Raw genomic sequence first — 283,419 nt, forward strand, 5'->3', positions numbered from 1 at the left:
TCCAGCCAGTGAGACAGTTCTGCGTGTGTGGGTGTGTGCAGATACACTATAAACACCATCTGGACCAACAGGGGCTTTCGGTCAGGTTTTCCCCTCGCCCTGTACTTTCCCAGAGGTTGTCAGCACCAGCAAAGAGCGAAATTCAACACAGAGGTCCCACCACAGAGCCAGTCCTGCTAGTGGCAATGAGCTGCCTGCGGCATTCGGACTGGGCACCGCTCCCGGATGCAGCTGCTCTGCTCCAAGCTCTCCCGCCAGAGCAGTTGGACTCGGGGTCTCTGTGCCGCTCATTCGGGGTGCAGTGCAGCCCAGGGCAGAGGGCCAGCCCAAGGCGTTAAGCAGCGCATAGGCCTTGGGCCAGCTCTCTGCATGGGCTGGATGTCACCCGGGTAGCAGAAGCAGCTTAGCGGCCGTGGGCCGGTGCCTGTCGAGTGAGTGCGCTTGCAGCCAGGCTCTGGCTGTATGTGCAGTGCAGAGACATCAAAGCAGCAAGGCCTCCCTGGAGAATCGGGCTTTACTCAGAGCTGGAAAGCAGCCCCCGGGGCCCCTGCAAAGGGCCTGGGGGAAGCTCTTTCACCAAGCGACCCGGGCTGGGATGCGGCGATGAACGAGGGCCGCTCCAGATGTGTTGCCGTGGAAACGGCAGATGCTCAGTGCAGTGGCCACAAGGCTGGCGCTCGGAGGGGGAGGGGGAGGCCTGGGATTGGTCTCACGCTGGACTTGGCATTGCATTTCGCCTGCCGTTCCGTCCCCTCCCCCCTGAGCGCCTCGCAGGAGGGTTTAATCCAGGGACGGGGCCAGCCTGGATGCACAATCGCCCAGGCCTGGGACTGGCCTTTGAAAGCAGGGACTGGAAGAAAGGAGACGTGTGGCCCCCCTAAATCCCAGTCCAGCTGCAAACGCATCCTGCTGGACAGCCAATAAAGGGGGCCTTTGCCGAGGCAGCTTCGGCAGCCGGTTCCAGGCGCCCCATCCTCAGGCAGAGTCATCAAAGTCTTTCTGGGCTCCCTTTAGGCTTGTACTTTTCCAGTCAAACTTGGTCATGACGCGCAACGGCTCAGCCCACCCCTGAGTTAAAGCCCCTTTCCCCCCTTCACACACCACCGGCTAGTGGCAGTGGGGAAACGCAGCGGTGGGGGGCTCCAGCTGTTTGCTTTCCTGCCCCATAAGCACCACCACCTTCCAAGGAGGCCAGCAGGCTCTGGGTGGGGGCGCCGCTCGCCGGTCTGCAGCCCATGGGGGCTAGGGATGGGTGGGTCGGCAGGGATCTCTCAGGGGCCAGGCTGGGGCTTCACGCCAGCACGAGCAGGAGCCAAAGGGCAGGAGGAGACACAAGCTGGGATGTTCTCTGCTTGGACTGAGCGTAGGCTGCTCAGCGCAGTTTCCAGCGGATGGGAAACCAGAGGGAAGGCAGCGGAAATAGAAATCCCAGCTCTTTCCCAGCGCTTCCAACGCGCAGCTCAGCAGCCGATTTGAAGCTCCCAGGAGGCAAACCCAAAATGCAAATAAATCCTTACAGCCTGACAGGCAGCAGGGCCCTTTACGATGATCTGGGCTGACCTGCGTGACAGGCCACAGACCCTCCGCCAAGAACCTCTGCCTCGAGCCTGTCCCTCCCGTTCGCGCCACAGCCAGTCTTGAGTTAAAGCCATCAAATGACGAAGGCTCCACCCCTTCCTTGGGTGAGATGTTCCCAGATGACTTTCTAAGGCAGGTTTTCCACACCGGGCGTCATTTCTGTAGCACTTTGCTGAATCCTAGGGAGGTGGTGGAATCTCCTTCCTTAGAGGTTTTTAAGGCCAGGCTTGACAAAGCCCTGGCTGGGATGATTTAGTTGGGGTTGGTCCTGCTTTGAGCAGGGGGTTGGACTAGAACCTCCTGAGGTCTCTTCCACCCCTGATCTTCTATGATTCTATGAATCTTTGCCAGTTTTTCACCCACCTTCCTGGCAGTGCAGACCCCAGGGCTGGACAGAGTATCATCGAAATGGGCTCACTAATGTCATATCCCCGCCCTACTCCTGCTCGCCACTTCCCTCCGTATGGCCTCCTCACGCCAGGAGCTCATGTGCAGTTACTTGCGACCAGAACCCCTAAGTCCTTTTCAGCGTCACTGCATTCCAGGGTCGTGTCGCCCACCCTCCCCGTGTAACCTACAGCCTTTGCTCCTCCATGTAGGCCCTTGCCTTGGGCCGTGTTCAAATGCCCGGTGTTCAAAGAAGCCACCTTAGCGCGAAATCAATCATCATTTACCTTCCACCTGCAAACTTCCCCAGCAATGATTTTATATTTTCTTCCCGATCATTAATAAAGCTATTGAAGGGTCCCGGGCGGATCCTTGCGAGAACCCCCTCCCGCCCTCGGATGACGATTCATTTACAATGACTTTTTGTGAGCTGGCCATTAACCAGTTTCTAATCCACTGCTGAGTCCTGTCTAGCTAGAAAAAGGACACGCGCCATGGGAAGCGCACCCTCTGTCTCTCTGCTAGTCCTTCTTTCAGTCCCGGCTCTGGCAATGCAGATTTTAGGACTGGCGTGTCAGCTGCACAGGAAGGTTGCTGCAGGTCTGACCTCACCACTCAAGCGGATTCCAGTGCGGGGAGTTACCCCATTGACTTCCGCCGGCTTTGGGTCCTTCTGCTCCTTGTCTGGATCCAGAGCGACCCCCCCCCCCCTTCACCCCACCGAGGAACCAGCCCCGCTGCTAATGGGTTTGGAATCTGCAAATTAAACTCCCAGCCGGCCCCCTGGGGATTCTTTATTACCTATTTCCTGGCTCTGGGCTAATCCCAAATCACGCCTTGGCCTGCAAGCCAGGCTCAGTGGCCTCAGGGTATTAGGTGCTGATTAAATCCTGGGCTCAAGGGAAGCAGCCAGCACTTGCCCTGTCCATGGTGAGCACCACGGAGGGGATGAGGATTTAGCTGCCTTGCAATGAGGGAAGCTGTGGGTTTGACTGGATGCTTCTTTCCTGCACAGCTGTGATCCCGGGGAGGTAGAGATGTGGCGACAGGGTATCTACGCCACGGCGGCACAGCTCCGTAGGGTAGGTGCTTCCTACAGCGACAGAAGGGGTTTTCCCTGGAGTTAATGGAGCTCTCCACAAGGACACTGCATGGGAGGAGGGCTGAGCTTTGTAAAGCTCCACCCGTGGGAGCTCTAGTGTAGCCAAGGCTCTGGGGGACACAGGTATTTTAGCCACCGTGCTGTCTAGCCCTGCCCGGAGCGCTCAGACAGCACTGTAGAGCCGATTTCTGGCCAGCACTTTCCCAGGATAACCCATTTCTCGGTCACCTGCACAGAAACCATCGCTCCTTCTCCGTGCACCTGAACGGAGGCGAGAGAGACCCCGTGGGCCACAACTACTTACCCACATCACCCTCCCTTGCAGGAATACGCCTGCAAAAGGGACCGGCAGCTGGGAAGTTTGGGGTGATCCCAGCTCCATCTCTTTCTCAAGTTCTGCAGGGTACAGCGTCATTTCTGAGCGCCTCTCTCTGTTTTTGGGGCAAAAGAAATAAACCAAAAAACGATTCCAGCGCTTTTGAGTCTTTATTAAAGGGACCCCACGCACCAGGTTCAATCCTCTGTCAACCAGCCTGGGCCGAGAATGTGCAAATACGGGCGAGAGCCCGTGGGGCGTCATGGATGGAGCTAATCACCACAGTGACAGCTCCGGACCCCCTCCGCAGAAGGACGGGGACACAGCGGGGGACAGCCGGACCCTCCAGCTCGTACTTCGCACCCGCGCGGAAGGGAAGACGGCTAAGGAGTTCGGGATCCAGCTGACGAGTAGGCACTGTGTGTGTTTTGCGATGCTGGAAACAACCACCACCACCGATCCCCCTCATCCCGATTCTGGCCCCCTCCCCTCGCATCCCCCGCCAAACCTGGGCACTAAAACAACACAAAACAAAGACTGCGGCTGCCAATCCATCACTAGCAGAGCCCCGCCCCGCCCCCTCTGTTCTGCTGGAGTTAAAGGGGCGGCGTCCGTCCCAAGCCAGGGGGAGAGGACCACGTTGTAGGCGGAGGGTACATCTCGCCCCACAACCATCCCGGGACCCGGGGCATTTTCCTTTCCCTCCCCACCCCCCCCCAGGATGGGGCCAAGGAAGGAAGAAATGAATTGCCGTGCCGATAAGCGACGCCCCCATGCTGGTCACCTGCCCCGTGGCGCAGTTCGGCCGCAGAGGCCCCCTCCCCAGCTTCTCGCCAGGGATAAGGGGGGCTGGGAGGGGGATGTCTCCTCCAGAAGGATTCAAGTAAATCGATCACAACTCCAGCATCCCCGTCCCCCCCAAATCCACTCTCCACCCCCCACATCCCGCCCCAATGCAGCAAACCAAACGGCTGCCTACGGGCTTTGTGTTTTGGTTTGTCACTTTTCCACACTCTGACATGGCGTGTCACGGGGAGACAGGAGAGGAGACTGGCAGAGGAAGGACCGGTGAGCCGAGCGGGCAGCCTGGCAAAGCGGGTCCCACGTCCAGCACGCGGGCCATCGGGCACGTCTGCGGCCCACTGGGAAGCAAGGGCCTGCAAGCGTTGTTCCCACCTAACGCTGAGCGGAAGAGCAGCACCGTTCCCATCCCACGTCAGGCTCTGTGGTGCTGGGCCGAGGACACCGTTGGTCACTGGTGTGGGTTCGCCGGTTGAAGTCTTGTGTGACCACGCTGGCTGACGGCACTTGCACGCCCCGCTCCTCTGGACGCTAGCTGGCTGGTCTTTCAGGGAGCGCACAAAGAAAGCTTTGGCCCACAAGGGGTGGGTTTGTCCTGTCAGCAAAGGCCCTTGAGTAAACCCGCCCGCAAGGAGCCAGCGCCCTGTGGAGACACCAGCGTCGGCCGGGAGCCCGCCAGCTGCTGTCCTTTACCCTGTAACTTTCCTCTCCGCGCCTCAGCCTCAAAGAGAAGAGAAGGCCTCCCACAGACGGACTCGCGGCCCTGCAAGCTTTTGCAAAGGTCCTTTCAGGGGGTGCCCCTTCTATAGGGCTCCATGCGCCTCTGGAAGCAGCAAATGATTAGACTCCGAACCGGGTCCGCTTGTCTCTCCCCGGCCAGTGCTGGGCTTGCCCTGCTGGGACGTCTCCTTTGCCTCGGAAAAAATAACTCTGGACGTAAACGTGGGTTTGGGATTTCTTGTCCTTTTTCGCTTTTCTTTATTTCTTTTGAAACCATCAAACAAAAGAAGAAAATCCTGCAATGGGGGCTCGAGAGCCCGGCGCCAGGCTGCTGGGGGGGCGGTACAGGGTGCTCTGCTGGTTGGGGGGGTTGACGGGCGTCTGGGGGGTTGGAGTCCTACTGACTTTGGGCCGGAAGAGGCTGCCTTGCTGGGTGCTGGTGCTGTTGGACAAGGGGCAGTGGTCGGGGTCGCCGGAATCGCTCTCCGTGTAGCTGTAGGCCTGGGCCCGGGAGATGCCCTTCTGCTGGCGCCGCCAGGAGTTGTAGTAGGTGGGGTCGCTGATGTAGTGGTTGACGAAGGAGTGGGCCTTCTGCTGGTTCTGATCCACTTCGTACTCGCTGTCGCTCCCCTGCAGAGACAGAGCCTGGGTTACTACAGGTCTGGCTGTGCCCGGCCGCAGCACTCAGCCGGCCCGACAAGCACATGCCCGCAAGGACATGGCACGAGCAGAAGGAGCTGAGGGGGCACCCGCCGGGCAGTGCCACCAGCAGCCCACTGGGCACTGGCCTTGTGAGAGGCAGCTTGGAAACCGTGACCCTACATGACATCACAGCCTGCACCACCGCACCCATCCTGCAGGCAGGGGAGGGGGTGGGCAGGTGGGCAGCAGTCCCTCCCTATGTATCCACGGAGCTCAGGGAACTGGGGTCTCCCATACACTGGTGTGAGTCCAGAGTGATTCCATGGAACAGCACTGGAGTAAGGGAGGGTCAGAATCGGGCCCTGGGGGAAGCTGGTGATAGAGCACGACCAGACCCAGCGCCCGTCCCGGCCTGGCGTCCCTTCCCCAGTGACCAGACCCAGCACCCGGCCCGGCCTGGCATCCCCTCCCTGACAACCAGACCCAGCGCCCGTCCCGGCCTGGCGTCCCTTCCCCAGTGACCAGACCCAGCACCCGGCCCGGCCTGGCATCCCCTCCCTGACAACCAGACCCAGCGCCCGTCCCGGCCTGGCGTCCCTTCCCCAGTGACCAGACCCAGCGCCTGTCCCGGCCTGGCATCTCCTCCCCGACAACCAGACCCAGACCCCATCCCGGCCTGGCGTTCCTTCCCCGATGACCAGTCCCAGCGCAAGCCCTGGCAGCGCTGACCCTCCGCGCCGTCTCTGGGAGCAGCCGGAGCTATTTTTGTCAGAGGGCACGGCGGGGAGGACGGGGGAAGAAGAAAGAGCTCAGGCAGAGGCTGGGTTGGCTCACGTCCCTCCTTTCAACTCGCCCTCTGCTTTCCATAATTGAATTCAGCTGCCCCCTTCCCCAAGGCACAATGGCCCCATTCACGAGGAAGCTCGGGCGGCCAGGAAAGCAATCAAGTGACAGCTTTCAGCGAGCTCAGCTCTTACAGCTCCTCAAAGACACTCACCCAGCGACAATGCAAAGGGGGGTTAACTTGGATTCGCCTCCACTTTGCAGGCAAAGGAAAGGCCAGGCAAAGCCCAGGCCTATGGGGCAGCTGGGGGGTTGCTGAAGAGCTGCAAAGTCCTGGGGAGCAGGAAGCCCTCAGCTGCCTGTTCCCCTCCACGGCTCTGAGACACACAAGCCTGCACCAGGCTCAGGTGATGGGAGCGGCCAGGGAATTCCCAGCTGTGCCACGGATGCCCGAGTAAGCGTCACTGCACCTGTTGGGGCCCCAGCTCTCCTGCAGGAATAATAACCCAGCCTTTGTCTTCTCTGCTCCGAGTGTGAGGCCCTCTCCGTGCGGGGCCACCCAGCGCGCGGCACAAGGGGGTCCTGATCTCCGGGGGCACCTGCAGGCGCTCCCGTCGTGGGGGTACACGGGCAGGCTTGGTGCTCACGCAGCGCCCGCGTCTCCACCCCCTCGGGCTCCCTCTGCCCCTTCCCAGCGCTCGGTCGCGCAGCTACAGCCCGCCAAGGCATAGGGAGGAAAGAGCCAGTCGGTCAGATTCCCACTCCCAGCGCTCCGGTAGCGTAAAGGAGCCTTGGTGCAAGGGAAAGGCCAAAGGGACCTTGATGTAAAAGAGAAGCAGGCGCTACGAGCCAGAGTGAGATCTCGGCTACACCCCCCATGTCCCCCCCAACTCAGCGCGGATTTGCCCGGCTGCCACTGACAGAAGGATCTGACCCATCATCTCTCCCCGCTGCTCCTGCGTGTACCCTGAGGCTCTGGTTAGTCCCTAGGCGCGCTCAGCACTCGCCACCCCCAAGCGAGGGTCCCGCAGGGCGGGAAGAACCAGTGCACCAGGGAGCTGAGTTAGGGTTACCATATTTAAAAAATAAAAAAAGAGGACACTCCACGGGCCCTGGCCCCGCCCCTTTCCCACCCCGGCCCCGCCCCAACTCTGCTCTTTCCCCGCCCCTTCCCCAAAGTCCCCGCCCTAACTCCCCCTCCTCCCTCCCAGCCACGCGAAAAGGGCTGCCCGAGCGCTACCGGCTTTACGGTTTGCCGGGCAGCCTCCAGACCCTGAGCCCCCGGCCGGCGCTTCCCCAGCGCAGCTGGAGCCTGGGAGGGGAAGCGCCCAGCTGGGGGCGCAGGGTCTGGAGGCTGCCCGGCAAACCATGAAGCCGGTAGCGCTCGGGCTTCGGGCAGCCCCTATGCCTCCGGACCCTGCGCCCCCGGCCGGGCACTTCTCCTCCCCGGCTCCAGCTGCTCTGCTCCTCCCCGAACTCAGACTTCGGCTCTGTTTAAGAGCCAAGCTGCCCGAGCCAGCGCTACCGGCTTCGGGCAGCCCCCTTGCCTCCGGACCCCAGCCGCCGGCCGGGCACTTCTCCTCCCCGGCTCCAGCTGCTCTGCTCCGGCGGCTGGGGTCCGGAGGCAAGGGGGCTGCCCGAAGCCGGTAGCGCTGGCTCGGGCAGCTTGGCTCTTAAACAGAGCCGAAGTCTGAGTCAGGGGAGGAGCAGAGCAGCCGCGGGAGAGGAAGTGCCCGGCCAGTATTTTTTCCGGACATGTTCGGCTTTTTGGCAATTCCCCCCGGACGGGGGTCTGATTGCCGAAAAGCCGGACATGTCCGGGAAAAAACGGACGTATGGTAACCCTAGCTGAGTGGCCCAGCTGAGACAGTGGCTGAAGTGGGATTAGCAGGCCCGGGTCCCCTGGCCCGCTGCTCAGCCCCACGTGGCCGGCGCGAGGTGCTGCATGACCGCTCCACAGCCCAGGGGCTAATGCGAGAGCTGAGCGACAGGCTCTGTTTTGGCCTCGCCGGCTCTCACAGTCTCCCAGATGGAGTGGGGATTCCAGGCAGCCATTTGAATCTCAGCCCCCAGGGCCACTGGAGGAGCTAGGGCCAGTCCCAGCACAGCTGCAGCATCTGCGCCTGGAAACGCATGGCCAGGAGAAACCGGGTTCTGTACTGGGGGGTCCTGGGGGAATACGTGGTTTCCTGGGGTCTCTCTCTAGCCCCATCCTGTTCCCAGGCGTGCCGCTGCAGAGGGTCTCCCTGAACCCTGGCCTGGACCCTCGGCCACTGCTCTACATGGCCCAAAGAGGGGGGGTCAGACGGGGACACAGGCTGCCCTGGGGTCCCAGAGCAGCTGTTCCCTTTGCAGGGAGCCGGGCTAAACACCCGGCAGCTCACGGCGTGCTCCAAGGCAGTGCAGGGTAGCCAGCTGGGGTGTGATACCGGCGTGGAGAGAGCCCGTGGCGAGGGCCTGTTTCCACTGTCCCTGGGTATATTCAGCTCAGATCCCAGCCTCCTGGATCTGTGCTCCCCCCCCACTGCGCTCCCCCCCCAGCTTCCCCCTCCGACACCAGGAAAGCCAGGGTCCCATTGTGCCCTGGCCATGCTGGTCGCTGCGGGGCAGCCTGCTAGGGGTCTGGCTGTCTGAGGGGCATGCTGGTGCATCGGGGACAGGGCAACGCCTCTGACCCCGCCCATGGGCTGTGCCAGCTGGGGAAGAACAAACAGTCCCGGGGGCACCTGCCAGGGGACAGGAATTTTGTGTCCGTCAGGCCCAGCTGAGATGCTAAACCACAACCCTGGGTGCTCAGGGGGTGACCCATGCCCGCAAACGGGGGGGGGGGGGGCATGCCCCACGGCGGGAACCCCGGGCAGCAATGGGGCTTCTAGCAGGAATCAGTCGGGGGTGGGGAACTGTATCGTTCCTCCCTTTCCCAGCATGCACTGGAACACACTCCTGTCCCCAATCCCCTTTACGGGGAGGGGGGAGGTGATGAGGACAAGGGGATGCAGCTGACAGAGGGGACAGGAATTGTGGGGGACGACAGGGGCAGCCAGCCTGAGGATCCCAGGCACGGTGCAGAGCGATTTTCCCGCCGGGGGGGCCAATGGCTGAATGGGGTGGGGAGGCCTGTCTGACCCCTGCCCCCCACCCCTTGTGCCGCAGCCGCCTCTCACCCTCCGGCCAGGCCCTGCCGTGAGCGCGTGCTGCCCCCCAGCCCTGCCGAGATGAGAGCCCCGGCCCCTGCGAGCCGCCCCTCACCTGGGAGTCCGAGATCTCCGAGGGCTTCTCTGTCAGGCTGCTGCTCTCGGCCGGGATGAGGTCGTTGTACTTGGTGACGTCCTCGTCGGAGTAATGCAGGCTCCCGGGGCTGGGCCGCGGCGGGGACCTCGGCAGGGACACGGAAGCTCTACGTTTCGTTCGGAAAGGGAGAACTCTGGCGCTGGAGCCAATCCCCCGGGTCCCGCTCGGGGAGACCAGCCACGGCCACCCCAGCAGGCCCCACCCGAGCCCACTGACACCCCCCCCCGGGTGCTAGCAGGGCTGCTCAGAGCATCGGCCGTGGGGCCGCACCCGAACCCTCCCCACTGCAGGCTGCTGGCCTGCCTGGGGCTGAGCCATTAACCAGCGGGGTCCCGGCGGCTCCGGCTTCCACTGCTTTCCTCTCCTGCCCTCTCCAATCTGAGAGCCGGCTTGGTGCTCGAAAGCAGGAGCTGGGCAGGACATGAGCAAGCGCCTACACCGACAGCTCTGCCAGCACCCCACACTCCTGCCCCGCAGCCTCGGGCTTCACCCCCCCAGCTCTGCCAGCACCCCACACTCCTGCCCCGCAGCCCCGGGCTCCCGCCCCCAGCTCTGCCAGTGCCCCTCAACCCTGACCCACAGCCCGCTAGCCTAGACCTGGGCTCCCCCTCCCCACAGCTCTGCCGGTGCCCCTCAACCCCGACCTGCAGCCCCCTGTTAGCCCAGCCCCGGGCTCCCCGCTCCCCACAGCTCTGCCGGTGCCCCTCAATCCCGACCCGCAGCCCCCTGCTATCCCAGCCCTGGGCTCCCCCCCTCCCCACAGCTCTGCTGGTGCCCCTCAATCCCGACCCACAGCCCCCTGCCAGCCCAGCCCCGGGCTCCCCCCTCCCCACAGCTCTGCCGGTGCCCCTCAATCCCGATCCGCAGCCCCGTTAGCCCAGCCCCAGGCTCCCCCTTCCCCACAGCTTTGCCGGTGCCCCTCAATCCCGACCCGCAGCCCCCTGCTAGCCCAGCCCCGGGCTCCCCGCTCCCCACAGCTCTGCCGGTGCCCCTCAATCCCGACCCGCAGCCCCCTGCTAGCCCAGCCCCGGGCTCCCCCCTCCCCACAGCTCTGCCGGTGCCCCTCAATCCCGACCCGCAGCCCCCTGCTAGCCCAGCCCCGGGCTCCCCGCTCCCCACAGCTCTGCCGGTGCCCCTCAATCCCGACCCGCAGCCCCCTGCTAGCCCAGCCCCGGGCTCCCCCCCTCCCCACAGCTCTGCCGGTGCCCCTCAATCCCAACTCCCAGCCCCCTGTTAGCCCAGCCCCAGGCTCCCCCCTCCCCCCAGCTCTGCCAGTGCCCCTCAATCCCGACCCGCAGCCCCCTGCTAGCCCAGCCCCGGGCTCCCCCCCTCCCCACAGCTCTGCCGGTGCCCCTCAATCCCGACCCCCAGCCCCGTTAGCCCAGCCCCGGGCTCCCCCTTCCCCACAGCTCTGCCAGTGCCCCTCAATCCCAACCCCCAGCTCTCTGCTATCCCAGCCCCGGGCTCCCCGCTCCCCACAGCTCTGCCGGTGCCCCTCAATCCCGACCCGCAGCCCCCTGCTAGCCCAGCCCCGGGCTCCCCCCTCCCCACAGCTCTGCCGGTGCCCCTCAATCCCGACCCCCAGCTCTCTGCTAGCCCAGCCCCGGGCTCCCCCCTCCCCACAGCTCTGCCGGTGCCCCTCAATCCCGACCCGCAGCCCCCTGCTAGCCCAGCCCCAGGCTCCCCCCTCCCCCCAGCTCTGCCAGTGCCCCTCAATCCCGACCCCCAGCTCTCTGCTATCCCAGCCCCGGGCTCCCCGCTCCCCACAGCTCTGCCAGTGCCCCGCAACCCTGACCCACCACCACGGACCGGTGTGCTGGTTGCAGATAGCTCCGGGAGCCGGGCGGGGGAACAGCCAAGCAATCCTGGGGGGTGCCTACGGGCTTTGCTTCGGCACAGCTGCTGTTCCAGTTCCCAGGTGCTTCAGAGCAATGCCAGCCCCAGCCCCGCTACAACAGTCATGGGTGGGGGGCGAGCAGCGGCAGCCCCACTGGAGCCGATGGCTTTAGGCGGAGAGCCCGATCCGGAGCCACATCCAACCCCTTTGTTGCTCCGGGCTCCACATCCCCACCCAGAACCACCTGTGGGGGCAGTTGGTGTCGGTGAGTGTCCGGCAGGTGCCAGCACACCAGTAACCCGGGCAGTGGGGTGCAGTGGGGGCGGGGGCCTGGCCCCAGATCTCTGGCTGGGCACACAGAGCCCTTAGCCCCACGGCCGGTACCTGGTGTAGATCCCGTTCTTCCTGCAGAAGGAGTTCTTGACGGAGAGGCGCCGGTTGTTGAGCTCCAAGGCAGGGAAGCTGCCCTCGTCCAGACTCACCATCTCCCCGTGGCTCAGCGCGTTCGCCTTGGAGTTGTTCCCTGTCGGAGCAGGAGGGGAGCCATCAGCTGGGGCAGCGCCCCGCCCCGGGGGGAACCCGCACATCACACACCCGGCTACGGGACCAGCTCAGACTCCTGGGCCGACCCTCCCGGACCTGCCTGCTCCCCGAGACAGGCCTGGAGACGAGCAATGGGATTTGGAGGGAGTTGATGGAGAAAGGGGGAGCAGGCAGGTGCACTGTAGCCAGGGGTTCCCCAGGCCAATGACCCCCCTCTCTCCCCAGATGCGTGGGCATAGGACACCCCCCAGCTCAGCCAGCGGGCACCACGCCCAGCACGCTCAGTGGCAATGAAGGGGTAGGGCAGCCTTCACCCGTCCCGTCTCATCACTCAGTCTGGTCTGCGCCAGCTTCGAACTGGGCTGGGAGGGCTCCGGGGGACGAGCTCACCCCCTCTCCAGCCAGCCCTCGTATCCCAGTGCGGTGCCATCCCGCCAGGGCTGAGGCGGCTCCGTGGGGCTCAAGGCCAGGGTGGTGCTCTTCACAGGTCCCCAGCGTGGCCAGGGGGCACGGGTTACGCAGAGCTCCCCGTGCCAGCCCAGCCGTCTGGGCAGCTGAAGGCATGAGGAGCGGACCGCATGGCTGGTGCTCCGCTGGGCGTCGGTCTCAGCTCAGCGTCTGGCCAGCCCTGCTCGTCACGCTGCGGGCATGGTAAAATCCCGCCCGGCATGCAATCTGTGAAGTGCCCAGGCCCTCGAGCAGACAGCGGGCTGACGGCATGCTGTGCCCAGCGATGGGGCAGCAGGCCCTGGGCAAATCAGGGCTGAGCATCAGGAGATCTGCGTCCCAGCTCTGCCAGCAGCTCACTGGGCAAATCACCACTCTGCTCGTGACTCGGTTTCCCCATCCCTAAAACGGGGGTACTGATGCTTTCTGATCTCCCCCAGGGGTTAACCCGTTAATGGCTATAAAGTGCTTTGAGATCCCTGAAGGGCAAGTGCTGGGTTTGGGCACAGGGTTCTGCTGCAAACAGCTGCACAAGCTGCCAGGCTCTAGTCCCTTGGGGCCCAACTGCCCCCTGCCTTCCAGCCGGTGTGGGCGTTTCCTGGGGCACAGCTGCCGTCGGACACTGGCACCGGTGGGGCGAACGGTGCGGCGGCATTTCACGCCCCTGATGTCCAGGTGGGAGCAATCACCCAGCAGCAGAGGGGCGGAGAATTGGGCCCCTTGGCTTCTAACTCCGGGCCCCACGAACCCAGGCACCAGCCCTAGAGGCTCTGGGTGTGACTCGCCCGCACTAGAAGCCAGGAGTCCAGGCTCCCAGCGCCAGGCGTCTTTCCCTTGCTCGGCTACACAAGTGTATTGACTCAGCAGGGCGGGCGGCATTAGCCCCACAATCTGAGCCCTTCATTTGGCTAAGAAAACAGAGCTGCATTTACTAATCCCGTGACCTTTCCTGCCGCTGGCAGCTCACAATGAGAGAAGCCGGTTGTTTGATCTGGAGCTCCCAGCGACATTAACACGGCCAGTGACGCGCTTTTCTAACCCGCGTCTGCCGGCAGGGCAGGGGCGGGATGGGCCTGTTGTGCTGGGGGGACGATTCTGGTGTCGCTCCCATCAGCAGAGCAGCTGGCGGGAAGTGGCAGAAGGCGGCAGGGTCTCACCCGCGAGCCAGGGCAGTGAAGGGAAAGGCTCCCACTGATCAGGCTGCTGGGTGGAGCCTTCGGGGAAGCTCCCAGCGCTGGGTGGCCGGGGCAGGCACCACGCCACGCCCAGGGACCCCAGGAGCACGGTGTGCACCCCGACGCTGGCTCCCCTGGGTTTGGAGTCACCGGCTGAGCCACGTTCTGCCCTAACACCAGTGTTAGGGGGTGCAGGGAGAGGCCTGGCCAGCAGTGACGTGAACCATAATAACTAGGGCAAAAGCTGAAGGAGATCCCTGGCCCTCCACCAGTGTATCCTGGCCCTCCACCAGTGTATCCAGGCACACCTCCAGCAGAGCGGCGCTGGTCTACCCCAGCCACGGGCCAGGCCCTCTGGCTCCACAGCCACGGGGGGTGCAAGCTGCAGACAGGGAAGGCGAAACGCCCTCGTCTCCCGTACCCAGGCACAGCTCCCGGGCTCCCAGTGTTGCACCTCTGTCTTTGAGACCAGGGCGGCTCAGAGCCAGCCCCCCTGGTTCCCAGCACCTTGTTCCCAGCCAGGTGAGTCTGGGGGCCGCTCCTCCCGCACCGCGGCCTCCGTGGCACCACATCCCCCTACGCCGGGCCGAGCAGCCCCTCTGGGCGTCAGCTCCTGCCCTGCCTGCAGGGGCGCTCACCTGAGTCTGATTTCTTGGCATACTTCTTGCTCTGCCCGCGGATGATGAGGACGAAGACCAGCAGGAGGATGAAGATGAGCCCGACCAAGGCGATGACCACCAGGAACCACCACTCCTCGTAGAAGGGGTTGGCTTTCTGGGCTGGAAGGCAGCCGTGGAGAGCAGGGTGTCACCCACCCACCCTGCCGGCTCACACCCTGGGGCCTGTCCTGGGCGCTGGCGGGGCTTGGAGCTTGTTTGTGTGTTGGGATGGGATCTGTCTCATCCCGGGGACCCTTCCTCTGCTCCTGGGGAACCCCAATAGACTTGCAAACAACGGACCTGCTTCAACTGGGGGGCTGCGATAGCGGGGGGCTGGGAGTGGGGGGCATTGGCAAAGCAAGGGGGAGAGTCCAGGGCTGGGTGAGCAGGGGGCTGTGGGTTGGGATTGAGGGGCCCTGGCAGAGCTGTGTGGAGAGCCCAGGGCTGGGCTGGCAGGGGCGATGGGTCGCGAGTGAGGGGCACCGGCAGTGTTTGTGGGGAGGGAAGGGGAATCACAGTACGGTGACTGCCAGGTGTCCTGGCCGTATCCGCCCATTTTCAGGCAGTGGAACGGAGCTGCCCAGAGCTTTCTTGTTTCCAAGAAAGCCGGTGCCTGTGCACATGGAGAGATCACCCCCTTCCCGGGAGGGGCTGCTCCAGTGCCCTTTAACTCAGCCCCCCACTCTCCAGCCCAGGCCCCTACTCCCAGCACGCTGACAGCACCTGCTGCCCCCCACCTCCTCTGCTGCTGGTTTCCCCAAGTGCCAGATCCCCTCCCCTCCTGGCCCCCCAGCCTGGGCTGCAGGGAGGGGGGTACATTAGGTGGGACAGGCCAGGAGAGCAGCCCAGGGCACGTCCCCCCCAGCCCCAGCACCTGAGACGGAAGGGGAGGGTGCACTGGGCGTCCCATAGCCATAGTCGTTGACGGCGATGACCCGGAAGTCGTAGCTGACCCCCTGCTTGAGGATGTCCATGCTGAAGGTGTAGGAGGTCACCTCCCTGGGGATGTCCTTGATGAGGATGTCCCACAGCCCCTCGTCTGGAAGAGAGGAGAGACGCCCAGCTCGGTTAGGGGACGGAGCAGCCTAGAGAGCAGGGGGTGGGTGCACGGGGAGGGCAGAGGGCAGCAAGTTCCCAGCCCCAAGCGATGGGTGCAAAGGTCCTGGCTGAATGGCACACACAGCATGGGGGTCTGGAGTCAGCACCGTGGGGCAGCCTGGGTCCCCTGAGCAATCCTTCCCCCTGCGCTCTGGGCGCCTGGCCCTCCTTCCCTCCCACGCTCTGTAAGGCTGGCCCTCCTTCCCCCCGCGCTCTGTGTGGCGAGGCGTCCCACAGCGCGCTGCCCCACTCCCCCACCTGCTGCTCTGTGTGCGTGTCTGTTGTGCGTGGCACCGGTGGGGTTACAAAAGCAGGGCTGCCCTGGCCGCGGTTCTGCCAGGCGAACGGGCTGGGGAACCCAGGTAGAACCCAGTAGAACCTGCCTGGCTTAACCCAGTTGGGTCCCGCACTGTGGAAAGGCCCCACGTGGGTTAGCATGGGTTACCTCAGCCTCCCTGGCTGGCGTCTGTCCACATCACCCACTGCAGCAACCTCTCAGGCCCTGGGGAGGTGCTTGGGGGTGCCCGTAGGGCCTGGTCCTGCCTGGGGCCCCAGGGACAGCCCAGGTGCCTTGCTAGGCCACCAGCCCACATTCTGCCCTGCAGGGATGGCAGCTGCGGGGCAGAGCTGGGCCCAGCGTTCCTGACAGGCCAATGGCGGGGGGGGGGGGAGCAATGCAGGGGGGTGGGGGAGCATATGGTACCTGAGGGCCGGGCCTCGATGACGTATCGGGTGATGGGCCCCTTGCCGGGATCCCCATTCGCCCAGTGGATCGTGATGGCTGAGCCGTACCGGGAGATGAAGGGTTCGCCCGGCGGTCCGGGGGCACCTGGGAAACCAGAGGAAAAGACGCAATCACGGGGAGAAAGAACACAACCTTCTTCTAACATCGCTGGGGGGGGGGGAGGGGCAGGCCTCTACCCAGCCCCCAGCCTGCCTCTCTCCTCAGCCCCCCATGGCTCCAACCCTGACTGCGCATCCAGCCTCCCACTGCATTTGCCCATGGGGCCCTTCGGGTAAGTCCTTCCCGCTGCAGAGATCTCCGCTCGTGGGAATCCTGGGGGGCCCTCCCCCCATCACAAAGCTCCCCCGCCCCCGAGAGGCAGCGTGAGCCTGCGCGGCAGCGCCGTACCTTCCCCCGGCCCCGTGGTGATATTGGCCTCGATCTCGGGCCCGTAGGCGAAGGTTTTGGCCCGGATCCGGAACCGGTACGTCACGCCCTCCGCCAGGTCCTTCACCTTCATCCACAGGGGGCTGTTCCCCTTCACGTCCACCGTCACGATCTTACTCACGCCTGGGGGGCAGAGGGCACGGACGTGGCATGCAGAAATCCTGGTGCCCACCCTCCCTTACAGTGCCAGGACCTGGCGTTGGGGAAGAGAACTGCAAGCCTGATGCTGAGTGTGGCCAAACCAACCCACAGGCCTGTGTGGAGGAGCGACTCCCTGCAGCACAAATCCGGAGTAGCCGGGCTGGCGTCTCTGCTCTGGGGACTGGATCCCAGATCTCTTGCACTATAGCACAGGCTGGCTCCGTTAACACACACCTACCTGGCCCAGCTAGTCCCGTATCCTGCCTCCAATACCCTGCTTTGCAGGGAGCACAGAATGACCCCCGCTAGCTGGCACAGCACGAGCAGGGAGAGCCTTCCTGACCCTGCGGGATCAACACATGCCCTGAAGCATGCCCTTTGCTTGGCAGAACCCCAGGCCCCTCTGTGCTGTGGGCGGCAAGCAGAGTTTGCAGGATCAAAGGACATCCTGCATGGCGCGGGTTCAAAGGAGAAGCCCCCCAGCCCTTGCTCCCTGGGGTCACTGCGGCCCTCCTCCCGAGCTCTCGCTTCACAGCACTTCCTCTGAACCCGACTCTCAGAAGCCCAGGTGGCAGCAGGGAACACTGAGCAGCCATTGTCCCCCCGGCCACCCCACCCGCGCTCTCCGCTGCCTTCTCAGGCTCTCTCCTGCCCGCTCTGCATGTCTCATCGGCCGCTCGGGGAGGAGGGGGGAGCCAACGCTCCCCCTCTTTTGTCTGTCGCTCTGGAACGTAACAGCTTGGGTACGGGAGCTGGTGTGGTGGCAGTGCTGGGCCGGGCTACATGGGGCACTGCAGGGCTGCAGAGAGACGGAGGAGGGAGGCGCTAGACCCCCTCTGAAGACGTGATGCAGGATCGTGAGAGCTGGCTGCACCGGGATGTTTTGATCCCGTGAAGATTGCACTGAAGATGCTCTTTGCTCAGTTTTGTTTTGGTTTGGTTTTTTTTTTCTGAATCCCTGAAACTTTTCACCAACAAAGGGACTTTGGCCAGAATTTCCATTTTGTTGAAAAAACCATTTTCACCATCAAAATGGCGGGAGAGAACGTGCCCCCTCTGCTCCCGCAGCGACGCTTCGGGTGCGCTCAGGACCGTGCGTCCTCGTGTATCTCCAAGCCCTTTGCACGGTGACCTACGGCACAAACCCAGGTGCCCTGCAGCCACCTCTGGGGAGGAACCCGGGAAAGGTTTTAAAGTGAAGAGCAGCAGAAGGGAACGGCACAAGCGGGAGTTGGGCCGGGACACTGTGATGTGTGGCAGGGGGCCACAAAGAGATTCGCGCCTATGCTGCTCAGCACATCCACCTGGCCTGGGGTAAATTTAATCCTTCCCCAGAAACAGATTTTCCTGCCTCCCGGGCTCCTTTACCAGCTCTGTTTCCCAGCCCCCCGGGGAGCGGAGGCCCCCGACCCCTCATCACACCTCCCCAGCGAATGGCCCTGCCCCACCTCCACCCCACCCCTGCCCGTTCAGCCCAGGGCCCTTACCGTCCACAGGCGTGCAGGGCTCATAGACCAGCCTGTACCCTTCCAGGATGCCGTTGGGCAGGAGAGGCGGCTCCCAGGAGACGTTCACCGAGGTGGTGGTCAGCTCGCTGAACCGGATGGTGCTGGGGGCGCTGGGGGCTGCGAGGAGAAAGCAGAGGGGCTTTGCAGACTTCCCCCGGGCGAGGGAGGAGAGGGACGTGGATCCCGTTGGCCCCCCTCGCTCCTCGGCCAACTCGTCCTGGGGTTTGCTGGGTGGGGCGGTTGGCGAGCGAGGCCGTGGGAAAGGGATGGATTCAGTCACACGCTGTCAGCATTAACGGGTGTGTGTCTGTGACCTGCCCAAATTCCCCCCCCCCCCTGCCCCAAGCAGGTGTGGGAAGCAGACAGGCAGTCCCTCGGAGCGGGGAGGACTATGTGAGTTTCTGTTCTGTGTTTGAAAGACTTTGTCCAAGTTTGGGTTACCAGGAGAGACACGCTGGACTGGGGCTGGGGCCTAGAGGGCCAGCATGCACTGGAGGACTCAGTAAACAGACCCTGGGAGGGGGTCACTTGAGGGACTTTTGGACCGAGTGAGTTCTTAAAGGGCCCTCAAGGGGCAGGGCATGATGGAGCGACCTTGGGCCATGAGGGGGCCCTCAGGAGGTGGCTGCCCGTGGTACAGCGAGTTAGCTGAGAACTCCAAACTCATCCCGCCAGTGCCAAGTCCCCAGTAACACCCGCCTTGCGGGGCTGGACTCTTCCAGGCCCCCCTCTTCCCACCGCAACTCCAGAAACGAGCGAGAGACACAAGCGCTCCAGACCCAATCGGAAACAACTGATCGGCCCTGCCAGGCCCCTCCGTGCCTCCCCAGTCTGCCGAGCTACGCACCCCCAGCGCATCTGGGCTGTGTCTCCTCCTGACACCAGCGCACCTTGCGCCTCTGGTTTCCCTGACGACAAGCTCCCTGCCAAGACACCTCGCACGTCTGAGTTATTTTGGGGAAATGCTACTTCCTGCCTTGACGCGACACCTCGTGGGCGGGCGAGGGGACAAAGGGGTTAATGCCCCCGTTCCCCTTTCGCCCGGGGGTCAGGAACGGTCAAGGAGAACGAGGCGTTGTTGCAGCGTGCTTGAAGCCCGCCCGGCAGAGCGTCTCTGGGACTTGGTCCCTGAGGCCCCCCACAAAGGCCGAGAGGGGGGGTGCCTGCCCCAGCGGGGAGCCCCGGAGCTACCTGGGCAGATCCAACACAAAGAACTGGGGTGATTATTTTCAGCCTCCTCCCTGGTGCTGTGCCGAGAACCCCAAGGCCGTGACGAGATGCTGGCTCTGATATCGCCCCTGCGGGTGAGGGGCTAGAACCCCAGGACCAGCTCCTGTGCAGGCATCAGCTGGTGGCAGTGGGGTAACGTGGCCGGACACGGCAGCGGATCCGGCCCGGTTCCCCCCCGTTGCCCCCATGCTGGCTCCGTACCTGGAGCACTTGGACGCACGGGCTGGTTTATTTCTCGGATGGGAAGGGAGGGCGCCGGGGACTTCAGCAGCCAGGCATCCCCGCAGCATTGCTAACTGCAGAGCCCCGCCCCCACCTGGCTTCCATCCCAGCCTGGGGCCAAAAGTGGGACGAGTCTGTCAGGTCTCAACCTAGAACCACCAAGCAGGAGCACAACTCCTGGCCAGCCTCTGCTCAGGACAGGCCCAGAACACAGAGGGATGTGGTGGCAGCACACAGGGCTTGGCAGAGTTGGGCAGCGGGAGCCCAGGGCTGGGATAAGGCGGGGCAGGGTGGGCTGCAGGTCGGGATGGAGCACGTGGGCCGCTGTGCGATCCCTCCTGATTCGCGGCCCCATGAGTGAGAGGAGGATGGAGCCCACCTGCCTGCTGCGTCCTGCCCCTGACGGGGGCGCTGCGAGGCCCGTCCCCGGCGGCGTTGAAGGCCGAGACGGTGATCAGGTACGAGGTGTATCCCGTGAGGTTCTTCAGCTTGGCCCCATTCTCGGGCAGGAAGAGCGTCTTCACCCGCTCCGTGCCATTCTGGCGCTGGGCCTCCCAGAAATAGATCTGCGGGGGGACGGGGAAGACGGGAGCCGGGGTAAGGCCAGGCCCAGTGCTGGCAGGGGACCGACATAGCTGCTAGTCCCGCTGATCCCCAGGCACTCCCCTTCACAGCCTGCTCCCGGTGCTGACCACCCTGGGCTGGGGCTCCCAGCTCCCCACGCGCAGGCTGAGCTTTCCCCAGATCCAGCCTGCCTGGCTTCTCCTTCTGCAGAGCGCACCGGGAAACGGACCCGCTGTGGCCCCTTGGTGGAGCGACCGGGGCGGTGACTGCTCTGTGGTGGAGGAGACGTAGGGCCGTTTATAGTTAAGGTCCCCTGACCCACAAGAAAGACCCCTGCCCCATCTTTCAGTGGGACACGTTCAGACACGCTCCAGAAAGAGGAAAGCTCCTGGGCCTCGCTTACCCTATAGCGGTGTAGCCAGGCCGGTGCCCTCTCCTGGGGCTGGTCCAAACAGGAAACGCACCCGCTTGGCACAGGGAAGGGGCAGGGGAGTTCAACCAATTTCTCAAAACCTCCGTGAGGGGATATCGGCTGCAGGTCAAAAGCGGCTTTTCTGGGTTTAACTTAAACGCCTCCTGATCAGTTTCAGGCAAACACCACAAAGCGAAGCGAGTGTGTCCACATGGGGCTTGCACCGGTTTCATTAAGTCCCATTGTCAGCCCCTCGACGATAAAGGCCTGCAGTGTCTGGTCTGGACAATCCCAGGTTCCAGAACCAGCAAAGCTCCAGAGGCGTCTCCATTCCAGAAGCCCCTCGCAGCCCCTCTGGGATCCAAAGGGAGGCCGGGAGCACAGAAGACGCACACACGTCATAGAATATAGAATATCAGGGTTGAAAGGGACCTCAGGAGGTCATCTAGTCCAACCCCCTGCTCAAAGCAGGACCAATCCCCAGACAGATTTTTACCCCAGTTCCCTAAATGGCACCCTCAAGGATTGAACTCACAACCCTGGGTTTAGCAGGCCAATGCTCAAACCACTGAGCTATCCCGTCTCTGGCTCTGAGTCGGAGAAGGGGCTTTCCTGCATCCAGAGGAAAGGGGGGAGCAGGACGTGCCGGCTCCAGGCCACGCTGGATGGAAAATGTGACCCACATCCCTTGGCTGAGCCCAGAGACTCAAACGCGGGCTGAGGTCACCCTTGAGCGGTGCCCAAATATCCAGGGAGAGGCTGTACGGTCCCAGCCATCCTGCCCCGGCCCCGCTTCCCTGAGAGCTGCAAAGTCGCTGCCCAGAACCGGGCCTCCGCAGCACACCCCATGGCCTGGGCATGCACCCGTTCTGCCCCTGCCCGCTGACCCAGTATCCCGCAGCGGTGCACCCCCACCACGCCACGCTCAGGGGCAGGCCAACCCTGGCCCGATGGGGGATGCAATAGGGTGGCCGGCCAAGCTGCAAGCTCCCCCCCCCCCCCCCCCCCCCCCCCCCCCCCCCGGGCTGCGGGGCAAAGAAGTCCGGCCCGTGCGGACATGCCAGTTCCGCCCCCCACCCCGAATCCCAGCTATGCCCTGCTGCAGGGAGTGCCCAGACCCCTGAGAGGGCCGGGAGAAAAGGACCGGTGCGGGATTGGAAGTGACACCGCGCCACCTGCTGAGCACACCGGGAACTGCGCTCAGCTGTGACGATTCCTTGGGGGGGTGGGGTGTGTGTGTGTGTGTGTCTGCTGCCATGTAGCTCAGGCTAACCATGCCCACGGCCTCAGAGCTGGCCGGGATGCAGCTGCATCCCCCATTCCCATTCCCTTGCAATCCCGATGCCACTGACTGCTGGGCATCAGCCCTCCTGGCTCCGATGGCCTCGAATCAAACAGGTTCCCTGTGCCTTGTATTCCTGGAACGCCTTCTACCCAAGCATCTCCCAGCACCGACCAGTTCAACTCAGTCTCTCCTTCACACATCCGGCTCAGTGATCCTGGCCCCGTTGGCATCAGAGGGAAACTGAGGCACGGCTGGTGTTGAGAGGGAAGCCAATGGGAGCTCTGGGTGCCCAGCTCCCCGCAGCGACGTGCCCCTCTGGGCGCTGTGCCGATCGTAACAGCCAGCGGGAGATGGGGGGGCCAGTACCTTATAGCCCTGGATGTCGCCGTTCTGCGCCTCCAGGGGCGGCGGCTCCCACGTGACATCCAGCTGGGTGGCCGTGGCGGTCTGAACGGCCACGTTCTGCGGCGGGGCAGTGGGCACTACAGAAGGAGAGCGAGCTGGGGTGAGAGCGCCCGAGCCCCCCGGCACTCCCGTCCCCCGGCATGGCGGCTGGGGTACGGCGGGAGAGGGGGACGGCCCCTCTTCCATCTGATCGCACCCTCTCCCTGCGGACACCGGGGGTCTCTCCTGCAGCCGCTGTGCTGCCATCCATCAGACAGCGTTGTGCTGCTGGCTGGCAGCTGGGGAGCAGGGCAGGCCGTGGGCACAGGCTGGGTCATTGCGGGGAAGCGCAGCCCCGGCTGCTACCCCTCTGAGAGAGGCTCCCTTCGCTCAGCTGGGCAGGGCCCGTGAATTCCCTGGTGAGCGCCGGACGCAGCCCAGGGACGGGGCGGCCCTTAGCGACCAACGGGGGAGCTCGAAGCCTGCCCGGATGCAGAGATGCCCGCGCAGCCCTGACTCACCCGCCTCGCCTACGAAGACCTCCTGGGGGGGGCTGGAGGGCCCCTCGCCCGCGGCGTTGTACACACTCATGCGGATCTCGTAGCGCCTGTGCTTGCTCAGATCTGCAGGGGGTGAGAGGAGGGGAAGTGGGTGCCAGGGAGAGCCGGGCAGGGGCCCATCCACAGGGCCAGGAGTACTCCCTCCCATTAACCTTTTCCCTGCCCCCTCAGGGCTAGGCCGGGCGGTGGGGATGTCCTGTCCTGCTGTGATACCCCAGCCGCAGGGGGCAGCTCTGCCGGTACGTCTTCCCCCCCCCCCCCAGGTACGATGGGGAGCAGTGAAGTGACTAACGGTCGCCCGTCGGTGGAGTGCGGAGGGGGCCCGTAGGTGGTCGCTGGAATGCGGGGGGGGGGGGGGGGAGTCAGGAGGGGAGCGACACGCAGACAGACAGAGACGAGCCCCGAAGCAGAGAGCGGAGACTTACTGTCCAGTTGGTGGTGCGTGAGGCCGGCTCCGGTCAGGTTCCGCACGGCGTACCCTGCTGCGGGCGTTGAGAGGGAGCGCAGGGGAGAGCGGTCAGTGGGGTTAGTCACACACAGACAGAACAAGCAGGGCGGATGCCCCGCGGAGCATGGAGCGGCGGGACGGCTGCCAGGGCTAGCGCAGGGGGCAGCATTGGTTAGCGGGCAGGGGGAAGAAACCTTCACTGCTGCCACCGGGGGTACAGAGGAGCCGGAGCTGGGGAGTGCCCGGGAGTGACAGGAGCTGGTTGTGCCCTGCTGTGTGAGTACGCCCCTGGGACTGCCCGCACACGGCTTCCTGCCTCCCTGGCCCCGGCATGCCCAGTCTCTGCCCCTCAGCCTCAGCTCCTCTGGCATTGGCAGTAGCCCAGCTGGCAGTGCCAGGCTGCCTGCTGCCCACCTAGCACTGGGTGACCTCTGCCCTACCATCTCACTCCCCTTCTCCACTCCCAGGGCATGGGCTGCAGCCCTCCCCAGCGGTGCTGCTCCTCTGCGTAGCAGCGTGGGCATTAACCGGTGCCAGCAGGGAGCGCGCAGCACAGTGCCAGGGTCGGCGCCATGATCAGAGATGACTGACAGGCCTCAGCACTGCAACCCTGGGACTTGGGGGCTGGGGCTCCTCTCAGGGGGGCTTTAGCATAAGTCTGGGGAGAACCTCAGCCCCTGGCCAACTCCCCTGGCCCCAGCCTGCCCCGGGCCCCTGGCCCCCGGTTAAGCGTACAAGAGACTTCGCAAACAGGGAAAAGGGAAAAAAATCACCAGGTCAAGTTTCAGGCTCTCCCCAGCTAACCAACGTCCTTCTCAAGCCGTGAGCTGCCCTGATTGCTCCTGACCTCACAGCCCTCTCCAGGTCCCCCCGCCCAGCAGAGAGCAGACCCTCCCCCCCTGGCATCAGCACTCACACCACCAGCCATGGCACCCCCCCGAGGCACAGGGCTCAGCCCTGGAGGGTGACGCTGCCCCGAGCCCCGTGGGACACGCCAGCGCAGGACAGCTCGTGGGGCTCGGCTTGGTGCGCAGGAGGCTCTGGGGCCAGCCGGCTGGTGTTCACACGCAGAGCGCTCGGGGGGGCTGCGAGGCAGGGCTGGGGTGGGGCTGGGCGTCACGGAGAGCCCCATGGGCCAGGGCGAGAGGAATCCCCCCACGATGTCCCCTCCCCACCCGTCTGCGTTCCCAGGGGACGCTGTTCCTGCCCCCCGCCCCCCGCAGGAGCCGAATAAGGGCACTCACGGGTGAGCTCCATCCACTTGGCGCCGGGGCTGCTGACGCTGCGCGTGGTGAAGCCGCGCAGCCCGTCGTAGACCAGCTCGCGGTAGCGGATCCGGAACCCCAGCAGGATCCCATTGATCTTGTCCTCGTTGGGGGGCTGCATGGGGGGGACAGGAGCCAAGAGGCGGGTGCAGTCAGGGAGACGGTGCCTTTCATATAGATGTGCACGGCACTGCCCACTCCCGGAGCCTGCGCTGCCCTCACCCCTCTGTGGGATTTCCTCCTTCACTCGCTGCCCCCCGCTGCGACGTGCTGCAAGGAGGCTCCCTACAACCAGGGTGGGCCCCGGAGTCCCTGCAGAGCCCAGCCCTGGGGTGAGGAGGGATCAATCCTGAGAGGTGCAAGGTACCTTCGCAGCGCTTCCAGCCCCTGCAGGCCCCCAGAGCCCAGAGCCCACTGGGGAGCAGCAGTACCCACTGGGGCCAGCCTGCTTCCGGCCCCTCTCTGTGGCAGGCACTCAGCGCCCCGGATGCTGGGGTCCTACTCGACCAAGAGCGGCGTGCGGGAGCTCTGGAGCGGATGCAGCGCCGGGCGGCACAGCCGCAGGGTGGCGGTGAGCCAGTGGGGCCCTGCCCAGAGAGAGCAGTGCGGACAGGAACAGAGGGCAAGGGGATCTGCAGTGCCGAGGGGACACGGCTCCCAGGCCCTCCCGGGAGTCAAGCCGCTGTCTTACAGAGCCAGGCGGGGGCAGCGCGGTGCCGCACGGTACCTGCCAGCGGATCAGGATGGAGGTGGTGGTGTGAGGCGTCACCGAGAGGATGGTGGGGGCTTCCTCTGGGGCTGAGGACAGAAGAAACACAGGTGAGATGCTGAGAGGCACGAGGGTCCCTGGCTCCAGACTCCGGCTCCCTTCCTGCGCAGCTCAGGGGGTTGGAGCCTTCCACATGGTCGCTGGTTCGAATCCCCGCCACTGCTGGGAGGGGTGAGCCGATGGGCCCACGTGACCAACCCCCGCCTTGCCCCAAAGAGCGCCAGCTGGCCCCCTGGCCGAGCACTGGACGGGCCCCCTCGCTCCGCAGACAAGGCTCTGGCCTGGAGCGCGCTGGGAGCCGTGACCCAGCGTGGGCTGCACCCTGCCACTGAAGAGACGAGGCCAGCTCCGGTGGCCTTCAGCCTCCATTTGCCGCGTCTCCCATGCCTTCCCGGTGCCGGGGCTGAGCCTGGCTAGCAATGGGGCACCAGCCCAGGCCCGCGGGGAAGGGGGACTGACCGGCCTGCAGGGTGGTGAGTGACTCCGACTCCTGGCTGTATTCGCTGTCCCCGATGTCGTTGGTCGCCTTGACGCGGAACTTGTAGGAGGTGAAGGGCTTCAACCTGGGCCGGGAGGGGAAGGGGAAGGGCGTGAGGCACCGGGTCCGGGGTATGAAATGGCGCAGCGTTGCTTTGGCCAGGGCGTGGGGGAATGAGATCGCCCAAGGAGCGTCACAAAGCCATTCTCCTCGTTTCAGGTGGGGAAACTGAGGCACAGAGCGGTGCCTAAGGTCGGTGGCAGAGCCGGGAATAAAAGCCAGACCTCCTGACTCCCAGCCCAGTGCCCCCACGCCACGCTGCCTCTCGCCTGCCTCATCCCATCACAGACCCTACCAGGCCTTGCCCGGTTCGAAGGCCCCACCTCACCTGTCCACAACGAAGGAGGTGGCATTGTGGCTGACGGAGGCGGAGTGCAGTGTCCACTCGCCAGCCGGCAGCTCGCGGGTCTGCACGGTGTAGTACCGGACCGGGGAGAAGCCGTCGCTGCCTGGCTCCCAGCACAGCAGCACACTGCGGGCCTTCACGTCCTCCTGCTGCACCACGGGCTTGCTGGGGGGCTGCGGGCGGTCTGAGGAGGAGGAGAGGGGCGTGAGGGCTTGGCCCCATCCCCCCTCGGGCAGGGCCTGAGTTCCACGCCCGTGGCTGGCTCGGAGCAGTGCCCGCCCCTGCCCCCCAGCCCCGGCACGGTTACCTCTCTTCTCGGTGGTCACCACCAGCGCTTCGGCCGCCTCGCCCCAGCCTTTGCGGGTCTGCGCCGTGATGCGGAAGAGGTAGGTCGACTCCGGCTGCAGGCCGGCGGCCGTGTACTGGCGGGCGCTGGGGTTGAGCACCTCCACGGTGGCGGCGTTGGCGCTGGTGGTGTTCAGGCGGTGGGTGATCTGGTACGCTGCGGAGAAGGGGGACGGAGGCGGTCAGCAAGCGCCGGGGCAAGGGGGCAGAAAGGCTGCTCCAGGAGATGCGGGATGGAGCCAGGACTGGCCGGGGGGACGCCTGGGCCCAGCTCCCCGCACAGGGTCTGGCCCTAGGGCCTGCCCGGGAGGTGACCCCAGCCGGGGGCTGGCTCCACTGCCTCAGGCTGGGTGAGATGTTCGCAACTGGCCCTTCGGGGCTCACTGTCCATGTCTCCCCCCAGCGGGAAGATGGCGCCCGTGCCTAGCCCATCTCGGTGCCAGCAGGGCTGGGCTCGGGCCAGCGAGAAGGGGAGGGAATAGGGCTCGCCAGCTCTGTGGTTTATCAGGGGAGCAGCTTGGGTGCATCCAGGGACCGAGGCTGCTGGCTCCTGGAGTAGCTGGTACAGCAGCTGCCATTCCCCCAGCGAGACCATGCCATGCAGAGCACTGGTGGGCCCCCAGCACGTCCCTCCCCCCGCAGGGCTCAGCTCAGCTCCATCCCCCGGCCCCAGCCCTGTCGCTCACACACACAGCTGCACAAAGCGACGTCACACCCTCCCGCTGTCGAGCATCCCTAGCGCGGCCCCCGTCCCGGGGCCGTTACCCGCACGCCAGGGCGCTCGGAGAAGCGCTTACCTAGAATGATGCCGTTAGGCGCGGCTGGAGGCTGCCAGATCAGCCGGACTGAGGTGGTCCTCACTTCTGGGAAGAGGATGCCCACCGGGGGCCCGGGCACTGGGGCAGGACGAGAGCAGAGGGCGCGCTGGGTGACGGGCAAAGAGGCTCAGAGCCCTTGGCCGGAGCAAATGGGGAACGGAGCCCGTCCCAGCCCAGCGGTGGGGGAGCCCGCTGGCCAAACCCCGACGCTAGCAGCCGCTGGGCCTCCATCGCACAACTCTTCAGGGTGCACCTGGGTGCAAACGCCCCACAGGGCACCCAGGGCGACAGGGGAACGGTGCTTCCCTCCTTCGGGAGCCGTCCCGCTGAAAACTGCCCACGCCCCGTCTCCGACTGACGGAGCAGAAAGACTCCCACACGCACACGCATGGACTTAGGGACAGAGACACCCCCCCTTAGAGAGAAACACCGCCCCTCCCTCCACACCCTTAAGGACACCCTCCCCACACCCACCACCACGCACCCTGTTAGGGACCCCCCCATCCATACACACCCCCTTAGGGGCATGCACATCCCCTCCTCAGCATTCCCCGGGGACACACGAGCACAAATACACACACGCGTGCATGGGGGCACCCCCCCCCGGGGCCCAGATACACACTCAGGAATGCTCTCTCCTGCCCTGTTACGTCCCCTCGTTGTATTTCTAGGGCTGGCACCACCACCCCTGTCTGCCGGAGCCCTCCAAGGACGGGCAGACAGAAGGGGAGGCTGTCTGCACGGAGCGTAGCGAGAGCCAACCAGACGCCGTTTTCTCCCCATCCCAGCGTGACGGGGGCACAGACTGGCCCTCGTTTCTGTCTGGCCTCACCCCGTGTGTCACCCGCCGCGAGGGCCCCCCGGTCCAAGCACCCCCGTCAGCGGGAATGGGCGGGGGAGGAGCGGCGCCTACCGTCGTCCAGAGTCCTCTCCAGGATGGGCGGGGAGCTGGGCGCGCCGTCTCCGATCCGGGTGAAGGCCAGCACACGGATCTCGTACAGCACGTACTTGCCCAGGCCCGCGAGCTGGGCGCTGCGGGAGGCGTTCCCCTCCGCCGGCCAGAACCGGGCCCGCGCGTCCGAGTCCTTCTCCTTGTACACGACCTGGAACAACCCACGTGAAACCCACAGAGCCACCCCGGGGCTGCCCTGCCCTGCCATGCCAGCCGAGCCCACTTCCCAGGCTGAATGGGGCCCGGGCACACGACGGCCTCTCAGTTTACAGCCCCATCTAGGTCACCAGGGGACACCTGCTCTGGCCCCACGTGAGAGTGCCACGCCGCACGCAGGGCAGCCTCTCCCCAAGGAACTGCCACGGCAGGAGCATCCACAGGCATGTTTCAGGGAGCCCAAGAGTGGAATAGCCACGGGCCACAGGACTGGGGGAATAGGGGGCTGTGGGTTGGGATTGAGGGGCAGGGGCAGAGCTGGTGGTGGAGAGCCCAGGGCTGGCATAGCAGGGGGGTTGTGGATTGGGATTGAGGGGCAGAGCTGGTGGGGAGGAGCCCAGGGCTGCGTCGCAGGGGGCTGTGGGTGGGGCTGAGGGACAGAGCTGGTGGGGGGGAGCCCAGGGCTGGCATAGCAGGGGGGTTGTGGATCGGGATTGAGGGACACAGCTGGTGGGGGGAGCCCAGGGCTGGCATAGCAGGGGGGTTGTGGATTGGGATTGAGGGGCAGAGCTGCTGGGGGGAGCCCAGGGCTGCGTCGCAGGGGGCTGTGGGTGGGGCTGAGGGACAGAGCTGGTGGTGGGGAGCCCAGGGCTGGCATAGCAGGGGGGTTGTGGATCGGGATTGAGGGGCAGGGGCAGAGCTGGTGGGGGGAGCCCAGGGCTGCGTCGCAGGGGGCTGTGGGTGGGGCTGAGGGACACAGCTGGTGGTGGGGAGCCCAGGGCTGGCATAGCAGGTGGGTTGTGGATCGGGATTGAGGGGCAGAGCTGGTGGGGAGGAGCCCAGGGCTGGCATAGCAGGGGGGTTGTGGATCGGGATTGAGGGACACAGCTGGTGGTGGGGAGCCCAGGGCTGGCATAGCAGGTGGGTTGTGGATCGGGATTGAGGGACACAGCTGGTGGTGGGGAGCTCAGGGCTGGCATAGCAGGGGGGTTGTGGATCGGGATTGAGGGACACAGCTGGTGGTGGGGAGCCCAGGGCTGGCATAGCAGGTGGGTTGTGGATCGGGATTGAGGGACACAGCTGGTGGGGAGGAGCCCAGGGCTGCGTCACAGGGGGCTGTGGGTGGGGTTGAGGGGCACCAGCCCAGCTATTCAGAGAGGGCGGCTGGGTCCGAACAAGGGATCACACAGGATGACACCCACCTTGTAGCCCAGGATGAGCCCGTTGCGATCCGCCTCAGGGATCTCGTTCCATCGGACCAGCATGCTGCTGGAGGTGGTGGCCAGCGCGGACACGTTGGTGGGGCCGGACGAGGGGACTGGCGAGGGGAGAAGAAAGGGAGGTCAGAAGCCGGCCCGGCTGCTCCCCGTGGCAGTGGGGCTTGGAGGGGCTGTGGGGCCGGGCAGGGCACACCCAGGCAGGGGGCAGTGGGCAGCCGGGCATAGGACACGGCGGGGGCGGTGGGAGGTACCTGACTCCCTGGTACGCCCCAGCACGACGTGGCTCCAGGGCCCGGCCCCGATGGCGTTGAAGGCCTGCACCTGCACGCGGTACTCCGTCCACTCCTCCAGGTCCTCGATGGTGTATTCCCGCTCCACCCGGTCGTGGATCACGTGCGCCACCGTCCTGTCCCGCCCGTCCGCCCGAGTGTACCGCAGCCTGTAGCCCACCGACTCCGGGTTCCCGTTGTACTCCAGCTCCGGGAGCGGCTGGGGAGGGGGAGACGCTCAGCACCAGCCCCCTACCCGCTAACAAACGTACCCTCCCCCACACCCAGCACAGCCCCGGCTAACCCACGTACCCTCCCCCACACCCAGCACAGCCCCCGCTAACCCATGTACCCTCCCCCACACCCAGCACAGCCCCCGCTAACCCACGTACCTTCCCCAACCTAACTGCTCCCCCCATACCCTACACAGCCCCCAACTAATCTGTACAAACCTCGCCTCCCTTCTGGACTCCTCACACAGCCCCCCATTCATCCATGTTCACCCCCTCACCAAACCCAGCGCTGCCCACACTAACCTGTGTGCAGGCTCCCCCCTCACTCCCCACCCCCACTGCAATGCACAGCCAGGCTGCTTCCATTCCCTCCCCTCCCCCGGGAAGACAGTGGCTAACGCTGCATTAAACAGGCTGCAGCCCCCAGACCCTGTGACTGCTGTGTTCTCCCTGCTTCATTCCCGGCTCCCCACCCAAGGGAGCGCCCCGGGTAGACATGGTGGCAGTGCCCATCCCGGGCAGGGGGTGGGCACAGGCCTGGGGTTTCCAGGACGCGCCCCGTGGTCACTCACCATCCAGCGCAGCCACAGGCTGGTCTCGCTGGCCGTCCGCAGGGTGACATTGGCGGGCGCCACGTCCGGGGGAGCCTGCAGGGTCTGCATCCTCCTGGAGGGCACGCTGGGCGGGCTGGTGCCCACGATGTTCACCTGCCGCAGGCGGAAGCTGCGAGGAGCGGAGCCGAGTCACCGTGGGCAGGGAGGGGACTCAGGAGGGCTGCGGGCACCCCCCAAGCTCCTCCCCAGGGGCTACAATACAAACCCCACCCCTGTCAGTGCAAAGCTCAGGGCGCCCCACCATCAACGCTGAACCCATGCTGTGCTCTGGCAGACACTAGGGGGCGCTGTTGCTGGGGAAAGGTTCAACCACACCTGGGACCCAGAGCCCCCCTCCCTGATGTCTCTCCCCCCCAGGTGGGGGCTGACGCTGGGTTCACGGTGCTAGGGGAGGAGAGGCTCTGCCCAGCCCCTCCGGGGATACCCGTCTTTGGCAGAAGAAAGCCCGGGGCCCGATGGGCTGAGAAGACCCTTAGGGCCAGGCCCCCTTGTCACCCAGGGTGGGCGCCAGCTGCCTGCCGGGAGAGGAGCGGGGTTGTAGCAGCCATGGCATTCGCCAAGCGCCGGTCCCCAGCACCCACCTGTAGTACATGTACGGGTGGAGGTTGGGCACCTCCATGGAGCGGGCGTCGGGGTCATTGGCCAGCTGGTGAACAAGCTCCCACTCCTCGTTCTCGCCGATCTGACCCACCTGTGGACAAGGGGGTGGCGTGAGGGGCGGTGGCGCTGCCTGCGCTGCACATGGGCCGTGCCGGTCGCTCCTGTCGGTGCAATGTCCCAGCCCAAGGCGGTGGAGGCTGAGAGCTCCCAAGTGCAAGGTGCTGTACACCCCCCAATAGGCCTGGATTCCCCGGCTCCTTCACCTCCCCCTCCAGAGACCCCTCACCTGAGCTTCCACCAGCCAGCGGGAAATGGAGGTCTTCCCGTCGTAGCCCGGCCTGAACTGGAGCGTGACGGAGCGCGGGCCGATGTTGGAGATACCCAGATTGGTCGGCGCGCCGGGGAGCTCTGCAGGGAGAGGACAGGATGGGAGGGGACGTCCTGTCGCGGGGCCGGGGGGCACCCGCGCCCGTGGCAGCAGTGTGGGGGGGGGGGACCGTATGGGAGAATGGCGCAGCCACCGGAGCATCATGCCCACGCCCAGGCAGCCCTAGGGGCAGAGTCACCCCCAGCACGAGCGGCCAGGCCTGGCCAACAGCTGCTAAGGAGCCAGCTCCTGCTCTGTGCTGCTCGGGCCCAACCTGACCCCCTGCTCCAGACCCGCTCCCAGCACGTTCTTCGGGGGGTGCCCTCCACCCAGGGCAGCAGGAGGGTGGTGATGGGAGCAGAAGGGGGCTGGGAGCCGGGTTTACCTGGAGGGACCCCGGAGGAGATGGTGGAGGAGGACAGCTGGCCCTGCCCCTTGGATGTCATGGCGGCCACCTCGATGGTGTAGGTGGTGAGGGCGGTGAGGCCGGTGACGCGGTACTCCAGGGTGACGTTGGGCAGGTAGTGCGTCACCCGTGTGTTTGTGCGGTTGTATTCCTCCCAGGAGATCCGGTAGCCTGCAAAACACAAGCCAGCCACATGCACACGGGCGGGTCACACTCAGCCCCCCACTGCGGGAACCTCCCCACCCCCCGCGGGGGGAGACACCCTTCAACTTGCCCGCACCCCTCCCCAGGCCACCGTGTGGGCCCCAGCCAATCCAGTGCCACCCTCATGCTTTGCCGGCAGAGGGGCCTCACTTCCCAGATCCCCCCAGCAGCCTGACAGCCCGGCGCAAGGGGCCACTAGCCAGAGGCCGAAGGGCAGAGCCAGCTCCTTGAGCCAACGCTGGTCCCTTCTGCCCCACACCCCTCGCTTGCCAACCCCGCTGCGGTTCGGGATGTTCAAGCCGCCTGGGGGGGGGTTGGGAAGGTCCCACCCGCCGGCTCTTGCCCCGAATTCTCCATCGAGAATTCCACCGTGTTCGCCACGGAGCCAGTTCCCCACCATCGTCCACAGCAACATCCGCCCGGTGGAGCGGGCGCTGCCCCGGCCACGCCAGCGCCTCCTTGGCACGCCGTGACGTGGAGGGAGCCAGACGTGGCTGGGATGCGGAGGATGGGGCCGAGAGGAGCGGGGTGGAAATGGGGTAACTGAAGCACTCCAGGAGAACGGCAGAAGCTGCAAGGACTTTAGGCCTCCCGCATGTGGGAAGGAAGGAGCAGGCGGCCGGGGAGACAGGACTGTCCTGCGGCACAGAGCGCGTTCCCGGCTGCGGCCTTGGGCAGCGCCAGGCTGCAGCTCAGCTGGGCCGGGGGAGGGTCCGGCAAGCAGCCCCCCGGGAGCCCCTTACCGGTCAGGATGCCGTTCTTCTCCAGGGGCTCCTGCCAGCTGACCTTCAGCGACGTGTCCAGGATGTCGCTGAAGCTGAGGTGCCCCACGGGGCCAGGCGCTGCCCAAAAAACCCCAACGCCAAGAGTTAGAGTGGAGCAAACTGCACATCTCAGCACCCCCTGTGCAGCCAAGCCGAGGTGAGCCGGGGCGAGCCGGGGTCTCCCCAGGGTGCTGGCCAGTGAGAGCGAGTGGCGAGCTGGAGCGAGCAGGGGTCTCCCCAGGGTGAGCTGGAGCGAGGGGGGGGTCTCCCCGGGGTATCCCCCCAGGGTGAGCTGGAGCGAGCGGGGGTCTCCCTGGGGTCACCCCCATGGGGAGTTGGAGCGAAAGGGGGTCTCCCTGGGATATCCCCCATGGCGAGTTGGAGCGAAGGGGGGCTCTCCCCAGGGTATCCCCCACGGGGAGTTGGAGCAAGAGGGGGTCTCCCCCATGGGGAGTTGGGGCTCTCCCCGGGGTATCCCCCATGGGGAGTTGGAGCGAGCGGGGGGTCTCCCCGGGGTATCCCCCATGGGGAGTTGGAGCGAGCAGGGGTCTCCCCGGGGTATCCCCCATGGGGAGTAGGGGCAGGTTCTAGGGCCCAGGTCCCTGGCTCTGCAGGCGCTTCTGGGGGCTGGGCTGCGCGCCCCACCCTGTGTCACAAGGGAATGCAAGGCCTCCCCGTACCGTCCTCGTGGGTGCGCACCAGCTGCGGCGGGCTGCGCGGGCCGTCGCCCGGCGTGGTGAAGCACAGCACGGAGGTGAAGTACTCCGTGAACTTCTTCAGGCCCCCGATGTAGCCCACGTGGATGCTGTCCTGGAAGTTGGGCCTCACCGTCACCACGGTCACCTCCTCCGCCTGCTCCGGCTCCCAAGCGATCAGCTAGGGGGGCAAAACAACAGGGTCACAGCCCCACGTGTGGGGGAGAACCAGCCCTCAGCCCCACGGCTGCCCCCTCAGCAGCCTCTCCTCCAAAGGATGGGTGGGTGAGTGACGGAAACGCCCGGGGTGTCCACTGATCATGGGGACCAGAGGGACACCAAGACGTCAGATCACTGCCCCAGCCCCACAGCAGGAAGGGCTGCCTGTGTGGGGGCTCCACAAACCGTTCCAGCTAGCGAGCAGGGTGTATGGGGGGCATTTCAAGGCCAGAGGGGCCCATTATGGGCATCGAGTCTTTCTGACCTCCTCCGTAACATAGCCCGGAGACCCTCGCCCAGTGATCCCCGCGTTAAGCTCAACCATTTGTGCCTGAAGGAGCACAGTATCTTTCGGTCTCTATTCAAAGGGGTGGAGGGATAGCTCAGTGGTTTGAGCATTGGCCTGCTAAACCCAGGGTTGTGAGCTCAATCCTTGAGGGGGCCACTTAGGTATCTGGGGCAAAATTAGTACTTGGTTCTGCCTAGTGAAGGTGGAGGGCTGGACTCAATGACCTTTCAGGGTCCCTTCCAGCTCTATGAGGTATATCTCCATATATTAAAGACACTGAGTGATGGAGAATTTACAACCCCCCTTGGTGACCTGCCCCGATACTTAATTAGACAGACTGGAAGGTTTGACAAGGGTAGACAGAGCCAGATGGTGATAGATAAGACAAGGATGCCTTAATCTACTTTCAGCTGTGGCAGAGCCCTGACCTTGGGAGCACCGGTCAGGTTTGTTTCTGATGTGTCCGTGTTTCCAGCTAGTGTGTCTTTTGGGCGTAAGATCCTGGATCTCCTCTCAACTCAGCTCACGCCCCGAGCCTGCTCCTGCATCCAGGACACTGGAGTTTAGCTTTCATGGGGCGCTGTCAGACAGGCCAGAAGGGACGTGTGGAGGGGGAATGGAGCGGCTTTGCAATATCGGTGGAAACGTTCCCAGCGCTGGGTTTAGCTTGCCCCCAAACACTGCAGTGCTGGGCTCTGGCAGGAGACTCACCCAGGGCAAGGGGCCCGACTACTTTCATTGCCCGGGCTCAGTGAAGGGCAGACCAGAAAACAGGGAAAAGGCAAATCTGATGCTTAAAACCAGGTTGCAGTCAACAATCAAAGGAGTTGTTAGCAACATGGGTTGTGTCGGGGGTGTGTGATTATTTTTGAATATATGATTTTTAACCTTTAATAAAGAGCATTTTAAAAACAGCCTCTGTATTATTATTATTTGCGGTGGCAGGTGCTTTACAAACACAGAACGAAGAGACGGCCACTGTCCCAGACAGCGGGCAATCTCGGAGTGCTTAGCAACTTGGCTTTACAAACTTCCCGGCTCCCGACCGCGTACGGCCACCAGCCAACAAGCTGAGCTCTGAGGTGCTTGCGTCCTGGACTCCCACTGCCTTTTCACTCACAAGCCGTGGGGGATGTTTTTGCTTTCCCCAAAGGAACAGAGATTTCCTTTGGGGAGGGGGCGTCTCCCCACACTTCTCTCAGGACAATGCAAACCCTCCAGCGCATCTCCAAATCAAAGCTTTTCATTCGGAGCCTCTCATTTATTCGGAGTTGATTAAACATCAATTAATGGCGAAAAGCAAACACTTGATGCGTTTTAATAAGCGTTTGTATTTATCTGTACAAAACAATAGACAGCTGATGCTTTGTGATTAACTCCCCCGATAACAATGCACAATAGCCTGCTTTGCTATGGCGTTACATTTAGAAGGGACGTCTAGGCATTAAATTGGGACCGTGGAAGATACCCTATAGCAAGTTAATTAGCTACTAATTAGGCCCTAAAATACTAATCAAAAATACTAAGTGGCATTTAATAAGTATGTTAAATATCCTGCTTACTCTGGTTATCTCGTTTGTTGGCAATTAAATTCCTGAACTTCTTTGCAGTAGATTAAGAAACAAGTATAATATTTTAATTCAATGTAATTAATGTAAAATTGAATTAATTACGATTTGGAATTAATTACGGAGCATTGGAGGCTGAGGTTCTGTGTAAGTGTTAACTCTTAGTAAATATTATTTGAATGGTCAGGCTTGACTCAATTAGAATACCTGCTTTTGGGGGGGTTTAAATGCAAAGGGAAGCCATTTTTGTTAAGGGTCTGGGAAGCAGACACAGGAAAGACTTTTCCTCGGAAAGAGGTTTAGAAAGTTTGAGGCCACGAGTGCGAAATGAGGGTTTAAGCAGAGATGCTGTTGATTTTATTCACATTGCCGGCTCGCCCCCCTGGCGGAGAATCCAAGATGGTGGCGCCGTTCCTGGGTAAACTGAGTCATAAACACTGCCTTCTCACTAATTAATCCAATGAACCGCAGTTCAGAGCAAAGATGGATTAGCGTCTCCTAGTACAACCCTGAGTGTTTGCAACACACGGGCACAATGTGTCCTGCCCACCCTGTAGCAGCTGGCTCACACTGAGGATAACAACCTACTATTGCTGCCAGCTAGTGGAGTTACTCTGTTAGCTCAATGGGAGAGGTTGGTGCTGGAGGTCCCAGTGATGACCCATGGAGAGGGGGATGCTGTTTCACTCTCACCCCAGAGGGGGGAAGGAAATGAGACATGGACTGGCTGTAGCTCCCAGGATCAGGCCCTTCTTCCATGATGGGTTTCCTCCCCCCCTGAGGCCTGTGCTGCTGGTGGGTGTCTCAAGGAGTGGGTGCCATCCTGTGCCTTGTGTTGTATTTGGAGCTGGGGAGCCCTCCCCCGTACCTTGTATCCCTGGTTGATGCCATTGATGAACTGGGGGCTGGGCGGGTTCCAGGTGAAGCGGATGGTGGTGGCGTTGGTGGCCTCGGCCTGTACGTTGCCCGGGGGCACGGTGGGAACTGCAGGAGAGGAGGGCAGGCTTAGCATGGGGGTGGGGATGCTGTGCGGGATGGAGGTGCTGCCTGGGCCTTGGGCTTGCGGTCAGGGGCACTGGCAGCGGCAGCATCTCTCTGATCAAGCAACCTCCCTCCCAGCCACGGCACCGGGCAGTCAGGGAGTGGCAGGCTGGGCTCCCCTCCCTAGCTGCGCTGAACCCCAGCGCCCACGGCCACCCCCCCCCACAGTGAGCTCTGAAACCCCTGGGGGCAGGGGCACCTCTCCCCCAGCCGCAGGGCAGGTTCGCTTCGGGGACCCAGCAGCGCGGCTGCCCGAGCAGCCTGGCAAATGCTGCTTTGCAGGGCGGTGATCTGGGTCCGGAGCCCACTGCTGATCACCTGGCCCCCAGCAGCTTGTGAGCTGAGGCCGGGCTCCCGAATCCCCCGGGGCTCCGCACCCCATAGCCCTTCCCTGCACAGACTGGGCCAGCGGAGACCCAGCCCCCTTCCCCCAGAGCTGGGGAAAGCCCCCCCCTCCTCGCCCACCTCCCTGCAGGGTCCACTCGGTCACCCTGGCGCTGTAGACCCCCAGGCCGGCGCTGTTGTACGCCGCCACCTCGATCTCGTAGTTGGTCCAGATGATGAGATCCTCCAGGAGCAGGTTGTTGACCTCGGCATTGGTGATGTTCTTGAACTGATAGCCGACGGGCAGGCCGGCCAGGCAGAACCTGGGGGCAGGGGGAGGGCAAGTCAGGCCAGCGGGCAGCCGGGCCCCCTCTGGCTCCAGCAGGCCCATCCGGTGGGAGCCAGGCAGATGCCGCCCTGGGGACCGGCCAGGTGGGGAGGGCTGGCTCCCCCCCTCAGTGGCCTACCTGATGAGGTAGCCTTTCAAGAGGCCGTTCTGGTGGCTCTCAGGAGGCGGCTGCCACTGGATCATGATGGACTGGTTGGTCCTGCCGCTGGCGATGACGTTCTGGGGGGGCGCGGTGGGGGGCTCCTCCGGCAGGGACACCCTGGGAGGGGAGGCAGCGAAGGTGGTGAGTGAGGCCCCCAGCGCCCTGCCCTGGCCAGCTCCTGGGCCACGCAGGCAGCCACCCGGCCCCACCTTACCTCTCGGTGTCCTGGCTGAACTGCCCTTTGCCCACGTCGTTGGCAGCGCAGAGGCGGAACTGGTAGGAGCGCGCGGGCACCAGGCCTCGCACCACCACGGAGGTCGCCTCAGGGTCCACGCTAGCCATGAGGGTGGTCCAGGGGGCGTCTGCGGAGCAGAGAGGGGAGAGGTGGAGCGGAGAGCCGGCACGGGGCTGGGGGGCAAACACGGTCCTTTCAGTCGCCAATAGGCCCCATCCCCGCTCCCTGGCCTGGCGCCCACTGCGCTGCTCGGCTGCACAGGACACGTGGGGTCCCCGGCTGGCTCCCGGCTGACAGGAGCCAGTCTGCACGATGTGCTGCAAGCGAAGCCGCTGGGGTGTTGAGGGCGAGCCCCAGACCCCGTCCCAATGGCGTGCGGTTACTGCCACAAACCAGGGAGCGGTGTGTGGCCATTTGCACACACGCTGGTAGCTGGACTTCCCCCCTGCCCCTCGCAGGTTACCCATCGGGAGCCCAGTCGGGCGGGCCAGGCCCATCCACGCCTGTGCCCGCTCGCCAGCCCCGGCGCCCCGCTCCCAGCGCCCCGCGGCGGAGTGGAGGTGGCAGGGGGCTTACTGTTCTCCGAGACCTCAAGGATGTAGTGCAGCAAGGGGCTGTTCCCGTCGAAGGGCTTGGCCCACGTCAGGTTGATGGCACGTTTCTCCAGCGGGCTCAGCGCGGCCACCGGGTTCTCCGGGGCATGGGGGAGCTGCCTGGAGGGGGAGGAGAAACCAGCGCTGGAAACAGTGGGACAGCTTCAAAGGGGACACCACCCTGGGGGGGCAGGCAGGGAGGAGGTGGGGCAGGGAGCTGAGGGCGTTTGGGGCGGGTCACAGGAGCTCACCCAGGTGGGGTCTGGCATCGCGAGGGCAAGCCTGCCTGTATTGCCAGGCTGCCACGGCACAGGGGCACTGGAGCCTATGGCCTGGCTGCAGGGTGTCCCGGTTAGCCGCATCGCAAGGGAGAAGGGGATGCTGTGGCAGGAGGAGGCAGGGTGTGTGGGCAGGGGGATGCCATAGAAGGTACACCGTGGCGGGAGGGGACCCCGTGGCAGGAGGAGGCAGAGTGTGTGGGCAGGGGAATGCCACAGAAGGTACGCCGTGGCAGGAGGAGGCAGGGTGCGTGGGCAAGGGGATGCCATAGAAGGTACACCGTGGCGGGAGGGGACCCCGTGGCAGGAGGAGGCAGGGAGTGTGGGCAGGGTGATGCCATAGAAGGTACGCCATGGTGGGAGGGGACCCCGTGGCAGGAGGAGGCAAGGTGTGCGGGCAGGGGGAAGGGGGAGGGTGTCTAGGTGGGAGGATGAGCCCCTGCAGCGTTCCTGTCCCAGGCTCCCTCACCTGACGCGCAGGTGGGCGCTGCGGGAGTCGTTGCCCCCGGCGGAGAGGACCCGGCAGGTGTAGGTGCCGATGTCCCCGGACCAGGTCTGGGAGATGTGCAGGGTGCCCTCCTCGTCCAGCCGGAGCCGCGGGATGCCGTCCACGCTGACGGGTGCGCCGTCCTTCTCCCAGATGTACCTGCCGCAAGGCCACCACGGGCTTCAGGGCTGGAGCTGGGAATGGAACCCAGGCGTCCTGACCCCAGCCCCCCTGCGGCAACCACCAGACCCCACTCCCCTCCGACAGCTGAGGGAGAACCCCGGTGTGCCAGCCCCCATGTAGCCCCCAGACCCAGCCCTGTCTCTCTGTAACGCGGTGACAGCCCTTGCTCTGGAGGAGTCCTACCGGCCCCTCGGTGGGACGCAGCACATGGGCTGCCCCGTGCGCGCTCTGTCCCGTGAACGCTGACTGCCCTGGGGACTGCAGCAGGGGCATGGCACAGCTCGCAGCCTCCCGCAGGCGCTGTACCCAGGTCGGGCACCGGGTGGCGGTGCAGAGCTGCAATGCCACGGCTCAGGAAGCTGGGCATGGGGGGGCACCCGAGATGGCAGGGGGGGCTCCCGCAGCAAGGCAGCATTTATCCCCCCCATCAGATACTCAACCGGGGCCAGGGGAGCGGATCTGTCAGGGCTGGGGTCTCTGGCTCTGCGGGGAGGGTCCCCTGGCTCCCACCTGCCCAGCACTCGGGGGGGGGGGGGTTAATTCACCCACTGCATCTCTGCCCTGCCTGGGGGAATGGGAAAGTCCCTGCCCACCCCCCTGGAAGCAGGGCTGGGACCCCCCAACCTCTCCCCCCCCGCCAGGGAGTTCCGGGAGCAGGGCTGGGACCCTCCGGACGCCCTGCCAGGGAGCTCCGGGAGCAGGGCTGGGAGCCGGGGTTCCCAGGACGGATCCCTGCTAAGCCAAGGCCACGTACCTGACGGCCACGCTGGGGTCGTGGGTGACGCCGCAGCTCATGGAGGCTTTGGTTCCCTTGATGACGCTCTGGTCCTGAGGGGGGTTGGTGATGCGGGTGCGGGCTGGGGAACAGACACATAGTGAGCAGCAGCCCCCACTCGTGGGAATGTGGGGGGGCTCTGCCAACAGGGGGCCAGCCCCGGCAGGGCTCTGGGGCGGAGGGCTGGAGAGAGCGTCACAGCCTGGCTGGGGGGGAGGGGGAGGGTTCGTGCTCTGCCCTGCCATGCCAGGGGCCTGGGGTCGAACTCCACGTAAGCCTCACAATGGGGCCAGCAGGGGGTGCTGGGGAAAGCGGGCCCCGTGGCGAGAGCCGTGCAGCGCTGGTGCTGGGGCCGTCGGTTTGGGTCTGGCTGGGGCCCAGCGGGGGCTGATGGGGCAGGGCCCAGCGGAGGCGGAGCGGTCTTACCCCACACGACGAGGTCCGCAGAGGCCTCGTCCACCCCACGGGAGTTGGTGGCCAAGCAGGTGTAGCTGCCGGCATCGGCGATGTGCGTGGGGCTGACGAGGAGGCTGCCCGACTCCAGCAGGGTGAAGCGCGGCAGCTGCACCGAGCCGCTGGCCAGGATCCGCTCCCCTGTGGGGAGAGGGGAGATCCCCGTCATCCGCGGGAAGCGATGGCCAGGGAGAGCCTGGCGCCCGGAGGCCAGCCCAGCGCCGTGCTTCCGAGCCACACGGGGAGGAGCTAGAGGACCAGGAGACCTGCCTGCAAACCAGCCCGCTCACAAGTGACATGAGTTTGCAGAGTCCTGCAGGGCTGGGAGAATAGGGGGGCTGCGGATTGAGGGGCATCGACGGAGCTGGGCAGGGTCCATCACACCTGCTCTCAGCCTGGCTCTGAGCCCCTCAATCTCATGCTCACCGAGCCGACCCCCTGGCCTGGCCTGGGCTGGAAATGCCAGCAGGAGACACTGCCCGTCTCCCGGGCACTCAGCCGGGGGCGGGCAGCACGGGCTTTGCCCCGGACAAGAAGCAAGAACCTCCTCACAAGGAGCGTTGCGGCCTTAAGAGCGGGTGCCGGGCGGGTTTTGACAGGGCAGTGACGGGAGCCTGTGGGGAAAGCAGCGTAACCTGGAGCTGTCCTCCCAGAGGGGGCGGGTGACCTGGCATGTCAGGAACAGGGCAAGATGCCGCAGCTCCGGACGCTGCTCCTAGAAGCGGGACATGCCGGAGGCGCGGCAGCAAAGGGACCTGGCTTGGCTGCCACGTGCCCGATGTTATGGGGCAGGGCACTGCTCGGGGACTGAGAGCCCAGCTGAGTCCCCCACAGGCTCTGCCCACGCACCGTCACCCCCCACTGCCCTCTGGCTCGGGGGCATGGCACAGAGCTTTGGGAGCTGCCAGCTGCAAGGAACTGGGGCAACACCCACTGCCTTCCCCCCACTCCTTCCCCCAGCTCCAGCCAGGGGGCAGGAGGAACCAGAACGCGGCCCTTAGCCCCAAGCTCCTGCCCCAGGCTGGATGCCCTGCCCAGGTCACACTAGACCAATGCCCACTGCACCCCCCCAGCACATGGGATGCTATGAACCACCCTCTGCGCTGGCTTGGCATTAACCCTCTGACTGCTCCCCCTGTCTGAGCAGGGGGGCCCAGCCTCAGCAGTGGGGTGGGGACCAGGTGGAAGGGGGGCGCTGCCCTCGGCAGCAGGAGGTTGGGCAGCTGGGAGAATGGCCAGGTGCCGGCTGGGAAGTGAGGGAGGGCTCTGCATGGGGATGATGCATGGGGCAGCAGGAGGGCTCTGCCATGGGGCGGGGCTCTGGCTAGGGGAGGTTGGGGTGCCAGCAGCTCTGGGCCCTACAAGGACCCCAGGGGACTGCGCCCAGAGATGCAGCGCTGGGGCGTGGCCCATCCTCCCCGTGGGCCCCCTTTACCTTTCTGCCAGGTGATGGCCGGCCTCGGCGCCCCCGAGGTCTCGCAGCTGAGAACCACGGACATGCCGTCGATCACGGTGCTGTCCAGGGGGCCCTTGGTGATGTTGGGAGCGATGCCTGAGCAGAGGAGACACGGAGAAGCCTGTGAAGCAGCTCCTGCGGCCCAGCTCCGGGGTGACCCAGCAGCTACCATCAGGCTGCGGCAGCCCCTGGCCCCCTCGGGCTCTCAACACCTCGCCCTTGGGCTGACCCATGCCAGGGGCTTGGGAGCCACTGCCACCCTGAGCACCCTCCCATGCCTGGGGAGAGGCCCCGCGCCCCAGTGGCTTTTGCTCTCGCAGTTGTCCGGCACCCTCCTTCCCTCCACGCTGCACGAGGGGCGGGGCAGCACTGCCCAGCACGGGACGGGCAGTGAAGGGGCACCAGGGGCAGTGCCCCTTTTATCCTCAGGCAGCATCTCCCGCACCCTGTGCTGGGGCATTGGGGTCAGCACTGGCTGCCAGGGGAGAGCGCCCCCTCCTGAGATCCCCACCCCCACAGCACAGCGCCCCCTAGCGCCACACTGGGGCATTGGGGTCAGCGCCTCCTACTGGGGTTCCCCACAGCACAGCGCCCCCTAGCTCCGCACAGGGGTCAGCACTGACTGCCAGGAGAGAGTCGCCCACCCCACTCCCTGCAGAGCCTAGCCAGATACTCTCTGGAGATCTCCCAGCCAGGGGCAGCCTTGGCCCGTCCCTGCTGGGCTCCCAGCCTGTGGCACGCTCGAGGGGCTGGTGCCAGGCTCCGACGGGCTCAGGACCCGAGAGTCCTGGGCCCACTGCTGGGTGCTATTCCCTGGCCTGCAGGGCTGAGAGCTGGCACCTACTGGTCACTGCCAGGTACGTGGAGGTCTGCACCTCGCCGGCGGCGTTGCGGGCGAAGCACTGGAACATGCCGGTGTCATCGGGCACCAGCCCGCTGATCTGCAAGCTCCCGTCGCCCAGCAGCCGGAACCGCGAGAGCTTCTCCACGTGCACGAGGGCCGCGTCCTTGTACCAGGCCATGGCTGGCGGCGGGACGCCTGCAACCCAAAGCCCGCCCCCGAGAGGCAGCGTTAGCCACGAGCAGCCCCGGGTCTGGGCAGCAGCAGGGCACCGGGGGTGGGGGGAGACACGTTACCTTTGGCCTGGCAAGGGATGGTCACCACCTTCTCCATCTCGGCCGTGACGTGCCTCTCCGGCTCCTGGACAAACTGGGGCGGCTCTGCAACAAGACCCCCAGAGGTGGAGGCAGGAACAACCGGAGCAGCCCGCTGCCCTCTCCCCGGCCACTGGACGGAGCAGCCAACTGGGGGCACCCCCAGGGCCTGGCTCTGATGGGCCCCAGCCGCGGGAGGGGCCCTGGCTGTGCCGTAGGAGGTGCTGGAGGCAGCGGAGGGGCTGTGGGGGGCCCCACTGCCTTGCTGTGCAGCCCTGGGGAGCGCGCCCGAGAGAGCCCGGCAGCCCTCAACTCACAGCCCGGGTGCTGGCGCTGATACGCTCCTCCCCACGGGCCCCTGGCACTGAGACCCCGGAAGGAGCAAAGGCAGGAGCCTGGCCAGGCTGCCCCAGCTCCTCCGGCGCCTGCAGGCTGTACGGTGACCCAGCACGACAGGCTGAGACCTCCCCAGACTCGACTGGGCCGCCAGAGAGCCGGGCCCTTACCCAGCACGGCGAGGAAGGCGCCCTCCGCCACGGCGGGCACGCTGCTGCTGCGCAGTACGGCCTCACACTCGTAGTACCCGCTGTCGCCCAGCGTGGGGTTGAGGATGGTGAGCCGGCGGTTGTAGTCGCTGAGCCCGCTGGAGAGCGGCGCCCCGTCCTTCTTCCAGACGATGTGCAGCTTCATCAGCGGCCTGGGGGGTGAGGAGAGCGTAGGCGAGCCGCCCCGGACACAGCCCCCGCCCCCCGCCCGCCCCGGATCCCACTGCAACCAGAGCCTCCCAGCCCACAGGGGAACGGGGACCCAGGCATCCTAGAGGGAAGGAGGTTTCAGAGCAGCTCTGGGCCAGGGATCTGGTCCCTCTACGTTTGCAGGGCTCAGCAGAAGGGGAACCCGAGCCCGAGGGGAGTCTCTGGCCACGACCATGGCAGGATACCTGCCCATGTCACTGGGCTGTCTCCCGCGCCCGCAGCGGGAGGAGGGTTTGGAGCCGGTCTCGACCTGCAGCGTTCCCCTCTGCACTGCATCCCTCGAGCTCTCTCCTGGTACAGTGGCTCTGGGGCCCAGCGAGGGACCTCCCTCGCTATGGGGCAGGGGCAGGCAGAGCAGACCTGACCCAGCAGCGCCCCCTATCACCCAGCACCAGGACACCAAGGGGCCTTTGTAGCCGTCCCCACCCTGGGCAGGGCCCACTCTGGGGCACATTCTCCGCATCTTGGGCCAGCTTCCCATGCCAACCGGGGTCCCCCGGCAGCTGGCAGCACAGATGGGGGGCGGCACTATTGCTATGCCAGGAACCCCACCTCACACCTAGAGAAGCCTGCTCAGGATCCGCCCCAAGGGACAGCCCTGGATAGGTCTCAGACGAGTCCAGCCCCCGGGACCTTGGGGGGCAGCTACCCACCTGGCGTTGGCCACGCACTCCATGGTCACTTCCGAGGTGCCGGCCACCACGCTGGTGTTCCTGGGCGGGATGATGATGGTGGGAGCGATGGGATCGGCCGGGCCGCCGACATCTAAGGGGAGCCGAGGCGGCAGAGCAGGTTGTTAGAAAGCGCCCGCCTCCTCGGCCGACGGGGCTCGCGGGGAGGGGCCATGCACCAGCACGGAGGGCCAGCGAGCCGGTGCGAGTCGAGGGGGAGGGGGCTGTGCTTTCGGTGGCTGGGAACAGGCAGCAGGCGAGTCAGTCGGAGCCCCGCAGTCCTGCCTCGGAGACCTCCCCAGGCTCCGCACGGCTCCGCTCTGCCCCACGCCGACTCCCGGCTCAGTGGGGGCTGGCACCCACCTGCTCTCCATCACGGCCTGGCCCACCAGCTGCCCAGACACGGGGGTCCCGTGCCCAGCCGGTCGGGGATGCCAAGAGTGCTTAGCTGAGTGCCTGGCCATCCCCTTTGGGAAAGGGTTCAGGGGGTTCTGTAACCCACCCTCCCACATGGTCCCTACAAGCCCTGGAGGGCATTGGGCCATCCATCCCTGCCCCCTGCTACGGTCCCCCTGGGGTAATCTCGGCTGCCCGCGCCGCCCGCGGCTCCAGCAGAGGAGGTGGGAGTGGGGAAGTGTAGAAGGCAAAATAATTGCGACGATAAAAAACCCTCATGTAGGTGCTGTAAAAAAGGGATCGGCATGAAAGCTGCTGATGTAGCTGAATCCATAAACAGGCCTTGGCGTTGTTTATTGACATGGCGGGACACATCAGTACAGCACGACGGATTAATGGCGCGCCAGGCTGGGCCGGGCAGATAAAGCCCGACAAGGAAAGCCAGAAAGCGGCCGCGGAGCAAACAGCAGGAGGGAGAGAGCAAAGGGATGAGCTCGCGCGGGCGCTTTGTACCAAGCCTGGGCTTTTTCCGGGGGATGGGTCACTCGGCGCTGGTCAGGGAGGGCCATGGCCAGGTGAGGTCAAAGGGGAACCCAGTGCTCATCGCAAAACCACCGTGTCACTCGACACAACTGGCAGGCTAGGCCCCGGCCTGGGAAAGCAGCGGCTGTGGGTCGGGATTGAGGGGCACCGGCAGAGCCATTGGGATGCAGAGCCCAGGACAGGAATTGCACAGTGGGGCGGAGCTGCCGACAGCCCCGCATACGTGGGCAGGAAATGTTGGAACCAACAGAACCCATGAGAGCCACAGGGGAGGGGCGGCTCCCTTGCAAAGAAATCCAGCCCTTTCTGCAAGGGGGCGCTGCCCAGAGCTGCTGCTATCCGCCCCCATCGCCAGGGACAGGGCAGGGGATGTGCCGTGCTGAGGCCAGGGGAGCCTGTGGTGGAGGGAGGGCGTACGGGGAGGGGGCTGGGCTGGTGATATAATTAGTGCCTGCCGGCTCCTGCAGCACGGCCCAAAGAGCCGAAATAAATTTCAAGGAGGCTGAGCTGTTAAGTCAGCAGAAGTCGGAGCCTCCGAAGAGATTTACTGCAAATTAAATTTGGGCCTGAGCCAACGGGAGCGGGGGCCAGAAAGCCAGATGCACAGAGACAGCCCTGTAAAATGGCCTGGAGACACTGGGGTGTGGTGGTGGGGGGGGGGAGGGGGAGACCCTCCTGGTGGGGAGCGATGGGATGGGACGGGGCCCTGACGGAACCAGGAGAGCTATTAGCAGGGAGCAAGTCCCTCAAAGAATGTAGGGAGTGAGCTGCAACCCCCACGCCCTGGTCCACCTTCTGTGGCCGGCTGCTCCCCCCCGCCCTGGCACCGACGGCACTACAGAGCCAGCGTCCCCATTTAGGCTTCCTTGCTCCCTGGGCAGTCCTGGTTAACGCCAGGCTGAGCAGGGGGACCCATCACCCTCCTCTTGTTCTACACAGACAAGAGAGAGTGCGCACACACACCCGCCTGCACACATGCCCACCCGTGCACACACACCCGCCCGCACACATGCCCACCCATGCACACCTGCCGGTGCACACACGCTTGCCTGTGCACACACGCCCGCCCATGCACACACCCGCCCGCCCGAACACACACGCTTGCCCGTGCACACACACCCGCCCGTGCACACACGCCCACCCATGCACACACACCGGCCAGCCCATGCACACCCGCCTGCCCGAGCACACCCGCCCGCCCGAGCACACCCGCCCGCCTGCACACACACACACCCGCCTGCCTGAGCACACACACCTGCCCATGCACACCCGCCCATACACACACACCCGCCCGTGCACACCCGCCCGCCTGCATACCCGCCCGCCTGCACACAAAAGCTACCCCAAGCCTCTGGCTGGCCTCACAGTCACCCCTTGCCTCTCCTCTCTCTCAGACTGCCCCCGCCCCAGCACACTGCACCAAGTCTGGAGGTTGCAGCTCCAACCCAATGCCAACACCCCACCCCCTGGATCTGGCCCGGTGCCAGCAGGGCACGTATTCTTTCCCTGCGATTCCTGGATTCCTCCTCTGAGGAACAAGCCCCTGGGGCAGCCTCCGGAAGCTCCAACCAGCTCCCTTTACACCCCCCCGGAGCCCGGCACTTACTCTCCACGGTGAGAGTGATGGGCTGGCTGGTCTTGTTATCCCCGTTCTTGTCGTTCACGGCCTGCACGTAGTACCGGCCGGCATCGGGCGCCACCGTCGACAGGATGACCAGGGTGTTCTCCAGCGTGATGGCTCTGGCAGGGGCAGCGCAGAGGAGACAGCATGAGAGGAGGGGAGAAAAGGTGCGGGGGGGATCTTTGGTCCAGAGCCAGTTCAAACTCGGCTCCGGACATTCGGAACCAGGGCTGGTGGGGAAGGCAGCTCAGTGCCTAGCTCAGATTCAGTTCACACTCTCCCATTGCGGGTTTCACTAAGAGGGTAAAATACCCCAGCAGGTGCGGAGCGCAGCGCAGGAAGCCACAAATTAATGAGCCTGCAAAACCCTTAATCTCGGACAATGAGCAGAATTTACACAATTGATCACGTCTGTCGTTATGTTGCCCAGTGCCTAAGCATTGAGGGAGGGGGCCGACAGATAGGACAGTTGCCGATTAATAGGTTTTTCTTTTCTTTTTTTACCCAATGATCTAATCTGCTGGAAACATAAAATGGTTTGAGGAATATATTTTGCCATTAAATATGAGATAAAGGAGTTTTATCTCCTCAATCCTGCTTTGCAAATAGAAAAGAGACCAGTTCAATTCCCACATAATGTGGGTTACAAATTCAATTCCAGCTCGCTGCGGCTGTCGGCGCCCAATGCTGCTGCCACCACTGCGTGTGTGTGTGTGTCCGTATTTGTGTGACTGCGTGGGAGTGTCTGCCTGGGTGTGTATCTCTGGTCCGGAGACATGGGGACAAGTGTGTGTACACTGTATAAGTATTTATATATCCACACATGGGAGTGTGAAACGCACCCTGGGAGCATGTGGCTCCTCTAGCAGCTGGTCTGCATAAGAAGTTACAAGCCTACTACAGCTGCCAGTGAGTGGAGATGCTCCTTTAGCTAAAGCAGCAGACGTTCAGGCTTTTAGGGCTTCAGAGTTCAACCTCCAGGGATGCCCGGAGCAGAGGGGCCGTTACCCATGCTTACACGTGTGTGTGTGTGTCTGGAATGTCTCTATTTGTGTGTGTCTTATAGGCTATGCAATCCAGAACGATTACATGTGTGCAGGGCTGTATCATGTAATATTGGTATGTATGTTTACACACGCCATGTACATGCGCATGGCCGAGGCTGGGCACCGCCTCGCTATTACCTGTGTGTGTGTGCGTCAGGTAGGTGAGCACACAAGCAGAGGGGAGGGTGGGATGAGAGCGATCTTTCCTAAGGACTAGCCCAGGGGACAACGCATGTCTCACTATGAATGTATCTGTCTGCGTGGGGAGAGGGAGCCATTTTTTCCCCAACAGACTATTCCAGCCTGCGTGAGTGCCAGCGCTTTCCCTCTCCCATTTCGTCTGGCTCCCGCTTTTTTTTTTTTTTTTTAAATTCATTTTCTCAATGATAAACAAAACCATTAGTTTGTCAAGTCTATCTCCGGATCCTAATGTGATGCGCCCGCGACATCTGTTAAGCATCCTTAATGCTAGTTTAACAAGGACAAATCCAGTCGAGTTCTTTTCGCTTTCTCCCATTAGGTGAACGTGGCAGGGTCTGGATGGATTCTCTCCGCTAATGTCTCTGCCTCCCTGCAGTCGGGTTGGCGGGAGGGGGGATCAGGACGTCTGACACGCGTCTGAAAGGCTGCGAGAGAAGTCCAAAATGCCCTACTGCGGCCTCAAAATATAGATGGTCCAGGAAACAGTACTTTGTCTGCCTGATCTCAAAGCAGCCTGACCCACAACTTAGCACAATCCAGGGATGCAGGTACACCCCCATATGGCTCCACCTCCCTGCTGTGGCCCCACCTCTCCTCAGGTGGCAGCAGGTTTCAGAATTAAGATGAATGAGGTATCTTGGAGCTATTGTTTCAGGCTCTCTGCATACTCAGGCAACCAATAGTCATGCTCAATTCACATTTTCAAGCTTTTCTTTGCATGCATGAGAGCTACAAATATATAGATGTTCTTCATCGTGCGACTCCAGGAGCTGTGGCCCAGGCCTACAATGCCCAGACTTTAAACCAGCCCTCGGACCAAGCAACCCTGTCACGCATGACAAGCTCACTGCACAATGGCGACACCGGTGTCACATGCTGGGAGGCAGCAGCATGTCATGGCATAGCAGCCAGGGCCGCCCAGATGGGGGGGCAAGTGGGGCAATTTGCCCCAGGCCCCGGGCCCCGCGGGGCCCCATGAGCCCTGGCCGAGAATCCCTTTCCTGGCTAGAGGTGCCTTTTTACTTACCCGGCGGCGGTCTGGGTCTTCGGCGGCATTTTGGCGGCAGGTCCTTCAGTGCTGCCAAAGACGCAGAGCAACTGAAGGACCTGCCGCCGCTGCCGCAGACTCGGAGTACCACCCGGTGAGTATGTCCACTCCCCCGCTTTGCCCCAGGCCCCCTGAATCCTCTGGGCGGCCCTGATAGCAGCAGCAGCGTGTCTCAAGGCTGAGAAGCCGCATGACAATGGGGTGGCAGCCCTGAATAATCTGGGCATCACGTTAACAGCTGTGCCAGCCGAGCTGGTGAGAAGTGTGATCCCACAAAATCCTGGAAAAAGTGGCAGCCCTAGATTGACCAGCCTGGGCTAATTCTTTCACCTTGGGGCTGCCGGAGAGAGCTTGGGGCCAACTTGTTCTTTGCACTCAGGGTCGGCCGGGATGGAGCCATCAGAGCTGGGAATCCCACCCAGCTGCGGAAGGCTGCTGGGCCCTGATGCATGCTAGGATGGGCTATCCCGAAGGCAGGGGACCTCAGCGAGCAGGCGCCCAGGACTGGGGGTTTGCATAGCGCTGGGAACCCAATCGCTAGAGATCTTTGAGGTCAAAAGGAACGTGGCTCCCCTTCGCAGGACTATCCCCTTCCCTCTGCTGGGAAGAACCAGCACTCCACGGGTCCGTCAGCAGGAGGTGCTCTTTGCTCGGAAATACTTTCCGAGCAATGCCCTGACGCACCATTAGGAGGTGCTGTGCCGCAGCAGTTGGGTTATTAGTGTCCTGGCCTGGTTCTGTTTTGCTCCGGGCTTCCCCTGGAGCGTTCAGCCCCTTTGCCGTATTCCCAGGCTCTGCCGGCGTGCCGCGTGGCGGTTTGCTGTCCGGTGGGGGTGCTGTGATGGCTCTAAGACCAGACTATAAAGCCCCCTGGAATCCCGGGGATGAAAGGGGCTCTAGGAATGTAATGACAATAATAATAAATACTTTGCACTGATACCGCTTGGCAGTGACTGTATGGAACAGCCCAGTGCCTGGGGCGACTGGCTGCTGCCTCGGAGGTGACTCCATTGAAAGGAAATTAACCCTTCATGTGTTTGCCAGTTTAAAATGGAAAGCGTCAGTTAATCTGTGTCCTGCATGCAAACAAGGCAAGACACTGTGCCAGCTGCTCTCAGGCCTGGTCAACGCCGCTAGCTCCGGTGCTCAAGGCTGGGAAACGTTTCACGCTCTGCCCATCAACCGAGCCGCCGGGCTGGGTGAACTACACTGACGGGAACACCATTTCTGTCAAGGTAGGAAGGGGCTACGCTACAGCGGCACACCTACAGCGCTGCAGCCGGGCCGCTGTAGCGTAGACGTACCCTTGGACCCAGTGCTGCTCCGTTGGTGGGTCATGGGGTATGTGTGGGTGCGGCTCTGGTGTGGCACCCCTCCACGCACCAGTGTATCAAGATTGGAGGTAAAACGACAGCACTGAATACCCTGCAGAGAGTGGCACGGTGCAGGTGCTGTCTGGAAGTGGAGAAGGAACCGGGGGCACCAGGGGGCCAAGGCCTTACGATGCCAGAAGGCCGGTAAGGAGTGGGAGAGCTGAGGGGATGCTAAATGGGGAGAATCCTCTGCATTTTGGATGCGAGCTGTCACCATACGCAGCTCCAGCCTGCGCTAAATAAATGAAGAGCGGCCGTCTCCTCGGTACCCATTGTTGCCATGGGTACATTTCCTCCCTCTCCCTGCTCTCCGAGACAGGGTTCTGTAGTTAGTTAGTCGAGCTCCTGCAGCCGCCTGATAATTTAATTAGGGGACAAAAGCGAATCAATCCCAAATAAATAAACGACTAAACAAACCCACCCCCGGCTGCTCCCCTCCCCGCTCTGTGCTCGTCCTGGCGTGGGCAGGACATGGCTAGTGGGTTGATAAGCGGCTGCTAATCACCAGGCAGGGGGCAGGAAGCCGAATTTCCCGGTCAGATAGGGGGCTCCGAGGGCTGGTGGCTACATGCCACCCTGGCCTGCCTCTGCTAGCCTGATAGCATTAATCAGATCCGTATCTCCACCCCGCAGACACCAGCCGATTCGCTCCCAAGGACCCCTTTGAACTCCGCCATGAATATTAATCTGCTGTAATTGCCAGGAGCAGGGTGATGGAGCGGGCGTTTAATAGAATCAGCGCGCAGAGCCCGGGGAGGAGGCGGGGGGCTGGTAGGCAGGCTGGTTCCCCAGAGGGCTGTTTGCCAGGGGAGGACACGCCGGAGCGCACACTCCCCCAGGGGAAGGTGCAGTACAGGGCCCCTGGAGGCGATGGGGGACGCGCTCAGGGGTTTCTCTGTTTCCTGATGTGCAGCAGGCGCTTGGCAGGCAGAGGGGTGATGCTAGCGGGCCGACGGGGAAGAGGAGAGAGAAGCTGGTGCGTGGACAAGTGCAGGAGGAAGGCTTGGTGTTTCCCTCCACACCGCCGTCCCAGTGTGCTCGGTACGCTACTCCTGCCCCCAGCGTGCCCTGCGGGGCCGCGCTGCTGCAGGGGGGGCACCGTAGGATGCAGAGTGAGCGCTGCCCTAGTGCCCGGCTGGATTGCTGCCCTGGGGACTGCGCCCAGTACTGCCGTGCGGGCGGCCTGGGGGGAAGTCGCCTTGTGCAGTCGGGGTAGGCTTGCCTTGCTCTGTAGGGGGTTATTTAGTTAGACGACCCCCTGCCTGCATAGGCCACGACAACCCCCCACAGGCAGCAGGCCCCAAACCTTCACCCCGTCCCGTTCCAGCCGGTGCCATTGGGCCACCGGGGCACCTGTCTTTGGCCTCCCTAGAGTCAGCGGCTCCTCCCCGCCCCCAGGCGTCCCTCCAGGGCTGGGGCTGGGACCAGGCCTGACTCACATGCGGCTGCTGGGGGGGATTTTCCGGCCGTCCCGGAACCAGGTGACCTGGGGCTGGGGGAAGCTGGCGATGCGGGGGGCGTGGATGACGGCTGCTTCGCCGTGGGACACGCTCTGGTGCGTCTCGCTCTCCTCGAAGCTGCCCATGTCTGGAAAGCAAACAGAGACAAAGGCATCAGGGCCGGCAGGGAGCCGGCAAGGTGCTCTCGGAGCCCAACGCTGGAGCGTGGGCTAAGGAGGGAAGTGTCTGTGTCCATCTCCTTGCCACAGAGTGGGCCTGCCGCTCGCCCCCATCCTGAGCAGGGCCAACGTGGCTGTCCTGGCCTCGCTGCTCAGAAGGACACGGGCGGCTCTTTGTCTCCTACTCGTGGCAGGGCTAGACTCTCCTTTGCTGCAATGCTGACACAAAACTTCGGCCATGGTTCAGCTGCTGGTGTGCAGAGACCACAGCCCGACATGTTGACCGGTACTGCCTCACTGTCCCCTTGTGCCTCCCACCCGCCCCCATCCACCTGTCTGCATCCATCCCTCGTCTCATGTCTTTGACTTTGACTGGAAAGGCTTTGGGGCATAGACCGTCCCTTTGTTCTGGGTTTGTACAGCGCCTGGCGCACTGGGGGCCAGGTGCCACAATGAAATAACATATTGGGGTGACCCATAGAGGGCTGTGAACCCCTCCTGCCGCCACACTAATAGACCTGGTGCTGCAACCCAAGCGGCAGAGGCTCATGCTTCGAGGTCGTGAGTTCAGTCCTCAAAGACAACCCCCCCATGCTCCATTCAGCCTGCCCGCTGAGCACACCTTGGGGAGCGGCGTGCAGGGCGAGCTGAGGAAACGAAGGCACACCCATTCAAGGCTCCAAACCCTCTGTGGATAACGCCCGAGCCCTCCAGCACATGGGGGGAAGTCGACAGGGCTGAGTGCGTTAGAGAAGCAGGAGGAAACACTATTTATATCCACTCTTGGATATTAGGAAAGACTATTTCACTAGGAGGGTGGTGAATAGGGTGACCAGATGTCCCGATTTTATAGGGACAGTCCCGATTTTTGGGTCTTTTTCTTATATAGGCTCTATTACCCCCCACTCCCGTTCCGATTTTTCACACTTGCTGTCTGGTCACCCTAGTGGTGAAACACTGGAATGGGTTCCCTAGGGAGGTGGTGGAATCTCCGTCCTTAGAGGTTTTTAAGGTCAGGCTTGACAAAGCCCTGGCTGGGATGATTTAGTTGGCATTGGTCCTGCTTTGAGCAGGGGGTTGGACTAGATATCTCCTGAGGTCCCTTCCAACCCTGAGATTCTATGATTCTATGAAAGGCCAGCTGTGTGGACGGTTCGAGCCAACTCATGACCGTGGCATTGAGAGCAAGGTCAGTCTCACTCTGCCTTCTTTCTGCTCAGCCGTTTGCACCCTGGAAATTTATCGCGGTTTTAAAAAAATAGGAGTAAACTAGGGTGTGTGAGGAAGAGGGGAGGGAGGGGAGATATTTTATTGACTTCCCTTAATTGCTGTAATTAAAAACATGTAAAGAATCTTTTTTTAACGACTTCGCCATTATCATTAGTTGTTAGCGCAGCTGCCTTATTAATTTCTCATTAGCTTCTTGATTTGTCATCACTCTTCGGGAGCGGGGCTCGTGGGGATCTGGCTGGGACCAGCTTTGGGGGTGACTCTGGAGTGGGGTGGGGCTCACATCCAAACTACCAGTCCCTCAGCACTGGAGTGAAATCACCGCTGGGCAGGGGGCCAGCACGATACCCAGGGCACTGCTTGAGCCCTGCTTTAACCCACAGGATTAAGTATCGCGTGCTAGAGCCCTGCAGAGGTATTGCAGCCCAGTCCAGACACAGAGCCACCAAACTCAGTGCACCAAGGCCTGAGCTGCAAAGGCCCCGTTACCGCTCAGCTGGATTGTACCGGTCCGTCACTGCTCGGAGACACAAGTGGGGCCTTGCTCAGACAGCTTCCTCAGCTCATTACCATGGCCCGGAAATCCCTTGCACTGCGGAGGGTGGGCCGAGTTTCTGAGGAACCCAGGACAGCTCACCTGGGTGTGCCGGTACTTTTTGATTCATAGATTTGTAAGGCTCAAATGGCACTTGGGGACCATCTAACGTGACCTCCTCCGTCACTGAACACCCTCACCCCTGTGATTCCAGCATGCAGCCCTCACCTTCTGGCCGAGCGAGAGCGTGGCTTTGAGAAAGAGTCTTGCTTTTCCCTTCGTTACTGCTGAGAACCGGTGACTCTCATGTCCCCCATTTCCCTAGCTATACTGTCACAACGGTGAATTGCGTGCGCCTTATTTCCAGCCTGTTCTCGCACCAGCTCCCAGCCAGAGCCCGCCGGGCCCGTCACTGTGGCTTTTACACCACATTTTTCAAAGAAGCCAACGAGCGGTTCCGTTACCCAAACTAAAGGGTAGACGAGCGTTTGCATATTCAGATCCAGCAGCTGTGAGTCCCACGGGGGCAGCTCAGGCTGGGTGAAAGCCCTCGCCGGGTGTGTCAGGGATAGCGACTGAGGGAACCTCGTCCTGCCGTTTTTATATTTCACCTTGAAAACTGTTGTCTGCAACAGGCTTGTTATACCTCAGCCTGGTCTGTGCTGCCTTGACAATCCGCTTAGCCACACGCTGGGCTGGGGCTAGTGTAAGGGGCTGGTTCGTCTCGTGATTTGTCGCACGCAGAGCCCAGCTGAGAGCAGGACCCTGTGGCGCTAGGCGCTGTACTTAGCCATGGCAGGAGACAGTCCCTCGAAATCTAAACAGACGACGGGGGATAATTCTCCCCCAGGACAGCTGGAGAACGGGGCCCGGAGAGAGGAAGTGACTCGCCCAAGGGCACACAGGAAGGCTGTGGCAGGGCTGGGCCCTGAACCCGGATCTCTGGAGTCGTAGCTCAGAGGCCACCCTTTCTTTCTAGCAGAGCTTTGCTCCTAGGGAGAGGCTGGGCCAGTTAGGAGCTGTAATTCGCCCCCCTTGCCAGGGGAGGCTGCCGCGCAGACGGGGCTCTGAGCAGGGGCAGGTGACCCGACAGTTAAAATGCCTGAGACTGGCTTGCCGTGCGGCCTCCATCTTGCTAGGCCAGAGGGCTGCCCCGCTGGTGAATCATGGGGCCTCTGCCCAAAGAAGGGGCCAGCGCATTGCTGTTACGCGGCCCGCTGGCGACGGCACCGGAGAGGCGGCCGGGAGTGCGCAGGCCTGCTCAGGTAGCTGCGGTGGTTCTGATGCCAGCGCCGCGAGGTTCCCACCTGAAGGACGTAGGTCCGTCGGGGAGGGGGCGTGTAGCGCGCGAGGCTCATTTCCTGGGGAGGAGCCCATCCCAAGAGGCCCCAGGCCTGCACGGGAACGGTGCCGGGAGAACAGGACACAGAAGGGAGGGAGGAAGACAAGCTGGGGCTGGGGGGGTGACACGCACTCAAGGACAAGAACCCTCCCCCGCCCCCCGACATGGTCAGCGGGGAGCTTTTGCTCCAGCGTTCCCCTCCTGCCCCCGAGAGGGGCCGTCCCAGCCTCCTGCGCTGGGTGCCAGCCTCAGGGCCTGATCCTGCCTGCCTCATCTCTACACCATCAGCCCTTCAGGGCAGGGCCCGACTCTCACCAGGTGTCTGTGCAGCGCCTGGCAAACAGGGCCCCTGTCTGGGTCGGGGCCGCGCCCCTGCCGGCGTTCCTTCCCAGCCCCACGCTCCTGGGCCCCATTGCACTAGTTCTTCCCCCTCTCTCTAACGGACGAGACTCGCCAGCTACACACAGCTCGGCAGGAGCCATCCGGCAATCCCGCGCCTCACGCCAGCCTGAAATCCATCATCTTCCTTCCAGCCTTTCCCGCTCTTTAGGGCTCCTGCCGCTGCCTCGCTGCTGATTTATGCGGGCAGCTTGCCCCGCACCAGCGTTTGCATTTGCTTTCCATAATGATTATAAACGCTGTTTACTTTGGGCGCCTGTCGAAGGCTACTCAGAGGAACGGATTTCTCACGCTCCCGGGTGAATTTTACTCCTGAGTGAAGCCTGGACGATGCCAACTTGAGATAGGAGTGGGGCAAGCTGGCCCCACCAGCTCTGCCAAAACACCTCAATCCTGACCCACAGCCCCCCCTGCTATTCCAGTCTGGCCATGCACTCCTCAGCTCTGTCAATGCTCCCTTCATGTTGAACCACAGCCCCCGGCTATCCCAGCCCTGGGCTCCCCACCCCTCAGCTCTGCCAGTGACCCTCAATCCCAACCAGTAGCCTCCAGCGATCCCAGCCCTGGGCTCCCCACCCCCCAGCTCTGCTGGTGCCCCTCAATCCCGACCTGCAGCCCCCGGCTATCCCAGCCCTGGGCTCCCCACCCCTCAGCTCTGCCAGTGACCCTCAATCCCAACCAGTAGCCTCCAGCGATCCCAGCCCTGGGCTCCCCACCCCCCAGCTCTGCTGGTGCCCCTCAATCCCAACCTGCAGCCCCTGGCTATCCCAGCCCTGGGCTCCCCGCCCCCCAGCTCTGCCAGTGACCCTCAATCCTGACCTGCAGCCCCCGGCTATCCCAGCCCTGGGCTCCCCACCCCTCAGCTCTGCCAGTGACCCTCAATCCCAACCAGTAGCCTCCAGCGATCCCAGCCCTGGGCTCCCCACCCCCCAGCTCTGCTGGTGCCCCTCAATCCCAACCTGCAGCCCCTGGCTATCCCAGCCCTGGGCTCCCTACCCCCCAGCTCTGCCAGTGACCCTCAATCCCGACCTGCAGCCCCCGGCTATCCCAGCCCTGGGCTCCCCACCCCTCAGCTCTGCCAGTGACCCTCAATCCCGACCTGCAGCCCCCGGCTAACCCAGCCCTGGGCTCCCCACCCCTCAGCTCTGCCAGTGACCCTCAATCCCAACCAGTAGCCTCCAGCGATCCCAGCCCTGGGCTCCCCACCCCCCAGCTCTGCTGGTGCCCCTCAATCCCAACCTGCAGCCCCTGGCTATCCCAGCCCTGGGCTCCCTACCCTCCAGCTCTGCCAGTGACCCTCAATCCCGACCTGCAGCCCCACTGCTATCCCAGTCTTGGAAACCTCTCACAACTCTGCCAATACCCCCGACTCATGGCCCAGTTGCAGCTAATTTAAAGCCCAGCAGTGTGTACGAGTGGCTCAAACGATTCCTTCCAGCGTGTATTGTCTTGCAGTGAATTCCATCTACCATCATGCTGCCTGTTCCCCTCGCTTCATTAGGCCCCTCTGAAGTTCTTCACGCCCTCTCCCGTGTCCTGACAAACGGTACAAATTTGGGTCATCTGCACATTTTGGCACCTCACTGTTCCCCGCCTTTTCCAGCCAGTCCCAGGATGCCCCTCTCCGTGAACCTTTAGTGTGTCAAAAACGGAGCTCCAATTCCTACCCCTTTGTAGCTGGTCTCTTAGGGTATGTCTACACTACAAAATTAGATCGAATTAATAGAAGCCGGTTTTATAGAAATCGGTTGTATACAGCTGATTGTGTGTGTCCCCACATAAAATGCTCTAAGTGCTCTAGTCGGCGGACCGCGTCCACAGTACCGAGGCTAGCGTCGACTTCCGGAGCATTGCACTATGGGTAGCTATCCCACAGTTCCCGCAGTCTCCGCCGCCCATTGGAATTCTGGGTTGAGATTCCAATGCCCGAATGATGCAAAACAGTGTCGCGGGGGGTTCTGGGTACATGTCGTCAGGCCCCTCCCCCTCCGTCAGAGCAACGGCAGACAATAGATTCGCGCCTTTTTACCTGGGTTACCTGTGCAGACAACATACCACGGCAAGCATGGAGCCCGCTCAGCTCAGCTCACCGTCACCATATGTCATCTGGGTGCCGGCAGCCGTGGGACTGCATTGCTACACAGCAGCAGCAGCTAACTGCCTTTTGGTGGTAGACGGTGCAGCATGACTGGTAGCCTTCATTGGCGATCTGGGTGCCGGCAGCCGTGGGGCTGGCAGCCGTGGGGCTGCATTGCACCAGCCCCCTTGCCTTTTGGCAGTAGATGGTTTATTACGACTGGTAACCGTCCTTGTCGTACAGCAGTGGCTGTCAATCATGGGCACCTGGGCAGACATGCTCAGTCCTATGGAACTGTCTTGATGATGATGGTTATCAGTCGTAGTATGCCATTTTCTGCCACGCGCCCTGTTGGCTCATCGCACGTTAGCTGAGTCTTCCCTGAGCAGCAGATCGTGCAATAGACCTGAAGGCTAACTGCCAAGTGCCCAGTATTTGCTGCCAAGCACCCAGAAAATGCCGAGGGCTATCAATCATGAAAATAGATTTGTTCTGTATTCATTTCCTTCCCCCCTCCCTCCGTCAAATCAACGGCCTGCTAAACCCAGGCTTTTGAGTTAAATCTCGGGGGGGGGGGGGCATTCTGTGTGACAGTTGTTTGTGTTTCTCCCTGATGCAAAGCCACCTTTCTTGATTTTAATTCCCTGTACCTGTATGCCATGTCGTCACTCGCCCCTCCCTCCCTCCCTCCCTCCTTCCCCTGGTCCGTCAGATACTAGTTTCGCGCCTTTTTTCAGACCAGACGCCATAGCTAGCACTGGGATCATGGAGCCCGCTCAGATCACCGCGGCAATTATGAGCACTATGAACACCACGCGCATTGTCCTGGAGTATATGCAGAGCCAGGACATGCCAAAGCAAAACCAGGACCAGGCGAGGAGGAGGCGATTGCAGCGCGGCGACGAGAGTGATGAGGAAATGGACATGGACCTAGACCTCTCACAAGGCACAGGCCCCAGCAATGTGGAAATCATGGTGTTCCTGGGGCAGGTTGATGCCGTGGAACGCCGATTCTGGGCCCGGGAAACAAGCACAGACTGGTGGGACCGCATCGTGCTGCAGGTGTGGGACGATTCCCAGTGGCTGCGAAACTTTCGCATGCGTAAGGGCACTTTCATGGAACTTTGTGACTTGCTTTCCCCTGCCCTGAAGCGCCAGAATACCAGGATGAGAGCAGCCCTCACAGTTGAGAAGCGAGTGGCGATAGCCCTGTGGAAGCTTGCAACGCCAGACAGCTACCGGTCAGTCGGGAATCAATTTGGAGTGGGCAAATCTACTGTGGGGGCTGCTGTGATCCAAGTTGCCAGGGCAATGAGAGACCTGGTGATATCAAGGGTAGTGACTCTGGGAAACGTGCAGGCCATAGTGGATGGCTTTGCTGCAATGGGATTCCCAAACTGTGGTGGGGCGATAGACGGAACCCATATCCCTATCTTGGCACAGGAGCACCAAGCCACCGAGTACATAAACCGCAAGGGGTACTTCTCAATGCTGCTGCAAGCCCTGGTGGATCACAAGGGACGTTTCACCAACATCAACGTGGGCTGGCCGGGAAGGGTACAAGGGTGCTCGCGTCTTCAGGCACTCTGTTCTGTTTCGAAAGCTGGAGGAAGGGACTTTCTTCCCGGACCAGAAAATAACCGTTGGGGATGTTGAAATGCCTATCGTGATCCTTGGGGACCCAGCCTACCCCTTAATGCCATGGCTCATGAAGCCGTACACAGGCAGCCTGGACAGGAGTCAGGACCTGTTCAACTACAGGCTGAGCAAGTGCCGAATGGTGGTGGAATGTGCATTTGGGCGTTTAAAAGCGCGCTGGCGCAGCTTACTGACTCGCTCAGACCTTAGCGAAAAGAATATCCCCATTGTTATTGCTGCTTGCTGTGCGCTCCACAATATCTGTGAGAGTAAGGGGGAGACATTTATGGCGGGGTGGGAGGTTGAGGCAAATCGCCTGGCCGCTGATTACGCGCAGCCAGACACCAGGGCGGTTAGAGGAGCACAGCAGGGCGCGGTGCGCATCAGAGAAGCTTTGAAAACGAGTTTTGTGACTGGCCAGGCTACGGTGTGAAACTTCTGTTTGTTTCTCCTTGATGAACCCTCCGCCCCTCCCCCCCCACCCGGTTAACTCTACTTCCCTGTAAACCAACCACCCCACCCTCCCCTACCCTCCCCCCTTCGAGCACCACTTGCAGAGGCAATAAAGTCATTGTTACTTCACATTCATGCATTCTTTATTAATTCGTCACACAACTAGGGGGATAATTGCAAAGGTAGCCCGGGATGGGTGGGGGAGGAGGGAAGGAAAAGGACACACTGCAGTTTAAAACTTTAACACTTATTGCTCGGGAAATCATCTGGGGTGGAGTGACTGGGTGGCCGGAGGCCCCCCCACCGTGTTCTTGGGCGTCTGGGTGAGGAGGCTATGGAACTTGGGGAGGAGGGCTGTTGGTTACACAGGGGCTGTAGCGGTGGTCTCTGCTCCTGCTGCCTTTCCTGCAGCTCAACCATACGCTGGAGCATATCAGTTTGATGCTCCAGCAGCCGGAGCATCGACTCTTGCCTTCTGTGTGCAAGCTGACGCCACCTCTCATCTTCAGCCCGCGATTCAGCACGCCACTTCTGCTCTTCAGCCCGCGATTCAGCACGCCACCTCTCCTCTCGCTCATATTGGGCTTTTCTATAATCAGTCATTGACTGCCTCCACGCATTCTGCTGTGCTCTGTCAGCGTGGGAGGCAGTCTGTAGTTCTGTAAACATTTCATCACGCGTCCTTCGCTTCCGCTTTCGAATATTCACTAGCCTCTGTGAAGGAGAAAGATTTGCAGCTGGTGGAGGAGAAGGGAGAGGTGGTTAAAAAAGATACATTTTAGAGAACAATGGGTACACTCTTTCACGTTAAATTTTGCTGTTCACATCACACAGCACATGTGCTTTCGTTACAAGGTCGCATTTTTCCTCTTATATTGAGGGCCTGCTGGTTTGGTGTGAGAGATCACTCACGCAGTGCCAGGCCACAGATTTCAGCTTGCAGGCAGCCATGGTAAGACACAGTCTTTTGGCTTTTTTAACCTTGTTAACATGTGGGGATGGTTTCAAACAGTACTGCTCTCATTAACCATACCAAGCACCCGTTGGGTTGGCCATTTAAAATGGGTTTGCAATGTAAAAGGAGGGGCTGCAGTTTCAGGGTTAACGTGCAGCACAAACCCAACTAATTCCCCTCCCCCACACACCCAATTCTCTGGGATGATCACTTCACCCCTCCCCCCCACCGCGTGGCTAACAGCGGGGAATATTTCTGTTCAGCAGAGCAGGAAGGGGCACCTCTGAATGTCCCCTTAATAAAATTGCCCCATTTCAACCAGGTGACCGTGAATGATATCACTCTCCTGAGGATAACAAAGAGCGATAAGGAATGGATGTTGTCTGCATGCCAGCAAACACCGGGACCATACGCTGCCATGCTTTGTTATGCAATGATTCCAGACTACGTGCTACTGGCCTGGCATGGTAAAGTGTCCTACCATGGCGGACGGGATAAGGCAGCCCTCCCCAGAAACCTTTTGCAAAGGCTTTGGGAGTACATGAAGGAGAGCTTTCTGGAGATGTCCCTGGAGGATTTCCGCTCCATCCCCATACACGTTAACAGACTTTTCCAGTAGCTGTACTGGCCGCGATTGCCAGGGCAAATTAATCATTAATCATTAAACACGCTTGCTTTTAAACCATGTGTAATATTTACAAAGGTACACTCACCAGAGGTCCCCTGTGTGCCCACAGGGTCTTGGGTGAGTTCGGGGGTTACTGGTTCCAGGTCCAGGGTGATAAACATATGCTGGCTGTTGGGGAAACCGGTTTCTCCGCTTCCTTGCTGCTGTGAGCTATTTACATTATCTTCATCCTCATCTTCCTCGTACCCCGAACCCGCTTCCCTGTGTGTTGCTCCAGTGAGGGAGTCATAGCACACGGTTGGGGTAGTGGTGGCTGCACCCCCTAGAATGGCATGCAGCTCCGCGTAGAAGCGGCATGTTTGCGGCTCAGCCCTGGACCTTCCGTTTGCTTCTCTGGCTTTGTGGTAGGCTTGCCTTAGCTCCTTAATTTTCACGCGGCACTGCTGTGCGTCCCTGTTATGGCCTCTGTCCTTCATGGCCTTGGAGACCTTTTCTAATATTTTGCCATTTCGTTTACTGCTTCGGAGTTCGGCCAGCACTGATTCATCTCCCCATATGGCGAGCAGATCCCGTACCTCCCGTTCTGTCCATGCTGGAGCTCTTTTGCGATCCTGGACTCCATCACGGTTACCTGTGCTGATGAGCTCTGCGTGGTCACCTGTGCTCTCCACGCTCAGCAAACAGGAAATGAAATTCAAACATTCGCGGGGCTTTTCCTGTCTACCTGGCCAGTGCATCTGAGTTGAGAGTGCTGTCCAGAGCGGTCACAATGAAGCACTGTGGGATAGCTCCCGTAGGCCAATAACGTCGAATTCCGTCCACACTAACCCAATTCCGACCCCCTAAGGCCGATTTGATCGCTAATCCCCTCGTCGGAGGTGGAGTAAAGAAACCGGTTTAAAGGGCCCTTTAAGTCGAAAGAAAGGGCTTCGTTGTGTGAACGTGTCCAGGCTTAATTCGATTTAACGCGGCTAAAGTTGACCTAAACTCGTAGTGTAGACCAGGCCTCAGACAGTGTCTGAGCCACCGGAATCTACTGCACTGAGCATCTCTTAACGACAAGAGTGGAAATGACTCGGGGGAGGTACACCCGGTGAGGTATTTAGCCTGAGGACACCACTGCTCACAAAGGGCTCTGCCCATGCAGAGACATGAGACTGGAAGCTCCTTGGGGTAGGGACTGTTTGCTGTTCTGTGTTCGTACTTCACCTAGCGCAGAGGGGCCCCGGCCTCGGTCATAACCATAATTAAGAACAATGACATCTGCCCACCGTGGGCCATGAAGGTTGTTTGGGCTCTGGTGGGCTCTTTAGGGCACTCCAGCTCCTGGGGCAAAGACTCACCCACCAACGGAGACATGGAGGAGGGTGCGACTTACATGCCACCTGGACTTCCGTCTGCCTTTGCAAGAGGGCCCCCATCCGATTGCGGACGATGCAGCGGTAGACGCCGGCATGGGTGCGGTCCAGTGATGTGATCATGTACCTAGAGGGAGAAAGGGAGAGGTGACGCAATAGATACAGGTTTCAGAGCAGCAGCCGTGTTAGTCTGTATCTGCAAAAAGAGCGAGGAGTCCTTGTGACACCTTAGAGACTAACACATTTATTTGGGCATCAGCTTTCGTGGGCTAGAACCCACTTCATCGGATGCCCAAATAAATGTGTTAGTCTCTAAATAGATACAGACACCCAACTGATTAGATATGCTGGGAGGCCAGCCACAATCTCTCACGTCAGCCAAGAGACTAACCAAGTTCCTACTATCTTTACGTCTCTCTGTGCAGCACCAGCACGACCAGCATCCACAATGATCTGCAGTCACTCGCCAGGTCCCCGTTCCTTCTCCAAAGCCACCACCATAGACTTCCCAACCCACGAGACAGCTGGAGGGGTGGGGGAGGGGACGGAAAAAGAGAACGCCCCCTGCTGGCAACAAATGGTATTACAGGAACACAGGCTGCAGAGTACAGTTGCATTTTTTACCCATGATGCTTTGTGGAGCATAGATCAGTCAGTGGCTATTAGCCAAGATGCTCAGGGACACAAGCCCGTGCTGCAGAGGTGATCCTAAACCTCTGACTGCCAGACGCTGGGACTGGGCAATAAGGGAATAGATCAGTCAATAAATTGCCCTGTTCTGTTCATTCCTTCAGAAGCACCTGGTACTGGGCATGGTCAGAAGACAGGATATTGGGCTAGATCAGTGGTTCCCAAACTTTAACAACCTGCGAACCCCTTTCACGGACATATAAAATCTCACAAACCCCCTCCTAAAAATGAATATTTCCAGGGATTTTCTCCCTTACCTGAGCATAAATCACAGAAGCAGTGATCTTGGAAATAATTTGTTTTTTTTATGACACGCTTATGACACACTATTTATTATTACATTATTATTTATCATTACATTATACATTTTATTACATTACGAAAATGGCAACACTCTTCCAAGATTTCACTTTTGTAGCTCATATCACTTCGATTAAGCCTCCTACATGTTTCATCCAGGGGTACCAGACGTGAAACAGCAGGAAGGTATTTAAGAAGCCAACTCAAATAAAGAGTTCCTCCCACAAGCATTCGGGTCCTGAGCAGTCCACGCAAACAGCGCACGACTACAACAAAGCTTAAACTGGTTCTGCCAGGAAGTCATGGTCACGGGGCTCGGGCTGCCGGCCCCCGCGCCCGGGGACCCTAGGGACAGCTTTGTCCGTCATTACAGATTTTTTTTCTGAGAACCCCCTGATACATTTCACGACCCCCCAAGGGTTCATGAACCCCAGTTTGTCTGACCCAACATAGGCACCATCTTTATGAGTTGCTGGGGGGTTCCTGACCCCTGCTCTGCCCCTGATGGCACCCTGCCCTCCTTCCCCCCTCCCGCCCCAGTGTCTCCTGAACAGCTGATCTGTGGCGGGCAGGAAGCGCTGGGAGGGAGGGAGAGGAGCTGATCGGGGGCTGCTGGAGGGTGCTGAGCACCCACTATTTTTTTTCTGTGGGTGCTCCAGCCCTGGAGCACCCCAAGGAGTCAGTGCCTATGTAACCCAATATGGCCGTTCTTATGGGCTTCGCATCCACGTGGCTTCCCTTGTTCTAACACAGCTCAGGTAGAGCGTGTGCCTTTAAAAAGCAACCATGCCAAGTATGGGATGGGAGAAATCTCTTGCTGCGGTGAAATCGGCACCCTAGTGCAGGATTCGGCGCTTCTCGCAGTACAGGACACAACGCAGACACGTGTCGAGTTCATATTTCTGCCAGGAAACACGAGCAGTGTTCACCAGCTGCCCCCACCGCTCGTGTGTCGGGGACAGGAGGCGATTCACATGATGGAGAGGCGGCAGGCTGTCAAAGGTAGAGACGTCCAGAGGGGCTGTCCCAGAACTCCTGACCTTTGCTTGCAGCCTCTGAGCTTCACAGAGGCCAAACGAATTCGCGACAAAGCGCTGCTCTGAGTCACTGGCGCCTGGCTGCACAGCTCTGACCCCCAGCAAGGACACAGAGACCTTTAGGTCTATTCTGGGCCTTGGGGAAGGAGCATCTTTGGCCCCGCTCACCCCACGAGGGAAGGGGAGCGGGCTCAGGGCTCCTTCCCCCCCATTCTGGACTGCAGCCTTTAACGCAGGTGCTTTTCCCCTTCGCTGCTGTGCCGTTAATGGCCCCGCCATCCCACACCTGCCACTCAGCACGGCGGGGGAGGCTGGTGCTTGTGGGGGGCCCCTTGCCTGGGGGATCCCCGCCAAGGCCTGGGGCTGACGCTGGGAGCTGGTGCCGCGGGTCAGTGCATCACACTTGACCTCCAGGCATCGGCTTCAAGCGAAGTAAAGTCACGGGGGCTGTCTCTGAAACCAACCCTGTTCTGCCCCCTTTTCGAGGGGCCCCAGGTGAGGAAGTGGCTGTAACGGGTTGAGCTGTGCCGTTAGCGAGGCGCTCTTCAGAGTGTTTCTTGGCCTACTTTAGTACACTTTTACGCTCGACTGGCCGGAGTCCATGCTCCTTTCTCTTTCCCTCACGAGGATTTGACTCCTATTTTTAAAGGAGGACGTTTTGCCTCTAGCCGCCTCTTTGACTCTGCTGCTGAGCCCCGGAGGCATTTTTTGGCCCCCTGAGTGTTTCTTTTTTATTTGGGCCTCTATTATGGTGTTTTGAAATAGTCTCCATGCAGCTTGCAGGCATTTCACTCTGGCGACTGCTCCTGTTGAGTGCCGTCTAATTAGCTTCCTCATTTCCGTGTCGTTCCCCGTTTGGAAGTGGTGGGGCTCTTTGGCATTTCCCCCCGACCAGGCTGTTAAATTTAGCACATCCTGGTCACTATTATTAAGCAGTTCAGCTGCATTCACCTCTTGGACCAGACCCCGTGTGACACTTCGCACTAAATGAAGAACTGCCGCCCGCCTTGTGGGTTCCAGGACTCGCTGCTCCAAGGAACAGAGTTTTTATCTCTGCATCCTGCCCTTTTACTTTCTTTGACTCGATGCGTCTTTCACATACTGTGCCAATCCCCCCTGTCATGGAGTGTGGGGGGACACAAGGCCCTGCACCTCCGGCTTCCTGCAATTTACCATGACTCTCAGCCAGCCAGTAAAGCAGAAGGTTTATTTAGACGCCAGGAACACAGTCCAAGACAGGTCTTGCAGGTACAGACAACAGGATCCCCCCCGGTTAGGTCCGTCTTGGGGTCCCAGGGCACCACAGCCCCCTTGGGAGGTCAGAGCCCCGTCTGCGTCCCAGCCATATCACCAGCCAGCTCCCGAAACTCTCCCTTCAGTGACCCCTCCCACAGCCTTTGTTCAGTTTCCCGGGCAAAGGTGTCACCTGGCCTCTAACCCCTTCCTGGGTTCTCATGTTACATGCTCAGGTATCTTCCCTCACAGCCAGTCTCCCATCCCCCAATGCAGACAGTCCCCGCCAACCTCCCCTGCCTTCCCAGCCAACACTCCCCACTCAGCATTCAAAGACCACAGTAAGAACAGTCCCAGTTCGTCACACCCCAGCAGCACGACCTACTCTGCCATTCCTGGTAGTACCCTGGTATTACTGCGTCCCATGGATTATCCTTGTTCCACCCAGTTTCCACAAGGCCTCATTTCACGCCAGGCACCCTACCTCACCCGTCTTAGTATTTCCCCTCTAGCATTCGTACATGCTGTCTGCAGCCAAAGGTTCCTACGACTGTAGCTCCGGCCCCTCGGCTAAGGCAGCCAGGAGAAACAACCCAGCAGCGGCCCGAGGCTCAATCCAAACACAGCAGGAACCCCAGAAGAGCCAAGTTCCGCTTGGCCAGTGGCGTTCTCCCTTTCCTGGGGCTAGACAGAGGTTACCGGACTCCGTGGTCAATGCTCGCTTTGCAGTCAGAGCATTGCTCTGAGCTCAGCAACCCGATCCCATTGCAGCTCAAAGAGAAGCGAGCCGTGAGTCAGCGTGGCCGTTCCTGGGACCCGGGACAGCTCCCCGGCATGACACGAAGGGAACCCAGGAGTGCTCGGGAGCAGCAAGTGGCTTCCCCCGGGGATGGGGAACATGGAGCACCCTGGCTTCCCAGCTCCGGCTCTCAACGGGAGACAAGCTCTGCCAGCCTGGGGCAACAGGCAACTTCTCCAGCTCGAGCAGCAACGCTGCCAGGCATCACTCAGACAAACTCGCTCTAGTCCCCGAAACGCCACTGCCTCCTGCTGGCGGCCCGCGGCAGACTCTGCCCTTTGCCCGCTCCTCGGCAGAGCCGCTGTGCTGCCAGTCTCGAAATACCCTCATGGCTCAGCCCAGCCCACCCAGTTTGTGCCGGCGTGAGTCCATGGCCCGCAGTGCCTGGAGAGACAGGACGCAGCCTCAGGCCCAGCCGCTCCCAGGAGAGGGCCCAGTGAGGCTGCCCAGGGAGCAGGGCCGGCCCGCCTGGCAAGGTCACCCAGCCCGGCGCGGTTCTGATTAGTCTGGATCGAGCTGCAAGCCAAGCTGCTTATCACCCCTGCCACCCGCGGCTGCTGCGCTTATCTCTCCCTCTCTAGCCTCAGACGATTATTAGGAGATAAGGAAAATAAATGTACATTGGCTCGTTTCGGCGCCCTTGGGCACCAGCGCTTACCTCCTCCGTCCCAGCCAGGCCCCACTCGCCCCAGCTCCCAATGGGGCGCCAATTCCCTGTGGATTTAACACTCAGCCCCCCTGGATTTAATCATATGGGGATTACAGGGGACCCAACCACAATCAGGGCCCCACGGCGCACCCACAGTCCCTGCCCCAAAGCGTCCACGGCCTAGAGCAGGCAGGAGGGGGACAGAGAGGCACAGAAAGGGGGAGTGATTTGCCCAAGCGGGATGCGGACCTAGGACCAGAACCCAGCTCAGCAGTGTCCCAGGCTAGCAGCCTGCCCCTTAGCTTCAGCCGCCTGAGCTTGCAGGGTAAAGCAGCACCTCCCAGCTGGAAGGCACGAGTGGCAGCCGGAGCATTAACCTCGGGGCCTCCTCTGGACTATTTCTGTTCAGCACAGAGAGAAACCAGAGACAGGGATGAGTAAATAAATAAGGAAACCCAAGCCTCCCCCCTGAAATCCAATCAAGTATTAAAAAGTGCCGCTGGCCGCTTTGATTCGGCTGCGTTTTGTCCTTTTGATACACAGTTTAAATTAAACTTTAATAACAAGACACTAACGGACAGTTGCTGCCTGACAGACTAAACCCCCTGCTCAGCCTCCCAGCCGCTGCGGGCGTCAGCACTGCCAGTGCCCCCCTGCCCCCGCATCGACACCCCCCCACCCGGTCAGCCGGCACCCAGACAAGAGCTTGAGTTGAGCATCTCGTCCCTGTGCTGCCACACCAGGAATTTAATCTGCCCCACGCAGCGGCTGGAGAACAGGAGCCGGGAGCCTTTGATGTGACAAAGAGGAAGAGGTTTCACTTCAAGGCCCCACAGAGAGCCGGGGGGAGCAGCAGCGGCAGCGCTCTGCCGTGCCAGGGCTCCGATGCCAAGCGGGGGGCAAATGGAGTCGAGGAAGTGGCTGTTTCACCCCAAGGAACCTCTCAGGGGGCCTGAGATAACCTAGATGTGCATCAGTGGGTTGATAGCTGGGAGAGCTAGTCATATCGTGGGGACGTGCTGTGCAAAGCTTCCCCCACCCGCTCCATCTTCGATGACGCCCCTCGATCCCAAGCAGCAAAATACCTCCCCGCCCCACTGTTCCACTCCTGGGCTCCAGACATACCCAGCTCTGCCAGTGCCCCTCAATCCTGACCCACAGCCCCAGGCTATGCCAGCTCTGGGCTCCCCACACACCCAGCTCTGCCAGTGCCCCTCACTCCCGACCCGCAGCCCCTGGCTATGCCAGCTCTGGGCCCCACACACCCAGCTCTGCCAGTGCCCCTCAATCCTGACCCACAGCCCCTGGCTATGCCACCTCTGGGCTCCCCACACACCCAACTCTGCAGACACACCTCATTCCTACCCTGCAGTGCCCCGTGATATTCCACTCGTGCGCTGCACGCTCTTCACGCACGCATCTCTGCCAACGCAACTCATCCCCAATTTGAAGTCCATCCCTGTGCTGTAGGGAACAGGAGGCCTTCTGCTCGGGGGCACGCTGCTTGCTGAGACCTAGCAAACTCATGGCACTCACCACCACAGCCTAGATGACCCCTCAGTCTCTCCACAACGATCGACAAGCCTGGAGGACCCCAGGGCTGCCGTGGGCTGTGGGCCAGGCCGTCTTCCTGTCCGCGCCGCTTGTCTGCCCTGGCCTTGGGAGCTGGCAGGGGATTTGCAGAGACAAGATGAGCACTGTCCAAGTGTGTCTGAGAGCAGGATCCTTGTGTATTTCGATCCCCTGCCGGCTCACAAGAACAGAGCAGACAGGCAGATTGGAGCTGGGGACAGGCGCACGCTGGCCTGGTGTGCATGACTGCAAGCAGGCCCGGGGTCCTGAGAGACAAGAGTTAATCGCCACGGCTTGCCAGGCCTCGTCTTAAAAACAGGGCACCGCTGTTCCGAGAGCAGACGGAATGTTAAAAGCGTGCGAGCCACCAGCGTGTGCGAGCCACCACCATGCTGAAATTCCACCGGGTCCCCGACCAGCCCCTAGGTGGCAGCCTAAGACCCGCATTGGGCCACTAAACCGTTTCCTGAGGGCTCGGCTCAGGCTCTCCAGCGCAATGGACAGGCCAGGTGCCACCAGCGTCCTGCCAGCTCTCCCCCTGCCCCGCTTTCCACCGGCAACTAACCACGCCCGGAGTTCGAAGCCCCAGCTTGGCCGGCCTCGTTAGCCCAAGCAGCCGCGACTCCCTGGCAGCCGTCGCTGTCACCGGCTCTTCGGGCGCCTTGGGCCAGAGGGAGCACCGCCAGGCCCCTGCATTCCTGCAACACCTTTCTCCGCTGCACCTCCCCCTAGGGTGACCAGATGTCCCGATTTTATAGGGACAGTCCCGATTTTGGGGTCTTTTTCTTATATAGGTTCCTATTACCCCCCACCCCCGTCCTGATTTTTCACACTTGCTGTCTGGTCACCCTACCTCCCCCGCCCCCCCCCCCCCCGGATAATCACAGTGCTCCCGGCTGAGCCAATCCCAGAACGCCTCCGCCGCCAAATGCAGCCACCTCTGGGGTGGAGGGTGTTAACCCAGTGGCACACACCGCGCTGCACAGGAGCGAGCTGAGCCCCCAGCTGGCTGAGCGATCGCTCCTGCCCCTGGCTCCCGACTCCTGCTCCAGCCATTAGCCCTGCCTGCCCACGCCCCGCTTGCGACGCCACCGTTCCCCCACCTAAGTGGGGCTGTGGGTGAGGGTCATCTGGGGTTGCATCCCCCTCCCAGCCCTAGATCTCCTGCTGCGCTGAGCATGGGCAGATGGCTTGCTAAGGGGGAGCTGCTGACCCCCCCCCCGCCCCCCGGCCTTGTCCCTGCCTCACGTTTTGTCGTGGCTCAGTGACTGGTTCGGAGAGACACGGCGAGCGAGCGGCATCCAGGAGAGAAGCAGGAGAACCCAAATCCCCCCACTCCCCCCCCCCACATCTGGGCCAGTGACCAGCAGTCCCTTGGGCACAGGGTAACTGCCCCCATCCCCTGCTTCCCCCCACCAGAAGCTGCTGTCATTGGCCTTTGCTGGAAATGTCTGACCGAGCTGCCCGGGACACGGCCAGGGCGAGCCCCCGGCAGGTGTTGGCAGCGTGAAGGTGCCCAGCAGTCCCCCCGAGGGCCTGTGTGCCTCACTGGGGTCCAGAGCCAGGCCTGGGGTCCGAGCGCTGCCGGGGCCAGGAAAGGAGAGAAGACCAAAGGGGTCTCGTCCTGAGCTGGGTGGAGCCTCTCCTGCCTGACGCCAGCCTCAGGGAGATCAGAACTGGGCCGCTGGGTCCATGCCAGGGTGGGCACAGCAGAGCTGGCAGTGATGTTCCAGAGACAAAGCGGTGCCAGGATAAAGAGCCGGCTCAGCTCTGTGGCCCGTACCTGACCCTGCAGGGAGCGCGCCCGGTGCCCGAGGGGAGAGAGTCCTTGAGTGTCACGCCCGATATCGACCAAGATCCTGACTGGCTTTAAATGAGATATTTCAATTCCGCCGAGCTGTCAGGAGCCGAGGCGGACAGCAGGAATAATGGGCAGACTCTCCTTGCACTGTCCTCGGTAATAAATCTCACCCGCACCCCCAACGCCGGCGTAGAGACAGACGTGCTCACACACACATGCAGACACGGACATGCACACGCACGTATGTGCACACACCGGGGCCCGGAAACGCACACGCCAAGGCCTGGCGGGGGGAGGGCGAAGGGGGCAGGGTGCTGCGGCTGGCCCAGCTGGAAGAAGTCTGCAGAGGACTCTACACCCTGGTGGAAATTAAACAGGGTGCCCAGGGATTCGCAGCCACCGCAGAGCAATGACATACCCTGCTGGGACGGCAGGGAGCTGGTGGTGGGAGCGAGACCGTGGCCCACCCACAGCCTTGTGCTGAGACGGCCACATGCTTGAGCTGGGCACAGGCCCCGGCTAGTCCCTGCCCCCTGCCCGGATGCTGTCCCTTGTCCTAGCCCCTCCCATCAAAAGCTCTGTCCTTCGGCCCCTGCACATGGCAGTGACTTCAAGAGTCCTGGGCCCGTCTCTCCCTCAGGCCGGGGCTGGTCGGGGGGACGCACAGGGAACACCTAGACAGGCTGACAGCTCCGTGCAGGCTGTCGGCCTGTGAGCGGGGCCATCCTTCTGGCCCTTCCAACCCGTCCCCCACGGATTCTCCATGCCCACCCTGAAGCAGTGATGGCGCCATGCCAGAGCTGTCACTGCTCAGCCACGGGCTCGCTCTGTGCCAGGGGCACTCCTGGAGGGACGTGCAGAACCGTGTCTGTCCCCCGCCCCCACCCTGAGTGACAGCTAGAAACTCCTGCACCATCGCCCCCTCCCAACACACACACACGTCCCGAGGGAGCTGGCAAGACTGGTGTGATGCAGGGGCAATGACACACCAGGGCACGGGGGCAGCCAGGCAACCCTCTGGGCACAGTGTACGGGAGAGACAGCAAGCGCGCGATACTGCACTCGCGTGCCGACTTGCAGAGAGCAAAGGGGCGGGAAAGCTCTCGGGACTCTGCAGTTGCATTCCCGGCTCCGACACTGTCTCACTGTGTGACCTGGGGCCATGTCCACTCTCCGTGCCTCAGTTTCCCATCTGTAAAAGGGGGATGAGAATACGCCCGGTTGCCTTAAGCAGCTGTGCAGGGCTCAGAGCACGCAAAGTGCTATGTAAACAAACAGGAAGGGCTGAGTATCACCCCTGCGGCCTGAGTTGCCTTGCGTATATTTGCCGGCTCACCCAGAGGATCAGATCACGTTTGGCGTGTGGGTAACTCTCGCTGGTTTGATCCCCAGCAGCGCCCATTACATGATACCTGGGCTTGCATCATGCCTGGTGCACATGCAGCCTGCTCGCGGACGTGCTGTGTGCATGCACAAGCGTGTGCACTGCACACGTATGCATTCTGCTTGACAAGCGTACGACGTGTCTGTGTGTAAGTGCACAGACAGATGCAAAACTCTTACGCTGCTTCACCCCACCGCGTTTGTCTGAATGGATGGAAATAGCCCAGAGAAAGGAAACAAATTGCTCAGCACAGCCTGGCCTGCAGTTATTAACCGAATCAGAGGAGAGGCTCTGTGCTCCACGGCTGGCCTTCCGTAAAGGCTTTTCTCTACGTTGGCTTTAATTTTGTTTTCTTTCTGATCTCCCTTGGCATTGGGAGGATCGTTACCGCGTGCAGGCGCTCACCTGACGAAGGGCCGGGGCTGCCTTCACGGGGACGGGAATTAATCGGGGACCACAATGCAGAGGTGGGCAGCTCTGAAATCATTAAGCAGGAAGTTTTGTTTATGGTATAAACCCTCAGGGGCGGCACTGAAACCTCGCGGCACGGCCTGTCCTCCGGTACAGCCTGGTTTGGTGCTGCTGTGCTGCTCACCAGCACTGGGCTGGGGCAGACCGGTTTGTTACTGTAGGGTCACTCACAGGGCGGGGACACACGCTGGTTTGTTATTGTAGGGTCACTCACAGGGCGGGGACACACGCACTGGTTTGTTATTGTAGGGTCACTCACAGGGCGGGGACACACGCACTGGTTTGTTATTGTAGGGTCACTCACAGGGCGGGGACACACGCTGGTTTGTTATTGTAGGGTCACTCACAGGGCAGGGACACGCGCTGGTTTGTTATTGTAGGGTCACTCACAAGGGCAGGGACACGCGCTGGTTTGTTATTGTAGGGTCACTCACAAGGGCAGGGACACACGCTGGTTTGTTATTGTAGGGTCACTCACAAGGGCAGGGACACACGCTGGTTTGTTATTGTAGGGTCACTCACAAGGGCGGGGACATGCGCTGGTTTGTTATTGTAGGGTCACTCACAGGGCGGGGATACACGATGGCTTGTTATTGTAGGGCCACTCACAAGGGCGGGGACATGCGCTGGTTTGTTATTGGAAGGTCGCCCATAGTGCCGGGCTTTTCAGTGATAGAGAGAACATTGTTCCTGGGGGGAATCCATGCCCACAGAGAAGAACGGTCTGGGCTGTGCAAACGTGAGCGATGACCGAGAGTTAGAAGGAAAAGCCAAGCCAGACTTCCAGGCCCAGGGCTCAGGAAGGGAGATCAGCCCACGGAGGGAGAGATTATGCAGGTGGCTTCATGGCTTTTCTGAAGCACCAGGCCGGAGCCCCTGAAAGCTCAGTGGCTCTCCAAGCCCCCGGGGCTGTCACCGCGCTGCTACCCCCGTTTGAAATCCCACTGACCACGGGCTAAACCAAATCAATCCATGCAGCAGGTGCTTTTCTTCCGGGCCTGGGAGAATGACGCTGCATTCAATGCCAGGGCAGCAAAGGCCAAGGGGCAGAGAAAAGGAACGACTTCTGAGCTGCCCCAGGAAATCCATCTCCCAAAGCCCTTCCCCTCCAAAAAGGGGATGACCAACACCCGCTCCCCTGGGCGAACCTGCTGGCAAAACAGCCCCTTCTGCCCAGGAGAGGCGACACACGGGGATTGCTAGGCTCATCTGCTCCTTGTGGGCTCCTTCCCCAGCCCTCTCCTCCCATGAGGGTGAAACAACGAGAAACTGTGGCTAGCACGTCTCTCTGTGGCAACAAGTCCGATGCAAAGGCATCTGGGCTATTTTGGGGTGTGGCCGCCTGACCCAAGACATCACCCTGAAGCTCATGTCGCTTTGTTATCGTAGGGTCGCTCATGAGGGCTGGGCTGCAAGTGCCAGTGTATTATTGTACAATACGGCTGCTTACAAGCCCCGGGATATTAACACTCACTTTGTTATCGTAGGGTTGCCCAGGATCGTGCAGGCTGGTTTGTTATTGTAGGGATGTTTCATGGCTGATTTATTTCAGGGGGTGAGGAGACGTCACAGCTGAAGCATTTGCCCTAGCAAATTAAAAACCAGAACGTTGCAAGGTCCATGTGACGCTTTAAACACAGGCCACAGAAAGCAGCAGCTCCCTAGATTTGGGATCTCAGAGCCTTGGCACAGCCCCTTTGATTAACATACTGTATAACGACTAATTAATCCTACAGGGGGACATGTCCTGGAATCGTTATTGTGTGATAATGAAACGGCAAGAGAGAATTAAAACATACTTAGCAAGATTTACCAGCTCCCCACATGCCGGGAGCAGTGGCCAGCCACAGCAGAGGGGCCTCACTCAATGTGTTTTTAACCATCCCCCCGGTATTTCATCAGGTTGTGTTAACGGTGTTATTGAATCTCAATTAGCTCCTGATTGGAGAAGGCTGCAGTTTGACACATGCGGCCAGAGCCATCCTTGGCGGCGCCTGCCAAAGAGGCATTTTGCTGCGGTCAGGGGAATTCCAGTAACTCCGGCGGCCTTGTAAATCGCCAGCTCAATTGGTCCGGCTAGAACAATAAGCTGTTTAATAATTTATGCACATGCATTAATCTGCTGGCTTCCTACGGCACGCAGGGGGCGGAGAGCCCCGCCACGTCGGGCCGGAGAGCGGCACAAATAACAAGACGGCGATTCATGTTTCAGTATCTAAAAGGGACGTGGCCAAGGTCAGGGCAGGAGGCCGGGAACACGTCCTACTTTCCTGCGCCGCTGGGGTGAGTGCCTTCCCGGCCTGCTGCTCCAAACTCACCAATCGACACTGGCTCTGTAACCCCCGCTCTTCCACAGACCCCGCCCCTCCCCAGTAACCAATCAACACGCACAGCTTGGCTACCCTACAATAACACACGCAGCCCCGCCCTCCAGAGCAACCCTGCAACAACATACCAACCTCGGTAGGCCAGGGCTCACGAGAAAACCTAAAATCAATAAAGCGTCTCTTTCCAAATAGAATCGGGAAACATCCCCCTTCAATAAATCGATGGGGACGCTGCGCTGCAGCCCACGGCTGCACGGACCCTCCCGCCAGCAATGGGGCTAGAACTCAGAACCCCCTGCTCCGGAAGCACGCCTCCCTGCCACGTGAGTTAAAGGAAAGTCTCCACTACCTCGGAGCAGCACAGGGCCTGTCACAGACAGTAGAGCGGTTCCGATTGCCCCCAGTACACGGCACTGGCACACACACACGCTGCACTGAGCAGACCCTTAAAACAAAACGACACCCAGAAAGTGCAGGATCAGCAGCCTCCCGTAGGGAGGGGGTGGGGACTCACCACCGTGCGTGGGGAACGCCAGCTGGAGCCGTGACTGCAAACCTGCTGCTTCTCCAATCCGCCCCCAATCCCTGGATTGGCAAAACCTGGCCAAGACGGGGCACGCGGTGCCGCCTGGCTCACGGGAAAGTGGGCCTTCAAGCTTCTGGCTGCCCACAGGCAGGGCAAAGCCTCATGGACAGGGCATGTCCTGGGCTCCCCACCCTTCACATTCCCCCTCCCTCCTCTGTTTTAAATGTAAAGTTCACTGAACTTTCAAGATCCTCGCAGGGTTTGGGATGCATCTGATTTTTAACTGGCTGCATTTCCCTCATCTCTGTGGTCAATTCCGATCAGACGGCCCAACCCTGAGCTCTTCGCTCAGCTCAGATCCCCACAAGTGGTGCCCATTTGCTTGTAACGCCTGAGGAAGGAGCCCAGAAACCAAACTGGGATTCTGCTCGCTGGTTTTAGCAGCTGATTCTTGCTTTCACTTGAGTCAGCTTCGCACTGGTGCAAAACCACTGACTCGGGCGGAGCCACTCCTGAGTGAAACCCGTGGGAGTAGGGTGACCAGATGTCCCGATTTTATAGGGACAGTCCCGATTTTGGGGGCTTTTTCTTATATAGGCTCCTATTACCCCCCACTCCCTGTCCTGATTTTTCACACTTGCTGTCCGGTCACCCTACGTGGGAGCGAGAGCAGAACCGGGCCCGTTTTCTTCCCAGCTTCCTCCGAAAAAGGTCTCACAAGAGCCAAAACGCCAAGACTGTGCCAGAAAGAGAACCCACAGGCATCCGGCCCAAGCGAGGCGGCGTGGGGGCTGTGCCATAGCAAAGGAAACCCAAACCAGAGCCTTGTGGGGAATCAGTCATGCAAAAATGTTTTGGGGGCTGAGCGACGTGTCTGACGAAGCTAATATGCAAGCCAAGGAGCTAATTAAATTTTCCTAGTCTCCACGCTTCTGGCAGAGGGTTTCTGGGCTCGTGGGAAGCCACGGGCAATCCTCTAGGTGGGCGCTGAATCCTGCACCAGATGTGGAGGGGAGAAAGGATGGAAGCGGAATGTATTTAATAGAGGGAAAGGGGCGTGTGTGTGAGTCTGTCCGTCTGTCTGTCCATATTCTAATATATGCGCGATGTAATTTCAGAAGGGAACAGGACTCACTGCAAACCCTAATACGACAATCTCATGTGATAAATTACCAGCCCTAACCAATCTGCATGTTCAATTTCTTGCACGAGAAATAAATATCCTCAATCCGCCAGAGAAGCTCTTTCCTTCGGAGGGTTTCATTAAAGACCTCGCACGGCCTGATTTGCATGTTATGATTCCGTGTATGAAAAGAGCTCGGCCTCTGGAGAACCCGCTGGAGAGAGACACCGTGGAAAACTGTCTTAGCCCCGAGCCATAGGAGTGTGTGTGCACGGGGCTGGGGTAGAGAGAGTGCAGCACACGCTAGGCAAAATCTTTCCAACTTCTCGGCCTCAAACTCTCCGGAGACGCTGGGTTAAGCTGCCTTCTCCTTAAGGAAGGACGAACCCCTTCTCTGAGCTGTTTAGCTTTTCCCTGACAGCCTCCCCTGGATTTTTCCGGGCAGGTAAAAGGGGAGGGCGGGAGCTGATCTGCAGAGACTGGTGCACAGAAGCAAGCTAACCAGCGCAGGGATCTCCTGTATCCTCCCAGCGCCCTGCAGGCCGGGCGATCGGAGCCACAACGAGCTAGTGAGCCCAGCACGCTTCACGGGGGAAGCTCGCCAGCTCTGATGCAAACCCCCTGACCCGCATCCTTCCCCCTCGCCCTTCTCGGCACCTCCACAAGTCGCTCCCCTTTGTGTGCCGGGCCCTGACTCATGGAGGGAAGAAAAGGGGAGTTGCTATGGAAACGCGATGCAAAACTGGGAGACAGGTTCTTTTCTTTAAAAAGAAAAAAAAGTGAACTTATTAGTCTCAAATGCCATAACGCCTGAAAGGCAGCGCAGGACCCCTTGCTGGGCTAATGAGCCTTCGTGCCCCCGCTCCTTCCTACTCCGCTGCCGGGGGTAGGACCCCCGCACGTCTCGGGGCGACCCCTGCTCTTTTCGGTCGGTTCGAGGGCTCGGTGTATGCAGGGGGAAGGACGCCAGGGCAGTTCCACCCACGACGGGCTGCCCGCGACTGCACCCGGATCTGGTGCAAGGTGGGAAACGAAAGCAACGGAGCAGATGCCAGGCTGGGGGGCACGGCGTTCGCTTTGGGAATTAGCGACGCCTCATTTGGCAAGAGGGACTGGAGTCCAGGCTGCCCCCAATGCCAGGGCAAGGGCTCGACAGGAACCACCGTCCACCAGAGCCTCAGCAGACAGGCTGCCACTTCCTCAGATGCTCTCGGCGAGGGCGGAATCTGCCTTGCCGGGGGGCGGCACGGACGGGGTGCAGGCAGGGGCGGCTGTAGCTTCCAGATTCAAAGGGTGCACTGTTCTAAACTCCTCCGGGGTCACGGGCCTCCTTCCCCATGGGCCCAGGCCTGCTGGGTCGCTGTTCTCCCCTGCAGGATGCGGGGACTCTCCCTTGTGTGTGGCCGAGGGCTGCTCTCCTGTCAGGGGAGAGAGAGGGGAGATTGCTGGCGCGGTTAAATGGGAGACAGAAACAGGACACCTGGGTTCCTGGGCCAGCCCTGCCACTGCCTCACTCTGTGAAGCTGGGTAAAGCCGTTCCTCGCTCTGTGTTCCACAGAGAGCCTTGCACCAAAGCTATTCTAGCCCGGAGGGGGGGGTGCAAGGGATAACAAGACGCCAACCCAAATCCAGCGCTCCCATCTCGCAGTCCAGGCCTTTCCCACTGAGCAGGCAAGCTGGCACCTTGGACACCCCAGTTTCACGGGGGCAGGCTGCCAGCTCTGGCTTTCTGTCCTGTGTTTGTACTGCACCTAGCGCAACAGTGTCCTGGCTCGGTCCTGGGGCCAGATGGTGACACAGACAATAACCAATGTCTAGGGCAGCCATCAAATCCTAGGCTATCAGCCAACTCCAAACGCTCTGGCCTGCATCTCCACTGATCCCAGCCGGGCCTCCCGGGGCAAACGCCTGGATGGAGAGAGAGGATGGAGTGACAGAGCGACCAAGCCAGGAGTCGGCCGGTGCTTCTCTTCTCCAGCTGCACCCGGGGCTGCTACCGGGCGACAATACCCCGAACTGCTTCCTTCCTGGGCAGGTGCCAGGACGGGAGGAGCAGGGCGCAGAGATTACCCAGCTGACTTGGTAACCGAGCCGCCCTTGCGCCACTTTAAACAACAACTACAAATCAAACTGGGCACTAGTTCATAGCCCGGGCAATGGAGCCGCTCAGAGAGTGAATAGCTATACGCTCACCCTGTCCTGTCGCTGTCTGCCGGCTCCCAGGTACTCCTCTGGGGTCTGCTGTCAACACCTCTTGTGTCTTGTCTGAAACTGGGCGCTTCAGGGCAGGGACCCTGACTGGTGTTGTATTGGGCCCAGCATAACAGGTCCCTGGGCCCAGCTCCTCAATGGAATTTGGGTGCCTAATTCCCCTTGAAATCAAGGTGCCTAAATACCTTTGGGGCCTGGGGCCTGCCCTCTTAGCGCTACCGCAATACAAATAAATAATCACGTTGTGCATTTCAAAAGCTCCTTCCACCCAGCGGCACCTATTCGCTTAACGAGTGCATTAAGCCCCACACCCTCCCACGAGAACCCCTTAGCAAGAGGGGAAACTGAGGGCGCAGAGGAAGGCCAGCGACTTGCAGCGCCAGGATTAGAACTCAGGAGTCCCCTGTACTAAGTATTATAAATTATAACAGTAAAATCTACAATCCAATTACCTTCCTCCCAACGTACCTGAAGGGAAAACACTCTCTCCAGCGGCGGCAGAATTCATTGTTAATTGTGAAATAACTTCACTAAGGAGCACTGGTAAAGCAATTGCTCCGAGCAGAAACCCCGGCTAGTGAAGAGAAACACTAAAGACGATAAACAATTTTGACCCACGTAATTACTTTTTTCCACCCTGAAACCGGTATTTGCTGAAAAACGGTGAGTGATTTTCCTGTTCCGAGGGCTGCACAGTGCAGTAATTGTGCCATTAGGAGCGAGCTCTTGGCAGGGCTGGCTAAGCTCGGCTCCGGAGAAAGGGGAAAGGAAGCCGCAGAATTGGGTTTCAGGTCACATTCCGGCATCGCGGCTAAACCCCAAAGCCGCCCAGTGGGAGTGGGCAGCTGGCAGCCGTACGGTGCATGCTGCTTGACTTACAGTCCCAGGGGCCGGACGTACCCGGAGCACGTTGACTAGGCCAGGTAGCGCATATTGCTACGCGGGCTAGCTCTGCCCAGGCGGGCCACCTGATCAGTCCCGATGCTCAAAGTGACTCCCACACAGCTACATGGCTCTGCTCGTCGCTAGGCAAGCCGAGGGGGGCAGCCACCCAGGGGATGTTGGGAAGAGGTCGCCGGCCTGGCTTGGAGCTTGATTTTGTAACCTGTAATGATGTGGCGGTGGGTTGCCCCTCCATTTGCCACTCCCAGGCAGCTCCACATCCTTCGCCCTGGTGTGGGGAAGAGCTGCCCAAGCAAACCCCGCTGCAATGACCCAGCCATGCCGGGGCCCAGGGCAGTGAAGGAGAAAGTGGGTTCCCTCGGGGACGCACCCGGGGGGTCTGCCTCGTTCCTTTTTCACCAGGGCAGCACAGATGGACGGCGGGTGCGAGCTCTGCCAAGCCTAAACCGGCAGCAAAGAACGAAACCACCGGAGCACCTGGGGAGCGAGACGCTCTTCAAGGCCGGCCGGGCCCGACGGCAGCTCCACGGCGCCGATCCGCTCGCCACTTGCCGCTGGAGAGGTGCCCATGGCCGCACCCCGGCGCAACCCAACCGAGGGTCAGAGAAAGGAGGGAGCCCTGGGCATAAAGGGATCTCCCAGCCCTGCTCCCGCATCCAGGCCAGCCCTGCCGTCCCCAAAAACTAGTCCATTTCTAAACTCGTTAACTGCTAATTACTACCGCCCCTCTGGCTGTGCAGTGCCACCTACATCTCTATTAACTGCACAACTAATTCCAGCACTTCTGCTTCCTCACCAGCAGCCCCCAACTTCCAGACAAGAGGCCCAGACCCTCGTCTCAATGGCGTCCGTCTCCACGGAGACTCAGGCTGCACCGAACTGCCGAGGGCCGGCTGGAGAAGAGGGTTAGAGTCAGGCAGTGTTTTGCTTCATTAGCCGCAGAGCAGCGCGCTGGCTTGTTTGCCTTTCCCTGCAGCACGGGTTTGTTTTCTCTCACAAGCCTCTGGCTGGAAGCTGGATCGGGGAATCTGGAGCCTTCTCAAGGGCTGGGAAATCGTCACCTTTGCACCCGTGAGACAACCGTGACCGTCACACTTATATGAAACCTTTCAGCCAATGATCTCAAAGCACTTCAGCAATATGGGTCCTGCTCCTATTTTACAGATGGAGAAACTGAGGCCCAGAGCTAGGAGGTGACTCTCCCATGGCCACCCAATGAGTCAGTGGCAGACCCAGAAATAGAACTCAGAAGTCCCGGCTCCCAGTCCTTTAATTATTAAACCGCGCTTCTTCCCAGAGCCAGGAAGCAGACCCAGCAGACCCACTGCTCTAACCACTAGCCCCCACTGCCTAGCCCAGGGGTGGGAACAGAACCCAGGAGTCCGGACTCCAGGTCTCCTATGCTAATCAGGAGGCCACGCTGCCTGTATAACCCGACCCACCCACTCTCGGCACCGGGACACGACAGTGGTGGATGCTGCAGGGTGCATTTGGGGTGGCCTCGTCCCTGTGACCTCAGCGCCTCCTTTGCAGTCTCTCCTCCCCAGGCCGTCCACGCTGCTCCCCACCCCCACCCTGTTCTTACTGGAGTTCCCACAATCCAATTTAATGGTTGACATTTTGCATTATTCCCGCAGCAACGGGGAGAACGTTTTGCTCCTGGCCTGGGTCCCTCTTCCGGCTCCCCCTTCCCCGCCGCCAACGGGAGATCTAACGTAACTCTCATCAAGACGTGAACTGTGCAAACCGCCGGGCTTCATGAATCCTGTTTGCACTGACACCTCTGGCCTGGACAGGGCCGGCTCTAGGCACCAGCAAAACAAGCTGGTGCTTGGGGCGGCACATTTTTAGGGGCGGCATGGCCGGCGCCAGAATGCCGCCCCTAAAAATGTGCCGCGGCCGCCCTAGCTCACCTCCGCTGCTGCTGCCTGGGAGGGAGGGGGAGATCCCCAGCGGCTGCGGCGCGCGAAACGGCTGTTGGGGGAGAAGCGGCGCCCGCGCCGCGGCCACTCGGAGTCTCCCCCTCCCTCCCAGGCTCTCAAACCTGGGAGGGAGGGGGAGATCCCGAGCGTCCGTTTCGCGCGCCGCTGCTCCCCCTCCCTCCCAGATTTGAGAGCCTGGGAGGGAGGGGGAGAAGCAACGCCCGCGCCGCGGCCACTCGGAGTCTCCCCCTCCCTCCCAGGCTCTCAAACCTGGGAGGGAGGGGGAGATCCCGAGCGGCCGTTTCGCGCGCCGCTGCTCCCCCTCCCTCACAGGCTTGAGAGCCTGGGGGGAGGAGGCAGGGCTGGGGATTTGGGGAAGGGGCGGAGTTGAGGCGGGGCCGGGGGTGGGGGTAATTAAAAAACGGGGGGGGGGGGTGGCCAAAATTGTTTTTGCTTAGGGCGGCAAAAATCCTAGAGCCAGCCCTGGGCCTGGAAATGGAGAGGTTTCTGCTCCCTGTCCAGTCCAGCCTGTCCCCTGGAGCACTGAGAGCCTTGAGATCATGTGGGACCAAATCCAGCCATGGGGTAAAGTAGGCATCAAATTCAGTGGCCTGGCACTTGCTTACACTAGCCTGCAAGCTCCATGTGCTGAGACACGGGCGAGCCAGCTCCCCTGGCTCAGAGCACCAGATGACCAGCTGACAGGGGTCAGGAAGGGTCCTCTCCCCTGGGCACACTGACTCACCAGCCGAAGGTGGTATTGGTGTGACTGACCATGTGCATCACAGGCAGGGGCAGCGGCATGGTCCAGCAGAAAGGGCAGAGGAGACCTGGCTTCTAACTCCAGGCTCTGTCGCTGTTAACTGAGGAGAGGGATGTCTGTGGGGAGCCGCAGAGGTACGGCTAGTTATTAGAGCGACGATCGCTTTCACTTTGCATCAGGTGCTTGTTTTCCAATGTGTCCAGGTCACCAAGGGGCAAGACCGTTGGCTTGACGTCCTCAGCCCAGCCCTGCTCTCCTGACAGCTAAACCTGGGAATCCCGGCCACAGCCCCGTAAAATCCAGAGAACGTCCCCATCACTCCAAGGACTCGCGGCCCGATGCAGCCAGGGAGAGAAAGACAGGGCCGGAATTGAATGGGTTAACTCTTGCGAGTTGGACCCTGGCAACCAGAGCGTCCTTGGAGAAGTGGCTACATCAGGAGTCCTGCCTTTCCACGCCGGACAAGTGACTGGCTGCCGTTTGGCAAAGTGGGAAGGTTTCCTTCCTCCAGCAGCTCAGAGGCACTCTCTCTCCGGTGCCCAGCTGGTGCAAGCAGGCTGAGTAACTTGTCCCTTGGACAAGACCCTGGAGAAGGTCTAATCTTTACTGTTTGTCCCACACACACTATCCTTTCCCTCCATCCCTCCCACCCTGGCATCACTTCTCTTCCCCCTTTCCCCCCCTAACCACAGGCTGGGCAGAATCCCATTTTCGTTTTTGTATCATTTTGACAGATAACAGTGATGTTTATTTTTAAGCAGTTTTTTTTTTATTTTTATCAATGTAAATTTTCACACTTGTGGGAAATTCTGGGGTGGGAGGGTCAGACAATGGGGAAGCCAGGCAATTATTTCATGACAGTAGACTTGAGATTCAAAAAGTGAAAGGTCTCTAACAGTGGTTTTCAACCTGGGGTCCACGGACCCCTGGGAGTCCACAGACTATGTGTAAAGGAGCCGAGAAAGGTCGTTACCGTAGAACAGTGGTTTTCAACCTGGGGTCCGCAGACTATGTCTAACATTCCCAAAGGGGTCTGCACCGCCATTCGAAACTTTTTAGGGGTCCGCAAATGAGGAAAGGTTGAAAACCGCTGCTCTATAACCCTTAAAACACAACCTGTCATCGTCCCATGTCAGAACACACAAAGGAAGTAACCTTAAATCCAACGCTAACGAGTTCTCAAGCAGTATTTTCCTTACTTTGCCTAGCTGTAAATTTCACTTCTCCTTGATGGACCTATTGGTTCCTGGTGAAACTGACATTTCCTGACATCCCTCTCACCTTTCCTAGCCACGTGACTCTTTTCCATGGGGAAAAGCCTCGATTCCCCCTCCCCATGCCACTAACAAAGACAGGACTACGCCAGCTGGTTCTCAGCGGAGGCAGCCCGTATCGAAATGCACCGCAGCACCTACACTGGCCAGCGGGGCGGCGCTGCGGGCGAGGGGGCAGCAAGTGGCTCCCTGGCCCGGTTTTGCACAATGCGGCTGTTGCGGGACTTTCCAAGTGGACGGGAAGAGCCCCCTTGACATGCTGCCCTGCTCCGTAACACGTTAACCAGGAGCCTGTTTCCTGTCTTCTCCTTTAAGAGCCGCAATGACTGGCTCCTCTCCGGGTTGATCCGTGTGCACGCCACAATCCCAGCCCCAGCACCTGTCACATGAATAAATAAACCCACCTTGGAAACGCCGCCGCAGCAGCTGCCACATAAGCTGTCGTGTCGGCATCCACCTCAGCGCTTCTCTCGCTGCCCTGTTTAATTGGCTCCCCATATTGCTCACCACACCGATCCCCAGCCCTCTCAGTGACCCAGAGATCCACCCCACCCCCAGCACCGCCGACTTCTCTGTCGCCTCCCGGATGTTTCAGCATCGAAGGGGAGTTTACAGAAACTCACAGGTGGCAGAGCAGCAAACCCAGCCTGATTCTAGCTCCCAGCCCTAGCACTCCGTCTGGGGGTCCACGCCCTGGTCGGGACGCTCACCTGGCTCCCCCACTCCCACAGTGCCCTCAAGTCCCCATCTCCCCCGACCTGTCAGTCCCCTGAGTCGGCTGCGCTAAGCGTCCTGGTGGGTTTGCCCCAGCTGCCCGCTGCAGGAGCTGCTGAAAGCTGGGGGAGCGGGGGTCTCCTGGGGCCTGCGGGTTGTCGGAAGCCTGAATGGGAGCATTTGCACCCACAGATCCCAAGCTCCCTCGAACTGGCAGCTGTGTTCCTGTGACTGGTTGCAGTGTAGGAGGCTGAGGCTCTACTGGGCTCTACTGCCCTGGACAGCCCCCCCCCACTACACACTCCACGGGGCTGCTGCGGGCATCACGGTGGTGCCTCCCTCTCAAGAGCCAGGGAGGGGGGGGTCTGTGCTCACAGCAGGGGGCAGGGAAGGCTGAGGCGTGTGACGGGCTGCGTGTGAAACACCCACGCCTCGTGCTGGTACTTCCTCACCCACCTGGCCCCGACTCCACTGGGCAGCACCCGCTTCGCTCCAGCCCTCTCGCTCGCAATTTGTTCTATGCTTGTTTGCTTAGTGAGTGACACCCCTCCCCCGCAGCGAGTCACTGCAAGCCAAGTCTGGAGGGTCTTACGCTCGCTGCGGGAGTGTGGCTAAGGCACTGGGCCGGTGTTTGGGAGCTCTTGGTTCAATAGCCAGCTGCCTCTGTGACCGCAGGCAAGACCCTTTGCAGCTCTGTGCCTCAGTTTCCCTATCTATAACATGGGGAAACGACACTGGCCCAGCTCCAGGGGCTTATGTAAAGACAAATTCATTAATGATGGTGCGGTGCCCAGATGCGATGGTGATTGGAGCCACAGAGCCATTGTTCGCTCAGGCAGATGCCCCGAGAGGTTAGCTGGAGCGCAGAGCCCAGGGATGGGCCCTGGGTGCAGTGCGACCGGGTGTGACTCCGGCCTGCCCAGAGCTCGCTGCCTGTCTGCGCACAGCAGGGAGGGGTAGTTTGACTCTCAGCTCGGCATTTTTCCTTGTAACCCCAGAATCTCAACTGGAAAAATAAACCTCAAAGCAAAAGCCCAGCCCAGCCCAGCCACCCGGCACAGCGAGGGGAGAGCCCAGCATTCCTGGGCCCTCTGCACCCACCTCCTCAGCTAACACACACCAAAGTTACTTCCCTTCATAGCAGGCCTTGGGCCCAGCAGCCAACAATGGGGCCCTCAAGGCGGCTGTCAGGGAGGGGATTTCACACACGGGCCCATTGTCTGCGTTCCCAGGGTCCTGGACCACTTAGGAGTTGCTACGGCAACGAGAAGCCTTTGGATTTGATTACTTGAAATAGGGAAAAGCTGGTCTAGGGCTGAATTATTGATTACAATAGAGAGGATGACACACGCGGAGGAGAGGGGGAGAGGTGCCCGGCTTGATTTAAAGGCAAGCCTCGAGCGGCTGTGACTCCGGACCAGTGGCTTTTCTTTCTGATCCCTCCCACCCGCCACGCGAACTGGGAGCGAGGAATAAAGCTGACGACGGGCCCCGGGGTCGGTGGGAGGGGCTGTCGCCACCGGGCTGGAGGGGGTGGCGTTGCCAATCGCGGCGAAAGCTATTGATAATGGTCAAAGCGCGGGACAGCTAACGAACGGCGTGAAGATGGCGAGCGACGGCTAAGTACGCAGCGCTGTAATATTAGCATGCGGCACTTTTCATCTTCAAAGCGCTCCGCCCGGCGTTAATGGCTTAACAGAGCGGGGTGCACGCTGCACACAGATCTCACCGACCCAAAGCAGTCCCCCGCCCCCTGCCTCCGTTTGCCGCAGCCACCCGGGCAGGGACTGTCTTTGTGTTACACGTGTGTCCGGTGCCTGGGGAAGCCACCAGGCGGATGCCCTGGCCCGCGTGCTCTCCTGACACAGGCCCCAGTCCCTTTTCTCCCAGGCCTCAGCTCTGGATCTTCCAAATCAAACAGTTTGACGTAAATTCAACGGGTCAATTAGATCCTCTCCCCCAAACCCGGGGTCTTCTGCAGGAGCCGGCTCCTGGCTGGAATGACCCCACACTGGCTGTCAAAGGCCTCGCTGCTCCCTTCTCCTTCCTAGCCTGCTCCCTGCAGAATCACTCTTTGCAGCCACCTGCCTGAGCCAGCTAGAAATCCGGTCCCAGCGGTTCGTGCAGGATCTACCTACTCTCCGCAGCTCCGCTTTTATGAGGACCGGGTGATCTTCAGGTTATCACTGGATCCTTGGCGTCCCAGCCGCAGTGGGCGGCAGCTGATCAGTCCCTGGTGGGGTCAGCCTAGGACAGCCTAGCACAGTGAGGGCCCCATCTCTACCCGTGGCTTCCAGGTGCTACTGCACTATAATATTTCAATGTCCACTGGGTTTCCCCATGCCCCCCAGTCCCGCACTCGCTCCCTGGGAACGTCTCGGCCGGGGGCGGTGCTGGTCCGGGGCAAAGGGAGTCCACAGCCAGACTGTTCCTGGGAAGCGGGTTTTAAACCCTCCTGGGAAAGCAGGGACCTCAGCAGCCCCGGCCGGCTCTGGTTCCTGCTCCTTCCCCCTTGAGAAACCCGCAGGCCTCTCCAAACCGTGCCATGGCTGTGCGGCGTGCCAGCTGCGTCGCCTGGGCCTCCGCCCACATGCCGCTCCGCCTGAGCACTTCCTCCCGACGCCGGCCTGAGCTTCCCCGCCCCAGCGCGTTCTCCAGACACGGCAAGGCACCACACGCACGGCTCCTTCCCTCCCACCCAGATGGACCAGAACCAGGGGCCAGGCCTGAGGAACCTGCGGGGGGGGGGGGGGGGGGGGCTCATTTGCCTAAAATGTGGCCGATACCTAGGGTGACCAGACAGCAAGTGTGAAAAATTGGGATGTGGGTGGGGGGTAATAGGAGCCTATATAAGAAAAAGCCCCAAATATCGGGACTGTGCCTATAAAATCAGGACATCTGGTCACCCTACCGATACCAGCTGCTCTCATCTCCTGCAGCGGGGCAGCCAGCTGAGACTACAAGTCCCAGCATGCAACGCTCCCCCTTAATCCCCTGTGCTGGGTCAAGATGGAGCCCTGAATGCTGGGACCTGTAGTCTCCCCAGGCCGCACTCCGCGTTCAAGGGGATGGCAGCCACAGATCGTATTGGACGGGGTGTGGCCTGCAGGCTGCACCGTGGCCACCTCGTCCCTGGTGATCCTGAGTCCCTGCCCAGTAGGGTGACCAGATGTCCCGATTTTATAGGGACAGTCCCGATTTTTGGGTCTTTTTCTTATATAGGCTCCTATTACCCCCCACCCCCTGTGCCGATTTTTCACACTTGCTGTCTGGTCACCCTACTGGCCGGCCACCTCCCCAAACGCCCCTGCCACAGTGTTCATGGGGCAGCAGGTGGGCAGACTGCCCCCAACGGGCACACGCCTGAGACTAGACCGTAGTGTCTGGGAGAAGGGGGTGAATCCGGGAATGAACTGGCAATTTCCACAGGTCTCTTGGACACCCATGGCCAGCGCAGGGCAGTTGCCTGCGCCCCAGGAAAACCACCGCCAGCACCTGCCACCCTCGCTGTCCAGCTGGACCTTTAGCAAGGGACAGGAGCTTGGAGAGCGAAGGGGGACAGACGTCTCCTGCCACTCTTCCCTTTTTCCTCAGTTCTGGCCCCTTAGCCGCTCTCCAGTGCCTTGGATGTGGGAGCCGGTGCATCCCGGGACATCCCGATGGCCCTGCCTGCTCCTCGACTGCTGAGCAGCCTGCGGGGACGTAGGGGTAGCGACACTGTTAGCAATTTCCTGCCCTCGGGTGGATTGGGCCCAGGGCTCCGAGCCTGTCCCTGCATCCCACCTCCCCAGCAAGCCACCCCCGCTGCGCACCCAGACCCCGGGGGAACTCGTCCGCTCTACAGGACGCTTGTGTGCCCTCACCTGGGATCCCCCAGCACCTGGGACGCCCCGGCCGGCTCCCCTCGTCCTACCCCACAACAGCCTGAGCAGAAGAAACAGTCGAGACGCGCAAAGCTCCCCTGCCCCTTTGCTGCGCCTGCTCTGGATGTGAAAGGTCCCGGCAGTTCCCCACCGCGGCAGGGCAAGGCGGGCGCAGGGGCTCGCTCACCTGTATTCCAGAGAGAACTTGGTCAGCTCCTTGTTGTTGTGAAGCCACTTGAACTCCAGTGGCCAGCTGCCCTCGGCCATGCAGGTCAGGACCAAGCGGTTCCCTTCCAGGTGGACCTGGCTCCGGACCGGCTCCGTTTTGAAATATGGCGAAACGTCATCTAGAAAGAGAGGCAAAGGGGGCAAAATTAAACCCGCTGGATCTCCAGAGCACCCCATGTGGCCCCCATCCCCTCCCACGGGGCATACTCCCCCCCACGGCATTGCAGCCGCCACACACCAGGCTGAACGGCAACTGGCCGGAGCGGGACTCCCTCAGCCCCCCCAGGAGTCACCCGCCTCCCAAGACCAGTCACCAGCCTCCCTGAGCCGCTGGCACATGCCTCCATTGACTCTAGCAGAGCCGCCCTGCAGGGAGGTGGGAGCAGCACCGCTGGGCATTGGGCCCTGGGCTGGCTTGAGACTGAGGCCTCCTCTTTGCTCGTTCAGCCTGACGGTCAGAGCCCCGTTGTCCCGGGCAGGGCGGGATGGCGCAAGGATTACACAGGGGGGACTGAGCCTTGCCCGGGGCACACCGGCACTCAGTGGCAGAGAGGAAGTTGATCTCTTGACTCCCTCTCCCCGGGCTGCCAAGCACAGGGGCAGCACTTCGCCAGCGACCCTCTACGCCATCCCGGGGCCCCACCACACACCTTTACAGCTGGGGAAACCAAGGGCAGGTGGCACGGGTCAGGGTCAGGGACAGAGCTGGGACGAGAACCCAGGAGTCCTGTTCAAACCATCAGAGCAGTCTCCCTCCCTCAACGGGGGTAAATCCCAGGAACCTGGACTCTCAATCCCACGCCCTAACCCGCCTCCCAGCCCCCTGCTCTAACCTCCCTCGTCACCAGGCTAACAAGCCCAGCCCACTGTTGCCAGAACAGGGGGTAGCTCGTTATGCCGGGGCTGGGAGGGGGGCAGGACCGGGAGAGGCAGGGGTTGGGTTTCCACAGAGAAAACCCCCTCAAGAGAGCTGCTGGGGGTCTACCCCAATGTCACTCCACTGGCTGACAGTGCCACGGTCTGGCTGGGCTGGTGGCTGTGAGACGGAGCCAATTCTCTCCTCTGCATATGCGGGATGGAGCTGTGAGGATCCTACCAACAAAAGCCAGAGCAACCCCTCGAGACCCGCCTGGGCTGGGTCTCAGTGAGGCAATTTCAGCCCCAGCCTCGCTCTCTGGAAGCACCCACCTCGCCAACCTGACCCCTCCTCCTCAGCAGGGCAGCGGCCCTGGCACACGGCTGGGTGGGGGAGGAGGTGTGGAAAGGGGCCCGGGGGTAGGGGGATGGAGGAGGAAAACAGAAGCGAGAGAGGAGAGGAGTGAGGGGACTTTGAAGGGTTTGTTCTTTCCAGCCACCTGGTGCTTAAAAGAGCCCTGCCAAGGCTGAGATGAGACCTGGGGACGTCTTTGCCCCGGGGAAGATTTCTTCTGTGCTGACAGTGGCGACTTCCATGCTGCGGCCGGGGAGATAACGATGCTTTGGTGCCGGGGATCTCAAAGCCCTTTGCAAACCTCCCCCCAACCCCGCCAGGCAGGGCAGGAGCTGTACCCCTGCTTCCCAGCACAGGGGAACCCGCTAGGACATCACCCACAGTCACACAACGGGGGAGATGGAACCCAGGCGTCCCAGGCTCCCAGACCCAGCTCAGGCTGTTAAACCAAGCGCTCTATCCTAGGCAAAGTGGGGGGCACACGGCAATAGACAGTGTCCCGTGAACATCTTGCTGGCCACTAGCCATCGCCCAGACACCATTTCCCCTCGCATGCGGCACCTCGCCTTCCATTGGCCACCAACCAGACACCACTACCCCTCGCATTCGGCACTTCCCCACCCTCTGGCTGTCTGCCGGACACCACCACCCCTCACATTCGGCACCTCCTCTCCCATTGGCCTTCATCCATGTGACGCTGGCAGACCAGACACCAGCTCATGCCAAGGTCCTCATGTCTCAACTGGACACTGACAGATCCGGAGCTGGAATCCGCCGGGCCCGCTGGCGGGTTAATATTGATCGAACCGGTATTAGAATGCGAAGGAAGCGTTCGGTGTTCGGACGTTGTCGAATGCTTGTGAGCGGCTGCCTGAATTAATCTCCCTGGCAGTGCCTGTGCTCCGTACTGCAGGGCAATGTGCGAGCAGGCGTAGCGTGAGCCTCTGCGACCGGCTGCACGACTCTGCAGGGGAGGGACACTCATAGGAAGAGGCGCTGCTCTTCCAGGGAAATTGTTCCGCCCCTTCCAAAAGAGGAGCCCCATCAATACCAGACGGGCTCTGGGTCCAGACAAGTGGAAACTCCCCACGTCTGGATTGGGGAGTCGCCAACGAAAGGACCAAAGACTCTTATCATTGTTCTCCTCCCTGGGAAGATGGGTGTTGCCAGTGGACTCCTCCCAGCAGCTGAGTTTGCTGCTCAGAGCACATGGCAGGAGGGGTAAAAACCCCAGACTAAAGGAACTAAGGATCTTTGTGCTGCTCGGACTCGGGGGTGGGGGGAAGAGGCAGGTGTTTCTAGGCATAGCTGGGGTAGCCCTAAAGGACAAATCAAGCTTGCTTCTCCGGCAGGGCTCTGGTGTCTCCTGGAACGCAGGGCACAGTGAGGGCCTTTAGAGCAGTGGTTCTCAACCAGGGTTACACATACGCCTGGGGGTACGCAGCAGCCTTCCAGGGCGTGCAACAACTCAGCTAGAGATGTGCCTCGTTTGACAACAGGCTACATAAAACGCACTAGCAAAGTCAGCACAAACTAAAATTTCATCCAATGACTTCTTTATCCTGCTCTCTAGAGTGTACGCTGCAATGGAAGGACAGTATTTATATTCTACTAGATTCATTTTATAATTCTATGGTAAAAAGGAGGAAGGAAGTGATTTGTCAGTAACAGTGGCTGTGACACTTTTGTGTTTTTATGTCTGATTTTCTAAGCAAGTCGTTTTGAAGTGAGGTGAAACTTGGGGGTCGGCAAGACAAATCAGACTCCTGAAAGGGAGACAGTCGTCTGGAAAGGTTGAGAGCTGCTGCTCCAGAGGGCTCCCACTCAAGTCCTATCCCATCTCCAGCAGGACGCCCTGTGGAAGTGGCTTTACTGACACAAGCCAATTCATGCTCCCATTGGCCCTGCCTGAGCCGACACAGCTAGAGGAGAGTGAGCTGGGTGCTCTTCCTCCTTGTGCAGCAGTGAAACCACCGGCCATCCTGATCCAGCACCATTAAGGACGTCCTGCTTTCAACACACAAACGGCGCCAATTTGATCTGGGAATAGTGGAAAAAATCTTGGGACACTGAGGAATTCACAGCTGTCATTCCACTGCCGGTGGAACATCCTGGCATGAGTGGGGACAGAATTCGGATCTTGCTACCTGAGCTAAAGGAGAATCTCCATTAGTGATTAACAGTACAGGTCCTATGAAACACAGCTGAGCACTTCTGATCCATCCACTAGAGGTCTCACAGACCCAGCTAGATTCATTACAAGATGAACCCCCCGCAGTCACTCTTTAAACCAGGGGTGGCTGACACAGGTCTACATTAATCTGGTTACCCCGAGAAGCCAGCTCAGTACTCACACCGCTCAGAAACCTCCCTCCAAGCCCTTTTTGCAGCCATATCAACAAGAGCTTAGTCCGTCTAGGGCTTATTTAAGCTGCTTTGTTTCCTTTATTCCCTGCTCCCTTTGCAGCGTCTCAGACGGCACTGGACTTTTCACACCGGGGGCTGGGGAGTTGCAGGCTGAGCGAGAGAAGAAGAAACAGTCGCTCCTCTCTGGTTTTCTTTGCTAAGGAACCTCTAAATTGAAACACACAGCTCCATTTTCGGTTTAACAAATGGAAGCCCTTGTACTTCAAAGGCACATTCCTATTCCCCAGCAGCCTTCAAGTGCGCTTTGAATTGCAGTTTTATTTTATTTATTTATTTACGGGGGGAGAAAATAAACCCGGCGCACCAAACCCGCTGCCCTTAGTTCCTGTCATCAGCAGTTGGTTTGAAGACAATAGCGGCCCTGGCCCCCGGGGGTTGAATGCCCCTTCCCCCTGGGGGCCCGCTTCACAGCAAACAACAGGGTGGGGGCAGGAGGGGGTGCGCATGGCACTAAATGGCTCTCCGCTTCTTTCATGCGGGGCAGTTCACTCGGAGGTGGGCGTTTGGATTTCCTGGCCTCTCTCGTCCGCGGACCAAACTCAGGACTGTCGGCGTAAAGGCGGCAGAATGTCTCCAGTGAGCGCTTAACGCCGAAGGCGTCGGGCTCTCACCCCAGGGCAGGCAAGCGCCGTGGTTCCCCCCATGCCCGGAGGACAGCAGACACCAGCCCCGCTCACAGCACAGCAGGGAGGCTATGGCCGCCCCAGCACAGACAGGGGAAGCTAGTCTGAACACATGCTTGCTGGCCAAGGACTGGGTCTGGGTTGAATGCACCCAACTAACAGGAGGTCTATTCTCTAGCCTAGATTTGCCTTCTCTGCCCTTCAAGACTGCCCTGCAGGGGGCAGCTGCCTACCCGGTGCATTGTGATGACTGGCAAGTGCTTTGAAACCCAGGGACAAAGGGCACCGCCCGGAATCCCTGGCCCAGATCACTCCGACGACAGCAAAGCCCCAGCCGCACCAAGGAACAGGCCAATAACTAACGGGATCCTGGTGTGTTTCGGGGCGCCCTGCACGGCAGCGAGGGGTCTGAGCTCCCTCTCATCCTCTTGGGGGTTTCAAATTCACCCCTAAACATATCCTCTGCTGGCTCCAGGCCCCGAGGGCCAGGCCGCCGGACTGTCTGCCCCCAGAGTCTCCAGTGCTGGCTAATCTTCCTTCACTTTTATTTTCAATCTAATCTTTCTTGAAAAAGAAAAGCAAAAGAAGAAAGAAAGAGAAAACGCCTTCATCTTTCTTCCCCCCCCGGCATAAGTCAAGCTCTTTAGCTTAAGCAAAACTGCTAAGTCTGGAGACCTGAGAGGAAAACAATAAATTGATGCCAATCTGCACTACAAATGCCCTCTGTCTGCCATCCAGCAGCATTCCTAACAGTGGAGGGGGATCAGAGGCATGCCCCTTGGCAGAGAGCGCATGGGATAAACACGTCTCTGGGGGCATGAAAGGCACTCGCGCCCATTCCGCTGGCTGAAACACGCCGGCTGGAGCTGGCTGCTCCGACAGGCCGGCTCCCAAATGAAAGGGAAGGAAATAAACATGACAGACACAGTCCCTCAGCCCCCGCCCGCCTTTCATTTCTGGAGGTGCTATCTAGGAACTGAGTAGCCGCATGTGCTTTGTGACCTACTATGGCCATGGGTTAGCAGAGACAGACAGCCTGCAAAGAAACTGCTATGAAAAGTTGCCTCTGCAGACAGGGACGAGTAGCAGCGATGTCTGGCCCCAATACAGCCACTTTCACTGGTGCATCTCAATGCATCTGGTCCCACAAGTCCCCCTGCGTGTGGAAATCCCATGGGATTCAGTGGGGAAACTAGGCACTGAGGAGTTTGCAGCTGGATCGCACCCAAAGGAGAGCAAACAGCATAAGCCCTATTTTACAGATGGGAAAACTGAGGCACAGAGCAGGGATGTGACTTGCCCAAGGTCACCCAGTGAATCAGTGGCATTGCTGGGACTAGAACCCAGGTCCCCTCCATGAGCTAGAAAGTCCTACCATGCTGCAGCCTCACAAGCGCATATGACAGCTCGCCGGGGGGCTGCCTCCCGGAGAAGTCAGGAGAGCTGGGAAAACTGGCCTTCCATGACAACTTGGCGAGCTGCTCCACTGACATCCTGGGTCTCGCCTCCCGGATGGGACGAGCCGGGGAAGGAACTGACAGCTGCTGGTGTACCCAGAGCCGGTCCCTGGATAAGTGGCCTCTCAGCCTGCTCTGCTCCCGGTCCTACTGCACCTGTCCTGGCTGCCCCCGGGAGGGCAGGAGAGGGGTTGGGTGCGGGTTATACTGAATGACCCCTCCCCCCCAACACACTCTCTCCCCAGCAAAGCCATTACCCCAGGCGGGCGGCAGGGCCCCTCCGCTCTCCAGACGAAGCAGTTAATCAAAGCCGATTCCCAGGGCAGCCGGGTAATCGTGAGGCTGGGAGCGAGATCGGAGGGGAAGATTGGACCGTCTGTCGCTATCCAGCACGTTCCTGGAAAGGGCAGGGGGGCGGCAGAAGGCGCTGGGGGGCGGCAGCTCTGAAATGAGCAAGGCCCAAATGGACTGGTTACAAATGAATGGCAGGAGAAAACCCAGCGGGGGGGATACAGATTGCAGGGAGGTCTGCATGGGGAGGGAATTACAGACACTGGCCCTGGCCCCGTGCTCAGCCTGTGCTCCATGCCTAGTGGCAGGGGGGCAGGCTGGGCTTGGGGGGCTCCCCCTGAGGGGCGAGAGGCCACCACCTGCAAAGTGTGGACAGCACAGGCCAGGGAGCACAGTTGGCCTCGGAATGGGCAGGGCCCTGTGCCCGGGGAAGGGGTGTTCGCTGGCGTAGGGTGCGTGTGGAGGCAATTGATAGTCCCACCCCAATCCAGGACCCCCCAGCCCAAGTCTCCCTTTCCGGCTGCCACGGGATCCGGCCCCAGTCTCGACAGGGTGGGGCGGGCCGGGCTTTATTTGCTGACTGGCTGAGACCAGCCCCTCCCACCCCAGAAGGCATCAGCAGCCAGGGTCCAGGCTCCAGAATTCCCAGCCCCCCCCCGGCCAAGGCGCAGGCCACTAGCAGCAGACGGACTTCGAGCAGCGGCAGAGCTCTGGGGCTGGTCCGAGACACTCGAGCGCTGAGGCCTGGCATATCCAGGCAGCCCCTCCCTGTGCCAAGCTGAGACCCCACTCCAGGTGTGGGGGGCACGGAGCGATTGCGCACACCTCCAAATGCGATCTCCAACAGCACACTCGCTTCTTGCTGCTTCGAAGCCCCTCCGCCATCTGTTCTGCATTACAGGGTGAAACGCAGCGCAGAGGCGGAGAAGAGGCGCGTGATTCCACTAGTGATCATGCCATGGTGATGTGCTCGCGAAGGTCACGACTGCCTTTTTACAACTAGCTGGTTCTGGGTTCCCCCGCCCCAGACCCATCTGCCGAGAGCCACCAGCAAGCAGCGGGGACTTCAGCAACACTGGGAACTCATGTACCGAGACTGAGAGGGGGATGCTGGGAGACACAGATCTGAAAAGCATAATCTCTGTAATACCACAGATCCAAATTCCTCACTCAGCACTGAAATGCAGCCACCTCTGGGGTGGGGCACAGCAGCTATTTAACCGCCACACAGCAACACTGCACAGAGATTACTCACTCAGCACTGAAATGCAGCCACCTCTGGGGTGGGGCACAGCAGCTATTTAAACGCCACACAGCAACACTGCACAGAGATTACTCACTCAGCACTGAAATGCAGCCACCTCTGGGGTGGGGCACAGCACCTATTTAACCGCCACACAGCAACACTGCACAGAGATTGCTCACTCAGTGCTGAAATGCAGCCAGCTTTGGACAGAGCCTGCGCAGCTCTTCCAAGTTCTGGGCGAGTTCCCCAAGGTTTGTCTGCATTTCTGGCACACCAAATGTCCCATGACGTCTTTCATAGGACTGCGGGGGTTTCCCCAGCCCGGCTTTCCAGTCTTCATGATGTTGTGCTGTGCATTGGCGGTTGCCATCCTCCACCCCAGAGGTGGCTGCAATTGAGTGATGTAGGCACAGTGTGACCTGAAACCCTTATTATCCTCCTTCAGACACGCTCCTCGTTTGCATGCTGAGGGCATCCTCCTGCCTGAGGATTTCACTTGCTCCTTTCCCACTGGAGTCCTCCAGCCCCCCTCCGTGATGACGAGGATGGTTGCTGTGGAAATGATGATGAGGCAGCTGGTGGGGATGGAGGGGGGCTGGGATTTCAGGGGGGGCTGGGAGAGGAAGCAAGGAACCTGAGCCAGAGAGAGCCGGAGGCCTGCAGCAGGCCCTAAGTGACAGAGGAGGAGGAGGCAGGCTGCTCGCAAGATTAACCTGCTCCCAGCCATCTCCCCTCACAGGCCCCGCTCTGGCACCTGCCGAAACCGAGCCAGACCCCCCAGATTTCACGGGGAGCAGGTTCAGCCCTGACGGCCTGAGTCGGAGCGCTGCTGTCTCCTCGGCTCCCTCTGAATGCCAGGGCAGCTCGGGAGGGGTACAGGCAGCAGGGCCGTGTCGGTGTCCAGCCCCCTGCTCCGCTCAGCCCGTCGCCAGCTGGAGGTGCCTGACCAGGGGAATGGGCCTGCCAGCTAAGGCTCTGGCTTAGGATTCCCGGGTTCAGCTCCTGACTCTGCCACTGCCTCCCCGTGTGCCCTTGGGCACATCACTTTGTCTCTGGGCCCCCTGTAAGGCCACTGATCCCTCCTTTGGGGCAGAGCTGCTCGCTCACTGGGTGTCCATCCAGCACCTAGCACAACAGGGCTTCGATCTCAGCGGCAGCCTCGCAGTGACGCTGCAATTCCAACAATTAATAATAATAAATCGAGGCCGATTTGCCACCCCAGCTTTCCTCCAAACCCTCGTTTTCTGCCTCGCTGCTGCCGCGTTTGGAACCCGGCGCCCTGGAGTGACGTCGTTAACATCCCGGCCGAGGCCGAGAAAGGAGCCTGCTGACAAACGCTGCCGAGCTCGTTAATGGGAAACCGCAACAGCAAAGTCTTAATAAAAGCAAAAATAAAACAATCCCCCGCGTGAGCAACGAGAGACAGCGCAGGCTGGGTCTGAGCAGGAGGAGCGCTCCGAGGCGCAGCTCTGTAATTCAGGTATCGTCAATTTAGTTACTGAACTGGAATAGAAGCGAGATCTGAGGCCGGGAGATTTCTGGGCCTCCAATTGACATGCAGCGAAGTTCCTTCCCTGGAAATTTTCTATGTAGATTCTTTTTTGATGCCCCCAGACATGAGCGCGAGCTCCTGGAGTTTGACGGCAGAGCGTGTGGATTTTTGCACTCGGGTGCCTAAGCTTTGAAAAGGAGGAGACAGAGGGGAGAGGAATACAAAATTACTCCCAGATGCTGATGGGAGAGAGAGAAGAAAACCTGGCTTGGTAATGGAGAGACGATGCGAGGGAACACGCGGGGGTGAGCGAAGAGGATCTCTGGGGGTTCGGGCACTAGCCTGGGTCTAGGAAGAGCTGGGTTCAATTCCCTGCTCTGACATCTCCCTGCCTTGCCTTGAGCAAGTGGCTTTATAGCTCTGTGCCTCAGTTTCCCATTGGTGCAATGGGGATAACACCCATGCTCTCGTGCACAGCCAAAGCGTGTACGACAGGCACAAGGGTCTGGGAGCCGCCTTGTAGCCTGCAGAGGGCCCAGCACTGCTCGCTTTGTCCCAGAAACCGCCGTGGTACAAATCACTAGTGAGAATAGTGCAGCTGCTGTCTTTGCCTGCCCGGCAGGGCGACCCAGAGGGTGAAAGCTGCTGAGGAGTGTAGGGACGGGGAGCCAGGCAGAGAGTTTCACCTCTCGGTTGCTGGTTCGAGTCCTGCCCAGACGGGTCGGGATGGGGAGGTGATCGCGGGCTGGCGGGCAGGCTCAGAGTGGCCAGGAGACCGGGAGGAAGGCTTGACATGATGGTGATGGGCTCAGTAGAAGAGGTTGATACATGCATCGCTAGATGGGTGTGTATGGAGACAGACTGACACACCGATCTCCCCCCTCAGGATTCAGCACTGCATTGACCGGCCCTTCGCACCTCCTGCTCCCCAGCCAGCCGGTCACTCGGCCCCCTGCCATGTCCCCCGCGGAGCAGCCCCCAGCCCCGGGCAGTGTTAATGGTAACTGACAATACCATTATGCAGCAGGTGTGCAGCTGCGGGATGATTGGCACTTTGACAGGCGGGGACGTGAGTGGCTCAGGCGTGATTGATGGGCTGAGTGTATCAACAGGCCATTTCCAATTCACTCCTCGGCACCGGCTCCTTCCCCAGGAGCAGCCGGGGTTTGTCCCCCCGCACCCAGCTGCCTCTTCCCCTCCCCCAAGCCTCCCTGTGACACCTGACGCTGTCGCCTACAGATGTGACGCAAGGTGATGCTCTGCCCCCACCGACATGGGAGCGGCAGCTGTCTTGCTGGGCACCCTGGAAGGGCAGCGTCTGCACCACCTGCTCCCCTGGCCCTCAGCCTCCGGCCCCTGGTGGGTGAAGCCCGTTGGTGGGGGACACATGTCAAGCTAAGGATCCCACACGGGACTGGGAGGGGGTGAGGGCAAGACAGGGGACTGTCCCCCCTGGCAGGTGGCTCAAAGGACACCCCTCCCCCCCCCGCCCAAACAGCTGCAGCTAAAACGTGCAGGTAAGACATGCCCACGCAGCATCCTGGGCACCCCGCGCTCCCCGTGCACAGCCGCAGCGCACCCGCGGGCCACGCCTGACGCACAAGCCTTGGGGGCACCGCCGCACGCAGGGGGGCAGCGTGCCCAAGGAGGGGAGTTCCCAGGGGCTGTGCGCCCAGGGGCTCCTGCTGACGTCAATGGGGCCAGAGGCGGCTCAGGGCCTTGGCAAACCCGGTGTGACGTTATTGATATAATCTGGGACCATATAGAACATGGTTGCAACCAAACTCCTGTAGTGGCACCAAATCTTGTATAAAGGGGGTCAAATGAGGTGTCTAAGACAAAGTTATGGTTTGCTGGTTATGATTATGCTGTCTATATGTGTGTATCAATTTTGTAGTTGAAGTTATAAATATTGGCTCTAAACTGTCTGTATTTCAAATTTATGCTATGCTTCTGGGAGACATCCCAGACAAGTTGTTGTTAGCTCTGCCTAGCCTGCTTGATGGCCCATTAAGGACCATCAGCTATACAATGGACCCATTGAGAGAAGGCAGATACGCCTTGCAACTCAGCAAAGTATGCAGGGACTGGCCCATGTGACTCCAGACTCCATTTTGCTGTAATTTTCCACAGTAAGGACAAAGAGGTGTTCTTACACCTGGAAAGGACTATAAAAGGCTGATGCCTCATCTCCATCTGGTCTTCAATCCTGCTTCTTACCTCTGGAGGGACTTTGCTACAAACTGAAGCTCTGAACAAAGGACTGATGACCCATCCCAGCAGGGGATGTACTCCAGAGACTTGATTTGAACCTGCAGTTTATTTCATCACTGCTACAGGCCTGAACCAAGAACTTTGCCATTACTGTATGGAATTGATTCCATTTAACCAATTCTAACTCTCATCTCTATCTTTTTCCTTTTATGAATAAACCTTTAGATTTTAGATTCTAAAGGATTGGCAACAGCGTGATTTGTGGGTAAGATCGGATTTGTATATTGACCTGGGTCTGGGGCTTGATCCTTTGGGATCAGGAGAACCATTTTTCTTTTACTGGGGTATTGGTTTTCATAACCATTCGTCCCCATAACGAGTGGTACTGGTGGTGATACTGGGCAACTGGAGTGTCTAAGGGAATTGCTTGTGAGACTTGTGGTTAGCCAGTGGGGTGAAACCAAAGTCCTCTTAGTCTGGCTGGTTTGGTTTGCCTTAGAGGTGGAAAAACCCCAGCCTTGGGCTGTAACTGCCCTGTTTTAGCAATTTGTCCTGAATTGGCACTCTCCGTTGGGTCCCACCAGAACCGCATCGTTACACCCGGGCTGCCAACACGTGCACACGGCGGGCACACACGTGTGTGCATACACGCACGCACACGCATGCCAGCAGGTGGAGGCCTCGGGCAGATCTCCACCAGCAAAAGCCAGGCAAACGTAGCCCACGCTGGAGCCATCCATCAGCGTATTCTCCTAGGACGGACAGAGCCAGGGAGGCCGCACACGCTGAGCCAGACTTTGCCCCCTTGCCCGCCAGAGGCAGCCCCGCCACTGACGGGTCATTATCGCTAGTGCCGCCTTCTCCCCCATCTGCCGGGATTGTTTACACACCACTGGCTAATTAGAGACTAATTAGCTGGTGCGGGAATGCATCACTTTCCAAAGCCAGGCGGCGGCGAGGAGGGAGAGCAGGCGCCCGGAACATCTGCACATCAGCTCCCTGCTGGGGCGGGCGCCTGCGCCAGGGTACATTGGGGAGTGGGGTGCATTGGGGGCGGGGCATCAAACTGGTGCCCAGCGATTCCTGGCACCCGACAGGCAGGGGTTCCCGGAGCTCTCCCCTCCCCCTCCGACACCCACACACTGTTAGGACAGGCAGACAGACAGACACAGCCCTGGAGCTGCGATACTAGTCCTGGCCAGTAGCCCCCCTGCGACACTGGTCCTGGCCTAACACAGTGCCCCTCAACCCCGACCCGCAGCCCCCTGCTAGCTCAGCCCTGGGCTCCTCCCTACCCCCCCCCAGCTCTGTCAATGCCCCTCAACCCCAACCCACAGCCCCCTGCTAGCCCAGCCTTGGGCTCCCCCCTCCCCACAGCTCTGCCAGTGCCCCTCAATCCCGACCCCCAGCCCTCTGCTAGCCTAGCCCAGCCCCAGGCTCCCCCCTCCCCCCAGCTCAGCCAGTGCCCCTTGTGACGACACCCCTCAACCCCGACCCGCAGCCCCCTGCTAGCTCAGCCTTGGGCTCCCCCCCTCCCCACAGCTCTGCCAGTGCCCCTCAACCCCAACCCGCAGCCCCCTGCTAGCCCAGCCCCGGGCTCCATCCCACCAGCTCTGCCAGTGCCCCTCAATCTCGACCTGCACTTACTTTAAAAATATGTCTATACACTGTGGGTTGGGATGGGCACCAGCACATGTGTGGGGGGAGGGGGAGCCAGGAGCAGGGATAGCCGGGGGCAGCAGATCGGGATGGCAGAGGTGTGTATGGGGAAGCTGGTTGCCACTGGCATGTTCCTGGTCCAATTAGCCACGGGCACCAGATGCTTTTCACACGGCTGGTGCAGATTAGCATCAGCGGCTGCTCTCGGCTCATGGGCGCTGTTTGCACTCAGGGAAAGCCAGCGAGAGCCTCTCCGTCCCAGCCAGCGGGAGTGCGCACCCACACAAGCCAGACTGCCCGAGTGGACGGGGACGCTACAGGGGGCCTGGAAACCCAGTGAAAAGAGCAGCAGGAATGCGCAGGGGCGGGGAGAGAGCAGAGCCCTCCCTCCCCGCTGCCCCTTTCATGCCAGAGCCTGTAAGGCACTAATTCCTCTTAATGGGATAAAAATCTTTGCCCCTGCACTTTATTTACACAACGGGCATTAGGAGCCGTGCTGTGGACCAGCGCTCTGTGCATTAGCACGGGGGGTGGTGTTTATATAGGTCAAGGGAACGCTTCGCTGCCCCCAGCCCCGCGCCGACAGGGACTAATGGAGCCTAATTCCTGGCCGTAATGGGGCAGCTTTGCAGCTAAACCCCGCGAGAGAGCCCCTCGCCCTGCCCCGGGAAAATCCCCTTTTACGGACGCCGCCTTCTAAGCCCCGAGAAACCAAACCTGAACCCCTGCCAAGGCTCCACTCAGGTCGAGGGAGATAAACCCAGGGGCAGCAAAGGAGATTTTAAATCTGTCGATTCGACTGTGTGTCCTTCGCAGCCCCCCGCCCCCAGGTGCTTTTAGCCGGCGAGGACGGGTTATTGACCAGGCGCCTTTCGCCATCAGCAGGGTCAGCTGGAGAGGGCGAGGGGGCCGGGCGTCACCTGGAATGAGAGGTGCCGGGGCACAAGCAATTTTTTTTACTTTCATGGCGGATGCGGCAAAGCCAGAGGTGCCGGGCTCAGCCCTGGCAAGCCGGGCACCAGTTAAGCTCTGGGAGGGGAGCAGGGGCCACGCTCAGAGCTGGTGTCCTGCGGGCCCCCGGGCATGGCACAGGAGGGGGGGAAAGGGCAGTGGCCCCGCACAACCGGGCTGCGAGGCGGCTCGGCAGTGCCGGGCAAAGCCAGCGAGAGAGACACCAAATCCCCCTTCGCCTGCTTGGCTGCTCCAGGCCTGCTGGCCGCGCTGACGAGCCGCGGGACGGGGCGCAGGGACATCTTGGGTCGACAGGGCGTGGCCCCGAGCAATGAGCCCAAGTGAGCCAGACACAGCACGGCCAGGAGCCCGGCTGGGCAGCTCCAGCTCCTCCCCGACTGCGTTCAGCTCTGGTTACGGGGGCAGCTCACCCCGCTGCTGGGGCAGTCACTGCTCAGGCAGATCCCGGCCCATGGGACCCCTGCCAAGGTTCCCAGAGCTGGAGGGGGCCGAGGACACAGTCTCTATCCTGCAGCCTCCCCTGGCCCCAACTCCAGCCAGGCTCGGCTGACTGTGTAGCTAGCTAATGCACATTGATGCCGCTGCGTCTCTGGGCTCTCATCCCAGGGCATCGATCTGGCTCGCTCCATGCCGGGCCTCTCCTTGAAAGGACACCCCCGCCAGCGTGGCTCTGCTTTCCATTCCCCGCTGGCTGGGGGGGCTGACTCGGTGAGGGCAGAGATGCGCATGGCCCCCGGTGGGCAGCGTGGCCGGGTTTGCTTCCCGGCCTGGGCCCCAGCTCCAAGGACAGGCAGCGGCTTGGCCCTGGGAACAGTGGAGATTTTTCACGTGCCCTTGGACGCAGGGGGCTCCAGCACAAAGGCCGGGACTCTGCAGTTCCTGGCCCGGCGCTGCCCACCCGAGCAGGCTGCCAGGTCTTTGGGGCAGGGCCGGTTTGTGCAGCCTCTGGCACAATGGAGCCCTGATCTCTGCTGGGCCTCTACATCCGACCCCCCAGCTCTGCAGGCCGGGGCTAAGCAGGGGCCTGTTTGCTCGGCTCTACTGTTTTCAGCAAGATGTTTGGGAAGCAAAGAGCGACTCTGGCTTTTGGAACAGGAGGGTGAGGAGAGGGGAGTCGGGCGGGTGGGGCAGGACCGATGGAGGAGGACAGCTAAGGGGCATCTCAGACAAACACCCCAGGGCTCTCCTGGAGGGGAGGCAAGGAACCAACAGGAGTCGAGGAATGTGCACGGAGGGCACAGAAAGCAGAGGTCCCCCTGGCGCCCACACTCATGGGCGGGCAGCAGGGGCTGCAGGCTGACAGGCAACCCAACAAAGCAGTGCCGGGCTTGGCATGGCCCTGGCACGTGGAGAGCCAGGCTGGTGCTGGCCTGCCAAAGTGCTTGCGCAGGTACTGTCAGCAGAGAGGAGGCAAGGAAGACGGAGGGGAACCCTCCAAGGTACCCTCCCCGCCTGCCTCCCACTGCCCTGTGCCACCCGCACATCCCCTCCCAGCCCCAAGGCCCCGTCACTCCGTGCAGGGGGGGATTTTGCTCCATCCCCAGCTTCACGCTGGGATGGGCTCAGCTGCGCCTGTATCGATGTCTCTGTGGCTGCATTAATCCTCCCGCAGCTGTCGGGAGCTGCATGCCACTGAGCCGGGGACCCGCGGGCAGCGGCAGGGACAGACCCAGAGCTGCCTGGAAAGGGCAGCGAGCCCGGGAGAGGCGAAGCCAGACGCAGGCAGAGCAAGCGACCAGGGGCGGGGGCATGAGAGGGGGCTTGGGGGAAGGTGGGGCATGCAGCGGGCATGTCCCGATGGAAGGGGCTCTGCTCTCTACAGACACGGGCAAGGCGGCGTCAGGCAGAGCAGCCCCCACGGCCACGGAGCCCCTTTGGGCTGCACCAGCCTCAATCCAAACCTTGTTGCCTTGGACCCTTTTCCTAGGTACTTTCACTTTGTTCTAGAGGCAAACCCACAGCTCTGCCGGAGCCCCTCACTCCCGACCCGCAGCTCGGGGCTCCCCCCATCCCAGGCCTGCTGATACACCTCGTTCCTAACACCCTCCCCGCGCACTATGCCAGGTCTGGGATGCCCCGCAAACAACTCTGCTGAGAGAGCCCCCGCCCCTTGAGCCGTGCCCGGCAGCGTCGAACCGAGTGGCAATTTCACACCGTGAGCCACTGGAATCCGCAATGAGATCCACCAAATTCATTTCCCCTCCTGGGCTAAAGCCAGCGGGGAGGGCTGGGGGCTGCCCCCGGGGCCCCGCCGAGGGAAAGCTGGAGCCAGCAGAAGAAATTCCCACTGCAAAGCGAGCGCTGGCGCAGCGAGACACGGCCAGGAGCTCAGACGCGCGACGTTCCAGATAATTGAGAGACGCTCGGAGGGTCCGCTGCAGGCCAGGGGATAGTCCCCCCGCCCCCGCTCGGCTCCGCTAAATACCAGGCGGGGCCGAGAATCTGGCTGCCGCTGGAGGGCTGGCCCCAGGGGGTCAAAGGTCAATCCCGAATTCATGAGCTGGCATCTGAGAAACCTCTTCTGTTATCGCAACACTAAAGGATTCTCTCAGCTGCTCCCGTCCCTCCTGACGGGCTCCGCTTATTAAGTTACACAGAGACCAGACAGGAAGCATAGGACAGCGATGGCGGCCAGGACGCCTGGGTTCCATTCCTGGCTTTGCTGCTGCGTGGATGTGTGCAAGTCACAGGCCCTCCAGGGGTGGGGAGGGGGTGGATGATGAGCTAATGCCCAGAAACTGGTTTTGTCCCAGGACTGGAGGTGCCGCCTCGTGTTTGATTCCTCCCAGGGTTACCAGGAGGAAACAGAGGCAAATAGGAGCGAGGGTCCCTAGGAAGCACCAACACAAATCCAGCAAGCCAGAGCCCCCAGGCCAAGCACAACGCTCACCCAGTTAGGAGACAGGGCGAAGCCACGTGCGTCCAACCAGCGCTACCACCACCCCTGGGATGTCCCCGCCAGCCCCCTGCGAGCAGGGAATGAGTCCTAGCGAGCTGCTCGGAGAGGGCGAGATCTGTGCACCCTCCAACAGCATCAGAGATCACAGCTCTTCTTTACCACCGTATTCTTACCAGCGTCAGCCGAGATCACAGCCCCGTCGGGCCGGGCGCCGCGCAGACACACAACAGCCGAGATCACAGCCCCGTCGGGCCGGGCGCCGCACAGACACACAACAGCCGAGAACACAGCCCCGTCGGGCCGGGCGCTGCACAGACAGTGACCGAGATTGGGACCCATTGTGCCAGGCGCTGCACAGCGTATATCTGAACCGCAGTCTAACACCCCCGCTGGCCGGTGTCAGCTGACCAGGCTCACGGGCCGGGCTGTGGGGCTATAAAATCAGTCTAGACATCCGGGCTCGGGCTGGAGATGGGGCCCTGGTCATTTTCCCAGCCCAACATCTCCCCACCCCATGGAGAAAGCCCGTCTGAGCGAGGCTGGTTCCCCTGGCGCCCATTCACCAGCTCAGCCAGGAACCCCGAGACAGCCTGCCAGCCTGTCCTGTCCTGCTCTCTCTGTCCCATCCTTTGCCACCCACGAGCTTTGGCCTGGTGCTCCTGGCATCCTGGGAACGCCCCCCACCCCTGGGGTGCTTTGGGACCTTGCTGCTGGCGGCAGGACATGCAGGGCTGTCCCCTGACCTCCCGGGGCACTGTGCGTGCAGGGCAGGGAGCCCCCCAGCTCCCTGTGCACAGGGATCGCGGGGAGTGGGGGGGGAGGCGCTGTCTGTGGATTGCAGAACTACCCCCTATCCAGCCCCCAGCCGCACCCTCCAAACCCCTGCCGCAGCCCAGGGAATGGCCCCTCGCTCCTGTGCTCTGCTCCAGCAGGCCAGGAGGATGGAGGGGCAGCCGCTGTCCCCTGTCTGAGGATGGCAGGTGGGGAGTCACACCGGACCCCAGCACCCCCTGGCCCCAGGCCCCCTCTGGGCTCTGCTCTTCCCGGCGTGCTCAGCCCGGAGCAAGTGGAGACCAGCTCCGGTCCCTGCTCCGGCCCTGGGGGTGGCCAAGCCCCTTGCGCGTCACGGAGACTCCTCGACAGAGCGACTCGGGGTTGCAGCCAGATGGCTTGCTCCATGGGTGCACTGAGCACACACCAGGCTGGCAGGCGACTGCCTGTCTGCAGCCAGGGAGGTGAGCGGTTGGTCCCAGAACAGCCAGGCCCTCCCCAGGCCGGGACCCTTCCCTGCCAGCGAGGAAAGGGGCGGGCGCGGGTATCAGCATGGCCCAGAGGAGGGGAACTCCGGCCTTGATGCAGATGCTCCGTGACCGCATGGGGGAATCCCTGCCCCTCCGTGCCTCCGTTTCCCCATGGGGACAGTGGGGAGAGCGGCCCCAGCTCCCAGCACTGGGTAGCGTTCGCTATTGCTGGTCCCTGCTGCAGGCTGGGAGCACGGGGGGCAAGGAGCTTGGCGTTGGTGACCCATCACTGGGCTCTACTCCTGCTTCAGTGTGGGACTGTGGGGGGAGGTGCCACCCTGCTCCGTGCCTCAGTTTCCCCCATCTAAAACAGGTTTCCATACAGCCCACTTCCCGTGACTGGAACAGCAATCATTCAAGTGTAAGGCCCTGCAGAATTATCCTCCCCTGGCCCCCCAGGCTAGGTTGATTTATAGGAAGTGAAGCAGCCCGGCGCCTGCTTCCCGCTAATTGATATTAATCAGGCTAAGAAACAGCTGGATTAGCGAGCACGGCCTGTGCTGGAGCTCTGCTAATCACTCAGCCACTGCCCCTGCCACCTCCCGACGTTCCCTAATCAGTCTCCAAAGGGGGGCGGCTGCCTGGATTTTTCAATCTCATTTCAATTGTGATTCACGTGTCCTGGTTGCGCAAAGCCCGGCTTTGCCCTCCGTGCGCTCGCCCCGGCCGACGCTGGTTCCTGTGCGTCCCTTCGTTAACGCTCGTCTTTGCAAAGGGGGGTGTATATTCAAGGCCTTTCGTGTGCACACGCACACACACGGGGAGCGACGCTGTGTGGCTGCCGGGTAACTACACCAACCTGGCTGCTCCAGTGCAAAGCAGGTCGCTGCCTCCCACAGAGCCGACACCCACAGAGCTATCAGACATCCTGGGGTTAGATAAGCAGCAATAGGACCCAGCACAGAGATGCAGAACTATTCCGCTGACTCATCCCGCCAGCCAGACCAGGTGGGCCCTATCAGCTCCAGTCCTGGAGCATCTCTCGGACGCAGAGGGAGCTACGGGCAGAGAGGTAGGAGGTGCTGCAAGGAGAACCCCTAGACAAGAATAGAAACCAAACCATTATCCATGGCAGTGTCTGGCAGGAAGATGCATTACAAGGCCAAGACCCGCTCCCATGGGGGATGGGCTCCCCAAATCCTGCTAAGGCTGCTGGAAACACCGAACAGAAAAACAGCAAGAGGCTGCACTGAGTAACGTGGAGAACAGCAGCAGAGAGACGGCGCGTACGCTGGGTTGCTGGCTAAGGGGACAGGGGTTAGCATCTCTGGGAGCTCTCTTCTGCCTGCAGAGTGACTTACGGCCCAGCCTGAGAGCCCCGCACCCGCCCCGAACAGGGCTGCTCCTGACAGCGGCTCAGCTCTGACAAGCAGCTCTGGGCTTTATCCTCAGCTGAGAGTTTTTAAATCCGCTTGTGTGTGGGGAGAAGAAAGAGAGAGGCTAACAAGAGAGGCATCGGTGACAAGCGTGATCTCTATCTGTGTCAGCTCCGCACACAGCTCACTGCAGCCCTGTCTACACACACACACACACACACACACACACACACTCATTACACACACACATGCACGTGCTCATTACAGTGACTCCAGTGCAATGAACCACTTCAGCAAGGGACAAAACTCCCCCACCCCCAGCCCGCGCCGAAGAGCGAAATGCAGCAAGCAGCCTGTGGGGCTTGTGGGACGGAATGGACATTGGCACTGATCCCCTCGGCTCAGGCTCACACCGCGTGCGCCTGCTGCAGCCTTTATGGAGCCCGCCTGGCCGGGTGGGGCGAGGTCGGCGCTGGGCGCACCAGCAAACGCCTTGTGGGCCGCAGTCCCCGTGGAGAGCTGCCTCAGTGCTTGAGCAGGAATAGATGAAGCAGATTCTCTCCTGGCTGAATTGCAGGCCTGGGAGCCAGGACACCTGGGTTCTATCCCCAACTCAGCCACTGTCCTGCTGGGTGACCTTGGGCATGATTTAGTTGGGGATTGGTCCTGCTTTGAGCAGGGGGTGGGACTAGATGACCTCCTGAGGTCCCTTCCAACCCTGATATTCTGTGATTCTAAGCCACTTAAAACTTTGCCCGTGCCTCAGTTTCCCCAGCTGTAAAATGAATAATGATAACCAGCGTCCAGGGAGGGGGGCGTAATTCAGCCCTGCTGGAGAGCCCGAGGGTGGGGAGGGACGTTCCGGGAGGGGGTGAGGTGGATTGACGAGGATTTCTCATCTCCACCCTCCTATAATGTGGTTTCACTAGATGTGCCCAGGGTGGGGTGGGAGTGGCGGGGGGCATCTCTCTTGCACCATTCGCCCCAGGCTGCTGCCAGCACCAGGGCAGCGGCTGGACCCGGCTGACGCTCAGCCCGTGGGCAGCCGGTCCTGTGCCCAGAACCCCCGCGACGCTCCCGCTGGTTTTGCAGAGCTGTCCCTGCTGTTTGGCATTTGCTCTCGGCCAGCGGGCCAGGGAAGCCAGGTTCAGTTGAACAGCCGCTGGCTCTGCAAGGACCCTGCCCGGGGCGGGCACTGCGCTTTCTCCCATCACCCAGGAGGGAGCAGACCGTGCTTGCTGGAGGCTCTCCCCGGTGCATGCGGTCAGGGCACCGCCCCAGCCGGGCACGCAGCTGCCCGTGACAAGTCTGGGATCCCGCTGACCTCGGCTCAGCTCTGACAGGAGCTTCAGCGAGGGGAGGGGAGGGGCAGGTTGCAGTGACAAGAGGGAAACGTGACCGTGGTAAATACCCTTAGACGCTGCGCACACACCTGCCTCCCGCCCCCTGTCAAAGAAGCCTTGCGTGGGGGGCTAGGCGCGCCCCTAGCTGCCTTCCCAGCCCATGGAGGCTGAAGGAGGGGAGGGTGCAGGTCCGGGGGAGATACAATGTGCCCGTCTCTCTCCAAGGATCTCAAAGCACTTCATGGACATCGGGCCAGTCCCGCCATGGCCCCTCCCCACCGCTCCGCTAAGGCTGGCATCACACGCTCACATTGGCACAGCAGAGGGAGGGGCCTCGTCAGGGAGAGTCTGGATCATTATGTGCCCAGGGGAGAGGGTATCGTCTCCATTTTACTGGGGGGAAACTGAGGCACAGAGCAGGCATGAGCCGGGGAGTGAAGAGTTCACAGGATCCTTGGGAAGAGACCCCAGGAATCTGGGCACCCAGGCCTCTCCTCTAGCTACTAGGCCACACTGCTCCCTTGCTGGCAGCGAGAGAAGTGTCTTCATCACACGCAGCAGTTCACATGCCTAGAGCTGAGACATGAGGGGGGCTCTGCACAGGCTCCCCACCCTGACCTCCCCCGGCTGCGGTAACACCCATCCCAGTTTGCCCGCGGCTCTGCTGCTGTGATGGCAGTTCCTTCCTGACCCCAGCTTATAATAATAATTAATAATTAATGGAGATATCCCATCTCCTAGAACTGGAAGGGACCTTGAAAGGTCATCGAGTCCACAGCTTCTGCCCTGAAGCATGTGGATTCATAACTCAAACACTGGCTGCCACTGAGCTGGCCCGGCTGCAGATGCTCCCCTCACCCGCCTTGCAAATAGCCAGTGAACACTTTGCAATCGGACCGGGCTCCTGGCCTCCATCACACCTGCAGCAGGAAGTTCCACAGGTGATTTATATAACTAACCCCCCCCCCCCCCCCACACACACACACACACATTCATCCCAACCAGGCAGCCACAGAAGAGCGTCCCTTAGCCTGGTTCTCTGCGAGAGCCGTACAAACGCGGCCTGTCGGGTTGTTTCCCTCCTGCTCAGGAGAAGCTGACCCAGCCCTGCCACACAAAACAGAGCCAGACAAGCCGCATTCTCCCCGCAAAGCCGGCAGAAAGGGTTGGAGCCTGGACCTCCCAGAGCTTGGAGAGTCAGCGTTTCACCTTCTGACCCTTCAGTGAGGCAAAAAGGGCAAAGAAAAGCAAATTCCCCCCTTACCCCTGTGCATGAGGGGCCATTAAATCTGCCCCTGGCACGGTGCCTACGAGCATGGGCTGCCCCCCACGAGGTGCCCGAGGTACGCACCCCCGGGCACGACCAGCAAGCGCTGCATCTGGAACATCTGTCCCGCAAGGAGCAGTGCAGCCCAGGCTGAGCGCCTGCCGAGAAGCCTGCGTTCTATTTATACCCATGCTCCCATCCAGGGAGCTGGTTAAAAGCCAAGTCGACTCCGGTACTCGCAGAGCGCTCCTAATTGCAAGCAGAAGGGGACGGGAGAGGAGAACAAGTCTTGGGAGCGGATCTTTCCGAGGTCTCTCCTCCCTGGGCTCTCAGCTGCCTTCCACCATCCCTTCCCCGGCCGGGGTGGGGCGGGCTGGTCTTCCTCCGGGGTACAGGCCCCTCTGCTCAGAGCCGGCCCGGTCTCGCGGTGCCAATCGGGTGAGGCAGGACGCGGCGAGGTGACGGCACTAGCCCAGAGAGAATGCCTTGCCCCAGCAGCTGGAGAACATGTGGCCGCAATGAAAATTCAGGGGTTATTGGACCACAAAGCCTGAGCCTGTTAAATCAATAGTGCAGGCCGCTAACGTATCAATTCCCTCCCAAGAGCCAGCAGCCCCCCCAGCAGGAATTTACAGTGCAAGCCACGTGGAATGTGCAACACCCCCCCAACCAGGACCTCCTCATCCCAGGGCTGAGCTGGGGGGGGTCACGGCTGGGATAGCGGGGGGCTGCGGGTCAGGAGGGAGGGAAACAGCCAGGAGCCCAAGACCCCAGAACCCTTGCTGGGTCCGTGGCAATTTTCCCCCTCCCCGTCCCGTTGTGCCCACTCGGCTGCTACCCGCTCACTGCGTTTCTGGGTGGGGGGGTCGGTCTGGTTTGTTCAGGAGGAGATGTAAGCGATTGGGACTCGGGGGAGTGGGGATGGGGGCTCTGGATGGGATTTGGCTGGGCAGCAGGAATCCGGCTCACCGTGCCCAGTGCAAGAGGAACCCGGGACTTGAGAGGCCAGATTTCCTGATGCCCCTTGTTCTGGCAGTGGGGCAGGGCCCCCTCCCCGGCCCCCAGGGATCTGGACAGACACCAGGACAGCAGCTCCCCAGCACCTGAGCAAGGAAATGGCTGCAAAAAATTCCATCCAAATCCCACTGGGGGCGAGGCTCCCGGGCACTGTCCCAGGCGAGCTCCACGGGGCCTGGAGGCAGGGCTGGCCCCTGGTCCAAGGCTCCTCCAAGCCCCCACGCACCCAGTCTGGGGGAGACTCTTGCATCACTGGGGCTCACTGCAGCCTGGGCCGTCCCCCTGCCATGGCCTTTGCCACCGGCTTTGGCAGCTCCCCAGTGGCCCTTGAGCTGCAGGTTCCCTCCAGCAGCACCAGCACCCGAGCCCCGGTGTGCCCACAGGGGCCCTGAGGCAACTCTGCTCCTGCCTGCATAGCCCCCCCCCCAATCACACACCTCCAGCTTCCCAGCATGCACCGTGCGGGTGTGGGCCACGTGCTAAGGGAGAGGGAGGGAGGTGTGCCTGGTTGCTGAGCTCGCTGCATGGCATTGCCCACAGGGAGCTGGGGACCCCCTCGCCAATGGGCACTGGGGGCGGGGGGGCACCATTGCCTGCAGGGCCCGCGTGTGTCACACAACCCCCCGTCTCCTATAGAGTCACCGCGTCTCAGGCCAGTCTGACCTGCACAGCACAGGCCAGGGACGCCCCTGAATGAAGCCCTGGCTGAACCAGAACAGAGCTCATAGAAAAACATCCAATCTCCACGTAAAAGCTGCCAGGGACAGAGAATCCACCACCCCCCTCCGTCAGTCGTAGGCCGCCCCTCGCGCTAGTCCGAATGGGTCTAGAGTCAGCGTCCAGCCACTGGACAGCGTGAGACCTTCCTCGGCTTGACGGAGGAGCCCGTTATTCTGTATTCGTTCCCCACGTAGGTACGTACACACTGGGATCCAGTCACCCCGGCCCATCTCTTTGTTAAGCTAAATGCATTGAGCTCCTTGCGTCTGCCCCTATAGGGCAGGTTTTCTAACCCTTTAACCACCCCCTTGGCTCTTCTCCGACCCCGCTCCAATGTATCAACGTCGACAATTGTGGGCACCAGAACTGCACCCGGGATTCCAGCTGCTGTCTCACCACAGCCACACCCAGAGGTGAGAGAACCTCTCCGCTCCTACCCGAGAATCCTGCGTTAGTCCGTTTCCCCACTGCGCCACACCCGGAGCGCTCGTTCATCTGATTATCCAGCATGATCCCCAAATCGCTTCCAGCGCCCCTGCTTCCCTCCTCCTGTCTGCATGGCCTGCGGTCTCTGTTCCCAGACAGATCCATTGCCATGCGGCTGTATTACAACACCCATTGTCTGCCCGCGCCCAGGTTACCGAGCAATGCAGCTCGCTCTGTATCAGTGACTGGCCTCTGCATTATTTCCCACTCCCCCGTGTTTGTGTCGTCTGCCAACTTTATCAGGGATGAGTTTCGGTTTTCTTCCAGGTTAACGGGGGTAGAGCCACAGTGTGTCACAGAGACACCCCCCACCCCCCGGGCAGGCAGCTCAGCATAGCGCAGACCCACATGTGCCCCAGGGGAGGGGTGGAACAAACAGGTTGCTCATTCATGGTCCCTCCATCCTTCTTCCCTTCCCTCCCGAGCCCAGCGCCCGACGGATTCGCCGCCCTGTCCGGTCTCGCACACGCGCTGCCAGCTCCGACCTTTGGCCTCCAGCCATTTTGCTGAGGGCTGGACCGAGGTTTTGGCTCGGAGCGGGGGCAGGCGGGTGTGTTACTTGGAGCCCGTGATGCGTCTGCAATGCGGGGTCAAAGCTGCATTTCGCTCCGGATCAGGCAAGGGTTCCTCCAGCTGGGCCAGCCCCCCAGAAGGGAGATGAGACCCCCCTACCCCCCCCAACCTGAGGATCAAGCCCCTCCGTGCTGGTGAGAATCCACCAGAGAGAGAACCGGGCTAGTGCTGCTGCCAACACGAGCAGAGCTAGGAGAGTGCAGCTCAGACAGCTCGCAGCTGGGTCCCCCCAGCCGTCGCCCTGCCCAGGGTCGGCCTTCCACACCAGTGTCACCCTCCTCTCTCGGGCTGCCCTCTCCTGCCTGTTGGAAGGGGATGGTCTGCCTGGCGCACGGAGCCGGAAAAACATGCTGGATTTTTCGCCCACCTTTAAATCTCTAAGCAGCCACTTGGGCCTCAGAAATGCCACAGCCTGTGACAGAGGAGACAGCCACACTGCGCTCTCTCCACGGACACTTTACTTCTGTTCTTTCTTGGGGATGATTTTCTTTAAGACTCTTTGGAAGGGGGAGCCGGAGGAGGAGGGGCAAAGGTGTGAAAATCCCACGCGACCATTGGCCGCCACCTGTCTCATGGACAGACAAGTGGCCCAATGGCCACGTCCATCCCCAGCGCCCTCCAGCCAAGTAGCTCACACAACGGCTACGCTCGCCTTCCCACCCCACCCCCATTTCTTCTCTCCCTCCTCAGGTATCGAGTTAAGTCTCTTTGGCATCAAAATATCATCAGAGCCACACAGCTCGGAGAGAGATTAAAAACCAATAAAGAGCGAGCGAAACCTCCGCTATAATTACCAGCCCTTAGCCGCCAGCCGTGAGAGCAACGGAGAAAAAAAAAAAAAAAAAGAAATCCACTAAAATTTTAATAGAAATCACTGCATTTAATTTAACGACACATTTTTTCAATTACCAGAATAATTGTTTTATTCATAAAATGAGTTTCCATAAAGAGGGTCATTTTCCTTTGTTTTTATTATTCATTTGTGCAACATCTTGGAGGCGTCATTCCCCGGCGCGGAGACAACTTTGAGGAGAGGGGATGCGCGTCTGGAGAAACAGGCAGCGCCGGCGCCGTCAGCGTGGGGCGAGGAGGGTTGCGCGGGCGCGCACACACACACACACGCTGGGTGGATGCATGCACACGCCTCTGCCGAGGCATTAAAGGGTTCAGCCCTTTTGCCTCCACCGAGAGCAGGGTTCGAATCCTGCTTCAGATCCCACATTTCTCAGCCCGGTCTCCCCGCAGCACTCCTGTGTGCCTGCACCTCCCTAAGCAGGGCACAGCCTGGGGGTGGCAGTTCCGATCCCAGCCCAGCTGAGCTCTCTTCTTCCCTCTGCTCCAGCTGGAGCCTCCCTGGAAAACGGATGTCGCACCAGGGACAAGCTTCCGGCTCAGCGCCCCTCCCCCAGATCACTCCCTGCTGGCCGTCCACAGGCTAACCAGGTGCTAACCTCATGCTGGGAAGGGGCAGCTTGCAGAATCCAAAGGGGAGGGCACCAAGAGGGGAGCCCTGGAATAGCCCCTCAGACTCCCAGACACCCCCGGCCCACGTCAGAAAGGAGAGGCTGACTCCTCCCGCCCACGTCGCGAGGGGATGGGCTGCACAGAACAGCGTGGCGGCAGGTCTCTGCCACGCTGCTTCCCGCGGCTACGAAGGGGGCGCCCACCCCGCGCTCCCAGAGCTCCCCCCAGGGCCCCGCAGGCTCTGCGCGGTCCCGAAGCTGACCCGGGGCCGTCCTCGGGCTGTATGGGACCCGGGGGCCTGGGAGGACTTTGCAGGTTCCTGGCCCGAGCCCTTCCTGCGGCCTGGAGAACAGGCTCACCCCAAACACGCTTCCCCTTGGCAAAGCCCGGCCCAGCAGTCTCTGTTCCCCTCTCCCCGCTCCGAAGCCTTATTTAGCCAGCCGGAGTTGTTCCAAGTAACAATACCGTCCCTCTTCCAAAAACAGCTCGGCAGCCGGCGCTCGGGCGTACGGGGCCTGCTCCCAGATGTGGCCTTGCTTGGCCAGGCTCCCGGGTTCACAACTGCACGCTTGCTTCCTTCCCCCAGGCGAATCGAGCGCCCGCCAAGTGCGGACGCTCCAGCCCTTCTGGCTGGAGAGCTGCGCCAAACCCCACTTCCGGAGCCTTAGCTCCGCTCCCAAAGCAAAGCCCCCCTCCCCGCCCCCGTCCTCCGTGCATTCGGGAGCATGTCACAGCCGGGCTACTGCCGGTGTTCACATACACACGAGCTGGCTTGTGTCGGAAGTTATTTAACAAACCCCCCACATTTCAACCAACTAAAACCCAGGCAAGGTCCATCAAACCTCAGTGCCAGAGAGGGGATGGGCGGGAAGGATCGGCTTTGCTCCCCGTTCTGGTCCATGGACTGCATTGTCCAAATGGCACAATTAACCTGTGGAACTCACTGCCACCGGATACCATGGAGGCTGAGTGCTTTGAGGAGCTGGATATCACTACTCCCTCCAGCTCAGGAATTCCTGCAGCCCCCTTGCTGTACAGCACCTCACCATCTGTGACGTGTTTATCCTCACAACCCCTGCACGGCAGGCCAGTGATCTGATGGGGAGCCGAGGCCCAGAGACATTAAGTGACCTGCCACGGGACATCTGTGTCAAAGCAAGGAATGACACTCTGGTCTCCGGAGCCACGGGCTAGAGCCCTACTCACTGCACCGGCCTTCCTCTGCACAGGCAGCTAGGATGTGGGTACGGGCAGCGAGAACGGCCAGAGAGACACGGGGTCAAAATAACAACCAGGAAAGAAAAAAACCTCATGCTTCAGGGCACGAGCCAGCCAGGAAAAGAAGGGGTGAGGAAAGTGTCCCTGGGGCAGGTTATCCCAAATTCTCCAGGGGGGAGGGGTTTCTCGCACCTGCCCTGACGCAGTCGGCTGGCGCGGACTGGCTTAGACGGCTCCCCAGCCTGACCCCTGTTCCAGCTGAGTCCAGGGGCCGAGCCAGGTGTCTCTGGGAGAACAGCAAGTCCAGGATTCAGAGCTCGTGCCTGGACCCCTCAGCCCAATCCCCGCCTGGCTCCGCCGCACAGCCTGGCAGAGGAGGTTACCACACAAGGCTGTTCCAGGTCACCCCTCCCTTCACCTTGCGGGTGCCCAGAGAGCTGGAGAGTCAAGGTGCCAGTGGAGGAGAGAAGGCCGGGGACTGGAGCGTGTTCAGCCGTGTCATTGCTCTGGGGCCAGCGGAGTGCTGCATCGTGCACGTTACACTTGCTGCTTGGTAAATGTCAGCGTGCGGTTAGGAGCCATTAATATTTCATCGGCTGTTGGTAGAGTAATCGCGTTGATTAAATGGCGCACGTCCCTCTGTGTGTGTGTGTGTGTGTGTGTACACATGGCTACGGGGCATGGCACAGAGCGCGCGTGTGTGTGTGTGTGTGTACACCTGGCTACGGGGCATGGCATGGAGTTTGTGCGTGTGTGTACACATGGCTATGGGGCATGGCACAGAGCGTGTGTGTGTATGTGTGTGTGTACACATGGCTACAGGGCATGGCATGGAGTGTGTGTGTGTGTGTGTACACGGCTACAGGGCATGGCACAGAGTGTGTGTGTGTGTGTGTGTGTGTGTGTGTACATACACACATGGCTACGGGGCATGGCACAGAGCGTGTGTGTGTACACATGGCTACGGGGCATGGCACAGAGCGTGTGTGTGTGTGTGTGTACACATGGCTATGGGACATGGCATGGAGTGAGTGTGTGTGTGTACACACGGCTACAGGGCATGGTATGGAATGTGTGTGTGTGTGTGTGTGTGTGTGTGTGTGTCTGTACACGGCTACAGGGCATGGCACAGAGCATGTGCATGTGTGTGTATATACACGGCAACAGGGAATGGCACAGAGTGTGTGTGTGTGTGTGTGTATATACACGACTACAGGGAATGGCACAGAGCGTGTGTGTGTGTGTGTGTACATACACACATGGCTATGGGGCATGGCACAGAGCGTGTGTGTGTGTGTGTGTACATACACACATGGCTACGGGGCATGGCACAGAGCGTGTGTGTATGTGTGTGTACATACACACATGGCTACGGGGCATGGCACAGAGAGTGTGTGTGTGTACACATGGCTATGGGACATGGCATGGAGTGAGAGAGTGTGTGTGTGTGTGTGTGTGTGTGTGTACACACGGCTACAGGGAATGGCACAGAGCGTGTGTGTGTGTGTGTGTGTGTACACACGGCTATGGGGCATGGCACAGACTGGCTGGAAAACCAAGACTCATCAGCAATATCTGTTTGTAAAGGGGTTTTTTTTGTCCCCCTCTTTCCGTATTCCACGAGTGGCAAATCGCAAAGCGAAAGCTCCTTTTAGTCCTCTCTAATCTTCCTCAGTCACACAAAACGCCACCGGCAAAACCTAACCTCGGCAAATATTTGCTAAAGAATAAAATGTAGCTGGAGGGAAGGAACTTGTTTAATTTCTATGCATTTGTTAAAGCGACGAACATTAAAGGGAACGTTGCCGCGCGGACGCCGCGGTTCAAAGATCCAGTGGGGAAAACGCTTTGCACCTGGGGCCGGCGCTGGCGCCCTGCCTACGGAGAGTCGGAGTTAGCCCCCCTCAAACCTCGGGCGCGTTCGCTGTGGGAGGGGTCATTATTTTAGAGACGTTTTAGTGCACGCTCTGCCAATGCACCCACGGCCTGCCGGCTGTCCCAGTCCTGGGATCCTACACGGCTCTGCCAATGCACCCACGGCCTGCCCCCAGCTCTGCGCCCTCTCGTGACGTCCTGCCCGGCCGCAATATGGGAGGGGGGGCTCGTTACTGAAACGAGGGGCCCTTCCCCTCCCCCATCCCACCTGGAATGTCTGCAGCTTCTGAGCGTCCCCTCCCCCTGGGGCAAAGGGGCACCAGCCAGAGCCAGGTCTGGGGTGGCCACAGCGTCACCCTTGCTGGAGAAGGCAAGTGCTGGGGGAACGATCCAGCCAGGGAGATGTTTATCCCCAGGCGCTCCCCCCCCCCCGGGGAGATGGGGGGAGGGGAACCCCCCGGGGAGATGGGGGGAGGGGAACCCACCCAATCCTGGCTCAGCTGAGCATGCTGCTGGGCCCCGTCGTGCCGGGCGCTGCGCAGACGCAGAGAGAGACTGGCCCTGGGCCCCGCCAGGCTGGGCGCTGCGCAGACAGAGAGAGACCCGGGCCGAGTCTGCAGAAAGGCAGGGTCAGTGTCCCTGTTACAGATGGGGACTGGGTAACAACCCAGCGCCCGCGGCCACCGGCCAACCCCACGACAACAACCCAGCGCCCGCGGCCCCCGGCCAACCCCACGATAACAACCCAGCACCCGCAGCTCACGGCCAACCCCACGACAACAACCCAGCGCCCGCGACCCCCGGCCAACCCTATGATAACAACCCAGCACCCGCAGCTCACGGCCAACCCCACGACAACAACCCAGCACCCGCAGCTCACGGCCAACCCCACGACAACAACCCAGCGCCCGCGACCCCCGGCCAACCCTATGATAACAACCCAGCACCCGCAGCTCACGGCCAACCCCACGACAACAACCCAGCGCCCACAGCTCACGGCCAACCCCACGACAACAACCCAGCGCCCACAGCTCACGGCCAACCCCACGACAACAACCCAGCGCCCGCAGCTCACGGCCAACCCCACGATAACAACCCAGCGCCCACAGCTCACGGCCAACCCCACGATAAAAACCCAGCGCCCGCGGCCCCCGACCAACCCCACGATAACAACCCAGCACCCGCGGCCCCCGGCCAACCCCACGATAAAAACCCAGCGCCCGCGGCCCCCGACCAACCCCACGATAACAACCCAGCACCCGCAGCTCACGGCCAACCCCACGATAAAAACCCAGCGCCCGCAGCTCACGGCCAACCCCACGATAACAACCCAGCACCCGCAGCTCACGGCCAACCCCACGATAACAACCCAGCACCCGCAGCTCACGGCCAACCCCACGATAAAAACCCAGCGCCCGCAGCTCACGGCCAACCCCACGACAACAACCCAGCGCCCACAGCTCACGGCCAACCCCACGACAACAACCCAGCGCCCGCAGCTCACGGCCAACCCCACGATAAAAACCCAGCGCCCGCAGCTCACAGCCAACCCCACGATAAAAACCCAGCGCCCGCAGCTCACGGCCAACCCCACAACAACAACCCAGCGCCCGCGGCCCCCAACCAACCCCACGACATCAACCAGTCCCCGCAGCCCCCGGCCAACCCCATGCTAACAACCCAGTGCCCGCAGCCCCTGGCCAACCCAGCGTCTGCGGCCCCCGGCCAATCCTACGATAACAAATCAGCCTGCACAGCCCCATGCCTCTGGAACAACCCTACAATAACAAACCAGCATCCACAGCCCACGCCTCCCACGCAGCACTCTGACACCAGCCAGGCGGTCCAGGCAATGGACCGGGAAGAATAAAACACAGAGAGGGCTCTCCCGGTGCTGCCGCGCATGGAGTACGCTGTCCATCCACACACGGCTGTCCAGGGCTGAGCTGTAAGCGACAGGCAGGCTGGCGGGCAGAAGGTCCTGCCGTCACAGCGCTACGCAGGGCGGCACCGGGCTCAGATCAATGATGCGGAGTGTCCCTGCTGGCACGAGTCTCGGGGGGCGAGTCCCCTGCAGAGCCAGGCAGCCCCCCGCCCTTGGGGCTAGCGGGGAAGAGAAGTGGTTCTCCCTCCCCTCGCTGGCATCGGTGCCAAGGGTCTTCATTAACGCCGCTCCGGCTCTGTCTGCCGCGCTCAAAGCGCTTCCTGGGCAAGACGAGGCAGGATTCATTTGCATAGCTCACACTGGCTTGATTGATCCCATTGGAACCACGCAGCCTAGGTTGAAAGAACCTCCCTCTGCCACCCCCTTAGCCCGGCCGCGGATTGACAGCGCCGGATTCCACCCTGCAGCGAGTGACAGGGAGCTAGGGCACGGCGGGGGGGTGGGGGTGGGGGGAAATCCGGTCTCACCCTCACCCAGCTCAGACCCACTTGCTCTGGCAAGTTACAGCATCATGCTCCGGGCCCAGCCACGCAGGAGACCCGGCCCGCATCAGTCACGGACATATCGCAAAGGTGCAGCTTGCAGGAGAAGGGAAGAAGAAACGGTCCATGCAATAGTCTGCCCCCTGCCCTCTCGCTGCCTAGATGGGCCATATCTACCAGTACGGGACCAGTGCTGGAGTAGCTCACTGGTGAGTACGTGTTACAGGTCCCAGCCATGCCCGATCCACAGAGAGGAGCCTGTCACAGCCCCACCTAGGCCGCAGCTCCAGGTGCCCCATCCCCCAGGAGATTTTTGCACTGTAACGCCTGCCCTTCTCCCCTCCACTCGCTGCCACTCAGGACTGGGCATCTCAGCTCCTTGCCAGGTGGTGACGGCTGCTCACGCCCATTTGGCCATGCTTCTCTGCCCGATGGCCGCTCGCAACCCCCTTCCCCTGACCTCTCCCCTCGGCAGGGGGTGGCTGCAGCGGGCTAGGGTTGGTGCTATCTCTGCAGCGTTGGCAGCAGCTGGTGCCGCCGGCTGGCACAGTTCCCCAGACGTTCAGTGCACGTCGCTCTTGGTAACGGACACATGCCGGCAGCTAGGCATTGGACGTGACTGGGCAGCAGGGTGGGGGGGTCGAAGCACTCAGGGGCTGCGGGTCAGGACTGAGGGGCATCGGCAGAGCTGGGGGGTGGGCTGGACAAGCAGGTGGGCTGCGGGTCAGGGTTGAGGTGCATCGGCAGCGTAGCATACGTGGGCAGATTGCCCAGGGCCGGGCTGCACTATGCCCTGCTCGGAACCACATCAGCAGACCCGCTTCCCCTCACGGCTACAAGCCACCAAAGCAAAAACAGCCAGGGCTGGATCCAAGCTAGTTTTCTGCGGGAGAGCTCGGGAGCACCGGTCACCGAGGCAGGGTTGATCCGAACCAGCGTTAGGCACACGGGTCAGAGCGTCCCTGCGCGACCAGCAGCCCGGCCCCCCCCGCCCGCCGGCGGCACTGAACCGGCACAGACACCGAAGAGGGACTCGCTTGTGTCCTCGGCGTGCGAGGCCACCCCCTATCCAGGGAGACAGGCAGGGGCCAAGTGGAGACGGAGCCTCGGCAGGAACTCGGCTTTCATCCCGAGACAAAAGGCGGCAGCTCTTCTGAGGAAGGCGCCCGCTTTGAAGTGGGAAGCTGCCGTGCTGAATAGATTCATACCCGGCCCTTTCGTTCCTCCGCCGCTCGCTCCCCCTCACAACGGCACTGCTCTCTGGGCAGGGAGAAAACACCAGGTCTCCGCATCCCAAGCAGCACGTCGCTCTCCCGGACATCGGCTCCGGCAGGCGGTGCTGGGCCGTACAACTTGGCCAAGCCACGCGGGGGCACCTCCGCCAGGAACCCACCCACTGGGACTCGGCGGCAAACCCTTTCCAGGCGCCGGGGAGAGCACTGGCCCTGCAGCTCTTAGCTGCGGCCCTCCGGCCTCACGCCACGTTCGCCGGGCTCGGCGCACGGACAGAGAGCCCTTTTCGCCCCCGCAGAGCCCGTCGGCCCCTGCTGGACCCTCCCCACCTGGCGCGGAGGGCGGGTGCATCAGGGTGGGTGACAGAGCTGTGGGCAAAGCTGTTCAGAGCTGGGCTCGGCCGGCCCGTCTGTCTCAGCCATCGCGGTGGAGTTCAAAGGGCTCCTCCCTCAGCAGAGAGCAGCAGCTTCGCCAGACCCCCCGCCACTAACCAAGCTCCACTCCAAAGGGACCGGCGTGGCTTTCTGCCTCCCTGGCTCGCTGGGCCGGGACAGCAGCCGGGGGTGGGCAGGTGCCAGGACCTCTCGGACCGAGGCCAAACCAGAACGACGCTTCCTAAACTGGGAGATGGGGGATCGGGGCGGAAAGCGCCAACGCAGGCGCCCCGGAGAGCAGGGGACTCGCGACCCTCTAGGACGGGGGCTTCTCAGCAATCGCAACCAGAGCCGCTGGGGGGAGCCCCAGACCCCTCAGGGAGCAGGACCATGCCCCACAGCCCCCAGGCGACCGCCCGGGCCCAGACTCTGCAGGGCAGTTACAGAAGCTCGGATCAGGGCAGGGAGGTGAGCGAAATGAGAAAGAGCCGTCCCAGCTGGCACAGCGAATGGCCAGCCGTGAGCCACCTCCCCTCCCGATCGGCGTGTTTCTAGGGCTGGCGCTACCCACCCCCTGGTTCGGGATGAAGGGCTTGGCCCTGCAGCACCCAGAGTGCTCGTTCCGTGCTCCCCTCCCAGCCACCAGCCCTTCCTCAAGCTCCTTCATCAGCTGCTCTCGCCTCCACGCAGCAGGGCCGACGCCGGCTCCATCGCTTATCGCCACGTGTTATTAACGACCTTCCATGGCACCCCGGGGGCTCCGTGCCGCTCCACCACTCTGGAGTTAGGTCATCAATAACCCCGGCAAACAAATGAGGTGTCCTGAGCGCAAGGCATCACGCCTCCTCCTGCCCCGCGGGGGGGATACGCACGGGTGTGTTCCTAGCACAATCAGACTCACACAGTCCCTTGCACGTCAGCGCTTGCCAAGGAGATCCCAGCCCCGTGGCTGGCGGGAGGGTTGAAACACTCCAGGGAGCTGGCACCAAACACATTCTGCAGACAATGCAGAAAAGCCCCCCGGCCTCAAGCCTCTCGCCACGCACCAGAGGCACGTGGTGTATTGGCGATACCCTGCCCCAGGAGCTGCTCCCAGGCTGCTAGTGCTTGGGGCGTCTCCCAAGGGGACCCAGTTCCCTCTCTAATTGACTCCTGATTCTCCCCTAGCCGCAGGCACTGGCAGGGGTGGAGGAAAAGGATGCGGCGACTCCAGGCCGGAGCTAGCAACGCTGGGCCAGTGCAGAGGTGAGATGGGGAAATGCAAACACTTACAGAGGGTGATGTTACACACCCAGGCTGGGAGGTGACGCCTGCAGCCGTGGCTCTGGGACAGGGCCCCATTGAGATGTGGATTTCAGGCGCAGCCCTTTGGCTGGAGTGCTCATAGGAACGAGGCTGGGGGACAGACAGAAGAAAGGTCCTGGCTCCCGCAGGGGGTAGGGAGGAGACAATGGGTTCTCCTCCCATGACAGGCTTGCTGGGTTTGTCAAGTGGGCAGCTCTCCCACTGCCTGCTTCAAGATAAAGGGTCTGATCTGTTCAGATTGATATGCCTCCCCCCATTTATCCCAGTGTGACTGCCCCTCGCCTGGCTGCTCTCCTTGACGTGAGGGAGCCGCTGGCCTGGCCCAGTTTGGTCTGGAACACAAAGGGTCAAGGTGACACTGGACTGAGGTGTCAACTACTTGAAAAATCAATCGGTGTCAAGGCCACATTCTGCAGCCCGGCAGGCGCTGGCTGCCGAGGGGGGTTCCAGTACGGACACATGCGCTTCTCCCGCGGGGAGAGAGCAAACCGCACAGGCCGAGGTGTGGTCACGTCGCGTACTGCGCGGCCGGAAGGCGCTCAGAGCCCAGGGTGACAAGCAGGAGGGAAGAACTCACAGGACAGACGGGCTGGGCAGAATTCACCGGTTAGTTTTCAAATCATTGCGACGGACAATGTCAATGGTTATTTTTAAGCATTTTTTCTAAATGTATCTATTGAAATTGTCCTAGTTGTGGGAAGCTACAGGGGTGTGTGTGTGTGTCAAGAAATCAGGGGAACGGGACCGTTATTTAAGGACAGTAGACGCTGAGATTCAAAAACGAAAGCTTAATAACTCCTAAACCACAAACTGTCCACGTCACGCCAGAGCATACAAGGTAACTAGCCTTAAACGAGAGCCCGGTTCTCCAGCAGCACTTTGCCTGCCGTCTCTCTCCATCACCGATGGAAATATTTTCCCACCGGTTAGCGTCCAGTGAAATCGACCCTTGCCGATACGTACCGATAAAACTCTGATCTTGGCCCGCCTACGGGGAGAACGAAGCAGCTGGCATTTGGGCATGGATGGCCAGTTCCACCCCAAGCAGCACACAGTGGGAACTGCCTCCAGAAAGGAGATGCCAGGAGCAGCCGTTGTGCTCGGAGGAGCACAGTGGACTCATTAGTCCCTAGGGCACATCAGAGCCCACTGAGCTACTCACTGAAGAAGTGCAGCCATTCCCTGGTGGCTGATCTCTGGAGGCTCAGCGAGCCCATCGCGGGTGGGCTGCTGGATGCAGACTGCAGGCCCCCTGTGCTAGGACTACAGGCGGGTGGGAACTCCTCGCCCCTCCCACGGGAAGCCGAGCTCTGCTAAGCCCACTCAGGCACAGCAAAAAGCAGCTACGGAGCCAGCAAGAGGGGAGAGCTCAGGGGTACAGACCCAGGCTCATCCTGAGACTGTGCCAGGGAAGGCAGGAACGTCACGGGAGAAATCAAACCCCAGAAGCCAAAGAAGGGGAGAAGCTGCGTTCATCAAAGGGCCAAGGCACCTGCTAAAGGCCGGCAGGTTTGTGAGAGCCAAGGAACGAACATGCGGCTGGGATGAGAGCTGGCCAGGGGACGTGCGTGCAGAGATCTCTGCCTGCCGCCGGGGAGCAGGACGATTCCCTCGCACCAGAGCAGCGCGGTGTGCGGCGAAGTCACTAGAGCTGCTGGAAGATAAGCCACCTGGCATAACGGGCACGGCAGGGCGCACACGTCATCTGTGCTCACGGCAGAGCCAGGCAACAATAGCTTATTCAGCCGGATTATCGGGTTAATCTCGGACCGTGGGACAGGACCTATGATCTGCTCCCCTCCCCTTTGGAAAGGTAACTCTCCAGCCAAGGAGGAAACAAGAATCCTCGCCCGCCTGGCCCTCCACTGGCAAGTCACCCAAGTGCCACAGGAGGCCTTATGGCTCCGATGACCATTCCTGCCCTGGCCAGCAGGCCCCGGGCTGGCACAGGTCCAGTCAATCACTTCCGGGCTGGCACGACCAGCGATATATCTACATTAAAAGTCAGTCATCAGTCGTTAGTGCAACCCTGCTGACAGGGAGCTTGCATCTGTCCCCGGTGAGCCCTGGACTGGGACTCAGGAGCTCTGGGTTCTGTTCCTGTCTCTGCCACTTGCCAGCTGGGTGACTTTGGGCCAGTCACTCCCCCAGCCTGAGCGTTGGTCTGGTCTATTCAGAGTGCAAACTCTTCAGGACAGTCTGTCGCTGTGTGTCTGTGCAGTGCCCGGCGCAAGGGGGCCTGAGCTCGGGTGGGACAGGGCCCGTCTGTCACTGTGCCCGCCTGCAGTTCTCTGGACGGCGGACGTGCCGCCAGCACCTCTCACTTACCGTACACAGAATACACCCTGGGTTTTCAAATCCCAGGCCCCAGCCCTGCCCTCCATCCAGCACAGCAGGGGTTAAAGCATCCACAGGCCCAGGTACAAGCTCTCAACCAAAGTACCAAGCGTCTCCTCTTGGGTCTGGAGGCAGGACCCATGCGGGCAAGTCCCCCGGGCAGGGCCATGTGGGGTGTGACGCTTTGGGACAGCTTTCGAAGACACCAGGCCAGGGCAGCGCGGGCGGGCTGCTGGCGGCACAAGGGAGCATTGAAAACTCAACTCCCCTTTGCCAGGAACAGGCTGGGGGGAGAGGGAAGAGGAACATGTGGCCTCTGGGCCCCGCATGGTTAGCCCAGGAAAGGAGCCCGGACTGCCGGACAGGACTGCCCTCCACAGCTCTCTCCAATGTCCCATCTCCTCTCTCCCCCATCCCTGCGTCCCGCTCTGCCCGCAACAGGACAAAAAGCACAATTAAAAACTAATCAGCAAAGGAAACCCAGGGCTCCTTCTGCTCCGCGCACTCCGACCCCCACTCTGCCCGCGTCTCTTCGACTAACAAAAAGGCAGATAATTGCAGATGTGTCCATTAATCTTTGTAACTTACTTTGCTCCATTCTCTTCCCCCATCCCCCAGCTCGCCTTCCTCCCCCTGCTGAGACAAAGAGCTTTCAAACTCCTTCTGGCTATTAATTAAAAGCAACCTCTCTGTTATCATGAGTGTACTTGCCATAAATTAATAGCGGCCTTCTTAATCAAATCTTATCTCCTCTCCGCGCTCTGAACGCACAGTGCGGGAGTTGACTTCGCAGCCCGCCGGGCTGTGAAATGTAATTTCCAATGCTCCAACAGACCACGCCACCCACCCACCCCACCCCCCTTCCCTAACCTGGATTCCCAGCCTCTCCGTCAGTAACATCCCCTCCCCCTACTGGGGCGCCGGTATTTTGGGGGCTTTGCCTGGGGTTGTTCCGTGCGTGTTTGGCGGCTGCGAAACAAGATGTGGAGGACAGAGCAGTCCGCGCACAGCCCCAGAAGGGACTCCCCGAACGCTTGCTCCATTTCTCAGCCATTTACCTCGTTTAGACGCAGTCTCCGCGGAGGGCTCTAACATTTTTGCATTATTTAAAAAGTACAGCGGAGCGGGCGGGTTGTGTCTCAGCACAGCGCGAGTTTCCAGGAGAAGTTCCAGGAACTTTCCCTTCCTCCGTTAGCTCCTGAGTCCTCCCCACTCCCTCTCTCCGACAGGCAGATGGCAACCTTAACCCACGGCCGGCGCATGAAGCCTCCCGTGGGCCCAGTCCAGAAAGGGCAGGCTTCCGGGGCCACCCTGCTGAGCGCATCCAAGGTGCCAGGCTGGCAACCCAAGAGACTGAACGTCAGCATAGGCACACGCTGGGCTTCCCCCGGGTCCCTGGCTGGGAGTTTAGACTGCCAGCTCTTTGGGGAAGCCACTGTTGTGTCCATTCAGCACCCGTTACAACAGGGCCCCGGATCCCAACGGGGGCGGCCGGGCACCTCTGTACCCCAAATCACTAGGGACAGAGCCCAGCGCAGTCTGCGTCGTCCACGCAGAGCAGGATCCAGCGGGAACCAAAGTCGGGGGAATCTTCTCATTGAGCTCAGCGGGCTCTGGTCTCTGCTAGGCTGGCGGGGAACTTTCACCCTGTCACGGCCCCGCTCGCGATTCCACGCCTCGCTGGGGGCAGGCAGGCGCTGGGACCGGCGGTGAAGGGGCAGGCACCTCAGAGCAAAGCAGCCGTGGGGTCCATTGAGGCTCCTCAAGCAAGGAGAACCTGGGCCGGGATGGGCAACTTGCAGGAGAGAGGGAAGGAGGGATACGAGGAGAGCTTGTGGGTAGCACGACCCCCGAAGTGTGGGGCAGTGAATGGGGGCTGTGCTAGGCTAGGAAGCTATCCCCCCAACGCAGCTCCAGGCCAACCTTCCCCTCCCCCCGTGGCCTGCCGAGCACCCACCCGTGACAGCGAACCAGGCCAGGGGGTGGGTCTCACTGGCCTGGCCCCCAGGAGGCTGAGTGCCAGGCACAGGCCCGGAAGAGAGGTGCCGAGAGGCAGGGGCTCCCCCCGAGTGGGGAAGGGGGAGGAGGTCACACGCAGGAGAGAAGCCGAGGGACGACAGCAGGCGCGGCTCCAGGAAGAGGTTTTCTCGGCATGACCCAAAGAGCTTTTAAAGCAGCGTGAAACACGTCCTGGCCGCCCGAGAGCACTGATGGAAGCTCCCATTAGCCCTGGAAGTGCTCTGCAGTCTGGAGAGCTGGGGGGAGGAGGGTGCCATGTGGGGGGTAGCACGAGGCCCCCACATAGCCAGGCTCCGCTGTCCATGCAGGCACATGGCCACAGGGCAGCTGCTCTCTGTCCTTGCTGGGGCCAGACTGCTCCATCTGCCTCTCTCCCAGCACCGCCAGCCTAGGCAGTCCTGCTGGCAAGACTGGCCTGGCGTGTCCGAAAAGCTGTTTGCTGGGAACAGGAGGTGGAAGGAGGGCGAGAACGCAGAAAGGGGGCAGGGGATGATCCACCTGCCAGCTCGACCCCTCTCTGGTTCCTGGAGCCCTGTGCAGCGAGTGCCCTCGTCCCCTACGGACACACGAGCTGAGCAGGACCCTAGGGTGTGTGTGTCAAGTGAGCATCAGGCCAAGAGCTGCTGGCCCCTCATTCCCACACACACAATGATGGGGGTCCCCAAGCCCCTGCCCCTCTGCCAGCCCAGCCCGCAGTCATCGTCCTCCTCTGGCACTGGGCCCCCGAGAAAGGCCAGCTCAAACCCCAGCCTCCCACTCGGAGCATCTCTCGCTCAACCTTCGAGCCCTGCCTCATGGGCGGTGGGCCAGGCAGCTCTGCAGACCTTGTCCCGGGGCAGGGAGGGCACGGGCAGGCGAGAACTGGGCCGTCTAAGAGCCCCCAGTGCCATGGGGCTGCTCGGAGTGGTTTGATCTCGACTGCCTGTTCCCGCAGCTGTCCCTCTTGGCATCCAAATCCCCGAGATACTGCAACATCCTTTCCTGCCCCATCCCCTTTCGCTTAACAGTTACTGGTGCAGAAGAGGATTCAATGAGCCATGGGCACAGGCCACAGCCCCGCGAGATGGGCTCCCTCCCTGCCCACCCCATCCACAGACCCAGCTTCCACCACCTCACCATCCAAGCCACCTCCCCGAGCCGCGGCAGCGCAGCCGGCTCTCAAAGGTGCACGCGCAAAGGGACTCTAAGCAAACATTTGTTCCTGCCCTTCGTAGCACGTGCTGCCTGGTGACAGAACGGGATAATCAATCATAACTGCAGGTGTGCATCTGGCGCGCATCTGGCACCAGTATCCGGTGGGGATGGGCAGGCACGATCTTGCCACAAACGGAGGGGGGCAGGGAAGCCTGCAATGCTGGATGGTGACAAGGGAAAAGTTACAGACCTTGCAAATGGAAGCATGCAAAAAGTACTGGGTATATATGCACGCACGCACTCACACACTGAGCACACCTAAAAATCCACACACGCACACACCGCAGTTCACCTGAAACAATCCAAAGTCACAAGCGTTGTGCAATTTGCTCTGGTTTTGGACATGAAGGAGTCACACAGAGACTTTCCTGGCTTCCTTCTCTGGGCACCAGCATGGTTATGAAATCATTTGTCAGAATCAGAGGTCGGGGCCCATCGCGCCGGGCGCTGCACGGAACAAGAATCCCTGTCCCAAAGAGCTCCCGGTCTGAACAGACGAGACAGATCCCGGGGGGGAGAAAAGAAGTGCTGTCAGCCCCATTAGGAACTGATCTGAAGAGCCCCAGTCCGGTGCCTCTACCCCACTTCCCCTCTGACCATCAGCACCAGACACACTATCCCATCGCCACACCTGCCCTCTCTCACTCCCTTCTGCTCCATCTGCAGGTCAGGTAGGAGCCACAGTGCACCCGCACTGTAGGTCCTACAGAAACAATAAATACAGGTGGGGTGTGTTTATTCACTGTGAACCAAAACATGACGACGGACCCGGAGCTGCCATTTCTTTGCCGGGCTGGGGATTATAACCCCAGTTTGGAAACCCCACCCATGCTGGTAATTTTCCTATTTGGCAACCATGCCCCTGCCGCCTCCTCCTGCGTTCCTAGTTTATCCACCGTGAACACGGCAGGTTTGGGCTCTGATCCTCTAGTTAAGCACCAAGGTCAGCCGGAGGAACGCTGTAAGCGCCAGCGTGCTGTGGCAGAGACAGCGGGGGGAGCTCACACCTATTTTTGCTGGGCCACACCGAAAAGGAGCCGTTTATTCTCAGTGAGCGCAAAGCACGGTTAAGAGGGTTTTCAAGAGACAGAGCGATCTCCCCTCACTCAGTGCCAAACGCACGAGATCACAGCCGGCTCTAAAAATAAACCCATTTCCCTCCCCCCCCCCGCCAGGGCCTGAAGGTACCGGCTAGGTCAGACCCGAGCTACCAGCTTTTACAGTTTCACAAGCATCTAGACGTGCCAGTGACCAGGAGAGATGCTAAATCCACCCATGTTATTACCCCCCCCACACACACACACACACACTCCGTACCAGGGAAAACAGATGCTATTGACAGCGCTTCTCAGTTTGCACCATGACTTGCAGCCTTCCAGGAGGCGCAGATCTCTTCTGAGGGAGCTCTCCACCGCCCACCACCCAAGGAATGCCAGCCCACTGAGGGCATGTGCCTTCCGGCTGCATTTCAAACCCTCCTCCCCCACTGTCATTCTGGTCTCAAGGTTACAGCACAGGCAGCCCCAATCCTAATCACTGGGCTGCACAATAAACCCTTCCGCTGAACAGCCCCCGTGGCCAACAGGAGGACTAATCCGAAAAGCAAGCATGAACGGTAGGCTGAGTCAGCCGCCCGGGCCAGCTAACCTGCATCGACTTTCCCCTGCTAGCGCCATTATTCCAGCGCAGCTCAGCCAGACCCCCCGTGCCCTCTAGCCATCTGCCAGTGCCAGCGCACCACACGCGTACCTTGCTCACTGAAATGGATCTGTCTGCAACCTGACAGGCTCACGCTGAGACCCGTCCAACGGCGGGTTTATTGCAGCGTGGCAGCCCGCAGCTCTGCCAAGGTTAAGAGGAGCGAGGCGGTGGCAGCAAGGGCATGTTGGTTCAGAACCCACCGCCCACCCGGACAGGAACAGTCTGAGCTGGGAACAGTTTGCCCCCATCCACCCCGCAGCTGGTGTGAAACATCGGGACAGGAGGTGGGGGGGTAATAGGAGCCCATATAAAAAAAAGCCCCAAATATCGGGACTGTGCCTATAAAATCGGGACATTGGTCACCCTACATCCAGCTGCTGGGCCGGAGCTCCGGTGGCCCGTTACCCTGACAGGACACTCGCTAACTCCTGTAAATGTTTGGGAAAGGCAGGGCTCCTTGTAAGGTGCTCCTGCCACCTTGGGCCCCTCCCTGCGGCGGCGTGTTGTATTCACCGGTTGTCTCTTCCAGCTGGTCTACAGGAGACACCCACAGGGGTTTAACCGACGTAACTAGTCGGGTGCAAGGCACTGTGTGGACGCTTCGCTTTCAGCCCGGCTGATCTGGAGTCGATTCGGACCCACAAGAACAACATCCACACGGGGTGGCGCTGCCTGAACTCAATCAAATTCAAAACCTGTTTAAGTGGAACGGATGCAACTTTCTCATACGGACAAGGTCTTATTCTTAGCTGGTCAGAGCTGCTTGGGGCATGGGCCAGCTTTCCAGAGGGGGCGTGTGTGTGCGTCCGTATGGGTGTGGGGGGTGGACAGTGCAATGCAAATAATAAACAGGGAGACAAGCCTGGCCGTTCATATGGGATAATATGTCTGGCTGTGAAATGTATTTTCTCTCTCTCTGCACACAACCCCCCGAGCTGGCTAAAGGTTGACCCGATTCCTTCCCTCCAAAGAGAATGATTGTCCCTGTGACTTCGCAGAACACTTGGTCTCTCTCTCAGCTGCTCACAGCACGGGATGTGTGTGCACAGAACATGTCCAGCTGCTCACAGCAGCACACCGGTCCCAGCCACAGCCCCGCCTCTCCGCTGAAGAGGTGGGAAAGTTGAATGCTCACCACAAAGTGGGGGGGAGGGGGGAGGGAGAGGGAAGCATGTCTAAGTGGTTAGAGCAGAGCAGGGCAGGGCTGGGGAGAAAGGTGGCTGGGAATCAGGACTTCTGGATTCTACACCGCTGACTCACTGGGGCAGGTCACTTAGCCCCACCCCCTGCCTCAGTTTCCCCAGCTGCAAGAGGATGTGAGGCTCAGTGTTTGTATCACAGACGCGCAGGGCTGACAGCAGCGCAGCTGTCCCAGACTTAGGAGAGTGATTACAGGCATGCCCCTTCAGTGAGGATCAGCCAGGATCTCGGTGGGTGCGGGGCAGATGGATGAAACCCTATGGAAGCAGGTGTGTGTAGTACAGCACTGCCCACCCAGATCAGGGCCCCCACCGCACCAGGTGCTGCACAAACACAGCAAGAGGCAGCCCCTGGGCTGTGTCCAAACACACAAGGGCAGAGGGTGGATACCCATTTTACAGCCAGGGCCTAGGCAGGTTCTACAGGGAAACAAACCCCAATCTCCGGCACCTTAACCCTCACCCTCTCCCTCTGCAGCACAACGAGGGCTGCTGGGGGAGCCAGGGCTGCAGCTACAGAGAGCAGAACTGTTCCCAGTGGGGCCCCCGCAGGAGCATATGGTGCTGAAGCAGCTTCCCCCGCAGCCACTCACATGACTCCCGCTGATGAGATCGGGGGGTTCTTACACGGCGTAATCGGATTGCGCAGGGGCGTTAACTGGATTAGGCAGGAGGCTTCCAAGAGACTCACAGGGCACGTCTACACTGCAGTGAAACCCCTGCGGCTGGCCTGGAGCCGCTGACGCGGGCGGGGGCTGCGGGGCTAGAAGACTGTGGTGCAGCTTTTCAGGCTGGGACCCCATGAGGGAGGAGGGGCCCAGAGCCCAGGGTCCCTCCGAGCCCGAATGTCTGCCCTGCAGTTTTATAGCCCTGAGCCGGCCAAGCTGGGGTTTAGTGCAGCGCAGACCTGAAGCGGCCGGTACATAGCACGCAGCCTCCTGCCCACGTTGAGGCTGGCAGAGCCGGCTTTTAAACTGAGTTCTCAACCTAAGCCCCTGGAAAGGTGACGCTGCTTGGCTGCCTCTCCCTTCGCGTGCTGGAGGATTTGACGGCCCTGGCAAAGGGGGCCACCGCACAGCTCGCTTGCCTCCCCCAGCTGCAGATCTCAGAGCAGGGGTATGACCCACAGGTCACCACAGTGCCAGGCTCAGACGCCAGCTCAGAACCCACTTCAAACACTACACAAGGGGGCACCGGCTGCAGGGACTCGGTGCAGCTGCCTCTGGGGTGGGGCGCGCACAGCCCGCCTCGGCACCATCACACGGCCGTTATCACGGGGCTGCTGCTAGGAAAGCCCCAATTAAGTAACTGGCGGGTTTGCAGGAAGTGAGAGCAGCGAGCCCTGCCTGCTCCCAGAGCCGCTGCAGCGAGGCCTGGCCAAGGTGACAGCCCTGGTCCTGCTGTCTCAGCTGCCAGCACATCACACCCCAGCTACGGCCCAAAGGAAGCCGCGGATGTGCCCCCAGCATTCTGGCATTGACGGTTCTTTAACACAAGAGCCTGCAGTGAGAAGGCCGGACAGCAGCCTAACTAGGGCGGGATGTGCAGGATCGGACCCCCTGTTAGCTGGTGAAGCCCCATTCCTGACCCTGCTACCTACGAGGTGCGGGATACAATGCAACAGGGGCAAGGCCGCAAACTCGCCCGGCCCCTGCTGCCCCGAGTCGCTCGGGGTGCAAGGCCCCGTTGGAAAGCGATGGGCTGGTCTCGTTCCATAGATGGTAACTGTGTCTGGGCCCAGATCGGGGCAGGCAGAGGGGCGGTAAGTTGTCAGGCTGTGGGGCGGGTGGGAGGGGGTGCACTGTCCCACTGTGGGTCCTGGCGACAGAATCCAGGAACGGGGATTGAGCCGGGCGTTTTCCATGTTTCCTGGGATCACCCTGCTATATAGCCACAGCTCCCGCCGGGAAAGGCCAGCTGCTCGCGGGCCAGAGCCTGTGAGTGCCATTTGCTGGAGGTGCCAGCCTACAGCTGTGACAGGGGACAGCTAGGCAGAAGTGACCTGGCACCCACAAAACAAAAATCCCAAATGTTTGTGAATGTCCAGAAAAAGCTCGTTTTAGTCCGGCTAGGCTCAGGCCCCAACTCCGTCTTCAAATGGTGCCGGCCCCTCCAGCCCAGGCTCCCGGCGCGTTTGGCACTGCTCAGTGGCTGTGTGACACTAGGGTCTAGCATGGGCCAGCCTTCATGCCACCCCGGGGAGCTGGGCACGAGCCCTGCTGTACAGAATCAGGCACAGAAGGGAAAGCCATTTGGCCAAGGTGAGGGAGCCAGGAACAGAACCCAGGAGTCCTGACCCCTAGGCCTCTGCTCTAACCACTAGCCCGCGCTCCCCCCCACTGAAACGGCTGTGCTGGCAGCGGAAGCCCATGAGCCCACCCTCAGAGAGGTCCCTCATGCGAGCCCCAGGGGTCTGGCTGAAGCGCTGAGCCGCACGGCCATGTGCAGACAGAGCCCAGATAGCATCAGCTGCCCAGTGGGAACACACAGGGGATACGATCCAGGGAGATGCTGGAGTTTGGGAGTGGGGGTGAGATTGGTTGCAGCATGTAGGGTTGCCATGGTGACTGCCAAGGATATAGCTGAGGTCCCCAGAAATCTCCAGGCCTCGGCTCCTGCCAGCTGCCAGGGAGGCTCATGCTGGGGGGGGCGGAGGGGGAGGGGGGCAGTGTCTTGGGCCGGCCTGGATACCCCAGCATGACCACCTGGCTTTGTAGCTGGCCGATGGGCAGGGCAGGAGCCAGGAAACCCAGCTGCAGTGGGCAGGGCCGTAGCAACAAAGAACGTGGCCCCCTCCGAACGGTGGCCCCCTCCGAACATATGTCCAGGCGGGGCCCCTTACAATGCAGAAACTGGAATGCGGTATTTATTTTGCCACTTTTAGGGGCCCCCTTCCTTGCAGGGCCCCCTCCGGTCGGAGGGTACGGAGGGCGCTCGCTACGCCTCTGGCAGTGGGGCTGGGGCAGGGTCCCGTGACCTTGGGGAGCTGGGACCCAGGTGCACAGCCCCTTGGCTGCACTGCTCCCTCTCCCAGTTGCTCTGGGGAGCAGGAGCCTCATCCCCTGGTGAAGTGTGAACCACCTGGGGCAAGCCAGGGGCAGGGCACCAACATAGGGGGCAGAAGCAGCCGCAGGGGGAGGGAAACTCCTGACGTTTCGCAGCCACTTCCCTCCCCCACCCACCCCGGCTGCACCGTCCTGGCTTCCTCTCGCCCCCCTCCCAAGGACACAGCAGGCGCCGGCACTGTAACGGAGCCAGGCTCGGCGCTGCCAACCTTGCAGGGGAATGCCTCCCACCCAGGGAGAGCAGAGGGCTCTGCTGACACAGGCCCCATGCAACGGGCTCGTTCTGCGGGCTGGAGTCCCGCACGCCGCCCCTTCCCTCAACGAGTGCCCAGTGGCAATGCCAAGAAAGGTCGAGCGGCCTGCAGCAGAGCCCAGGCGGCACTGGGGGGGGGCGGCTGTCTCCCGTGCCCCCCTCAATGGGGATGGGACGCAGTGACAGCTCCCAGAGCTGACAGGAGAGCTGACAGGGCAAGGCTGAGGCTGGCTTGAGACGAGCACCCTGACCTTGTCGCGGGAACGGCTGCTCGGACAGCTGTAGCGCTCCCAGGCTGACAACGGCCCTGCCCGTGACCGGGGCTGCTTCCGCTGACGGGACTCGCTTCACACACACACACACACACACAAACACAGCCCCACCTCCCCCCCCAGCTATGGTCTCCCTCCCCTGCCGCGTCACAGCCCCCGGCCAGCTCGGCTCAGGCCTTGAGCAGGCTGTGTCCCTCCTCCCCATTCACAGTAGGCTGTAAGGGGCCGCAGGGCGCTCCCTGAATCTCCCGGGAAAGGCTGCACTCATGAGAGGCACCTACGGGGGCTGCAGGGCCCGACGCACCTGGGGTTTGCACTTCCCATCCTGATAGAGACTGAGCCGCACTGGGTCTAAGGCGCCAGCGTCACCGCCGGCAGCTCTGCGGGGCGTAGGAGGCTGCAGGCGGGGACTCCGGAGGGTGCAGGCCGCGCCGACGTTGGGTGCACAGCATGAACATATTCATCAGCCACTTTTAGCTACTCCTCTAACTCGTTCACAGCCCAGTAAAATTCATAGTGCAGACAGAGGCCGGCTTCCGCTCCGCCTCCGGGGGTCAGCGTCTGCTGCACCACGAATGCTCCAGCCACTCACCCAATGGTGCCCGCTGGAGGTGCGCTCTCTGCAGGGGCCGAGCGAGCTGCCAGCCGGAGAGCACTTCCCTATCGGCCACCAGCCACTTCACTAGCCCGCCCTCGGCTCCTCTCCCAGCACCGCGGGGAAGGTGCAGCGGCCTCCCATGGCCCCGTGTGCTGGGCAGAGGCAGGGGCTGTGCTGGTTTGCGGCGAGAGGCATTACATTCTGCCCCAAGCGCCTGGGTCGAGGCCAAAGCCACCAGTTATCCGCGGCCCTGCCCGGCCCTGTAAACCCCGAGCTGTTATGCCAGTGTAAATCCACGGAAGTTGGCGCATTTACACCAGGGCAGGATCTGGCCCTTACCAGCCACTCCCTGGGGCCAGAGCTTCCCCGGGGGAAGGATTAGAGTGACGAGGGCCAGGCCGGCAACAACCCCTTTGCCCACTAGCCCAGCCTTGGCCGCTCCCAAGCTGGGCCGTACGGTCCTTTCCCCTTCCCCTGGTGCATCTGGCACTGGGCCTGGATTATTTATTTATTTATTTAATTAACTGCTGTTTCCATAACAAATGCTCTGGCTTCTCCTGCCCTCCAACAGCCCTGGGGCTGGATTGTTAACGAGGATTTTAATTTGTTAATTAAAAGCAGACTGCCTTCATAACAAGATCCTCTGCGAGGGGGCAGCGAGCCAGTGCCAGCGTGGCCCAGAAGACGGGAGGGGACACGGGCACAGAGGCTGGGGGCCGCACCAGGGCAGGTCCACATCCAACAGAACCGGGCTCAAGCCGCAGAAGGAGCCGGAGCCTGGCACTTCCAGCAGTCTCGGGGAATATGGGCTGGAGGGCCAGGAGGCTCCAGCGTTAATGGCCTTTGCACAGGAGAGGCTGATCCCAGAAGCAAACAGCTCCATCTCCCCCGGCCGCGGTGGCTCCGGGCACTAAACCACAGGCTGCACGTGCAAGCCACGCCACACCACGCCTCCCGTCTCCGTGGGCTTGTCCCTGCCAGCTCTGTGGCTATCCGGCTATGCCCTAAATCCTTGGAGAGGCAATGGGCATGTGGATGGCACAAGGCCTCAGCGTTGCAAGACTCCAGCCCCGTGCATTGTGGGCCCAGCCTAGAGACAGTGCCCAGCCCCTCTACTGTCTCGGAGCTCAGCTGTGACGGGGAACGGAGAACAGAGGGGGCGGGGGGGGGGAGGGACGTGCTCCGGGACAGCAGGGAGTCGGATCGGAGGCAGCATTAGAACTCAGGGGCTCCAACGTCCCAGCCTGGTGCTCGGGTTCACCTCGCCCAGATCTGGCGTCTGAGGCAGCAGGGCTGGGGGCTGCGCGCAGCTCGGCTCTAAGGGCAGGGCGGGCGGAGGCCGGGCTCATCCCCCTGCCCCGCTCCAGCCAGCTCCGGTTCGCTTTGCTCCGCTGCATGCAGGCGGCCATGCCTCATGGCGCCCAGGAACTCAAAGCCATCCTCCCGTTCCGGGGCCTCTCTCTGACCCCCCTGCCCCTTCACCCTACAGCTGCAAGCAGCAACAGAGGCTGCCAAACCCAGGGATCGAACTCCCCGGAGCTGCCCTCTTCCAACACAGCAGCTCTGGGGCAGCGCAGGGAGTGGCGCCCTCTGGGGCTGGGCCCACGGCGCAGGGACTGGGAACTATGGCCAGCAGGACCACTGGGCCCCCAACGACCCCTCGCTCCCGGGAGTCGGTGCTCCCTCAGCTGTCAAACTCGGCTGGCCGGGGGTGGGAAGCAGCACGCTCGGCGCTGATCAGTTCGTGGGAGGCAGAGCCCCCAGCCCCGACATGTGGGGCAACGGGCAGGCTGAGCCACAAAGAGCAGCACTCGAGGCTCCCAGCCCGCCCTGGGATGGCAGGGCCCTGGCCTGGGCCCTTCTGGGGACCCGTGTTTATCCCAAGGTGGGGCACCGGGGTGGGAGGCAGGAAGGGGGCCGAGCGTGGAGAGCCGAGTCTGGCCCAGCCTGCAACCGCTTCATAGCTGGGAGAGGAGGCTCAGTCCCGGCTGGGGAACAGAGTCGCTTTCAGCCGGGCGGCCTGTTGACACAAGCTGGGGAAAACACGCGTTTCTGTCTCGGAAACGCCAGCCCCACCCAGCCCTGGAAAAACCAATATTTTCCCCCTGAAGAAACGCACACGCACACTGGCACCTTTGTTCGGCCAGCGCTGCCCTCCTCCCACAGGACGTTCCTGCTCGCACCGAGCCGGGGGCGCAGCATGGCACATGCCCAGCGGGATCTTTAAAAACACGCTGCAGCCGGGCGGGCCAAGCGCTCCTGGGATGGCAGAGCGGGAGGGTGAACGCGGCCGCAGGCGAGAGAGAGACAGAGCCGCTGATGAATCCCGGCTACACAGACACCCAACGGTTGCAGGAATAGAGAGTCTGTCTGTCTGACCCTGTCTACCCTCCATAACGCTCCCAGTGTTCAGGGCAATAGCAGAGAGGATCAGTTGCTCTGTGTGCAATACCACTGGGGGGCTGGAAAGTGCTGGGGTCCGGCCCCTCACAGCCCCCCACAAGCCCAGCCCAGAGCACTTCGGTTCGTCGCTGCAAGGCCGTCGGCAGGTCAGGCGGCCGTGGATGTGAGCAGAGGGCAGCGTGCTGGAAAGGCACCAGCGGCAAGGGCAGCAGGGTCGCCTGCCTGGGAGCAGCCAGGTGGGTGGGCCCCCATCGGAAGCCCGTTCCCACCTCTTTCACCATGAAAAGGGGGACCCGCTCCCCTGCCTCTTGTTTGGAGAATCCCGGAGCCATCATGGGATGGGCGGGTGCAGCACTGGGGGGCGGGGAGGGGAAGTCTGCACCTGGAGCAGACCGCAGCCAACACTGAATCTTCATCTGATCATGCAGTTACTCCCGGCCTCCCCCCCCCCCCCCCCAAGTGCCGCTGATATTACAGTCGACATTTTCGGCAAATTCACTTGTCAGCCTGCATCAGCGCACGGGGCTGAGAACGGCTGCCCGCTCCGTCGGCTGGCCAGCCGTCCCACCCGATCAATCAGCCCTGACACCAGCTGGGCGGACACGACAGATACGGACGCTGCGCTCTGGGGAGCGACGAGGGGGGGCTGGGCCTGGGACAGGGGCTGTTTTAACACTGACGGGGTCTCACTGTCACCAAGCCCTTCCCGGCCCCGCCAACCTTCCCACGAACCTGGCACGCGTGTTTCTTAGTGCTGCTTCGCGTCACACCGCAGGTCTGGCAAAGGGAGGAGAGATGGAAAATGGCCGCTCCTTGGAGAAGTGTGGGGCAGGGGAGGGAGGGGGTGGGAGACGGAGTCACTGCCAGCCCCCCAGTCAGTAACAGGGTGTAAAGCATTGTGTGTACGGCCCTACGGAGAGACAGAACGGCCCAGCGCTCAGAGCCTGGGCTCGCCTCCCTGCTCTGCCAGATGCCCGTGCGGCTGGGTCACTCGCGGCATGGCGACACGCGCACTCGCTGGAGTTGGCCGAAGGTGCGAAGCTGAAGTGCGCTAACCCCGTGCGGCCACTATCATTGGGAGCTGGCCTGACTTTGCTGGAGTTTCATTTCACCCAGGTCGCGTCCCCATGGAGACAACTCTTAGTCGCTCCGTGCCTCGGTTTCCCTGGTGCCCGGGGGCGTGTGTGAGGATAGCTCCATTACACGGTGAGGTGCTCAGATACTGCCGCAATGGGGAGCAGGTAAGGTCTCTGCCTGAGCCCAGGGGCTGTTGAGAGAACCCTGTCTGCACTGCCAAACCCAAGGTTTTTCCTCCGCAAGTTGAGCTAGGGGCTCTGAGCCCCCCTCCATCCCCTGCAGGCAGCTCCGCCGCTGAAGGACAAATGATGTGTTTGCAGAAAGCGTGCGGCATGGGCGTCGGAGATGACGGGTGGCATGGCCACCCTGCTCGGTTACCCAGTCTATCGGCTGCCTCTGGGTATGCCAGGACGCAGCTCGGCTGTGTCTGCAGGCAGCAGCCGCTGAATCTGTGCTCCGGCGTTAGCACCAGGGCTCCCCGGCCCCCAGATTAGGGCTGCAAATTAACAGGCTCAGATGCCCACAGCCAGAGGCCAGGACGCTGACCCCGATCGCCCAGGCAGGGATCAGCCGGCGAGTCTAGCCCCAGTTCCAAAGCTGTTCCCCTCCCCTGCTGGCAGGGAAGGAGCTGTGAATTCACAGCTCGGGTTCGCGGATGCACCTGGGTTAAAAATAGCGCCCTGACCTGCTGCCACCTCGCCTTCGCCACAGTCTGATAGATGGGCACCGCGGTGGCAGCAGAGAGAGGGGCCGGGGTGGGGGAAGGAGGGCAGTGAGGGGGCAAAGAGATGCAGGGTTCCAGTGCAAGGCACAGGCGGCCCCTAAACCCTGCTCCACGCCGCCAGCCTTGGACTCCACTACCTCACGCAAAACCCGCTGCCCTGGGGGGCCAAGGAGGGCAGAGGGGGAGTCCCATTTCCGCAGCCCTATCACCACGCACCGAGACCCTGCCTGGGCTGGGTCCAAGTCTGCAGGGATTCCAGTCTGGGCACCCCCCAGAGGCGCTGGTGTATCGAGGGGGGGCACCAGATTCCTCACTGTGATTTAAGCCCAGACTGGATTAACATTCACTTCCCCTCTGTGTACCCAGGCGCGCAGCCAGGAGCCAAGACGCAGCCCGGGCAGGGGCCAGCAGCCCCCCCCCCCCACCTTGTTCTCAATCACTTGGCGGCTCCGGCTATCGGCCCAAAATGCCTTCAAACTTCTTCAGAGGCTGCCAAATCCTTCAGACTCTGTGATTACCCGGCTTCTCCGTATCTGGGTCAGTCGCTGGCTCCGTGACTCAGAGCGGTGACTCAGTGCAGTTAAGGCTCTGCCAGAGCGGGGGGAAGGCAACGGGACCAGCTAATTTCCCCAGGAGTGACTTTAAGGGCGGGGGGGGAGCACTGCAGATCGGGGGCACTGGGGTAGGAATGGCTGGGGGCAGGTCGCTGGCCTGTGTTTACAGGAGGTCAGACTGGGATCACAAGGGTCCCTTCCGGCCTTGGTCTCTAGGAATCCGAGCTGCAGCTATGAGAGACCCACGAGTTCTCTCGTTCTTCAGTGGTGGTGGTGGGGTGGGGGGCACTATCTTCGCCTGTGAAAGTGCGACCTATGGTGCCCTCACGCCTCTGCCCGCTCCTCTGAACGGCAGCGCAGCTCGGCGGCCTCCTCCCCAGCTCCTCTCCCAGCCCCCTTTTGCAGCCAAGAACCAGGAAACTTGGGCCCTCGGCCTTTGCCAAGATACGCGCCCCCCTGCCCCAGCAACAGAGAGGGCACGGCTGTGCCCAGGGCACCGACCTTTCCCCCGCCGGCTCCTCCAGCTCTGCTCCTGGCACTGCGCCCGCAGAGCTGCACCGGCGTGGAGAGGGGTGGGGGGCAGGCGCGCGAGTCACTCAGCCCCAGCGGGATGAGCTCTGCCCTGACGGCCAGGAGGGTGAAGAGCGGCCTTGCATAGGACAATGTGGGTAGCACAATCCTGACGTGACAGTCCCCGTCCAGCTAGAGCAGGAGTTCTCAACCAGGGCGCACATATCCCCGGGGGCACTCAGAGGTGGTCCAGGCGGGGACATCAACTCCTCTAGATATTTGCCTAGTTTTACAACAGAAAAAGGACTAGCGAAGTCAGTGCAAACGAAAATTTCACACAATGACTGGTGTACACTGCTCTACCTACTATACACTGAAATGTCAGTTCAGTGTTTATATTCCAATGGGTTTATTTTATAATTCTACAGTAAAAAGAAAGTCAGCAACAGTGGCTGACGCACTTTTGTGGTTGTGCGTCTGATTTTGTAAGCAAGTCGTTTTGAAGTGAGGTGAAACTTGGGGGTCCGCAGGACAAATCAGCCTGCTGATGGGGGGACGGGAGTCTGGAAAGGTTCAGAGCCGCAGAGCTAGCCTCACACCAGGCTGGCTCCGGCCTGCCGGGTCTGTGCTCCGGTTCACTGGGACACGTGGCACTGGCTAGGGCAACGCCTCAGACCCGACCCACGCGGGCTCCGCAGCAGGGCCATGGCACAAGCTGTGCCCTGCCAGGCGCCCTTGGCCTGGGGGCACACGCTGCTCTTGCCTGGTCGGGCGCAGGGATCTCTTGGTGCCCTTTCCATGGATTATAAAGACCTCTGTGATCATCCAATCGGACCACCCGCAGGCTATGGGACAGCGCTGATGGATCCCCTGGGGAGAGGAAGCTGTCAGAGAGACTCCAGAAGCCTCCAGTTCAGGGGCATGGACAACAGGTGAGAGCGGCACAACCCAGAGCTGACAGCGCTTTGGGAACCGGTGAGCCAGACAGCTCCCTGACGGAGGGGCACAGGGGCCCGGCGCTTCAGAGAGGCCAACGCACAACAGCTTAGGCCACCCAGGGGTGCCTCTTACAATGCTAGGGGAGGGGAGGCAGCAAGGGAAGCAGAGGAGAGCGCTCGAGGCGGCAGTGTAACCCCAGCCCCTGATGCCCCCCTCCCAAATTACATTCAGGGAGCCTGCAAGCCGGCGTATCACCCCACAGCCCGGGAGCTGGGAGGAGCCAAGGGTCGGGAAGGAGAGACTGAGGCCTCCCCCTCTGTGGATGTTCAAGGAGCAATGGGTGATGGAGACACGGCTGAAGCTGAACGGGCAGGCGGGGGAATGTCACACGGCGATACCAGCCGCGTCCGTGTCTGCCTCTCCCTGTGCACGAGGAGCAGCGCCCTGGCTGCAGTCAAACCGCTCACGTTTATTTCTCTGGCCCGTGTTAAAAATAAATGCCCCGGGAGGGTGGGGGAGGGAAGAGAGAGCGCAGCTCCCGACTGTCCATCTGACGCTCGTTCGAGGTGACGGGGGATCCTCCCGGCAGTGCCCAGCGACAGCCTCAGCGGAAGAAAGGTCACGTCGCCTGCGATAAGCTGTGCTGGGAACACGCTCCGTGCAGAGAGCATGAGCCCTTGCAGATGGTTGGCACCCCATTAGGGACACACATGGAGCCGCCTGGGGTTCTGGGCTGGTCTCCTGCCTCCTGGGGTCACACCACAAGGGGGTCAGTGGGGCACACACCTCTGGCTCTATTAGGAGGAGACACTGTGCACTGGGATGGGAGTCAGGAGACCCGAGCTACTTCCCGGTCTCTGCCATTGGCCTGCTGGGTGACCTTTGGCAAGTCACTTATCCACAGGATGGGATATCGGGCATGAGGAGATGGAGGAGGGAGGAGTCTTGCTTCCCCTGAGCCAGCGCTATGAAGTGCGTTGAGGTAGATGGAAAGCGTCAGTGTTATTAAATGCCGACACTGCATCCCCCCAGAGCAGTGTACCACGGTTCACGTGGACCAGCGTTGGAGCTGAGACGAACGGATGCTCGCTGTCCCCCCCGTGAGATCGCACATAGAAGCAGCAGAGTTCCGCAGCAGCGTTCTGCAGCCATGAAGCATTTCTGTTTTGCCACCAAATCGCAACAAAACGGCATTTCGGCACAGAAAATACACCAACCCCAGCTCGTCATGTGGGGCCCAAGCACCCCGCTTTGTAGCCCAAAGGAATTGCAAATGCTTTGCAGGCTCCCTACATGCTCACAGGGCCCGGTTTCCTACTCACACATGCTCCTGTGTGGGGAAAAAACCCAGCACAAAACTATGTTGGAAGCTTTTGAATGCTTTGCAGCCTACAAGGCAATCCAGTTCTCTGCCAGCCCCACCCCGGGAATGGCTCTGAATTAATGGGCCTAGGGAGAGAACAGGGGGTCTTTAACAATGACTTCCTTGCTCCAAAAGGTTAGTCAGTCATTGCAGTTCTAGTTGTTTTAAACAACACAACCATAATTCTATAGTCTGGCTAAAAATCCTTTCCACACTGAATTGCTCAGTTTCCCTCTCCTGGTTCTTGTCATGCCATCACTGCTGCCAATCAGACTCCAACAGGTTACCCAGGTAATATAAAAATTGAGCAGAATGATTGCATTAATTTATACCAAATTATAGATTTTTAAGGCCAGCCGGGCTCACGGTGAGCACTTAGTCTGACCTGCTGGCCTGAGAATTTAGCCCAGAGATTTCTGCATCAAGCCCATATCCTGTGGGTGAGCTAGAGCACGTCTCATAGACAGAGACACCTAATCTAGATAGAAATCCACCACTCCCCCTTTGGTGATTCCTTCCAGTGGTTAGTTCCCCTCGCTTAAAATATTGTGTCTTCGTTCTAGGCTGAAATGATTTAGCTTCAGCTTCTAGCTCCTGGATTTCATTCTTCCTTTAAAGCGGTCAGCCCTGCTTTCTACATGATCAACAAGCAACATTTAAAAAGGGCTCAAGTCTGACTTCTCCCCTTTACACTACCCTCACCGTCTAGCACACACCTGGCTACACAATCCATACACACGCAGGCAGGGTGCTACTATTACCCATCAGCCACCGGGAGGGGGGGACATCTCCCAACAGCAGAGTTTTGAATTAAACATGCTGCCTAATGAGTTGATTTTATTAGTTTGCGAATGCACTGAGAACTCATTATCAAAATAAACATCAATTCATTTCACCAACCCCCCCCCCACACACACACACACACATCTCAACAGCACTGCAGCTGTAAATTAACTAAGTGCGACAATCCCTCCTGCTGCAGCCCCCTCCCTCCCCCAGAGTCTCTGCTCTTCTGCAATTTACAAAATCAATAGGCGCTACAGGTCCCCTCTTGAAGTTTACTCCTCACCGTGCAGCGTTGCTAAAGTAACAGAGCCCTGAGCAGCAAACCCCAGGCCCTTTGCAAGCTGGAGGAGAAGGCAGAGCCTGCCTCTCCTGCGCCTTTCCTTGGGGGGCTTGTCCTGGGCTCCCAACCCAAGCAGGAAGAGTGCTGTAGCTGACGTGGTCCAGGTTACAGGGTCTGGCTAAGTACCTTGTGTGTGTGTGTGGTGCAAGAGGGAATCTAAGTGGGATCAGCAGCCGCCCGGCCCTCCCATGCAAGCTAATAAATTCGGAGGAGACCCAGGGTCAAGTTTGCCAACTGCCCCCGAAGTTCTGGGCAGTCTGGATGTGGGGTTCAGAGCTGGGCTCCCCTGAATCTAGGATCAGCCGTTTGCAAGAGAAATGCTTCTTCGGAATAACTTTAGCAAGCCCTTCCCAGAGGAGTGCCCCCACGCATTACCGCCATCCTCCCACTCTGGGCCAGGGCCAGGGCCAGGGCCGGGAGAAATGCCACTGCCCGTCAGCTGGAGAGGCAGTCACGTCCCTTAGTTCACTCCACTGGAAGGTGCTCAGGGGCACGCTGATGAGGGCGGATTAAGGATCTACATGGAACAGAAGGAACCGCTCCCGGAAACACCAGAGGCTGCTCCCTCACTCCCCCAGAGTAACCCAGCTTGCAATCCCCACAACATGCCCGGCCCCGGCCGCACACGGCCATCTCCCTACATGGCAATGCACCAGCCCTCGATCCCTACTCTAGATAGGGGCAGTGGCTGCTGCGGGGTGGCCCAGGCTGGAAAGAGGCTGTCCAGACACTAGAGAAATTCCTGGGTGGATTGGTGGGGTTGTCTGTTTGCAGAGGAAAAGCTGATTGTAACAAGCTGGCGAAGGGAAGAAACGCAGGGGCCCCTATGGCCAGCAGGAGCATCCCGAGCTCATGGCAGTGCATCGGCCAACGGCCCCCCCCCCCGCCCCTCCCACATCTGACTGGGGGGTTGAGAAGTTAAGCGTGAAGCCGGCGGGACAGCGGGTGCATTGTGATTGTCTGCACACTAGTCTCCCTTTGGAAAGGATGGGCTAATCCCACTTTATCCCCCTTCATGACAGTCAGCTGTTTTCAGACATTCAGGATGCAGGTTTCTGAAATCGGAGCTATTGTGTCCACCCCCGACCCCCACCCCCCACCCACTGTGTCAGTCAATAGCACCAGCAGGGAACGGGCCTGTCTTAAATCCCCCTGGAATGGCATTCCTGCCCACCCCGCGTTGCTAATTCCGGCTAGGAAGGCAGACCTCGCCGAGGCCCCGGGGGTTACGCCTACAGCAATCCATGCAACAGCCCTGGGATGAAGTGAGTTTCCATGAGCGGGAGGTCCTAAGCCCCTTAGCTCCTTGGAACAAGAGCACTGGCTGCTACTCAGTGGGCTACACATCCACCTTAAAGCTGGAGGAGTGCTCAACTCTGCTCCGCTCTCTGCCCATCGGGTGCCCCCGACCCGCTGCCGGGCTGGGTGAAGCTGGGGCTCCCTGCGCTGTTTGTAACTGCTCATTCGGAACCCGGCTGCCCCGCATCTTGCATCACACAAAGTCTAGAAGTACCCCAGCCCCTTCCGCCCTGCAACCGCGGGCTCCTGTCCCAGGGCTCCAGCCTGGCTCCTGCCAGCACTAAGCGGAGTCACACGGGCGCAGCAGGCCTGGTGATGGATGGGGCTCCTGCAAACAGCCGGGCTTATTTACCCCCGTCCAACCCCGGTCAGCACCGCAGTCATAGGCCAGGCTGCTCCCACCTCGCACAAGAGGGAATCGGACAGAAAGAATCCAAATCGCGCCCCACAGGGATGGGAAGGCTGAGGGGAGATCTGATTGCTCTCTATAAATATATCAAAGGAATAAATACCAGGGAGGGAGAGGAATTATTTAAGCTCAGTACCAATGTGGACACAAGAACAAATGGATATAAACTGGCTATCAGGAAGTTTAGACTTGAAATTAGATGAAGGTTTCTAACCATCAGAGGAGTGAAGTTCTGGAACAGCCTTCCGAGGGGAGTAGTGGGGGCAAAAGATATATCTGGCTTCAAGACTAAGCTTGATACATTTATGGAGGGGATGGTCTGATGGGATAGCCTAATTTTGGCAATTAATTGATCTTTGACTACTAGCGGTAAATATCCCATCACAGGCCATTGGGCATGTTAGATGGGTGGGATCTGAGTTACTACACAGAATTCTTTCCTGGGTGTCTGGCTGGTGAGTCTTGCCCACATGCTCAGGGTTTAGCTGATCGCCATATTTGGGGTCGGGAAGGAATTTTCCTCCAAGGCAGATTGGCAGAGGCCCTGGGGGGTTTCGCCTTTCTCTGCAGCGTGGGGCACGGGTCACTTTCTGGAAAATTCTCTGCACCCTGAAGTCTTTAAACCATGATTTGAGGACTTCACTGGCTCAGACATGGGTTTGTTACAGGAGTGGATGGGTGAGATTCTGTAGCCTGCGTTGTGCAGGAGGTCAGACTAGATGATCATAATGGTCCCTTCTGACCTTAAAGTCTATGAAAAGGAAGGGGAGGAGGAGGGGGTCTGACTAGCCCTGGATAGATCGCGGGGAACGGCTCCAGGAGCCTGAACCAGACCCTTGGGACCCCCAGCCCAGCTCCCGGCAGACAGGAATCTAGAGCTGCCACTAGTGGGTCCCCTTGCTGGTTAGTGGAGAGGTTAAGGACTGGCGACCCCTCTCCACCCCCCAACAAGGGGGGCAGCGTAGGGGATCTGCTCCTGCTGGACCTGCTCTGTGGTGGTTAAACCCAGCCAGTCTGCCCCTAGAGCCGGCAGCCTGGCCCCCCTCCCCAGTGGTGGTAGTGCTGGGGGAATGGAATCAGCACCGAACGGAGAAAACGTGTGCTGGAGCCGAAGGCTCGGCTGCAGGTTCGAACTCCAATGCACCGTTCTGCTTCAGAAGCCCCAGCCTTGGCGAAAACGGGAAAGCCGGGCCTGAAAAGGGACGGGGGGGCGGTCAAGGACAAGCATGAACAGAACACTCAGTCATTGTGCAGCGTGGCGAACTCTTCCCAGACACCTCATTAATCCTCCCTGCCAGGTAGCCATTATCCCCCGTGCGGCGCTCAGGGAGCAGGACAGAGGGGTTAAGAGACGAGGACAAGGCCGTGGCGGGAGTGTCAGCGCTGGGATTCGCACCCACGTGCCCCTGATTGCCAGCCCCTGCTAAAGTCTCTCCACCGGGGAACGAGGACCCTGCAGGGGGGTCTATGTACATGGCTCACACAAACAACACCCCAGGCCTCAGCTCCACCAAGCCAGAGCACAACTCGCCTTGTCGGGACTTGCGTTTTAGGAGGCGTTACATGGAGGTAGCTAGCAGGATGCAGCCTTTACATGCTAGTCAGGATAAAGCCAGGGCATCTTGGGGGGCGCCTGGGAGGGCTGCAGACTAGAGATTCTCAGCCAGCAGCATGATCCGTAGGTCAGCGCCCCTTCAGAAACACCAGCACCTGCAGCTTCCATGCCGGGGCTGCCTGGAGAGGAGCAATAGGACGCCGGGGTTCATGAGAGGTTAATGTCCCAGTTGGAGGAGGCTTCTTCGGGGGAACATGGGAACATAACCTAGTACTCAGAATGGCAGGCGGGTAGGGCGAGGGTCAGTCACCGGCACAGCCCCAGCTATTGAGTTCTGGGGATCAAGAAGCCACGTGGAAGGTGGGTGGCCCAAATGGTCACACCGATGACCCAGACCAGAGATCGAGCCCAGCTTCTCTCATTTTGGGGCCTCTCTCTTCAAGCTGCCCCTGACAAAATCAGGAGCAGCGTTGGGGTGTTTGCAAATCTAAAGCGGCGGGCGGGGGGGGGGGGGGATTTGGGCCTGTCACCAAAACACAGCCAGAGACGACAGACTCGCAGGTTTGCAAGAGTCTCCTTCAGTTAGCGCCAGCTACATTTCATAGATGCATCACGTGGATGTTGCTTTTCTCAAGCCCTTCTGCCCCCCTCCCCCCGTTCTCCTCCTCCTTCGCCTAGCAGAGTTCCTCGTCCCATGGAATGCCCGCTCATTAGACAGGAAACCTACACACAAACCCCCACAAAAAAAGCCATCAGTTAAGGGCTCTAAAAATAGCGCTCCACTCCAGCAACTTGTTCTGAGTCATGAATAAACTAATGCTACTGGACGCCCTGCCCTCGTCCCAGCTTCTCCTGGCTGACAGGAGAAGCTGGGACCCAGCTGATTTGCAGCCCTGTTGGCTCACCAGCATCTAGCCTGGTTCTCCTCCTCGTGCTCCGGGCACAGGTGCCACACACCTGGCACAAGGCCCAGCTCCGATCTGCCAAGGCAGCAGAACCACATGCCCATTGCCAGCCGCGTGCGTTGCTGCCCCGGGACAGACAGAACTAGCCTAGGAAAGCTCTGGAGCGTCCGTGGAGGGGTTTTGTTCCCCCATGCCCCACAATAACAGAGCTGGTCTCGTCCCTGCTTAGGGAGGGGCCAAAGAACATCCACCTATAGGGCAACAGGTGGCATCTGGACGAACTCGCTGCAGACACACGCCAGCTTCTATCCCCAGCTCACAGGCTCCAGCCCCGCTGCACAAGGGCCGTGCGGTGGAAGGGCATTCGGGGTAATGGCATGCCAAGGAAACGCCCAGCTTTGGAGTGCTGGCATTGGACACGGGGTAGTGTTTGCCCAAGCGAGCTGTGCAGTTCGAACACCGCGCCTGGCCCAGCCAACGGGTGCAGCTCACGCTGGATGGAAGGTTCAAATCTGGCAGCAGGAGAAGGGGGCAGCAATTCTGGCCGATAACCTGGAGTAAGAGCAGGGAGATGCTGCTCGCGGCTGGGCGCGATGCTCGATTAGACCGGTTATGTGCACCGACCTCCAACTCCTCCTGTCAGGGATCCCGCGCAGGCAGTCTGGGCTAGTGGTCACAGCTGGGCTGGCATCCATAAGTCAAGGATAGCCCCGAGGCAGGAGTCAAAGAGCCAGGATCAAGGGGCAGGAGCCAGGGGCAGAGTCCGGCTGGGGTCGGAGACCGGAGAGCACAAAGCGAGCTGAGGTCTGGCGTCGCAGCAGGCCCGCGGTCTGCATGATCGCCCAGAAAATTCCTGGGCAGCCACCAGGGTTAAACAGTGACCCTGGTGGGCCAACCAGAAGGTCACGGGTGCTGCGGCCCTGGGCTCTTTGGATGGTACTTCCTGCAACACCTAATCGCCACAGTGCTCTTTGGATGTGTCTCAGTGGGGCCTCCTGGGACCATCAACTACCCCAGGCTCCGCAGACCCCTGGTCTAGTCCCACGGATCCTTCCCATGCCAGGCAGACTCGGATCCAGAAGTACTGCTTACGTACAGCGCCCGGGTACCACGGTGCAGTGAGTGGCGAGGGAAGAGAAGGTCCCGCATCAGGCGGCTTGCTGCAGTAACACATGCAGCAGACTCCAGCACACCCCGCCGCATTGCCTGGGCATTGCTGTGCCCAGGTTTCAGACAATGGCACTCGACACGCAGCGGCGAGCTGGAAGGGGGCCCAGTGAGCCGCTTTGCCTCCAGCTGCTTCATGCATCACAAACATTCTGGAGCAAAGCTCTTCCAGGAGCCAACGCAGCACTGCCCTCCGCAGCTGGGAACAGCCCATTTGCCGCAGCCGCTAGCAAAGCCATTTCTCCATCCGAGCGCCCGGGGCGCAGAGGGGAACCGGCCAACTTTTCTGGACCAAAAACCCGGCGCCGCATGTGGCATGGGGAGGTCTGGCCACACGTGAGTCAGGGCAAGCGCTCAAGGTTAGAGGAGGGAGGGCTCTCAGGTAGTCACCTCACCGAGCGCCGTAAAAGGCAATTAGCGATCGCAGCTAAAATTAGATCAATGACTTCCTGCCGCTAATGGTCGAAACCGTCAAGGTTTCCTTCCCTTCCCCGGCTCCGAGGAACGCGGCATTTTCACATTAGGGCTGGGAATGATTTATGAGACAGAACTGAACAAGGCGCACACACACGCGTGCACACACACACAGCGCCCGAGCAGCTCAGACTAAACCCCATCAGTCTCCCGCGCTCCTGCAGGCAGCATTGAGCGGAAGAGGACACTTGGTCCAGCTGCTGAAGTCCTGGTTCAGGCGTCAGGACGCCTGGGTCCCAGAACCAACTCTGGCACTGACTTGCGGGGGGAGCATGGGGCGAGGGGTTCTATTTAGCCTGGGCAGTTTTTGCTTCAGAGCCAGCAGGCCCCTGCAGAGCTGGGGGAAGAACTGGGAGCCGGCGTTCCCAAGTCCAGGGGAATCCAGCCCCTGCGTTTTCAGAGTGCCGTGAAGATTTCACACACACGCTGCCCTGGGCCCTTGCCAGCTGCCAGCACCAAGAAGGGGTTTGCCAAGGGCTCCTCAGGCTTTGCCCAGCTGTGGGCTGCGTCGGCTGCTTGCCAGGAGGTGGCACCTGGCCGACAAACAAAATAGTGCAGGCTGCAGCGGCCCTTGTTCTGAGGAGACGGCAGTTCCCACCATGCAATTCTCTCTCTCGATCAGAGTGGCCCCCAGTGGAGACCCTATAGTCTCCTCTGTATCAAAGACGAGGCGGCCGGCAGCCCCCTTGGGGCCCTGCTGGGCCCACCCAGCTGGGTGCTGGTTCTCCTGGCCTCAGCCGTCACCACGGGCCAAAGAGAGCAGGGCAATGGCAGGTGGGCTGCGGCTGAGAGGTTTGGTCCCAGCTCCTGGGTACCCTCCGGCGGCTAATTCCATGTGCTCGGAGCCAGCTGTTCCGACCCAGAGAGAGTACAAGAAAGGCTGGACAGTGCGGGGACAACACACCTGCTGCTGCTGTCACCTCCATAGCCCCCCACCCTTGTCTCCCTCCACCCCCAGTTCGCAGGATCAGGTTACCGAGTTCCCAGCCAACTCAATCCCCAGCCAGGACTTCGGCAGCAGAAGCATTCCTGAGGGTCCCGGGAGGAGGCTGCCCAACTGGCCGGAGGCAGGTGGCCCACAGCAGGCTACTGAAAGAGGGGCCGGGAAGGAATGCAAAGCATTCTCCGGCTCGCTGCTCCCAGCGGCATGGCGGGGTGGGGCGGCTTTGGGGCTGCAAAGTGATGCTCTGACAGCTCCTTCCACTCGGTACTGAGGCCTTTCCTGCCTGCTGCAGACCTGGGGACTCTGGGGCAGTAACTCCTGGTGCTGAGGAGATGCCCCCTCCTCAGACTGTCCAGTCACCCCAGAAGCAGCAGCGCACAGCGGCTCCAGAGGGAGCAGCGCCCAAGCCCTCCGTTGCCCTAAGGACAAGAGGGCCGGTAGAGGAGGGCTGAAGGGGAACCCCTTGTCCCTCAAAAGGCAGAGAATTTGACGCAAGCGAGGCAGCTCTCCCGGCCTCCCCCCGGACCCAGCCCAGGGTCACACGGACACAGGAGTCAGCTCCACTGGCTAGCACGTGACTCCAGGAGCCGGCCCGCAGGGTGAGGTCACAAGAGAGCCATGGAGTCGCCTGATGCCCGGGCTGCAGTTAGAGCGCCCGCCCATTAGCCTTGCGCGCTGGGAGCCAAGCAGCCACCGGAGCTCTGCGGGCGCTTTGCTTAATTGCCCGCTCGGAGAAACCTGCTGGAAAGCAAACCGCCTTCCTGCAGGGCGCCCTGGAGCGCGGACCGCCAGCAGCAGGGTGACTCCTCTCCGCGCGCAGCATCGGCCCATCTGTTATCCTGCCTCCTACGGCACGCTTGGGCACGCTCCTCTCCGGTGCTGGCTCTGTCTGAGACGGGCTCTAGTGTTTGGATGCAGGGTTCTGGTTCGGTCCCAGCGCCAGGCTGAACAGAAGGGTTCCTGCCCTATGCCCAGCAGACAAGCAGTCACTGCCTGGATTCCCTGGACGGCACGCCCCTTCACCGGGGCGAAAGGGCATGAAGGAATGCCAGATATGTCCGGCTGGACGGACCAGAGCCTGGCTAGCAGCACTGTCCCTGGGCCATGCAATGCGAACAGCTGACGAGCCCGAGAACCCTGCAGCCCAAAGCAGCGCCCCCTAGAGGCAGAGCTGCAGATCCTGCATTCAACCAGCACAAGGTTTTAAGCTGTATTTGGTGAGTATTCTGCTCTGAAGTCTGGCCCCGACTCCCAGGGAGAGTCATTCTCCCCTAGGCCTGAGCCTAAGGAGCCTACAGAGACAGAGGCAGCCCTGGGAGGAATTCCCAGAGGATGCTTGGCAGAACAGTCCACATACGTCTGAGTCCCAAGTCAGCCTGGCCGCCTCTCTCCCGTCCCCAGGCAAGGTGCATCTCTCCCAGGAGAGGGTTCCCTGCCTGCCTCCGGGAGCTGCTGTCTGGCTGGAGGCTTGAGAGATCCCATGGCGCTTTCCAAAGTCAGCAGACGGAAACCCTCCTTTTGCACCCCCTTCCCGAAGCAGCAGCTCCCAGCGCCCCGGGCCGAGCTGCATTTGCCCACGCGGCTGGTGTCCAACCCGGCAAAGTGGCAAGTGCCCTGTGAGAGCCGGAGCGCGGGAAGCGCTAGGCACTCGGGAGACAAGCTCTAATCCCATGCTCCCAACTCCCAATCGTGTCCTATCGTGTTTCCAATGGGGCCCCAAGAGCAGCCCCCGCTTTCTCCCTCTTGCTCGTCCGCCACCTCCGCCCACCCGCCTGTCACATTCCCTTGGCTTCCTCTCTCTTCTGTGGAACCCCGGGAAAAAGGGGCGAAGTGCACCCAGCCCGGGGGGGGGAAGGGAGCTTGTGGCAGAGCGGCAGCTCCCTTTCGTGGCTGATTTCTCTTCATTAGTGCAATCACATCAACACTGACAGCGGCATATTTATTATGGTCCCAGCCCTGACTGTTTTCCACCCAGCAACGCGCAACTTGATAATGAGCTTAGAGGGCAGCTCTGCTAATGACGGGTGCACCCAGCCCGTTCCGATAGCTCCATGCTCTGAGTGGGGAGCTGGTATCTCGCTGGCCAGCGGGCTGCCCTCCGAGGGTGCGTGCATGGCGCGGCGGGAGAACAAAGGTGTCGATTGTTTCACGAGCCCGATCGGCTGAAAGAGGATTTCACTGCTGCATAGTTCGGGCTCTGGGTCTGGCGTACGCGGCAGAACCCGCCACATGTGAGGCCTGCCCTCTGGAGTCCAAGATCGATTCAAACGGAACAGCCCTGAGCTGCCGAGAAACTTTAAAGGCAGCCCAACCGCCACTGTTTCCGTAGGCCCTACGGCAGGCCTTGTTCTGCTCCCACAGGGTCGACCAGAGAGCAAGCACAAGTCCCCCCATCTTATGCCAATAAGGAAACAAAGAGGACAGCAGCGTTGGCCTGGATGCCATGGAGTGAGGTGTAGGGGGGGAATCTCAGGGGATGTGCCCTAGAAGAGGCAGGGCTGGTAAGGGAGCGGGGATCACTACAGAACTAGCGACATGGACACTAGACAGGCCTCGCCAGCTGTGTGCGTCATGCACCTGCAGCTTCCTATCCCCAGCACAGCTGCCAGCAGCATTCCTGGGTATTTCCCACCCAGCGCTTCACTAAATAAATACAGGAGAAGAAATCCACGCGGGTTCCTTGCTTCCTGCAGGCTCTTACTCCAGTCGAGTGTCTTTGGCCCCCGATCTATGCGCAAACTCCAAAACAATGGGGCTGCATGACCAGCTTTTGATTTAAAAATCTGGGCAAGCCGAGAGCTTTCATCAACTCCAGGTGGGCGACCCCAAGACTCCCGGCTACCACGCTCGATTCCCAAGTGCATCTTCTTCCTACACGCCAGGACGCAGCTGCCCCTTGGCTCCTTTGTTTTGAAACATTCCTGGGCGTGCAGCAGGAAAAAACACCATCGCCCTCTTTGGTGGGATCAGGGCCGTGCTGGCCCCCCTGGAAACGGGCTGAGGAGGAGACACAGATGTTTAGGGGAAGAGTTGCTCGCTCTTAAAGCAATGGCCCAGAACGGGCTGTACAGGGCCCTGCAACTTACAAGGCTAACTGTAAGTTAGCTAACTGGCAGCTCACCTGGCTGTATTTTGAGGGCCACTCACACAAAAGCTCGCTGCCTTCAGAGCGTGAACAACAGAGGGTCACTCTGGCAACTTGCAAAGGGCCCAAGGGTCCAGGCCTAGCTGGCGCTGAGCAGAGCCAGCCCGCAGCACCATCCTTCTCAGTGCCAAGCGGCCTCTACAAATCCCACCGTGCAACGCAGCCTGGCCTCTGGGCTCGAGAGAGGGTGCTGCACGCTGGGACTCGCGGTCTCTGGGGGCTGCACCTCCACGCCAGGAGAGCGTTTCAGGGCGAGGTCAGCCAGCAGCTGTTTTAAGCAGTGGGCGCGGTAGGAACTAGCCCTCCAGCCTGGCGTGAGGTGCACGAGACAGACTCCTTCGGCACGTTGCCCGGGGGCGCTGGCTGATGGAGGAAGAGACGGGAGGTATTTCCCCATGACTCCTTAGATACAGGAGTCACCCTCCAGCCCTGCTGCAGCTGGGCCCGCCTCAGTTTCCACGCGGTCACCAGAGGCTGCCTGAGCAGTGGCTGCAGATGGGCTGTGACGCCTCACATAACACGCACCTCCGGCATGCTTGGATCCGCCAGACATTATGTACCGGAGCCCGCAGGCCGCCTCGGCAGCAGGGCGTCAACCGTTGGGAAGGCACCGTGCAGTCTGCCGTGTCACACTCTCGCTCCTGCACAAAGATAGAGGGGAGCCGTCAAACCACAGGCATGAGAAACGGCCCAGGGTGTCCGAGCACCAACGGGGTGGGAGGGAAGCCGGCTATCCCAGCTGGATACTTTCAGGGCCTTAGAAGGGGGCAGAGAGTCTCTTCAAAAAGGCGCTGCCAAGGGGGTTTGATTTTGAATTACCCAGGTTCTTATGTGAAGCCCATCCCCATGGCATCAGGTCACCTCTCACAGGAAGGATGGACGAGCCGGTTTCCGATCCCAGTCTGGCCACAGCCTCAATTCCATGCGCCCACTCCAACCTGGACACAGTTCATAGCACGCACGGAGGTCAGAGCTCAGACAGCCCAACCCCCCTGATTGCCCCAGCTACGGAACAGGGGTGCCAAACCAGAGGCAGGACTGAAGCCCCTTAACGACGCTGCCTTTCCTGCTTGCACTTGGCCCACAGACGCCTGGTCTGCCTCAGCCACCAGCTGCGTCTCCTCCCCGGAACTGTAACCTGGCCCTACCATCAGGCCGGCTGCTTGCCAGGAACAAGCCGGAGAGCAACCTGTGCAAACGCAGCTCCAAGAGCTGAAAGCAGCCGCACGCTGCCCTCGGCCGCCGTTAATTTAGCCCATTTGCTTTCATATGTCGCCAAGTCCAGAGAGCTTTCCCCTGGAGTTCAAAGCAGCCCCGGTGCAGATGAGCGGCTGGGTTTTATTGTGAGTGTTGAAAGGCCTCTCGCCTGTCCTGCTAACCCTCACGGCTGTAACAACAGCTCCGCGCGTCAGGCAAGCTGATCCCGTCTCCCATTCAAAGCCAGAGCTTCTGCACTTGATGTTTCCTTGCTAGCCGGCCTCCACTGCTTCCCTTAGCCCACCGCACCAGCCGCGCAGTCTCAACTGAGAGCCGAACTGCGCACACCCCACCAGCGGCCCAGCTCCAGTCCACCGGAGAACACCCTACAGAGCCGTACAACGTTAGGCGCTTAGTCCCAGGGCTTTGAAGGGCCGAACAGCTCACAAAGAAAGGTGGCTCCTAAACACAGAGGGTGTGATCAGACCACTTCATCGTGGGCTGGCTCAGCTTGTCTCTAGCGGTCTGAGCCAGAACTCCTGGGTTCTCCTGCAGCCTCCAACGCCAGCTCTCCCATGCTTCAGGGAAGTTCTGGTGATGGCCACAGAACAGCCTGGGAGAGGGCGGGGGGGGGCATTTCCATCCCTCTTGCCCCATGGCTTTTTAGTTTGAGAACAACATTAGACGGTTTGCAGCGATGTCTCCTTGTTCACCCAGCCCCTTCCATCCTGAGCAGAGCGCGCAGTGGTTCATAGCCACACAGCCAACGCCCATCTCTGAGGCAGCTGGCCTTGGCTGGAAGCAGCATGTGTTATAACAGCAACACTGCAGGAACAGGGACCCAGCTGGAGCATACAGGGACTTCCAGGGATCGTGCATCCGCTGTACTCGCCTTGCTGGGGTTCAGCCAGGGCTCCAGGGTTCACACCGCTGGCTCCAGACAATGTCCTGCTGAAGGCCTGGATTTCCGTCTCATCTGAAAGGCAGCACCTCTGACAGCACAGCGCCACCCCCGCTCACTTGGCCTGGGGCATGCTGGGTTTTCCTGGAAGTCCCCCCCCGCCCCAGTCCGAGTCCTGACCCTGCTTAGTTTATGAGCTCTGAGAAGAGGAGGGCTGCAGGCCATGCATTTACATTCCCAAAAAAACCCCTATTAAATGACTCGCGAGGTCACGTCAATACTAATCAGGCCGCCGTGGCTGCCTGCTGCTCAGCGGGGACTGACAGGAGCCGCGTGCTGGAGAGGTGCATTAGAGTCTCTCTATAATCACTGCATCATTTCTCAGATATTTACACAGCGCCAGCCACCACAGGCTCTAGTCTCTCCAGAGTCCTATTCAAGTCCGCCAGGCCGGCCGCTCAAGCTAGTGCGAACACCGGGAAGGCAAGCACTCCAAGCACAGGAGTGGGAGCCAGGACTCCTGGGTTCTAGGCCAGGCTCCGGGGCGCACTGGGGGACTGTGAGCAGCTCGCTTATCCTCGGTTTGCCCATCGCTGGAGAAGGGCTCTGACTCCTCAGGGGCAGTGGGTTTGCAAAGGGCTGCAAAGAGGAGGGCTGCAAAGCATCATGCCCAGCAGCTGTCTTATCGCCCCCGCCCTAGGGGAGCGCCGCCCGGCGCCACATTCACCCTGCAAGCTGCCACTCACTCGAGCGGATGCCACTATCCTTGCCCACGCTCCATCCCCCCACGTTAATTACTGGCATTTTTCTGGGGGTGCGAGCAGCCAGCATCCAGCTCTCACCTCCAGCGCCCTCCTCTGATGCCCGCTGAATGGCGCTGCCTGGCGGCCGGATCCCCATCAGTAAGGCAGGGGAGCCGCTTGACCCCGCTCCATCGAGGCCCCGCACACCCTCCCCAGCTGCGGTGCTGAGAGAAGAGCCAGTGTCCCTAAGCCTAGGACATCGGTTACCGGATGCCTGGCCACGGGGACGCCCACTCCTCCCCAACACTGCCAAGGATGCCCTCGCTCGGGGCTCTCCGTGCCCTGCCTTGCGAACGAGCCCGACGGCCCCCACCCCGGGCTGGTGCTGAGGGGGACGGTGTCGGTCAGGATTGGGGCGCGCTGGCAGAGGGGAGGGGGCGTTAATTTACAGCTCCCCTGACTCAAGCCGCCACCATCGGCCCCTTCCACCCACAGGGACCATGTCACACGTTTGCACGCGCTACATACACGCGACGGGGATTTGCTCACTCGGGAACCGCAGCTACGAAGGGCACCTCCCTCGGACCTGAATCGTGATAAGCAATAGTAAGTATGGTGCCCCTTTGCTTTGCAGACATGGGCTTGCTAAGCCTCAGGCCCCTCCATTTTTACAGGTGGGGAAACTGAGTCACAGAGGCGGGGCAGTGACTCACCCCAGGAAACTCTACATCCAGCCAGCCCTGCTCAGCACCCCCTGGCGCCATGCCCAACGTGCTCCCTTCACCAACATGGTGCCCACTAGGCCTTCATGCCCCTGCAGCCAGTTATCCAGTGTCAGATCCCAAAGCGCTTGCCTGGTCGGCACTCCTGCTGTGTCCAGTGGGCACTCTGCCCTGTTGGTTTATGGCCTATGCACTTGGCTTTGCCAAGACAGGCCATGCCCCTCCTGTGACCCCGGGCTGCTACGTACAGCGGTGGAACATCAGATGAGGATTAGGCTTCTCTTGTTACAGCTGGGGGGGCTGAGACCAAAAGAACCAGAGAGACACACCAGCCCGGAGCGGCTCTACAAGGTTACAGACAGTGGCCCCGTGTTCCCAGCCACCCGAACGACCCCCCGGCTCTGCTCGAAACCGAGCTCCCCCCCAGAGTCATTAACGGGCTGCGTTGCAGCCAATAATATTCCCTCCCCTTACGATTATCGTATCATCAAAATTTCATGGCCATTGCAGGCCACTAATGGCTTTCTAAGCAGCATCAAATTTTAATCGTCCTGTCTCCTCCCTCACCCCCTTCTTCCCCGAAAGCCACTTTTCCTCCGTGCCGCTCCGCACCAGGCCAGCGGCTCATGCGCCCGCCCACCTTAAATCAGAGACAGCGCTGCAAGGAGGGGGCCAATCCGGCCGGGCGGGGGCCGCGATCCGGCCGGGCAGCAGGGCCACTGGCGCAGAGCGGCCTCTGGCTGTCGTGGAGACTGGATCGGTGAACGACGCAGCCGGCTGGGCCTCTCCTGGGCACGCTGGGCCTGCCAGCTCGGTACAGTATAACCCTCCCCATGGCACTGAGGGGACCAGACGGGCATCCCCTGGCAAAGACCCACAGGGGTCTGTGTGTGGGGTGGGGGAGGGGGGACAGAGAGAAGCATCAGGGGCACAAGAGGGCTCAGCCTACGGGAAATTGTACTAAGCAGCAGCAAAAAATCGATACGACGCGGGAGGGTGAGATCTCAGTCTAGCGGGAAGCGAAGCTGAGGAAGGCTGCAAGCAGCAACCCCATCCCTGCCCTGGGGGACGGAGGAGCCCGGCACTGATCGGGGGTAGGGGGCAGCGCCAGAGTCACGGGGGTGGGGGGCACCCAGTCTTAGGGCAAAACCAGGCACTTGCCAGCAGTTCTGCTGCACCAGCGAGGGCGGATAATCGGCCCTTACGCCAGCTGTCCAAGGGCCCAATCGACCAACCCAGCGTGGCAGGGGCAGAGGAGGACGCTGCCTCGTGCGGCAAGCCATGCAAACCGGTGAGCGCAGCCCGGCTGCTGAAACCTCAAGCACCGAGACGGGGCAGAGCACATAGCAAGGGGAGGCGCTCAGACTATGGCAGCCAGGGCCAGGCAGGTACCTAGGCAGTGAGGCCTGCTGGGGAGTCCCCCCGGTCACCTCCTCCTCACGTGCATCCCCCCTCCCCAGCACAAGGGGCTGAGCCTAGTGCAGCTCTAGACCCAGGAGGCTGCAGTGCGCAACAGCGCCTCCCCATGGGCGCGGGAGGGACTGCAGGCCAGCAGGGAACGCAGCTTCTAGGCCAGCATCCTCCACAGAGATCCACATCCAGCAGCTAAACAGTCTCCATTTCACGAGCAAACTGGCTGCATCGCAAACCCGCCGCTCAGCCCGGGACCATCAGCTGCCTCTGCTCAGGCGAGCCCAGGCATGGACCAGCAGGCAGCACAGCAGGTCAGGACGAGGCTCGCTGGCAAAGCCACGTACAGGGCCAGCTAGCCCAGCTCCAACTCACGGCACGCCCGGCCCCAGCTCCAAATTCACAGCGCCGTTTGAGGGCAGCCCCTTCCCTGCAGGAGGGGGAATCTCTCCCCTTCGGTGTGGTACTAACCTGCCGGCCGGTGCTGATCTTACACAGAGGAACCTGCCTGCTGGGGGGTCCCTTCACCCAGACGGCAGGGCTGGTAGTGGACACTTTGGGGGGGTGCCTGCCCGGTAACTGGGCTGGGTGGGAGAACGTGGGGCAGGGAGGCGTTCGACAGGGACCCTTCTGCCTGCAACCCTGGCCTCGCTGCGGGCATAGCTGGTTCTACCCAAATCACCCGACTAATTCCGATTACTAACTTCCTGAGCCCCATCTGCCTATGGGTGGCAGGGGAAGGGGCCTCTCTCCCCCCCCCAGTTCAACCCCGGTAAAACAAGCGGACCCGGAGGGCAAGACATCGCAGTAGCCCGGAACCCTGAGTGGAGCCGGACGGCTAGGCGGGGGCCGGAGAGGGGGTAGACCAGCAAACATGGGTGTGCAGAGCCGTGGGGCGGCCCAAAGCCCGTGAATGCCAGAAGGTGCCTCAGATCCCGACTAATAAGCCCCTTTAGCCAGGGAGCTAGTCTGGTCCGCCCCCCCGCACCTCCACCACCAATCCTGTCTGGAGCCCTAAATCCTCCAATCCCTTGCAGGCCTGACCGCAGCAGTTTAAATCCCAAGAGTATCTTTGCCCTTGGGAGGGGTACCGCTGCTCCCTCCCCCCAGGACCGGGTGGGAGACAAGTCCCCATGCAGGGTTTGTCCTTAGATCAGCAGGAGGGGGGTCTGGCAGGGCTCCCTGCTGGATGGAATCAGATGAAAAGTTGAAATTTGCAAACAAATTCCCCCCTCTCTTTGCCCTCCCCCCTCAAATATTTTTTAGTGACATTTTGAAACATTTGACATCTTGCCAGGGGCTCCACCACGTCATCAGCCACAGGCTCTATTGCCCCGCCCGGCTGCCCAGCCCCGGCTGTTTCCGACAAGGCCTTTTGAGTCCTGGACAAAAGAAACTCTTGGGCCAGGAAAGGCTTGACAAACCAAGGATCGGACGTCCCCAAGGTGAAAGCGTCCCCTAGACGGGGAGACTAGGGGGCTCCATTTGTTGCAGAGCATCAGCGTGCCCGGAGCTATACAAACACAAGACCGAGGCCTCGCCCCAGGCACCTTGCCATCACAGCTTCAATCCTGCAATGGAGCCTGGCACTCAACAGGGCTCTGATCACGGGGTCAGGGCCTAAGTCCAACTCGGAGCTGCCGCAGGAGGCAGAGCAGATGCATCCTACGCCCTTGTCTAGCGCAGCTGGGCAAAGCCAGGCGGGGGAGGGGGAGGGGGTGCAGAGGCATTCCGTCCAGCACCCCGCTTCTTCAGATCTGTGACTGATTAGCCAGTGCCGAGCGCCGCATTCTGCTGAGTAATTAGCGAGAGGCCCTAATCAATACGTTATTTTTTGCTGCGGGTAATTAATAATTACATGGCACAGCCAGGCTATAATTAAACTTTCATTCCTTCTTCCTCAGGTGTCAGGGTGGTCTTTTGTTTTAGTGACGGCCGGTAAGAAACTCTTCACTCCTCTTTCCCGGGAGCTGGGACGGCAGAATCAGCTGCCGGTGCCGGGAAGCACCTCTGGGGCAGGAGTGATCCCTCTTTCAGCATGTGAGCGGTTTCACTTTTTCATTCTTTTCCTCCTTTGCTCTCGCTCTATCGATCCGTCTTTCTTCAGCCGGCTGAATCGACAGAGCGCACACAAAAGCACGCTGCTCACCTCGGCTCAATAGGAAGGTGCGGCGGCCACCCCCCCTCCACGCTTCCCACACTTGGGTCTGGGGGAGTTTGTGGGAGCACTAGGGGGCTGAAAGTTCCTGATACAGGTGGCAATTGACCCCCCCCCAGCCCCAGAGCACGGGGTGTAGGCACACACACAGCAACTCGCTACGCTGCTCGGTTATTTTCTTCCATCGTCAAACGTTATCGAACAGAATTTGGTGCCCAGACACAGCCCCGAAGAACAAAGGCCTCGGGTTCCTGTGAGAATGGGTATGGGCTCCCCCACACACCACTCATGATCCAGAGGGAGGCGCTTCCTCGCAGGCTTCTCGTGTTCTTCGGCTTCTCTGCCCATCAGGGGCCCGGCTGCTGTCAGCTACTCACCGGGACAACCCAGCTTGCTATGTAGGTGGATGTGAAGCAGCCATCAGCTGGGAACAACACTCAGCTGAGCTGGATTGGACCACGGCTCCACTTCACTCCATCCCCGGGACCCACACAGCTCACCTGGGCAACACCAAGACTGGGAGCCCCAGGGAGACTGCCTGAAGATGCGCCGCTCAGCCCCGGGGGTCACAGTCAAGGTAAGGGAGTGCAGGCAGGCGAGATTCAGCCAGGCATTCCCCAGAAGGGCTCCAGCGGGCATACGAGAAGAGCCTGAAGGACACGGCCCTTTGCCACCAGAAACGAGCCGAAGCCGGAAGCCCAGCTCCAAACCCCTTCCACTGTGTGTTGGGCGGAGGAGGGGAGAGGGCCGCTGCTCAGAGCGGAGCATCTGGCATGGTTCTGGGCCCAAGTCGGTGGGGAAGAGCAGTTTCCAGTTCGGATGCGGCTGGCATCACACGGGGTTTGGCCCAGCCGCGAGTTGAAGAGTCAGACTGTGACCTTGTGAGGTTTCTCCCACTTGGAACCAAACTCTCATGACGGCTTGCAAGGTTTTAGTGGCTTCATGCTCCAACCTCAACCTCCCCTGGATCCTACACTGCCTCTCTTAGCCTGCAGCGTGCCCATGTTGGCTCCAGCAGGACTCCTCACAGCAGCCCCCACTGGAAATCTGTACATACCTTGGAGCTGCAGTTGCAGTCTCTGGGGCCCAAAGCCCCCTTGGGGGTCTGCTCCAGCAGGCTTCCCTCTCCCCTTCTTCCAGCTACACTCCCAGTGCATTGCCTTGGGCTTCTTTACCGGCCTCTGGGGCGAGTAAGGTGGCTTTCATCCCTGGCAGCGCTCCACTGCTCTACGGATGCCATGAGGTTACCCTGTGCTCACAGCATGAAGGAGATGGCAAGGAACAAATCTCTGCATCGGGATACCGCTACACCCAGATCCCTGAGCAAGCCCCAAGTAACCCAGCTCCAACCACCTGCTAGTAAAAATCCAACCCGGTCGCAAAGGGCCAGTGCCCCAAGAGAGCCCTGCGCAGAAAGGCCAGTGCTGCAGACAGCGAGCGTTCCCCCACACGGCCAGGCTCTCCTCTGTCACAGCTCAATGACCCGGCAGCTGCCCTGGTGAAGCGGAGGTATTTTGGACGGTTACTGAAGTATTTTAAAAATAAGGACTGTCTAAGCCTCACAGCCAAATTCTCTCCCATCCCTCCCCCAATTGTTCTATTTACTGAAGCTCACACGTATTTATACCAACTCATCCCCGGAATTAAATATGAAAAGTTCAATTCATTAAACAATAGGTTTGGGGGGGGAAAGGGGAAAACCAAACAAACAAGCAAACCCCCATCACCACTTTTGACCCAGACCTGTTTAAACAAGGCAAAACTATGCACCTAAACCAAACGTCACGCTCTGTACAGAGAACCCCCCAGAGCCCTTAAAATAAACAGGAGGCAAGTTCATAATGCCAGGAAATAGTTCCAAAGGCAAAGAACAAACGCAGCAGTAGGGAACCTGGAAGACAGAGATTCAAAGACAAGGAGATGAGAAACTCAGAGAGAGAGTGAATCAATCAAAGAGACCTTCACAGCTTCCGACACAGGGACTGCCTGTATAATATACTGCCAGTTTATATGTTATGTTCTGAACTTAATTACTGAGAAATTATAGCGCCGGTGCTAAGGAGAGGCAGTGGATGGGGAGTTTGAAGCCAGGGGCAGAGAGGGCTTTGGCTCCATTTGCTGCTGAAAACGATGGCTATAAATTTAGAGGGAGAGTATATTATAGCCCTGGAATACTGCCTGTCTCAGGGAGGGGTTCAGAGGCCTCCTTACCCACCCGCATCCCCTTCTACAGGCCGGATCCAGTGCAAGCGACCTCCCCTTGTCAGAGATTCCCCAATCTGTCTGATCACACCCAGCACACCCATAACCTGGGGCAGGGGTCGGCAACGTTTCAGAAGTGATGTGCCGAGTCTTCATTTATTCACTCTGATTTAAGGTTTCGTGTGCCAGTAATATATTTTAACGTTTTTAGAAGGTCTCTTTCTATAAGTCTATAATATAGAACTAAACTATTGTATGTAAAGTAAATAAGGTTTTTAAAATGTTTAAGAAACTTTATTTAAAATTAAATTAAAATGCAGAGCCCCCCGGACCGGTGGCCAGGACCCGTAGTGTGAGTGCCACTGAAAATCAGCTCGTGTGCCATAGGTTGCCTACCCCGGATCTGGGGGATGCGAAGTGCGGCTACAGAGCTGTTTAGAGTCAAGCAGTAATACAAGATCTCAGGCAAATCTGTTACATGGATCAAGATGCTTTAACACACGTGTGCATCCCATGTACCTTCCATGGATGTACAACTGTGTACATCAGACACCCTCCTCCTTTCTATCCCTCCCTCCTGCCTATCTCACAGTTGCTGGCGCAAGGGGTTCTCCTGGGCAGCTCCCACCGCCTGGACCAGCCATCCCATAGCACACTCTGCCTATAGATTCTCCCCCTCATTTGAAGCCTGGGCTGAAATCATACGACATCCCCCTTGCACCTGCAGAGAGAGAGACTCCCTAACTGTTACTGGGATGCAGTCAGCCCAGAAGATGCCATGCAAATCCAGCATGCCTAGGCAGGAGATGAACCCCAGAGTTAGCAGCTTAACCCCTGGATTCTTTGCAACCTAACGTGGCTGTTGAGCAAGGAGATTCTGTACTTCCTCAAAGTCCTAATTAATGAAAGGACAAAAGAGCTCTGCCAGCGAAAGCCGCCTTTCCCCTCAGCCCGGCCTTCCCAGCATCCAGGGCCTGGCATTGCTCCCCGCTCATGAACTCGCACTGTACCTTGGAGAACCAGGCAACTATTTATACAGCCCGTTCAGATAACCGAGGCAGCTGAAAATAGGCTCCACAACACATAAGCATCCTGGAGGCGATTAGCTTATCAGAGGGGCTGGCGCTGCCCCTAGTATTAGCTCACTGAGCACTGCCTCGAATCCCCTTTAAACTGCAGCTCTAATTTACTTACATTACTGCAGCTCAACGGGTACAACTCCAGCCAGGGGGAGGGGAGAGCAGGGGGGTGGACAGACGGACAGTGTAGGAACACATATCGCAGGCTAGCCTTTTAACAACACAAGCGTGCAGCTTCTCAGCAACCGGTGGCAAGCTCAAGCCCCCAGACTCCGAACGGGGCCTCTCGAAGCAAGGGGTGGAAATGCATTCCAGGGCGGTCACCCCGTCTAATCCCAGGATGCACAGATGGTTAATCTTAGCAGAAGCCTCATAGCACGGACACAGGAATTCAAGAGCGGGAATAGGATGCAACAAAGGCAGTTGCCATCCACCTACCCAGCAAGCTTATGTAGCATTTTACTGCACAACCCACCTTCCCCATTATAGGTATTTATAGCTCTGCCTTCCCTCGCCCGATGCCTCCCTTCCTGCCCCTATACGGTTTCCGTTAAGATTCAGCCTGCCTGCCTGTCTGTGCCGGCTAGGGCTACTGTTTCAGCTCTGCCTATGCCGATGCTTCTCTCTGAACAAGACTCTGCTATCAGGAGCTGCCAGTTCTCACCAGACCTTGGAAGAAAAGAATAAAGTTGGGTTGTCGGGGGTCCCCCCCCTCCTTTCACCCCCTACCTAAAGGAACCGTAATAAGCTTCCAGGGTTCAGTTGGCCACATTCTCCTGTCTCCTGAATGTAAATCTCTCCTGGCTGTATTGTTATCTTGGCAGGTCTTGAGATAGGAAGAGAGAGAGAGTAAGGTGCTTGGGAGAGATACACACAATGTAAAGCAGCTCCCAGTCATTTCAAGCAGCTGTTTGGATAGCTAACCAAATATCCGATCCCTTTCCAAAAGAGCTTCTGAAACTTTCCAAGGGGTGAGCTCTGGGGAGGGAGAGAGGCAACCACCTTCCTTAGTGCTCGGCAAGGGACTTCTTCAGTTCCACGTCAGACAATCAAATATTCAAAGGTGCCTTTTTTGAGTGGCTTTTTCTCCAAGCGTGTAGCCCCCTGGAATGCCCAACTTTCTGATTCCAGCCACAACATCCGACCAGGAGCCTGCTTTTCAGGTCATGGCTGGTGTAAACAGGGCTTCGCAAATCAACACTTTTCTACAGATGCATCTCCACATCCCCATACAGTTCGTTGATTTCACACAGTTAACCATTTCACGTGGCTGGAACCAGATAGAAGGATCTGCAGCCAGCCTGGGGAAACGACCAGTGCGCATCTACTCTGCATGGCATGTAAGCAATCAACTAAGGAAGCCAGCCACGAGAGGCAAGCTCTGGAAAAGTCTGCGTGGGGCAGGGTTTCATGCCCCCCCCCAAGCCATTATATGGACAAGCTTTGCCTTGCTCCTGCTGCTACCACTATTAACAACACGCCCACCTGTAACCAGCTAGAAACCTTATCTTCAGGCAACAGATTGGAGGACCTAGGGAGATGGAGGTCACAGTTTCCAGTACAAAGCCAGTTTGTTTAAACCATTAAAGACCAGCATACATCAGAAATCATTATCTATAGATATATATACACAGAGTATACACATTAACATACAACTCCTCCCCAGCAGGCACACTTAACTCCTAAATAACACCAAGGTTTGGGGGGACAGGAGGAATAAGGAGAGAGAAATCACAGGTTTCACACGTTGCCCTATTCTGCTCTCTTGCTTCCTCTCAGCTATCTGCAGGAGCCCCAAGCACACTCAATTCCACCCTACACAATCAAATTTTAAAAACCCCAACACCTTTGACCAGGCCCAAGAGAGCAAACCCAGAGCCCCGCGGGGCACAACATCCTGTCTGGAAAGGGCTCCTCGGCTCAACGCTACAAATGTTGCACCGGGTTTTCATTTTTTGACGGTTAGTCACAACCTGGCTGGCTAGCTCTGAGCCAGGCAGAAAGATGCGTCTCCCCCACGCCACCCCCACCCGGGGCCTTTATATTCAAGTTGGGTTTCACGTTTTTTTTTTTTAATTCTCTCTTTTCTCTTTTCCAAATCTTTGTGGCTCCAGTCCCAGGACTCTGCAGCCGCCCCCCCCCCCCCCTCCCATGTCTCCTTTCCCATCCCTCTGAGCTCTTGATTTATATCCACAGTCTCCATCATGCAGACACAACTTTCCATAACCGGTTGCTCCTCCTCTCCATCAGCAAGGCGAGGTCCCCTCCTCCTTCCAGAATCAACGCAGAACATTGTTTAAAACAAGCACCGGGGCCAAACGCTGCCTGGACAAGAAACTCAAACGCCTGGGGAAAGGGGCATGGGGAGGGGACATCCCCAGAGATTCAATCAGCACATAAAAGAGACACCTCCACAGAGCGGCTGAGCACAGGGGGGGCTGCGCGTCTCTTGAGCTTTCGGTAACATCAAAGTCAATCCCACAATTAAAAATAATGAACCATGCAAAAGCAGGGCTCGGGTTCCCTGAGCGCTCCCAGGCTGCTCTATGCCCAGTGGGGGCTGGTCTGGAAAGGGCCCCCTCTCCTCCCCACCCCCAGGGTCGTGCCCCCTCCGCTTTACCTTGAGCCCCGGCGCCGGGGGTCCCCTGGAGAGCGAGGAGGATGCACAACAGGGGCTGCCAGCGGCCGCCCCCTGCCATGGTCTGCGGGGGGGCGGGAAGGGAACTTTCCCCGACTTTTATAATCCTTTCCCCGGTCCGCGCCGCCGGCTCGGGCTGCTCCTCCCGCCCGTACAAAGTCTCGCTGGCTGCGGCAGGCAGGCTCCTGGGGCGCCCCGAAAACCAGCCGCCGACCCCCGGGGAAGGGGGCGATCTTAAGGAAAACGGCCCATCCGCGCTGTCCTCGGCCCGCAGCCGGCGCCGCCCAACCACCGGGCGAGAAAAGGCTCCGCTCCCAGTTCCCGAGGCGGGTGGGGGGGTCTGGACACGTAGCCCTGCCTTGACTTGTCCGCACGAGGTCCCGCCTCGGACCGGGGCTCGGCACCGCGGGGATCCCCCGATTGCTCCAACGGGGGAAGCACAAGGTCCCCCCGCGCCCAGCCCCCGCTTCGCAGGGCGCCCCAAGATGGCAAAGCCCCGGGGCGTGGGGAGCCCCCCACCGCTGACACGCGGCAGTTTTATCCACTCGTGGCGAAATCCGCGCTCCGCATCCAGCCAGAAAAGTTTTTTGGGGGGGGAGGGGAGCGCTCCCCCTTCCCCCCTCCTTAGCCCGCCAGCGGAGCGATCCCCATGGCCGGTGGCTTCGGGCTTTTCCTCCTGCCACCCGCGCTCCCGGAGCCCCGAAAGGTGCCCGAGGGCGGCGAGGCAAGGTGGGGAGGCGGGCGCGCTCCGGCTCTGCCTGCCGCCGCCTGGGGTGCGCTGCTGCCCGGCTCCCGCCTCTCCGGCTCGCTCGCCCTTCTCCTCGGTTCTCCGGCGGGTGCCGCCGCTCCGTGCGCGGGCAGCGGACTGAGCCGAAGCTCTGGTAGCAGCAGAGCCGCGAGCAGTGGGGGCAGCCTCAGCCGGGGGAGGCGGGGAGACGGAGAGGCGCACAGCGCTACCCGGTGGCCAAGCGTGGAGAGGGCGCGGGGCGTGCGCTTGGAACGAGTCTGGGGCCACCGCCGCTGGGAGCTCAGAGGTCCCTGGGGGGGGTGCTGCCTCCTCAGGGCCTGGGCTTCCCCTTCAGCCCCAGCCGGGCTGCAGGCAGCGCCCAGGGCCATGCGCGGTCAGCTTTCCTGCAAAGCAGGGATGAAACTTGTCCCCCACATGGCGCAGGGCTGATAAAACTGACGTTTAAAAACACTAACCTATCCTTGCAACGAAGCCCGATGCCAACTTTGTCCACATATCTATTCAAGTGACACCATCATAGGTCCTAACCACATCAGCCACGCCATCAGGGGCTCCTTCACCTGCACATCTACCAATATGATGTATGCCATCATGTGCCAGCAATGCCCCTCTGCCATGTACATTGGCCAAACCGGACAGTCTCTACGCAAAAGAATAAATGGACACGAAGCTGACATCAGGAATCGTAACATTAAAAAACCAGTAGGAGAACACTTCAACCTCCCTGGTCACTCAGTAACAGACTTAAAAGGTGGCAATTTTGCAACAGAAAAGCTTCAAAAACAGACTCCAAGGAGAACCTGCTGAGCTTGAATTAATATGCACACTAGATACCATTAACTTGGGTTTGAATAGAGACTGGGAGTGGCTGGGTCATTACACAAATTGAATCTATTTCCCCACGTTAAGTATCCTCACGCTGTCTAAAATGGGCCATCTTGATTATCACTACAAAAGATTTTTTTTGGCTGCTAATAGCTCATCTTAATTAATTGGCCTCTTACAGTTGGTCTGGCTACTTCCATTTTTTCATGTTCTCTGCATGTATATAGATCTTCTTACTATGTTCCATTCTATGCATCTGATGAAGTGGGCCGTAGCCCACGAAAGCTTATGCTCAAATAAATTTGTTAGTCTCTAAGGTGCCACGAGTACTCCTGTTCTTTTTGTGGATAGGGCTGCTACTCTGAAACTGGTGGTGTAAAAAGGCTGGCAGCGCCTGTAAAGGGGGAGTTTTATCATTTGCTGGTGCGGCTTGGCAATTGAATAAACCAGGGGAGCCAGCCTGCAGCAGTCCTAGAAACAGCAACAGGAGGCAGGGATTACGTTTTGAGCCTGCGCTAGTCGGGGATAGCTTCTGTCCTTTCTTTTCCAATCGTGCGTGGAGGGTTGCTGGGTTGTTTTTTTTAATCCCTCTACTTTAAAAAAACAACATTAAAATTCACAATTAGCCAGTGGAACTCACTGCTTGTTAAAGAAGCCAGCTTAAAAGGATTTAAAAGAAAAGCTTTAGACATATGCGAGTTAATAGCTTCAAAATACTCCAATGACTCAGGTCCCAGTCTTGCAAGGGGCTCTGTGGTCCACCCACAGCAGGATTGTGGGACTTTGCCTGTAAACCCAGCCACTAGCTTATTTCGTGTTTGTACAGCTCCATGCACAGTAGATGTGACTGTGACTTCTGGACACTACTGTATTATAAGTAAGTAGTAGTAGTCGTCCATTGTAAGCAATGGGGACAATATTGCCACAATTCTCATCTATGACTACACATATGACTCTAAAGTCTGAACCCTGATGCGCAGAGTCGGCCGCGGGGAGGGCATGGGAAGTCCCTGGCCATGATGTTTGATGATGCAGCTCTGTGGCACCTTTCACATGCAGCTTGGAGACGATTTTGTTGGTCGGCTAGAACCTCTGATCTTATCAGAGACCGCCAGTGAGTCCTTGTCTGAGCCGTTTGCTCGAATTCTTTGGGATTGAGGCCAGCCAACTGGAGACTGCTCTTCAAGTTATCTTTGAAGTGCCTATACAGATGTCCCTTCTTTCTTTTGTCCTGCCTCAGCTCCCCATACAAGATCTGGGACGATTTAGTTGGTGTTGATCCTGCTTTGAGCAGGGGGTTGGACTAGATGATCTCCTGAGGTCCCTTCCAATCCTGATATTCTATGATCTGTTTTGGGAGGCAATGGTCTTCCATTCTGATGACATGACCGGTCCATCTGAGTTGTGCTCTCAGTAGCATTTCCTCAATGCTGGTTGTGTTTGCTCTTTCAAGGACCTTAATATTGGTCACTCTGTCCTGCCAGCGAAGGCGCATTATTGAGCGGAGGGAGCGCATGTGAAATTGCTCAAGCTGTTTAATGTGATGTCTATAAAGAGTCCGTGTCTCAGAACCGTACAGGAGAGATGTCAGGACCACTGTGTTGTAGATCTTCAATTTGGTGGAGGGATGAATGTTGTGTTGGTTAAGGACTTCTGCTGGGAGTCGACCAAAAGTAAAGTAGTAACTAAGTAAACAGGATAAACTCCGAACAGGAATATCAACCCTCATGTTTCATGAGAAAAGCAACCACTTAGTGCTTGTGTTTAGGAAGAAATACATACACATCCATACCAGGGCCGGCTCCAGGCACCAGCTAAGGAAGCAGGTGCTTGGGGTGGCCAATACAAAGGGGCGGCACTCCGTCCGCTACTGGGGCGGCACGTCCGGGTCTTCGGTGGGAATTTGGCGGCGGGTCCCTCAGTCCCTCTCTTCTTCTTTGAGCTGCCGCCGAAGTGCCGCCAAAGAATGGAGCGGCGTGATTGAGCTGCCGCCAAAGAGCCGCCGATCGGCTTTTTTTTTTTCCCCCGCCGCTTGGGGTGACAGAAAACCTGGAGCTGGCCCTGATCCATATGGACATAACTTTCCAAGACTGAGGTTTCCCCACTTTCCACTGAAGCATGGGGTACAGGACTAGATTCTCTCCTATGCAGACGCCGGGTTCTGTAACCAGAGGATAGTCTCTGGACCTAGGGTAGCGAGGCAGTGCAGAATGCCCTGCAGATGTTGGACTGGGCACTCTTCCACCACAAGTTACTGTCTGTGCGACGCTGCCCTGCCATCACAGTGTGGGGAGGAAAGCAGGCCAAGCCGGTGCACAGCTGTAAAACTCTGGTCAAGCCACAGAGTAGCCTGTTGAGCTTGACCCAGGAACTATGATCCAATGGACTAGAAGGCAGGTGCAACGACGGACTCCAGAATTTATTTGCTGTGTTCGACTCGTTCTCCCCCATGCTTCCACTCGGGCAGCACCGATCACCCACGCACAGAAAAGGGCCGTAGCACTCTTGTCTAAGAGCGCGTGAGTGACCGGAGCAAAGGCTGTCGGGAGATGAGCCGGGGTGTCACACCCCAGACCACAGGAACGGAATTCCTGTCCTGAATGCGAGCAGGCACCGGAGATGTTCCCTGTCTGAGAATGGGGCATAGATAATAGGTTAGGTTCATCTGTCGCAGTTCTCCAAGCAGACTTAAGAGCAACGGCATCTCGCTGAAGGTCTGGTGGAGGGATGGATGCCAGCACGTACAGACAGGCGGTCGGGGTGTAGTTCAAAAAGCCACTAATAATACAAGCGAGTCTCCTGCCTTCGCAAGGAGCCCCCTGCCAGGAGTGAGAAGCAAAGCTACAGTAGACAAAAATGGGAGTTCAGGGGCTTGAGGGATCTCTGCATTGGTCTGGTCTGGCAATTGTTATGGTATTAAGGAAGAAGGATAGTCCAGTGGTTGGGGTTACTCCTATGGGAGACCCGTGATCAGTTCCCTGCTCCGCCACAGACTTCCTGCGTGACCTCAGGTGAGCCACTTAGTCTCTCTGTGCAATGGAGGTAACGGCCCGGCCCTATCATCCTCGGAGACCCCTGGAGCCTAATCAGAGAGGCTGGAACGATGTAGTCATCACCCGGAGTGACAGGAAATCCCAGGCCTGCAGACAGTGGGGGCACTAAAGCTAGTGCCGACCATTCCCTTCTGAAACGATCAGACAGGATCAAGTGACCATCACCCCCGCCCGGTTTGGTTTCAATTCTATGTCTGGGTTTGGTGCTGGTGACTAAAGCAATGGGGCTACGCAGAACCAGACCCAGGTGTGTCCGTGCTGCCCGTGACTCCTGCTGATAACAAAGTGACGCCTCCTGGGATCAAGGAGCGCACCAGCTTCTGTGTCATGGAAACGGGCGCAAGCCTCGCCCCCTACCCCACAGCTCGTCAGCTTTACTGCTGCAGCACAGGCCTCTACCACCTGAGCTAGAGGAGTAACTCCATTAGCCACTAGCAGTAGTAGACTGTTATCCTCTAGTAGACCAGCCACTAGAGGGGGACATAACAACCTGCTGAGCTTGCTACACAAGCTGTCCTAGGTCATTCTGCATAAGCCTTTCCAGGATCAAGGCCTTGTTCCGGAAAGAATAGGAACCCCTGTCCCCAGGGCTCTAATTCTCTCTCAATGCAAGTATTGGGCTCACCCCAGAACTCTGGAACCGCACCTGCCCAGCATCCTCACCTTCCAGGCCAGGCGTTGGGGCCATTTTATGTTTAATTAACCTTGGAACTGTAATGTTTTGGACACGCAAACCAGCTCTGATCAATGCTGTGTGGCTGCGTCACCTGCCCTGACCTGGGAACTGCACTGGAAGGGGGAAATGCAGGCGTCGGAATGTGCCAGTCAAGAGGCGCAGGTAGTTTCTGGCTGTTCTGGGACTTTCTGTAGAAATCTTCCCCTGGGTGAATCCCACAAGAGGCCTCTGCCTCCAGCAGCAGCACTACAGAAGAGGGATCAATGTACAGTTCCCAGTCCCAGAGGAGTATCTGAATCCTTGCACAGGCTCCCCGGGGCTAACAGTGCATCCAGCCAGCTCGGCCGGAAATGTAAGATCTTAAACCGGGGGGAAGGAAGGCAGCCGTCTCCCTAATGACCAGTTAGCTCTTGTGTAACCCATGTGGCATGTGGCAAATGGGCTGACTGTACGCTATTTGCAGGTTTCAAAGCTGTTATTTTGCTCTTTGCTTGAAGAGGGCGCATCAAAGACAAACCCAAAATACTTTGCTGGGTTTGAATTAAAACTTCTCCCAGAAACCGAGGCAAGTTACAAAAAAGATGAAGGGTTTATTTGAAATGGAAAAATCTTCCCTGACATGCCAGACACTCTGGGATTTGCCGGCCTGTGATACTGGAGGGCAACACAGCAACAGAAATGGATTTCCTTTTCCCACACCCGAACTCCCAATCTTTCTGCTTTGAATACAACCCAGTGTCCCCCTGCTATTTAAAACAATGGTTCTCAACCAGGGGTACGCTGGGGGTACGCAGAGGTCTTCCAGGTGGGACATCAACTCATCTAGAGATTTGCCTAGTTTTACAACAGGCTACAGAAAAAGCACTAGCAAAGTCAGAACAAGCTGAAATTTCATAGACAGTGACTTGTTTATACTGCCCTATATACTATACACTGAAATGTAAGTACAATATTTATATTCCAATGGATTTATGTTATAATTAGATGGTAGAAAGGAGGAAGTAAGTGATTTGTCAGTAACAGTGGCTGGGACACTTTTGTAATTTTATGTCCGATTTTGTAAGCAAGTTGTTTTGAAGTGAAGTGAAACTTGGGGGTCCCGCAAGACAAATCAGACTCCTGAAAGGGGGACAGTCGTCTGGAAAGGTTGAGAGCCGCTGATTTAGAACACCAGCCAGCCTGGCTCACTAACATTCATAGGGGTTGTGGTATCGTGTCAAGAGGAAGAGAGACCAGCATGGGACACAGACAAACATGCTTTGTATCATCTGTGTGATCTTGGATGTATAAACAGAGGAATTGCGAGTAGCTGCAGGGAGGTTCTATTATCTCTGTATTTGGCACTGGTGCGACCGCTGCTGGAATCCTGTGTCCAGTTCTGCTGTCCGCAGTTTACGAGGGATGGTGATAAATTGGAGAGGGCTCAGAGAACAGCTATGAGAAAACCTGCCTTATGGTGATAGACTCAAGGAGCTCGGTCTATTTAGCTTAACAACGAGGAAGTTAAGGAGTGGCTCAAAGTACCTATATGGGAAATAGAAATGTGATAACAGAGCTCTTTTCAAGCTGGCAGACGAAGGTCTAATGGGCTCCCCTGGATGGAAGTTGAAGCTAGACAAATTCAGACTAGAACAAAAGCATGTTTTTAGCAGCGAGGGTAATTGACCATTAGAACAATTTACCCAGGGTCGTAGGTGGATTCTCCATCACCGGATATTTTTAAGGCCAGATTGGATGTTTTTCTAGATCTGCTCTGGTTCAAGCAAGAAGGAATTCAGAGAAATTCCTAAAAAAGTACTAATCTCTTGTTTCAGACCCCCCGGCTCACAAGGCCTGTTGTAGACCAAATGGCGCCCCCCTCCCATTTGTCAAACTTTTGAATATCTTACAGCACCCCGAGCCTGGTGACCCCAGGCAGTCGCTTGAGTCGCCTGCCCCTTAATCCAGCCCTGTCTGCTCATTAGGGTCAACCTCTCCTTCCGGTTAAGGAGGGCTAGATGTGACAATCCCCAGACTGAGGTGTGCTGCTGCTGCCTAGGCAGTTCCAAAGGCTCCTTGAGATGGGGCTTGTCCCCCGTGCCATATTTTTAATGGGATCATTCCAATTTCAGTGCCATTCCGCCTCCAAAAAAAACCCCAAAAACCAAAAACAACCACACTTGCGAGGCCTGCAAAACTTGCATCACAACCTTGCGACACGCTGGTGTCGGGATGCAAGGGGACAACGTTGTTGCCCGGCGCGCCTTAGCAGCGCACTAGGGGGGGTCAGATGCAACTCAAGGCGTCCCCAAGGCTCTGCCTTACCCGTGCTCGCAGCCCTGTGCCGGGCCGGAGAGCTGAATCAGGGTCCCAGGCATGGCGCTGATAACTCCAGGCTGCTTAAATGGAGGGAAATTATCCGGCTAGAGCCCGTCGCTCCATCAGCCTCCCTCTGGCTTTCCCAGGCATGTGCACCCCCCACTTGCTCTCATTACAGTCACCATGAAATTAAACAGCGGGGGCACGTCTGGGGGAGGGGAAAGGGACATCATTATACTTTGTCCTACACAAAGAAAGCAGCAGCTCATGACCCAGGTTTGGAAAGTGCCTTTTGAAGGAAGCCCTGGAATGATACATTAAGGCCCTTTGCAGAGAACACTTTAACCTTGGAGCCCCAGGAGGCACAAATCAAGCTCTGTTAAGATAGCCGAAGCGTATATTTGCTTCTTTTTATTTAATCTTTCATTCGGCCTTTCGTTTCAAACAGAACAGGAGCTGGAACAGCTTGTTCAGAGACAAGCTGCAGCATGCGCTAGCCTGCAGTTCATTGAGGCTCCAGACAGGGAAGAGTTTGGAAGATATTGCCTGCCATTGTGGTAGGGTAGGGTGCGGGGGGGAGTCAATAGATACAAAATCCGTTCTCTCCGGCTCTCTAGCTCCCGGGCTGTGCTCTTGTGACGCTAGGAAGCAATACTGAGCGTTATTGAGGGAGGTTTCTTCTCCACATGACGGCTATTCCAGCTCCCCTACAGAAAGGCTGTGCTTAGTGGATTTTTCATTGCACTGGTGCAGGGTGGAACCCTCCAGCCACAATCAGGGGGAAAGGCACCCGGGGAAAGAGACTCGGGTTCATTCCTCAGCTCCGGCAGAGACTCCCAGCGTGACCTTGCGCAAGTCACCCCAACTCCCAGGGCCTCGGCTCCGCCCAGCTGTAAAACGGGGAAGATAAACCCAGTATCGCCAATCCCAAGGGTTCAGAAATCATCAGACGCCCCCAAAATCACGAGATGTTCAAAATATAACCAGTGTGGTTTTCTTTCCTTTGCTGTCTGGTTTGATCCTGGATGTGGGACAGGGTTCTGAGCTTGTCCTCACAATCGCGAGGGCGAGAAACTTCCTTTTATAAAAACACTTCGAGATTCATAAGAACATAAGAATGGCCCTATTGGGTCAGACCGAAGGTCCATCTAGCCCACTGTCCTGTCTACCGACAGTGGCCAATGCCAGGTGCCCCAGAGGGAATGAACAGAACAGGGAATCATCAAGTGATCCATTCCCTGTCACCCATTCCTAGCTTCTGGCAAACAGAGGCTAGGGACACCATCCTTGCCCATCCCTGGCTAATAGCCATGGATGGACCTATCCTCCATTAATTTATCTAGTTTTTTTTTAACCCTGTTATGGTCTTGGCCTTCACAACATCCTCCAGCAAGGAGTTCCACAGGTTGACTGTGCGTTGTGTGAAGAAATACTTCCTTTTATTTGTTTTAAACCTGCTGCCTATTCCCCTCCTGCCCCCCCCCCCCCAAAAAAAGTCACAGGAAAAAACCAACTATCACAAGACAAGATAAAATGACACAAACTGGCAAGTTGTCTGTTTCATCTGGGAGCTCTCTAGGGGAGGGGCCGTCTCCCCCTGTGTCCATGCAGCACCCGGCACAATGGGGCCCTGATCTCACTTGGGGTCTCTAGATGCTACTACAATACAGATAATCAGATGAACCAAAACCCCGCCTGATGGACACAGTACATCGCATGGGGATCAGTTTCCCCAGCACGGAAGAGTGAAAGGTGGAGTGGACGCTTCTGGGATTAGAACACGCTACAGGAGGGACTAGATTCTGCAGTGGTGAATGCAGAGGCATCCATTGACCCTGTGGTTTGCTCTAGCTCCCATGCCAATGCACACTGCCCAGCGTGACCACATGCAAGCCCGGTCTTGGACCAAGCAGTCCTGCCGCTTTGGGGAATCTGCCACAAGCAGTCACCCCACCCCACAGTCTTCTCCTCATGCCACTGACTGGTTTGGAGAAACTAGCTGTCCGTGTTCCTATTTGAAGGGACAGCCCCTTGAAAAACCATTTATTTGCCGTTTTCCTCTGGCCCCACCCCCTGAAAGCTCTGGGGAGTCATGAGCCAGTTTTCATTTTTCGGCTTCCTACCAGCCACAGGTTCGAGCTACACCTGGGATTGGACATTCCAGCCCATGCACCTTTTGGATAATTCCTGAATTTCGGAACAGCGAAGGAAAGAAAAGAAACAGCCACTCCCAAGGATCCCCCCCCCCCACACACACACACCCAGTGTGGGGGGCCGGGAACAGCCGAGCAGTCGCATGTACCCATTTGGGAATGCTGGTGGCATGCTTTGAATTTCCTCTGACTGCACTGTCGTGCCTCCGAAGGGACCCCTCTAAACTAATTGTCGCAAAACAGAGGCTTATGTTAAATAATTGAGGGCTTAAAAGAAAACCAAACAAAGAAACCACAGAGAAAAAGATAACAACAACATGTTTTAAACATCTTCTTTGGATACCAAGTCAAATGCCAATTTCCTTTCCCCTGGGCCAGAACTGCCCACCCCAGACAGACGCCCTAAAAGCTTCGGTGCCAATTAAGATCTACCTTCCACCCTGAAATGAGATTGATCCGCGAGTAACTGAATTCTGCAGTCATCAGCGCCAGGCGCAGGGGAGCTCAGCGGTTTAGTCTTTCTCCAATAGCTAGAGCTAACATGCCGGGGGGCAGGTGGGAGGGGGAAGAGAAACCACTTCAAGCCCACAGGATTATTCCTGGATCACCTGCTGGGGCAGGAGGTCAGAGGAAGCAGTCTGTTAATGATTACAGCCCCAAGGGGCATCATTTCAGAGGGCACCGGCTAGGGTCAGGCTGGCTCCCGGTCTCATCTCTAATAAGCAGGGCTGACAACAGGTGCTGGTTCGACACACGTTCACTGTTTGTCTCATGTCCCCCTCTAGTGACAGATCCTCATCGAGGAGAACAGCCCACTGCTGCTGCCAGCGAACGGAGACGCTCCTTTTGCTCCAGCGGTAGGTGACTGTGCTGAAGGGGAGAGGTTCGAACTCTGCCGATGACCCCCACGGGCGGTTATCACACCAGCTGCGTGCGCGGTGCCGCACAGGAGCCGAGAGGCAGATGGACGCAGGAGACGTGACGCCCTGGGAGCACCATTCAACAAAGCAAAAAAGTGAGTGATCAGCTCCCTTCCCATGAGCATCAGAAATTAAAACCTGGAGGGACAACCAGATCCTGCAGCCCGACCTCCTGCCCCTTACGCACTACACCTGACAGCTGGAAGGAGACCAAGGTCTTGCTGCCCTCAGGAAACTGAGCTATGACGGGACCCACACAGAGAACAGGAGGGGCTGAGGGTCACTAATGTCCAAGGCCATGCAAACCGATTAAGTGAGATGAACCCAGCACCCAACCTGGGCCTCACGCTGGAGAGGAAGGTGACACCCCCCCCCCCCCAGGCCAATCTGACCTGGGGGGAAAATCCTTCCTGATCCCACACGTGGCGATCAGCTAGATCCTGGCACATGAACAAGAACCAGCCAAGCACCAAGCTCGATGCCAGATCCGAGCCCTGGGCCATCCCGCCCACTGTGTCCCATCTCTGATGCATCAAGGAAGAGGACAGTCTAGGAGAGACAGGCATGAGGGCAAGGAGGTGGCTTGGGACAGCAGGGTGGGGAGAACACGCCAGGCACAGGGGGCAGCATGGGAAGCAGGCACAGACCTGAGCTGGGCACAGCATCTGGCTTTACGAGCCATGCCCTCACCCAGCAGAGAAGGGAATCTGCCCCCTGCATTAGTAATGTTGCAAGAAAGGCCCTGGCCGGGGAATAGTCTGGCCCATCATCGGGGATGCCTTTGGATTTAGGGGCTGGATTTTGGATTTTCAGAGACACTTGGGGGCTTATTTTCAGAAGGGCTGAGCCCTGGCAGTGACTTCAGCTGGGTGTCGAGCGCTCCGCATTTCCAGCAAGCTGGAGGTCCCCAGACAAGTGCCACTCAAGAACCCTGGCCAGACGGCTTGGCATTCTGCACCACCTGGTCCTGAACGCCCCAAGGCAGAAGCCACCCCACCCCCACAGCCCTCTTGAGCTCGGACAAGCAACGGATGTGCCCCCCAAGGTGGGATGTAGGGAAGAAATGGGGGCAGCGGGGCTAATACACCAAATCTCCTGGGGGCCCGGGCTGAGAGCAACCAGCTAGACCTGGGCGTGGGGCTTCCAAGAACCTAGAACTTCCCCCCGATGTGATATAACAAGGAGATCTGGACACAGCATCCACTGGCGTCTATGAGGGCTGCTCCTTCGCCTTCCCCGGGTACGTGGGGGTGCCAGTGCTCCCGCCAATAGCTTGCAAAAGGCAGCAGGACACGTCTAACCATAGAGCTATCGAGTCCCATTATTGGCTCTTCTCAATATTTATTTATTATCCCTCCAGGTCAGCAGCAACCTTGGACTTGCCTCATTCGATAGCCACCTGGCAGGCCGATTCATCTCCTCGCTGCCCTTGGCGCCCGTCAATATCTGCTTAGTGTTCAGCTCTTTCAATGTCAACGCATAGTCAGCCGAGGAGCAGGGAGACGCGCATGCGCGCGCTAGCCCGAGCCCTTCCTCAAACAGAGGCCTGGCGCCGGAGAGCACAGTTTAAAACCGATGACGCTCTTGGCAAACCAGGAATAAGACGTCTGAAACTCAGGAAATGACAGAACTACAGCAGCAAGCCGCTCGCAGCTCTTCCGGGCACTCCTTAAGAGGAAGCCCGCGCCCACACGGCGACGCAAGAGAACACAGAGCGGAGAGGAGGCATTTGGCGGAATAGCCCCGCCAGCCGGTGCAAGATCTCGCTAAAACCAAACCTGCCTCCAGGCCTTTCAGAAACAAACTCCCTGGCCCGGGGAGGAAGCTGGGAAGATACCACGCTGTGAGGCAGTGGCTTGGAAGTTAGGAGCGATCCAAGGGGACAATCGATTTTCCAGGCACTCAAACCAACACACATCTAGTAGGAGGTACAGAGCCCACGATGGGCTGAACGCCGCCCCGGCAGCCTGCAAGGCGCTCCGAGAGGAGCTGATTGAAAGGAAAAAGAATACCAGACATTAATCCACCTAGTGATCCCCTCCCTGGGGAAGCAGGGAACAATAAGAGCATTCGCTACCGAACAAACACACCCGTCCTCCCCCCAGTGCGTCAGGCACCAGCCCTCCCCGAGGCCCACTCTGCAGCTCAGCGAGAACACCCCACGCAGCCCCACAGGCTAAGCGAAGGCCGGGCGGGGGCGCTCTCAGCTAGACCTCGGTGATGCAGACCAAGCATGACGCGCCCGGCTCAGGGCAACGAGGCTGGGAGTCAGGGAGGCCCCATGTGCCCCTGGGAGCGCTGTTCTCCCCTGGGGAGTGGAGCCGCCTAGCTCCAAAGGCTCTTTGACAATCGCCGAGGTGGGCAGGTCTCCAAAGAGCTTTACCACCAAACGGAAGGGCAGGCTGGCTCCATCATGCCTGGGACTCAAATACACCCTGAGTGCAAGTTGGTCTCCTTGGGAAGAGACCAGATGGCACCGGAAGGGTCACATGGGCGTACAAGGTCTCCCCCACCCCATGCCATCAGCAACTCAGCAGAGCTTTCAGGGCCAAAGCATGCGCACCCCCAGCGAAGGGCGCTCGATAGACAGCAAGACCCCAATCCTGCACGCTGCCCCATGCGGGCCGCCCCTGTCCCCAAGCACAGCCCCCCGACTGTACCAGGGTTCATCTGAACAGAGCAGGACCTATAAGAACACAAGAGCGGCCACACTGGGTCAGACCAATGGCCCATCTAGCCCAGTATCCTGGCTTCTGACAGTGGCCAATGCCAGAGCTTCAGGGGGAGCGTATAGAACAGGGCAATTATAGCGTAAGCCAGAAATCTTCCCCTCCCAGCTTCTGGCAGTCAGAGGCTTATGGTCTCCCCCAAGCATGGGGTTGCGGCCCTGACCATCTTGGCTAATAGCCATCGATAGACCTCTCCTCCATGAACTGACCCAGTTCCTCTGTGAACCTGGTTAAAGTTTTGACCGAGTGCCACTGTCTGCCCTCTCTCCTTGCTCGGGGTAGGAGAGGTTACACTTCAACGTTAGAGATTAACTGTCGGCAGATTGGCCACTCCGTCGTCCTGCCCCGCTCCGTGCAGCACACAGGCAGGGCCGGAGCAGCTCCAGGCGAGGGTTGGGTTGCGTTCAGGGACCGCGCACCTATTGCTGTCGCCTAGAGGCCCATGCCAACCATGTGAAACCGGGCGGGGCAGCTCCAAACCAGACCACCGGGGGGAGCTGTTCACCGGGGCTCCCTGGTGGGGGCGCACACGAAGGGGTGAGGGCAGGCAAAGCTGCATGGGAACAAAGAGAGAAGGGAGGGATTCTTGGGAGCTAATGGGGTGAGGTAGGTGAGGCCATTAAATGGCACTGAAGGGGGGGGGGAGCCCGTTTCAAGGGGTGCAGGGATACGGAGGCCGCAGGAGAAGTGTCTGCTTCAGTCAAAGTTCTGATCAGCTTCCCAAGTGGCTGCTGGCAGGTCCAGCTAGTCCTCCCAACCGCCCTGTGCAACAGCTTCCAGCCCCAGACACCCAGGGCGGGGCCCCGGGCTCCAGGAAGGAGCCCCCAGTTATCACGGCAGCCCCACATCCCTGGGGGAAAGAGCGTTTAGAAAGCACGTGGAGATGCGGAAGGTCTCATCTCTCAGGGCGGAAGTCTGTTACCACTACCGTCAACCTCCAGTGTCTTTCCCATTAGGGGGCTCGGAGTCAGAAATCCTTGTTTGGAACATCGGCTCTCACATGCCCTCGCTCGTACAAACAACCTAAAGCGGCAGCTGCAGGATTACGAGCAGGGCCGATTTGTTATTATTATACAAATACTTTTTGAACCCAGCACAAATTCTTCCAGATCCTGGCAAAAAATTCCTCCCAGCAGCTCCAAAATCACAGACCCGCTGGCCTTCTCCTACCTGCCCCCGGAGACCTGAGTTTTCCTTACTGTGCTTGGAGGAAAAACCACCCCCCCCAGAATTAACCCCAAGGCAAGTCAGGGGTCTCCCATTGTTCAAGTAACAAAGAAAGTGTGACCACTGGGGTAGTGACCTCCTCTGCCCACCTGCTTGTGGCTCAGATGTCTCCCCTAGAGTTCCACAATCCACAGTCCAGCCCCCCCAAATTCCCAGCCTGGCATATTTACTTGTTTTTGAGCTGGGTGCAAGCTTTTCTCTGCAACCACCAGGGCTGGAGAATTTGTTTTCTTTTTTTAAATAAGGAAGGCTGAGATGCTCACTTCATCTCCGGAGCTCCGGTTTTAAAAGAAGCCATCACCAAATATCGCCACAGCTGGCAACCCCGAGCTTTGCTCAGCTACCGCCTCAGAGACCAACACTCGGCTTTCTTCGAGCCAACCCCCGCAGCTGGATTAGTGGCAGTGAACAGCTTTTTGAAAAGGGCTGAGTTCTCCCTCTCAGCAGCCCCCTTTGATGCTGGGACAATGGGCTTTTTAGTTGTACCTGGGCCCAGAAGCAAGAGCAAATGGCTCCAATACGTCTTAGGAACACTTGCCAAAAGACACTTGGGCTTTTTATAGCATGTCACTGTTTGTTGCTATAAAACCATATTTTTAACAAACTGTCCCCCGGCAGCCCTGGACTCAGCCCACGCCCAGGCATGGGGAGGGGAGAGCTGGCAGGCAGCCTGGAAGCGAAGACTAAAGAGCAGTTTTAAGAAGTGGTGTGAATGGAAAAGACTCTTCCCCGTTTCCTGCTGGGCACACCCGCCTCCACACGGCTGCAGCTCCCTGCGGGCTGGGCCCAAGCCCCAGATCTGAAAGAAGGGCCCAGCTCAGAAAAGAAAACAGCAATTTCCCCCTGGAGCACATCCTGCCTGGTGCAGATCCAGCTAACAGCTCCACCCTCTGCACAGGTGTGCCAGAGGCTCAGGTAATGAGCAGCACAGGTGTGCCTTTGAAAAATTTCCTGCCAAGGCTTCCCTGAGTCTGGCTGGCCCCAGAGACTACAGTTCAGCTGGCCTAGCTGGTCCCTGTGGGATCATATTGGCCTACAGAGCAGGTTCTGCAAAACCAACAAGCCCTCTGCGGTTTTACAAACTCCAGGCGGTTTCTTTAAAATTCCCAAGGAAACAGTCTTGTTGTCTGGCTTCAAACTTTCCCCTTTAACATTTCTTACCCCATCACCATAGCCTCGTGCTAGTGTCTGAGAGCTGGGACATTACACCCTGTTCAGTCCTACGGGCAGCAGCAGGCCTATCTAGCACTCGCTCACCCCACCCCCTCTGATATTGGGGTGATTGTCAGGGGAGGGACTGGCACAAAATGACTAGAAACCTCAGTGACACCCCCAGGTCCGCAGAATTGCCCACCCCAAATGCTCAAAAATAATCATCACCCCCCCCCACCCCAAATCCTGAGATTTGCTAACAAGTCCTGAGATTAAAAAATAAATCAAGTCTGGTTCTTTCGATTTGTCTCCTGTGGGTTTAGGGGTCACATGTTCAAGCTTTTCTCCACAACCTCCAGGTCTAGAAACTTACTTCTTGTTTTTAAAGGAGAGCGGAGAGTCTCTCATCATCACAGAGCTCCCGGAGCTGGGTCTCTAATTGAAACCCCAGCTCTTGCGAGGCTACAGTAAAGCCACACGAATTGGCAGCCTGGGGTCTGCCCATTGCCTGTGCTGACAAATGGGGGAGGGAATTTGTCTCTTAGAAACGCGTCTTTGATCGGCCTGAATCCCCCTGAGCTGGGGGTCGGATTAGCCTGAGACTAGGGCTATGGGCAAAGCTTCACCCAGAACGGCACCTCTAACCCCTCGCTTCACCACTGCGATGCACCTGACTTACCCACGGGCTGCCAGTGTCATGGGGCGATTACTCTGCTCTCACTGGCCTGGGCCTTCTGGATCCCAGACAGCCCTGAGGGGAAGGCAGGGCTGTTTGCCAGTACAGCACATCCCGTCCCCGTCTCCTGCCGTACCCCACACGTACACATGGCTGGACCACACACCGGGGGCTAAGTCTGCTACCGGCTTTGGGCTACCAGGGCAGTGTGGCGACGACATGTCAGAAGTCTTTACGGGAGCATAAATTGCCCCCGGCCCAGACGTAGCATGCCAATTGTGCTTCGGCAGCGGAGGAGAAAGCAGGGCGTACGGGAGACTCCCGTGGTATTCGCACACCAGCCGGCACCGAGCAGGCCTGCCTCTCCGCATCAGCGTCACACAGCTCAGGAGGGGCACGGCCCCTCCCTCTGTAATGAACCTTGCGGATCAAGACTTTATTTTTCCCCCCAGTGTCCTAGAAGCCCCAGTGTTTCCTTGCACCATGCGTCGGGGCTGGGATTAGAAAACTGCAAAGAAATCCCAGAAGTGGCCAGCAGTCCTTTCGCAAACACCTCTCAGCAACATCGCCCGCACGTCAGGAGAGTGACGGGAGATTGACCCCAGACAGCGTTATTCTCTTTGACAGAGATCAGCGCTCGCCCGCTCGCTCTCCTTGCCGATTACATGTGGGTCAGACATTTGCATGACTGTTAACTCCTGATCGGCCAGCGTGGGAAGGGTCTTCTCACATGGTTTGCGCACAGCCTGGTCCCAAGACAAGATACTTCCCAGGGGGCGAAGGGGAGTGGATGGCTCAGAGAATTAGGAAGGAGAGAGAAGGGATTCAGTCCGATGGAAGTGCCTAACTCACTCTGGCTGCGGTGAAAGCCCCAGCCCCGGAGCCTTCCACCTTTAAAGTCTACATGGAAGGAGTTTGGTGGCTCTCAGTCCGGTCCCCAGTGGACCGGTGTCCACATCACACGAACTGGCATCACAGGCGAGAGCAGCGCAGCCTGAGGCCTGAATTCACAGCGGATGGAAACAGGATCAATTCCTTGGAATCCCATTTACAACGAACACAGAAACTGAAATACGCCCCCAGCCCACCAGCCAGGCCCACTGAGGCAGAATGGATCCTGTTGGGGACTCAGGGGCATTGGCAGGCGGGGGGAGCCCAGGGCAGAGGTCAGGTCAGAAATGAGAGGTACGTGCAAAGCAATGGCGTATGGGAGAAGCTTGCTCAAATCCTGCCCGCACGGTGCCGACAATCCTCTCACGAGCGAGTTCAAATTCTTCGATTGCACGGAAGCAAAGGCCTGGGGAAGGGGGCAGGGGTGTGCAGGGGGGGGAAGAGGGGGCGCTTCCCTTTCTTTGCAGAGCTCCGTGTGTTTGTTTCTCCCGGTATCTCGCGGTTAAAGCAAATCCGCAGGATTACCGCTCTTTATTTGCCGCGGTTCTGTTATTGCGGTTTCTGCCTTGTTAATTGGGAAGCGGCACGTGCCCGAAGGCCCCTCCTGGGTACGATGCAACGTGGAATTCCAACGCTATGAGCCATGCGGCTACAGGGCCCGCTAATGATCAGAGCCAGGGAAAAGCAAACCGCAGGTGGGAATCTCTATGCTCAGACCTGCCAACCAGCCCCTGCCCCAGCCGCTGGCGACGACTCCAGCAGCCAGGACTGGCCCAGGCTTTTATTCGTGGGATTTACAGGCAGAGGGAGGGAGCAGGGCGAATTCTTCCCAAGGAAATGGGCTTTTCAGAGGGTTTGCCATGGGCCATGGCCGGGCCAGTCATCTCCCCTTGGGCAAGAGCCCTAACCCAGCCCACTTCTAATAAGGGATTTTGGCCAGTAGATCCATGGATACACTGGCCATGTCCCTGCCCCCCACCCTTGTGCTACAGGGGTTGGGGTCTTCACAGCGTTCAGCTCCATGGCAGTGAATGAATCCCGCCCGGCAACCTGAGACCCCTGAGGGACTGATTTTTAGTGGCTCAGCCCCTCTGAAAAACAGGGCCCCCAGGTGTCTTGACTTGGGCTCCTGAAATACAGAGGCACCCAAAAAATCAGTGGCCACTTCTGAAAACCTTGGCGTAAGTGACTTGCCCAAGGTCACCTTTCGACTCAGTGGCAGGGCTGGGAACAGACTCCCAGCCCCCCTCGCGCTGTCCGCTAGCTCAGGCTGCTTTGCACGGAAAGGGAGCTGCAGAAGCACCTGTCCTGTTCTCTCCGTGGTGTAGGGACTGCATCTGCCTCTCCTCGCTCACTGGACCGGTTTCTCCGCTGGTGGAAATCAACAGCGCTCCCATCGGCTTCCGTGGAGTGACACGGGTTTAGGGCCGCGGAGGATCAGGCCTGCTGCACGCACCTTGCCTGCTGAGGATTGTCTACGCTTGGAACACGACAGCGGCACAGCTCCAGTCATGCTGCTTCAGCGTAGACACTTCCTACGGCAACAGGAGGGGCTGTCCCCTCGGCGGACACACTCCACCTCCCCGAGAGGCGGTAGCTAGGTCGATTGAAGAATTCTTCCGCTGATCTAGCACTGTCTACATGGGGACGTAGCTTAGCTCGACGTCGCTGAGGGGGTGGATTTTTCACACCCCGAGCAACGTAGCTGGGTTGACCTCATTTTTTAGTGTAGACCTGGCCTGAGGAACGACTGGCCCCTCTATGCTCTCTTAGCCTGGGTCTTGGGGAAGGCAGCGTGCCGGTGAGCAGGCCGCGCTGGTAACAGCGGCTTTACTGTCACTTTGCCAGCCTCGGTCGCATCTGCTTCGTGCCTGCTTGGCAGAGTTTTCATGTTGTTCTCAGTGCGCCGAGCTTGAGCTCCGGCCTTGCTTTCCTCCTCTCTGTGCTGCGGTCAGCTGAGCCACGTGTATCTCACCTCCTGGGATTGTGCCTTTCAGAAATCGGGAGATACCAAAGGTTGGTGCCACACAATGCAGTGTCGAGCACTCGCTCCAGCGATGGCACTGTCGGCTGTGCCTGGCGGTGCAGAGAAATGGCCGCTTGCAGGCGTGATCGTGGAGGGCAGGTGAGGGCGTGATCAGCACGGGACGTGGGGGGAGGCTCAGCCTTTGCCTCCCGGGAAGGGATTTTAGCCAAGAAAACAGCATGTTGCAAACAGCTGATCCACCTCTTGGGGTGCTGAGTGAATGGGCTGCAGGGACATGGAAGTCCTGTCTCTCAAACCAGGCTGCTCGGTAGCTCCTGTGTAATGGGAGCCAGAGAGCGGCATTCTGGGGTGTGGTTTATGGATCAGAGGGCACGGGCCACCTGTTTCTGATCCAGCAAGAGCCAGCGCAGCCCGGCAGAGCATTCATGCTCATGGCAGCTGTGTAGGGACAGCTGGGCCAGAATACAGCTGCACATTAGCTCTGCTTTTGGTGGATAGGACACTGGACGCAGTCTCAGGTGACCAGAGTTATAATTCTTGCTCGGCCCCTGACCTTCCGGGGGACCTCACATGCATCACTTGCCCTCTCTGTGGCTCCATTTCCTCTCCCACCCTTTATCGGCCTCGTTTATCCGCGGGCAGGGACGGTCTCTCACTCGGTGTTTGTGCAGAGCCCAGCACTTCGCTGGAGTCTCTCGGTGCTCTCGGCATGCCAAAGGGTTAGGGGGATTTCAGTTCTGGTTCAATGTGTCCCCTTCTTTTTTTGGTTCAATGTTGTTGTTCATAATACATATTAATAATGCACTTTATTTTCCATATCGTCATTCTTACCGGTGCAGCCCGGATTGCAGGAGCTACAGAATTAAGTGATGAATAATAGATAATAATAGTAGAAAATAGTAAATAATATATTTACAGACTAACATCATAAACAAGGCAGAGTTCAAGCTCAGCTGGAAAATTCCAGCTCCCAGGACATCCTGCTGCAATACTGGAACCAAAGGCCAACTCTACCAATGTATTTAGATACCTAAAGATGCAAAGAGTGCCTAAGTGAGTTAGGTGCCTTATCTGCATAGGCTTCTGTCAAACCCCCTTGATAGCTTCAGGTGACTAAACACCTGACCCCCAAATCCTAGAGACAGCATCTGGTTCTTGCGAGATTGAGCCAATTATTAGCGGTAGCCCTGCAAACTGTATTGCCTACTAAACACGGACACCAAATGTAGCAAAGCCTGGATCTGGGAATAATAGATCCTCCCGAAATCTTTTCTTTGAGCATGGAGAGCCCCACAGAATGGCAGCTGTGTTACACTCTGGATAATGGATTCAGGATGGTTCCTGTGGAGTAATTACGTTCAATAAGACTCTGTCAATACAATTTGCTGTCAATTGTCACTTTGTACAGTATCAAGCCTAATGGGTTCAGGTGCGTGGGGGAACGGATTGACATAGAAAATGCTGATTCATAAAAATATAAGCAAAGCTAATGCAGGCTGTTTATCACCCCATTTAATTTCAGGCAGTTGTGTTCGGGCAAATCAATGTAACGCTCCAGCCCTTGTTTGCTTAGTGAGTTTCATGCCGGTGAAATGTACCAGACAGACAGACAGACAGACAGGAATGTGCACAACTGAAACGGCACAGGAGCAGCGTGGGGCACTTTTCCCTGCCCAGCCCTTTGCGAGATGTCCTTGGAGAAAAAGGACAGGCTAGCGGTGAGGGATCTGGAGATCTGCGTTCAGTTCCTGGTGCTTCCCATGTGACCTGGGGCAAGTCGCTGCTCTGTGCCTCAGTTTCCCCATCTGTAAAATGAGGCTAAAACCCCTTTGTCTGTCTTATCTACGCAGATTGAAAACTTCAGGCCAGGGACTGTCTGCCACTCTGTGTGTGTGCATCGCTTAGCCCAATGGGGCCTTGATCTTGGTAGCCACTACTGCAATAAGAATAATAAATGCCCCTTCCCCCCACCGCTATGCCTCATCTCTGGGCTGGAGGAACCAGCACCAGTCACTGGGGTGGCAAGAAGTTTCCATCTCCATGTTCATCCTGTCGCCGGCTCTCCTGAGCCTATCACGAAGGGGCACCAGTGACTGCGGTAATGGGGTCAGCTGTCCACTGGGAGCCACAATGCCCCCCTGTGACGCAGTAGGAAGCAGGGTGGATTGACCTGGGAATGTCGTTTAGTTTTACTGGGGCTGTCTGCATGGGGGATGGGAGAGCAGGGGATGACTTTAGGTGAGGGACGGTACCTGAGCCTGTAACCTGAGCCAGGAAGGGGGTGGGGCGAGGCGACACCTTTGCCCGGGAAACTGGACAAAGAGAGAGGGGGAGAGGAGGGGGAGAGAGCCTGCTGGAGGGGTTTTTGGTTTCAGTTTGGAGCTGGCTGGGGATGGGGAGTGAGGGCAGATGGGGCTGTCTGGCTCGCTGGGCCCCAGAATGGACCCGGCTGAGGGGTCCTGTTCTCTGTACCTACAAGCTCTGTTTTAGACCGTGTTCCTGTCATCTAATAAACCTCTGTTTTGCTGGCTGGCTGAGAGTCACGTCTGACTGCGAAGTGGGGGTGCAGGACCCTCTGGCTTCCCCAGGACCCCGCCTGGGCGGACTCGCTGTGGGAAGCGCACGGAGGGGCATATGCTGAATGCTCCAAGGTCAGACCCAGGAAGGTGAAGCCGTGTGAGCTTCTTGCCCTGAAGACAGTCTGCTCCAAGGGAGAGGAGGCTCCCCAAAGTCCTGACTGGCTTTGTGGGGAGCAGTTCCAGAGCATCGCCCGGGACTCCGTGACACCCCCCCCCAGCTCATTCCATGTGGGCTCCCTAGGAATGAGTCCTTGGGTCACTAGGAGTGGAGGGGGCATGGACGGTGTCTGGGAATGGGAGGCAAGACGCCTGGGTTTCACTATTTCCCTGTTCTGCCACTGGCTCGGTCTGGAGCCCGGTGCCCGCTGCAGTGGGTAGGACGGGGGGTAACGGAACGTCCCCCTGGAAAGCCCGTGAAGCGCTGGGTATTATTGTCACTGAGAGCGACCCGGGAAGCCGCAGCCTAGAGCAGTACAGCTCTCTGTGCCAGCCCCAGCTGGGCCCACGGAGTGCTCGGAGTGAATCATAAATATTGTCTGATAATCAGCCGATCGCTCTGATGACTCTGTGGCCTGCTGAGCTCCTCTCTGGAGCGCACAGCCCGGCAATGTCAAATAAAACCCACTCAAATGCGCCTGGGAGGAGGCGGCCTGGCTCAGGGGCCCCGTCCCTCTCTATGAATATGGCTATCGCCTCCATTAACGCCATAGGACGCACAGCCTTTGCCTGAGCATAAAGCTGACAGGACTCCTGGGTTCTATTCCCAACTCATCCACTGATTCATTGTGGGGCCTTAGGCAACTCACTTGCCCCCTCTGTGCCTCAGTTTCTCCACCAGGGCTAAAGATTAAAACACCTGGACAAAACCCCAGCCCCAGGGTTATTATTATTGTTAGCACAGGTTCCATAATGTGCTGGCTACGCGGGCAGAATCCGAGAGGCCTCCGGGGCAATTCTTGATTTCCATGTATATTTCAGATCCTCAGTTCGAAACAGTACACCCGACACGGATTGGAGCAGAATCAGAGTCATGCTTGAGGGCTGCCAGCAGCTACTGAGCCCAACCTGCAGGTGCAGGCGAGTTCTTCTGTGTGCATACCAGGAAAGCAATAAAGGGGAAAGATCCCAAAGAGACGCAGGAGAGAGCAGAATTAGAGAGAGAGAGAGAGAGATTAAACACACACACACACAACAGGGCAGAGAGCTGGGGAAATTGACTTCCTTCTTTTCCCATTATGCTTTGCAAGGTGAAAAATACATTATGCACCAGCCCCCACCTGGTGATCGCAGTACTGCCTGATGGGGTGAGATTTAAAGAAGCGGGGGTGGGCTTTGGAAAGGGTCACATGGATGCCGGAACAAACAGCTCAGGGTGCTCGGAGCGAGACGGGGGAGATCCGTCTTCCTGACTGCAAGATAAAATGGTTACATTTCAGATAATTCCAGATAGTAAATTTTTTGAGTCCCTATAAGCTAAAATCAATATTGGCACAACTGTGCGTCATTAAAAACTAAATGAACATGACAAAGCCAAACTGCTGCCTATTAAACAAATGAGTTTTCTATCCACACAGGCACAGCGGGTTATTAAATTCTTTATTACTGGCACATCGCATTTTATAAAAGAGTGAAAAATACGTCTTCTTCATACAAGGTGCGATGTGTGATAGAGGCCGTGGAAATCTGACCTTCCCAGAGCCACTGAGAGCAGCAACAGCTGATCGTCCTCTGCTCCAAAATGTGGGATACAAGGAATTCCTACTGGAATGATTCAAGTCTTGCAGTGGGAGAACAGGGTCCATAAGAAGGAAGAAGGCGATGGCTGGATTTTCCTTGAGCTGGAAATCCTCTGGAGTGGCGTATGGAAGTGAAGGGCCCACACCAAAGTCCCCTGGACTCTGAGCGAGAGGAGATCCGGGCTCAGACCTCACGTCTGCCTGGCCTCATCTCCATGCTGAGCTTTGCCAGCCTCCAGCTCTGGGGACGTCTGAGTCAGGATCTGAGCCTTGCGGCTGGAGCTCATCTCTAGAAATTCTGCACCTGGCGAGGGCTGCTAGGGGCTCCCATACTCCCGCGGAACCCTCCTGACCTCAGCACTCGGGCCAGCCCCAGCTGGAGAATCTCTTTCTTCATGGCAGCACAGTGGCCCTGACCAAGCCCCACCTGGAAGTCCAGGGGCTGCATGCCATGGAAGAGCAGATCTTGGCCCAGCTTTCCTGCTGTCTGCTCAGTGGCCAAGTGCCAAGGGCGCTGCTGGAGCCTGCCGTGGAGCTGGCAGAGCCACAGATGCCACATGCCCAGCCCCACGGAGGATGGCTCAAAGGGTGATACCACTCAGAGCACTCACACAGGCAGGGCCCTGGGACGCCTGAGCAGCCCCAGCAGACAGATGTGGCTTTGATACAGGGCCGTGCTCCTCTGCAGGGATGGGGCCTGGCATGCGGATAGGCAGAGAGGAACCACACTGGGGGTTACCAAGCAACGGACGAAGAACCCCGGGCTGGATCCGAAAACAACAACCCAATTCCGACAGTCATCGGTGGGAAAACAGGGCTCCTGGATTCACTTCTACCACATCGGCTTCCCCACTGCCTATCATCTCCGCTTTAGATCGCCAGCTCTCTGGGGCACAGGCTGTCTCTCTTCTGTGTCTGTGCAGCTCCGAGCATCCTGGAGCCCCGATCCTCTGCCCTATTGCAATAGCCAAAATAAACAACAATAGTAGGTGGTCCTACTGCAGCTGTCATTATTCATTATTCAGCTTGTGGCAGAGCCCGGAGGCCCCATTCAGGACTGAGCCCGTGTTACGCACTGTACAACGCCCACACATAGGACGACACAGTCCCGGCCCCAAAGACCTCCCTGGCTCAGTCCATAAATGCCTGTGAAGAGCTCTGAGATCTGCAAAGGAAGGTGCTCAGGGTGTGATGATAGCACCATTATAAATGCCCCACAGCGCGACCTGGGGCGTGTGCACATCCGTTCTGTGCATGTACAGCAGCTGCAGGGTCAGCGGCATGCACGTGGATATTCAACGGATCAGCAATCCTACGCGGCGTGTGCGTTTCCATCCAATCGCTCCAGCTCCCAGTTATTTATAGAGCACCTAGGAGATTCACCTACAGTCTCCCGTCAGGCACACTGTGCGTACACCTGCCTTCTAGACCGTGTTAACAACAGGGAGAGCAGCCGGCTCGGGTGTCATTAACAGGGGCGCCGTCCATTTACATTTACACCCCAGAGCCGGGAGCCCGTGCCGGAGGCTGACGGGGGAGATGGCCAGCATTGCTAACAGCAATCCGCGCGCTGGGAGCGTCCTGCGTCCTGGTCGTGATCTTTGCCATCCCATAGATGAGGTGGGAGCAGTGTCCACATCTCTGTAATGGCATACAAGTGCTGCTGCGTACCAGCAGCCAGGGGCCCCAGGCCTTTGACAAAGATAATGTGACCCTGCTCCGGCTCTCAGGATCCCGTCTGTACAGCCCTCACGCGAATGATCCAGCTTTATCCTTCATTCACTCTCCCCAATCCAGGAATGGCAGCAGGCAGCATTCATTGCCTGGCCCAGTTCTGACCGGCCCTAGCAATGGAGCTCCCGCACCTTCCCCTGGGATGATCCACCACTGTCCCAGAGCTCGCAGTCATGAAATGCCTCCTGATACCGAACCCACATGGTCCTGGTTCTCACGTCGCAGCCCATTCCTCTCCTGCTGGGCTACGGCCGATGCCCTCTCCTTGCAACGCACACCCCTCCCTGCGGGACTCTGGCATCCCAACATCTGTCTCGTCTCGGGACCAGGGACCTCCCAGGATGGGTTGGGAAAGGGGCTTCCAGCTGCTTCACATCTGGAAACCAGACCCTGGCCATTTCAGCCTCCTGGGCCCGAGCCGTCTGGCCTGAGGGGGGCTCGCCTTTGCCTGACAATCTGTCACGACACACGCTTGTGACGTGTGTCACCCGCCCACGCACCCCGTTATTGCCTTCTCCCTGGGGACAATGGCGGGAGATGTAGGCCCCAGTCTGGGAAAGCAGAGCCAGCGCTGCACTGAGTTACGGCTCCTTCGTGCCCCAGGGCTGGCTCCCGAGCGGGTCAGCTCAGCCAGGCTGGGCGAGGGATAGCCACAGAATTCGCTGCGGTTGGGGGCGGGGCGCAGAGCTGGGGGGCCGGGACTCACTCTTGGCCCTCTTAGACAATTACCCCAGAACTACCCCCACCTGGCGCTGAATGCTGAGCCGCAGGGTGAACTGGTGTAGGCTGAGCAGCATCTGGCTCTATGGACTAACCTCAAGTGCCTCCCACTGTTTGGAGCATCAGGTGCAGGCGCGAAGGGTTTTAGCACCAGTTAACAGACGGCTCAGGCTCTCTCAGGCCTGGGAGGCCAAGTGAGGGCACCCAGTGTAATGGAGCTCCAGGGGCTGTGGCTGCAGGACAGAGGGTGTCTTTAGATTCTTTCATCCAGGAGCAGGATGTTCCCAGGACCGAGGTCCTTGGTTCTCCAGGGAATGTGTGCCGCATTTAACCCGCTTAACAGACCCCCCCAGCATCGCATGGGTCATATGCCCACTCCTGCGTGAGCTGCTCAGTAATTGGGGGTTTCCATGGAAAAAAATGTGACTTTTTGGTGAAAGATCAAAAATTTTCACCCCCAAAACCAAAAATTTCAAAGTGGAAAAGCAGCTGTGGTGCCTCCTGGGAGTTGTAGTTTGAGAGTCTCACCCCCCCATTCTCTTCTATGGAACTGGCTCCCTGATCAGACTACATCTCCCATGGTGCACCACACTCTCCTCTCTTGCTGAGAGGACAGTGCATCATGGGAGCCCGTTGGCCCTGGTGCATCATGGGAAAACACTTTTGATAGAAATTTTTCCGTCAGCCAGTTCCCAGGCAGAATAGTTTTAGCAACAGCCGATCCTATGTTTCTCTAGTGCCAGTGACAAGTGCCGTAGAAAGGCCTAGCTCAGTAGGAACAGATCTCCAAGCACTGTCCAACCACTGATGAATTAAACCTCACAATTCCTCTCTGGATTATTGTCTCCGCTTTAGGACTGTGTGCGTGAATGTCTACCTCCAATGGGGCGGGCGGCAGGATCTGGGAGCAGTACCCTGGCTCCCTACTCTAGAGAGGCCCACAGGTCATTATCACCATTGTTATTTGTGTGTGTCAGGGGAATGCTCCCACATATAGTGAGAGACAGCCCCTGCCCCTCGCAGCTTGCAGTCTAGATAGACCAGCCGGACGGAGGCTGGGAAGGGTTATTTTCCCCATTGTACAGATTGAAACACAAAGAAATGAAATGTCAGAACTCGGACTTAATCCCAGATCTCTGGAGTTCCAGTCCAGTGCCTCAATTGCAAGATTTCATCCTCCCCTCCTGAGACTGACTAATTGCTGCTGCTCCAGACATGACAGTAATGCCCAGGAATTCCTCCCGCCTTTCTTCCCAGCCGGCCTGTCTTCTGCTTGTGTTGTAGCATGTCCCCCCCCCTCCCGCCCCCTGCGCGGGGTTACCCAGCACAGACAGCAGGCTGGCTTGCTAGGTATTTTGCCTGCGCTCAGGTTAAAGCCAAGATGGATGGATTCACTAGCCAAGCTGACAGGACTATCAGCAGCCAGTGCAATTAATTTAAATCTGGTCACTTTCATTTCCCAGCCCCAGCCCAGCGGATCTGCTAGTGCCTTTAATTGCTACATTCTCTCCTCTGAAATTAATACCCTCTTCAGCAAAGGGAAACTCAGCGAGCACAGTACATCACTGCCACAGCGGTAATTGGCCCCAGCCTGTGAAAAATCAAACTCCCCCCAGAGAGGCAGGCTCCCTTGATAAACCAGCTTCTTTTCCCCATGAATTGTCTCCGGTCTTCAAACCCAGCTCTGGACGGCAGCGTTACCATCACATGGGGCCCGTGGGCAATGAGTTTGGTGGGTCTCAGCCCAGGTCTTCATGGGCCAGCCAGACGTGTGGCCAAAACCACCTCCTCGGGTGGCCACAACTGGCTTCTTCGTGGGCAGTCTTGGAGGAGAGGCTCAGCACTGAATGGGCCCCCACTGGCCTCACTCGGGGTCACTGTGATTATTAGCTAGCGTTTCTAGTAAGGCAGGAGCTGGGAGACATCCAGGCCAAGGCCTCATTGTGTTTTGTCTCTTGCTCCCTAATGAAGGGTATGTGTGTGTCTGGCTGGCTGGGGGAGGAAGCATGTTGGGGGTGGGGAATCAAGGGTATATATTTCCCCCCCTTGAGGTTGCCATTTCATCAAAGCTCTCGCCTTAAAGCCCCATCTCCTGCCTGCAAGAGCGCTGCCGGCCCGTCGAATTCTGCTCACCGGTGGCTCCGTGTCAGGAACGCTCAGGAAATGCCCGGCTCTGACTCCCCTCCATATTATTTGACTGTAATCATTTCCCTTTCTCCGCTGCCATCAGGTCGTCCCAGCAATCGCACCGCTCACGGCAATGACACCCCTTCTCCGCTAGCTCCAGTCTGGTCCTGAGCATTTGAACACCTCCTGAAGCATTATCATGACGGGAATGCAGCGCCCGGCTTTAGTGTATCAGCAAGGTTTAGCAGGGAGAAGCAAAGCACTCATTCCCTGGGATCCTCTTGGCAGATCTACCCCACCTAGTCCCCTGGCTCTAGCTCCGGCGTACCCCTCAGTCCCATGCCTTGCTACTCCATCTGGCTAGCTGCCCAGGTTACGTTTCTATCTGCAACAAGTATGACTGCGTTCCAAAAAAAAGAAAAAGATCCGTTCCTGGAGGCTAGGTCCCTCCATGGCTAATAGCCAAGATGCTCAGGGACACAACTCTGTGCTTCAGGTTTCCCTAAGCCTCTGACTGCCAGAAGCTTGGACTGGATGATGGGATGGGTCACGCGATAATTGCCCTGGTCTGTTCATTCCCTCTGAAGCATCTGGCCATTGTCAGAGACAGGATACCGGGCTAGCTGGACCATTGGGCTGACCCAGTGTGGCCGCTCTTACAGGACCAGATCCTCAGCTGGTGTAAATTGGCATAACAGTCAGCAGGGACCAAATCCAGGACCTGCAGCACAACCCTCGACCACTTGAGCTAAAGGAGTAACACCATTCGCTCACAGCAGTAGTAGGCTGTTAACCTCTATGTGGACCTGCCTGTAGCGGGGGACGCAGCTCATTTCGCCAGCGTGAACCCTAAGAATCTCATGCGCCAAAGTGGTTTCCGTCTTGAAAACCCCCACATCTGTTAAAATAAGTAAAAAGGGAGACCTGGGCCTGCTGGAACTCGGCCTCTGGGCCTAGAGGGTGCATTCGGTCCTGGCCGGCTCCTCCGGAACAGCAGGGTGCTCACGCAGGGAGTGCCGGTAGGTGGCACAGATTCAATGGGCACCTGCAGGGCTGATGGATAATCTAAAGGCCTGTTCTGCTTTTTTGGGGGGAGGGGGAACACAGCACATGCCAGGCTTCTCCTCTGACAGCTTCTTCCCTTTTCTTTGTTGCTCTCAACAATGTCAGGGCAGAGCGCTATCGATTTCACATCCAGGGTTTTTTGGTAGGTGTCCCAGACATTTGATCAATAGGGCAGCTCCATCTTCATCACGAGCCCAGCCAGAGCTGGGAATCATCCCCTCCAAGCACCGCCAGGGTCACGGGTCGCCCCGCCAGAAAAGAACACCACTTTGGAGGCAGGGGGTGCGCGGGGTGGAGGGGGAGGGGGAGAGTCGTGTTGTGTTTTTGTTTTAAGGGCACAAGCTGTCAAGAAACCAAGCCCAGCAACCGGAGCCCTTTCAAACCCGCGAGAGGGTTACAGAAAACCTCCGGAAAATGCAGAGCCCGCTTTTCGGCGGGAGGCCGAGGGATTGGATTGGAGCAGCTCCCCGTGGCCCTTTCCCTTTCCGAGACGCCGCTCCTCTCCCTGGGTTTGAACGCCGACGGAAGGGAGCCCAATGGGGGACAGGACCAAAAGGGGTGGGAAGAGAGAAGGCGTCGGGAAGAAATGACGTACAGGAGGGAAGCTGGGGGGAGATGGGGCCTGCAGCACGCCGTCCCGGAGCAGCCCCACTGATCGCTTCGCTGGGATTTTTTGCTTAGCAACCAAACGGAAGTGTCCTTTTGCAGAGCTGCTGAGCCGGAAAGGCCCTAAAGAAGGGTGCTTGGACTCCAGAAGGCAACACGGGCTCTGTGGGGTGGCAAAAGGGTGACAAACAATGGGGCATTGGGGCTTCACGGGCTTCTGGGTAACAGAATGTGGGGTGGGGGCTGGCGGGGCCACTCCTCTATCTGGGCCCACAGGGCTGCACCTGGCCCCCGGTTTTACAAATGTCACAGCACCACCACGGTTTTGTAGGCCCTGCAGGAATGCCCAGCAGTGACCCCCCCTCCCTGGCAGCCCAGCAGAACCGGATCCCTGAGTCACGGGGGCCTGGGCGCCAGTGGGACATTTCCCAGACCCCGGGTATGGCTGTGAGAGCCACGGAGCAGTCTCCTTCCCTAATGCAACCGTGTGCCCAACCTCTGCTGCCCACTCCCCCACCCACGGCTGACGCCCCAGCCCACACAGGCTCCAGACCAGGGGGCAGGAGGAGGGGCTGGCACACAGTAGTGAGGTACCCTCCTGTCCTGGGATCCTGCAGGAAAAAATCCCAGGGGTCTCGTTCTTCCCCCACGAGAGTCAGTGGGTTAATATGGCTGGCCACCGGCGCCCAGGGATGGGAAAATGACATGTCTCCCCTCGCCCACCATACCAACCCCCCCCCCCCCGCCCCTGATTGGTAGGTCCATTCACTGCATGGCTGTCACCTCTCCTGGGGTGGGGTGGGGGCGGATGCAATGTGAAGACGGGCGCTGGAAACAGCTCGCGATTAGTCCCTGCGTAATAATTTAAGTGGCCTGATTGTGTCGGCGCTCTCGCTGCGTACTCGGCGAGTTGGAGCGATAGGGGAGAGATGGGGGGACCAGGGCCGCGGCGCAGTGGGGAGGAGGAATTTCCACCCCTCCCAACCTCTCTCCCTCCTTCGGGAAGCTGATTAGACAAAAGGTGCTGGCAGCCAGAAGGACTTGGGTGCCAGTTGGGGGGAGGGATTAAATGATGATGCATCCAGAGGAAAATGTGTTCAAATGTAGTTGCTGGGAGAGGTTAACGTGCTAACCAGCAGGAGGGAGAGTGTGTGTGTGTGGTGGGAGCTGCCACCTACCACATCTGCTTGATGCCAGCGGCCAAGAGAAGTGCCAGCAGCTTGGAAAGCGCTTGCTCCGGCATCGCCTCCGCTATCCCTGCCTCTCCGATCCTTTCCCCCGCCTGCCACCCCTCTGGCTTTGTGCACAGTGGGAGGGGTCTTGTGCATCAGCGTGGCATGATGTGCACCAGTATGGTGCGACCTGCACCAGTGCAGTGTGATTTGCACCATGCAGCTCACCGCCCGGGGCCTCTGCACGGGTGTAGCCACGTCTGCGTCAGGGGGTTGCATGAGCCCAGCGATGCCAGTGGCCGAGCCCCCTGCAGAAGCCGGGCCTACATCTCTCCCCCACATTGCTCTTGGCAAGGGGAGGAAAAGCCCAGAGACTTTCCAGACCGTTGGTAACTGCGGCTCCTTCCCAGCTGTTTGTGTGGGAGCTGAGCTACCTTGAAGACCCCGCCCCTTGGTGCCCCACGGGCTCCCCCGACCCTCAGGGGCAATCGACGCCCTGCCCACAGGTCTTTGCACTCTGATGGGCCCGTTTGGGTTTGATGATGGTGATTAATCGCACCGAAGAGCAGCGTTAATGCCTTCCCCAAACTGCCTGACGCTCATTTCACACAAGGGCAGTTGCAATGATCGAACCTGACAGGTTGCCTGAGGGCTGCGGTGAGAGCTTTGCTCTCTCCGGCACATGGTGCCACCGACCATCATAGAGATGGGCAGGAGGGAAACCCGGTAGGTACCACCAAGGCCAGCAGCCAGCATCTCTAGTTCCTGGCTTTGCCCTTTGTCTCTAGGCCACAGGCTGTTCCTCTGGGCCCATTCGCTTAGCGTCTCCATTTGATCTCCACTCTGGTAGGGTGCGGAGGCAGGAGGACAAACATTTTCGGTTTCCTCTCCATCCCACCTTTCTTCTCCAAATCTTCTGTGAGAGGCAATGTTACCTAGTGCTTAGAGCAGAGGCTGGGCGTGAGAGGCATCGGCTGAGCTGTGGGCGTGGGTTTCCAGGACTGGCGTAGCAGGGAGCTCCTGGGGTTCACCATCCTGGGCTCAGCCCTGAACTATCAGAACTTGGCTCGGGGAAGTGGAAAATTCACCCACACAAGGGGATTAAGTGATTTCAAAGCAAAACTTCCCCATATTTGTTTTCTCCTTGGAAAACCATAAAACAACCCCCAACCTAACAACATCCTGAGTCTGCTTTATGCGCTCTCTCTCCTGATTGATACTTTGACAGCATGATGGATGGGCTCTGTGTACGTTTTCTGACACAGCCGCATATATTCTGCATTCTTTAGCTGGAGTGCACCTCTGATGGAAAGCTGAAAATAGGCTGCTCATAACAGGGATCCCAGATAAAATTCTGTTAAAGACAGAGGAGTCAATCAAGTTCCTATTCAATAGAGTGTCACGCGGGGCTGGAAGGAACAGGCTGGGAAGGTGTGTAAGTTGCCCGGGGAAATTTTATGGGGCTTGAATCAATCAGTGGGGATTCCATAAAAGTCAGTGGGTATAAATGTGTTCCTCAAATTGGTTTTGACATCCAATTGTCTTTTCCATTTTAGATGGTATCAAGCTATTACACACACACACACACACACACACACACACACACACACACACACACACACACACACACACACACACACACACACACACACAATGGGTCTGCTCGTCAGGTGGTGCAAACCGAAGCTGCCCTGTTGAAGTCACGGGAGGTAGCATTTAGCCCACTCAGCTTTTGGCCCAGGATTTGCATACAAACACAAGCACACGGTGCCTGGACGTATCTATCGGGGGCGTTGCTAGCTGGCTGGCTCACTGAACTTGTCAGAAGCAGAAGTCTATTGCTTTTATTGACACACCTGGTACTTTACTGCTCTCTCCTCACTGGCCCGTCCCTGCTCAGACACAGACTGGAGCAGCGCTGGGCAAATACTGAGCTGCGTTTGCCTTGTGACTATTTGTGCGAATTAACTCACGGGTTTGGGGCCCGTTTGCATTTGGCCCCGGCGGGTGCAAGCACCTGGACCGTCACCGGCACAAAGATGGGGTGGGAGCAAGTGTGCAGCTTGCCCATGCAAGGAACTGCAACATGTCCAGAAAGGTGACGCTGATGCGCTCAGGGAACAAGAGCAATACCATGTGACTTGGGGGACTACTCAGAGCTCAGCACTCCAGGTCAGATTTTGGGTATCAGATACCGGCCGCCTGATGACTGGGATCTGTGGAGTGAGGCAAAAGGCACAGCTGCAATTTGCTAGACACATCCCACTGGCAGATAATCCCTCTGGGTGAAAATCAGCCTTGCTCAAAGGCCCACGTGCAGAGGGGAACGTGGAGGCTGAAGCCAGTGATCAGGATATGCTCATGAGGTACCGGGAGGCTGCAGGCTGCTGAGTCACTGATAATCCTCTGGCTGGCACTCAGGAGATCTGGGTTCCTGGCTCTGCCACAGATTTGCTGGGTGACCTTGGGTGAGTCACTGCAGCTTTCTGTGCCTCCATTCCCCATCTGTACTGTAAGAACAATAACCCTTCCAGTGTCTGTCTTAACTTCAGATTCAAGCAGGGACAGTCTCTGACGGTGTGTCTGGGCAGTGCCCAGCAGAGCGGGGCCCTGATCTTAGCCAGGGACTCTAAGCACCAGTGGGAAAGAATTAAACATTTTATTAAAGTTAATGTTTAAAATTAAATATACACAAGTTAAGAGGGAAGGTACTGTACATCTGGGGTCTGGCTCGAGTTATGAGGGATTACAGGTATCGGTTATAAGGATCACGAGGTACATACATATCACATAACCGGCATAGACCCAGATTGGGGTGCGGGAGTTTTTAAAGCGTCAGTGGATAAGTGGGCTCGGCTACGCCACCCAGGGAATGTATTAAGAGTCCAAGTCAGTATCAGTGTCGCGAATAAGTACATGGGTGGGGTGCGTCCCTTGGTTCGTCGGGGAAGGAAGTGGGTTATTTCCCTGCTCGGCGGTCTCGATTACTCAACCTGGTATTGACGGTGTCCCGTGATGTGCTCCCTGTAGATGTCTCTGGACCACCTGATCGTGTCGGACACCATGAGCTGTCTCATGAGCTGGGCGTAGCGTTGACCAACTCTGCACGCTCTCAGTACCGGCTCGTTGTGGGGCTCCCACGATCAGGGCTCCTATGATCAGGGCGTGTATCTGGACCTCGTAGCCCCGGGCTCTCAGGGTGTCGGCCAGCGGGGTGTACTTCAACGCCTTCCCCCCGCCCAGAGAAACACGGAGGTACAGCCCTCCCCTGAGCCACCTCGGAGCTTGCCGATTGCTCAGGTCCAGCCACAAGGTACCCACTGTTCCTCTCCCCAGAGCAATGCTTGGACTGCGTCCCCCAAAGATCCATCAGTTAATCAGCTCATGGATTGAGGGGGATGGAGCAGTAACGCTCTCTCAGATCTCTCTGCCTCTGCTAATGATGACCCTGGGGAAGAGGCCGAGCGAGCTGGGAGTGGATTCAGGGCCCTCTCAGGCTGCCATTAACCCCAGGCAGAGCGAGGAGATGGGTGGCTGGAGATCGATTTGCGAGGCTGTTTAAAAACCTCTTTTTTTTTTTAAACCGCCAGCTTTCAAGCAAGGCCGGAATGTCTGACTGCTGCGTCCCAGCCTCTATTCAAATGGCACAATCAAAAGGCCGGTGTTCTGCTGAGAGAGAGAACTTACTAGGAAAAGATCTTTCTTCCCCCCCCACCCCCCCCACCCCCGCCCCTTTCCTCTGCAGAGAAATCTTAGCTCCAATCTTAGCTGCAAACTTAGATGAGCAAGCAGGTCGTATATCATCTCTCCGTAAATCATCCGCCGCCCTTGAGTACGTGAGTGCCGGTGCTCAGGGAGACGCCTGCGCTTAAATAAAACAAAACGAAATTTACACACACCGAGAAGAACTGAGCCGAGGAGTACAAACTCAGGGCAGTGGGGAAAAAATCTCCTGGAGATGACGGCGCGGAGACAGTGTACAGATTGTAACGCGTAGCTCCCAGCTTACCCAAGGAACAGTTTGGGCTGAAATTAATCTCTTTATTTTGCTGATGATTAATCATCTCTGAAAGTACCACAGACTTTCTGTCACACTAAGGACTAACTGCTTGCAGATTAAGAAGACAAGACATACTTTCTTGCCTTGCTTGGTTCAATCACACACATGCCCCAGTGAGAGCAATGCCTCACCGCACCTACAGGAGTTGATGCGTGCTGCCATTTCACCCCTCCCCCAGAATATATGGCAGGGTTTGACTGCTCGCAGCATCAAAAAAGGAGAGGAAAATCATGTGAAAGGGCTAGGCCCAGCTGGCGACTGAAACAAGCACACTCTAGGACCTTTGACCAGAAGGTCTCAAAGTATATTGCAAACATTTAGCAATTAAACATTGCAACAACCGTGGTCAGGAAAGTGTTTCAATTTTTTTACAGCTGAAATGCAGCCACCTCTAGGGTGGAACGTGGAAGCTGTTTAACAGCGCACTATAACACCACATGACAGCTTAGGATAGGGAGTAAAGAATAAGGTATCCAACTGAACATAACAACTAATTAATGCCCTACTCTTACAAAATGTGCTGTGGCAGCGGTTCTCAAACTTTAGCAACCTGAGGACCCCCATTTTGATTTAAAATCTTTCGCAGACCTCCAAGGCCCCTGTTCAGCCCTAGGCCCTGCCCCTACTCCACTCCTTCCCCCAAGGCCCCACCCCACTTCTTCCCGCCCCTGCTCCACCCCGCCCCTCCTCTTCCCCACCGCTTTCCTCCCCTCCCTCCCAGCGCCTCCTGCATGCCGCTGAACAGCTGTTTCGCGGCATGCGGGCGGCGCTGGGAGGGAGGGGGAGGAGTTGATCAGCGGGGCTTGCAGACCCCTGAAGTACCCTCAGGGACCCCAGTTTGAGAAACACTGTGCTATGGGATCTGTAAAGACCACGAGTTGGCAGGCCCTCAGGTCTCCTCCTGAAGAGGACATCTTTGGTAGCGCTGGTCCCCCTAACACCACATCGGAGTGTTACCTCAATGTGCCATATTGGGGCATTTCTCCAATACTGGCTCCGAGAGAAGAGGGCCACCTATTGATTCCTCACTTCCTGCCATTCCTGGGCGGTTCCATCCACTACTGTCCCGGGCCAGCCTCCCTTACCTAGCGAGATAGGACAATCCCACAGCCAGGACTGCTGCCTGCTCTCTGGGGCCATCGTACCCGTCAACTTCAAAGTGGGCACTGGTCCCCTGGCAAAATGTAAAGGGATGGCATCAGTTTCAAACTCTGCTACTCCATCATCAAAGCCACTATTGGTGACAAGAGAAAAGCCCCTCCCCCGCCCCAGTGCATTAGCTCTGTCAGCCCTGCCGGAGCTAACCAATAAACCAGAGCCACGCATGGGCTTTCCCGCGGGCAATGCCGACGACACAGGCACCCAGGCCGAGAAGCAAACAAAACCACAGCCACGGTGAGCTGCTGCCAAGCGCAGAAGGATGGGCTCGGCGGGAGACAAGCTTCAGAGAGGGGCCCCGGAGACGGATCCAAGCAGAGAAGGAGCTCAGAAGGAAGCAGGGGAGACCACAAAGGCCTGTCACCTGGTCTCTGGGCTCCCTGACCTTCAGCTCGCTGGCTGCCCAAGAGGGGAAGGGGACTTCCTCCAAGAGCCTGCGCACGCCGCATTGGAACTGCGACTCTGGATAAACAATTACCGTCTATTTACCTCGGACCATATGGTGCTTGGGAACAGGTGTGTGGGTAATGAAGGACCAGCTCCAATTAAGCGTATGGGAGCCTGCCTCTTATTTCCTCCTGCTTCTTTTGCCTACTTACTCAGAAGAGCTAAATAGGATTGAAGTGCCCCGGGGTCGGGAGGCAGCGCGACCCGGAATGCCACGGGGCGGCTATGCCACGGCTTCCCCTGGTGTCTCGCTGCAGCTCCCTGGGCGCCCGCCACCCAGTGCACGGCAGAGTGGGTGGGGGTCAGGGGAGCTCAGCTGGGTGGGCCTCTCACTGGCCAAAACCCAGTGTCTGATGCAGTGTGGCTGGGAGTTCCCAGCCCCAGGGCCCAATCCTGCACCCCTTACTGACACAACCAGTGCTTTGGATCAGGTAGGGCTGCAGGGCGGGGCCACTATGAGAATCAGCCCAACCCAAGGGGCTGAGACACCCTCTGGGACAGGCAGGGCACAGCGTCAGCAGCTGCCTGAACTTCGCTGCCGTGCCTTTCAGGGCGGGGAGGAAGTAGCTCCTGGGCGGCGGGAGGGGCAGAACGGAGCCCCCTCCCCACCCGCCTCCCCAGTGAGCTGCAAGGCACCCGGTGCATTATGGTGGATTTTACCTTCCTTTGAACCCTCAGGGCCAAATATTGGCCACCACTGGTGGCAGGACACCAGACTGATCTGGTCTAGCAGCTCCTGAGGCTGATCTCTGCCCGGGGTCAGAGCTCTCTGCCGATGGAGGGATAACACCTCTCCTCACTCCCCCCCGTGTCCATATGGCACTGGGCGAAGGCGTCTTGGTTACAGAAATCTGCAGCGGTGTTGTAGCTGCCTTGGTCCCAGGATATTAGCCAGACAAGGCGAGGGAGGGGGGAATATCAGGGATCTTGGGTACAGAGATGGCTTTCCTGGCTCTCATTCCCTGCCCTTTCCCAGGCTCCCCTCTCCCCCAGCGGGGTTTGCTGAGGGGTCGGGGATATATCGAAATGGCAGAAATAGCCCTGTCTTGGGCTTGCAGCGTCTCATCCTCTCTCTCCCCCAGAAGCAGAGGCCTGCAGGGGGTCACCGCGTTAATCTCAGATTAAGCCGCCGAAGTCTGTTATCTGGCCAACTGGCTCAGCGGCGCATCTCTGGGGGATTGAGGGAAACGGGCCCTGGTGACCTGCTGACCCGGGCTGGATTCCATCACGCTGGTGAGGGGCCTGGGCTTGCTGACTCTGGTGCTGGGGGGCAGCGCCCGCAGCGGGGTAGCTTGCGGATCAGCAGATTTGAGACGGGGAAACGACTGCCTCAGACCCAGCTCCAATTCCCTCCCCCACCCCGACAAGAGCCCAGAGTAAACAGCTTCCCTTGGAAGCGTCTGGCCAGAGTGATATGGACCAGCAAGTAGACGCCACGGTGCAGGAATGGAGCTCGCTACACGCTCCAGCCATGGAATGTCGGCCTCTCTTCGGGGGGCTGCCTGTTGCCCATCAGATCTTGTTGGGAACGCGTCCTGCATTTGTGGATTTCAAGGCCTAAGGGCCAACCATGATCAGCCTGGCCTCCTGCTGGTTCAGGTGCCAGGGGGCTGCAGCCACATCTGGGCAGCTCACATCAGTGATGTCTGCCTAGCCCAGCCCGGGGAGTTCCCCCCCGTGCCTCCCCCAGCAGAGGGAGCTGTACTTCTCCATTAACATCCGTTAGCCCCACCGAGCCCAGTAACTTGTGGCCGACGTCCAGTCTCGGTGTGAAGACTCAGAGTGAGGGTGAGTTTATCAAGTCCCCGTGGGTTTGTCTACCCCGCATCTGGGAGCGAACCTCCCAGCCCGGGGAGACAGACTCACGTTAGTGGGGCCCGTGCTAGTGCCCTCAAAAGGACTGTGTGGAGGAACCTCATCCAGTGCCACAAGGTCCACACTAGCGAGCACGAACTGGCTGTCCGGGCTGGAAGCTGCAGTGTAGACAGAGCCTTGGGGGATTTGTGGAGAGTTGACCCAAACTCTGGCCTACGCAGAGCTCACGTTCTGCTCTCTTCACCTAGCTGCTGCTCATGAGTTCTGGGGCGGTGGTCACCTAAGTCATGTGATATTGTCGCTGCTCCGTGAATGGATCACTGTAGCAAATTTCAAACAACACACACCCGGGTGCAAACTCTCCAATAATCCATCCTGTTAAAATCTGAACTAACACGACCCCCAGAAACCAGGGAGCCAGCCTGTTGTCTTTATTCAGGCAGGGTGAAATCCACCCAAATGCAGGGGGAGAACTGGGGTGCCATGTAAGGTCAACTCTGACATCTTGTGCTCGCTCTCTGCCCTGGGGGAACATTACCCCAAATTCTTGTGGAGTCTCGTTTGGGTCCAGCTCCAGGAACCATGCAGTGTGGAAGGAGAACGGACTGGCTAGTGGAGGGTGTTGCTTGAGTTGTCAGTTGAATTAGTCTCTCCAGGGAAGTGGTGGAAGCTGCCTCCTTGGGAGATTTAGACTAAACGGGACAAGACACTCAAAAATGTCCTGCTGGGATATTTACCCTGCTGGGAAATGGCTGGGATGAGCTAGAAGAACTTGTCCAGCTCACTTCTATGATGCTGCAAGTATACGTAGGCAAACGTCTGGTGAGCTGAGACACTGGCCAGCATAAGAACCAATGTTGTCTCCTGGTTTCCTTGTGTACGATACCTCTTGTATTTGGACTGCCTGCGCTGTGGGGTAGGGACTGGTCTGTGTTTGTGGTGCCACGATATCCTGGTTCATTACTGTGGCTCCTGGCCCTGTGACAATACAAACAAGTAATAACAAAGCCCTGTTCATTTCAGGGACTAAAAGACAGAAGGAAGCACGCTATCCAAAAACCTCCCCTCGACACAACCCCTCGCAAGGAATGCAGCAGCCCAGCCTCGTGGTGTCGGACGCAGGAATCCGAGGCAGGCAGGGTCCAGGCACTTGCACCAAGGGAGGCAGGGAGAGGATCTGTCACACAGGCTGCAGGTGAGGCCATGCTGCACCTCCGTTTACGCCTGGACGAGGCGTGGGCCGTCGACTCATGTGCAGCGCTGTGTCTGAGGGCAGAACCAATCCGCCCTTCAATCAGTGGCGGTGTCTCTGGAGGGGCTGGCTGCAGATCTGCGCCGGAGAAGCTCAGTTCTCATCTTCGCAGAAGACCCGCCAGGTCTGATCCTCGCTCCCCGGCTGCACAGAACTGGCATCAAGGGGAAGCGGCTACTGGCCAACAAGGGCCGGCGCTGGAGGACACCAATCGCTTCAGCCCCAAATTGGCTGATCGATTAATGCGGGATTTTCAGAGCGTTCATCTCACAGACTTGGCACGGGCTTAAAATACTGATTCCTGGTGCCAGCCTCAGCTTCCTTGGCAAACCTCTTTCTTTTTGACGCAGCCTCGCTGGGCCGAGGCATTTGAATTATAGGCCGCGAGACGGGCTGCTGGTGCAGACCGGAGAGCAACGGAAATGTAATCTGTGTGGCCATAAGAGTTATGTGCTACTTTTGCATATGGGGCATAAATAAACGGCAGTCAACGTGCCGCAGGGGATGGCACAGCTGTGTGAGCATGCCCGAGTGGTGAGTACAGGCCCAGGCTAGTGACTGAGGCATTGAGGAGAGCCGGGTTCTGGTCCTGGCTGTGCTGGGTGACCCAGGCCACATCACTCCACTTCCTTGTGCTTCGTTTTCCTTTTGCACCTTGGCTGTTTAGACGGTGAGAGCTTTGTGTCTGTGCAGCGCCCTGATCTCTGCTGGGTCTACTGTAATATCAATAAATGCCAGGACGGAGTGAGGTCAGTCGCTGAGGTCGCCAGGACCCAGCCTGTTGCATCCAGCACCCTGAATTGCACGGTGGAGCCTATGGAGCACTAAGTGACATCTCTGCCCTTCCCTTACGATCCCCCTCCCTGCTGTGGTTTTCCCCCTCCCTTCCCCCACGTCTGGGGCTATCAGCTCACCTCCCTCTCCTGCATGTGGACAGTGGCGCTAGAACAGTTTTTAGCGTGGCGGGGGGGGCTGAGCTGCGCCCCCCCTTACCCTTGTCTGCGCCCATCCCCGCCCCATATTGCTGGGGCCAGGAGCAGGGCCTTGGCTCCAGGAGGGGGAGGACATGGACAGGGGTAAGGCGGCCGAGGCTGGGGTCACAGCTGGGGGCGGGGGCGGAGCCCTGGGCCGGGACCAGGAGCGGAGTCCCCAGGTGAAGGGATGGTGGCCGGAACCCCGGGCGGCAGCGGAGTCCCCGGGCGAGGGGCCGGCAGCTGGGACCCTGGGCGCACCCCCCGCACCCCTAATTCCTGTGCCTATGGGTGAGGAAGAGCCATGCTCTGGCTGCCTCAGCCCCAGAGATCAGTAGGGAGCAGGAAAGGAATGGAGAGGAGATAGAAAGGGCCCTGGTGGGGAGCAGGCTGAAGAGAAGAGCCGTGTCTATGGGGTGCAGGGCATGGAACCGGGAGAACACTGGAAAAGAAAGAGCCAGGGAGGTGGAAACCCCCTGGGCGGTTTGCTCTGTACAGCCCTCGGAGCTGCTGATGTGATGGGGAGCTGGATGTCACAGCAACAGTGTTTCCTTCTGTTCTGTCTAGGAGAGGGGCTGGGATCACCCCCGTCGTCCAGTGTGACCCCCCGCTGTCAAACCCCCCACTCCCGAGAGCTCCGGCTGACTGGAACCCCTAGGCTTTGCTTTAGTTCCCCGAAAAACCGGCACTTTTGCAGCAGGGTTTCTCTTGCCCTGGATGACTGCTGCCCACGTGAAGCCCGGCAGAGCGCTGGAGGCAGTGCAGGGTCTGGCCCAGGGTGTGTGTGTGCTCTTGCTGAGGAGCTGGCTGCGTGGCCACTCCATGAGCCAGGCCGTTGCCGCTGCCAGACAGAAAGCCCTGGCAAACCTGCCCTGTGTTCTGATTGGCTTCCTTGATGAAGTGATCAGGTGGCTGGCTCCCGCCGATGCCCACTGGCATGGCAAGCTGTCACGGGGCAGCCCCAACTGGCAGAGACGAGGCCAGGGCTAGATTTACCACTCCTGCGCTAGGTCTTACACGAGCAGTCTTCAGCGGCTGGCACGTCTCCTGCGGGTCCCACGCCGGGGACGTCGCATTAACCCCATTTCACAGGGGGAAGCGTCTGCCCCGTGGCTGTGGCAGGGTCAGGGATAGAAGCCAGGAGTCCTGACTCCTGGAGCGGCGCAGTAAACCCATGCCGATTCCACCCACCCCCTGGCACTTCCCCACCTCGCTCCGTGGGGTCTGCTAACGAGGCAGCCTGCCTCAGCAATAGAGGAGACTGGGAGAACAAACTGTGCCCTGCGTCGATCAGTCCCCCTTCGTGCTGAACTTGGTACAGACACGTAAGGAGCATCGGTCCCCTCCTGGAAGATCTCACAGTGTAAATAAACAAGGGGTAGGAGGGAAAGCGACTTGTGCCGGGTCGCACCACAGTTTGGAGGCAGAGCTGGTTCCAGCCATGCCGATGGGTGCATGTGTCAGCAAAAATGAACTAGATAAATTCATGGAGGATAGGTCCATCAATGGCTATTGGCCAGGATAGGCAGGGATGGTGTCCCTAGGCTCTGTTTGCCCAGAAGCTGGGAATGAGCGACAGGGGATGGATCACTTGATGATTCCCTGTTCTGGTCATTCCCTCTGGGGCACCTGGCACTGGCCACTGTTGGCAGACAGGATACTGGGCTAGATGGACCTTTGGTCTGCCCAGTCTGGCCGTTCTTATGTTCTTACTAGTGTGGGATCCATTGGGCCAGAATAGTTGGCCCCTCCTTAGCCAGTCTATGCACTCGGCTTCCCTTGCTCAAAGGCTGGGCAGAGTGCCATTATCGACGTTCCACAAGCAGCACGGCTGCCCTTGCATAGCAAAATGCGCCCCCTTTTGCCCGGTTCCTCCCCCACCTCTGCTGCTTCTTTGTGCGTCTCAGTCTGGAGGAGAAGAGAGGGAGAGCAAGAAATCCGCAGGGCGGCTGCCAGCGCAGATGGAGACCTGGACGCATTGTTCCCATGGTCAGAAACCCTTCCCCCATTGCCAGGGTCCAGAATTTAGCTGACCAGCCTCGTGCAGGAAGGAGTCATTTAAAACCCTGCACCAAATAGCCAACAGCCCTGCTGTGGCTTGAGAGATGGGAGACACCCGATAACTTGTCTGCATGCAGCCTCCTAGGCGAGGTGGTGGTGCCTTGGATGGGTCATTCGCAAGAACTGAACCAGGGAGTTTGGGGTCTAAAGCAGGAGCCCCTGTTGGTGGAGCTGAAGGACCAGGTCCTGTAAAACTCCCCTGCCCCGACTGAATGGGGAGTGGCGTAAACAGGGCACGAGTCACTAAAGCCATCCCATGAGGAGGTAGAGCTCATCTCACTGCCGAGCGCGCCTGCAAGCCTCCGTGCCCGGGACCCACCCGTTCCTGGGTCTCTCTGCTCTCTCTGCCACTGGCCCACTTGGAACTAGGCCAAGGTCAACATTTTCCAACTTGAGGCACCATAAAGGGGCCTGAATTTCAGAACGTGCTGAGCACCCACCTGCTGAATAACAGGCCTCTTTAAGGCACCCCAAGTTGGGCACCTACAATTACTGGTCACTTAGAAAAATCTTGGCTCAAGGCCTCTACTTACATCAACTCAGGAAGAGCCTGGGTGAACCCCAACCAGGCAAGACCCTGTCTTTAAAGACATTAGCCGGGAAGAAGAGCGACCGGGGGAGATGAGCAGAGTAGAAAGAGGTCCTCACAACCTCCCTTTGACCTCTCACTCGCAGCCAAAGTAGACGCAAGACACTTAGCTGGGGTCCGGATCTGCTGGGTGCTGAGCTCTCCCATCTCAGTGAGGAATCAGCGAGAGTTGACGGTGCTCAGCTCCACGTAGGATCGGGCCCTCGGCATGTGCTAAGGCTCCAGTTATGGATTACGAACAGCCGCAAAGCAGGAAAATGTTTTAGGAAATAGGTCAAGAAAGTGTTAGGCGTTGGCATGATCACACATGGATGGTGACAGGAGGCTGGGGATGGGGGTGGGAACTTAATACATTTGGGAAAAAAGCCAGAGTCTAGATGGCAACCGGGGTATTCTTCCCAGTTCCTATCACCTAGCAACTCTGGACAGCTGCCCGGCTGGACCAATCCTGTGCCCCCGAATGCTACAGTGTCTCCAAGATGCTCCAGGAGTTTGTTGCCGGGAGTTGACACGTGCGGACGCCGTCCCTCAAAGTGCGATGCCGATTCCCCCGACCGTGTCTGTGGTATAATCTGTGACATTTAACATAAATAGTTTTCTATTCCCTGCTGACCTTTAATGGCTTTTATCATCAGCTGCGGTTCCTGGCAGTTGTACAAGAACTCCTGTCTGTTGCCTATGTACATTCTGCCCGAATACTCCGGGAGACCATTGGTTTTCACAGCAGAAGCAAGTCCCTGGGAGATGTCAGCGGTGACTTGAGACTGCCACTCTTGCTTGGAAATAGCATGATATGTTTCAATTAGAATTAGTGGGGAAGCCAGTTATTAAGTGGTTAGTTATTATGGTAATGGATATACTCCACATTAACTGGGGAAGGCTCAGCCTGCGCACTGCTCCTCCTAATGTTCAATTTTTTATCTTTAATTCCTCCCTTGTGGTTTCTTCTGTATGCAGCTAGAAAGATGGGAGAGCAGAGACGGAGCTAACCTGCTGAAATTCCAGAGGCAAATAGGTGCTGGCTCCCTCTGGCTGCCATCCGGGCCTCCATCCTGGCTCTCCATCCTTGGCGCCTTTTCTCCAGGCCAGCAGTGCAGACGTGGGATCCACGTGTAGCTGCCAGTGGAGGACTTTGATGTTCATGGCTGGAGTCTTGGTGGATGAAGCTGTGCTAGGCCAGGGCCAGGGGAGGAAGAGAGAGATGCAGAGAGGGACAGAGGCAGGAGCTCCGGACAAGTTACCCAGTCGCCCCTTGCGCTGCCATCTCGCGATCTCCCCCTGCTTGTTTTGCTGCTGCTGAACGGGGTGCAGACAACGGGAGACTCGTCAGATTCATGAAGAGGAGGAAGAAAGGATGCGTTCCTGAGACACCGTGTGCAGAGCGAGGTGGCCCCAACCTCACTGAGCTGAGGGAATTATCTCCCACCCGAACCATTATCTTAGCATTTGAATAGCTTTTATTTGTGGGGGTGGGGGCGCTGCCATGGAGTGCCTTAGTTTGATCCCTTTAATCTTTTGACATTAGCTGTCATAACGGAGTGTGTAATTAGGACGTGCTATACCTTGCCGGGCTGCGCATCCCCTCCCTCACTCGCTTGTTTTGCCTCGTGCGAGCGGCTGCATTTTGGAGGCAAGCTGGGATGATCAGATCTATTTCCATAATTGGTTTACTTGCTTTCCTTTGTAGCTGTCTTGCTTGTACAGGAATCACTTATCATGACTCTAGGCGTTCTCCATGTCATTGCAGCGCTGTGTGGCCGGGCCCCTTCTCCGGATCTGGGTGCCTCCGGCATGGAACAGGGGGAGCCGGTTGGGTGCATGATCCCTGCGCGGATGAGCTATGTGTGGCAGGCAGGTAGCACAGAGATGCGGAAGGATAAGAGGGCCCCGGGGATGAGATTCCAAATGCTGCTTCCTTAAATTCCCGGGATTGCTGTTAATATAAATGCCCCCAGACTTAGTAGTTCTCAGTTTGTTCTCTGACTCTCACCCAGTCCCAGGAAAATGCAGATTAGCTATCTCCCCATGCATACCTTGAAGCACGTGCTTGCTGCATGCAGGCCTGGCCAGAGCTCTAGCTACCAGCGGTCAATATCACACCCATCATGTGTACAGTCCAGCCTCACCAGCAACCCTGCCATAACAAGAGTGTGCGTGAACCTGGTGCTCATGAGCATCTCCAGAACCATGGGCCAACATGCGCATCTCGGAGCTCCGCGAACAAAGTCCTCACCATCTGATGGTGGCTGTGTTGGAGGAAGGGGGAAGAGTCCACTGACTGTACATGCGCCATTGCATTGCATTCTCCTTTGCCAATGCACATCATTAACATGCGCCGCATTGTCAAAGGCACTAAGCTTTGCCCTGCATTCCAGAGTCGAATGTCACCCCTCGCTCTGCCAACTCTACCCCTGGCTCCAGTCCTGTGTGTGATGCAACCTCTGCCGGATGTCTGCGACTCCTTAAGTCTGGTGCATCTCGCGCTGGGTAACAAACAAAAGCGGGATCGGCTCGACTCGACTCTAATCACCACCAGGAAAGCAACCGTCAGGTCTATGAATAAATGAAGTGAAAGCAAAGCGTCTGGCTAATGGAATAATGACAAATCTGTAGAGAAAGCAAAGGGAAAAGGGAACGATTTGAGAAATTAAATAATTGAACAGGAGACGTCTGTTACTGTGTCTGTGGGTGGGAAATGTGAGTAAATGCAACCTTGCGGGTTCAGAGCATCTCCCTGGTGGGGGAGAGGCAGGGGCTTTTCCCTCACCGCCCACCCACGGGGGAAAGCTTTGGGCCTTGCTGTTGATGACGCGCGGTACCTGGGGTGCAAAGAAGACGTTAACGGCTCAGCTTTGATAAGGAGGAACGTTCGGAACCAGGAGGGAAGCAGGCCGAAGGGGTCAGCCAGTGGACCACACGCAACCAATAGACTTCTGCAGCACACCCACCACCTGGCGGCCCAGGTTGCCACCTGCATCAAGACAGAGCAATGGCACGTGGCGACCTGTAGTCTCCAGGGGCCACTCGCTGCATAGCAAAGAGGGTACCCAGGTTGAGGGTGGTGACCACCAGCATAGCCCATAGCAGGGCTTGAACCAGGGACCTCCAGAGCTATACACATAGAGTCCATCAGGCCATCAGACTTCCCAAAAATAATCCCTAGAGCAGATCTGGCAGAAAAACATCCAATCTTGATTTTAAAATGGCCAGGGATGGAGAATCCACATGCGCCTCAGTGAATTATCCTCACTGTTAAAAACTTACACTTGATTTCCAATCTGAATTTGTCCAGCTTCAGCTTCCAGCCCCTGGATCAGGTTAGATCTTTGTAAGCTAGACCCAAGAGCCCATTTCTCCCCAGGTTAGTACTTATAGACTGTCTGAACTCACCCCTTAGCCATCTCTTTGTTAAGCTAAATACATCGAGCTCTTTGAGTCTACCTTTATAAGGCAGGTTTTCTAATCCTTTAATCATCCGCTCCAATGTATCAACGTCGACAATTGTGGGCACCAGAACTGCACCCGGGATTCCAGCTGCTGTCTCACCACAGCCACACCCAGAGGTGAGAGAACCTCTCCGCTCCTACCCGAGAGTCCTGCGTTAGTCCGTTTCCCCACTGCGCCACACCCGGAGCGCTCGTTCATCTGATTATCCACCATGATCCCCAAATCGCTTCCAGCGCCCCTGCTTCCCTCCTCCTGTCTGCATGGCCTGCGGTCTCTGTTCCCAGACAGATCCATTGCCATGCAGCTGTATTACAACACCCATTGTCTGCCCGCGCCCAGGTTACCGAGCGATGCAGCTCTCTCTGTATCAGTGACTGGCCTCTGCATTATTTCCCACTCCCCCGTGTTTGTGTCGTCTGCCAACTTTATCAGGGATGATTTTCAGTTTTCTTCCAGGTCATTGATAAAAATGTTAAGTAGCGTAGAGCCAAGAACCAAGTCTTGTAGGACCCCACTAGAAACACACCCACTCTATGATGCCTCCCTGTTTGCAATTACATTCTGAGGCCTCTCAGTTAACCAGCTTTTCATCCACTGAATGTGTGCCGTGGTGATTTTATCTCATTCTAGTTTTTTCATCAAAATGTCCTGTGGTACCAAGTCAAAGGCCTTAGAGACGTCTCAGTGAATTGCATCGACACTATTAACGTTATCAACCAGGGTCTCTACAGCTTGAGCTAAGGAGCCGGTCTCTCTTACACGGGCTTACGTAAGCTTATTGTCAAAGTGGCAGTGCCCCTGCGAGAGGCCAAAGTGATGAGGGTCACAGCAGTACCTGGAGAGAGGGCTAAGAACCGCTTGTTGCAAGTGACTTGGGCCCAGATGAAGAGTGTCAGAACAGGGCCACGTGACAAGGAGACCAGAAGGAATTCATTCACACTTCTGCTGCGATGTCAGCGTGCGGGCAGCTTTGCTAGCGAGGTGCAAATGGACTTCTCAGGAGTTTACTGTCCATTTAAAATCCCTGTTTGCTCGGCTGAAGTTGCAGAGAGGGCATATGGCATGGGGCCTAACAGCCTGAATCACTGAGGAACCACAACCCACGCAGCTGCCAATGGGGGCTCAGCACCTCACAGCCTCAGCCTGTTACCTGGAATGGATGGGAACCATCTGAACACCACACTGGAGAAGAAAAATCTACTTTGTGTTGTGCCTTTTCTTTTTCATCCAGAACAGTGGGTTCCATTGCCAGAGTGGCTGTTTATTTACACTAATTACCCCAAGGTCATTACACAGTAGGGTTAAAAAGCCTGGGGCGTTGGATGGTTTAGGAGATCAGGGATAGAAACCCTCATGCTTCAGGGCATGAGCTGACCTCTGATTATCAAAGGTCAGGAAGAAATTTTCCTTATGCCCGAGCTGCCCAGTGCCGGGATTCTGGTCCCTTCCTCTGTAGCGGTGGGTGCTGGAAGCGGGATACTGGATGTGCCTCTAGTCTGATTCCTGTATTCCTTCCTAGCAATGGGATAAGAGAGCCCCTCAGCTCTCGGCCACCAGAACCAAGCCCAGTGGGGGCGCCAATTGTTCCCCAAAGCTGACTGCTCAGTGGCCTGTGCGGAGTGGGGTTTGGTGAGTCTCCATCCACTTCCCAGCAGATAAGTGTCCATGTCCCAGAATCACCCCACCCCTTGTTGGCAGGCTCTGCAGGGAGACCGAGGACCAAGCAATGGTCTCTGGAGGCGCAATGGCAGGCTGCTGGGGGTGACCGTGGTGACCAGGCCAGGCCATGGGCAGCTTGCCCCGCTGTTCTCTGCGTTGCACCTGCTTTGAGGATACCCAGGGGTGCTCTTCAGTTCAGCCCCTTTCACCCACACAGAATCCGCTTTGTAAACGAATAGCATCCCTCCTGGTGAGGACACCGCCCCGCCAGCCCTGCTCCCAGCCAAGCCAAACACCCTGCACTCAAGTGACACACAGAAATGCTTCCCTCGCCAATGGAGTAACATGCTTCCTTCCTCTCCTCAACCTCTAAACTACTACCAATCCCCATCAGGAGATAGAGCCCATCAATACAGCACACGCGCTGCTGGCAGAGAGAGCTACAACAGGTATGAGCTGAAACAGCCGGCTACCAATATACATCCAACCGCCCTCTGTCGTGTCTCAGAGAGACTCAGATACAGCCAGTCAGGATACTGCATGTTACAGTAGGGTGCAGTTTATTCTCCCAGACCTTCTAGCCACTACTGTGGTGCAGATAATCATCATCCATTCACTGCTATAACCCCACTGCCATAGTATCTGAGCTGCTATGCAGGATCAGCTTGCTCCCAGGGGTCTAGTGGGAGCAATTCTTTCAGGAACCAGAGCTGGTTGGTTAGTAAGGGTAGTGGATGGCGGGCTCTGAGTCAATGGGGTGTAGCATTCATTATTCACGAGTAGCGGAGCGACCACTGATGAACTGTCGGAAAGGGCTGGCGAATCCTCACAGCCCTGCAAGATTTTAGCACAAAGCGCTCTGCGTCTGGAAATTCACCACCGGCAGTTCCTCATTCATTCTTCTTATGGCCCTAAAGTTTCAGCCATCCAACCAGGGAGCAGCATGTGACCCAGCTGACAGCCAGCCACACAACAGGACTAAAAGACACCAAACTTTCAAAGCCAACTGGCTCAGAAGCAGACAACAGGTTCATCGGGATAAGGCGGCAGGGAGGAGCACTCGCAAATGGGGTGCTAAACCGAGGAAGGGGTTCTATTTCTAACGAGTGGTAATGTACCCTTCCGCCAGGAGTTGTTGGCAGCAGCAAGGGCTGGGTTTAAAGAGCTAAGGGGTCCTTCTTAACACTAACACCACCAACTTGAGCCCCCGCGAGAACTTCTGGGTTCACAAAATACTAGCTCTTTTACCATATTACTTCTCTCTTCCCCCTCCAATGAACCCCACTCATGGCTTGGCATCAGTGTATAGCATAGGCCCAGATCCCTGACCTGCATTAGGACAGGCCTGTCTGGCATCCCTTGCAAATTACTGCTTAGTTCTGTCCTGAAACTCTACCACCTACCATTACCCAACCAATTGTAAGTTTGTAATCAGTTATGGTGACTCCCAAAGTATCACTGGAAGAATTCTGGATAGAAAACCTATGCAAATGAAGCTTTCTCTGTAGCCATACTTCCCCCTATTCACCAATAGATGGTGGCGGAAAGCTCATTCCCCTCTAGAGCTTCTGTCCATCTGGAGTTCTGGGTAAATAGTTTATGCAGATGAAGCAGCTCAGTGGCTGTACATACCTCTGTTCACCAACAGATGGGAGCAGAGAGCTCCTTCCAGGTGCCTGTTGGAGAAGTGTTGATGGAACCATATTCCCTCCAAAAATGTGGTTCTGTCAAAATCAGAACACTTGATGATATCGGGTCAGACTTGCTGGAATTTCATATTGGCAGAAAACCAGAAAAGAAAGTTCTAACAATATTGAAATGTCCCGTTTAGACATGTTCGTTGCTGTTTAACATATTTCTTAGTTATTGCTGCAGTGGAATGTATTTCATCATCATATTTTATGACTACACCATCTGGCTTTTTCCCATATACAGAACAGAAATATTTATTGAATCCTTCTGTTTTTCTACATTGCTATTGACTAGGGTTACCATATTTTGAGTGTCCAAAAAGAGGACACTCCATGGGGCCCCGCCCCCAGCCCCCCCCCCCGCCCCCCCACCCCAACTCCACCCCTTCCCCAAAGTCCCCGCCCCAACTCCGCCCCCTCCCCTGCTTCCCGTGAACATTTGATTCGCGGGAAGCCTGAAGCAGGAAGCAGGTAAGCTGGTGGGGGGGAGGAGACGCAGCCCAGTCTGGCCCCCTCCGGCGGCCGGCCCCGGCCCCAGCGTCTCCAGCCTGGCTCGGCTCGGGCCCTGGGGTGCTGGCCCCGGGCCAGCCCCCGGCCGAGCACCCCCGGGCCAGCACCGCCGGCCCCTGGCCCAGCACTGCCGGCCCGCGGCCCGGCCGCGGCCCAGCGTGGCCCCGGCCCAGCACCGCCGGCACCCGGCCCCCGTCCGCCCAGCACCGCCGGCCCCCGTCCGCCCAGCACCGCCGGCCCGGCGCCCGGCCGCCCAGCACCGCCGGCCCCCGGCCCAGCCAGCACCGCCGGCCCCCGGCCCCCGGCCCCCGGCCCAGCCAGCACCGCCGGCCCCCGGCCCCCCAGCACCGCCGGCCCGGCCAGCACTGCCGGCCCCCCTGGCCGCCCGGCACCCAGCGGCGCCGGATTTTCCCGGACATGTTCGGCTTTTTGGGATTTTCCCCCGGACGGGGATTTGAGTCCCAAAAAGCCGGACATGTCCGGGAAAAGCCGGACGTATGGTAACCCTACTATTGACAATTGAACCATTTCCATCTAGAAATGGACCAATATCATTGTTAGGATTCCTTTTGTTCTTAATATACTTTAAAACTCCTCCTTATTATCCTTAATTCTGCTGTCCATAGCTTTCGCCTCCTGTCCTTTTGCTCCCCTTATCATTTTTCTACAATTCCTAGCTTCTGATTTATCTTTATTGCTATCAACTTCACCTTTGTTATTGATATTTACAGCTGCTTTTACTTCCCCTCTAAGCCAGGTTATTTTTTTAACCTGTGTAGCCTTCTTTCACTGTTGTGATATTGTGGCTTTTGGGCATCTAGTAAAATGTTCTTTAACAGTTCCCAATTATCATTCATTTTTTTTCTATTTAAATTCTTCCTCCCACCCCATCTGTCTCAGGATTGTTTTCAGCTTTCTGAAACTGGCCCTTTTAAAGCACCAAGTATGTTTTCAACACTGGTTCTAGGGAGAATGTGCCTTTATCGCAGGACACACACACACACACACACACACACACACACACACACACACACACACACACACACACACACACACACACACACACACACACTGGCAAGGCCTCTGTCCACATTCCAGACCCTCTTAAAGACTTGTGCCTACAGTGAGTCTCTTTAGGTCATATTTCCCTTCCCCTGCACGGGGAGCTGTCCAGGGCAGAAACCATCCCTCCCTGGATGTCCGGGAAGCCCCCACCACACTGCAGACCCCACTACAAGCAGATAAGAAATGATAATACCCCTGTGGTGCAGCCACCACTGCTGAGTGAGTGATGGTGGGATTTTAATGGCACCCACTCAATCTCCAGGAATACAATGGGGGGGGGGGGGAAGCTGACACAGACCCTGATTGGTACCCAGAGTAATTAGGGGAGCCCTTGTGAGTTAACAGCAGAGATCAGCCCTGTGGCACAGTCAGTTTCTGCCTAGCACGTACCCTCTGTGCTCTGGTTCTCAGTCCATGTATCAAACACATACAGAGCTGCCGAGATGCATCCTAATGCGCTGGGTCCCGCCAGCCCTCCATGGTCCATGGGGAACACCCCCCCCCCCCCCCCACACACACACACTGCATTCAGCTCTCATTAAGTGGGCAGAGGTGGCTTGCTGCTGTCATTTTCCTTCTGTTTGCGGTGCCCCTGGGATCGAGACACCAGGAGAACTAGAGGGTGGCTGCATTTGTGATCAGCCGCTTTGGAACTGGGAGGTGATGGGCAGCAAGGACAAAACCTGCCCTCCCCACTCCCCATCCCTCCCTCTGAATTCCTAATTCCACCCAGGCTGCCTGAGCAGACAGCAGCCGCGGTGCTGACAGATGGGAGCAGGCTCATTTTCTCTGGCCATATGATCTGCCTTCAATGCATGGCCTGTGAAGCCGAAACAAAGCAACAGCTTTCACTCTGCCAGCATCGGCATTTGCAAATGAGCCCATCAAGGCCCGCGCGGCCCCCCGGTCCCCGAGAGCCCAGAGCCTGCGTGGCCAGGATGGAGGCAGAGCCAGAAGAGCCCAGAGGAACCTGGCTGAGCTCTTGCAAGGCCCAATACAACAGCCTCATGCACGGTGCAGTGGGGAGCTGGGTGTGGGTCTGAGTCAGGGAAATGCTGGAAACCCCAAACACTCTGTGCACTCGCTGCCCTGCTCTCCGGGATGCAGGCTCCGACAGGGCGGAGGGGAGAATGGGCTTGTATAAGGAGACACGGGATTGAGTAAGAATCACCTCATTCATGCAGGTCAGGGTCTCCCCATCCCACTCAGCAATACAGACCTCCCAAGACTTGCCCCAGCCCCCAGTCGGCTCAGGGCACAGCAAGACCTGAGCCAAGGGGCCACTGATGATCATCAGCAAGAGCGACTGGAGGTCTGGAAGACATGTCTTGTCCAGACAGACGACAGATGCTCCATCTGCTTAGTTCATCCAAGGGAAGGGTAAGAGGTGACTTGATCACAGTCTACTAGTACCTACCGGGGAAGAGATTTCTGATTGTAAATAGCTCATTAATCCACCAGAAAAAGGCCTAATGAGACCGATCGCTGGAAACTGGAGCTGGACAAATTCAGACTAGACTGAACTCGTGAATTTTTAACGGTGAAGGTAATTAACCACTGGAACCACTTGCCACAGGAAGTGGTGGATTCTCCATCACCTGAAATCTTTCAGTCAAGACGGGATGTCTGGCTAAAAGATCTGCTGTCGCACAAGGAGGAGTTCTGGCTTGACGCAGGGATTACTGGAGGTTCTCTGGCCTGTGGGATGCAGGAGGTCAGATCAGCTGATAACGACAGTCCCTTCTGGCTGTAGAATCGATGAAGCAATGCTCCTCATGGATGCAAAGAGGTGAAACGACTTGGCTGAGGCCAGATGGGGAGTCCCCGGCAGATGGGAACCCAGGAGTTCCTAGGGAAACTGAGTGCTGCGCTCCCCCTGGGCATCTGAGAAGATGGTGGGGATACCCGTGCTGTGTAAGGTTCCAGTCTGGCTGGACCCCACCCTGGCCATTCAGAACACTCCTCGCTCTTCGGGCTGCAGTGAGTCAGGACAGAGCTGATTGTGCCAGGGGTTGGGTTCAGAGGGGAAGCCCGCTTCTCCAGGTTCACGGTACTGCACGGCTGGCCACGTGCACCGAGTGGAGATCATCTCTCTTTCAACCTTCCATCTTCTGGAGTGAGGACGTCAGCAGGCCTGGCATCCACCTAGCTTGAGGTTGCCATTGTTCCCACAGCATTACGGCCGTTTGCCCAGCCCGCCCCGTTACCCTGAGTTGGGGCGCCCGGCTGTGCTTTGGGACCATGCTGTGATGAGCTCCTCTTGGGGCGTCTGGGTGACTGAGGTGACATCCCTGAGAAAACCCCTCACCCTGTTCCAGAGAGGGAGGGGAGAGAGCCTCCTGCCGAGAGTGCTCCGAAACGGAGAGGCAAACACACCATCGATGGCTCACCGCCAGCATCGGCCGGCGGGCTGGCGTTCCGTAGCCAGCGAGGCAGGCCCCAGCGCCACGTGGCACTAGCGTGGATGCTGCTCAGCAGGGGGCTCTCTAGGCACAGCATGGGCAGTGGCAATGCAGGTGGCACACCGCCACCACCGGCCAACCCGCCACACGCCCGACGGGACAGGGCTTCGGGGAGCCTGCGAGCACTGCTCTGTCCCCACAGCCTGTCCAGCTCTCCAGACTGCCGGCAAGGGAGCAGATGATTAGGGTGGGTTCCCTCCATGAGTTCCGGACTTGGCTGGGGGTGGGAAGCTCTCCACCAGGAATCGGGCTCAGCTCTCTGAACCCCACCTGCCGCTCAGTCGTGCTCTCCTACCAGCGCTTTCAGAAGAGCTCTGTGTTTGGCTATCATCACTTACCGCTCTGCGGAGAAAGCAGCATGTACCATACATACATGCTGATGATTAGAGCAGGGGGCAGTGGGACTCAGGACTCCTGAGTTCTATTTCCCGGCTCTGGCAGTGGGGCCTTGGGCAAGCCAAGGCTCCTCCCCGTGCCTCAGTTTCCCCCTCTATAAAGCAAGGATGGTTGCACAAAGCAGGTTATGAGGCTGCCTTCCTTGAAGTTTGTAAAGCGCTTTGGGATCCTCAGATGAAAGGCCCCAGAGACAACGCCACCAACACGCTTAGACAGCAAGGCATCTAAAAGCTTCACAGGGTGACTAGTGAGCGGGTGCAGCCAGGTTAATCGCTGGTGACTGAGGGGCTATCAGCGGTCCAGGGCTGGGCACCTCCAGAAAACTGTGAAGTACATGACTCTGGCCCAGGGGAGAGAGGTCACTTCAATCCTTCCATCAGAGCAAGTCTTCTGCCCTCAGAACCCACCCGTCCCAGTTTGCCCAGGTGCCGGTGGATGATGGCCCATAGATCTCAAACCAGCATGAGGGTCACCTGAAGGACTAAGGTGACCCCTGAGAGGCCAAGTTGCTGGCGACGACCGGGGTTCGGAGCCGGAATAAGTTCTTGGCAGGGACGCGGTTGCTAACTGTACTTGCTTGTTCTGGAACTGTTCTTGACAAATGATTTGGTAATTGGGGAATGAACGAGGGGGCTCCAGCCAGCTGGCCGGCTAGTGTTCAGTTTGAACAGGCTGATGGGACAAGCCCAGAGCTCCATGTGTGTTATGCTGCGTGGTACTTTATAACCACCAGCTCCTGCTTTAACTGTATGTGCACTCTCCAGCTAAGAGATGTTCGAATCAAGGGACTTTTCCTGCTCCTGCTGGAATGTTTCCCTCCTCCTCCAAGAAAAGAAGGAGATGGGCATGTACAATAGGTCAGAGCTAGCACTCGTGAGCAACCCTACAATAACAAACCAGCGTGTGCAGCCCAGCTCTCATGAGGGACCCTAAAACAACAAACTAGTCCTCACGAGCAACCTCCCGATTAACAAACCAACACCCACAGCACAATGCCCACAGCTGTGGGTGTTGGTTTGTTAATCGGGAGGTTGCTCGATTAACAAACCAGAATGGGCCGTCCAGCGCTCATTCATCCAGCTCCGGTTTTGGCCTGGGGGGCATGTAGCCTCCCTCAGGAACAAACCAGTCTGGGCTAGGCCAGTTCTCCCGAGCAGCCCTGCAGGAACAAAGCAGAGTGCGACAGAGGCAAGGATAACTATTCAGCCTCCAAGCTCCCGAGGGGGGGTGCTTGCAAACAGCCACCGAAGGGGACAAAGCTGTCATTTTCGGGCAGGCTGAGAGCGACCACAAGGGCTGCACGCCCACTGCGATGGCACCGATAATCCCACTCCTGCCCCACCCTCTGAGGAAAGCTCATTTCAGGAAGTCGCTTAAAATAGCCCCAGCTAGACTCCAGCTGGCGAAAGTCCTCTCGTTGCCAGTTAATGCCTGGAGCTCACAGGTTTCTATGGCGCTGCTCCAGAGGAGCGTGGAATGAGCCCGCTTTCCGGCTAATTGCTGGGTGGGCGTGGGGCTTTGGAAGGGGAATTGTTTGTTTCCTCCCAGATGTTTTCCCAGCCCCAGTTTTGCAAGACCCCGGAAGAAGTATGTCTGGGCCCGGCTCCTTTGAGCAGGCTTCTGGTGGGAAGGAGAGAACCCGGCCGGGAAAATGAGGGCTTGACAAATGAGCAAATGACAGGGAGAGGGACTGACTCAGCAGAGCTCCAGCCCCGAAATGTCTGGGAAAGATCAGGGCCCCCGCCCCTCCTCGAGGGCGGTGGGATCGGAAAGCAGCACAGGCGTCAGCCAGTGACTTGCGCTGGTTGGCTCAGAAATCACGGATGGGCCTGGAGACTGGTTCTGGGGCTTGGGCCCCCCATCCCTGCTGCGATGTCGCAGCCGCAGAGGTGGGTGAACAGAAGCTACCTTCCAAGGTTCCCTTCAGAGTCCTGCCAGTCCCGCTCCACCTGAGCTCTCAGTCTCATCTCACAGCCCTGCCCTGGCATTCTGCTGTGCCCCCTCCCGTTCTGACACTCAAACCGTATTCCTCAGGGGCCTCCATATCGAACCTCGGCCCCCTCTCTCTGCGGTGCTAGGGGTCTCCCCCGTAGGCACCAAGCTAAACCCTGACTCGTGTGAAGCCAATGGGACTCCTGCTGCCAGGGGAGTTTGCCAGATCAGGCCTCTCAGCTGTAATCTCCTCGGGCAAGGGATGATGGCTCGCCGCTTTGTCTGTAACATACCCTAAGCTATGGCCCTTCATCTGTGCATCTGACCTGGGTGTTTAGAGGAGCCAGTCAGGGCAGCGTTGAGGGGCCAGAAAGAGAGGGAGGTTGCGCTTGTAGGACTCAGATCTGGCCTCAATTCCTCGCTCGGCCACAGACCCCTTGGGTGATCTTGGGTGAGTCATTTTCCCCCCTTTGTTCTTCACCCTCCAGCTGTAACAAGGCAGGGTGGGGGAGGGAATGAATCCTCCCTTTCTCCCACTCGCTGTCCACCTTGTCTCTCAGTGTGTATGTACAGCTCCTAGCACAACAGGACCTGAGCTCAGACATGGAGTCTGGTGGGGAAGGAAGGCCCATGCTGCTTTCTTCCCCCCCTGGTGTTTGTTAAAATGCGACTGAATGCGATCCTGCCACCTCCCATGCAAATGCATGGCCACTTGTCATGTGATTGCCAATCACCTCCGATAACACCTGTCTGGAAGGGTTGGCTTGTCCTGTGTCTGGGAGAAACCTGTTCCCCGCTCCCTGGACTTGTCTGGTGAGCACATTTTAGTTCCACATTTCCTCCATGTTTGTATAGTCCCTGGGACATTCACTGCACGTACACCACACAAGAATATTAATGATCAGTGTTTCAGAGTCGTAGCCGTGTTAGTCTGTATCAGCAAAAAGAATGAGGAATCCTTGGGGCACCTTAGAGACTAACACATTTATTTGGGCATAAGCTTTCGTGGGCTACAGCCCACTTCATCAGATGCATGGAGTGGAAAATACAGTAGGAAGAGATATATATATATACAGAGAGAACATGAAAAAATGGGGGTTGCCATACCAACTGTAACGAGACTAATCAATTAAGATGAGCTATTATCAGCAGGAGAAAAAAAACGTTGGTAGTGATAATCAGGATGGCCCATTTCCAACAGTTGACAAGAAAGTGTGAGTAACAGTAGGGGGGAAAATTAGCACGGGGAAATAGGTTTTACTTTGTGTAATGACCCATCCACTCCCAGTCTTTATTCAAGCCTAATTTAATGGTGTCCAGTTTGCAAATTAATTCCAGTTCTGCAGTTTCTCGTCGGAGTCTGTTTTGAAGTTTTTTTGTTGGAGAATTGTGACTTTGAGGTCTGTAATTGAGTGACCAAAGAGGTTGAAGTGTTCTCCGACTGGTTTTTGAATGTTACAATTCTTGACGTCTGATTTGTGTCCATTTATTCTTTTGCATAGAGACTCTCCGGTTTGGCCAATGTGCATGGCAGAGGGGCACTGCTGGCACATGATGCCAATGATCAGTGTGTTATCTCTTCTAATGAGACCTCAGCCTAGCTGAAACTCCCTGTCCAATCCACTGAGCCCCGTGCCCTCTGGCATTGGGATGTTTGGGTCACAGGAGGGTCCAGGGGCATCGCACCCCACCCTGAACCCTAATTCAGATCCAAACACCAGCTCCTTCGCCTACTCACAACAGCACCATGATCCTTGGACTGGGGCTGGGGCTAGCTCCACAAAATCGAGCCCTGGCTGATGAGGCCCAGAGAACCCAGAGCTGCCCTTGGTTTTGTGTCTCTGGAAGTGCTGTGTGGCTCTCATTTTTCGACTGGGCGAGGGGGGGAAACTCTGGGGATTTCACCAGACACGTTCAAGGGGGGCCCATGTTTGCTGTTCCCTGATCAGGCCATTTCAGCCACACTCCGGTACTGGTCCAGCAAAACCCCAGCACAGCTAGATGCAGAACGAAGGGCTCCAGGAGGTAAATGTCCTGCACATACTGGTATCCACAGCTTCCCTCTCTCCGGGAGAAATAACAGATTATCCTTCCTGGAGGCGGGGGGAATGGGAACAAGTTTGGACGCCATTGAACGCGTCAAAAAAGGGAAACCAGGGAGACCGTGTCGGCTGCCACAATAAAACAAACTGCTCCCAGCCAGCATGTTCCCGCATAAGGAGCGCTTATTACACATATAGAGCTGAGGGTCTGTGTCAGCACAGGACTGACTGGCAGCCAATCAAACTCCCACGGAAAGGAACCTGGCTAACAAGTGTATCGTGTCTGGAGCTGGGGGAGAGGGAAACGAAAGCAAATGACATCACTTGGCGGCGTGCGAGCCAATACCAATAAGCTATTTCTGGAAAGGTCTGGGCCAGACACCGTGGTTAAACTGTTGCAGATGTCGCGTTGAACGACTGGTGAGGGATTGTTTCTGTTGGTGGGGGGAAGGATGCCGAGGGGTGGGCCGGCTAATGGGCTAGTGGGGCAGCCACAAAGGGCTCTGCAGGCAAGTGAGGTGAGAAACGCCCTCCTCAGCCCCCCCCCCTGCAGTAGTCACGGGGCTGTTACCTTAGGCCTGGGTTCAAGTCCTGTGCTCAGCAGCTGGGACGGTTGTTTTGCCACGTGCTCCAAGTCTGGCTTTGCGTTTGGATCTGTACAAACACGAACGCCGGGTCTCAGTTGAAATCGCCCGCTCGGATGTCGGAGCCAAGCAACATCCGGCTCCATGTGGTCAGAAACCAGCAACCCACCTAGGCTGGACCTGGAGTGTCTCACTGCGGTGAAGAGCTGAGGCTCAGGCCACTGACAGACCCTGTGGTTCTCGGTTTGACTCCCCCAGTCTGTGCTGCCTGGGCTCCTGGAAGGGACTGAATCCCAGCTCCTGTCTACACCAGAAGTGCAACTGGGTTTCTATAACCAGCTCACAGCTGGCCAGGGCATAACAGGTGCTGTCAGCTGGGTCCACGGAGCAGGGTCCTGCCTCAGGGCATGCTGGGAAGATCTGGGCAGTCCTCTCAGTGCCTCAGCAGGGGACAGCGAGCCCAGAGGACATGCCGTGGGGCGGCGCACTGCGGGACTCCTCGCTGCACAGAGAGCTGGCGGGAGGAGGCCCAGCCGTGCAGAGAGGGGGCCCGCATGCGCCGCAGTATCACAGGGGGCTCGGATGGCTACAGAGAGACAACTGCCTGCCTCGGTGATCAGCCAGGGCAAAACGCTGTTAGTTGCCATGGTTACTGACCTAGCATCAACAACCCACATTTAGCGCGTGTATCAGTGAAGCAAGGCCTGACTGTAGCGCATGCACCGGGCTTCTGATTTCGTATTTAGCAGCATCTGGAGGCCCCATATGTACAAACATCCATAGCACACCATGGTCCCTGCCCCAAAGAGCTTACAAGAGACCAGTGGGGAGAGGGGAAGCGACCTGCCCAGGTCACCCAGCAAACCAGTGGTGGAAGCTGGGTTAGAACCCAGGTGTCCTGACTCTGAGGGCCGGGCAGGGCTCTCTCCCCTAGCCTGGGCAGCCTCCCTTTATAGACAGCGTAGGGCTCTCCCGTGGCAGCCCCCTGGGGTTTCTCCCTATAAGAATTCCCCCAACAACTGCATTTCAGTGGCAGATGCAGAGGGTGAAACCAGATAAACCTCTCAACCCACTTAGCGCAAACGCCTGCGGATCCCATTTCGGGGCTGGGGGGAAAATAAGAAGAAACTGAGCCAAGGAACCTAACTCGTCTCTGAAACATCTTATTCAATAAGGAGTTCTAAAGGAAGAGGACAAGTGGTGCCGAGGCGTTGGCTCCTGTCAGCATTAATTTCCCCCCGTATCAATCCTGGAAGCCGGAATTTGTTCCTTGGTTTGTTTAGGAGAAGTTTCGAGCCTGACGTACCTACTGCCAGGGTACAGTCCGCCCTGCCTCAAGCGCTGGCAGAGACGGAGTGGTGCAGGCATAGCATGTCCTTTTCTCCTGCCGCTTCTTATGCAGCCATGTAGCGAAGCGAAGACTCACCGGCGTGGCGCCTCCTGCTGGTTGTCCGGAAATTAGCTCTTCCAGCACTCGGCGCGCCCACTGCTGGCCGGTGTCTCACCTGCCTCAGGCCCCCGTGTTCCTCCCGGACCCCGGTGCCCTTTTCCCTTGAGATTCTGCCCTGCAGTAGCCCCACACTCTGGGTCTCCCCTCCCAGGGGAACCCCCAACCCTCTAAACCCACCTTGTCTCAGTGGCTACTGCCAGTCGTGATCTAACCCCCTTTCTCTGGGGCAGACTGCAGTCTGTCACGGCCACTCATCATTGGCAAGGGGTTAGGACCAGTTGCCTCTGCCTATTCCCGGGCTGCACCTCTGTAGCCCCAATACCTTTGTAGGCCTTCACCAAGGCCTGCAGCCTGGGGGTTTACCAGGCTGGAGCTCCCCAGCCTGGTAAACCCTCCAGCACTGCTCTGCTTCAGGTACCCTCTGTTCCCAGGCAGCTAGCCCTTCCCACTCCAGGGCTAGAGTGAGACTCCTTCAGCTGCTGGCCCCCCGCCCTCTTATCAGGGCCAGCTGGGCCCTGATTGAGCTGGCCACACCTGCGGTCAGCCACTCCCTCAGCTGCTCTCAATCCCTGTTCTCCAGGAGTGGGGCAGCCGCCCCACTACAAGCCTTTTTGTGGGGCAGTGAGAATCTGAAAATGGGAGTGTAGGCAAAACCCCATGGAGCCTACAGCTCCTCTCCCGTGGGCCATGCCTGTGGGTCACTGATCTCTGGAGAACCCAGCCTCCTGGGGAGACTCGGGGGAGTCGGTTGGTGCAACTGAGGTGCCGAGGGAGCAGGAGAGATGAGGGCGGGAGAAGATACAACCCCAAGGAGAGCGTGAGAAGGTGTGCGTTAAACTGGGCCACGTCGCACGTCAACTTACACTTTCTTCTTACTTCCTTTTGGAGGGGAATGGAGTCAGTTGAAGACGTGGCCCTTGTCTCTTATCTTACTTGGAACTCACTGGCTCATTCACACGTGTGCAGCTCCACCGAGTCCCATGACGTTATTCCTGAGTCAGACCAGCGTGAGAGGAGAGTCACCTCCATTGCCAATCGTAATTGATCAGCTGACCTGTTGAGCTTGTGACTAGGACTTCCTTTGGGAAATCAACAGTCTTTGTCAGAAGAAGAACGACTGTCCCACTCACTCGATGGTCGTTCTGTTGCAAAATGATCAGCTGAAGAAAAACGAGATTCTCTACCAACAATATTTCCCAGTTTTTGTTAAACCAAGATATCATTGGAGAAACTCACTTATTGGAGAGAAAAAAAACCTACGATGTGGGAAAGTATTTTAAAATAGTACTAGTAAAACTGGATTATTTTATAATAATAAATTATATTTACTCTAACTTTAAGGTGCCTTTACACTGGCAAAGTGGTGTCGTCTGGTTACTCGTTAGTAATTGAGGTCTCCTTAAATGAGACTCAAGCCCTAAATATCCAGCAATCCAGCCCGTGGGGAACTGTATCTTTAAGAAGCTCATGTTAAGGGGCACCGAGTCATTCATGTCACCCCAGAAGGTCTCAGGTACAGGACGATCAGAGCTGGTTAAGACAGATCAGCCCCAGGACATGGCGCTGTCATAACAAAGGGACTTAGTGCCTCCTACAGCAGCAATACTGGTATTTCAAAGGAGACCCGCAAGTCCAAGTATCTCAGTGGCTAATAGGGCGTGATTAGTGCGTTCAGTTACTAGGCTGGCGGTAAGCATTTGAAATTCCGCATTCCATAAATGCTGGCTGTTCATTGTTGTGTTGAATTTGGCTGGGACGGGAAGATGTGGGGAGCTGTACCTTGAAGACGCTCGTGTTATGAGATGCACAGGTCATTGGAGCTGGGACTCTGAAGGACGCAGATCTCTGCCAGGAGCCCACCCAGTTACACTCCTTTTCTGGTTTACTACTTAATGGCAGAAAGACCCCAATTGTTTAGTTAATTCTCCCTGTGCTGGGCTTTTGTTTGTAGCGATGCGAAAACCCAATAAAGTTTATATCCTGGGGGGCAAACAAGAGGAAAAAAGACATTCAGCACCTCCTGCCCACGTGCTGCAATCGTCTCAGATCTCTTCTCTGACCCAGGCTTGGTGTGACCTGGAATTCTGCCCTCCAGACCCTGGCCCCAAGTGGAGGAGAGAGATTGTCAAAACTACCCTGATCAATCTGGGAACAAGGGTGCAGCCTGGCACTGTTAAAGTCAATGGCAACGCTCCCATTGACTCCGGTGATGTGGGATTGGACCTAAGGGGATTCCGTCTCTCAGAGAACTTGAGTGCCAGCCACCCTGGGGAAGGGAAGAGTGGCGTGGGCACAGAATTATAGAACTGCAGAATCATAGGACTGGAAGGGACCTCGAGAGATCATCTAGTCCAATCCCCTGCACTCACAGCAGGACTAAGTATTATCTAGAGTCTGGTGTGGTGGTATTATCTAGAGTTCTGGTAGCTGCAGGCAGAAGACGCCTCTCATCACCCTCTTCTGGATTGATGGCTGTTAACCCTCCGTTGCCTACCCCAGTATCCCAGACACCATCTGTGAGCTCAGGCTCCTGTCCTAGCAAACTGGCTATATGGCTGCATATTTGTCACGTGGTGGTACCAGCCCTCTCTGTTCTAGGTGTCCAAAATGACAGATTACGGCCTCGCTGTCTCCCCACTCTATGCCTCCATTTCCCCATCTGGAAAATGGGACTCACGATACTCAGCCCTTTGGGAGCTGCACGAAGATGTGTCTCGGGGCTAAGGCGCACAGGCAGGCCTCCTGGCGTGAGCGTGGACAGACGGGCAAAATGTTCTCAACAGAGGAGCAAGGAAGAAGCTGGAGCGTGACTGGTGATATGTTTTAAGTCTGTAGCATCTTTTATCGCAGTGTTTACAGACATTAGTTCAGGATCACTGAGAGCGTTTTATTGTTAGACCCATTGTCTAGATGAGGAAACTGAGGCACACGAAGGCGAAGGAAGTTGCCTGAGGTCACCCATTGAGTTAGTGGCACAGCCAGGGATTGAACCCATAGTCTCCCTGCTCTGCCCACTACACAGCTCTGCCTCCCCTCTGTTTCTGCACGGGGTTGTGCTGACATTCTAGCACAAACCACAGTGCTCCCAGCCCAGCCCAGCCCAGCCCAGCCCCTCGTCCAGCGGGACCAGGCAGCACACTTTGCAGGCAGCGGCTGGCTGACGCCAAAGCACCTTGGAATTCCCAGGGAATTGTGCAGCGTTCCCGCACGATTTCCCAGCGAGCGCAGCATTCCTTCCTGGTGCCATTGACGCGGGGGCGAGGAGTGCAGACGCTTCTCGGAGCAGAGGGGTGATCTGTCCAGGAAAATCTGACACCGAGGTTGCATCGGGATCCCGTAGCCCCGGGCAGCTCTACCAGCCCTCCCCGCCTGCCCTGTCCTGCCTCTTCATAGGCTGCCATAGCTTTCTCTCTGCACCCCTCTGCCCAGCACAGCCCAAGTCCTGCCAGGTGCTTAGCGCCCTGCGTGAGATGCTGCCAGGTGCTTAGCGCGCTGCGTGAGATGCTGGCAGGCCCATCTCCCATTGAAGCCGATGAGAGGCGAGGGGGTCAGCACTTTGCATGCTCAGGCCCAATAAAAGCAAAGCAGCCGGTGCTCCCTTTCCAAGGAAACGGCCCGTGGGGAGAGCAAAACCAACGTCAACAGGCCAGACCCAAGGCCAGTTGGAACCCCCCCCCTCTTGGATCCAAGCTGGGGGGTGTTCGCTGTGGCTCCTGGCATCACAGCTGCATTTCTGCTGCATTTCAGCCCGATGCAAATTCCCAGCCGCAGTACTGCGGGGAAAGACGGAGAAGTGATTCTAAGAAGTAGATAGAAAGAATTGAGCTCCTGGTCCCAGCATGCTGCTAGAGTCTGATAGGTAAAAACACTGGCCCCACGCCTGCCCCTGCCCCAACTTCAATGGGGCTCTGTGCTCATGCAAAGGACGGGCCGTGTCGACCCATGTCGAGCGGGGGGGTCACCCCCTGGTTGTAACCACCCTGCCCTTCTCATGTTGCTAAGATACATCTATGGCCCTTATTGCTTTTAGCAGCGCAGCATCTCCCTCTCCAATACTTTTATCCTCCCCACCCAGCTGTGCGTCATTCCGCAGGGTGCAAGCTGCAAAGGGGGCCCCCGCAAGGTGGTCCCGACTCAGACTGAACTGGGGCAGAAAAGCAGCTGCCTGCAGCGCACGGGCCAGCAGGGGATGCTGCGGCTTCCTCCTCCTGGGCAGGGCCCCCCAACTGCCCTGACTGCAGCTGCGAGTGGGCTCCAGGCCTTCCCTGCCCCGCCTTTCACCAGGGAATGGCCGAGGGGCCAAGAGGGAGGAGGGATGGAGCATGGCCAGGAAGAGGGACAGGCAGCCATGCAGTGGGAAGAGGCTGTGGGAGGTATTTTTTCCCCGTTTGACCCCAGGATGGAGTACGGAGCTGACCCCTGATCCGCCGGCCAGGGATCACTTTGCCCCGCACACGGCGATAACATGCCAGGCATGCACTGGGGGTGGGCGTATAGGAGGAGAGTTGGCACATCTGGCCATCTGGCTCTGGCAGGCCGGCGGGGAGGGGGGCGGGGGGGCAGGGGAGAGGCTGGGGATTTCCTTGGAGCAATCATCAGCTGCTGGCTGGATGGCAAAGTACCCTGGGCTCCCCCCTCTCCTCTAAGCAACAGGCCTCTGTGCCTTGCTGAACCGCAGCTCCTGTCACTTGCATGGGCTCTGCCCAGAATGCTCTCAATAGCATGACCAGAACTGCCTGCCACAGCTGAACTATTAGCCTGGGGATGGGCCCATCCCTAGGAATGGCTGCAGGGACGCCACAGGCTGAGATAAACCTGTAGTATAGGGACACCTACATCGAGCACATCACCAGCCACCGACAGTACCAGGAGGCGTGAGCCAGAGTGACATCGTTCTCCCACTACGAGAAAGGGACCAAGTGACCTTCTCCGTTGGATCATATGAACTGGAACCATAAACTCCCTAAACATTAAATCTCACCAAATGAGGGTCAATCCATCCTCATCATCATATCCACTCATTATAATCCACACCCGAACATAGCCACTTTATGAACTTCATACCCTCGTATCTCAATGTCTGTACTTTGACCCATCAACCTTTTACCCCCAATCGGGGATATTGCAGATTATGTATTCCTCATGCCACCTGATCTTAAACCAAACTTTGCATCCTCTATAATCTGTATGTTATTCCCTGATAACCAGAAACTTCTATGCTCAAACTCTGTTCACTATTTTTTTTTAACATCATCTTAATAAAATTTTTAAAGGAAACTCCCCCCATAGCCCTTGCTAAGCACCTGTTTGTAGCAGAAGACCTTTGCCACTCACAATACAGTTTAGAATGGGGCCAGGGAGCAGGTCCGTGCGGTACTGGGTTGTCACAGAACCAAGGTATGAATGCAGAGGACGTGGTACTGAGCCAGGATATAAAAGCCAGGGAAGGGGAGGGGGCGAAGGAGAAGAAAAGAAAACTAACAGGGAAAAAAGTTCAATCAGATTTGTAAAGGGCACAATTTACAAAATCCGTCACATATTTTACTAGGCTGGGATTTACGGATTAGCCTGTAATACTTAGGCGGCTTTTTGTAATAAAACCCTGAGCTGTAGCAGCCTTGGGAAAGAGAGAAGGTAGAAAGAAGCATTCTCTGTATCTCACTTTCATTTTCCCAGCATTTTTTTTTGATCTAGGCAGCCCCATTAATCTGTGCTTTATCTGCCTATGGAGAAGGATTGAGCTCTTTATTGGATTTTTGTCAAGAATAAATGATTTAGTTTGGGATATTGTGGAAACGATTTTTGTGGTATTACACCATCTAATAAATGAAACAGCAGGGATCAATTCCTTTCTTGCAATATGTTCAACAGGCTGGGAGAAATATGCTCTACTGTTATTTGGCATTGGTACATATTATATATATATATATATATATATATACACGTGTGTGTGTGTGTATATACGTGCACACGTGCAAACACACACACACACACACACACACACACACACACACACACACACACAACCCCATTGATAAAAGGCTGACCACATGAATAAGGCCCAATACTGATCTCATTTCCAAAGGATTTAGGTCAGTGTAACTCAACTCACTTCAGTGCCGGTAACTGCTAACTCCTTACGCAGGCTATGTCTGTACTATGAGCTAGGGGTGTGATTCCCCTGCCCGGGTACATACACTCACGCTGGCTTTCATCGATTAAAGAAAAAACTTCCTTTTTTTAAAAAAAAAATCAAAGCCGAGATTTTCAAATAATCACCTGGCTCCAGACCCTGGGGCTTTAAGAACCTCACGAATCACGAGGCCCGCAATAGAATCACGAGAACTGGCAACAGCAGTGTAACACAGAGAGATCAGTCCTGCTTTATTCATAGCTTCATAGTGTTTAAGGCCAGACGAGACCACTGGACCATCTACTCTGACCTCCTGTAAAACACAGGCCATTAAATTTCACCCTGTTACCCCTGTACTGAGCCCAATAACTTGTGTTTGGCTAAAGCTATTTTTCCAGGAAGGCCTCCAGTCTTGATGTGAAGGCATCAAGAGATGGAGTACCCACCACTTCCCTTGGGAGTTTGTTCCTACGGCCAGTCACTCTGACTGTGAAACATTTGTGCCTGATTTCTAATTTAAATTTCTCTGGAGTCAGTTTCCAGCCATTGGCTCATCTGATGCCTGGCGCTGATAGATTACAGATTATAGGAAGGTTATCTTTATAAAGGTGGTTTAAATGATTTATAGGTGTTATACGCATATTAGAAACATGAGTAGCATGTGCCATAGACGGTTACAAGCCATGATTACAAACAGCCTATTGTACTTAAATAAATAGTGAATGAATGGTTACAGTTTGCTGTAAAGTGTCTATTAATCATTTATTAACACTTTATAAACTATTAATAAATGGGAGATTAATACAAAGTATGACCAAAATATCAAAGGCTAATCATCTCGCTGGGTGCAGGAGCTTCTGTCCTCAGTTTTTATGTCTATCAAGCTGCTATTAACATTGGGCAGAATGAACAGGGACACGGTTTAAACTTCTGATCAGCCTCCTACTTCCCCCCTCTCAAATATTTTCAGGAGTTGGGACCGACTCCAAGTGTCTGCCAGACTGGACCCACCACATGCTCTTTGTCTCCCTCTATTGGCTGGTTTGGGTAAGAGGATAAAAGTTAACTACAGCTGCCAGCTTGTGCTTTTAGTACTGAAGGCCTCAGGTTCAAACTCAGATGATGCCCTAGGTCCAGGCTCTTGGTTAGGAGGGCAGAGCGCTAAATGCTGATACAAGACAGCGTTCTGCTCCAGATAGCTGGCGGCTGACTGCTGCATCCGCTTGCTGGGTTCCTGACTCTCCAGCGTGAGCGCAGCTCTGCCAGGAGAGATGACCTCACAACCTGCTCACGCTTTGTTTTGCCACCAAAGTGGTGACCCCCCTACGCCTCCAAACCAAAACTCCTCTGCTAATTCAGCCTCAGGAGAGGAGCCGGGCACGACACGGCTGTAAAGCAAATTAAAAATTGGAGCCTCGGTTCCCTTTCAGGCCAGGATTACACAATCCCCAGCAAAAATTCTTCTTGATCGGCTTAGGGAAGACTTAATTATGGTGGAGCAAACCTGTCAGGGGAGAAATACAGCGGCTCCTTTTCCGCTGACACGACAGGGCCATTTGAGCAGGGCTCGGGGAAACAGTGTCAGGAGAGTTTTTATGTATGGTAAGTCGTGGTCAAGGAATCTCTGGCTGCGCCTGCCCCACTTACTTATCATAAGGGCTCTGTAATGCAGCGAGCCCAGTGCCTTTGGTAACTGACCGACCAGCCTCACCGGCTCCTTTGCGGGGCTCACCTGAAGGACTCTGGAGAGATGCGTGGGCTGTGGAGTAGCTTCTGAAGTCTCCTAATTTAAGAAAATGCTTGGGGGAAAAGAATCCCGTGGTGGTCGGTTCTCTAAGATGTGGGTTGTGACGCTGGGGGACGGTGCCAGACTGAGAACCCTGGAGTATAAAGCCCCCTGTCCAGCCAGCAAGACCAGCTTTCTTCCTGCCCGCTGCAAGCGTGAGTTAGCCTAGATGGAGGGAGAGGAGCATGGGCCCATTCAATGCCTGGCCTCTCAGCTGAGGGCAGGGGAGTGGGACGGGGAGGGTGGCCCGCGTAGCTTGAAAAGGATAAAGATCTGAATGGCAAACGCTCTCTGAATTGGCAGCTCTGGGACCCGGCGGGCTCAGGGGCACCTTCGTCTCGGTGGCAGCTGGCCCTTCCAGCAGCGCTCCCGTGGGTGGCTCCGTCTCCATGGCAGGATGCGGTCACCCTCTTTGGCTGGACATGCCAACAACGGACACACCCGAAAGGGACCCTCAGACCTTCGCTGGGGCTGCTGGGCTCTTCCGGGAAAGGTGGGCACAACCCGAAAATCCCCCTCCCGCTGTTGCTGCCCCCTAGTGGACTGTGCACCACACAGCCGGGGCGTGGGACCAGCTGCCCGCTGCATGGGGGTCCCATCTGGATGGTGGAAGAGCGATGTTGCCAGGCGGGAGCTGGGGCTTAGAACCAGGTGCCTACGTTCCTTTACTGTCTCATTTTCCGGAGCTGGGCACAGCCACGAGTAATGCTCGGAGGGCTGACTCGCCCCCGCAAGCAGCCAGCGGGGCAGAGGGCTTTTGCTCTGGGTCTCACTGTTTGACCCTGCAGCGTGGGAAGGAGGGGGGTACCATATGGGGGCAATGGCAGAGGAGGGCGGGCTGCGGGTTGGTAGGATGCATCGTGCCCTCTAGTACCAGCTGGCACCGCTGCGCTCTCAGTGCCACACAGATGGGGCAGCGAGGCATCATCTCTCTGGCGCCTGCGCTCCCCTCCCCCAGCCCGGCTGCAGGAGGGAACGAACAGGTGTTCCCCATTAACGGGCTGGAATCACTTAACGGAGGGAAGCGCCAAGCCATTAGCAGCCTGACACTCAGCTCCGATTTTGACAAATCCGTTGCAGATGCAGGAGGCGCCGAGAGCCCTGGGCACAGGGGCCGGGGAGCGGGCAGCAGCCTTGGGAGTGGGCAGCCGGCACTCAGAATGGCCAGGTGCCGCCAGGGGAGCAGAGGGAGATGTGGGGTGGTGCCAATGCCGGACGAGAGCCGTGGGCTTCGGGGACGGAGCTGTTCCCCGCTCTGAACGAGTCCCTTTCCCGGGTTACTGGCCACACATGGCTAAAGGAACAGCTGAGCTTCCCTGCAGGCCCTTGCCATGTGGATCCCTGAGCCGGGCTCACACTAGGACAGCAGCATCCCAAGAGATCCCACATGCCCCGGACTCCCCAATGCCCAGCCCAGACCCACATGACAACCTCATGGGAGCTCCCCTGCTTTGCCCCCACTCACACGTGTCCCTCTGCAGAGCCCATCCTGCAGACCTGGGGGCCTGATACAGCACCCTGCACCAATGCTCCCAGCGGGTGGGCCTGGGAGGGGCTATTTCCATCCCCTGGCCAGTTTCCCTCCTGCGATGGTTTCTCTCCCCACCCCCTTTCGTGTCACGTAAGGGCACTCGCGCCTCCCTCGTTCATGGCAGCCAACGCTGCAGCCTCCCGTCCTGCGGCTGGTTTTTCCCTTCCCAAGAGCAGCTAGCGTGGCTCAGACAGAGGGCTCTCTCCCGGCACAGCTTGGAGCTGTCTGAACTTCGTGTCCCCGGCTGCCTTGGCTCAAGGGATGTCCAAAAATTAAAAAAGAGGCCGGAGGGGTGGGGGTTTGGCTGGGACAGAACATCTGTCACCCAGCACCTGGGGGGCTCTGCCGAGTACTGGATCGGAGGAGGACGCGGCTAAAAAAGCGCTGCTGATAGGGTGTGGAAGGGAAGCGCCGCTCCTGGCTCAGGGTGAAATATTGAATGATTACCTTGGGAAATGAAACGGCGAATACATTCCAAAGCAAAGCCGGGGAGGAAAAATCCCATTTTTAAATGGCAGCCGATGATTTATAGCAGGGGCTCTCAAACGTTTGTACTGGTGACCCCTTTCACACAGCCAGCCTCTGAGTGCAACCCCCCTTATACATTAAAAACACTTTTAAAGATACTTAACACCATTATAAACGCTGGATGCAAAGCGGGGTTTGGGGTGCCGGCTGACAGCTTGCAACCCCCTATATAATAACCTCGCGACCTCATGAGGGGTCCCGACGCCCGGTTTGAGAACCCCTGATTTATAGAGTCTTCGCGGGCTTCTCTTTCCGGCTCCCATGCACCCTTCCCATGGCCATTGGCCACAGGGACGCCTCCTTCCACCACGTCTCACTCTGGCATCCTCTCCTTGCCTCCAGTTCTTCCCGTTTTCTTCCACAGCCTCCTCCTCAGAAAGCCACGGGAGAGGGTTAGGCCTAACGAGCGACCACCCGCCGGTCTCCCCAGTGCAGGGCCTTTTCTCACCCCATGCAGGCAGACACCCAGCTGCATTGCGCCAGACCTTCCAAGCCACCTGGGGGTGGTGGGGAGGGGCGGGAATTGGGTGCAGAATGCAATGCACCCGCCTTCACTGCAGCCAGCTCCCCTTTGAGGGCCTGGCTGGACTCCATTGCAAATAGCGTCTAGCCAGGTAAAACTGCAGGCCGTTTACCAGCCAGCGCTAGATGCGTCCAGCCCCCTGAGCCCCCGGTCAAGTCCGTCCCATGGAGACGCGTTGCCCTGCGAGCTCCCGGCCACCCTGCGCGGCAGCAGCTGAACCGATCCTCTGCGTTAACGCTCAGCTGGATTTTACGCGCCTTGTGTGGAATAACACCCATTCAATACGCACACGGGGGCCCGGCGTAGCCGAGGAAAAAGGTAACAAGGTGACTCTTTGATTTAACACTCGCGTTGTTCTCTCAGATGCAAAAGTCCATTACGGCCGGGCCGGCCTGCTCCTTGTGCTCTGAGATGGATGGGTCGGGCAGGGTCGTTACGGGTCCGACGTGCGCCTTGTGCTGGGAGAGCAATAGACAGAGCTGCGGCTGCAGGAAAAGGACCCTAGGCCAGGATCAGCAGAATCCTTGACCCCCAGCTGTCGGGCTCCCCAATGGATCCACATTAGCTAGAGCTCTTTTCCCCTCCACTCGCTGCCCGTGCATGTGAGTGCTACCCAGGTGTAAGGGGCACTTGTCTGGCATTGGGGGGTGTGACGAACTGGGACTGTTCTTAATGTGGTCTTTGAATGCTGAGTGGGGAGTTTGGCGGGGACTGTCTGCATTGGGGGATGGGAGACTGGCCTTGAGGGAGGATACCTGAGCATGTAACGTGAGAACCCAGGAAGGGAGTTGGAGGCCAGGTGACACCTCTGCCCGGGAAAATGGGCAAAGGCTGGGGGAGGAGCTCAGGAGAGGCTGGGTGAGAGACGCTGGAGAGAGTGGGAGTTTCAGGAACTGGCTGGTGTAATGAAGGGGAGCCCAGACGGGGCTCTGACCCCTCAATGGGCCTGTGGTGCCCCTGGGACCCCAAGATGGACCTAACTGAGAGGGTCCAGTTGTCTGTGCCTGCAAGACCGGTCTTGGACTGTGTTCCTGTCGTCTAAATAAACCTTCTGCTTTACTGGCTGGCTGAGAGTCATGGTGAATCGCAGGAAGCCGGGGGTGCAGGGCCTTGTGTCCCCCCACACTCCGTGACAGGGGGTTTTGAGGGGTGGTGGTGGTGGAAAGCACTTAAGTACCTTAGCCACGTGCTCCTGAGGAGAAGCCAGAGCAGTGAGCCCAGATTACAGAGATCCCACACACCAGTACATTTAGCTTCAAGGGCTAGAAAGCGTTTCCCTGTTTTACCCCTCGGATGGAAAAGCCAGGCCATCCCTGACGAAAAAAGGGCGTGTCAATAATTCAAAGCATTTTTCCTGAAGTGCCTGGCGGCATCCTGGAAGTTTACTGAAGTGGGGTGGGAGCAGGGCCTGCTGCTCTGTCAAGAGCCAAAGGAGCAGATAACGGCTGATAAAGTCCAGTAAAATCGGAGGGAATTCAAGACATGGGAGCCCCTCATACAAACAACATCAATTAGAGACTCTGTGACTTCCTGAGCTCTTTGTGTCCCTCAGTCAGATGCTCGCCCTGAACAGCCTTTTATACTGCTGAGCTGGAGCTAATGAGACCCATCTGGTCTGGCTGCTGGGGTGAGTAACCAGAAAGGCTCTGTATCTCCTTGCAAGGTCCAAAAGGCTGAGAGTGAGTCACAGGTGCTTGAGATGGGCTCGAACCAAACTCCCAATCCCAACTCTTCCTCCAACATTAGGAAAATTCAGCTCTGGAGCCAAGTCAAACATTGTGTCTCAGGCAGGCTCATCTTCACACCATTGTTGATGTTCATGGGAGGACCCACTGTGTGCGAGGTGCTGTCCAAACGCTCAGGAAGGGACAGTCAGGAGCTCACCATGCAAGGACAGACAAGTAGACAGAGGTTAGGGGATTGGAAGAGCAACGTGCAGACTCACTTAGTGGACAGAGCCGTGCTAGGAAGCCTAGTGGCCTTTGCAATAAAAAGACAATTGCCACCAATTGGGAAACCCAGGGTGTCTGGGCTGGAATGAGCCGGTGGCTTAGCCCTCGGAGCTCAGAGACCGCGCCGTGTCCCTCTGCTGAGGGATTCAGCATGGTGAGTAATTGCTTGATAAACACCACTGCGTGCTCAGCACTTGGCACTGTGAGAATCTCCCGGGCAGAGGCTCCTAAACCAGCATCCACCCCAGGCAGCGACTTCTCCCAACAAACGCTGCCTCCCTCATGATTCACGCTCCCCCCGCAGACCCCCTCGTCGGTCTGGTCAGGTAACGAGCTGGGAAGGGACCCAAGGTTATACCCACCTCTGCTTTGGCCTCAGACTTGTTCTTAGGACCCTTTCCTTCCTGGGTCTCAAAGCTGGTTAAATATCACGATCCCCATTCTCCGGGGAGGGGGAGGGGGCGGGGGCGGGGACTGAGGCCCTGGAATCACAGAAATGTCGGGCTGGAAGGAACCTCGAGAGGTCATCTGGGTCATTCCCATGCTGAGGCAGGACCAAATAACCTTAGACTAGCCCTGAAGGGGGTTGCCCAACCTGTTCTTAAAAACCTCCCATACCGGGGATTTCACAACCTCCCTTGGGAGCCTGTCCCAGAGCTTAGCCACCCTTAGAGTTAGAAAGTTTTGCCTCAGATCTAACTGACATCTCCCTTGCTGCAGATGAAGCCCGTTACTTCTTGTCCAGCTCCCAGCTCCCAGAGAACAATCGATCGCCGTCCTCCTTATTGTGACGGTTTAAATATTTGAAGACGGTTCTCAGGTTCCCCCTCAGCCTTCTCTAGACTAAACAGGCCCAATTCCTTCAACCTCTCCTCATGGGCCAGGTTTTCTACAGAAGGAAGGGCACAGCCGCGGCCACAGAGGGAATCAGTGGGACTAGAACCCCGGAGTCCTGTTGCCCAGGCCTCGGGACCGGACTGCCTCGTTTCCCCGCAGTTGTGCCGGAGAAATCCCTTCCCTGCCCCCGCCTGGGTGGAGAGAGGCAGGATGTTGTCATCTCGCTGGTTATTTTCCAATCTTGGAGCTTTTCCACGAGGTAATTCTATCACCGGCGGAATATGGGTTTTTAATAGAACGGCTTTGTATAAGCTGTCTGCCGCTCAGGTTTAAATTGCATTCTTATTTAGAAGCATTACACCGCCGCTCCCGGGCGTTCCGGGAGGAGATAGCGCACGGCGTGACAAGCACTAGAGAGCCAAGGACATGGCAGAAAGCACTGCAAGGGAAGGCAGAGAAGTGGGGTGAAGAGATACCAGCCTCAGCCCACTGCTTTGCTACCTGGAGTCTCCCCCCCATGTGCCTTATCTCCCGGCTAGCAGCTAGGCCGCATGGAGACAAGCTTGATTGTACTGGGATCTCATAATGTTGGAGTCCGCGCCGCAGAGATCTCCCCAGCAGAACTCAGGGTGGTCTCGGAGCTCCGAGGTGGACGCATATTCCAACGCAGACACTTGGATTTCAGCGTTGCTGGCAATTGTATTTTTATAGCAACGTTTCATTAGCTAATCAGGTAAGTAGGTAGATCTAGAAGATGCAATACAGACACAAACACACACAATCATCAGTCTACACACAATGTTGCTATGCACACACACACACCCCCTCTCAGCACAGCCAGTCAGCCGGCACGCACAAGCAACCCTACAATAACCAACCTGCAGGAGTAAAAAACGGCAGGGGGAGAAACCTGTTGGTGAGAAAAGGGGTTTGGATTTTCAAGGGTGCGCTGGTGGGTCAGACACAGCTTGGCAGATGGGAGCTCCTGTTCCAAGCCCGGCTGCCAAGTGGCCGTGTGACTAGGCCAAGCCACGTAACCGCTGCGTGCCTCAGTTTCCCCACCGAAGCGAAGGATACTGCTCCAAGTGTGGCAGAGCCAACTGCATTCATATGTCGGAAGACCTTCCAGCGCCATTGGTGGGAGGGGCTAGGGAAGGGCAACGGATGATTATTTTCAGCTTCCGAATGTGAACACTGGATGTTTAAAATGCAGAGCACTCCCGTGGCCAGTGCCCTTCTGAACTGCTGTGGCTGCAGCGTGCCATTTGCATGCTTATTTATGCCTCCCTCCAATCTCCTTCGAGTGCCTGGAGTAATTCTATTAAAGCAGGGCCCTTCCTCCCCGCCTGACAAATGACCATGCAAGATGTATGGTCACCAATTAAGGGCCTTGCTTTTCACGGGCTCGGTGCGTCGGGGCACTCGGTGAGCTGTATCTGGAGACTTCCCTTTCCCCTCATGGCTGCATTAGGAACGTGGTGTGCTGTAATTAGCCAACTGGAAGGTTGCAGGGATCCCCACACCCCAGGGAGCAGAGATGTTTCCAAACCCAAAGGGAGCTTGATTGGTGCAGGCGGCCGATACAGCACGCTCGCTGCACCGGTGAAGGGTGCAATTAGCTTCAGAACTGGGGGCAAGTGCCTGATTGACTAGAGCCCGAGGCTACTAGTAACAGTTACGTAGCTGCACAGAGAAGCCCTGAACAAGATCAGTGACCCACTTGCCTCAACAAGGGTGGGAGGGAAAATAGAGACGGAGGAGGTCAGGAATAGAAGGCAGGTCCTCCAAGCCAGAAACCAAACTACTAGGCCACGCTGCCTATTTGCAGACTTCAGTTTTACCTGAGCAGGGCAGAATCCAAGCCGAGTCCCACCCCAAACCCAAGCCAACAGGCCTCAATCCTCCCCTGAAGGGACACAGACACTTCCAGATGTCAGGAATTCTGTGTCCAGAGTCCCGTAAATATGCAAGGAAAGACAATGACTATCAGCTATTGCCCATCCACCCTAATGGCATTTCCCTCTTAACGTAAGGATGGGAAAGCTGGAAATCCACCAGAGGTGCAGACAGACGTCTCAATGCCAATGCTGTAGGAAAACACGAGGTAATGAAATCCAGTGAATTTCCAACAAAGACTGAGATTCATCAGAGAGCGCATCAAACCCTTAGCGCTGGTGTTCTCCAGAAGAGACAATGGGAAACGCCTAGGACATGAGCTAAGAATGAAGCCGGAGCATCTGCCATGGTAGGTGTGCCACTGGGCACCTGGAGAAATGTGCAAAAGGGGCCGAAGGAAAGAATCCCTCCATTCTCCAGGACTCTGGGAAAACTTCTGGGACTTAGCAACACAGAGGATGTGCCAAGAGCAGCCCAGGATTGACGGGGATGGCAGAGCCTTGTTCATGCATGGGCCTGATTTCTTACAGGCATTGCAGCAGAAGTCAGGATGGGGAGGAGGAGAGGGTATCGTTCCCATTTTACAGATGGGGAAACTGAGGCACAGAACAGTTAATCGCCTTGCCCAAGGTCACACTGGAGTCATCGGCAGAGCCAGGAGCAGAACCCGTGTCTCCAGCTCTAGCTCCTAAAATGCCCTACACACCTGGCCCGTTCAGTTATACTGGAAACAGAGTATGAGTGTCTCTCTGTCTTTGGAGGGCAGTAGCCGGTGCTGGCACTAATCAGGATCAGGGCCCCATTGTGCGAGTGTTGTACACACACCCTGAGAGAGGCAGGCCCTGGTCCACCGAGACCACGATCTAAATTAACACCAGATGCGACAGGCAAGTGAAAGGGATGGAGGCAGCGCTAGGACTGTAAAAGGCAGCATGGCCTAATGGGTACGACACTGCCCTGGGGCTCAGCTGAACTGAGCTCTATTCCCAGCCCCGCTGGGTGACCATGGACAAGTCACGGCCTCTCCTTTGTCTTCTCTATTTGTGAGCTCTTTGAACAGTGTCTGTCTGTCCCGATGCATCCATAGCCCCTAGCACAACAGGGCTGATCTGGGCTGTGGCACTGCCGTCCTGGAAACAGACTAGGAACTTTAAGGACAACGTTCAGATCTCTGTTGGGTCCCGAGGCACATTTTGGGCACTGGACCATTTTGCACTGCTTCCCGTGAGTCACAGGCCGTCCCCTTGGGGGCAGAGGGTCTGGGAACGCACACGTCTCAGTGGGGATGGGTGAGGCGATGAGTGGGTGAGTCGCACCCACCTGCCACTGACCTGGAAGGAAAATCAGTGGCCTTGGCCAGGCGAGGGAGGTGCTCGGGCATTGGCGTTCCTCTGCCATACTCGAGGCACCGGCAACGCCTGCAAAAGCCACGGCGCGTTAGCGACAGCAAAGGCGAAAGGAAGCAAACTGGGTCTGGCTGGAGACAGCTGCCAGCAGATGCGATGTTTCAAGCTTCTCTGCTGGCTGGAGCTAAGACAGGCAGCCGGGACGCGCTGTGCAGGCAGGGTCATTGCTTTGTAATGACCTCAGAAATAAACAAACGAGCCAATAGACATCAGCCGTCACCCAGGGCCCGATCCGGAGAGCTGCGGCGCGCCTGATCTCAGCAGGAGACGGACGGGAGACAAGCACCCTCAGGAGGCACTCAGGACCTTGGCAGGATCTGGCCCAGGGTGGTATGGGAGCATGAGCAGCCATGGGCCCTGCGAACCTGCAGCTGTTGGGTGCCAATTTGGCCGATTGCTTCCATGGCTCCCAGACTGTTTCTCTTAGCGCCATAGGTCCCTCCATCATAGCCTGGCCTATGGCTAGACCATTGCTGGGTCAGATTATAATCAGGCTGGGGGCTGGGATCCTGTAACCAGAGCCACAACTCAAGGCTCTCCGTTGGCCAATGCTATGGTCTGTTCTTCCACAGGGCCTATTGTCACGGGTGCTCTTCTTCAGGGCCACGCCTAAACACAAGTCGCTGTGAGCTGTTAAAGAGCGGCTGCGTTCCACCCCAGGCGTGGCTGCACTTCAGCGGGCGGGCGCCGTGGTCTTTGTGCATATGGAGGGTGCTGTGGGATCCTGGGGACGGAGAGGGCCATGGGTCTGGGGAAGAGATGTTACCTTTTCATTCAAAGGCTCCTACTGGAGGACTGGACGGCTCAGAAGATGGAGAACGGGGTACACAGCCCTTTCCGCTCCCAGCCCACTTGCGTTACCATCGGGTGGCCGGGCAGTGGCTCATGCTGCCATTTGGCCCAATCCCCAGCAGACACCTGTCCCATATCACAGAAGCAGCCCCTACAGATAGGCACCAAGAGGTCCCCCAAGGAGGCCCGGAAGCTGGATCACGTTTGGACGTGGCTTCTCGAAGCAGGCATGCCAGTGCCCATGCCCCTCTGGGGCTGAGTGGGGACAGATCCTACGGGACCATGGGAAACAAAGGCAGGAAGTGACGAGGACCATGAGCACAGCCCTTTCCTCACCGTGTTCGGTTCTCAGGGAGGGCTGGTCAAAGGCTCTTTCCCGGCACGTGGCGATGAAGACGGCCATGCCCAGCGGGCGGGCGTGTGCCCATCAGGAGACAGCCTGAATTCTCACTTTCCAGTGCCCTTTCCTCAGCCCTCAGCAGAACCTCGCACGGGGGCCTTTCTTCTCTCCTGTTCCTTGAAACAAAACCCTGCAGGCACATGTCTATTAATGGGGTCCCTGGAGCATCTGCGAAGCCCGCCTGTCCCTTCTCCACCCTGCATCATGGAGCTCAGCTGTCAGAAACACGACACGCGGTGCCATGCAGAAATAGCCACGCTTCCGACTCCTGCCCGCAGCCCGGGCGTCTGGAGGACCTTGGTCCTCCCAGTTGCCTAGCTTCGCTCCCCGCGTCGTGAGGAAGCAACACATCCCGGGGGGGAAAACCCATCGCCCGGCTGCAAGCAGCCGCCGTTCGCAGGAGTCCTAATTACAGTTGTGGGTTTGTGCGTGCATTGCTTGGGATAATTGCATTTCCGCGTCAGATCTCAGCCAGCCTGTTATGACACACGAGACGGGACAGAACAACACGACACAGCTAATTATTTTCTAGTGGGCCAACTTCCCTGGGGGCCAGGAACAAACCAGCACAAGGCAACCAGTCAATCAGCAGGTTTCTCCGGCCTCCAAAAAGGGTGCGTGAATAATTCAGAACTAGTGCAAGTTACCAGAGCGAGAGCCCTGGAGACAGAATTGCTGTTTACCTGTCCCCTCCCCACCCCTGCCGACTCGCCTGGCCCGCACCCTTGGAAGGGGATGGCAGGCGTTGCAGGATCTCTCTGCTCAGCCTGCCAACGGAGGGGCCCAATTAGTGTCAGTTAACGTGGGTATTTGTCCACTGGGAACCAGACAGAGATGCAACAATTTGTTCCTCAAAGGGCACAGAGGAGCCGTCACGTGGGAGCAGCTCTGGGACCCCGTGGAGCTAAATCTGCATCAGCATCCTAAAGGCAAAAGGCGGCTTTGACCACCTCGTCCAGAGCCACCCCGTGCCCCCCAAAGAGATGGACTGAAGCTGAGCAATGCAACCTGTGCCCACACAGGCCTCTCCCGGGACGGAAGCAGGGCTTAGTTGGTAATGAAAGAGGGGCAATTAGGTGCCAGGGCTCAAGCAATTATTTTACTTTCATAACTGACGTGGCAAGCCCAGAGCGGCCATGGCTAGGAACTGCCAGGCCCAGAGGTGCCAGGGCTCAGCCTGGCAAGACCCAGTACAAATGAAGCACTGGATGGAAGCCAGCCCAGGAAGGAGTTTGGGAACGGGGCAAATTGCAATGCCGTCCCCCTCCGCTGGGTTCTCACTCCCCTGGGGGCAGGGTCCTGTCCAGGTATGTGGGAGGCTCTGGGGTTTGCATGCAGAAGAGCACGTTGGGAAGCATATCCCTGGAGAAAGAGCATGGGCGTGTGGAGGGCATCCTACATGATCTACCCAACCAAATGGCCCCTCCTACCCCTCCGGAGCCCCACTCATCGGCAATGCCCAGCCCGCAGTAGAGAGCGGCTCGCCCCGGCCTGGCTGCACAGACGCGCGCTCATGTGGCTCAAGCGAGCCTGCTAGAAACAGCAGCGTGGTCGTTGCAGCTTGGCCCGAGCGCGGGTGGCTAACCCAAGTCCCTGCCAGAGCTGCAGCCAGGGGCGTCATTTGCTAGGAGCCAAGGGGGCAGTTGTCCCACCAGACCTTTGCCCCCCCGCCCCCCATTTTTGTGAAATGATCCCCCGGCTGCGACAGCTCTTTTCAATGGCGCGCGCGTCTCTCTAGCCAGGTGGGAGGCCGGCTTTCCGCTGCAGGGCGGCCGAACCGCCGCAGACTCCGCCCTTACAGCTTTGTGCTCCACGGCATGCGGCAGGTTGTGTCCCCGCTGGACGGTGGGCCGTGACATCGGCTCCAAAGGCAGTTTCGATGGCCTGGGAAAGTCCTGCAGAGCTCGGTCCTGAGGACATCGTGACAGGAGGGATTGGGTTGCAGAGCTCGAGGAATAAAGCCAGGGGCTTGCCTGTCCTTCCAGGGCAACCCCATCCCCTGTTTAGACCAGCTAAGCTCTAGCTACTTCTCCCCGGCAATTCAGCATCTTCTCTGGTCGGATGTTTGTCTGTGGCCCGCTCGTCCCAGGGTCCTCCCTGCGCAGCAACGAGGGCCCAGCAGCAAACGGGAGAGAAGCCGAGCGGCGAGAGACACTGCAGCATCACGCACAGAGAGGAAATCAAGGGAGCTGAAACACAACACCGAGCGCGGGAGAGCACATAAGTTACCGCAGCCCCAAGACATTCATAAATAATGTACGTGCCACGAGGTTGGAGCGCTTTTTGCTCAGTTAATTAATATGTACAGTAACGCGCAGCCACTCCAAAACCAACGGCATGGGCTCCCCTCCTCCCCCATGCTCTAAGGAAAAATATTTCCGGAAGGACTGACACATTTATTATTCCGACCATAATTACCTGAGTGTGGAGCGTTTGTAATAAACCACGTTAAGCAGCTTCAGCCCCAGCCAGGGCTTAGACGCAGGGATTTTCACTTTGAAAAATTTGCGAGGAGTTCAGTGCTCATGCAAATGCAATCCCGCGGCCGTCACACAGCTGCACCAGTGCCCCTCAACCCTGACCCACAGCCCCCTCGCTAGTCCAGGCCTAAGCTCCCCACAAATACAGCTCTGCCGGTGCCCCTCGATCCTGCCCCGCAACCCTCTGCTAGCCCAGCCCTGGGCTCCCCCTCCTCACACAGCTGCACCAGTGCCCCTCAGTCCTGCCCCACAACCTCCCTGCTATCCCAGCTCTGGTCCCCCCCAGCTCTGCTGGTTCACCTGTGGCCCGACCTGCAGCACCCCTTATGCCTGTGCGCATACAGCTCCCTTCACTGCAGTATCCCGGGTGTTTAAAAAGAGAAATAACAGAAACAGCTCCAAGTTCTGAGCCCTGGCCCCAGCACACCCAACACGCCCCAACCTGCAGACTGAGGCCTCCTGCCCACACCCGGGGCTGGCGTTCCAGTCTGCGGAACACAACCCCACAAAGGCACGTTTCCTCTGCACTGGCCTGGGTCTGCTTCTTCTGGCACCCCCTGACCCCCTTACTGAGCCGGCGGCTAGCTCCGCTCCCGGGGCAGGGTTATGGCCGACTTGCGTGGACAAGGTGTACCCTACCGTTGTAGCTCCTGCTTTCCAGAGCTTTCACTCGCCACATTCCAGCGTCGGGCGGCCTTAGCTCTGTTAAGGAAGTGACGGGGCAGTTAATCCGCACAGGCGGCGACCACGCAAGATCCCCCCAGCCACTTGCCTCAATCCTGCGCTCAAGGAAGGGCCCCAATCCAGGGTGGAGGGAGGAAATCTGTCACCATGGCCTACGCAGTTCTTGGCTTCCTTGCTGAGATTGGAGGTCTCTTACCAGCGCCATCCCTGCAAATCAAATTGCCTGGTTGTGCAAAGCTCCTTTTCACAATTGCCTCTGCTCTGTTCAATGAATGCGCTAGTAACGGGACATGGCAGAGGAAAGTGGGGGTTGCTCTGGCTGCTCTCGGGATCTCCTCCTTCCCTTGACTGACTCCAGAGGAGATTAAGAGTGAAACCCAGCACTGCCCAGCGGAGCTGCTTCCACAGCCGACTCTCTGCAAGGGAGTAGCAGCTTCTAGTCGTCTCCTGCGTGTCTGGGTCCTTTGCGCGAGCTGCAGCGGGGAGCGCTGTCCAAGGAACGTGCGTGGATGACCCGTGCTAACACAGCGTGGCTATCTGTGTCCTAGTGGCTGGACCACCCAGAGAGGGCTGTTTGGGCCAGACTTGGTCTTGGTCATTAGCAGTAGAGGCTCATGTGTTGCAATCCAGAGGTCCCGGGTTCAGTGGCTGCAGATAACTGGACCCCAAGGGATTGTGGCCCCAGGATCACTTGTTCAAGGACTAATGCAAGGGACATGCAGGCCTGCTGCTTAGTTGGGGAAACTCCTGCCCGCTCCCTGCCTGGCCCTGGCACCGTGGGAGCATGCTGCCATGGTGGAGGACCTCACTCCGTTCCTGTAAAGCCCTCTCTCTGTACAGATGCCAGGATCGTGCAGCCCTCGAGAGTCACAATCAAAGGCTCAGTTAATGAGGCCTGAGCCGTGAAATCCCTGCAAACCGCTCTGCTGCCCTTCCCCTTCCACGCTGCCCCCATCCTCCAGCACAGACGCAATCCAGGCAGTCCCACAGAAACCGAACTCACCGGGCTCTGCCAAGCGGCTCTGATCCCCTGGCAAAGCATCTGAAGAGCGAACCCCAAGTGATCGCTGAGAACCAGCGCTCAGGGTTCTGCCAGAGGACTGACTTGGCCCAGCCAAACAAGCACTGGCTGTCTCGTGTGACCACCTCGCAGACGGCCTCGGAGCCAGAGATAAGGACAGAGAGGGCCCAGCTGAGCTGTGATGCTACAATTCTCCAGCCCCTGCTCAGACAGAGACGTCTCTTTTCTTCTCCCCTCCACCTAGCAGTGGTTTGGCTCACCAGGAAAAACCATGGCCACGGACGCTCCTCAATAAGGACCCAGGAGATGGCTCCTTGCAGAGGACTCTTGGCCTTGAGAGTAGAGCTCTGGACTGGGTCTTGGGAACACCAAGTTCAATTCCCAGGTCAGCTGCACACTCCCTGGGCGAGTCACTTCATCTCAGCAGCTCTGTCTACACTAAAACCCCAGGCTGGCAGGCTAAGGGGCTGTGTAGACACATGGGCTGCAGCCCTCCCACATCTCAGGGCCCTAGAGCCTGGGGTCCAGACATTTACACTGCAATTAAACACCCCCTTAGCCTGAGTCAGCTGGCACAGGCCAGCTGCGGGGTTTTAACTCCAGTGTAGACATATGCTTGGTGTATCAGATTCCCCACCAATGTGACATAAGTAGGTAATGTGGAGAAAGATGACTATGTCCTCGTTATAACCACCCTTCCTTTGTCTGCCTGCTCTATTTATAATCATTCCAGGGCAGGAACCATCTCTTACTGCATCACCTAGCACAATGGGGCCCCGATCTCGGTTGGCACTTGTAGGCCTCTGCATATGTCAGCAGGTCTAACATACTCTCGCCAGCAGAGGTCTGTGGTGTGCACTCGGGATCCCGCCCGCCGCATGTGTTTCACGCCCACCTATGACGTCCGTGCCTCCATCACCGTGGCGCTAGGAAACATCCCCTAACACACAGCACCATGCGACCGCCGCCGCCCTTGCCTCTCATGGCCAGAAGATTTCAGACGGGAGGCTCTGGAAAGAGAGATGGACGCAGGCAAAACATGATGAGCCGCTCTGTAATTTTGCAGTCGTGGGGGTGCGCGTTGGCTGGCTGGGATCGACTCCCTCCCACTGCTAGCCAAGCGGGGCAAATGTCCACTTGCAAAAGAACAATCCCGCAGCTGGCTGGCTGGAGCGCTGCGCTGGCAGAGGCTTTCCGCTCTGCGTTGCTGTCTCTCTCTGGGGTGCACATCCGCGGCCCCGGCGCTTGTCAGGCTGAGTGGAGAGGGGACAGGCCTGAATGACTATAATATGAGCCGTGAAAGTGGATATTACAGGCTTTATTATAGGGTGATGGCTGCTAATTGCAACGCTCCTTTCAGGAAGCCAGGAGGAGATGAGCTCAGGAGACAGCACCCAATTATTAGAACTCGGTGCAAAAAAAAAAAAAAAAAACCCCACAAAGCGCAATTATCCGAACTTTATCCTCTGAACATCACAGGGCTGGAATTTGCAAATGAGATGTGTGTCGCTGGCGCCGGTTCGCTCTCGTGTTAGTGTTGTTGTGATTGGGTTATTAGATTTTTAAGTTAATAATTGTTTCGAGCTGCCATTGCCCATTTATCTCGCTGTCCACACATCGCTCCAGGGACGCTGTGTGGCGCAGCTGCTGCTATTGTGCCCGGAAGCGGGGCGGGGCCGGAGAGCTCAGAAAAGGTGGCCAGGCGAGGCTTCCGGGCTGCGTGGCAGGATGGGCGGCTGCAGCTGAGAACCGGCCCTGGCCTCCTTGCTGCCATAGCGACGTCAGATGTAAGTGAAATGATGCGATAGTTAAACAGACCCTCCTCCTCGAGTCAGTGTCACCACCACCAAAACCACTGGCCTTTTGGGCTGCTCCCACAGTGGTTTTAATACGTGCTGCACAAGAGAAGGAAGCCGCAGAGAACGGCCTCTTTCAAGAGCTGGATTTCCTGACCAGGGCACCGATTTCAAACAGCGATGACAATTTAGGCCCAGAGCCTGTGCATATCTGCCCCCTCTGCTTTCACCCTCTGAAATCAAACGTCTCCCTCCCAATATGGGAGAATGATGGAGGTCCTGATCTTGGCTGGGGCCTCTAGACTTAAGTAATAACCACTCCTCTCTGGCAGCCTGTCCCAATGAGCAGGAAATGCAGACGGTTTTCTGCCCCGTCGCCAGCTCTGGGGATTTTATCACAAGTCTTGCTCTATTTGGAGATTTTTGTCTTCAAGTCCCAGCTCCTGGAGACCTCTGATGATGTGAGAATCTTAAAAACCAACCAAACTTCTAGCCCTCCCGGCTGTGGAGAAAAGCTGGAAACGGTGACCTGGAATGGATCAAACAAGAAGACGCTAGCATTTATTATCTGCGTCAAATCTCCTGATTGTTAAGCTGAGCTAGTGATTCTGGGGGGCCCTTGCTGGGGGTTGGCAATATTGGCTCCGGTATGCGCCCAGAGGCATACCGAAACCCCCTCCGCTTTGCACTGCCACCCGAGAGCTCCAAGCACATGGCAGCGCCGTTAGAAACAGCCGGAAGCACAACGCCAGCTCATTTTGCCAGGCTGCAGGCAGAAGCAAGGACGCCAGGAGCCTGTGCGTACTTTGCATCGGTGCTGGCTTAGTAATTGACAATTAAATGTAATTATACCTTTGAGAAATAATAGTGTAAGGTTGGGTTTTTTTCTTTTTAGCTGGGCCTGTCTAGAGCTGCTTGGATTGTAAGCTGGAGAATCCCCTCAATGATGTTCACACCTTTATCTAGGCCATTTGCCAGACTCAGGAATAGGACAAACAGCACAGCAAGGAACATTTCGTATGCCGACAAAGCGATCTCTTAGTGTCGTCTCTATTTCAGCGGGCCAGCTGTGGATTTGGAGATTGGGGGCCTGGGTTAGTCCACCTGCCTTGCTCACAGCCATTTGGGCCAGTATCGGTGAAGAAGAATTGCCTAGTACAGGGAGGGGCAAACTTTTTGGCCTGAGGGACACATCTTGGTATGGAAATTGTATGGAGGGCCAGTTGGGGCAAGGGATTGGGGCGCACGGGCTCTGGCTGAGGGTGCAAACTCTGAGGTGAGGTTTGGGGTGCAGGAGGGTGCTCCGGACTGGAATGGAGGGGTTTGGAGAGGGGGAGGGGGCTCTCGGCTGGGGACGGGATTGGGGCGCACGGGGGGGTGAGGTTCCGGCTGGGGGGTGCAGACTCTGGGGTGGGCTGGGGATGAGGGATTTGGGGTGCAGGAGGGTGCTCCAGGCTGGAATCAAAGGGTTTGGAGGGTGAGCAGGGCTGGGGCAAGGGGTTGGGGTGCCGGGGGAGGCTCAGGGGTGCAGGATCTGGGCAGTGCTTACCTGAAGTGGCTCCTGGAAACAGCAGCCCGTCCTCCCTCTGGCTCCCATGCGGAGGCAGGGCCATGCTGCTCTGCACTCTGCTCCGTCCATGGGCACCGCCCCCGCAGCTCTCATTGGCCGCGGTTCCCAGCCAATGGGAGCTGCAGAGCCGGCACTTGGGGCAGGGGCAGCATGCGGAGCCCCCTGGCTGCCCAGCGGAGCTGCTGCATGCGCAGAGCAGAGCAAGGCAAGGCCCCACCCCCCACTCCCCAGCTGGAGCACTGAAGCGGGGAAAGCTCCCAACCCTGCTCCCTGGCAGGAGCTCAAGGGCCGGATTAAAAGGTCCGATGGGCCAGATGCAGCCTGTGGACCGTAGTTTTCCCACCCCTGGCCTAATAGCTAGATTGTAAGACTCTGCAGGATGCCTTGGTTCTATTGCCAGGTCCGCTATTGCTTTATTATCTGGCTTGTGCAAGTCACTTCAGCTCTCGTGTGTAAAATGGGGCTAATAAGAGCCAGCCAGGAATACCACTCAGCTATCCTGCACCCAGACTCTGTGCGTTATCCCCTAGAGCAGGCTGCCTCCAATAGAACACTTAGGAATTGCTTTATAAAATCAAACCAATGGTCTATCTAGTCCAGCATCCTGATTAATAGTGACCAGGATCAGAGTCTGCAAAGGCAGGGGCAAGAACCCCCTGTAGGCGGAATAACTCTTAGGGGAATAATTGCTCTTAGGGAAGCGTCTTCCTATTTTCCATCAGGTAGTGGCTGGCCTGACGCATGACAATTTTACCTTGTCTGATGTAATTGTGGATGTTGCCATTATCCAAACAAATGTCTGAGCTTTTCTTCAATCCGGCCATAAAGCTATATCCTGTGGCAATGAGTTCCACTGGTTAATTGAGTGTTGTGTTAAAAAAATAATCTTTGGATCGGTTTCAAACGTATTGCCTTTCCATGTTATTGACCGCCCCTTTGTTGTTGTACTGAGAAAGGGGGTGAATAGCAGCATCAGTTGCTTTCTCTACACCATTCATTATTCTGTATGCCTCTGTCGTGTCCCTTCTTATTCACCTCCTCTCAAAACTAAACAGTCCCAATTTTTCCAATCTCTCGTCATATGGAAATCTCCCCGGGCTTCTAATCATTGCCATTACTGTCTCTGAGCCTACATCCTGGGGTGGCCGGAGCTGAACACGGTCCCCCAGCAGAGAGCATCCCACTGATTCCTATAATGGTATGGTAATATTTTCAGTATTACTGCCTAGCCTACCCCTTATGCACCTCGCCGCTGTTTGCTTATTTATCTGCTCCTGTGCACTGAGCAAAGGCTTCCATGTTGCTATCCACACAGCTTTGCAGGCATTTCCCCCCCGAGGGCTTACGGTGAATTTAGAAGCCAGCAACATGGTTGACACTTTGCACATCTTCAACCTGCCAGACAGCCATTGCCTAACCAGTCATCAACCCCTCTCCAAGGAAGGTACATACTACTATCCCAGTTTTGAATACTGGTAAACAGATGCAGAAGGGTGATGGCATGTACCCAAGGTCGGTGGCAGAAACAATAACATAAGAACATAAGAACGGCCCTACTGGGTCAGACCAAAGGTCCATCAAGCCCAGTATCCTGTCCTCTGACAGTGGCCAGTGCCAGGTGTCCCAAAGGGAATGAACAGACAGGTTATCATCAAGTGATCCATGCCCTGTCACCCCACGTAACTCAAGAGTCTCAGGTCCTGTGCTCAGTTTGCTAGGTCACACTGTTTTCCAAACCAGGCCTTGTGCAGAAGGATACTGGACCAAGAAGTCTCAATCAATATTGCATAGCCACCAGGCTGAGCTTTCTCGAATTAGAAAAACTATGACATTTGCGGTGAGTCAAAAATACTAGTCCATCCCAGCAGAAATCCTATAACTCCGTAATCTACACATGAACGACCCTAACAGAAAGTTGCCGTTAGCTCACATAAGGGAGTACAAAGACAAATAAGCCGGGTTGAGTGCTATTACCCACAATGCTCTGGAGAAACAATTGTCCTCATTAAAAAATGCAAGTGCCAGTACACTTGTCCACCGGTAGGTGGCAGTAATTCAATGTCATGCCTCTGCCCAGAGAATTAGCCCTAGAGCGTCTGAAAAATTGGGTTCAGATTAACTTGTAAAAGTTAATTATAAAGTCTAGCTCTTTTTTCCAAACAATAAAGCCATTAACGCAGCCTGCAAGCTAAAAACCTCTCCATCCTCTTCTCAGAGGTATCCGACCCTGTTTGATCGCTAACCGCTGAACAGAATGCACGGCTGGATAGCAAGGTCAGAAAATCATCGTTTCAAATCAATCTTTAAAAGGGTTTTGTAGCATAATCATTTAAAACAACTGCTCCAGCCTAGTAATGCAGTACAGGAACTCAGAGATGGATCAAAATAATAATTTTTAAAAAATATGTTTCTAAAGGAGATGTGATAATATTTTTTTTTGGGGAGGGGGGGAGTTTTGAATTCTTTCTACCTTCCCTTTTCATTTAATTCTTTTTTAGCCGATCATTTACTCCATGATAAAAGTTCAACTCCAAAGATCTGACAAATTAGGCCCCCTTGGGGATTAATAATTCCAGTGACAGCAGTATTACAGCAATACTGGGGGGTCCCGATGATCATGATTTGTGTGGTTATTTTAATTGCCTTTATTTATCATGAAGTGGTGCCGGAATGAGCTGAGCTCCGCTGCTGTGGTGGAGCTGCCAGCCGGAGACCCCGGCGGGGGGGCGAGAGGAAAGCATCACTTGATCGACACAGCCTACACGTGTTCTGTGCGCACAACTCCCACGAAAGGCACGTCTGTACGATGACACCCAGGCAGGCATTCTCAGTGCCCCTTTAAGGGACGCGCTCAGATTGATTTAGGCCCCATGCTACGGCTTTGTAGAAAGGTTTCAGAAAGTTTAAGACTGACAGGAGCGTTTTGAGGATCATTTATTACGAGCTTAAACACACACCTGCTGGGTTTGCCTCCTGAACGCTGCAGCCTGCTGCTGGTGCCTGAGACCTCGGAAGTGAAACTGATCAGTTTGCCCTTTGCTTCCATTGCCCGCCCCGGGGGGTTATGTGCCCCTGGTAACACAGCACAACAGCATTCCAATATTACCTGCCAGGCCCCAACATCAGAAGATCGCCTTAAAAACCAAGAGATTTAAAAATAGTAATAATAATTTGGGGGGTTCATTTCATTTCCATTCTGATTTCTGAGTCCCGGGGGTGAAGTCACTTCCCATTTTCAAGCATTCCTCCACAAATCTAAGGGCCAGAGACTTTTTTTAAAATGAAAGCTGAATTTCCCAAGTAATCACAGGACTCTGGGAGCTGGGCCTTTCAGGAAAGCATCAAATATTGTGGGATACAAATTGTGAGAATTGGCAACATTGGTATTATCTATGTATCTTGTCTGTGCCCATCACCGCAGGGTCTGAGGGTTTCTATCTGAAACCGACTGACAATACCAAAATCTCTAGCAGATACCATGGAGTTACTGGTTCTTCTCCCTGATCAAGTGCTGTTTATGGTAGGGATTTTGGGGGAGGGGATGTGGGGCGCTGATGCAGTGCCTGTCACTTGGATTATGATGGAAAAGCTTTATCAAAGAGGAATGTTTTGCAGTGTTTCCTAAAGCTGCTCAGACTCTGGACTGGGCTGATCGCCTCTGTCTGTTTGTTCCAGGGTCCAATCCCCACAATCCAGAATGCTTTCCCCCAGCTCTCATAGGCTTCGTGATCTGCTGAAGGGAGACAGCGTCGTCAATTTTATTTTTGAAACTGAGTGTGAATGCTCTCAGATGTTCTAGCTCAGAGAAGGATGTTTGGGTTTTGTTTAAATACATGATCCTTCACTTTATAAAAGCAACCCAGAGGCTTGAATCACCAATCAAGATTTCCCATAGTGGTGAACTTCCCTCTGAGCAGTTGTTCAGGGCTCTGGCAATAATATTTGTAACTCTCTAGCACTTTCCACCCAAAGCTATCTCTGAACGCTAGTGAATTAGGGCTTGGAAGCACGAGTGCCCTCAGCGAGGAAGGGGAAGAGCATATTTGGATACAGACTAGCTAACCTAGGCCTGGTCTACACTACAAGTTTAGGTCGAATTTAGCAGCGTTAAATCGAATTAAGCCTGGACATGTCCACATGACGAAGCCCTTTTTTTCGACTTAAAGGGCCCTTTAAACCGATTTCTGTACTCCACCTCCGATGAGGGGATTAGCGCTGAAATCGGCCTTTCCGGGTCGGATTTGGGGTAGTGTGGACGGAATTGGACGGTATTGGCCTCCGGGAGCTATCCCAGAGTGCTTCATTGTGACCGCTCTGGACAGCACTCTCAACTCAGATGCACTGGCCAGGTAGACAGGAAAAGGCCCGCGAAATTTTGAATTTAATTTCCTGTTTGCCCAGCGTGGAGAGCACAGGTGACCAAACTAGGCTTTAAACTAGGTTCAGAGGGGGCAGGTGACCAAAGCCCACAGGTAAGTCAAAAACATGGAGACCTGGGAGAAGGTTTGGAAGTTGGGGAGCATGGGCTGTTATAGCAGGGATAAAGGAGAGACAAGACAGAACTGGTGGCGGGGGGGAATCAAATCAGTATCTTAGATGTCTGTATACTAATGCAAGAAGTATGGGGAACAAGCAGGAAGAACTTGAAATGCTAGTAAATAAACACAACTATGACATAGTTGGAATCACAGAGACCTGGTGGGATGTTGGCATGACTGGAATGATGGTATAGAAGGGTACAGCTTGCGCAGGAAGGACCAGCAGGGAAAACAGGGAGGAGGTGTTGCCTTATATATTAAAAATGTATACACTTGGACTGAGATTGAGATGGAAATAGGAGACAGACTTGTTGAAAGTCTCTGGGTAAGGATAAAAGGGGTAAAAAACAAGGGTAATGTCATGGTAGGGGGCTGCTACAGAGCACCTAACCAGGAAGAAGAGGTGGATGAGGCTTTTTTTAAACAGCTAACAAAATCATCCCAAGCACAGGACTTGGTGGTGATGGGGGACTTCAACTACCCAGACATCTGTTGGGAAATAACACAGCAAGGCACAGATTATCCAATAAATTCTTGGAATGTATTGGAGACCATTTTTATTTCAGAAGGTGGAGAAAGCTACGAGGGGGGAGGCTGTTCTAGATTTGATTTTGACAAGTAGGGAGGAACTGGTTGAGAATTTGAAAGTGGAAGGCAGCTTGGGTGAATGTGATCATGAAATGATAGAGTTCATGGTTCTAAGGAATGGTAGGAGAGAGAACAGCAAAATAAAAGACAATGGATTTCAAGAAGGCAGGCTTTGGCAAACTCAGGGAGTTGGTAGGTAAGGGGAAAAACAATAGAAGACAGTTGGCAGTTTTTCAAAGAGACATTATTAAGGGAACAAGAGGAAGCTATCCCACTGCGTAGGAAAGACAGGAAGTATGGCAAGAGACCACCATGGCTTAACCAGGAGATCTTCAATGGTCTAAAACTCAAAAAAGAGTCCTACAAAAAGTGGAAACTCAGTCAAATTACAAAGGATGCATATAAACAAATAACTCAAGTATGTAGGGACAAAATTAGAAAGGCCAAGGCACAAAACGAAATCAAACTAGCTAAAGACATAAAGGGTAACACGAAAACATTCTACAAATATATCTGAAGCAAGAGGAAGACCAAGGACAGGGTAGGCCCGTTACTCAATGCGGGGAGGTGGGGGGAAATAATAACAGACAATGTGGAAATGGCAGAGGTGTTTAATGACTTCTTCATTTCGGTTTTCACCAAGAAGGTTGGTGGTGATTGGACATCTAACATAGTGAATGCCAGTGAAAATGAGGAAGAATCAGAGGCTAAAATAGGGAAAGAACAAGTTAAAAATTATTTGGACAAATTAGATGTCTTCCAGTCACCAGGGCCTGATGAAATGCATCCTAGAATACTCAAGGAGCTGACTGAGGAGATATCTGAGCCATTAGCGATTATCTTCGACAAGTTATGGAAGATGGGAGAGATTCCAGATGACTGGAAAAGGGCAAATCTAGTGCCCATCTATAAAAAGGGAAATAAGGACAACCTGGGGAATTACAGACCAGTCAGCTTAACTTCTGTACCCGAAAAGATAATGGAGCAAATAATTAAGCAATCAGTTTGCAAACATCTAGAAGATAATGAGGTGAAAAGTAACAGTCAGGATGGATTTGTCAAAAACAAATGATGTCAAACCAACCTGATAGCTTTCTTTGACAGGGTAACAAGTCTTGTGGATGGGGGGGGGGGGGGGGGAAAGCAGTAGATGTGGTATATCTTGACTTTAGTAAAGCTTTTGTTACTGTCTCTTATGACCTTCTCATAAACAAACTAGGGAAATGCAACCTAGATGGAGCTACTATAAGGTGGGTGCAAAACTGGTTGGAAAATCATTCCCAGAGAGTAGTTATCAGTGGTTCACAGTCATGCTGGAAGGACATAACGAGTGGAGTCCCACAGGGATCAGTTCTGGGTCCGGTTCTGTTCAATATCTTCATCAATGATTTAGATAATGACATAGAGAGTACACTTATAAAGTTTGTGGACGATACTAAGATGGGAGGGGTTGCAAGTGCTTTGGAGGATCGGATTATAATTCAAAATTATCTGGACAAACTGGAGAAATGGTCTGAAGTAAATAGATGAAACTCAATCAGGACAAATGTAAAGTACTCCATTTAGGAATGAACAATCAGTTGCACACATACAAAATGGGAAATGACTGCCTAGGAAGGGGTACTGCAGAAAGGGATCTGGGGGTCACATATGAGTCAACAGTGTAACGCTGTTGCAAAAAAAGCAAACATTATTCTGGGATGTATTAGCAGGAGTGTTGTAAAACAGACACGAGAAGTAATTCTTCCGCGCTGCTACGGCCTCAATTGGAGTGCTGTGTCCAGTTCTGGGCGCCATATTTCAGGAAGGATGTGGACAAATTGGAAAGAGTCCAGAGAAGAGCAACAAAAATGATTAAAGGTCTAGAAAACATGAGCTATGAGGGAAGATTGAAAAAACTGGGTTTGTTTAGTCGGGAGAAGAGAAGACTGAGAGGGGACATGATAACAGTTTTCAAGTATGTAAAAGATTTTTACAAGGAGGAGGAAGAAAAATTGCTTTTTTTAACCTCTGAAGCTAGGACAAGAAGCAATGGGCTTCAATTGCCGCAAGGGAGGTTTAGGTTGGACATTAGGAAAAACTTCCTAACTGTCAGCGTGGTTAAGCACTGGAATAAATTGCCTAGGGAGGTTGTGGAATCTCCATCATTGGGGATTTTTAAGAGCAGGTTAGACAAACACCTGTCAGGGATGGGCTAGATACTACTTAGTCCTGCCATGAGGGCAGGGGACTGGACTAGATGACCTCTCGAGGTCCCTTCCAGTCCTGTGATTCTATGATTTTACAGATGGGGAAATTGTGGCACAGAGAGGAACGTGGGACGCTCAAGCTCACGCTGCAAGTTCCTGGCAGAAACAGGAACAGAGCGCAGGAGTCCTGACTGCGCTGGCTGTTCTCTTGCACAGCCGACACTCCGAGAAGTTCGAGAACAAAGCAATGAATAAATGCAATGGAAGCAAATAAGAGAGGGCTGTGATGTGTGACAGGAGCAACCAGCAGCAGCGAGGAGCCCTGCTGTCTGCCAGGAGAGCCGCGCTTCCCCGGCTCCAAACCTGGACGGCTGCATTGGCACCACTTCCCTGCCTCGGAAATGCAATTACAAAGGGTCCCGGGTGGCGTGAGCTGAACAGCTGGGCCTTCTTCTCTGACTTATGGACCTTGTCGAGGGTGAAAACGCCTCTGCCTCGCGCTGTTGCCACAGCCGTTAGTTGGGTGGAGGTGGGATGGGGCCAGGCACAGCCCTTAGCTGGCCAGAGCAGGTGAACAGGTGCAGTGATGTGCTCACGGCAAATGGAACGATGAACTCACGCCAGCCCCTGTCTGCAAACCCTGATGACACTGGCTTACCTCCAGGGGACATTAAAAGGGGCTGCTGTTGTGACACATGCATGCCTGGGATTGAGGGCACTTAGGCCACAGGTTTCCTGGGAGACCTTGGGCAAGTCAGTTCACTTTTTGTGCCTCAGTTTCCCTTTGTCTTCTCTATGTCGGCTGCAGTCTCTCCCGGGGAGGCCCGATAGCTCCCGCTGTGGGTGCGTGTGCTGCGCCCAACGCAAGGGGGCACCAGTCTCAACCTTACCCTTCCCTCAGAGGGCAGGTTTTCTAACCCTTTGATCATTTCTGTTGCTGTCCTCTGGACTCTCTCCAGTTTGTGCGCATCTGTGCTAACGTGCGACGCCCAGGACTGGACACAGTACTCCAGCCAAGGCCTCACCAGTGCCCAGCAGAGCAAGACAATTACCTCCCGTGTCTAAATACAACACTCCTCCTAATACCCCCCCGAATTAGCCTTTTTCACCACTGCATCACACTGACAACTCATATTCAATCTGTGAGTCACTAGAAACCCCCCTTTCCGGCAGCACTATCGCCTAGTCCGTTACTCCCCATTTGGCAGCTGTGCATTTCATTTTTCCTTCCTAAGAGCAGGATTTTGCACTTCTCTTTATTGAATTTCATCTTGTTGATTTCAGACCAATTCTCCAATTAAGAAGGCGCCACACCAGGCTAATCACTAATAAGAATAATAACCACCGCTGAGCCAGACCGATTGCACCAGGCGTCCCACTTGGCCACGGCGATATGAAAGAACACAATGCACCTTTCTCCTGTGCGGCACGGTTCATACAAATTGCATCCTCCAAGCCCTTTGCAGAGTTAAACGATACAATTACAGAGAGGAGCAAGGGCGGCAGCAGAGGCCAGAGTGGCCGGTTTCCCTCTATGAGTTCTCATTCCGAATGCATGTACCCTCCCTGTCTGGCGTGACAGCCTGCCGCCTGGTCTTGCAACGCAATGGCTTAGCATCGCCAAGGCCAGTGAAGTCCCAGCTCCCGGGACAGGTGATCTGAACACACACAGGCGCGCTCTGTAATTCAGGGGGAACGCTGACACTACAGCCACCCTGGCTGTTTGGGGAATGCAGGGTATTTAGATGCCAGCACACAGGCCCCGCTTGGGAAGGGGGATGTCCAGGCTGCGGAGGGACAACTGCTTCCCACTGGCCCACCCAGGCACACACAACTCAGAAACAGAACAGACTCGGCTCAGCATGGGGGAGGCTGTTTGGCGTCAGTGCTTGGGAGTAGCTGTAGTGCCCTAGCAAACCTGGGTTATTCGGACTATGCAGTGGCCCAGCTACAGAGGGGTTGTATCTTCCAGTCCTAACCATACATCTCATATGGTCACCCTATTGCCTTGGCAACAATCAACCCCACCCCCCGGTAGCATGGCGGCTCGGTCGGAAACCCAAAGGGAACAATCTTCCACAGCTCCGATTCAGCACTCAGTGAAGGAGACCGAAAGGGCTGGGCGTCTGATGTGGGTCTGGAGTGGTTCTATTGAAGTCCGTGTTGCTACCCCGGTGCGCTGAGATCAGAACCCAGCCTACAAGGTCTAAATGAAATATACTGTAGCCAACTTTCCCCACCTCCACGAGCTGGTGGATGTGGTCTGCGAAGGGTTGCCAGTTTTGGCTGGCCCTATTCCTGGGGGTTTCATCACATCACACTCTTTAATTAAAGATTAGTCTTTAGTTCCTGGAGATTCTGGGGCACTCCCGGAGGGTCGGCAGCCCTAGGTTTGAGCGAGGCTGGGGCAGTGGAAGTTGAAACGCAGCGGGGGATTTTGTGCGGTTGCTGACCCGTTGGCAATAAGCGATGCAGCAGGCCGGGTTGAAGGAGAAAAATCTTCACCGAGCGCGCCAAGAGGCTGGTGTTCCATGCAGAGGACTGGGTCTGACCAGGAGCGGGTCATTTCTGAGTGCTAGGTGACCCATCGGATTAGGCCCCTTCCAGAAACCTGACCCTGTTCCTCCCGTTTCTCGCTAGCGGGCAGGAGCAGGGGAGTGGCAGGTGCTGCTCCGGCTGCGGTGAAGTTGTTGGCGGGGAGGGTTTTTTCAGATATAATTTCTGCGTACAGTACCTTGTTCCAACGTGCCTAAGGTGCAAGCGGTCCAGAGCATCTACCAGAGGGAGTGGGGGCTACAGACTCTCGACCGAGGGGTGCATGGCACGTGGGGAGAACTGCTCAGTGTGCTCTCAGTGAAGGAGGAGGAGATGTAAGAGTGTTACCCCTTTTGACCTGAGTGACTAGCCAGTTTTCGGGGCCCAGCCTCCTTCCTCCAGCCGAGCAGCTCTGAGCCCCTCCAAGGAGGGATGCCTGGGGGTGGATCTGAGGCCTGCGCTTTCCGAGAGACACGTCCCCTTTAATGCCCGCCGCTGGCTGGCTCTGGCGAGCTGATGAAAGCTGCCCGGGCGGGTGGCTGAGGTTGGGCAGGTTAATGCTTTCTGCGATGCGGGCTGCTGGGGAACATAATTAAGTGCTAACTTGTCATTTTTTTAAAAATGAAGTACCAGAGCTGGAGATTTATAATTGCTAATGAGTCAGAATAATAATTAGTTGGTTTTTAACGAGGGCAGCGAGTGCTCAGGCGGAGAGAGCGAGGGAGATGGGTTCTGGCTTTGGTCTATTTTTTTTTTTTGGTCGCTACGTGGCGTGTCCAGCTGCCTGGATCTCTGTGACGTCCTCCTTCCCCAGTCCTGCTGCTGAATTTCGGTGCCAAGCACACCCAGCCCCTTCTCTCCCCCCATCTATCCAGAGACAGGGTACAGGGTGGGCTGTTTGCCAGCAGAGAGCATTAGAATTTAGAGGGTGTCTCTGGCAGCCCCGTCTCTTCTGCACTGCTCCCAGATCCCACGGGCAGGGTAGCATCTGGCCCGCGCCACAATGACTTGCACCCGTGGCTGCATCAAGGGGTGTGGCTGGCAAAGGCGAGCCACTGTGCTGCAAGGTCAAAGGGAGTCAGCGTTTGCATCGAATCTTTATAAGCTACCAGCGAGTGGGGCAGCTTAATATATTGTACTGCACCGAGACCCTGGGCCAGGGGGGCACAATCCTCGCCAGGGATCAACCGGGGAACAAACGCACTTGGAAAACGGGGCTGTTAATCTCAGCTGCCATTTGGGAGCCTACATCTTGTTAGTTGGTTTCTGCGGCTAGCCTGGCCCTGCTGCCAGAGACTACAGACCAGTTATCTGCCTGCTTCGCTGCCAGCCCTGGCACTCGGGAGAAAACTTTGCTTGCTCCAGCCGAGAAGTTACCCAGGGAACTGGCCCATCCGGGTCGGCCAGTCCACACTCACCCCTCGGACAGCGTGGGGCTGTTCTCGAGAGCATGTTCAGCACTAGTCCAAGCACTGAGACTCCCAGTGCTCCCCGTGGGTAATTACGTCTCTCCCCACTGGATTTCACCATTAGGACGTTTCTCTCCGGCTTCAGCACAACTTTGTCACTTGTCCACCCGCTGGTGCGTGGACCTGCTGCACTTTCAGGACAGCTGGGAGAGAGAGCTCAGCTCCTTTATGAAACAATAGCGGCCTCGACTCCAAATGCAGGAATCTGAGCTATGTGGGAGAAGGGCTGGGGGGAGATTGTTTTTAGGAGAAGTGTGTGAGAGAGAGAGAAACCGCCCAGGAGCAGCCCCAGAGAAGGAGCAGAAAGCACTGGGAAAGCCGAGAGAGAGAGAGCTCTTGGGCAGAGTGCTGGTCGAAAGGGGCTTGGAGTTCTGAGTGCAGACACTGCCTCCCCTTGTTTGATTCCTGCTGGGGCCAGGGAAACAGGGTTTTGTCCATTCTTTATAAATAAACAGGATAGCACTAAAGGTACCCAACTCCATCCCCGCTTTCTCCTCCTGTCCAGCTTCAGAGGTGGGTGTCTGTCCTCTAGGGCTGCAGTGGGGCTGGCCAACGGGGCTAGAAACCAGCCTGGGGAAGTGCCTGAATGGCACAGAGCTTGGTGGTTCTGCTCCATTGCAGACAGTAGCTCTGGTTTTCCACTGCCCCCTGCACTGGCGTTGGTTATACGGTGCATGGCGTTCCCACCCTGGTGCGGTACCGTTCGAACGAATACAGAACACGGGGCAGCAAGGCCAGCCACCAAACACCACAGCCCCTGCCAGCCGGGCCTGCCATCGAAACCTCAGACACCTGCAGCTAACCCAGCCCTTAGCCTGGAGAGAGTTACACCTCTCCCACTAGGCCTGCTGCATCCGCTCCTTAAAGCACCACCTTCCAGCAGCCCGACAGATAATTGGCCACTAAATCCCCCCAGGGAAGAAGTGATGGGGGGTGGAGGGGGATCACAGTTGTGAAACTAACTCTCCAAAATTGCATCACCCTTGCTGACAGCATAATTGCTCCTTTCCCCGATCTTTAATACGGATCTTACATCCTTAAACACTTGTATGTTATTTTAAGGGCTCCTCTCCCCCCTGCAGCTCCCCCCCCCCTCCTTTGCCAGGTGAAGCTGGTGCTGCCGACAGTTTGAGACGTTATTTTCCTCCGGCTCCGAACTATCAGAAAGTTCTTTGGATGGATTGTAATTGGCGAGGCCGGGGGTGTGTGTGTGTGTGTGTGTGTGATGTGCTGTCAGGGGTCGGGGTGGGGGGGAGCAGGTGCGGTGGCACCGTTGGCAGCTTCTGAGCCTCCCCGTGACGCTGAAAGAGCAACACGGCCCCAGGATTTCCACACCTCTCTTGGCACTCGGGTCTGGGATGCAACGCAGCATCGGGATGAAGAGAGACGCTTCTATAAAGGTCACGTTGACATGCAATTAATCCTGAGGCTGGTAAATGACAAACACTGGGGGAGCAGTACAGCGCCGGTCTGGAAGGAAAGGCATATTTCACTGGAATGGGGACGCAAGTACGCCGGGAGGGTGGCGGTGGGGGGGGGGGCAGTGATTCCCAGCTGTGCTATGGATTTGTGTGACGGGGGACTCGGGCAAGCCAGTGCCCTTTCTGTGCCTCAGTTTCCCCCATTGTAAAATGGAGGTAATGCTGCTCACCTCATTTGTAAAGTGCTTGGAGATTTGAAAAAACAACCCTAGACGAGCTAGATTTCCTGATTATTATTATAAGGGTGGTAAGCTGGAGTTTACAGGAACTGTGCTAAGCTGGGTGGCTCTGCTCCGTGACAGACGCCAGCTGCCCTATGCTATTGTCCGTAGCACCAGTGCACGGTGGGTATAAAACGCCCCCCTTCTGGTCCAGGAGCACTGTTAGGCATTCGCAAGCATGGGGCAGAACACATGGCTCGGAGTGGAGCTGTGCTGGAGCCGGGGGGCTAGGAGAACCCTAGCAAGGCGTGGGCACCATTGGCACCGACTCCGTGGGTGATCCGGGGCTGGAGCACCCATGGAAAAAAATAGTGGGTGCACAGCACCCACCAGCCACAGCTGTTTGGTGGCACTGCCAAACAGCTGTTTGGCTGCTCAGGGAGGGGCTTGGAAGAGGGCGGAGAGCAGAGAATAGTGGGTTGGCCGGGGCCATGGGGCGGGGGCGGGGCCTCGGGGTGGAACACCCCTGATAGGGTGACCAGACAGCAAGTGTGGGGGGGTAATAGGAGGTGTGGGGTAATAGGACAGGGGCAGGGGGTGGGGGGTAATAGGAGCCTATATAAGAAAAAGACCCAAAAATCAGGACAGTCCCTATAAAATCGGAACATCTGGTCACCCTAACCCCTGGGGAAAAGTAAAAGTCAGTGCCTATGACGGGCACCCCTGGCAGCCGTCCGAGCAGCACCGCTGTCATGCCGGTTTCCCATTGCAAGATGAACACCGGCTCGACGCCTGCAGACACTAACCCGAGGCCTCCATCAGCTCTGCGATTATCGCCCTTCATTCAACAGCGCATCCCCTCGCAGCCTGCTCCGAGCGCGCGGGGGTTCAGGGATGGAGGGGAGCGGGCGGCTGCCTCAGACAGCAGCGCCGCTCGGTCTCCACGCATGCTAATGGCTATATCAATGTTAGCTTGCCTAGAACTTGCCCCGTGACAGATCTATTAATGAGCCAGCGGAAAGGGCACACATAACTTAAGGAATTCAAGTCAACAGCCAAGGCAGCTTCCCAAGGAGAAGAGACGGAAGGAGACGTCCTGCCCTGCCAGGGAAAGCAGGTGCTGTGTGTCCCCAGCATCCAGCCGCCTGCTTCCTCCTGTCCTGGCTGGTGCCAAGCAAGACGCGCCCTGCGGAATAGGGAAGGGGCACCTGCCAGGGCCCGTGGGCAGGTTCTGCAGGGCTGCGGGATGGGAAGAACCTGCCTGGCAGCAGAGGGGAGGGGGTGGGACCTGATAAACCAAGCGTTGGTTTGGAGTGAGACGGTTTGGTTCTCCCGGGCCAGAGGGCAGGATGCTGGGTGCCTGGCCCGCCCAGGTTCTAGGCTCGGGGCCTGTGCAGGTGTGCAGGGCTTGTGTAGGTGCACGAGTGGCATCTACTGGCCTGAGCACAGGCCTGGGAGCCTGGAACGCCTGAGTCCTAATCCTGGCTCTGTGTGACCTTTAACAAGTCGCCCCCCCTCCCTGGACCGCCACCCCCTCTGCTCTGCCCTACCATGGAGCATCCCAGGAGGAAGAGCGAAGTCCTGGGCACTGGTATTCCCAGCCACAGTCTGAGGGAGCCCAGACACCCTGAAGCCAGCGCCACCAAAACCCATTTTCACCCACCAGCTCGTTTAGCTGCAATTCTTGGTGCTTGGTACTCAGCACTCTTCTGCCCCCAGCCAGCTGCACAAACATTACATCAGCCCCACCCCCACTCCCAGAGTAGGTGAGCAGCATCATTCCCATTGGACCGATGGGGAAACCGAGGCACGGAGAGGGGAAGGCCAATATTTCCCAGCCTGGGTGCCTGAAGTTAGGTGCCTACATATAGATCCAAGGGGCCTAACTAAAGCCTCAATATTCAGAGCTGCTGCATACTTGAATTTCCGCTTTGCTTTGATGGGAGCTAGGTATGCACAGCCCCTGCAGCGCTCTGACCTTCAGCATTCACCAGAGCGGCTTCAAAATCATGAGATTTTAGAGACAGTAACGGTGGGCTCTGTTTATTCTCCGCCGGGGGTTTGAACCACGAGGGGGCGCCTTTTCGAACTTTTCTCTGAAGCCATAAGAGCCAGAATGACTTTTATTTTCAATGCAAACTCTGATGCTCATGGCATCACAGGACTCCAGGAGCTGGGGCTTGAAGAAAAACCACCAAACAACATGAGGCTCTGGATAAAACTACAAGAGCCGGCAACACGGTGCACCCTAGAAATCAGGCCACGCCTAGTCCGGTGCCCCAGTATGGATTTAGATGCCTAACTTTAAGACTCTGTGGTTTGGAAATCTTTGGGGTCTGTGGTTTGCCTGAGATCACAGAGTCTGAGCCGGGATTAGGACTCAGGCATGCCAGGCTGCTAGCGCTCATGCCCAAACAATCCGTCCCTCTTTGGCTTTCATCCAGGCTTTGATGTTAAGGTCAAATCACAGAACGAGCAATAAATCCGTCTGCAGAGCCGTGTGCCTGGCTGTGTGTTAAGTCATAAAAGTCATGTAGAGTCTGTTAGCTCCTGAGCCACCTCCCAGCCCCAGCCATAAACTGCCTCCCCACCCCACCTTTGTAGCTGCCTCACATCTGGCCACGCACCCTGTCCTGACTGGGCCCAGGCCTGCGCAGAGATCTGGCTTTACTCTCCTTATCTGGGGGGCTGCAGATCCGCACCGTTTGACGGAGGCACCGTTGGAACAGCCCGTCCTGCCTGCGGTGCTAGGAATCCGATGCCTCGCCCGGAGGAACGTTCCCAGGGCCTGCACTGTCCCTCGGGCCTGCTACAGGGCTGGTTCTGTCCCTGAGCACCAACCGCGAGATCCCATTGGCCCCTGGCATGGCCTAGATCGGCCCTTTGCAGCCGGGAGATGAACAGCCCAGCATGTCCCATTCACTTCAATGGCACTGCACTAAGCAGCCACGGGGTCATGGGCCAGGCCCGCTGAGTAAGGACTGCAGCACTGGTCACTACACCCCATATGTCCCCCCAAATAGCCAAGCTAGCCAGTGTCACGCTTTACAGCCCAGCTTGTTGCGGCCAGACGCCAGCTCCCCACACCCCAGTAAACTGGCACAGTGCTTGTGTGGACTCCCACCAGAGACGCTGCAGCGGCGCGAAGGGGTCCACTCACTACTGGTGCGTCTCCTGGTGCCTAAGTCTGAGAATTAGCTTTCTCCCCATCAGGCACCCCGCCCATCGGTCGTCCTAGGCTTATTCTGCCTCCCGCGTTTCCTTCTCACCACCAGAGAGTGACTGCAGACTCCCCCCTGCAGCCCCTTTCTGCTCTCAACTTCCTGGCTTGATAGGCTCAGTCCAGCTTTGCCCCATCTGTCCTTTGGCTCTATCAAGCCCTCGTTCCCCTCCAGGTGCAGCATGACATCTATGGTTAATTGACTCCTACTGGCCCACCTTAACCCACTCAGGGACCGAGTGGGGTGGGGTACACACCCTATCACAGCAGGATTTGAATGCAGCACCGAAGCACAGACCTCTGGTACTTATTTACTATTCCTATTATTGTAGCACCTCCGAGTCTCAGTGATGGACCAGGAAGGACCCATTGGACTAAAGGGGTAACTCCATTAGCTGGCAGTAGTAGTACGCTATTATCGTCTGGAGACTAGCCCCTGGGGGCGGGAGACCACCCACTTTCTAAGTGTGTAACATGCTCCCCTGGGGGCCCATCCCAGGTACCCAATGCTCGCAGGAGTCCCAGTCCCAGTTTGCTCACCAGTACTGCGAGGAGTCAGGAGGAGGGGTTGAGCCCAGGGGGGTTTGACCTCCATAGCCCAGCACACACCTAGCATGTTACACCGACTCCCTCACTTCCACCCACAAAGCTCAGGGTGCTGGCTCCGGGCGCTGGCCGGCACTTGCACTGCCAGATCTGCGGGGTGCAATTTCTACAGGCCGCACAGCCAGTGTCCTTGGGGTCGAACCCCGACCCTGCAGCCCAGGAGGCTCAGACTAGTGTAGAAAATACACGATTCCTCTGCATCAGGGCGGGGGAGAGACCATACGCTGCGTCAATTCGTGCTCACCTAGTGGATCTCTAAATAAACCTCCTGCTAGCAGCAGGGGAGGGGTGTCTGCCTATCACACCCCCACCCCACAGCGCCCCATGGCGAGCCCCCCTCCTTCCCTCCTCTCAGAAATAAATGGCAATTCCACAGCGCCTGTCTGGGCTGAGACGCCTGATCGATAAGGTTGCTCATCTGTGCAGCTTGACTCTCCCTCCGTAGATGCAATCAAGGCGCTGGAGACAAGGGCTGGCAGTCGGTGTGCGGCGAGCGCACGCAGCCCCTCCATTCAATCAAGGGAACAGATGGGGAGCTGATGGAGTGTGCAGAGAAATCAGGTTTCTGTGATAACATCCTCTCCTCCGCCCCCTCTTCCCAGTTTCTTAGGCAGCTCCCAACACTCCTGCACTCCCACACAATTGCATCCGGAGAGCCCCCGCCTGCCCCCGCCCCAGCACACGCGTTGCTGCGGCGCATCGATTTTCCATGGACAGGAAAGGGCGAGTGAACCCGAGGAGCCCGGAGCCCAGGAGCGCCAGCGTGTTGCTGACAGGCCGGGCACTGAGGGCCGTGGGGAGGCTGCCCAGCTGCAGGTTCTTTGCCTCTTTCCTTTCCGGCTGGGGAGTCTGTCTGCCATGGATCAGTTTAACCCCTCGCTGCCCACACTGGCTCCACATGGTTCCCGCTGAGAGAGATGAGGAAGGCCGGGCATGTATGTGGCAGCAGAGGCTTTGGTGAAATTGTCCGTGCCTGGGATCCATCATTCATCATACGCCAGTCACAGCCAGGCGCTCTCTTCCCCTCCCTCCCCTGTTGTTGTCTCTACCTGCTCCTGCTCCATCCAACTTCTCCCCTCCGGGCTCCCTTGATTTCCCCCTTCAACGGGCCCTGAACTGCACTCAGGACCAGGGAGTATCCCGGAATGCAGTGCCATTAGATCAGCCGCTCTCTGGGGCAGGAACTGGCTTTTTGTTCTGTCTTTGTACAGAGCCTAGCGCAGTGGGGTCCTGGGCCAGGGCTGGGCTCCTATGAGCGACTGCAAGAGAAATAGTAAAAATAACAACAGCAGCAGAGGGGAGGAGGAGTTTCCCTCTAGACGCGCCAGGAGCACAAGCCGGGTGCAGGCTCCAGTTTGAAAGGTTTAGTTAAATTAATAGATTCCAAGACCACTGTAATCATCTCATCTGGCCTCCTGCGTAACACAGGCCCCAAACTAATTCCCAGAGCAGAGCTTTTAGAAAAACATCCAATCTTGATTTCAAAACTGTCAGTAATGGAGAATCCACAATGACCCCTGGGGAATTGTTCCAATGGTTAGTTACTCTCACTGACAAAAATATACTCCGTATTTCCAGTCTGAATTTCTCCAGCTTAAATTTCCAGCCACTGGATCATGAGAGACCTTTCTCAGCTAGACTGAAGAGCCCTTTATTAAATCTTTGTTCCCCATGTAGCTACTTAGAGACTGTAATGAAGTCACCCCTTAACCTTCTCTTTGGTACCTAAGTAGATTGAACTCTTTGAGTCTATCACAATAAGGCAGGTTTCCTAATCCTTTAATCATGCCCATGGATCTTCTCTGACCCCGCTCCAATTTATCAACATCCTTTTTGAATTGTGGGCACCAGAACGGGACATAAGATTCCAGCAGCCAAATACAGAGGTGAAATAACCTCTCTGCTGCTCCTCAAGTTTCCCCTGAATTCGAATTGTCCATCGTGCATTAATTTGAGCCCTGAAACAGTGAAGATGCAGGGCCAGATTTTCAAGGCCCAGCACCCACCATGCATCCAACCTGCGGAGCTCTTTTGAAAATCTGCCCCAGCGGCAGACAGTAGCATAAGGACAATAGTTACGGCGTCTGGCAGCCTTTGCCATTGGGTCTGCCCCTGCTTGTCACAGGATCTCCTGACCACGAGATCAGACACACTCGCAGGAGGTGCTACCAGGCTGCACGCCACTCTGGGAGTCAGTCATTTTTAATAGGTTGAGATCAGATGAAATTCTCTCGTCTGTGGCCAAGAATAAAGAGCATGAAATTCACATTGAACCTGCAAACACATGGCGAGAAGATCCCTGGAAACAACAGCACCCTGCAGCAGGAGGCAGAGTGAGGGGCTGACGGCTCTTGAATTTTAACCTGAATTTTAAAGATGCTTTGCATGTCTTTGTGTTACTGGGGCAACGCCTGGAGCTGAGGCCTCCATGAAGAGTGGATTGATAACCAATAAAGGCTAAACTCCATAACCAGCCACTGGTTAACTCAGGGCTGCTGCCTTGGTTCCATTCCTGGGCAGGTTAGTGAGTGGAACAATGGATTTACCCTCTTGCGATGGGATTTACATGGCCCCAATTAGCAGCGTAGGGAATGATTGGGCCCAGAGGTCACGCAGGGAGCTCGCAGAAGAGCAGGGAATTGAAGCCAGGTTTTCTAAGCCCGCAGCGGGTGCTCTAACCACTGAGCCAGGCTTCTTCCCGATGAGCAGGGCTCTCCCCTGGGGGGTGCTCCCTTAAGAGTTGCAGCCTGGCCGTTTGTTTCCGAGACCAACAACTGTTCCCCATCTGAAAATACCCTGCCGGGGTGGGGGTGGGGGGATTTTGTGACAGCGTCTCCGCCTCGTTCTCTCTGAAATGTGAAACTGCGATCGGAAAAGGGTTTTGCCTAGGTCTGACTGCGATGGCTCCGGGCACATGGGGCTGCATGGCTCTGCAGCAGGGTGGGTCCCCTGGAACTCAGCTCCTCCAGCATCGACCCCTGGCCCGGGAGCTGCGAGAGAATCCCCAGTAATGGGTAAGGGGCACGTGAGACCCCCTTGTGCTCTTCTGAGAGGGGCAGCCCCCTTTCTCCGCCCTCTCAGCTTTCCTAACTCAGTGCATCCCTGGCTCGGATTAGACTGAGAGCTCTTCGGAGCGGGGACCCGGACTTCCTGGGTGCATGTGCAGCCCCCAATGCAATGGGTGCCCTGATACAGACTGGGGGCTCCAGATGCTACTGCAGTATAACCCCCCCCCCCCCAGTTCTTCACAGGCGTACACAACTCTTCCCCACTGCCTAGCCCCTACCCAGGAGTCCAGAGCGACGTGAGTGAGGCACTTCCAAGCCAGGCCTTGCTTTGAAAATAAACCGCATTCAAACATTTGAGGGTTATAGTCAAGTGAGATTGAGTTGTTTAGAAGCCAGGGAGCATGAAAAGGCTGCTCAGCGGGAAGGTTTATGCCAGCAAGCCCTATTCAACACCATCAATTCACCGTCCCCGGGCACTCAATGTGTCGCTCGGATGCTAGTCTTTCCAGCTAAACTGATGTTCCATTTCTCAGGCTCTCCCTCCCCGGCTGGAATCGCGAATATGGACTTTCATCCCCACAGAAAGGATTGGCTTTGAAAAAATCAAGCCAGCAGGACCCAGGAGGGGAGAGCCCCACAGGGAACTGCTATTAAAGCAGAAGTCTTTTTTTTTTTTTTTTTGTGGTCTCGCCAACCTTGACTTGTGCCACTTGAACAACAGGAGAGAGAGGATGAAAGCGCTCAAGGAAATCTGCCTGAAATTCTTCCGCCAGCTGGAGATGCAAAGCAAGAGCAGATGGACACGGCGAGCTGTGCTGTCGATCCTAGGATCCGTACCTGTTAGGCACCGAAATCCAGCTCTGTCTCTGTCCGCGATCGCACCATGGCGGGCGCAAGAGCCTTCTGCTGCACCTCTCCTGGAGCATCTTCCCTTCATGGTTCAGTTCCATCACTCTCACACACTCTACAAATGTCATCTGGAAAAAAATAACTCTCCCATCCTAATTCCTTTCTTTTCCCGCTCCTCCAGACATGTGTTATGGACAGTATGTGACTGTAGCCCGTGACATTGTAAGCATATTATTTATTATTTCTATTACTCTTGTCCATTTTTATTCTCTAAGTCTCTGTGATTCTCTTATTAACTCTCTGAAGTGTGTTTGTGATGCTCTGGAATGAAAGAGACTCCGTAAAGTTTAGCATTAATGTTCTCCTCCATATATTACAGTTGGACTGTGTCAGACAGACAGACCTGCCCCCCCTCCTCCTGCAGACTTATCTCGTCTTGACCCGGTGGGACTGCCATGTGCTAGTAAACTGAGGGAGGTTGGGCTTCTCCTGTCCCCACTATAATGTGCAACAGCGACCTGCCCATGGCCTGCCCGTGGGATAACTGCAGAGGGGAAAAAGGAAAGGGGTGGGAGGTAAAAGCTAATCACACTGTAATTAAAACCATGCTGTGTAGAGCTGTGAAATATGGTGGCCTTTGGCTTTCCGTGTCCTGCACCTTTAAATGTCTCCAGGACAGGGGCCATTTTGTTCTCAGAGCTGCTACAGATTGTTGCAAAGCAGATGTCCACACCATGCTCTTGCCATAGAAATTTCATCTCCTCTGGCCTTTAAACAAAAATAATTTGATATTGAAAGCAACCAGATGCGTAATGACCTCTGGGGTCATCAGTGGGTTGTGAAGCCAGCAGGGCAGAATAGACCTCTGCCACTCGAAGGAGTAGCACCATAAGCCGAAAGGAGTAGTAGGCTGCTATCCTCTATAGACCAGCCCCTAGCAAAGGACATGGCACTTAAAGAACCAGTGGCTTTTGGGCTCTGGAAACTGAGATCAACAAGCTAGCTCTGGCTGTGTTTACCTGGGCTCCAGTGATGCCATCCTCAGTGTGGTGCAGCAGAGGAAAGATGGCTCCAGAGGCACCTGGCAACGCGTGACTGAAGTTTATGGCCCCTCCATGGCCTTGCTTTCCAGCGCTGCTCTGTGAGCTGCAGATTTGCCGAGCTCTTCCATCCTCCAGTGGAGCTGGTTTTGTGCAAAGTGAAAGTGATTTGGCTTGCAATCTCGTTTTTTGCCATCAGTCACTGCCTGTGACACCCAGCGGTAATAGAAGGGCACAGGAGCTCTGCATTTTCTATTTCCATTCGGCAGCATTTCTCCTTCAGTGGGGACATAAATTCTGCCCTTTTTGTGTGTGCAGATTTTGCAGAATTACTCGCCTTTTGCAGAGCTCTATATATTCTGAGCAGCGGTGTATACACATGGGGTGCAGGGAAGCGCTTGGCAGATGAGACTTAATTAGGGTGCAGGATTTTGTAGGGAACGGCATATTGGTGCATTTGCATTCAGCCTCTGGAGAAATGCACTTGTCTCTGGATAGCTCACAAATTAAATGAGTTTGAGGGGTCTCTGAAAACTCAGTTCCTGCTGAACGTGGCTGTAAATCACAAACCCAGCTCACTATCTGGCACATGAACAGCTGTTTCTCAGGACAGGACTGAGGACGGGAACATAGCATGGGGTGCTGCTGGACAGGAATGGGGTGCATCAGCAGAGCTAGCAGAGAAGATGGGGAGACAGTGATGGAAGAGGAGAAGGTATTGCAAACTCAGGATTAAGGGGCATCATCCAAGCTGGGGGGAAGAAGCAGAAGTGGGGAGCTGTGGATTGGGATAGAGGTGCTTCTTCGGCAGAGCTATGAATAGGAAAATTCTTGCCCAGCTCTGACTTGCACCTACCTGTTATTGGCTTCCCAATAATAACATTTTATCCTTTTGTAGGCAATGGAAGATTTCAAAGCACATTATAAATGTTAATTAATTGAGTGGTAGGGAAGTGTTATCCCTATTTTACAGATGGGCAAACTGAGGTAGAGAGAGGTTAAGTAACTCACCCAGGATCAAACACCAAGTCAGTAGCAGAGCCAGGAATGGACTCCAGGAGTTCTGTGCCTCTGTGCTTAACCACAAAACCAGCATTTATGCTATTAGCAGCATTGCCATCCCCAAGCAATCAAACTTCCTGGGGTAGGCTCCCAACATTATGAGTTTGGCTTAAAAATCATGAGATTTTTACCAAAAATAAATTCTGTGTTCTTTTCATTTGCCTTCTGGTGTCTGAACCTTCAGTGTGCACTCAGATCATGTTTTCAAGCTTTTCCTGCAAACATGAGGTCATCAAATCAACTCGTGTTTTTAAATGGAAGCTGAGAGTCTTAAGTAGTCACATGACTCCAGGAGCTAAAGCTTTAAGAAATACCCCAACTAGTGCAAGAGTTGACAACACTATTTTAGCCCATTTCTTCCTGGAACACACAAAAAGCCACTCACAATTAAAGAGGGGAGTGTGATGGGTTAGACCCCCCCATCCGGGATGCCACCTGATGTGCTGGGATTTCACTGAGCCTGCCTGATCCCCCTCTTCCTGTTTTGCTGAATTAGGCTCTCCAGCCTCTGGCAGCACACCCACACACACTGGTAGGGACGCACCAGCAGTAGAATCACACAAAGTCTGCAAGCAGCTCTCTATGGGAAGATTCAGCTAGGAAATCGCCCACAACTCAAGTGCAGCTCCCCTCTGGAAAGTACACCCAAAATAATATTGTCTTGTGCTGTAGAGAAATCTATAAAGCTCATAAATTTGTCCCCTCCCTCAATGTGGAGGAAGATATGCACAACTTCTTGCCCCCTCCCCAGCTAGAAATTGCACAAACTGAGTTTAATAATAAACAAAACAAAATCTGCCTTTTATAGTTAATAAACGTAAGTGATTATAAGGGATAGCAAACAGAACAAGGTAAATTACTAAGCAAATAAAACAAAACACACCTATTAAGCTTAAGATCTTAAAGAGACTGGTTTCAAGAAATCATTTCTCACCCTAAATGTTGTTTTAGGCAAGTTGCAGAGTTTCTGTAGCTTAGAGTTCCAGGTATTTCTCTTTACAGACTAGACTCCTGTCTTAGTCTGGACTCAGCCCTTACCTTTCCCACTGCTCAGTTCCTTTGTCTCTTCAGGTACTTTCAGCAGCCTTTCTTCTTGGACCAGAAGGCAATGGAGAAAAGCCCTGTTTGCCTTACTCCCCAGCCTTAAATAGAATTTACATAAGGCGAGAATCTTTTGTTTCCCAGTCTTGAGCTCCCCCTCCATTTAATGGAAAAATACTAGAAGTCCAAGATGGTGTTTAGTACCAGGTGACAGGACCACCTGACCTAATAGGGTCACAGCTACTTCCCAGGACCCCTCTCAGGAAGGAGAGAGATTAGTATCCTCAAAGCCTTATTGTTTCTTCCTAATGGCCCATCAAGGCTGATGGCCTGTTGTCTGGTGGGTGGCTCCCAAATACACACCCAGTTGTAATTGTTACATAGTCAATATTCCTAACTTTAGATACAGAAATGATACATGCATACAAATTGGATAACCACATTCAGTGAATTATAACCTTTCCGATGATACCTTACAAGACCCATCTTGCATAAAAGATCTCTTATGCCATATCCATATCATAAGCATATTTTCATAAAGAATATGGGGTGTAACGTCACAGGGAGGACGCAATTATTATTACATTTTAGGAAGATACCCCTAACTATTCCAGTGCAGTTAGGCTTTGCATCAGGAGTTTAGACACAACATAAACTTCCCGAGTGCTGCATTAATGAGCGACCCATTCGAAATTCTAACCCAGAGAGGGCTGAGCAGGCTGTGATACATAAATGCTATACATTTCCTTGCAGATGACATTGTTTGATTAAGGTAGGTACTGAATATGACACCTAGGTCATATTTACTGTCGTTATTTTATTTTACTAAAACATTTTAAAGTCTTTCTCGAGAGCTGTGAACTTTGCTTTCTAAAAATCTTGGGGCTACATTTAAGGGTGGCTCTGCACTAAAGAGTGACTGGGGAAAATGGCAATTTCTTATTCAACAGAGCCGCTCCCTCGGCATGTTTCGGGTCTGATCCTTCCCCTTCACTTACAGCTGGTTTTCTGCCCGTCTAACTCTGTTGACTTCAGGGGAGTGGCTCCTGGCTTACATCGGGGTGAGACCCAAATCAGGCCCTGAATATCCAGTGAGATTCCAAAGAGAGGATGACCCACAATTCTTCTACTTACTACTACTGTACATTTGTATTCTGGTAGCAACTAGGAGCCCTAGGCCTGGACCAAGTCCCCAGTGCGCTAGGTGCTGTACAAACCCAGAACAAAGAGATGCTGCAAGGCGCTGACAATCTAAGACAGCTGGATGCAGGCGGACAGACAGGGGAGCACAAGGAAACAAGGAGGCAATATTGGTCAGGTTGACAGTCAGTGCATCAGCTGACTAACCACAGCTAAGATTTTTGTGGGCCTCCAGGCCAAGGACCCCAGGCAGGAAAGCACTTAAATTCATGCGTAAGTGCTTTCCTGAGCCGCAGGGAGTCTGGCCCCGAGGGTCTGTCTGCACCGCAGGCGGGGACATGACTGCAGCACATGGAGACATCTAGCTAGCGGGATGCCAACAGCAGCGAAGGTGCAGCCGCACGGGCTTCAGGGTGGGTTAGCCAGCCAGTCCGTGCCCAGGGCAGGGCGAGCTTGTACACACCATGGTTAGATTAAAACTAGCGCAGGTACATCTACGCGGGCGGCGACCACACCTCTGACTGCAGCACTGACATACCCTACGGGTACGTCTACACAGGGATAAAGGACCAGTGGCACAGCCACGGCGGACCCAGGCTGCAGGGCTAAAAATCATTGTGTAGACGTTTGGGCTCAGACGGACTCCACCCTGGTAGGGTCCCAGAGTTCGGGTTCCAGCCTGAGACTACACAGCTAATTTTCAGCCCTGTGAGGCCGAGTCAGCTGACCCGGGCCAGCCACTGGTTTTTTTATCCCTGTGTAGACATAGCCTCAATAGCTTGGAGATGGCAAAGCTTCTTGCTCTAAATGCAAAGCCACTGGGTTTTGTCTTTCTTGTTTAAATTGCTCTCAGTGTGGATTCCAGCGTAGAACCATAGAAATGTAGGTCTGGAAGGGACTGCGATAGGTCATCTGGTCCGGTCCCTGCACTACATGGCCGGTGTTTGCCCAGCACAGCGGGCGCCTTGTCATCTCCCCAGGTAGACCCACCCTTTAATTGTGAAAGTGCACAAAACTGTGGCAAAATCCACAAGCCACTGCTGGGTTTGCAGCTGGACTCTCCTAAAGCACTGACCAGCGTGTGGTCTCCTCTCTCCACCTGCATGGGGGCACGGAGAGATGATGCCTGGCAATAAATGATCTGGGATTTCATCCAGCTCTGCCTCAAGTCTCTGGGACCCCATCTGTCCCGTAATGAGTAGGGCCACACAAAAAATCCCCATCACTTATTACAAAACTGTTCAAAATCATTTTTATCCCACAGGTTTCCAAAAGCAATGGTTTTTGTTTTGAAAATTGTTATAAAAAAGTACTGAAAAGATTTTTTTTTGGAAAAAAATATTATTTTCGGTTTCAGTTTCCCTCCCTTTTCTCCCACAATACATATAAATTAAAAACAAAACAGGAAAATCTGTAAAACAAAAAAACAAACAAACCCCAATTTGGTTGTCATTAAAAAGGCAGAAGGCGGTCTGTCTCTTGGCATTGCTCTCGCTAGCCCAAGAAGTTCCAAATTCCCTGCACAGGCTATTCATTTCTCCTCTGGAAGGGCCTGAGCTGCCAAAGTGAGTTATGAATTATGAGTCCGGGATTCTCTGAATTTCTCCTCGCCGAGGCAACAGCTGAGCTGGAGCAGCTGGCCAAGGCCGGAGGATTCCAAGAACTGATCTCTCTGTGGGACGGCAGCGAGGCTAAACCACATCGCCAGGTCAAGAAGAACACTGCCCTTCTCTTTTGAAAGGGGGGATTGACTCCACCCAGGCCAAGCAGTGTGAATCTGGAGCTCTCCGTTGACTGTGATGATGGAGTTACTCCAGTATTGTATCCAGCCCTTGGCGCTCAACTCCTCCCTTCTCCCATAATCTTCTCATTTCCGCTGCTCTGTCTTGTAATGTCTGAAACAGCTCTTCCGAGGCTGATGGATGGATAGTGCAGTGCCCTGGTGGACTCCAGTCAGCCCTGGTTCTACCTTAGCCTGTTCAATCTGTACTGCAGCACTACTGAGACACCGTTGTCCTTCCCAAGCAGCACATCTGCCCCCGCCCTCCAACTTCTCTCCCCATTAGCTCAAAATTTAAGAAACCGCCACGTGTATCCCAGCCTCTCCAATCTGTAGATCCATAATGACAGTGGGGATCGGTACAGTGGTAACAAATTGTCCGTATTATAGCGTTTTACATGCTGATACCTGCCCTGCTAAACAGCTTATCTGCGAACCAAGTGAATTCACACTGGGATGCTACGCAAATAGCTGTCATGTAATAGATGGGGTACCCATGAAAATGAACACTTACAAATGGCTGTAGCATTTACTTAAATGTCAGGCCGATTGCTCGCTGTTGTTATACAATGAGATGGGTTTTACTGCTCCTTCGAGTCCTCAGCCTTCAGAGGAATTTTTGTTAAATGCATAGGGTGGGTGTGGGTGTGTGCGTGTGTTTGTGTGCGCGTGTTTTAAGGGACACTGTCAGGTTAAAAGACATCACAAAATAAAATCCTTATGCCTGTGTGACTGGCATAGAACTGAAAGACTTTTTGCTTCCCTCTATTTATGCTGTTTGTTTACCCTTGGAATTTCACTCGCCTTGGACAATAAAAACTAGCCTACTCAGTTTCCCTTCTATTTCTAGTCAGTTTCCATTTGGGGTCTCCTGCACTTGCTTGGTACTGCAAGGCTCAGATAAGGAACCTAAGGGAATTCAGTACCAAAATCCCACTGAATTCACTGAGATTGGGTTCCTAATTCCTGCATGCTCCCAGCCTAAATCCAAACTAAAAACCCCTCTTTTCCTGTAAATTACTTTTAAAAACAATTCATTACCATATTTCTACTAATATCCATTAAAATGTTCAGCATGAACTCCCTGCAGTAACAGTGTGCCTGTGACCTATAAATATAATGTAGACAGCAAAGAGCACCAAAAGGCAAACCATTAGGATACCGTCAAAATCTATACCTTCATCACGTCTATTCCTCCCTTGTATTTCCCTGGATGAGGGGTTTGCCAAGTGTCTGACCTGGGCATAGCATATTCATTTATTCAGATTTAGGCAAATAGATTCATTTAACAAGTTAATTCATTTAGCGGGTCAGGTAGTTTTTATATTTCACCATTTGATACACAGATCTTATTCTTTTAACTGGGGGGTTTTCTGCCCCCTCCAGCTTATATGTCAGTCTTTTGTGCTGAGATGGGCACATTTTTAAGCATGGACATGATCTACCTATTTAATCTAATCGACCTTCTCTAGCTACACTGCTCCCATCACCTTGTGCCTGGAGAAAGCTATCTGTGCACCGACTAGCTTCTCTGGGGGAAAGGGTGTGTGTTAAGGCGGGGACAAGCGAGGTCGCAGCAGCCAGGCTGCTTTGACCAGTGAGGGGAAAACCAGGCAGGCTGTAGCAGAGAGGCCAATGAGCTCTTCGGGGCAGGGCTGGGTTTGCAGAACGCACTATCTAATGGCTGCTGTAGGTTCCCAGGTACGGGGCCTGATGCTGAGGCGGTATAACTAGGCACAATGCTTTGACTTCCAGAGGAGCATTGTCAGGAATCACGGGTATTGGACCCAGGTCTGTAGGTGACCAGGCAGACCTAGGGCGGCACCGGCTCTGGCCCCAGCTTAGAACCCTGGTTCCCGACTCCTACTCTGACCACCACTGCTCTGCCTAGTCGGACTCCTATGTCCTGTCCACGACAGCCATGCATGGTGATACCAGCTGGGAATGGGACATATAGTGCCCCCTAGGAACAGCCGCCCCCGACAGGCTGTCTGCCTGCAGGTGCCACGTCCCCCAATACAGTGGCGGCCCCCAATGGATGATCCCGCTGCTGTTCTCTCACCCCCGGGCATGCAGAAGGTCCCAGTGACAGCGGATCGCTGTCCTGGAGCACAACACTGGCCCCCTGGACGCCAGTAACCGAGACACCGTTCGCTCTCCTGAAAAACAATCCTCCTGGGCATTGATTTGCTACGGTGATGCTGATTTGCCTTAATAACGCCCGACACCCCCCCCCCCCCCACCCCCGGCAGCCTCTTTTAATGGACACACCACTTTAAACAGCGACTCGGACATCTGTTCTGCCCTTCCGTCCCTGCCACAGAAGGACACAGCTCATGGCGGGAGCAACGCCGGGGAGGCAGAGCGCCGATTTCAATGCACGTACGTGTCTCTGCGCTCCGCACGGCCTGCGGCCATCACGCTCCGCTCCCCTTCCCAGGCCAGGAATGTGGGCAAAGCGCTCTCCCTGACTAAGGAGACTTCTTGAGCTCCAACCCAGCACCTCTCACCTTCAAAATGGGAGCCCTAGCCCGTCACTCGGCCTGACCTTACCAGGGAGCAGGTGGCTCACTCCTCCAAGCTTAGGTGCCCACGTGCCCCGGTTCAGGTGCTGCCCCCCTTCCTGGCACCTGGGTACAGATGGTGCCTCTTCAAGAAATCTGCAGGGGTCTTCTGGGATGTGGTGTGTGTAGTGTAGCAAAACCACATGATCCTACAGCCCTCCAGACGCCCCTTTGCCAGCTCCAGTCGGGAGAGTGCCTTGCCCAAACCCTCTGGCCCCATCTGATGGATGTGCGGGAATCCTACAGTGCCTTTTCCATTGTAAAAACATGTGACATGTTCGGGGGGAGGGATAGCTCAGTGGTTTGAGCATTGGCCTGCTAAACCCAGGGTTGTGAGTTCAATCCTTGAGGGGGCCACTTAGGGATCTG

The 283,419-nt window shown here is 57.8% G+C and overlaps 1 protein-coding gene across 1 annotated transcript; it reads right to left on the minus strand.

Annotated features, from left to right (window-relative positions):
* Positions 1–5,180: 5,180 nt before the first annotated feature.
* On the minus strand, positions 5,181–167,840 carry SDK2 (sidekick cell adhesion molecule 2). Its single transcript, XM_065415586.1, is given in 45 exon segments — positions 5,181–5,534; positions 9,579–9,726; positions 11,842–12,118; positions 14,261–14,401; positions 15,156–15,320; positions 16,083–16,208; positions 16,512–16,673; positions 18,179–18,316; positions 20,031–20,217; positions 22,279–22,394; positions 22,818–22,919; positions 23,282–23,338; positions 24,549–24,684; positions 25,297–25,367; positions 25,798–25,901; positions 26,205–26,406; positions 26,530–26,724; positions 27,365–27,463; positions 28,299–28,488; positions 29,696–29,811; positions 29,965–30,202; positions 30,788–30,938; positions 31,411–31,520; positions 31,716–31,837; positions 32,182–32,373; positions 33,150–33,248; positions 33,851–34,046; positions 36,810–36,925; positions 37,448–37,629; positions 37,774–37,914; positions 38,012–38,159; positions 38,609–38,745; positions 39,373–39,549; positions 40,328–40,430; positions 40,775–40,942; positions 42,237–42,353; positions 43,102–43,296; positions 43,395–43,478; positions 43,919–44,109; positions 44,821–44,932; positions 47,384–47,517; positions 52,506–52,653; positions 63,320–63,426; positions 89,049–89,208; positions 167,762–167,840. Coding segments are annotated over 45 exon segments (6,693 nt in total).
* Between the last annotated feature and the right edge of the window lie 115,579 nt (positions 167,841–283,419).

The sequence above is a fragment of the Emys orbicularis genome, chromosome 13, assembly GCF_028017835.1.
Source record: "Emys orbicularis isolate rEmyOrb1 chromosome 13, rEmyOrb1.hap1, whole genome shotgun sequence".
NCBI classification, from domain to species: domain Eukaryota; kingdom Metazoa; phylum Chordata; order Testudines; family Emydidae; genus Emys; species Emys orbicularis.